Source organism: Dromaius novaehollandiae, chromosome 1, assembly GCF_036370855.1.
Source record: "Dromaius novaehollandiae isolate bDroNov1 chromosome 1, bDroNov1.hap1, whole genome shotgun sequence".
NCBI lineage: Eukaryota > Metazoa > Chordata > Aves > Casuariiformes > Dromaiidae > Dromaius > Dromaius novaehollandiae.
The window spans coordinates 103,187,285-103,416,772 of record NC_088098.1 but is presented as its reverse complement, the minus strand read 5'-3'; the positions used below and the strand labels follow the sequence as shown (position 1 = coordinate 103,416,772).

The window sequence follows — 229,488 nt, the reverse complement described above, 5'->3', positions numbered from 1 at the left end:
TGTAGCCTGCCAGGGAGGTAGCTGTTCCCACACACCCCAGTTTCCCAACAAGACAGCTATGCACCTGACAGAGGGACAGAAAAGATGAATTTGCAGTCCATTTTCCCAGATGTGGAAGCAGGAGAGGTGATCACAGCCCTCAGCTCATGCAGCAGATGTTCCCTGCGGTAAAGCAATGGAACTTTTACCCAGCTTATCTTCTACACTGCAGAATTGTGACTACTTGAAACAGTCTTTTTTTTGTCTTTTTTTTGGTCTTTTTTCTTTTTAATGTGTATTAAAGAGCGTTTTTGGAAGCATTCTGAAGAGAGTGGCAGGTGCCACAATGCACAGTTCACACCAGTTTTCTAATGTTTCCCTTCTGCCCTGGGCAGTGATCTGGATCCTCCCTTGGACAGTTTCTGGAAGGAGGCATGCCTGGAAAGAAAAAGGCAGGTATTTCCACAATGAAATCTGGTTTATTAGATAAGAGGCTAAGTCTAGTGTTGCCTGAACTCCAAGTCAGAGACCCAGAGGGATTTCCTCAGCTCCCACAATCAAGAACTTGCTTCAGCACAGCCCTTCAAATCCTCTCTCGTGAAACCCGAAACATCTCCACTCGTGATCCCATTTCCAGGCACAAGCCTTATCTTTGTAACCCCTCAGACCCCCAGCTGCAAGCATCAAGTCAGTGTGGCTGCAGCAGCACAGGGCATCCAGCAGCAGTGAGTGTTTCCTTCGCATGTGCATGTATGGTCATGCACAGCTGCCTTGCCAGCAATCCCTGCCAAGGTGCTCTGCAGACAGGGCTCCAGGTCCTGAGCAGACCTCACGTGGCGTTTGGTGCCCTGCTTTGAAATTCAGTTGTTGCTTGTTGCGCTAAATTATTATTTGCTGGCCAGTGACAAAGAAAGGCACACACCTGGGGACTGAAAACGAGGGTAAGCCCAGAAGTATTCCCCACTTAAAAAATGCCTGCTGTCATTAAAGAGAAAAGTGCTATTAAAAGTACGAGGGACTGTTAATGATTGGCATGGGTCCAAGCTGAATGTGCTCGAGGGCCTGGAGATCCCTTGGAAAGTCACATTTGAATCTGGGGGCCAAAGAGAAAATTAATATGTGAGGCAAAAGTGTAAATTCCTGATGTTCCCTTGCAGTCCCATTTCAGGGAGAGCTGTAGCATGTAAAATAGGGGCATTGCCAACTTTATGAGGGTGGAAGTTACAGTAGTGACCACTCATTTTTAATCTGTGCTTTCTTCCAGCTCTTGGCCTGAAGACCTCGTGTAGTTCTGAGGAAACATCTCACAGGCTCTTAATTGGTAGGTTGTCCTGGTGCTGTAATGCTACCTTTCACTGCACCTCAGAATTTGGCTCTTAAACCCTGGACTCATCTAAAAAGCCACACTTTTTTAAGTCAAAAAGAATTACCCTTTTTTTCCAGATGAAGGAAAATTCTGACTCTAAGTGAGTACTAACCACAGTGTCCAACACATGGCAGGGGCCTGTCAGCGGGCTGCTCCAAGATGGTACTTTCCAGAAGGCATATCCTGGCATTTGGTCCACCACAGCCTAATTTTCATTAAAAAAAAAAGAACAAAAAAAACCCAGAAAGGTGAAATATGATCAGTCTTTAACTCTTTGCATGGCTCAACACTGGAAGGTGGTCCTTGCTGAGGTGGTGTGGCCATGCCGCCTCCTGGTGCCACACGATGACCCGGGTCAATGCTGCATGTGGCACCCCAGGGTGGCCAGCACACCAGATGGAGGGTGCTCTCCCGTCCACCCTGCAGGGGAGCCCTTTGGCATCAGGGCATGGCACTCGGGCCTGAATATCACCTCTCTCCCACCATAAGCCCCGTGCTTGCAGCTCCTGCGGACGGCTCATCAGCCACTGTCTCTCAGCAACCAGTCCTCACTGTTTTTCTGTACCACATCTCAGATGTCACTTAACTGCAATGCATGTTTTGGTTTCAGTTTTTAGGAAGCTGAACAAGATCACGAACCAGGAAACCATGACGTGATCCAAAGATTTCAGTGCTATAGGCATTTTGTGCTAACGCAGAGGAATTCTCCTGGTTTTCTGGCTATTTTGGGAACTCTCTGTATTTCTTCTTTTCCCCCCGTCCTTAAAAAAGCCCTTCCTCACAAAAAGCCATCAAAAGCTGTGGCCTTTCCCTCTGACAGGCCCAAAATTCAGGAGAGGAAAACCCTGCTTTGCTTTTAAGTGTTGCACTGACTTGAGTAAATTCTGAGCAGCTCTATATAAAACAGAATGAACCAGAGAAGCAGAAAAGATCAGCAGGCACTGCTGGCTGTGCTGAGACACAGGCAACTTCTTTTCCCACTTCCTTTTCTGTTACTATTTTCTGTGTCAGATGCTTCTAAAACTCCACATTTACAGCACCGTGCAGAGCAGCAGTCAATATTTGAATGGGCACTGAATATTAAACCACTGAAGCTGCTGGGGTAGATGCTCAAGCACAGCTCTGCATGCTCAGCTACCTTGAAATTCCCCTGGGCCCATCTCCAGCCCTGCGCCCTTAATTGCCCCCAAATTCCCCAGGGACTCTGCTCTGACCCAGTGCTACATCTTGATTGCCCTGAAATCCCCCAGGGCTGCAGCTCAAAAACTACCACTGCTTTCTCTCATAGGCGTGGGGGGATTTTTTTTCATGTAAGCGGCACCAGTACCTTCTTGGGTGAATCTGGGCTCTGGAGATATGGTGTGTGGCACATCAAACAATCACTGGTATTTAAAAAGGATCAGCCTTAGCGAATCTCAGCCCAAGTCATGCTCCATCCTGTATATCACTCCTACTTCCTGCTCCTTTTCCTTCCTTGCCCATTCACTAGAAGCCATGAGCCGTGCAACCACCAACATCATTAAAAATAAAACATAAAACTCATAGGAGGTGATGGTATCATCAGGCGCCTAGAGACACAACTTAAAACAAAACAAACTACAACAACAACAACAACAACAACAACAGAAAACAGGGCAAAAATCGACCCAGAGCTTGGGACATGAGAGGGGCCTTGTCCCAGCCCAGGCCTGAACCCAGACAAATTCAAGGCTGTGGAGGGCACGCTTGAGGACCGACAGCTGGCCAGACACACCAAGGGATGGAGCAGGAGAGCGAAGCAGAGTCCACAGGCAAAGGCTCTGGGGAAATGCTGGAGATGGAGAAGGGCTGGCTGGTTTTAGCTCAAGCTGCGGTGGATGAGTGTTCGAAAAGGACAAAATAAAATCAAAAAAAAAGAAAGGTTTCTCCCCTCTGCAAACTCTGAGCAGTGCCCGGAGACCGAATACTGTGCTTATCCGGGAGGAGACCATGCCAAGGTGGGATCAGACTAGAAGGAGCAGGGGGCTATTTGTGAAGTAAGTGAAGAATTTCAATTGAAAAATAGGGCAAATGCTGCACACGTTTCATTTTGACATTTTTTTTTAAACAAAATGTTTGATTTCCATTTGGTAACTTCATTTCCAAATTGACTATTGTGCTGCTAAAGGTGCTAAGAGAGAAATAATCCTGAAAATGAAAGAAAATATTTAGCTCCACGGCCCAGGAAACTCTTTTTGCACCTACCGAAATGAAAGCTTTACTTCTTGAGCTCTTGATCCTATAACTGGGCCAAAAAAAAAAAAAGAAAGAAAAACCTCTTTTGCCACTGCGGCGGATAACGTGGACAACCCAAGCTGAGAGCAGGTCAGGCACCACTAGGCAGACATGCCTTCCACCTCCTTGGTGCTTGGCCCCTTGGCTGTTCCCCGCTGGCCAAAATGCCACCTTGGGGCAGTTGCCTCAGAGGGCAGCAATGCTGGCAGCAGGGGCGGGCACGATGGTCACTCTTGAGGAGTCCACCAGGGCTGTGCTTTGGGCCACAGGACGGGGAGTCAGGAGGCCTCGGGTCTCACCGCTGCTCGCCTGTCCTACTGGCTGGGGCTGTCAGCCGCTCTGTCCCCACCTAGATGTGGTCGGGGGCCAGCGCCGACCTGCAGCACCCTGAGGTGCTGAGGCAGTTTGCCCTTATGGTCTGGATGGGGAAGAGCTGCCAGGGCTCCTGTCGGCCTTGGCGAGCCAGACGAGTGGCCCTCGGTCCCCGCTCCGAGCGGGACGGCCCTGTCCAGCAGAGCTGTCTGCCAAGCCCAGTGGTGGGCCAAACTCCAGATCTGTCCGCCTGACAGGCGTATGCAGTGGGGGAAGTGATGCTCGTCCCGCTGCTGAGGATGGCTGGAGAGAGACGGGCAGCAGGGTGTGTTTGGTCTGAATTTTCGACTCCAGTCCTGAGGGGCAGGTGGCTCTCCCGGTGCTGGTGTGGCCTCCCAGCACCAGCAGCATGCTTGTGGTGTGCCTGCTCAACACAGAACAATGCTTCCATACTCCAAAAATCACAGGCTTGTGCTGCCTGTAGAAGGGTGACGCGAACGACCTGGCATTTATAGGGTTAGCGGGGTTCCTGTTTGCAGTGGGGATGGGGAAGCTGCAGGGCTGGGGGCAAAGCCCTCCTCCGCAGTGGGCTGCCCTGCCGGTCTACTGCCCTCAGCTCTCTGCCCTCCCAGAGCCCCCGCTGGCCCAGATGGCGCGCCGGTGACGCAGCGATTACACATCGGGGAAGCGCCGGCAGCGAGGACAACGGAGAAGCCCTCATGGAGGGGCCCCAGGTACCACACCTTGCTGCCTCCCCCCCCGGGAAGTGGTGATGGGATCGGACCCCCCCCCCCCCCAGGGCGCACAAAACCCAGGGATGTCCCCCCAGGAACACAGGGTCCCAGGCCAGCGATAACCACCGGGAGCCGGGCATGCACAGGGGCTGCGAGTGGGCGGCCGCCACACACCGCACAACGCGGGGGGCCTTATGGCCTTGCCCCATTTTTTGGCTTCGCTGCAGCATTGCAACGAACAAGTCTGAGGCTGAGCTTGGCTTGGTGCTGGCTTGATTGCTTTATGACTTTCAGCCTTGACAAAAACAGCTTGCTTTCCCTTTCTGCTACACTGTGGTCCATAAAAGAGAGCTGGAAAGCATTGCTTTAAGTTTTCTGTTTTCTGTTTTCTTTTTTCTTTTTTCTTTTTTCTTTTTTTTTTCACTTTTCTTTTCTCCCAGAAAGACCATGCTGAGCCCTCTTGCGTTCCCTGATGTGATTCAGAAACCGGCCAAGGAGTATACCTACTGATACTGGGTAGGGTCCGTGCAATTGCTCAGCCCTGCATGGCATGAGCTTCGGCAGCAAAGTGCAGGCCCTCTTAAAGACGCTGGATGCCTTGTGCAGTGCTGGGAGGAGATGTGCTCCTTCTCTAATGGAGGGGAGGACCCAACAGCTCTTATTCAAAATACTCGCTGTGTAAGTAATTAGTATGAACAAAAACAAAGTTCAACGGTAAGAGGCCTTCTCGGTTACGCAAATCACATGCTTAACCTCAAGCAGTTGATTAGTAATTTAAATTTTCACTTTGTCTGTGATTTTTCTCTCTGCCTTTTTCCCAAGTCATATGGTGAAAGGAGACTTCCAGGCTCTTTAGCACTTATCAAGACATAGCCATAAAAAATGACAAGTTCTGGCAGATATAATTTAGCTGGGAGGGGGGATGTTTTACCTAAAATATCCACCCCAATATTCAATTCTGCTTTTAAGAATGGAAATTTCTGTAGCCAGGCCCTGAAGTCAGGGCCACGTGTGCCTGCAGTACTGCTGCGGCTCTGAACCGGCTACAACAGGCAGTGCAGTGTGGGCTGTTGCTGCTTCTGGAGGACCGGGCTCTGTCATCCCTGGCTCTGGGCTCGGCTGGCAGAGTGCTGCTCTGCGGCATGTGCTCACAGGCTTCTGGCTGCACACTGCACCTGTGTCCAGAGGTCATGGGGAAACAGGTCCTTTGAAGGAAAATAGTGAGGTGCAGGTGCTAGGCCAAGCATCTAAGCTGTCAGACTGTAGCCCGCATTAAGATGAGAAAGAATTTCTGCCTCCCTCTCTCCCTCTCTCACTTGCTTCCCCCCCTTCACCCCCCCCCCCAGTATTTGCTGCATTGAAGCAATCGTGGGGCAAAAATTGTGTCCCAAGCTGATGGAAAACTACGTGGCATCTATGGTGCTGAGTGCGCTTGGGGACACGCTGGGCTATTACAACGGGAAATGGGAGTTCCACCAGAGCGGCCCTGACATCCACAAGGAGCTGGCACGGATGGGGGGGCTCGGCAACTTCAGCATCCAGGATTGGAAAGTCAGCGATGATACAGTGATGCACCTGGCCACAGCTGAAGCCCTGGTAGCTGCTGGGAAAAGTCCAGATTTAGCACATCTCTATTCCTTGTTGGCAAAGAACTACAAGGAGTGCATGAACGACATGGCGGGCAGAGCTCCAGGTAACCCCCCTCATGCTGTCTGTGTAGGGCTCTCCCAGCCCTCTTTTCTCCTCAAGGCTAATGGTCTCTTGCTTTCCTGCAGCATGGTGCCAAGGCTGTCTCTGCTTCTCGACTTAAGGCTTTGCTTTTGGCTGTCTATAGCATTAACCGGACTTTATGGACAGGCAAAAGCTTTCCACACTCAGTACCTGTCTCAGGCTGAATTAAAGAAAGTGCAATAAGGCAAGTTGGCATACTTTGGCCATCTGAACTAGATTAGAAAAGATAATGTCTGCCCACACTCACAAGACCTTCTTACAGATGTGTTTGAGGCCTAGCCTTGAACTCAGGGGAAGGATGTAAATTCAGCCACACACCCTGAAATGCTGTGTTAAAGCAACATATTTAAACAGAGAATTAACATGAAACACCTCATAATGAATGCAATAATTCACATATTTAAAATATATTTAAAGTCACAAAGAACCTTGCCTAGAATAATTAAATTTATTAAACCCAAAATCTACTTTTGGCTAGCTCCACATGTCCACTTCTGCACCTGGGTAGTCAGGACTCAGCTGTCTTTTCTGAAGTTGTCTTTTCCATCAGCTCTCCATTCTCTGCATAAATACAATGCTGCCAAGTTTGGGTCACAAGTAGTGTGGACTGGCAGTGTGCGGCACTATTTAGGAAGGGTATGTTGACAGAGGTTGCAACAGTCAAGCTGTATACAATGTTTTCCTATAGCATGTACCTGGTTAATCTAGCCCTGCTGACCCAACTCTTCCCAGAAGCTGCGATCTCTCTCCACACAGCTTGCCCAGCCTTTTGTGGATGCTAGAAGGAAAGTCAAATAGGAGCTGCTGAGGCTGGAGTCTCTTATTTTGCTAGTGCAGGTAATGCAAAGTATGAAGGAAACACTCAAATTCAGCACTCCTATGCAAAGATGATACATCAAAAAGAAATCGCCTGGACACTTGCTTATTCTTTGTAGTAGCTTCCAAATTATTATCAGGAATGTTCTGACTTGACATAAAACATATTTTCCTGGGAAAGGCCAAATTCTGCATTGGGTCTCTTAGGGTCACTGAGCATAGCATGACAGAGCTGCACATTTCCACAAGAAGCCTGACTGGAAACTTGAGAAAGAATTTATTTTGCATACCTTGTAACAGCCACCTCCTGCCTTGCTATCACAGGCTGAGATAGCAGTATTCTTTAAGACAGATAATCTCAGTTGTCTGAGTGGCTTAACTAATAAAATATTTAAGAAGGGGTAATGGAACCTGCCAGGACAGCAGGAGTCAGCAGGTTAAACTTTCTGGAGGATCCCTGCTGTTTTGGCAAAGAAGCATCTTAGAGTTCCCATGGCTGAAGGGGGTCTACCAAAATGGACTAACCACAGCTAGTTGTTAGACAATGCCTGGAAGCTATTTTTGCCTCTGCTATCTAAGCTTGGTGACTAAAATCTGAGCTGAAAATGAGAAGAGACTAAATTGAAATTTTAGAAATAGCTAAGGATAATAGCACAGCTGCTGCAGTCCTTATGTGAGTAACTGAGCTGCAACATGCCCACAAGCAGTTCCAATTTGGAAGTGAAGGGTTTTAAAGTAAATTTGCCATGGCAACTAATTGGAGTGACAGGGAAAGGTCAGGCTAGCTAAGCAAAGAGATACATCTTCTTTAGTAGGAACTGGGTGCATGGACACTTATCTTGTAAAATTTTGGCAGGGGGAAGACTAGTATGTGGAAAAAATGGAAGTCTGCTGAAAATGTTCTTGTAACAGCATTCTGTAGAGCTCCTGCTGAAAATGCAGCAAAGGGTTCCAATGGGCCTTAGACAGCCTCTGAGAGCTTAAATCCTGAGATTTGACTGTTTAATGCCCACTAACATACTACCAAAGGGAACATCTCATCCATGAAACACTGTCTGCAGTCTGGAGTTTCCATGTTGTATTGATAAAGCTGAACAGTAAGACTGCTAGACCTCACTTGTCTGTAACTTTGCTCCAGTAATCAGAGTAAATAGATTTTAACTGCAAACATAACTCCAGATTATGCTCTGACAGCCAAAGTGAAGACTCACCAGGGAACTGCAGCCTTTAAAGCCCAGAATGGAAAGTTGCTGCTGCAACTTTCACCCAATAGAGAAGAGATTCCCCAAGAACAGTGGGGGAAAAATCAGGTTGCTCACCCACACAAGGGAGTCTAGACCCAAAAAGCAAAACCCACAGCGACAAAGGGATTCCCACAACTTTATTAGTCATCAGAAGGGCTCAGCAGGTTCCCTCAAGTAAGCAGCCCCAAGAGGAAAGGTTAACCTGACTGTCTCAACTCAGTGGCCAGTTAATCCCTACATGCATTATTGCTTTTTGCAATGTGCCAAAGCCCCACACTGATCGTCCTTTGCAGATAGCAAAGCCAATGAATGAAGTGCCACAAACATGGCCATATTTCGTTTTTTATAATGCAACTGCATCTGTCTTCAAAGCTCTCCAGGAAACCTCCTGCTTTGAAGCTGTTGCCTGGCACTCCATTTCTTTTGGTCTAAGTCCTCTGTCTGTGGAATTATTTGTGACTATGTATGTGATTGCTTTAACTTATATTTTTATGTGTATCAACAGATCCCAAACATTACTGTCTGTGCTCATGAAGAGCCTAAATAAATTAAATGGAAGCCTGTTCCGGAAATAACATCCAGATATACTTGAAGCTTTTTCAGGTTTGCTGTATTTGCACATGCTTTTTGCCTGTATTTCTTCTTTCCTTAGAATAGCACTCTCCTCACGTTACTTTTAGTTAGCACAAAGAAATCCTAACCGGGATTTACTAGGTTTCCAAAACAGATTTTCCTGATTCCAAAATTCCTACTGCAGTTTCAAAAAATCTGATTTTAAAAAAAGGCCCAACAGCTTGATTTCAGGTTAAGTCTTCCTACTCAGCTTTCAAAGTTTTTAATATTTTGATTGTTTAAAAGTATTAGGATAACATTTACAACATATCTCTTTCTTCATAAATCACAAGAGTCTTAACTGTTGTATACTGGTGGGTTTTACATTCTTTTTTCATTGGCAGGTTGTCAGTAGTAATCTCCTAAAGTTATACATGCAGGTTTAAATCTGTGAGCAAATGTTTGATTATTATTGCAAAATAACCAGTCTTTCTTTACATTTTAGGCCTTGTCATCATCCGCATTTTCCTTTGATTATGGTTAAGGAAAGAACAATCTCACTTTTTATCAAGGACTCAGTTGCCTAGTCGCAACCTGCCCAAACATGTTCTGAAGACGTCTTTCTTGCAGCTCCATCAAGATTACAAAGTGCATTTTCCTTTTGTTTGTTGTGCAGATCTTTATTTTAAGTTACATTAGTCCCTTTTTTTCTCTCTCCCCTTCCCTTTGTCTTCCTGACAGAAAATTAGTTTTAGCAAGGACATACAAATAGGATAGTTGGCACAGTTTTTTTAAAGCTGTGGTTTTGTTTCACAGGGTTTTTTTAAATGTCCTCTTATAGGTCATAAGTGCAATGGTTCATATATTTAGAAATACACAATTAAAATTTTTGATTTTTTTTCCTCTTAATCACAGTAAAGCTAGAAATTATACTGATATCACTCTTTGCTATTTTGATAAGTAGCAGCCAGCACTGCATTAATAAAGTACATAAAAAGCAAATACAGAGGCCTGAATACATTCACACTTTGAGAAGTCACAAAAATAAACTCCTTGGCGGTTCAGTTAAAAGCTGGTGATGATCAGTCCCAGCAGGGCTCTGTGCTACCCATCTCCAGCACTGTGTGTACTGCTTCCTCCAACAGAGAAACATGGCCCTGCAATTTTTCACTCTGTAAATCAGCTAGAAGAAGTAAGTGTGAAGAACATCTGGACTGATCCAGTGGGCAGCTGGCCGTGTGGCACAGCAGAAACGGCGGTCTCATCCACACGGACAGGCTGTGTAAGAGGCGCTGGCGTGTAAGCACACAGGCACCTCCGAGGCTGGTGAAATACCAGTCCTGGTTTGTGCATGGGTCATGAGCTCATGAGAATGAAAGTAGTCTGCCACTGTGGGCTATACTGAATACCAACCCATTTTTTCCTACGGGGGAGCCTTGCTTACGCCGTTCCCATTCTCAAAGTTTGTCTCATGCGGCAGGCTCACCACGCTAGCAGTCGGACAGCCATGGCACTGTGCTGCTTTTTCAGTTGGAAACACTTGCTCATGGGGAACCTGCCCAGCAGTTCACAGAGCACAGAGGGCTGCATCCTGCATTGATCTAATGAACCTATCATGGCACAACGCTGTCAGAAAAGAAAGATGCTAAAAACACTTAGACCAGAACTATAAAAGCATCCATGTGACTATTCCTAACAGTCGTCAACCATTATTTGTTTCTAGTATGTGAATGGAAGGCAATCTTCAAGCTGTGCTTCGATTTGGAGGGATTGTGGTTAATTACAAGGGTAATGTAAATGCCATGTGCTGGTAGAATAAGAGCGCCATATACAAAGTCCTACTGCCAAGCTTATATATGGAAATGAAGAAGTAAGCAGCTCTGTAGGGTACTTAGTGCAGTGCCCGTCTGTAATTAGTAAGGTCTCAGATCATGGTAATCAGATTGCACAAAGATACTAGAATTGCACAGTTACGTTAAAAAGTCTGGACCAGACTTCTTTCCAGAGCTGCTTGTTACTCTATGCAGATGCCTTAGTTTGACTTTTAAAGCAACAGACTATGTGCATGTTCGTTTATCAGCTAGCCTCCCTGGCTAAGCAGCAAAGTGCAGGCTCAGCTGTCTCACCTTGGGTGCATGAGCATGTCAACTGCTGTTGTGTGTTTGCGAGAGAACTAGGCCTATTGCGGTTGGGAGAAAACTCACATTTGAATTGTTTCACAATGATCCAACACATTCAAAATTTGAGCTAAGCTCCTTCAGACCCACCCTTGATTTATTTCTCTGTTGGAAAAGAAGTATTTCAGATTTGGCCAGAAGAGAAGGTTAAGAAAAAAAGGCAAGGCAGAAGAGAATAAAAGAAAATTATTTTTTTCAAAACTATTTCCTCTTCCTTGCATGCAAGCATTTGGGCTTAACACCGCAGAGATTTGGAGCTCTGAGATTTGGATGTGCTCCCGCAGGTGGCTTTCACCTATGGATATGCTGCACTGATAAGTGAAGTGTTGAAAGATGCAGTGCTAAAAGAGCAGAGCCATTTAAAAAGAAAATAAATAGCAGAACTGTGGAAGAGATGGCAACACAGTCGTGGCATGGCTTCCCACCTGAGAAGAGGCAAAGTTGGACTAGGAAGTCAGCTTGGAGCAGAAGTTAGTTGAGGAAAGGGGACTTGATGAAACGTATTCAATCTTGAATAGTATGGAGAAAGACTAGTCGTTCTTTCTTGTAACATAAAAATTAGAGGGGAATTTCAGCAAATTGTCAAATGGGTGGTTTAAGACAGAAGGAAATACTTTGCATAACAAAATCGTGGCACTGATTACCATGAGATGTTAAAGGGGTCTGAAAGCATGCATGGGACCTAATGAGACCAGTTCACGGTGGTTAGGTCCACTGGGGGTCATTGACCATGACTCTGTGGATCCAGCTTCTGACTCAGAAAGGCCTTACTTCTCTGGCTGCTGGGAGCTGTTCTAGCAGAAATGGTGTACTTGCTTCATTTTTAATAGTCTTTCTGTAATTATCTGCTAGTGGCTATCTTTGGAGACAAGCTAGTGGGCTGGACAGAACTTTGGTCTAACCTAATATGGGCGTTCTTCACCTTATTTAAGAGATGTTCAAGGGGAGTACAATAAATCCAGTTATGTAAAACTCTGTTATAGTGAGGCTGGTACTGAGTTCATTGTTTCCTAACAAACTTAAAACTGCAGCAAAGGAGTGACAGGTTCATCACTAGGAACCATTTCCTATCAATGAGGCAGTGGAAAAGATTCCTGGACCGCTTGTGGGCTCTCCATCTTTAAAGAGCCCTATAAGGAGGTTAAAAGTCTATCAGGAATAAAACAGAGACACCAAGTCCTGCTTTGGGTCAGAGATCGATGTGATCTGATGCCCCTCCAAACTGTCTTTCTATTTTTTATATTATATGTATTTACAGGGTCTGAATCCCTATACAGAGTAACACTTACTTTCCTCTATCCTGCTTGTCTTCCCATTGTTTCCTTGTGATGTGACCCTATCGCCTCCTGATCTGTGTTTCTTTCTTTCTGGGGCTCTTTCCCTTCCTGCCCAGGTGCCACATGTATGGAAAATGCTCTGAAGCTGGAGCCAGAGAGGCCGGATGGCTGGAGGATCCCATTCAGCTCCCAGGCAGGAGGCTGCGGCGCTGCCATGCGCTCCATGTGCATTGGGCTACGTTTCCCCCATCCCCAGCAGCTGGACACCCTGGTGCAAGTCAGCATTGAGAGCGGGCGAATGACCCACCACCATCCTACTGGCTATCTGGGCTCCTTGGCCTCAGCCCTCTTCACTGCCTTTGCGGTCAACCACAGACCCCTCCAGGCCTGGGGAAAGGGACTGCTGGAAGTGCTGCCGCGAGCAAAAGCCTATGTAAGGGATGCCGGCTTCTTCGTGGAGGAGAACATGGGCCACTGGTGAGCTGGACTCTCACTAGCTGCCAGGGCTCCTGCTTTTCATAGACCCTGCAGCACGGTGCACTCAATGCTTTGTGTTCAGATGCACACAAAGCCAGCTCCAAGCACAGGTTTCTGTGGTGGCTTCCTTCCAATGATCCCAAAAGGCGCTCTCCCAAAGTGCTCTTAGGCACGCTCCAAAGCCCTTTTGCACTGCAGGACCCAGAGTGATGAAAAAATATACAGTTAAAAGAAAAGGAATTGTTAAAAATTAAAATAAACCTCACCTACAAGAAGACAAGCTCTGTTTATGCATAAGCTTGCATAGTCACATCATTATAAACTCTTAGAGCAGCACATGCCTGCCATGGGATCCAATCAGTTCAGAAAGTTCTTAAGTCTCCCAGGGGACAAATACTTCTAACTAAAAAAAAAAAAACAAATCGGCAGACTGCTTATGCCATGTGGCCATGACATTTTTGGATCCAATATGAGGTAGCTAGACTTCTCATCTCAGGGAACCACCATCTGACGAAAGATGGGAACTGGCGATGGGGACCAGTACTGGGCTGAGGGCTGAGCTCAATTTGAGAGTTTTAACCAAATGTGGATGTTTGTTCAGGGTGACTGTACGCGCACCCAGGCACACACCCAGAGACACTGGCAGAGGCAATGTGAATTCAGGAGGATGACTCAGTTCTCGCTCTGAGCCTTTGATCCCTTGCAGCACAGCAGCAGCAGGTGCTGGACTGCCTTTTCCCATGTGGCTGGAGGGAGGGGAAATCTAGCACACTGAGCCATGCTCTTGTGCACCTTACTGTAAATCACGTCCTCAGCCTGATAAATGAAATGCCTACCATTTTGATGAACTGTTGCTCCAAGCTATCTTTCTGTGGGGTGCATTTTTAGCTGACGTCCGTAGCATCTGTATGCAGAAATGGTGTTTGCTGCAGTACTGAGGCTCCTATCTGCATCCCCCTCTTCCCTTCTCTTTTGCAGGCATTACTTTGAAGAGCAGTGGGAAAAATACCTGGAGGAGCGAGGCATATCGGATGGGGTCTCACCACCTACCTTCCCCTCAAAATATGGCATTGCAGAGAGAGATTCATTCTACGCCTCCATCAGCTACTCAGGCTGGGGGGGCAGCAGTGGGCATGACGCCCCCATGATCGCCTATGACGCGCTGCTGGGCGCTAGAGGCTCCTGGCCCGAGCTGGCTCACCGCGCTTTCTTCCACGGGGGTGACAGCGACTCCACAGCTACCATCGCGGCCTGCTGGTGGGGGGCGATGCACGGCTTCCTTGGAGTCAGGGCTGCCCTTTACCAAGACCTGGAGTTCAGGGAGCGCCTGGAGGCAGTGGCCAGGGACTTGTACCTGCTCAGCGCTGACTAGTCTCCACCAAGCTAGCTGTGCTTTTTGCAAACCTGCTGAGTCAATGCATGTGACTGTAATGGGGATGAAGCTTACTTTTTTTTCCCTGCATGCTCGCTTCAGCACAGGAGCCATTTAATAGATAGCAGCTTGGGATTTGGCGGGGGGAGCAATCACATGGTGGTGTGGTGCAGGCAGGCAGCCGTGGAGTCACCCAAGCAGGCAGAGCCTGGAGTGTGCGAATGCACCTCCTCCTTCACCTGGCAGCGGGGGTCTCTCCCTGTCCCCAAGCCAGGCAGGGAGCCCCAGGGCAAGCTGGTGTGTCCCCTTGCAACGGCTATGTCTAGCTCCTGCCCTGCACTGCCCATGGGAAGGGCCGGGCATGCCACTCACCTTCTAGCACTGAACATCTGCAGAGATAAAACTTTTGCTCCCTTGCTCAGGATGTTATCTGCTGTAAGCTCTGGTGGGGGCAACAGCCAGCTGTGTCAGGGGGTGACATTTTCCCATACAATTAATTTAGTAGTGAGTATTTTTTGTTTCTAGTGAGTGCCAAAAAATTAACCTCGCAGCTTTGCCAGTGCATTTTGCAGAATTCCATGACACTTTTGCTATTTAAAGAATGTGTCATGCTACTTTCCTATCTCAGTTAAGGGGAAGTTCCATACTGCCAGCTAAACCCTTCTGCAAGGTAAGGGCTGCTAATGAGCGAATTTAAAGGTTGCATTTTACATCAGGTTAGGCAACTCCTGTGCTAAACTATATTCTTATATTTAAGTCCAGACTACTAATGATTATTTGGTTACCATTTGCCATGGATTATGCAGCTAATTCTGTGATAAACATGTTTTTCTTCAAATCCCAAATATTATACAGCTAAATGCTTATTCTTCTAAGAACGATTTCAAAATCAGGATATCCCATCCAATAAATGGATATGCCATGCCTCTGTTTAAAGCTGTATTCTGTTACGGGATGAACTAAGGGATGAGTAAGGCTGTATGCCTGGAGGGCCAGAGAGAGCAAACGTGTCTGCAAGCTTCAGCCTGGAAAAGAGAGGAGACGTGCTGCTTGAGAGGGAAGAGAATTGATGCATCAGGCATTTTTTGCAGGAGGGAGAGGGTGCGGCTGCCTGGAAGTGGAGTTGGCTTAGGAGTTCAGCACACCCTCAGGCAGGGAGTGTGCATAAAGGCCTAATGAAGGCCCAAATCAGACAAAAACCAGCAGCAGTATGAATCACAATTTCAACACAGTTTACTACAGCTCTCAGGTGTGTTGTATAAAACATGTTTTAGTGCAACATAGTACAAAGTTTCTGTTTTTTTAAAAAAATCCCAAACATTTTTCCACATCATGCATGGATAGGGTTTCTCTCATCTTGGGTTCAGTACAGAAAGTTACAGCAGAGAGAGTGGTTTGAAAAGCTTTGTGTTAAAACTCGTTACAGGAAGTCTGCCTTATAAAAACAAAGAGAAGTTTGAGACTGGGCAACGCACTGCCAGAGCAATGGAGAAACGTCACCAGCAAGGTATTCTGCGACCATCGTGATAGCTGCTTCCCAAGAAATCCTGGGCTCGGTGCAAGAACGCACCAGCTCCCACGGTTGGGAAGGGATCGGGTTCAGCCAGGGGGAGGTTGCTGTGGGAAAGCCCTCTGCAGACAGCCCTGCTCCAGGGATGCTCCAGCTCCTGCGCTGCCGGGGCAGGCTGGCGAGGAGGAGCCTGGTTCGGATGCAGCGCAGTGCTCTCCCAGGAACGAACAGCTCCTGCTTTTTTTTTTTCCCTCTCTCTTTAAAGCTGAAATGAATTGCAGTTCATTCCCTGAAGCAGTATGTACAGGAGATATTACATTTATGAAACAATACCCACTGGCTGCAGCTGCTGTTCTTTTTGCCTTGGTTCTTCATTTCCATTCACTTATCATTTCATTCCACTCTTTGCAGACTCCTTATCCAGAAAGGGAAGACAAGTATGTGGGTGTGTGATATACATAGGAGTGTGATACTACGCATAGGCTGGGGCCAGTAAGCAATTACCTCTTGAGAAAGGAGACTTCAGAGAGGGATGAGTGAAATTTTGTGTTCTCAGCAGAAGAAGAAATAAATGCCGTTGTCGTGGAGGAGTAGAGGTGGCTTACTATGAACATCTGATGGACTCACCTGCCACTGGCAATGGGACTGTCCGCGTGCATGTGGGGATATGCAGGCTCCTCTTCCAGCCAGGAGAGAGGATGCATGGTTCAGATTTCCACTCGAGGCTTCACCACCTCTGAAACATCAAGGCATCAGGGTTTAACCTACTAGTGCTACAGAGCATCTGCTGAGGTCCTCTTCTCTTTGCAAAGAGCAGTCCTACCACCCTGAAGGGGACGGAGGCGGTAGGTATGACACCTTTCTCACGCGAGGCAGGTGGGGTCTTGTGGCTTCACCCGTCTGCCCCTGTTGGCTTCAGCCATGTTGCAAAAAATAAATGGCCAGATTTGCCAGGAAGACATCAACGAAGACAACAAAAGGCCATTTTTGGCAAACGTTTTCTTCTGCCAGACATAATGCTGAGGGTGTATTGGGGAGAAGGCGGTTTCCTCCACAGGACACAGCAGGAGTACTTGGCATTACTGGGTACTACAGCTTAGATGCCCCATGCAGAGAGAGCCCTGGTTTGGTTGACAAGAGCCATATCTTTCACAGAAAGAACAGCATTTTCTGTCACAGCAATTGTGTACAACAAAGAGCAGATGACTTTGCCAGGAGGGAGAGCTTATGGCAAAACTGTTTCTTCTCCTAAAGCCCCAGAAATGGAAAATGGCACATGCATGCACACACAGGGGATGATTTCTTTCAGCCCAAGGGGACACAGAAGTCTTCAGGGAGCAGATGCGATGCTGACTCCTTCACCAGTTCAAGCTTAGGCTGGGAGGCCGTGCAAGCCCCTGGGAAATTTTGTGATGCATGATGGTTAACTGCACATCCCTGCTGCGTGGCATGACTGTGACCCGGCTTCTTCGCTGAACCATCCAGGGACAGCAAATCCCCACTAGTGGAGCTTTCCCTTTCCCCCTTTCTAGAGTCATTACTTTGGTCAAGTTAAAGATTTTATAGACTGGATCCAGCCATCCATCCCTACACAACAGGGGCGCATAGGTAACCCGCCTCTTCAGAGGTGGCAGCACAGAGGCCAGGGAGGAGTGTGTCTCTGATAAGCCAGACCATACCAGGAGCCTCTTTGCTACCAAAAAAGTCAAGGCTTTCGGGTATCCCCCTTCCACCTCTCCCTTCAGTTCCTGGAGGCAAACTAAATTGCTTCTGTCTTTCTGCAGGTGTGTTGAATATTCAGTCTGCCCAAGACCACGGAACACTCCCAAATGGTGAATTTCTTTCTCCTGAGAGAACAGTAAGATGGAGGCAAGAAGAGGCTGAGGCTATGACCAGTCTTTGAGATGGACCTCCCAGTACCCCAGCTAGCCTCAGGATGTTGTCCTGGCTTTGCCGGCTTTGGAAGAGGGAGCGGCTAGCTCAGCGTGCCTTGGGAAAAGACCTTGTTTACTGTGGCACAGAGTGTGGGGAAGAAGAATGAAGTCTATTTTGGAAAACATACATTTACTCCAAAGAGATTGTCCCAGGACCAAAAGCACGCTGGGAACTCCTCACTGTGTGGAGGCAGGGGGAAGTCTACAGTTCTTTGGGTGACTGAAAATAAAAACAACAGAAAAAAAATCATGGCCCAAAGGACAACAACTGATGGGAGCAAAATTATTCTGAGGAGTATCTGCTATGTACAGCAAGCGCACAGACCCTCTGTCCATCCCTGTGACTGGTTGCGTTTCCACAGATGCTTGAAGAAGCCTCAGACTTTCCAGTCCCCATCGACTGGGTGCTCTGCAGAGCCCAGTCATCGCACCGGAGCACAGACACTGAAATAAATGAAACAAGAACAACAAAAGCACCCTGTTCCTTAGGGCTCCCGGTCTGTCTCTGCTTCTCTCTCTCTCTCTCTCTGTGCGTCCACTTGGGCGCCTCTGCCTTTTAGTCTATAGTTCCTGGGTGGATGCTGAGGACTGGTGGCTCTAGGCAAGTGGGAGAGTAGTTGAGGTGAGGCTCTTTGATCCACAGCAAGGGGACCCCATTTTTGCCCTCCGAGTTCTTGCTGGAGTTTCTACTCTTGAACCGCACCAGAAGTATGGTGATGATCAAGATGCCAAAGATGGGAAAGGGGTAGAAGAACACAAAGTAGAAGAGGGCATCATTGGAGCAGATGACTGACTGAAGGGTAGAGCCTGAAAAGCAGAGACAAAAGACAGTCACATTTTACAGCTTCTCTGCAATCCACAGCCCAGAAACTTTTCTCAGAAATGTAAAAATCAGATGTTCATTAATTCATATCAACACAGAAAGTGGGACTCTGAGAAAAATACCAACATTTCAAGACACAGCAGCAAAATAAAGCTATTGGAGGGAATGCTTCAGCTTTATCCCCCCTTAAATTTCAGGAGTGCTACAACAGAGTCCTCTGTGGTATAGATTTTCTGGAATCTAATCAAGTGGGGAACCTCACATGGCGGCCTTTTCTTCAGTGGCGGCACACACAGGCAACATCTCAGGGTATCTCCCTGGACTGCCCACAAAGCTCTCACAACCTTAGTTACCACTGAGACCTCTAGCTCTTAGCTGGATGTGTCTAAAATCATCTGATGGCTTCAAGAGTTATTGGGAGGAGACCCTTGCATAATAGCACAGGGATCGCACAAGATCTCATTTCCTTAGGACAACAGGGCTAGTTTAGCAGCTGATGTTCTTCAGCACCAAGACTCAAAGCAGAGCGACTCTATATGCTGAGCCTAGATTAACGGTGCCTGGGCACAAGGCTGCAGTGGTAGGAGCTCCCTTAAAGACAGAGCTCACACTTCACTCTGCCCTGGAGGCAGGCTCTAGTAACCTGACAGTGCCAAAGGAGCAGGAGAGCATCTGGCAATCCATCAAAGTGCCATGATGCTGCCGTCTCCCTGCGCAAGGTAAAGGCAGAGCTGGCTGTATGGGCACCAGCAGCCCAGCCTCACCCTGACCCTCTGCCCAGCTTGCTAACATGTAAGCCTATGCTCATGTGCAGAGCTAAGCCAAATTCCAGAGCGTTTCCCAAAGCAAAAGGTTAAACCTAAGCACGGTGCAATGCCTGCCTCTGCTGATTCTGGGCAAATAGGAGGCTAGGGCAGACAGCCCAAGCACAAAGTTAAGTGCAGTGCAGGTGCTCTAAGCCTGAACAAGCATGGGGCTAAGAGCTAGCAAGCTGACTGGAAAAACACCTGAGCCACAGATTTGCTCCAGTGCAGACCAGATCCAGGCTCCGCATCCCATTCACTCCTTAGCCTTTCTACCTTGGCTGCCAAAAAGGCAAGAAAGCTGGCACTGATTGCCACAATTTAGCGTGGTGAACACCTGAAACCCAACCTGGAAAGGGAATGACTGGGCCATCACCCAGCAGGGCTGCCTCTGAACACGTGCTGAAGCAGTGGGCGCTCTGGCTGCAGATGGAAAGGGCAGGGAGGGATCATGAATGCTCACACGAACAGAAGACATATGGGCCATCCCCTCAAGAAGATGTCACCTCTTCTCACCTGTGTCCTGCACATGAACAGTGACTGCGCCAGACTCCTCCTCAGCCAGCCGATACCACACACCGTTGGGGTCCGCCAGCCACTCCTCCACGCGGCACGAGTAGTTGCCAGTGTCGGCGACGCCAGCCTGCAGCACCGTCAGCCGGAAGAGCACTGCAGAGAGCCTCTGGAAGCGCAGCCGGCCCTCCCAGTGGCTGGCCTCCTGGCTGAACACAGCATCCGGGCCCACGCTCAGCACAGCCTCCTTCTCCTCCTCCTCTGAGCGACCACCTCCCTCTTTGGCCCGCAGGTTGTACCATGCCACCGCGAAGTGGGACTCCTGGCTGGAGCGGGACAGGATGCTGCAGTCAAGCGGGAAGGACTCCTTTTCCTGCACTGTCAGGTTGGAGGTGGCCGTGTCCACCTGCAAGGTGGGGTCTGAGACAATAAAAGGGGAGAGGTAAACACAGAGCTGCACACTCTGTTCAAAGTTGCCCTTCCTCAGCACAAACATACTGTCACCTCTCCAATGCTAGGTGCAATCCAAGCAATATGCAAAGGCTTGATGCAGCTTGCCAAGTCCCACAAGTACCTCTGTGGTCAATCCCACAGAGCCAGCATCCTCACCTTACCATGCTCCATCTGGCTCAGAGTCAAAACAGGAGCTGGTTGCTAGCACTGCTGAGCATTATCACCCTGCCCACACAGACTTTCACTGCAGCCTCCCAGCAAGAAGCATGCTTGCCCTAATGGACTTGTATGTGAAAAGAGAAAGTTACTGTAATTCATCTAGATGCATTAAAAGAACATATCAGGAAACATGACAGTTCAGTCTGTGCACAGAGGAGGCAACATACAACTCCCTAGCTATCAGAGCAAACATTTCATTCCCTGTTTATTTTTTATTCCTAATCTGCACAACAGTGGTCTTCAAAAAGAGTACATCTAAGTCAGAAGAGGGCAGAACTTTTTCCCAACAATTTGTGAAGTTCATTGGGTAACAGGTTCCTCCACAGAGAAGCCCTCAGCATACAGACAGCGAGGATGCTAAATGTCTCTCTTTTTTTCTCTATTGCTTGCTGTGAGGCTAAAGACATGCTTTTACCTAACTGGGATACAGTGGGTGGAATCTAACATGAGTTGATTAAAGGCTGATTTCAAGAGCACTTAACATTTGATTTAGTCATATTGCCGGGGAACATGTACTCTGGAGATCACAATCAGCCCAGATCTAAGCTTTCATTTAAAGATTAAAAAGCTCTTTCTAATGCAGGAATTAAGCATGAAGGGCAAGCCAATAGCTCACCAAAGAAAGAGGCACTTTCTCCTCCAGCAAAGATAGCTGGGCATCCCTCCAACAATGGGAGCAACGTCCCCTCTGGTCTCATTCCCACGCATCGCTGAGCGCTCTCAGCTCTTCTGGCTTCAGACCACGTCTGTCCTGCACACAGCAGACACTGGGAATGCTGCGCCCATCGGCTCCTGGGGCCACGTCGCACTCCTTTCTAGACCAGGCAGCCTTTTGTAGGCTGTAGGGAGCACATGAAGGACATCGGAAAGGGCAGGCTAGACTGGGAGTCAAGGGAGGTCTTCTGAGCGGGGATGAAGAGGGGCAGCTCCCACAGGCTCTCAAAGACAGAGGGAGGGAGGAAGGAGACAGGCTCTTCTCCGGGACTGCCCTTCCCTAGGGCATGGGAAGCAGCTACAGCAGAAGGGGCTTTGCCCCCAGGGCTCTGCTGATCCTGAAGCCTTCTCTGAGGCTGGTGGAGGCAGCAAATCTCATCAGCTGCACAGCTGGGGAACCCAATCCAGGCTGTTGTGAGGAGCAGGTTTTGGGGTCTCTTTCCAAAGAGCCATGGTAGGAACTGCAAGGAGGAGGATGCTGTGTTTTTCACTACAGCAGTTTTCCTATACTTTTTAAATGATCCCACACAGAAAACTTTCATTAAGGCGAGCGCTCTTAAGGCTGTAGGCAACATCAGTATTTCCAGTTCTCATCCTCCTCAAGAGACTCCTGAACAGAAACAGGAGTGAGGTAAGTCTTGAAATTTCTGGGACTTCTGAGGTAAAAAGAAGGAAAGGAAGGAAATGGCTTGTCAAAACAAGCAAAAAGCCTTTCCCACCTCCGCGAGTTAAACAAAAAGAGGAGAACTGCAGTCTAAAGGTGCTGAGTGTTTTTTTTTTCCTTTGCTTATGATTGTTGTAGTGAAAGATGAGTACAGAGATCCTCACTAATGAGATATGAGTCACAAACAATGCTATTTTTTAAGTTTAGTAATTTTTCGGTTACCAGCTGCCATGAAAGAAAAAACAAACAACACCTTTTCTTTTTAAATCTTATATTAGTGCACTCCCAACTCCCCCTCTTCCTCCCACTCCACATCCTTCCACAACTCAAAATGAACCAAAGGAATTTCCCCTCACATTCATCCCCTGTCCATCAGTGCTGTCAATTTTCAGCCTGAAGAATTACACTTATAACTGTGCAGGCATGCAAGCTACTCAGTTACTTTCTGGAGACCCTGGGGTGCTTCTCCTCAGGCCATCTCAGCGAGAAAAGTTTCCCGAGCAAAGATCTTGTGGTTAAGAGCTGTGCTGTCCCCTGAAAGAGCTTCTTCACAGCACAAATCTTCCCTACAATTACCACTAAAACCCTTCTGAAGTCTTGAAATTTTGCCAGCTCCACTGCAGAGTTGCACGGTTGACACCTCACTGACAGAGGCAGGCATAAGGCACCAAAAATACTTGTGGTGTTTTTTTTCTTAAATGCTGGAAGGTATCCAGTGAGTGTAAGTCATAACTTTTGTTTGAACTACAACCTTCCTTTGAGATGGGCATTTAATCTTGAGTCACATGCCTCAAAAACCAGCGAATCTGTATTTCCCAAGGTAAACTGCCCTTGCAATTTGGCATCTGTGCTGTTAAAACAGACCAATCTTCCTGATTTTAATTGCTTTGGCACTTTTTCCCCTGCTAGATCTTGTAAAGAATGAGAAGAAACTGAGGCTGCAGCAATCCCTGATCCTCGTCTTGCTGTGCACAGAAAACATCAAAACGTGAGCATACTTCAGGTGTTATTACGAAGCAGGAGTTGCATGAATTGCTATAATGGATGAGATGGTGGCCACAAACTTTGCTGGGAGGTGCAAGAAGCCCCTAAGCGCCCATTTGTTTGTACAGAGACAGATTCTTTGTAAGTAACTTTCACTCCATCAAGAAGTGCCCATCAAGAAGCCCTTGCCCCAACCCACAAATGAAGCCCTAGATCTACACACCCTGTGCCTGCTCTTCACTCATGGAATGGGGAGCAGCATCTTGTGAAACTGCCTGGACAACCACAAGGTCTCAGTCCCCTCTGGTACCTTCTGTCGATGCAAGGACCCTGCCCTTTGGGTACACACCTGGGAAGCATAGGCCTTTAACCCCAAGATAGCTTTTTCTGTCTCATTCTCAATCAAAAAGTGAATAGAAACTGAAGCCTATTATACTGAATCAAGAGTGACAACAGTGCTGTACAAAAAAGAAAATTCACAGACCCAATGGTGCTAAAATCCCACGTCCAGCTAGCTGCATTTGCAGGCCCTGCTGCATGTTCCCTCCAGAAGAGCAAAGGGGCAATGAAGACACCCAGCTAAGTGTGAACATGGCCTGCAGCTGCTGTACTCCTGCTCTCTGCCTTGACCAGCCATTGACCACAGGAAGGACGGTGAATCGTAAGGTTGAACAAACAGAGCAGATGGTTTCTTAGAAGCTGGTGGCACAAGACCCATGGCTCCTCATTACCTGGCTGCTTCACGGTGAGGGTGATGATGCCAGAGAGGTCCTCTGCCCGCTTGTACCAGCGGTCGCTGGGGTCCAGCAGCCACTCCTCCACGCGGCAGTCGTAGGCCCCGCTGTCCTGCACAGTAGCATTCTGGATGGTGAGGAGGTAGAGGCCTGGGGATGGGCTCTCCAGGTGCAGCCGGTTCCTCAGGTCGCCCAACGCTGCCACCTCCCCATAGCGCAGGATGCTCTGCCGGCTCAGCTGGGCCACAGCCTCTTTCTCTGAGTGTCCTGGCCGCCAGACGTACCACTCCACGGAGAGCTGGGATGCGGGGCTGGTTCGGCTGTTGACCAGGCACTCCAGGGTCACCCACTGGTTCTCCAGGATAGTGACATTCTTGTGAGTCTGATTCACCTGCAGGTGGTTATCTAAGGAAAAAGGCAATTAAAAACACAACCTGATTGAGAGTTGCAAGTGTCCTTTGTCTCCCCACAAGCTCAAAATGGACTTAGGGTTTTTAGGCTCTTCTGAAAATCTCAAGCTAGTAACAAACAAAGCCCCGTTCTGCACAGGAAACTGGGAACGCCACAATCTCCTACTAGGAGCTGGGGGGTCCTAAGTACATGGACACCTTGAGAAGGAAGGTCACACCTCAGTCTTTTCTCATTCTTCTTTTGGGGCTGGGCACTAGCCCAATCCTACCCAAATCAGCAAGCCCTTCTGCACTGGGAAAAGGGGGAAAAAAACAACGCAGAGAATGGACAACTGATTATAGGGAATCACTGCTGCAAAAGGGAAGTGGTAGAAGGGTCAAGGGCAAAGTCACGCGCAGTGCATCACTGCGCTGAGAACGTCTGGGTTTTGCTCCATAACTTCACTGGTACACTAGGTGTGATGACAATGAGCTCTTTTACATGAAATGACATGTCGTACACTCCTAACTCCTTCACAATTTCCTTTAAGGGGCACAGTTTGGACTTCCCTGGTATGGCCACTACAGTAAGAAATGGGCATAGTTCTTATCAGAGGGAGGCGGGTGATGCAAAGGAGGGGGTAAATCACAGCTTCCCCTTCCCTGGCTGTCCCAGGCCCATACCGGGAATTTGCATATGGAAATGAAGAGCTAGGACTGGCAAGGAACAATATGCTCAAGCCTGTTGTGCTTGTTGGGTAACAGGTGCAGCTACACCCTAGCTGGGGATGATACTTAATATCCCTGCAGGACACCATGTCCATACAGCTTATGGCTAGCCAGCCAAATACAGACAGAGAAGCTGAACTGAACATCTTACTCCAGCCCTGCTATCCGGGTACATCCCTTCTACCTGATGGATTTTATTCTCCAGAAACAGGGAATCAAGAGCAAGCTGGAACAAGACAGGCTTCCTTGTGAAGTAGTGATGCTCTACCAAGGAAGCTCATATTAGGCCCAGGCAGCTCTCAAAGATGGTGCCTGCCTCCTTACCTCTTTACATGAAATAAGGCTCTATCCTCAGCTTATTAGGGCCATCTTTAGCTCTTTCATCAACCTATCTTTACTGATGATGTCCTCTGCCATGGAAACCACCACCAGAACACATTTCTTCTTTCCTGGCAGCCAGCTCCCTACTTCATTAAACTCATTACTCACATCTCATATGCACAGAGCAAAGGGAAAAGAGACACTGTTCCCCAAGCCTGCCAGGATACAGACACAGAGTAAAATTAAACTGCGTGCAAAAAATAAAAGTGCTTTCCCAGGCAGGCACACACCAGTTCTCTTTCATTAGGTCACTAGTCAACACTCTTGCTACATGATGCTCTTGAGGATTTAAAAAAAAAAAAAAAAAAAAAAAAGGTGTCTAGATACACTAGCCTTCCAGATAGTGGGGAACCAACAGCTGCTACCTGGGGACACTCAAACACACATCACCCCAGCCTAAATGGAGAATGGTCACACTTCTTCACACTGAAGGGGGAAAACAGCCCAGAAGCAAGCAACGAGAGAGTGCAGGGGTGCTGGCAAGAGGATGCAACATGGGTGTCTCTGTTTGGAGATGAGGCTGTAGCGAAAGGAAGAACAGAGGACCCTCGTTGCCCCAGAAAAATTCAGTGAGCTCCACAGGGCACGTATGAGACAGCAGGCACCAAGAGGACCTGGGGTTTGCCCCTGGAGCATCCCACCAGCGAGGGGCACACTACCTGGCTGCTTGACGGTGACCTCCGTTCGCCCCGACACCTCCTCTGCCAGCTTGTACCAGGCATGGTTGGGGCTAAGCAGCCACTCCTCCACATGGCAGTAGTAGCTGCCACTGTCGCGGACTTCTGCCCGCTGGACCGTCAGGCTGAAGAGCCCCCCGGATGCCGACCTCTCGAACTGCAGACGGCCCCGCAACCCCTCTTCTTCTGCGTAGGTGCCGTACTCAAAGGCTGAGCTGTGGGTGGTCTTCAGGATGAGCTTGCCGTCAGCATCAGAGGGCTTGTGGACGTACCACAGCACAGCGAAGTGCGAATCAGGGCTGGTCTGAGATTTCACTGAGCAGTTGAGGGGGATGGGCCTGTTCTCCACCAGAGTAATGCTCCGCTTCGACTTGCTCACTTGCAGCTTGGTCACTGGTGGGGGGGACAGAGAAGGATGAGAAGAGGTGGGTCATTAACGCAGAGAAATAAACTCACCTGTTTCAGGAAGGAACACCGGGAGTCCCCCTCCACCTGCAGTCATGGGTGCCCTAGCCTGGATCCCACTTGCACCAGGCCTTTGGGACACAGGTGTTCAGATGTTCTCCTACCAAATCTTCTCTCCTCTTTTTTTATCTCCCTTCTACTCCTGGATCTTCCCACCAGTTCCCTCAGCAAAAGACCTACTTTTTCTTCTTTAATAGGGTCCCTTTCTTAACTCACCATGGTTTAAGGCATCAAATCTAGCAAGAAGGTTACGCCCAAACTCAGTTTTCCAATCTTTTCAGATGCAACAACCCTCTAGGGACAAGAGTGGGTTTTTTCATGGTGAAACCACACCATGTGCAGCTTAGGCCAATGAGCTTTTGACCAACTCCACAAAAACCCACTTCCAGGAAGAGTGACTTAAATAAGACTCTACTGCTGTCACACCCCAGCCATCTCAGTGACTTGTAATCTCGAGACACGCAATAGTTAAGAGAGCAAATGGGAGCACAACTGAAGAAAATAATCACTCTGGAAAGGAACAGCGGGGAACATGCTCCGCTCTGCATTTCGCACCCAGGTCCAGCCATCAGGAGCTCTATCTCTGGGTCCACCACAGACTGACTACATGACCCTGGACAAGTCACAGGCATGCCATCTCTCTCGGTTTCCCAGTGTCACTGTCAATCTCACACTGGTAGCTAAACGGCCACACAGTGTAGAGGACCACATGGTGTCATTAATTCTAGTCCATGCAGGGAGACAGAGTAAACTAGGTTCACATTTCTCTCTCCCTGGAGGAACAGGAAATAAAGCCTTTCCCAGCCTGTGTTCAGGCTGTGCCTATTGCAGCGAGCCTTGATCCAAAGCATTCACATTTGCAGATGGAGGGTATGAAGCGCCCTCGTGTGACATTTATACTTGGTATGCCCTGGAGTCTTGTGAACTACAGATCTGAAGAGCAGAGCTGGTACTGACTAGACACAACAGGGACCAGCATCTCATCTTGAACATGAGAATGCAGAAAACACCGATCTGATAGCTAGAAGGGATGAGGCCAAGGTTTGAGCATTAAGGACCTTACTGGATCTGAGTATATGCACAAAAACAGGTCAGACCACGAGCACCTGGGGTTTCCAGGAAACAGGGGCAAATTGTGAGAGTGTCTGGCAGGCAGCAGCTCCCTCCTCACTCCCTGCAAGTCAGGACTAGGCTGCCCTGGCACACCTGCGGTGGAAAGCACCAGTATTCAGGAGTGGTCTACAAAGGGCGGGCCTGACAAATGGTGGATTTTCAATGGCCGAGAGACAGAACATGTGTGCCACAGTCCCGCTTCAATTCAATGCAGCCCCCCTCTTTCCAAATTTTACCTGCCGCTGCTGTTACCCAGGCAATGAGTGCCTAGCACTGCTGCTCCCCTCTAAAACAGGGCATGTCTTGCTGCCGAGTGAAGGGATTTTGTTGGCAATTTATAAAGCTCTTAATGAAACCTACTAAGCGCTCCTGGCAGGAGTAGCATGACAGAAGCGTGGGGCTAAAGGCAGCCACGGTTACAGCCTGCTGGGTAGCTGTGCAGATCCACACCCCGAGAATCAAGCCTGCAGATCCTGCACTTGCAAGGAAGCAACCTTGTCTCTCTCCTCTCTCACCGAGGCAAGGGCTCCTCACTCTGCATTTTGTTTTACTTGCAGCTTCCTCTGGACTCTAGGGTCTCAGATGCCTGTCGGCACAAGTGATGAGTGAAGAGGCTGAGGGAGAGAACGGGTATATACAAACAACATCAAATGGAGGGGAGAAACTCCCCTGACAGTGACACTTTCTGCTCTAATACAGCATCTGAGATAGGCATCCTGCTAACACATTAAAAGTTCCCCTGGAGCCTGGATTGCCGGTGGCTTTAATCAGTATGCTAATACAGACTAGATGGTGGTGTTATGGGTATGGCATGCAGACAGAGGGAGGGAGGGAAGGAGGGGAAATAGCCCCTTGTTCTTCCTCTCTGGGGACTTCAACTTAATGGAGAGATTTAGCAACACACTCTTGCATTTATGCTGTGCCCCCACCCCCATGACACGCTCCTTCCCCTTTGTTTCACTTGAGGACAGCAGCCTCAGCCACTACACTCACACTCGTCCCACCTTTGTGGGTCACTCTTGGTTAAGAAAGCTTATTTCAAGCATTAATCAATCTTCTGAGGCCCTCGGAGATGAACCAATAAAGGTGAAGGTGATTCCCAGCAGTTCGCTTTCTCCCCCAGCCCCCTTTCCAAACAGTTTGTTTTTAATTGGTACTGGATTATTTTCTGCAACTGTTACTACGGAAACCTCTGTTACTATAGCAACTGTGTATGTTAAGTCAGTAGCCTATATCTATTAAAATGCAGTATATACACACGCTGCGTGTGTGGCAGGGTTGCTCAGTATCAATAAACACACACACACACACACACACACACACACACACACACACACACACACACACACACACACAGAGGGCATGCAGAGACTGGAGCTACTGAGAGATTCAAAAGCCCCTCCCCACGCTCTTCCCCCACTACTGTATCTCCAGGAGATGTTCTGGGCAACAGACCTGCATCTCATATGTGATGGATTTATTTCACTGAAGCAGTGACGGTATGTTCCCAGACCGTAAGCACAGCAATTATCAGTGCATACAAACACCACGACACCCATCATGTTACAGGGCACTCAGATAACCTATGTGCAGTTCTGCTTCCATTCAGCACTTAGGAAGATGCCTTTTTTGGGGGGTGGGTAAGGGTGATGGAGGAGAAATCTTCCTTACTCTGGCAAAAATGAGGTCTTAAATTCCATACAGGTACCCTCCAAAATCTTTCTTGGTAGCTACTGCAGACAGCATTCAGGAATTTCTACTACCACAGCATCCCAGTATCCGCAGAGGCCCCTCCCACCCCCCAAATCCTGAGGAGATGATCACTTCTACTACTGCTACCAGGCAGAGCAGCAGGCCTTGACAGGGAATTACAGGTCTTCCCTTTGCTCCCAGGCTGCATGAACTTGCACACACTTGTAATAAGTGCACCAAGTTTTGTCTAGATGATCAGTATCAGTTACATATAATGACACCCCTGCCAATGAGTCTCATCTAACATGACTTATTTTCCAAACTGAGACATGCCACAGAAGGCGCAAGCATGGGATCTGCTTGCCTCCCATCGATTTGGACAGGACATTCTCAGTCTTTTCCAACCCGTGAACACCAAATGCTTTCCCATGCAGGTGCTCTCTCCTGCACAATAACTGTGCACCTACCAGTGCCAGCCTGGCTTCTCTTAGTCACCTTTTGCAGATCCTTTAGGAATAATCCAGGGCTTTCGTAGACCACAAGCTAAAAACTGCTGACTTGGAAACACTACAGGCTGGAAACAGCTTCAGCTGCAGGCTGATGTGCTTTCTAATGCAGGAGAGAGCTCCTCTGCCCACAGTCCGGTTAAGAGACAGGAAGCTTTGTGGGGATCCTTTACACTTCTGCTATCCCACAGGAGTGCAGGAGGTAGGACTATGAGCCACCATTCACAGATACACAAAATAATCCGAAAGGCTCATTTGGCACTCAGAAACAATGCGATTAAGAAAAGAAAAAAACCCAACAAATTCTGAAGTTAGTGGGCCAGGGTGATGGAAATGGTACAACACAGCACCAGGGAGTCCATCTCTTCATTTCTGCTGGTACGACTGCTTCAATATAAAGCTGGGTCTTGCTATGCCCTGTGCGGCTTGCAAGGTATGTTTAAAAGTGCCTGTGCGACATGGAAATTATTGTAATTGCTGGTGCATGAGTAGGACTGCAAGAAGACTGACACCCCAGGCACAGAGGCAGCCACATCTCACCCTCTTGACATGTGGGGAAACTCCCTTTCCTGGCTTGGAGATTTGCCCGGGCAGAAAGCCAAGCAAGGGCTTGCAGCGTGCCCCAGGGGCTGGGGTTGTGGGGTGCCCGGGCAGAGCTGCTGCAGTGCACTGTAAAGCAGCAGAGGTGGCGGGTGCAGCGATGTGAACAGACATGGTTACACGGCATTTTCTGCTATGCTGTCAAGAGACTGATGCTCTCTTAAGAGGCTCCTGAACATCTGCTTCGTGAGGGAAACAGGTGCGCGTGTCTAGGTGAGGTTATTGTGCATATCATCTGCAAACCATAATGCTGTTGCCACAATGTCTCCTGGCTCCCTGGAGGGTGCTAGTAGAGGGGCTATCATACCTTGATGTACTGTAATTGGCTCCAAGTACACTGTTAAGGCTCTCAGTTTACACTGGCAACAAGTAATGGTTACAGCCCTCATTTTTTTTAAACCTGCCTAGTTTCCTAGCCCCAGCCACACAACATGTGTGAAGGACACATGCACGCATTGAATTCTGCAGTTGTGTTTGGGCAGGGGCTGGGACAGAAAACACCAGCTCTCCGAAGGCTTGGAGAAAAGCTCTCCTGCACCAATATGGACATCTCACTGAATCTGCTAAAGGAGCCCCAGGAGGTTTAACAGGCAATGACTCATGCTGGGACCTGGCCAGCACACTGGGGACTCTCTTTTTGTGGAGAGGTTGGCAAAGATGCTAGGTCTCCACAGCCAGCCCATACGCCTGCTAGACACCTCACTTAACTGACAGCCCTCCAGCATCATGGTCCCTTTGCATCTATCCCTAGGCTGAGGAAAACTGTCCCGACTCATTTGCAGGGACAAACACCATCTCAGGATACCTGCAGTAGCCCCTAGTCCTTGACACTTCCCCCGCCAGGGCTGCGGGGCCAGGTCTGACCCACCTTACAACCACGGTACAACATATGGCTGGGCACTCTACCTGTTGATATATATGGCTGCAGTACTCTATACAATATCAAAGAGGCAACCAGGCTCCTCAAGTTTGTAATTTGATAAGCACAATTATACAAATATATGTGGGGAGAAGGGAAACTAGTCGTCAGAGAAGAAGAGGTGCAGAGGCAGCGATATGACGTTTTACTGACATTTTTTTTTTTTTTTTTTTTAAACTGACACAGCATTTTTACTGACTCACTGTCCTGGTTAAGCCACTTGGATGCCTTGCCTCTGCTTCCTAATCACCTAGCTGGGGTTACAACACTTTCCTTTAGTAAAGTGCTTTGCAATCCATACCTAAAAACGCCCTGATAAAAAGAGGCTCTGTCTCAGACTCTTGACATCATCTTCCTTTGTGGGTGCCAAGAAAACACGAGAACTTGCATCCCACGTGGGAGCCACTCTTCCCAAATCCTGGGAATGCCAGTATTTGAGTGCAGCTGAAGACACCCTCCCGCAGGTAACCCCAGACAAGGCCCCAGCGTGCTGCCCTGCAGCGGGAGAGGAGAAGACTGTGAGCTTGGGAATAGAGAGCTCTGCAAGCCCCGGGGCAGCCCCCACGGCACGGAGAGGGTGGCCATGAGGACCTCACAGGGTCCCCTGGGAGCTGCTTCATGGTACGGGGGGGCGGAAAGGGCTGTCTTGTCCTGCTTTGGGGACAGTCACCCTCTTGGGAGGGTTCCTCCAGAAAACACTCTCTCCTGGAGAGGCCTGATGAATATTACAAATTTTCCCCAGGGACTGTCCTACTTTTAAAAGCCTCTGTCAGGATTTCACTGTTTGGAGGAGGGGAGGAGAGGAGAAACAGGGCAAACCAGAACCAAACCCAGACAGGGGGGCTTGCGGTCAACAGGTTGATGAAAAGAGAGTCCTTTCCAGGAGCGCTGCTGCAATATGAGTCCCAGGCACAGGACCCATCTAGGAGGAACCGGCTCTTTCTTAGGCACCCTCTGCCTAGCACCTGTGTAGGGCACTCGCCTGTCCTGCAGTACAAACTCACAGAGAAGGACTATGGCAGGAAAAAGAGGCTGATAATCAACTGTGACTTTTCCCCATGGGAACAGGAGTGGCGGCTGAATCAGCTCTGCAGCAACCAGGGCACAATCGGAGATAGACCAGCTCCTGTGGGCCAACATGCCCCCTGGCCCATGGTCCCAGCTGGCTCTGCACTCAGAGGGTGCCTCACCATTTCCCTCACTAGTGCCCTGAAAGCACCCAGTGCCCTAATTCCTCTCACGAGGAGGAAGCACAGCGGTGGATGTTCGTCTTGGATCGAAGGGATCTGTACTCAGTCCTCCATTCTGCCACAGGCTGAGACATGCCACTAACCCTCTGCACCTCCATCACCTCTTTTTCATTTCATAAAACAGAGTGACAAGCCTCTCCCTCCACCGCCGGAAGTATTGCAAGGACACATGCATTAAAAGCTGTGGGGAACTATGGTAACAGGAGTCGAGTAAATACACGTCAGCTTTCTGACTCAGCATGATGAGCAATGGTGGGCTGAAGTTTACTAGATTAGCCAAAAGGAAATGGATGTAGAAAAGGGAAAGAAGTGGGAGCTAAAGGGGTGGCTTTTCAGAGGAAGAGAGGCCAGAGGGAAGGCATTCACAGAAGGGTGGGAGATGAACCACTCGCAGGAGGAGGTCCTGATTAGGCTTGAGCCTCACACCGAAAAGCACAGCCAAGTGAAGACAAAGACTTTCAGCACCAGTGCAGCCTTCCCGGAGAGGCCAGGAACATGGTCGTGCAGCTCCCTACTCTTGTTATTTTCTTTTAATAGAACAGAATTCCTACTGAAACTGGATTAGTGAGGTTACAAATTGTATTAGCCAACATGGGAGGCTGCTAGTGCAACAGAAGCAGGAGAAAGGGAAATAGCATTAGACTTTGGCTGCCATTATTACTGCCATTATTAACTTGTCACTTTGCTGTAGTGCTCCTATAACAATGAATTATTGCCTGCAAACAGGCTGACATGATTGAATTAGTGGGAGAGCAGCTCCATGGAAAGGAAAGACAACGTTCACCCTTTGCTGAGGAACGCGCAGCCGCTGCCCCTTCCCAGGTGGGCAGGCAAAAGAGCCGAGGCTTCAAAATTGAACGCTGCACTGCCATTTTGACCTTGAGCACTGCTAGTTTCAGAGCCATCCTCCTCACCGCACAAGTGCCATCTGGACTGCCTGCACCGCACAGCTTTACCTCACTGGAATAAATGCCACACTCTCCTATGCCAGAGCTTTATTGCAGTCCTGTACTATTCGGTTTGGCGACATAGCTCTGCACTTGTCTTCCTCTGTGACACAGCCAGCTGTGGCCGTCCTGCGCTCTCCTAGCTCCCAGCAGCAATATCAAATGTTTCTGCAATCCCCTAACTGCTCAGATAGGCTGCTCTGGGTTGGACGTACAAATAAAAGCAGAATATATGTGTGTCTGCAACAGTGGTAAAGAACCACAGCCAGAGCTGTTCTGCCTTTGCTGCCCCACAGACCTTTCTACAACCTCTCTAGCCTACTAATTTTATAAAACAGAACCCTTATTTTTGCACGCTGCTCCATTCTCGTATAGACAAGACAGGTCTCTGGACAAGTCATCAAACTGACTGCTAATCTAGACGGATGTGGGTCACCTCCTTTCCCCCGCCCCCCCCGGGAGCGGCGGTCCTGTCTGCTTGCAGTCAGACAGACTGTTAATCCCATTTTGCTCTGCCCTGCTTGATGCCCTCGGAGAGACGGCGCGGCCGGCTCCTCCACACTTGGCCGTGCGGCAGAGCCACCGTGGCTCTCAGGAGCGGCCATGCCCCTCGGCCACGCAGGGCAGTGCCGCTTGCCATCCGCCCTGGGCACCCTTGCCATGGTACGCAACCCCGCTCAAGAGGGCTCGAGAGGCTCAAGCTGTCCATCCTTCAGACACTCCCTCCCTGCAAGTGCTGCTTATGTTTTGCCACAAATCAACTGCGCAAAACTTCTCCTGGAAATTTACTGTTCCTTGTATGCACAGTGTAAATCAAGACTTCCCGCAGCAAGGGCTGGTGGGGCGCTTCCAGCCCCCAGGAACAAGCCCAGGCTACAGAGGAGCTGGCTGCGAGCTGCCCCTTTTCAGAGCCAGAAGGAGAAAGGGAACAAACCACCAAGTGACACGGTTCAATATGTCACTTCGTTGATGCAAGTTCAATCGCCCTGCACAAGCAGACTACCTATAAGCCTCACAGCCTGCCTGCTGGAGCAGTACCAGCTGGGTATTTAAGTAGCTATATACATCCAAGCTGACCTTAACCCATCACAAAAGCCCCAGCAACCTAAGCCCCTGCCCCTAAATACAGCCTAAGCCCCTGCCCTAAATGCGAATGCCCTGCAGCACACTATTACAGCCCGCTGGGACCTCGGGAAGCACAGCGTGAGGCACCCAAACGCTGCTACAAGGTGTCGTGCCAAGGAGCACGGGCATGTTCCCCATGTACCCTGCAGTGAATCCCCAGCACCAAACCCTTTGCTCAACACTAGATTCAGCCCTGCGGACCCCACTGACCAAACCTGGTGCCTGGCCCCATGCCTGCCTCTCCCCAAAGACAGCATGACCAGACCACTGACCTACCATCAGAAAACTCACCGGTAGCAGTGGTGAAGTACATCACTGCAAGCCACATGCCGCGGAGTGAAGCCTGCAGGCTGTGACAAGGGACAGCCCAAAATCACCAGCCCATGGCATGTCAGAGCTTGCAGAGCAGCTAACAAATGAACGGGTAACAAAGCAGGGCATGTAGGGTAGTGAAGCATGTATATATGACCTAGAAAGGCCTCTTTAAAACCCAGGAGCCATAAGTCTTTAAGTGCAAGGAGAGAAGGCCAGGTGTGTAGCTGCAGGGATGGAGAAAACTGGGAAGCCTGCAGCGCTGAGGTCTGGCCATGGCTAACCCAGAGGCCGCTGGCTGGGACACGCTGCTGGCCTGCATGAGCCTGGGAAAAGCAAGAGCTTCCCTGAGAAGCAGAAACTAAGTCTCTCTGAGGGATGGCAAAATGGAAAGAGTCAAGGACAATTTACCTTGAAGAAATAAGAACAAAAAAAATCAAAACACCCCACAAACCTAAAATCAGAAACCTTTCTGTCAAACCCTGAAATAAATGTGAAAGTTCTGCAGGAGAAGGGTGTGGGGGGGAAGTAAAAGATGCCAGCGTGAGCTGTGCCTGCTGTCAGAAAACCATATACGGCTCACTGATCACCGGTAAATTAAAATATGGAGATAGGATCACTGGAAGATAAATTCAGTATCAAGCTACAGCCACAGAAGATGAAGAAAGAAAAAAGTAACATTCCAAGATATTTAATCAACCCCGTCGTCAGAAAGATTTCAAACAAAAGAGCACTACAATGATTAAAAAAAAAAAAAACAATTAAACTCTACCCAAAATCAAGTTACAATACATATGACAGCACCACACACAAATTCCTGTGTCACTCTAGAGGTTGGCCATTAATGGCCAAATTCCGTATAGCTGGGTATCAGAAAGACACCTGAAAAGTTTGTGTAGGTTTATGCTAGAGTACATCTATAACTGAAGACTTGACTTTGCATGCACTATTTGATGTACTCAGCTTCAGAGGCTACTGCTGGAAAGCGGGCTAAGAGTGGTATGAAATGCCATTTTCTTGCCATGCAGACAGCAAGTCCCCCTGCAGAACTCGCTTGGGATCCTGAGGTCTTTTGTAGGCTGTCCTCACCCACCCCACCACTGCTGCCCTCTGGGTGAAGGCAAGGTCCTGTGGGAAGGACCCAACTGAATCCACCTAAGAGCTGTCTCACTAGAAGGCGCCACTCCACTCTCCTTCAGATACTTCTTTTCCACTGGCTAATTTTCTGCGGGTTTAGTGAATAGAGCTGGCTCACTGAAGGGTCGGTGCTGGCACAAGCAATGGGACAGGACCAGGTAGAGTCAGGGAATGAGGAGCACCTCCTTCTGCACAACCAAGCGCTAGATCAGCTCCACCTGCCTTGTGAAACTGCACCTTAAGCTCTCATGATGTGTTGCCTTCATAAGATGCTCAGCAAATCCATCTACTGCACAGAAGAACATCCAAACAAAATGAGCCATCTGGCATGTCTTAAGAAAATCATCATCTTAAAAGAGAGGACACAGGAAGGATCACAGCAGGATGGACTACAGATCCATCACTATCTGGACTCCGTGTTTCCACATTACATGGGACAGGGAAAACTGTAGGAATTTTCTTTAATAGTGCCCTCAAATTCCTATCCAATTGAGTAAGATGACTTTGGGTGCCAGCTTTTGTATTTCCAAATTAAGAAAAAAGACCTTGAGCCATAGGTTTTGCATGTCCAAAGTCTGCCATTTTGCTAAAACAAAGCAGATCACAGCTCCAGTGAACTCAATATTTAGTCTTTGATCAATGCCAAAAAACATAGAAAACCCAAAACAATCAGCCCTTTATGAACCAAAACTCTGAAAAAGTATTCAAAGAAAAATTGACCTTGTTTATTCTGCTCACACAGAGGTATTAATTTAATGAGGTAAAAAGAATTTGCCACTGGGAGAAATGGCGAGCTTTATTTTACTGAAACTATCTCCTTTGCATGGGCATTGCTACACCACCTGGCTACGCAGGTGGCTGTCATGCTGAAAAGCAGAGCCACTGGGAACCTGCCAGCTGTGTACTGCCAGCAGAAGACACCTCAAAACCATCAGTTGAACCAATGCTCAGGGAGGCTAGTGGCAGGGGATTTACACTAATTTGGGCTGGGCCATCTCTCTGCCTGGCTGTTCAGCACTGTCCTTCCCAGAAAAGGACACAGTGTATCTTGTGCAAAGGAACAATGGGGAAGAGGGGGTTTTTCATCAAAGAAGCAGCATCCCATGTGACACAAAAGCTAGAAAAATGATCGAAGTCCCATGTAAAATGATGGGAGGGCCAGAGCTGCTGCTCAGGCACAGCAAGAGGGACACTTGATCCAGGGGCCACTCTCACAGGAGGGCTCACAACGCAGCAAGAGAAAAAACGCGCTGCCACAGCACTAAGCCTGCCAGCCCCAAGGCCACTTATCCGTGGGGACCAGCCAGGGCAGCGGAGGTGAGTGGGCTTGGGTCTCATGCTGGCGTGGGAGCAAGACAGCACAGGTCAGCACCTGGCTGGGAACTGTCTCGCCACTGACACTCCTGAAAGGGCGGCTCTCCTCCAAGGGATGGCCTTCCTAGGGCTGCCACTGCCAACTCTGCTTTTGGGGACTTCAAGGACATGAGGGACGCAAAAAGCTTTAGAGCTAGACAACTGCAGAATTCTTCACTTCAATATTTTAGGCCCCAGGAAAGCAAATAGGGCTTCAGTGAGAAGCTAAAGGGTGCAGAAAAAAGACACTAGACAACATCAAAGCAGCTGCGTGTGCAGACTGCAAAGGGGGCTGCGATTCTGGTTCTGTATACACATGCTGCAAGTGGGAGTGGAAGACCACTCATTAGATATCAAAGAGAAAAACAGAGGGCTTTGAAGTGGAAGTGAAAAAACTGCACTTAAAAAAGTAACTGTGAAGAGAGTTAATATGACCAGGGCAGCATGCTTTGAATACAGCCCAGGTCTTCTGAAATATCTTGAGTCTTGCTCAGGGAGGCTGAGAAGCAAGACCTCCTGCACAAAGTTCAGTGGGCACACACAGCACAGGCTGACCCCGATTATGGTCCCACTAGGCACAAGGCGCATCCCTTCCCCCTTTGTCTTCACAAAATATACCTGAGATGCTTTTAAAACCCACCTTCTCAGACTGTGCCCTTGGGTGCATTTTCCAGGCTTGAGCCACAAGGAAGCCCTGACCGTGATCGACTGCAGTCAACAATAAGCTCACCACACAACTCTTACTGAACAATTTGCATAGGCAGACCTAAAGAGGAGGCAAGCATCTCTGTTCCCATGCCAGAGGTGGGAAAACAAACGTGGGGGAGGAGAAACCCAGCTCCAACCCAGCAACCCCAGCGTCAGCGTCCCTAGCACTGTGTCAGGAACACTGTTGCTGATCCAGTGTGAACTCCTCTGCTCTTCAGGCTGGGAGGCTCATTTTGTAATGGGCAGCCGTTTAGTGGCATCAGGACGGTTTTTGCTGTGTGCGCTCTGGCAGTTCTGCCAGAAATGTAATCTCACAGCCACGTGTGACCTGAATTGCATCTGATTTGCCCCACTGAGTGATCTGGTGGAGCACCTATCTGGTATTCACGACTACAAAGCCACAGCCTGGCAGGATGAGGTCAGCCAGCAATCACCCTGAGAGGAGAGCACCCTCATATGGATGTGTGTTTACAGGCAAAACTTCACCTCAAATCTATTTTTACAAAAAGTTAGGCCTGTAAATTAGAGGATATTGCATGCACCACAGAAGCAGTGAGAAGATGGGGCTCCAGGTGTGTGTGAAACAATGACAGTACAGAGAAGAGACAGAGGTAGGGGGTGCTGGGAAGAAGGGTTTGATGGCTTGTGTGGAGAAAAGCATGCCAAGGGACCCAGTCAGGGATAAATAACTGTGCCAAGGAGGTGGCAGCAAGTCTAAGTGGGGAGGCTCTCCCAGGGGACCTGGCAAGCACCAGAACAGAGCTCCCAATGGTAAATGCACAGGTGCAGGAGGCTGTGCCACGGGCTAGGAAAGGGAGAGAAAAGAGGTGGAAAAGCAAACCCCCCTGGGCCAGATGAGGAAGAACAAGAGCTCCAGCTGGGTTGCTAATGAAGGTCTGTGCAAGGAGACAGCCCTGGGTCACACAACACTGAATCCCTTAATTTTGGCTGTTTGGTGTGCTGGAAAGCAATAGGAAAGAGCAGTGGCAGCGGCTCAGTGCTGCAGGGCTTATCACGCTGGTAATAAAGGGAAAGGAGCAAGCCTGAGCATCCAGGAGAGGAGACCGTTCTGCACCACAGCTGTGGCTACTGATTATCAACCTCCTGCCTCCGCTGAGCAGTTCCTGAACTCCATCACTGAACCAAGAGTACAACTATTTGCCATATGGTGCAGAAAGCTTTAAAGCAGGGAAGCAGTGCTCTTCCACAGAACAAAACCACTCTGAGCTCAAACAAGCAGAGACTTTAGACAGTTTCTAGATCTGACTTCTGTAAGGAAATTTCTGGCCCATTAGCTTTCCTTGTTTAACTTTACTGTTAGATGTTGCCAGCAGCAAAAAGGGTCAAGTTCTAAAGTATGAACTTTGTGGCTCTTGAAAATAAATACTTGTTTGAACCATCCTTCAAGAGTCTAGGAGATTCTCGTACTCCACTGGCCACCCGTGGTAGAAAAGGCATCTTTCACACAGCTCCATGAGAAGATTCCTCCCAGACAGATGTTATTAAAAACTAAGAAGGGAGAAAGGCAGTAACAGTAATATCTGATTTCACTTGTTAGGGTAAGGCTGTCCCAATAGTCTGCAAGTGTCTTAGTAATTGCTTTAAAATCAATCCTCCCCTCCCAGCACTAAACACATCATAAAGCAGCATATTTTTCCATACTCTCCATCCTCTGCCTCAGCCTCTCTCCACCCTGCAGCATCCCCAGCCTGTATGGCCACCCTCGGTCACGTCAGCAGCAGCCATTGAACCATCACCTGCCAGATTTCTTATGGACACTGGGAGAGTGATGGAGAGCTCTGCTCCCATCTGATCGTGGGATTTCTGGGGAAGCAAAGCTCTGGCTCACCCTGTTCTCAAAGCAACATTCAGACATAAGTTTCTCCTTCTCTGAGGCCAGCTGAGGAGCCTCCACCCTCCCTCTCCACAATAATAGTTTCAACTTGACATCTCCTAATAAACCAAATTTTAGGAAGCAGCCCCTGGAGAGCCTCTGGAAGCTAATTAATGCTCTAATGAAGAGTCTGACTGTCTTGTTTGCTCGACGGCTCCCAGGTCAATCAATCTGCCATAGCCTGGCTTGCAAAAAAGCAGCGAGGAGCCCAGGACTCCTGGCGTCTGTTCTGTTATCATCCCCCTCCACCCCTCCCCGTCCCTCCTCCCACGTTCATTACTGTCAAAAACCAAGTAGCATGAGGGTAAATTTATAGAGGTGATTGCAGCTTCTCCCCATGTGCCTGCTTCAGGATTAGTCACGAAAGCAGCAGCAGAAGGATGACGCAAGGATGGAAGGATGGGAAGGGCAAGAGAGGAGGAATATTGGAAGCAAAATCAATTTGTGCGCACAGACACAGCTGCACATATATCAGACGCTGATGGCCTGCACACAGTGAGGTGTCCCCTCTGAGGGCAGGGGTGGAGAGGGCCGTGCCCAGCTGTCAGGGAGGACAAGGCCAGCTGGCCAACTACAAGCACATCAGTAGCCAAGCTCCCTCCATGTCCTGCTCTGGTCCCTCACCCAGAGAAACAAGAGCAGCCAGCAGCAAGGCCTCCGGGCACTGGGGAATGCTGGATCCCCGAGGTCATGCGCAGAGGCACTGTGGAGGTCTATGCCACGGAGGTTGGAGGGGCCATGCAGGCAAGATGTTGGCCTGCTCTCCAGATCCTCTCCTGATGAAGTGCACGGTCCTAGCATCACAGGTCCTGCAGACTTCCACGTTGCCAGCCTGGGTTTCCCCACAGGCATCACGAATGCACTCCCACACGCCAGAGCCGGACAAGCGCTCCCAATAGCCCTCCGGGCTCCGTATGAACAAGCCTGGTTGAGACACCAGCTCACCAGGTTGTTCTCTACCGCATCGAGTGGAGGCTGTTAAGTGGCACCGGGATGCGCAAGTCTGTGCCTGAGTACGAAAGGGGGAGGGGGGAACTTGGTGGGATTTGTCACGATCTCCCGCTTGTGACAAAACCCTCCTTTTCTATTCAGCTGTTGCCAGAAAGACTTCCCAGCACTCAGATCTCTCACAGCTCTGCTGAAACACCTCACGCTCGCACTGCAGGGGAAAGATAAGTGCAGTAACGCACACGAGGACAATGGCAATTTAATACACCAGCACAAATCTGCTCAGACCTTCTTGCCAAAAAAGTCGTATTCAAATGTCCTCGCCTGCCCAGATTGCAGCACAGTCCCCATCATGTACTGTGCTGCCAAAGACTGTCTGCTGCCCTTGTCTGAGTCCCACAGACTTTGCACAAACACACGCTGCTCACAAACAGCATGCCCTGTCTCAACAGCTCCTTCCCTGAAAAGCTGGCAGAGAGATCAAGACTCAAGGAGGAACCATGAGCAAAGCCAGGCTGCCAGCCCTTGGGTCTCACCTTGTCCCATATAAATCTGCAGTATTGCTCTCCTGGGCAGGACACTGAGCCATGGCACATCTCCCTCAGGGGTACACAAGGAATAGGGGAGAGAGCAGGAGAAGGCTACTATCCCACATGTGCAGATAGGCTTAGCTGGTATGATCAAACCAGCAGCTCAGCCCGAGCTACTAAATCCAAATGCTTTCAGGATCACCTGAACCTCTTCCTCCTCAAAAACCAAAGAGATTGGTGTGTCAGGGAGTTACCATGTCTGTCCCCTCCGAGGACACATCTGCCCTGGCTGCTGACTTGCAGATCAGCTCAGTAACGCTTGTATGTAAGATCCTCTTCTCCAGCCAGGAAAGGCAAAGGCCACAGCAACAAGTGTGCAAAGTGCAAGGTAATGGCTCTGTAAAGGGAAAGGGGTGGTGAATCACTAGTGGAACCCCCAGACTTTGGGGGCACAAGTGGCGTTTCTAAGGCAGGCCAAATCCTGTAACAAAAGGGAAGCCCAAAAAAAAAGGATGGAAGTGGAAAAAAAAAATCTTCATGTGTGCATTTGGGGCTTGTTCGAAGCTCAGCCCATGTCTCCGTGCACAGTGCTCCTGCCAGCCTGGGCTTCGGGGAAGCAGCTGGCATGAACTGCACCTTGCTTTTATTATTTTTCCCCCTCTGCTGCAACATGAGCTTAGCGAGAATGAAACAACAGCTGGAAGTAGAAGGAGAGCACTACGATGTAAGGACACTAAACAGCTGCAGACGATCTTGGCAGTAGCCAGTCTGGTCCATAATCCTACCAAAAAGACCCCTGAACCAGCCTGGATTTCAACTCCAGTCTGCAGAAGTTAAAAACCACTCACCCTACAGCACTGCAAACTCTCTCTCTCCCCAGCACTGCAATCTCTCTCTCTCTCTCCCCCCCCCTCCCTCCCTCCAAAGTACACAGAAGCTAACCAGGGGAACATGCCTGTACCTGTGCATAACCTTCCCACTACTCTGCAACCAAAATGTGCTGGCTTGTGTGACACTGAGGAGCAGGCAACGAACGGGAGAAATACTGGAGCTTCAGATACTATTGTTGCTGCTGGTGAGTTTTCACACACCACCACACCCTAGTGATACCTAAATCCTCTATAAGCTCTCACACACACAGTCAGTGTCCCTTATAGGGCTTTTTCTCAAACAGCCAGTCCTTACAATGGCCTAGTGCCCAAGGGGAAAAGGAATGGTCACATCCAAAGGTCAAAACTAGCTCCAAGATGTAATGGAGGACACTTCTGTCTTCCTGCCCACAGAGCTTCACTTCAGAGCTGTGTTAATGCTTCCTTATTCACTTCCTCCTTCGGGAGCACCATGCTTTGTTTCTCAGATACTGCTAGTTTCTTCCTGGGACTAAGTGTTTCAGTGTTTCAAACCGCTGGAGTCTCCTCAACATTACCTGTTGGCCACTTGAGACTGCAATAGGTGAAACTGCAGCTACGTTAACAGATGCAATTCAAAGCCAGTGCTGCCACTTCCACAGTTACCACACAGCATGTATGACATCTACAAATATTCCTATAACCCACTGCAGGAAGGCCAAGAAGAGACAGCCTAAGTACTGCAATAGCAAACTGACTCACCAAGAGAAGATCCAGCACCTAGTCTCTTGAGTATGTAGGATTTCACAAAGCAAAGAGATTAATGAAGCAATCAGCTAGCCACAATTTTGCTTTTCTATAAGACTTCTCACCTTAATATACTTTAGAGGCTGACATATATCGATTGCCACATCTGCACCTGGAATCTGTCAAATAGAAAGGTCACACTGACAAATACGGAGCAGAGTTTTAAGAGAAAACTAGAATCCCAACATTAATTTACAATCTGGAAACACATGCTACCTCAATTTGCCAAGAGACCTCCAGATAAGCCTTCTTTATGGTATTCCTCAAAGAGTGGTAGTAGAGACAGTTGACCCCAAACCCACTGGCACGTAGGACAAAGCAGGAACTTGTGGTAAGTGGCAAAGGAAAAGGAGAAAGACAGGACTAAGTCATCCAATGGCAGGCTGAAGTTATGTCAAATTAATGTGACTGTGGGGAGCCACAGGCTTAGACTGATAGCACTCTCATGTATTCAGTTGTTCAGGGGTCCTGAATGACCCCCTTAAGAAGAAGCCCTGCAAATTAATCTGAAAACCAGCACCTGCTTCGGCAGCCTAGGTCTGGCTGCTGGAGCACTAGGACATTCATTCAGAGGTGACTGAGGAAGGTGCCTCCCACATCATCCTGGATTCTCTCTGGATATTATCCAGACAAAGAGCCAACAAAAGCATGACCCTCTGTAGCTTGCAAAAGCAGAGAGAATCACAGCAGACACTCGCATGGCTGCCAGCAGCATTTACAGAGAACTTCCAGCCACCCTGTCTTAGAGGCTGCGGGGCATGGAAATGACAGTCAGAGAGAGAGAAACAGAGGTGCTGGAGACATTCTGAGGAGGAGAGAGAGAAAGGAGCCCCCCTCTTCTCCTCCATCCCCTTGTGGGGCATAAAACCACAAATACTATGCAAGGCTTATCAGACTGACAGCTAAGATTTGCATAGCGGTAGTTTGTTGAGCAGTGGGGAAGCAAGGAGAAGTAAAAAATGCAGAGACCTAGATCACTTGTTTTGTTAAAGCACCACTTGGTAGTTACTGTTGCAGTAAAGAAGAACTGGTTGCCAGAGCATGTTATGCCTTCTGCTGACCTTTAAACATCCTCCTGGCCGCCCTGAGCTGTGACACAGAGGCTCTCTTCTGGAAAGTATTACCAAGGATTTCTCTTTCTCTTTCTCTCTCTCTCTCTCTCTCTCTCTCACACACACGCATATGCATGCATAGAGATGCATCACAAAGAAGCTTATTACTCCAGGGACCTTCTCCAATCAACGCTGTTTCCTAGGGAAATAAGCTAAAATGATGAACATCACCAACCTGACCTTGGAAGCAGTAAGATACGTACTACAAGTCAGGATAATCAAGACAAATGGAAAAGATTAACCTGGAGATGAGCGCAAGGACAGAGGCGGGGGGGGGGGGGGGGGGGGGAAGAAAGAGGGTGGCGAGATCATGAGGGGCATGGAGCTCACAGCATCCCCTGATTCTTCCAAAGACATGGTAAGGGTTGTGGGAAGGTGAAGGAGGATACGAAATGGGCTACTGAGAAGGAAAAAAAAAAAAAAACAACACAGAACAAAACCAAAAGACAGACACAAAGGAAGAGTCTTAGCGCACAGAAACACATGAGGGGAGAACTGACAGAGCTTCAAGGAACTGAGCCAAGGGTCTCAAAGGTGCCAAGAGCCTCACTCAGAACAGCCTAAAATCTGAGACAGCAATAAACTGTTCAGTGCACCTGAGGCCCAGACTTGCCCGGACCACAGGCTTTTGCATCATTCTTGGAGAAAAGTAGGTACAACCGAAAAGTCAGCTAGAAGACCTACAGAGGACACCTCTTTCCACTGACTATACAGGCAGCATAAGCACATCACAGATTTTCTGACTCTCCCAGGCAAGCCAGGGGTCTGTTGCCTACGTATTGCACACTCGTGCAGGCACCCATGGCTTGGTGTCTTCTAACTGGAAAGGACTCAGCTTCTGGTGGGGATGAACATCAGACTCTTTTACTACTGGCTGCTTTTGAGGACCCCTCCAGCACAGCAAGAGATGCAGTCAGTTACTAGATAAGACGCAGCACATCATCTATGACAGGTGTGCACGCACAGGCTTTGGTTGGAGCATCACCCTCTCTTCTTCGATACTGTTTGCACTGTTCCTCCCCTCTCCTTCCTGAGTCAATCTGCTCTGAAGGGAGGTGGCATCCTGAAAGTCATCTCCGTTTCACAAGAACAGCCCAGAGACTGGACAGAGCCAGCAGTCACCTCATCTCCCAGAAGAAAAACCCACAAACAGAACAGGAAGAACTAGAAGGAATCCACTTCTCCAGAAGCGGAGAATACGGCTTAACATATCCACAGCTGAAGAGTTGAGCAGTGCCACCATTTTCACAAGAGTGAAATCTCAGTGGCAGCAGCAAGAGCAGTACTCGCTCTGAGAGGCCACCACAGCACTGATAAGCAGCCCATCATCACGAAGCACTTCCCAGCCCTTCTTTGGCACCTACCTGGCCGCAGGACCCTGATTTCCAACAGGTTGGAGGTCCTGTCCGCCAACCGTGTCCAGCTGCTGTTGTAGTTCTTCCGCCAGAGCTCAGCCACACACTGGTACTTGCCAGCCTCTGTGTCGCTCGCCCTGCTGATGCTGAGACGCACGTTGTTGCTGGACTCTGCCTTTTCGATGGCAGTGCGTGTCCGGAAGCCTGCATACCTGTCGCCCCACTGGACCCCACCATCACGCGTGAAGGTGACCAGGTCATGGAACTCGGTGCTGCCCGCCGGCTGGAAACGCCACGTCACCGATACCGGCACCCATGATGGGTAGTGCGGCTTGATGATGCACTGGAGGTCGAACGACTCATTGTAGGTCACGCCAGGGGTGCGGGAAATAGCTGTGACAGCAAAGCCAGCCTCTGCAGAAAGAGAGAAAATGGCTTTGAGAGACACCTGCCTAACAAGGCTCTGTTCTCTGCTGTCAATATGCAAAAGGTAGAGCGTGCTTATCCAGTCGTGGGCCTAGAATAACCAGGTGCTTGTGCTGTGTTGGCTTCTCTCATTTGTGATTGCAAAGTGGCATGAACAGCAATAGAAAAATAAGACTTCACTGCTTGCATAGTAGTGACTATCTGAGTTAGCACTTGTTGCACTGGCAACAGGGACATGCTCGATTTCTAAGAGGAGGAAAGAGACCACCTGCAACTCAGAGGGAGGACAGCCAACCTCAGTACTTTCACATGCTGTCAAAGTGCCACAGAAGTTGGACTCAGCAGCCCATAAGGGAAGTCTGCAATGGAGCAGCAACAGGCACAGAACCCACCCAGGGCAAGATCTGACTCTGTAAATGGAACAAGACTGATCACTCACAGCCCCTGGGATTCACAGCTGTCTCTCGGCCAAGGTATCCCTCCCCCATTCCCCACTCCGTGTCTGCAGCTGGTCACAGGCAAAAAGTCGGGAAAGTAAGAAGAGCTTGCTTTCATACTTTGGAGAGGTGACAGTGGTTATGAAATCCCAGGATGGAGGCAATGTAAATAAGAGAGAAGCTGGTTACTGGATTCTGTTCTTCATGCAGCACATTTTTTTTTGTTGTCTTTCAAATTACAGCTACAAGATAGGTTTATACAGCTAACCTCACACCTGCACAACTCCACAAGCCAGTCAACACATTTGTCCTCAACTACTGCCAATTTAATTTGTTGGTTTAGGGGAGTTTAAAACCGGTAGCGTATTAATAGTTTGAAGACAACATATTCCCAGTTGACTATCTTAGATTTTGGGTCAGAAGATTTTTATTTTGGGTAAGGGAATTTCCAACATTCATTTCTTTGCATTGCAGAGAAATAAATCTTTTTTCTGATTACTTAAATGCAGTCTGTTAGTTTAGCAGGGACCTAGTTTTCCATCAGTAACAACCACAAGGAAGGTATACTTCCTGGAAGTCTCCACTGGGTATCTCCAGTGGGTTAAGAGCTCTCCTCCCTCTGCAGTGCTGACAATTCAGGCATCTGGTAAAGCCTTCACTGTAGTTCTGAGGGTAAAGTTCCCAGCCAGTGCCCATCAGACACAGAAATGTCTTCTTGATCATACGGCTTCAGTCTATCATGGGCTCAAAATTAAAGCCTGAGAGGACTCTCCAGTCCCAGGTGATCAGCTGGCAGTTCAGCTGCAGCCTGCAGCGTCACTGCCGCCGGGCCCAGTTGGCCACAGCGCAGACACCACAATATCAGCACGTTTCCCAGCAAGTGCCTCTGCTGCCCTCCTCACCCAAAGGCACCACCATGGCAGAGCTCTGAGACATGTAATTACTGAGAAAACAGGTCAATCTTTGGGATTAAAGCCTCTTGGAACATGTTCAGTGATTATTCAGGAGACGAAAATGAGGCTCAGGAGGCCGTCCACTGGAAGACTGCTGCATCTCATCCCCACATAAGTTGTCACATACTGAGTCTGCAGCAGCTCTCCTGGCCAGGCAAGTGTGTTGTGAGGCCCCGCACAGCAAAGATTTCTGGCCCTAAGAGGCTGATTTTATTTCAAGACCAGCTGAGCTTGTAGAGTTTTATCACCAGTTAGCCTGAACTTAATGAAAAGTACTCCTCTTGACTGCCATGCAAAAACCAAATCTATTCCTCAGGTCCTCAACTCAAACAACATGCTCATGGCTTTTGGGTTAACACATAAAAGACCTTCTTCCTGAGGGACTTGGTACAAAAGGAGGAAAGCCATGCGTGAAAGCAGGCAGATTTTCTTGCATGACCTGCCTATAACGTGTCAGAATCCCATCATCCAGCTGGCCTCACCTCTACAGACTGCAGCATCTGCCACCCTTCCTTCCCAACCATCCAGAAACTGAAACCCCTGCTCTACACTGCGTTCCCAGAAGTTCAGGGACATCTGGTTTCATCCGACAGCAGATCTCTCTTCTGGCTATTGCTTCAGAACCACAGTGTAGGGAGATTTATGGGTTCTAAAATAATCTGTGCTGGTTCAGCTAAAGAGTTTCTTACCATGGCAGACTGGCAAACGATTAGATCTTAACTTGAAATGCGAGTGTCACTTAAATTTACTGCATTTTTTACTAGCACTTTCTGTAGCAATAAACCTCCCTTACTCTTTCTTGGCACATTCTGTTTGAGTTTCTCAGAACACTTCACAAACATTAAGCAGAACAAAAAACATCAGATTCAGCAGCAACCAAAAAAAAAAAAAATCAGCATTTTCTCCATTAAATCTCATGGAGCTACTTCGGTCTTTGATTGTTACAGGAACAGGACCTAGGAAACTTCTTAGGACTTGACAGAATGTGTTCAACAGCCAGAGATTTCTCAAGGACAAGGAATGGAGGGAGAGGGAAAACTACCTTTTAACCACATTTTCTGGAACTGCTGGGAAGTTTTGAACATCTCAACTTTCAATAAGAGTGAAAGTGATGCATTTTAAAATTTGATCACTTAATTTACTGTTGTACTCCCTGTTCTACCCCCACAAACCTCCACAAGTTGCAGAGTAAAGAGAATGGATATATAGACTTATAGCAGGCTAAATGCCACTGACCTCAAGAGGAAGATGGTATTCAAACTAGCTGAGAACCTGCCTTTAATTTTTTACAAACTACAGTTCCTATCTGCTTTCAGAAGCTGTATAGCAATGATTTCTAGCTCTAGACAGAGCAGGCTCTGAATGAAGGTCAAAAGTAGAGGGGAGGAAAGGAGGAAAAAGCAAGATTTTAATCAGAATATGATATGACGTTAGCGTCTGGTCTCTCAGACGTCTTGCTAAAGCTTAAGATTAATACTGCGGAAAACCAAAAGATCTATCTCAACTTTTCAACAGTGCGCACCAATTGTTTATAGCTCTGGCATTCTGCAAATTAGTGGCCTCACAGGAACAGTCATCAGTTCTTCTGTCTCCTGCAGAGTATTTTGGGAACCGGTCCAGGACTCAATATAGCAAGGCCTGAACTGGACCCAAGCCGTTCCCAGGCTGTGCAAATCCCCTAATGTCCTAACTGCCCTCTCCTAAATCAATATGATGCTCTCTGTCAAAGTACCGGCAGCAATGCCCCTGGCTTCTTGTTCAGCTTGGTCAATGGACTATGGCGTAGTCTTGGGCCAGTTGCTCAAGGCCTCCTGTGTGGAGGCACTGAGGATCATCCCTGACCCAGGGCTCCTGCGGCTTCTGATGCTGTAGGAGCTGCTCACAATTTCTGGCGGTCCCTATGTCTCGCGAGTGGAGGTTTCGCTCTCCCGGTCTAGTGAGTGGAAGTAAGGTTTACCTAGGGTCCACAACGAGGCTTCAGCGCCCAAGGATTGCCAACGGGGTGCTACAACCCTACTTCCCACAGTCCGTCTCCAGCGTCACAGGTGACACAGTGCCCTCTTTCAGCTGGCCAGGAAGCATTACGGTGCCCGCTCACCTGCTGGTTTCTCTCCTTGGAAGGATGTTGGAAACACTGCCCCTCTCTTTAGCTATCTCCCATCTCGTTTGTGTTACAGCCACCCCTCAGATCTGGCCTTCAAACACAACAACAATGCACGCAGTCATTTTGCACTGACCTACCCGGGAGCTGTGGACCGGGGTCTGGCTGCTGGGTGCCTCCTTTTCACCAGCAAATGTGGGAGAACCAAGCGCAGCAGGCATCTCCTGCGCCTCGCCCCCACCCTGGGCATTTGCAGGTGACACCTGGGGGGAGGGTGGGAGGCATGGCCCTGCAGCCCCCGCGCCTCAAGTACTCACCCAGAGCAGTGACAGACACTGGCGTGCCAGCATGCCGCTCCCCAACCATCTGCCACTCCCCATCCAGCGTCCGTGTCCACTCTGCCACCCGGCATTCATAGTGGCCCTCATCCGCCTTGACACTGTTGAAGATCTCCAGGGTGAAGGCACCGGGCTGCACCTGCTCCATCTGGATGCCCCCATAGCTGCTGCGCTCAGCATACGAAGGGCCTGGGTGCAGGGTGCCGTCCCGATCCAGCCGTACAATTTCACTGCGCCGGTTCTGCTTGTCCACTAGCTGCCAGGTGACCGAGAGGCGGCTTTGGGGCCCAAAGCCTGAGCGCACGTTGCAACCAAAGCGCAGGCTCTCACCCTCCAAGACGCTGCTGGCATTGTTGGTTATCTCCAACGAGATGCTGGTCTCTAAGGAGAAAAACGCATACAGGAGGAGATGATACACACTCGCTACTCCTCAGAAGGACACTGATGTCCCGAGAGACTTTTTACCAGGTGCAGGAAACTGCCCACGCATTTGGGTCCAGGCACATCTCAACTTTATGCGTGACCACATCCAAAAACAGCTTGTGGGCAGCGAGCTGCTCCTGGTGACTTGCACACTCAAACCAGGCTGAGGCCAAAGCTCTCTCTCCCTATGGCTCATGAGACACTGATGCATCTTCTGGTTCCGGGTCCAGGACGGGATCTCAAAAAACTTGAGGGAATTTGTGTTGCCGCACCGCATGCAACGGGCTCTGCCAAAAAAGCTTCCAGTTCCCTGGGCTTTCCAATTCATGTCATTCTGATTACCATCTTGCCACTTCCACTTCCTGCAACACCTTTTAGGAGAAGCTCTCACAAATTCCCATCACTATTAACACTAGAGGTAGCTATCAATGTTTGGTATCATCAAAAAAAACAGGTATCCTGAGCTTCCCAGAGATGTCGAACTTTACAGCTGTTTTTTCAGAGATACTGAGTGCTGGTTACTCCTTTGTCTTCCATCGGAGTTTTGGACACTTAGCACCCTTGAAAAATCATCACATTTGTTCCTAGAGCTGGTGATTTATAAAATTCCAGGAATAAAACTTGTCATGGTGGCTTTGTCTAGAAGTACTGCATTTCAAACAATTGCCCAGTGAAAGATTTCTAACTAGAGTAATTTTCAATGCCAAACAAATGAGACCCAACACCGGTAAGAGAGAAAAGAATTAGAATTTCTTTTGGAAAAATGAGGAGGAAAAAAAGCTTGAGAAAAGGGCTGCATTTCCCTATAAAACCAACAGATAGGATGTAAACACTACAGAAAATCCTCTCACAGCTACTCCTTTGTTTGATCAAAATCCACTGCTAGGGTAAGTTGGACAACACTTACTTGGTTTGTCATGTCAAGTCTACTTGAGTTTGAGAGAGTGAGACAAAGAAGGAATGAGTCAGTGGACTCTTTCCTCCCACGGTCTTATTTCTGTATTTACAATATTCATCTGACAAACATAAAAGGCATTCAGATGAGCCTCTGATGGGGCTGTTTTCACCAGGTTTGGCAGACACACAGTGACCACAAGAGACCTCTGTGCTGAAGAGCAAACCTAGGCTTGAGGAGCATGTGAACCCTGGTTTCTCCCAGCATAGGGCACAATCCCAGCAACTGCAGAGGAACAGTCTTGCAAGACGCCTGAACAACAGCCACCAAGACCTCTCCAGGAACCTAGAAACTATTAAGATAAGCCACAGACAAGCAGGACTCCCCATTAAGACTGCTGAATATTTTGGAGCTCCCAGCTCCCTGCAGAGCAAGATGAGGAGAGAGTGTGATAAAACAACCAGAGGCTGTCACATGCACTTTCCACTCAAAGCAAAACCGTCAGTTTGGGACAACTTTCAATGTGCAGGCATGTTTCCCACCTATGAACCTAAACAGCACATATCCCTCTTTCTCCACTGTCCCCTTCCCCTCAAAAAAAATCTTGTCAGTTGGGATTTTAAGCCTCCACAGCATACAAACTCCTATCGTCCCATCTTCCCCTGCTGAAGTCCTATTCAGACGGGGCACATCAAGGACTCACAAGCCAGCTGCCCACACAGCACGGGCCTTGGCAATGGCCCCAGGGCAGTGTGGGCACATCTCTACTTACTGAGTGGCAGGACAGTGATGGGGATGTTCTTTGGCCGCTTGCTCTCCTTGTCGATGAAGTCCCCCGTCACAGTCTTCTCCCGCTCAGTCACCCGGCAGTTGTACTTGCCACTGTCCTCAAGGCGGAGGCGGTAGATCTTCAGCACAAAAACGTTGTCGCTTTCTTTGGCTACCTTGAGCTGGCCCAGGGCCTCACGCTGGGCAAACTCATTGTTGAGCACTGGCACTGCATTGGGCCCCAGGCTGGCGATGAGGGAGCTGTTGAAGGCCCAGGAGATGGAGAAGTAGCGGTCAGGGACATTCTGCGCCTCCAGGATACACCGAAACTCCACCGGCTCGCCCACAGTGTATACCCGCTTCTCCGTCTCCAGCCGAACGCTGAACTCCTTATCTGGGGAGAGACAAACCAACTCACATCAGCGTGGCCAAAGCACACCTGCAGGGCCAGCACACCTCATGTGAGGGCCAGCAACTAACACCGCACCTTCCACAACTCTGCTATATTTACAACTTGCTGCTGTGTTTCTCCCCTCTCCTCCCTGTGCAGTCAATGTCCCTTGAACACATGAATATGCAGGTGGAGAGGTCAGGGGCTTGCTTTTGCTGTGAGAGCTGAGCCCACTTGCGGCACAGGAGAGGCAGCTTGCTGTTCAGTGTGGAAAAGCTGCAGTGCCTCCCCAGCCAAAGTGGAGGGGAAGAACTGCTCATTTTTCCCCAGCCTTTATTAGTGGCAGCAGTTCTGCTGTGACCGTAGCAGAAGAGCACTCTAATGAGGGCTCTGACTAATGCTGTCGCCAGCCCACTGAGAAAAGGCACGGAGCACCAACAGGCTCAGCACAGTGCAGGCGACAGAGCTTGGCAGCCCTGGCTCCTGTTCCCATAGAAAACGCTGCTGCTTATTCTGCCAATCATCCCACAAGGGTCAAGCCACCACCACTCACCAGCGGAGTGCCTGCCCCTTTTCTAACTGCTTTTAGCTGAGGATCCAGTGGCATTGCAGGGTGGTGACCTGGAGCCTTGTCTTACTCATACTTTGACCACCTGGCCAGCCAGGGGTTGAGAGGCAGGACTTTGGGGATATTAGAGAGGAAGAAAAAGATCAGCTAGGTTTTTAGATCCTTAGCAGAAACCTGCAGTGTTGGCTGGGAGAAGGATTTTGACTTGCAAAAGGGTCTCATGCAATATAGGAGTGTTTGCTGAATTTTTTAGTTTTATTTTCTGCCTGTGTCACTCAATCTGCTCGCTTTTCAAAACTCTTGTTGCCTGTGCCAGGACCAAGTGCTTAAGACGTATGTTTTATCTCCTCTTTCAGCTTCTGATCTTTGGCCGTGTCAGGAGAAAGGGGAGAGCAGCTGCCACCCAAGCTGTCTTGCTGGCTCCAGTTCCTCCTGGTTGCTATTCATCTGCAGCTTCCCTGTTCTCAGGCAGCCCACAGGCCATCCTTTACATGGCTTCACTCAGAGCGCCTTCCACCCTGGCCTTTGCTAGTAGCCTCCCTAGCAGGGTACAAGGCAGACAAAGGAGCCTGGCATGGGGCAGCTCAGACACTTCCTAGGAACCTGCAGAGGACCTATCAGTATAGCCAGGCATAAAGAAAACGGGGCCCTTCCCCACTGCAAAATATGGCTTTGTCCTGCCCCAGCACCAGAAGGGACAGAACCAGAGTGAGAGGGGATATTCTGTGATAGAGGACATTGCTAGTATAGATCCTCATCTCATCAGTGAGAGGCACACAGCCGTGGGCCAGGGAAGTCAGACATTTCAATAAAAAATGCAGAGTGAAGAGAGTCTAGCCTGGTCCCTTCTAGGTCATCGCAGTGAGGGACCTCAGAAACCCTCCTAGAAGCAGTTGATTTCCACAGTGCACCCAAGAGCCATTGCGATTATCCCAGCAGACCACAAATACCCAGAGTATACAGAGAACCATAGTCTGAAGCTGTCAAGTCCCAGACCAGACACAGTTTTCCCCAGTGTTGCATTAAGTATGCAGGACTATGTAACAGGAACCTAATCTGACCTACAGGAACTCTGTAACTGGTCTTACATCCTTATTTATTTTGCTGGATATCAGCGCATACACAAGTAGCAAGGCAATGTGATGTGCATCACTTACTGCTCTGGTCAGTACCCAAGCCTCCCAACAACAGGTATTGCACACAGTCCCCTTCTCCGCTTTCTCACAACAGCGTTGCTTGGTTTCTCCCACCACCCAGATGAGCAAGAAAGAACAGAGGAGGCACTGACCAGTGGCTTGGACGTTGACGATAGCGCCCTGAGAGCGCTTGCGGGTCATGGTGTACCAAGACTTGTCCGGGTCCTGGATCCACTCAGCTGCCTCGCAGTAAAATTCACCTTGATCTGACGGGTGGAGGTTGTAGATCGTGAGCTTAGAGGTAGTCTCTCCCACTTTGTCCAAGCGAACGTCTCCTGTGGCCTGCCGCTGGGCATAGGTGCTCCCGGCCCGCAGGACAAAATCACGGCTGAGGGAGATCACTTCCACAGGCGGCTCACTGCCTCGCTGCCGGTACCAGGCGATGGAGACGTGGCTGTGCTGGGCCGTGCTCTTGGACACTTCGCACTTGAGCTCCAGGGAGTCGCGCTCCACCTTGTTCAGCGTCTGAGGTACAGCAGTCACACGCAGCGAGTCGGGGATGACTGCAGCAAAAGGGGCCAGGAGGAGGAGAGGAGGGCAGAAACACAACTTTTCAGTTAGCAACTCTGAAATGCCGAGCCAAGGGAGAGACTAAAACCTGGATGAGTGAAAGCAGGGCTAGGGGAGAGGTTTCTGTTTACTGTTGTAACTAATCATAGGTCATAGAACTGCAAAGCCCTGTTAGGTCACATCCAGCCCCAAATAAAAAGAGAATCATCCCCAAAGACCTCGGGTGAGAAAGATTGTTATCGACAGTATATATTGCAGTGCTTTGCTTATACTTCTACTCAACGGCCCCAGCTATGACACACAGTTTTTCATCGTTCTGCAAAGGTTACTACTGCACAGCTTAATGCATTCACTTCCCCCCAAGCATTTCATGATGTGCGGCCTCACCTTCAGGTTTGCCTCCCCTTCTTTCTGTGCCATCACTCTGCTGTGCACCCCTGGACCACGCTTAATAACCTCCCCTCCTTCCTCCTCACATCTTGCAGACACTCTGCTAGCCCTGGTTTGGGTCTTCAGCCTCTTAGTCACTGTTTGACCAAGCTAAACATATTTAGTTCCTTTAATCTTCCCTCATAAAGAAGTCAGGAAATCCAATTCCTCTTTCCTTTGTTTACATCCTTTCCAATTTAATGACCCCCTCAGGCAAATCATTGGGGTTTCTGCATTTGGAGGGAGCTGGCTCCTTTGAGGGCAGCAACTCAATTGCAAAATGCCCAGTGCTTGTTCCTGGGACATAGACACATCAAGGCATTTGGTAATAAAACTGCTGGCTACATTTCAAGTTGATTAACCAGTGGAAAAAGAAATAAATGCCACAAACCCAGTATGAGCTGTATGTGGGGCACACGGCGGGGGGAAACTCTTGCAGTGAAGTCACAGGAGCAAACAACCAACTTTCTGAGGAGGGGAGAAAGCAGGACACAGCACGGAGCACCACACCAGCCAGAAAGCCCTCTTGCTCCCTCAGATGGCTGCCTTGGGAGGCTCCCCCTCCCCTCTGCGATGCTGCACCCAGGGCAGTGTCAGAGCTGGGCACACCAGTGCGAGCTGAAATGCACAGGGACTAATGAATTCCCCCCCCCCCCCCACGCCACACTGGTGCTGGCACAGCTGCAATTCTGCCTGTCCAGATTTGTGGGCAGTAATGTCCAGGAGAGAAAAGGACAGATGACTGACTGCAAGCAACTCTCCACCCCTGCAGCTCAATCAGATGGGACCAAGAGTCAGAGCTCCTGAAATCCCAACACGAATCTTCTGGAAAGCCAGAGCCTTCTCCTTTACTTCTCCCTGCCTCCTCTATGCAGTATATGAGTGACAGTGGAAAAGATCACATAACTCGATTTACAGAGAGTGAACAGCTACTAAAATCAGGAGGAAAAAAAAAAAAGAAAAATTGCAGCAGCATCTGTTTGCAAGTACAGTACCTTAATTTTAGCACGAGGTTCTATCACAATTAGACAGACTTTCTTAAAAAGAAAAATGTGTTTCCAAACTTTGTCGTCTCAAGAAACATCACACTGAAAAGAATAATGTAAACCTCCTCCCCATGTCTGCACACAAGGCAGCATCACTGAATTTGTTAATGCCCATAGTGTCACCATATACCGGCAGGATGTAATTAATGTATCTCTGAACAGTTGCATTGACAACACTGAAAGATTTGACAAAATTAGTTAAGTTGCCACAAGTTTCATCTGTTTCATTCAGGCACTGTTACAAAAAGCAAAGAGTTGCAGTAAAGGCAACCACTGGAATTATTTATGGCAGAAAAGTCAAAACAGAAGAGAAGGAAGAGAAAAGCCACGTGATGAAGGAAATGAGAGGGAAATCTTCCCTTGTCCAGCCCAGATGGGGACATTTGCTTTTACCAAGAGTTCACCACCCAGGGAATTTACTGCCGCAAGTAGGGAAAGTACCTGGTAAGAACCATTTACATAGTAGTCATTGTCCCTGTCCGGGCAGCCACGTCTCCTCTTCCCTCCCTTCCCCTCATCCTCCTCACCCTGCCACCTTGCTCACTGCCCACCAGCTCACGACCTCGGGCTGATCTTCCAGGCCTTATCGCGCCTATTGGGGGTCTGCCTCGCTTTGCATTCTCCTCCTTCCCTCTGGCTCCAAAGCGGTGGCGACAGCCAGCAACTAAACCTCTGGGCTCACACCTCCTGCATGCTGAGATTTAAATTTCTCATTTAAAACCTCTCTGAATAATTTCCAGAGTAGTGCAGCTCCGTTCTCTCTGCCCTCCAGTCATGGTCTCTTATAACGTTTTCCTTATATTATTTAAATGAATTAAATCTGATCTTCATCTTGCTCGAGTTACTTTCCCGCTGAGCTGCTTCAAAGGCAGAGCTCCCTATGCCAGCCTCCACACAACACCTTATGGGGTGAGAACAGCTAGAGAAAGAAGTACGAGAACGATTCCCCTCAGCCAGTCGGGAACGCAGTCCCAGTCCCCGATACCTCTCTCTCTCCATCAGTCCCGAGCTCTATAAAGATGATGTGCCCATCCTCCTTCCCCAATCTGGGGGCTCTGCATACCCCCCCATGTGTGTGTACCCCCCTGTCAACAGCACACCTCAGCCCCGCACAGCAGCACCGCTGCTTGCGACTTAGAGGCACAGGCAGTGCACTTTTAATGCAGGCACGTTCCTGGCTCGGCAAAGTAAGCCACGATACACTTAATTGCAGAGCATAAAGCTGGCCTGAAAGCTGGAGCCACACACTCCCCCCGCAACACAGCACACAGTTCAAAAATTGAGCCCCAAGCAAAGCCCCCACAACAGCAGCTGCATTTGAAAGTGCTTTCGGATCGCACCTCTTCAGTGGGAGAGGAGGACGGGACAGCCACCACTGCTCAGCGCTTGCTCAGCCTTTCCAGGGGCTGGTTGCAAACCGACACACACAGTTTTGCCAGCTGGACCCATGACTTCATTGTTTCCGGACCCTAATCTGGCTAGAGGGTTAGCATCTTTTATACCACATGTGCAAGCTATCGCAAAATACATCCCTGGAGAGAAGAAAAAAACAACAACAAAAAAACCACAGCAGAAGGCAGTAGTGTTTTGCTGAGGGCTGTAATTTTACTGTGGCAATGCCTGACACTATGTTGCAGTCTTCATTTTTTTGGTAAAAAGTTCAACCATATCCTCCCAAGTAGATGAATCAGTAAGATTTTTTCAGGTTGCTTGCAGGCTTGAGGCAATGGTCTTGAATCAGTTTGGTGTGGGATTACATTTAGCGGGTCACCGTCATAACCAGAAGGACTAGAGACCCATTCTCTAAATGAAAGCCCAAATTCTGAAAGCCCAGTTTCTGCAGGATGAGATGTCACGAGGGACAGATAAGTGCTTTGAGGTGGTGGACCAGGGGAAAGGTTCTGCGTTCAACAGCACTGCTCTCACGCTTGGCCAGTGATGCACAAGCGACTTTTTTAGTTACACTGCAAGACATGTCTAGTGTATCAGGTTGGGGGAAGGAGAAAGGGGAAAACGCTGCTCCGAAAATACATGTGGAACTACATCACACCTCATTTCAGGAACTTGATGACCATTTCATTTTGAATACTCTGGAATATCTGGGGCTCTCACAGAGCGATCTGAAGTCTGTCTGGTCTCACGCATCAGCTGAACTCCCCAACTGCTTTGCAGTGCAGAGCCTTTACCTATGAGAAGGCTATAGGTATGACTTAACACACAAAGCTGGAGCAGGTTAGGCTTGTAAATCAGAGAAAAATAAGCAGGGAACCCTGCAAAGGTACTTTTCAGAGCATGACACCACATGCGGAGAGGTGCACATCCAGAGAGAAATTTCTCTCAAGTCAGCTGCCAGGCTCAGGTTTCAAGGATGCCAGTTCGAACATCCAGCCTCATGGACCTGAGTAACTTCCCCCACAGAGTTTACCTGGGTGCCCTAGCTCCACTGCCCACCAGCATGTTGCAAAGTTGTATGCCAACGGCAACACTTGTTTGACAGCCACGCACTCTCCAGACTTGCTAGGGTTTTGGGGGACCTTGCCATAGGGCTCACGCTGCTGCAAGCTAGGTGTTGTGGGAGAAAGTGCGAGTGCTTACCCGGGGAAGTAGGGGAGGCCCCGGTGCCTCCTCAGCCCAAAAATCCTGCATCTCTGATGTGAGGACATCAGTCTAAGAGAAAACCTCACTGGAACCTTAGCTTCTACCTTACATGAACCGAGCTCAAATTGAAAGCAATGGTAAATATAGAAGAGAGTTGTCATTGTGTGAACTGGAGTTTTGCAAGACCTGAATAAGAGCTTAGACGGAAGCTGCAAGAAACATCCTTTGGCCTGCTCTTTCTCTCCCAGCTACTGCTTGGTTCTCCTCCCATTTGTACATCCCCCAAACCAAGTCCATCCCTGTGGCCACCCTGCCCAACCCTGCAGCCCTTGGGCCACCCAGCTGTGTCTGCAGAGCTCGCCCTTGCCAGTATGCCACTGGTTTGGTGGTGGTTAGCCAAGCAGTGGGAAAGTACCCACCTGGAGCAAATCTACTCGCTACCACCATCCTTGAGCCCATTTCCTGACATTGGCCAGAGCGGACAGCACCAACCCTTCACTTACATCACTTAAAAAGCAGAAAGAAATACAACATTTCCTACTAGCCCCCGAGCCACGAGCTGCTGCAGATGCCACTGGGATAGAGACTTGGAGGTGGGTGGGCTGCAGTGCACAAGCCACCCAAGTTTTGAGAGCTCTCGAAATAATAAATGTAAGAAGTGTTGCCACTAGAGGGTGTCAGGGACCAGCTAGGGAGACTCCCAGTGCCCCGCTGCCAGGAGGAGGAGAGCCCCGAGATGCTCTCCCCAGGGACCAGTCCCAAGGAACATGCCCTCCTAGGGAAACCTGTCTGCACAGCTCCAGTCCCATCTGTTTCAAAAACACACCTCAGTATAGTGCAAGTGATGAGCATCCTGTGAGACACATCAAGTACTGATGGATAGGGAATTCAGGCATTTACTTTCAGGTAAGGAACTGGCTGAAGGTCTTCCAGGAAAAAAGGGGGAGCAAAGCCTGGAGTTCCCAGCTCTGGACTCGGCGTGCACCAAGGCTCTCCAGCATGCCCTCCTCTGAGCTGCCAGCATCTGGAGGGCTCTGCTGCACGCTGCCTTGCGCAGACAAAGCTAAGACCAGCGGTGTCCCTTGTTTTGCACAGGCTGGCTCTGGTTCTTTCCTGTGGGTATCCAAAACCCCTACGACACCTCAGCAACAAGTAATCAAAGGTCTCACGTGACCGACACAAATGAGAGAGTTGCCAATATTTCATCTGCTTCCAAGCAAAGCAAAGTAGCAAACCTTTCCGGGATACTGTTTGCCCCATTTAACAATGCATGAGGAGTGACAGAGCTGGGAGCCAAAGGCAGGAAAGCTTTCTAGCTTAAGTCTGTAAAACAATGCTGTAAAAATCACTTACCACCACTGTACCCTTACACTGTAGGCAAGCCAACTTATACAGGCTATGCAGCACAGCAGGGCCACCTCAGGGCCACTCACTCTACAACAAGGAAAACCCACCAGCCTCTACTTGCCTTGGGTCCTTACTGCTTTTACCCTCCAATATGCTTCAGAGGCACTATACAGTGCTATCCTACGTCCTCATCCACCCATCTCATAATGCCTGGATAGAGCTAAGTTTGCCAAGCATCAAGTGTGAACTATTTAGGAAGAACAAATACATGCACTCCCTGCACCCAGGGAGTTGCTTTCTGCTGAGAAATACTGCTCAGATTTTAAAGGGAATTAATGTGAGAGTTATGTTTCCATCTGCCCCATGACATCTTGTTGCCCTGCAGGGATCCCAGCACAGTGCCACCAACCTCCTTCCCTGATCCCTCTGGTTGTTCTTACAAGCCGAGAACAAACTGCTCAAGACGAACTGTGATGCTAATGCCACCAGTTCAGAGAAGAGCACTGGCAGGCACTGAGTGACACCGCTAATAGGAACACCAGGCACAAGGATTTAATATTTCATTATTATCCTCTGCAATCTGCTATCTCTTCTGTGATCACCAGCACTGTCCCAGAGGGCACCACTGCGGGAGCCTCGCTATGCCACGCTACCCATTACCAGGGTCACTGCATCTGCACCCATTTCTCCTTAAAACTACCAATACTTTTCACCATTAAAGCAAAAGAGGCTTTGTTCATCTCTAGTGCAGAAAATCAAGCATCAAGTTTAACTGGAGCCAGGTAAGATGCTACCACTGCCTTACAACAACCAAAAGTGCTGTAGGAGGAAAGAAGGAGAGTTTGTCATCAGTCTGCCCTAATGCAACAGAAACAGCTGGAAAGGACCTGCCTTCTCCCAGCCATAGCAAGCTTTCGGGGAGCCATGATCCTGGTCCCTCCCGATGCCACTACTGATTTCCATTCCTTACAGGATCCAAAGACGTGTGCATACATGTTGCAAGAGGAAAGGAAAGAAAGATATCTAGATTAGCAATGTAACCTTCTCACACTGCATGCCTAGCAATTAGCTGTACATGCCAATCCATACCTGCTGCAGCACACCAGTCACTGCTCCTCCAACCTAGTCAATCAGAAGATGGGGTAATACCTCCAGCAAGGAGGAAAACACATGCTGTGTTATGCTGTGAAAGTGACAAAGACCCCCAAATGCCACCTCTGCAAGTGGACAACACTGAGATTATGCTGCTGGTAACGTCCCTCCCTCGCCTCAATTTTAAATCTCAGCTAAAAACTCATAGGTCACATAGGGAAAACAGAGTAGGAATAAGCCAAAAGCTTTGTTCCTCTTGTTGCTACTTATAAGTTTCACGCATTGCCCAAGGTCCTACCTGTGACCAGAATTTGCAGGGGAGCAGGGGAGAGGAGAGGGGGAGATTGCTGAGATTTTCTAGAACTGTAAAGTGTAAGGTTAACTAGAGAGGCGAGGCTAAGAGAGAATTACAAGGGTCAGGTTTCATACGCCAAACTTGGTTATAGACACGGAGTTGAGTATCTTGACTCCTGACTGCTCTACAGTATATCAAGCCCACTGAACATCCAGCAGCTGGCAGGTGCTGGAGGACAGAGAAGATGCCTGCCTTGCCATCATCCAGTGCTATTCCAGGGAGCACAAAGGTGATCATTTCCCCCTGCAGGACGATCAACTCTCCTCTGAATATCCTGCCTTTACTTTTATGCCAGTTACCTGTACTGCGCAGGTGTGCCTGGGCTCAGAGAAGCAGCGTAGCTGGGCAGGGATACCTGCCGAAGCAGTCAGCCCTCACAGAAGCTGAGCTATTACAAAAAGACCCAACCTCCAGGAGCCAGCAAGACTTGCCTGTTACAGTCCTCGCAAAGTGCTTTATGAGCCTTGACTAAGAAGCAGAAAACATTCACCTTACATGTTCCAGAAGCCTTTGCTCGGACCTGCAGAAACGTTTCTGAACAATTTGAAAGACACACCACTCACAAACATGCATGTTAGACCTCCTAAAGCGGATGGTTAGATAAACACTGAAAAAGCAGCATGATTTTGCAGTAAGGATTCCAGTCACTGCAGCAGGGAGGAGGAAACGCTCCCCAAATCTGTGCTGTCATTAACAGGAGGCCAAGAGAACAGCATTTTTATGCGAGTTAACAGGCCCACAGTTGTAACAGTTCTTCTGAGTGGCAGCTTTGTGCTGTGCAGTTTGGAGACATGATGCATCTTTGGCAAGGCTAGCTATAAATATGCTTTTTGTCTCGGGATCTCCTGTTTCCAAGTAGTACAGAGCCCAGAGAGCTGAAGCCTGGTTGGCAAAGGGAAATGCATGTACTTGGCGCACAGATTTCCCCAGGTTAGTGCTGGTCTGGAGAGCAGTGGGGTCCCTGACCTATCTCCAGCAGGCCACAGCGGGAAGACTAAAGAGGAAAGCCTACCACCCCCAGAGATACGTTTGCTACGTGTGGCAGGGTGCCTGTGGGGCCTTCCCCTCTGGAAAGTCCATTGGGGTGTGGGGAGCACTTAAAAAATGGTCTCGGTGAACTTTCTTTTTTTCCCCACCTATCCACATAAAATGACTGGCTTCTGATACCACAAGGAAAACTTAAAACAAGTGTTAATAATCTGGTCGGTTTGGGAATTACTTTGCTTCAGTAAAGCCCAATCTACACTCTCCTGCCTGCAAAATAAGGATGGTTAAAGATATTTTCAAATGAAAGGCAGCTGAACGAGGAGGGGGAAAAAAAGGCAAAAAAAAAAAAAAAAAAAAAGGCAAAGAATAAAGTATCCACAGTTTACACGTTTGTGTGCCTGCGGGTTTTTAAAACAGTAGTTCATTACTATTTCATTTGCTGGCAAAAGGCAACAGGGGAACTGAAGAGTTAAATAAAATGGCATAGCAGTTGTTTCACAGCAGTAGTAATAAATCCTCAGATTACAATAGTATCCTTGTTTGTACATCCACGACTGGTTGGAATGATTATGTCGATAGAAACGCATCTCTCAAAGCAACCGGACGAGTTCAAACAGCCAGCGGGAAAGGGCACAGAAAAAAAAACATAAATAACATAGAAGAAAGGGGAAAAGAGAATCGGATAAAAGATATGTAAACTGGAAATTAGGTCAGCTTTCAGACTCTGGGCCGGAGTCCTCGCATGCTGCAGAATCCGTTAGTCACACGCTCAACCTGCTCCGCACGCTCCTTAGGAACGATTACTTACGCTCCCTGGCACGCAACAGGAGAGGATCCCGTGGCACAGCCTGCTCTGGCTCCAGCGGTGCCCGGCGAGTAGGGGAGGCTCCCCGCAGAAGGTGCCCCCGCACTGCGCTGGCCCCAGCTGCCGCAAGCTGATGCTCGCACCCTGCAGCAGGCCAGGATGCCCTGCCCCACTCACCCGCTTTCGGGAGGCACCCGCACGCCCTGCGGCGGGATTGGGGCACTCGCAGCACCCCCAAGGCTACACCGCCAGCAAGGCTCAAACGAGAAACCCGCCAGGAGCCCGGGGCTCGCGAGTACCGAGAACAGACACACGCAGCCCTAACTGCCTCGAACTCCTGTTGTCCTCGACAGACCCAGAGGGGCGACAATTTTCCCAGCTGCTTGCAGATGACCGAGGGCTTCGGTTTCATGAGAAACGGTGTCTGCCCTCCCTTTTGCTCCAGGGGACGTGGGGGATCCTGCCTGCCCCTTGAGGGCAGCAGATTCAGTGCACTCCCCTGAGCCTCCTCTCACTGACGAGCAGCAGCTGCTCCTTCAAACTTCTGCCCCTCTTTCCTCCACTACTTCCAACGTAGCATAGTGGGAGCTTGTGAGAAGGAGCATTTATGCCTCCTTCCCTGGTTTCACTATACCCCATCGCCTCTCTCATGCCCCGCTGCTCGCAGCTGAAGCTGCTATAGGGAGCTGGAGAAGAGAGACTTCTGCTAACAAGCTCCTTTTTCTCTCTCCACCCACCCAGTCCCAACACACCCCGAGGAGCATCTGGTTACTAGGACAGCTAATTTAGGTGGAGAAGTTCAAGTGACCTCATTAGAAAAGAGAAACCAGAAAGAGGCGGTATGTGAAAGGAGAAGGAAGCACCCAGCAGGGCGAGTCATCATTTGTCCATTAAGCAAGAATTAGTCAGAGCAGGGTGAAGTGAATAGCGCTGAAAGTATCCGAGATACAGGCTGCCCGAGGGGCAGGGATGCTCAGGACACAGAGGTGCCCACAGAGTAGGGAGACTTGAGTGCACAGCCGGCGCAGAGAGCACAGGCTCTCCATCTCCCAGCAGCAGGAGGGACAAAAACCTTTAACATCCACCCCCGACACACACACACACACACACACACACACACACACACACACACACACACACACACACACACACACACACACTCTTTTGCAAGCCAGCTCTAAGTTAGGTGCTCTCCAGCAGGACAAGCGGGCAAGCCAGCCTGCAGTCAGCACACCTTCAACGCACAGAGTGAGAAAAAGGCACACTGTGATGGCAGAGATGACACCCAAAGGGATGTGATGGGGTGGAGAAGGGGTGGCACAAATGAAGTGTCTTATAGACTGTCCAGGTAAGAGATGTCTTCTGGTAGAGAATAACAGTCTCTTCTGCTGAACAATGATACCCTTCTCTGGACTAGGGAAGCTTGTCCTTCATGAAAGCTTGGATTTCCCTGCTCTGTTCTCCAACACCTTAAAAGATGCAATTTCTCTTTACATTGGGCACTTGTGCTTTATGGTTACAATACACTCTACAACACACTCACCTCTTATACAGGTCAGGACCCAAACGAGAACCAGAGGAAATTCAGGCACACTGCAGTAGCAGCCTACTCCCACCGCTTTGCCGATGGTAAAGCTTGCACGTCGCCCTCCACCTGGCCTGGCCCCAGCCATGGGGTCCCTGCCTCCAGCTCGATTGCTGAACGAAACGTGGCTCCAGCACCGCGCCACAGAGCATCCGCACCAGCCGTCTGCCCACTCCCTCTCATGGCTCTGGCCCATGCAGACGAGCATCTGGGGAAGACAGCACCAGACCGCAAACTGCATGGTGCATTTGGCTGCCCACCTGCAGAGGCAATAACCTCCAGCAATGAGCCCAGGTGAGTCAGCCCACAAGCCTCTCTCTCTGGAAGCTCTTGCCGGATCTCCCTCCCTCTTCTGCAGACTCGTCTCTGTAAGCGTTTAGTATTCCCCTGACCCCGAGCTGGAGAGCCCCAAGCTGGCTCCTGCAACTTAATGCAAGCTCCTGAGGGACTGCAAGTATGAGGGTAGAGCACATTAGCATGCACCTCTTTCACCGAGGGTTAAGCTGATGTGTTTTACTTAGCTCACAAAGGCTGTTAAGAGCATGAACATGGGAATCCACCATGGGTCAGCTGGCACTGGGTAACCTGTTAAGCCACTGTCTCCCTGAGCCCTCAGCATCAGCCAGGGAAAATAACAAATACCTAGCCAACACAGAGCCAGGTAGCTGAGACAGCTTTTGCTAATGTAACCTCTCTGAAACTGTGTATGCAATACTGTCTTAATGTTTTATATCTCTGAAGCTGAAATTAAGAAGCGATAGACACGGGAAGCTTACAAATCCTCTTTTCTGCATTTTTTTAAAAGCCTTTTTTCATTTAACCTTGCATACTCAGGCAGGCAATACAAACTGAATAGGGAGAGCATCATATAGTATCATTTCAAAACAATAAAAATGCATCTCAGGCCATATTCCCAGCAGGCTATATTGTTTGTGGTTTTTTAGTTTTTTCCAGGTGGATCACCCTTCTCAAAAATCAATTTTAGAGAAGGTTTCTCCTTTACTTCAGCTATAAAAGTAAGAGTAGTATCAACACTGCAGAAAACAGCAGAGCTGTTTTCAGAGATTAGCATTTGTGTTTCAAGAGGCCAGCAGAGAACGCAGAAGGTCAAAATGTGCATGCGAGAGATGTGTTTCCTTCATACATGTAATAATGAATGTTTTGAGACCCTGTAAGTTCCTTCTTCCCATCCGCCAAGTACTTTCTGGGATCCCCCCTGTCCCATTTATTGCAAAGCACAGGACTAGAATTTCCAAACGATCCCTTCTGGCCAGTAAATCTTTACAGTCAGTAGCAGTGATTTCTTATTGCCTCCAGTGGAAGAGAACACAGACTTACACAGTCAGAAGAGGATTCCTGCGAGTAGCATTTTTTAAACTAAGGAAACTTAAGGCTTCCAAACTGCATCAGGGTCCTTGTGCTAAACACAGTTACTGCAGCACAGTCCAACAAACAGTAACTAGAGAAGAGGCACTGATAGCAGCAGGAGTGCACCTTGCATCATACACAAGTCAGTGGCTGAGCTGGGGAACCAGTGCTCCAGAGCCAGCATTTTGGATCTCATACCCTGATGCATCCATCCCATCCAAAAACTTCTTTCCTGCTGAACGTACAAGAACAGAGTATTTCAGCCCTCACAAGGTTGAGACCAGCTCTTCAGAAGCAAAGCACCAAAGCAAACTCAGAATTAGGCTTTATTTCATACTATAGCCCTTAATTCCCATTCAACCCAGGTCTGGATCTTAAGTTTCCATGGGAGGACAAGTTAAATTGCTGCATCAATAGGTAAGAAGAGACCAGAACCAAATCTTCACATGTTTTTCTGAGAAGACTACTGAGAAACAGATGGTGATAAATAGGTAGACGATGGAAAGTTTTGAAGTCTAAGAACAAAAATATCCTCCATACAAACTAAGAAAGTGGAAATCTACTATTCCTCTAACACTCCTGTTCAAAGCACAGAAATTGTTTATAACATATACCTCTTCACCAGACAGGAAACCAACTTCTGAGTCACAGTGTGAGCTGAAGGGAGCTGGAATGAAGGATATTGGTTCTCAATATTTACAAATTACCTTCTTCCAAAAAGGTTTTGGCAGCTCAAAGCCATTGTTTCGAAGCTAGCATCTCTGTGATGACTGAAAGGCAGGATCTGGCTGACTCGCTGCTCTCACAGGATGGAGTCCAAGTTCTCCCAACCATGAGTAACACCTGTTCTCCTCCTGCATTAGAGGCTGTGGAAAGCAGAATTGCAACAAGCAATGCAAATTCAGCCAAATAATTGACAAAATTCTGCCAGATCAAGGTAGCATAGATAAATGAATGTAACATCCATTTTTGCAAATCCATTTTCATAATGAATTCCTTTCTATTGTAGTTCAGCAGGCCTCTTATGCATCTGACAATGACAACCTCTCTTCTTAAAGCTCTTCATGCTTCAAGCTTCTTACAGTTTGGCTGGTGGTGATTTGGGGGACAGAAAGGAAAAAAAGGAAGAGGGGAGCCCACCTGCAGAATGCTGTGCTTGGAAGTGCTCTTGAGAGGGTGTAGAGAGGTCTGGCCGTACTCGAGTCTAACAGTCATCTAGTCTGGAAAAACTAGTCTGGCATGCACAACCAGTTCACTTTCTCTATGAGTATGGTTGGCATCTTTTATGTTGACATATTTTATATATACAGTTATCTTCATATTCACCAATCTGGACACCTCAAAGCACACCGTGCCCCTCTACTCTCCCCCTTCCCTCATATCACCTTCTCTCAGACCTTTGTTAACCTCTCTAGTTAGATGGCCGCCATCAAGTTGCTTCCTCTGCAAAGGGGCTCTGTCTGCAAGATTCAAGCAGCACTCCTCCACGCAACTACAGAAGGCGGCATCATTTTTCCCTACAAACCATGCTTTGTTTGAAGGAGACAAGCAAGACACTAAGGCTTCTCAAGGCAGTGGAGAGAGCTGTGAGCAAGGACAGGTGAAAGGAAATGATGATGATTCTCCACTACAGAGCACTGGGCTGCCCTGGCAAGGCTGGTGAAGAAACCGTTTTGCTCACCACTTCTAAAGCAGCAGCTCCTAAACCAGACAGAGAGGCTGGAAGGACTCACTCAATAGTTCCTGCCTTACAAATTATACTCCCAATGTTTTTGTGGTTTGTGGGTAACTCATTTCACAGAGATCAAAGCTCCTGAATCCTCTCCTCCACGAACTTCCTCCAGACTCGTGGCACAGGCCAGCATTAAAGCCCTCCTTGTAACTGCATCCTGCTGTAGCCCTTGGACCCTTGATACAGAGAGGCAGGAGTGAGGAGGTGCAACAACAGTATCCAGGAGCAGCCTCCTTCACTCTTGCCAGACACCAGCTTCTTCATGTAACTACAGTGAACTTGCACTCACCACCATTAAATGCTGAATGGCAGCATCAGTTTCAGAAAGAGATGGACACTTTCTCCAGCTTCATTGCCACTGGATGTTTGTCTACCTCCTCCCATTTGCAGAACTCTGCTCATCAAGCAATCCTAGTGAGGAGAGCAGCCCTGCAGAAAGACTCTCAGATCCCGCAGGAGCAATGTACGCCGCTGCCACTTACAGACAGAAGGCAAAGGTTTGGGGCTTGCAACATGCAGGTGTGTCTTCCAGTGCTCCAAGTCCTCCAGGACCTCCTCAATCATGCTTTGCAGTACAGAGGCAGTAGGTATTTTAAACTAAGTGTTCAGGAAATAAATCCCACATTCAAACAAACCAACAAAAAGATGCTTTTAGTGCATATATCAGTAAACCAAAGATACAATCTATCAAAGTAATGCATTAAAGCAAGCTCAAAACAACAAAGAAAAGTCAAGAATAAGCTAACAAATAGGAAGTGTCCATGATGTCTCCAGTATAGGATCAATATCACTGACTCCTGCAGGATCCTGGATTTCACTTATAGCACTTCCAGCCTTCTACTGGTAAAGCTTCCGAGCAAGATCCAAGCACAGCTGATACACTGCAGTTCCCAGGTCTCTAGACAGCTTCAATTTTCCAATCAGTGCTTGTTTTGCCATAGCATCAGAGTGCAAAAGGCTCTGAGAACTGCTCACTTCCCAGCTGCTACTTACTACCCTGTAGGCAAATGGCAAAATGACCAGCATCAGGCATTTCACTTGCCTTGCAAGTGCTTCTTGGGCATGATCCCAGAGGAGGTAGGCTCTAGAGCTTAACCGGCTGTGACAGCAAGAGAGACATGCCCAGGGACAGCAGCGATTACTCAGCTGGTTGCCATACATTCAGCAGGCTGGGGAAAGCATAGCATAACAAAAGTATCTCCAACTCATATCAGCCTGAAGACTCTTGAATGCAAGGAGGGAGAGAGAAGCTTTTCTCAGCAGTTACAAGAACAGGGGACATCCAAGTATACCGGACTCTTATTAAAAGCAAATATGGGAGCAACATCCAAAGATAAAGGTTTTAGATCACTGAAAGACAAGAGACTGCAGGATGGGCTTCTCACCAGAGCTGTATCTTTGGACAATATCTTCTTGCATTTCTGCTTTTCATATCAACTGCTAGACATTGTCAGGCTAACATGATCTTATAGATACTTAAGCTTCAAGAGGAGACAACAAGCAGATGAAAGAAGTTCCTGCAATGTTTCAGCCTCCTGTGTTTCATATCCAGAAATGTCACTGACTCTGCCTCAAGTTGAGTATGCTCAGCAACATCTCTGACACAGAGATAATGACTTGACTCACAGCACCTGTAAAGTTTGAAAGCCCAAGATCTCTCATGCAGAGGAGCTATGGTATGCAAATAGAGTACATATTGAGATTCTGATAAAGCACTTAGTCATGCATCACCCTTATTCTGCACTGCCTACAGGGGAAAAACTTCTCACAACTATCTCATTCAAACAACTTTTTTTTTTTTAAGCAAGTAGAACTGGAAGTCTAAACAGGTCAATTTGCAGAATTATGACCAATTAGTCAATATGAGTGATTATCTCATTACAGAAAGCAGAGCACACCAATGGCAAACAGTCAGAGGAGATTAATTCTTTAACTCATGGCAGGTGCATGGACCCTGCAACCCTTTAATAGGTTCCCTCCTGCCAAACAGTGGGAGCCTGGCTGATCCTACACTGGTGGTTCCTAGTACCACACTGGTGTCTAGGGGAGTCTTCTGTAATACAGCCTCTGTGCATAGCCCAGGATCCAAGAGATTAGGCTCTGTTCAGGGTGTTTGCTCTCCAGAAGCATTACCATTCTGCCTTACCTGAAGGAAACGCAGGATATTGCATGTCCCTCCACCAATGAGACTATGGGATTACAACTTGAATGTGTGCACCTGCCTCCCACCTAACTTTAGAAAGTATCTATTACTTTGGCAGTGGCTAAAGATCTCAAACAAAATTTGAGAGATGGGTAGCTGTCTCAGAATAGCTAAGTTTCACAGGTTTCATGAAGTAAATGGAGGTGTAGCAGAGATACCCACCATATATTAATATTTTTCTGAGGGTAACAACACAATGTTCACTCAGTCCTTAATTAGACACCAAAGTCATTTGGAAGAGACCATAGGAATATACCAATGACAGAACAGCAATGTTCACACTTTAATAGATACCTAGGAATTGAACCATGAAGCAAAAACCACAGGAAACCAAGCTTCACTAGTTTATCTGCTCATATTTTTTTCTCTTTCTTTTATAAAACAACTCTTATCAAAACTCAGCACTGATATGAGTACGCTACTCTGTCTAAGACTGGGGACCCATTCATCTGCTCAAATAAAGAAACTTACCAAAGGTAGACTCAGGAGCACTGTCTCGTACCACAGCTAGGACATCTCCCCCCACTGTGCCTATCAGTGTTTTGTTCTCTGCAACCTAGACCTTTAAAATGGGACAGTTTTAAAGGCTATCATATTTCAGATCACAGCTAAATTCCTGTAAACATGACCCTCAAAAAAGGAAGAAAAGGGCCTTTTGCTTGTTCCTTTTTCTGTTATATTAAAATTGCAAGACAGATTTTTTTTTTTAAATTATTCTAGATTTTTTGGGTTTTTTCCCCAAAACCCTTGTTTGAACTCATTAGGTATTCAGGTCTCTTCTGCCCTAGCAGACTCAAAGGTGACTGAAGAACTAGTGGAATCATGACAGCACAGAAGAAAGAGTGGAGAAATCAATACGGGAAGGGAGTTTTAGTCAGCCTCTTAGAATTCGTAAGTCCTGGCTTGTTTCTGTCAAGACCTCTTTAACAGACACACTTGGGAGAAAATTTCCTTGGGAAAGACTCAATACCTGCAGAGATGCAAAAAGACTCCCATCGTACACCTGAGATTCCAAACAAGTCTTCCAGTAAGGTTCTTTCAAATGCAATCACTCTATAGCAAAATGAGTTATACAGCACTACTGCACCCTACTCCCCCCTCCCCAGGAGGGAGAAAAAAAATTTTTAAGTAAAACATTCCTTCTTCTAACCATCACTGAAAAAAAGGAAACATAAGAGACAGAAAGCCATTTCCACTTAAAATTCATTGCAAGTTTATTTGAGTACTCTATCATCCCCAGACATCCTGGATCTATTAAGAACTGGGTTATACCACAAAAATCTATGCAAAGTGATTTCAGTTAAACTAATGTAGCTTCTCCAACTTGCACCTTTAAATAGTTTTACACTAGACTTTAATCCATATAGTTTACTTTGATGATTTAAGGAATTTAAGGATGTCCATACACAGAGTTGTTCAGATGGTGTAAATGACACACAGGCTAGACCCAACTCACTGCCTTGTATGGAGCAACTGAAAAGCCAATTCATTTTATACTACCCATGCAAATCCAATCCCCAAGTGTGCCCAACAATGATATGAAAAAACATTGAAGATGAAATTCCTAGGAGGCTGAGAAACTCTCATCTTTTACCTGTAGAGCTGCTGAGGTACTTGACACTGCAGCTTCCAAAGATGTCTTTGCCATCCTCAGCCGAGTTGGCAAAGACCACTATATTTCGTAGCCATAAAAGCAATGAGGTTAAAAAGGATCAGAAAGACACTGTTTTCTTGGAGACACTTCCTTTGGGACAAGCACCCTGTGGGGCACAGCACTGGAGGCCTGCCATACACCCCCGCTACGTGATATATTTGGTCTGTGGGTACAGCATGAGAGCACAGTCCCTGAGGCCAGCAGTCTGGCACACTCACGGCTACCTTCCCTCTAATTACTACAGGTTTGGCTGGAAGCACCCAACTTCTTTCTCCCTTCTGAATCACTGCTATGCTGCTTCCCGAGAGCCTTTGTTTCGCAGCAGGAAGAATGGGAGGTGCAGGGCTGGGGGCGGACAACTTCATCGTCTCAGTCTCTTTCATTAACTGAGCTCTTAAAGCGGGCTTGGAGACCAGAAATACATTCACAACCACGTGGTACAAGCATCCGCTCATTTTTAGCTTCCTCCCGGTTCATGTCCATACAAGCAATACATTGCACATCAGGAAACAGAGGAAGGCCTTCCATCAGCTGCAGTTAAATCGGGCACAGAAGTGCCTTCCCAAGGCGTGTGGAATACATGCACCCTGGAAACACAGGCTGAGAGCAGGGAAGAGGCAACAGCATTCCCTGCCAACATACCACATTCACCCTGGGTGCAATTCCTCCAGCAGCGGTGAAGCTGTGGGGCAGTGGGTGTGCACCCGAAGCCTAATGGGGCTAACTGTAATGACTGGCTTGCTGATTTTCACCTCCATTAATCTTCTGCTTCTTTTTTTTCTTTTAAGCTATGGTCAATAAAATCCTTGTGACCTTGTGCTGCAGATCTGCTTTCCACCTCCAGAATTCAGGACACCTGCTGCTCTCTTACCCTAGACTGATTAATGCAATATTCGCACAGATTTTAAGACAGGAATTTCCAACAAACCATGCAGCACCAGGTCCCTTCTGAAAAGCTCAATGCTTTCACCATGGCGGGACTGGTGCACACACTTCCTACCACCACCCTTTCTGGAACTGCAGGTTTTCCACAGTGCTGGAGAGAAAACCATGCCCAACAGCTTTAATCTCCTCAGCAAAACAAGATTCTCAGTACTGGGGAGAAAGGGAATTGCCCAGAGACCCCCATCAGACGCACACCTCCAAAAGGGCACAGGCCACTGATAAGCAGTGCCAGAGCAACAGCCCCAGGAAGCCCCATCCAGATGTGCACAACATGGACCGTTTCCAGTGGGAGTCAAACACACCATAAAGAAACTCCACCAGAAGAGGAGAAAAGTCAACATCAGCAACACTCAGTCTTTCCCCCCGCCTTGGCTGTGCACAGCTACTCACGAACTCAGTTGGTGCTGAAGATGCCAGGCAGTCACTGAGCAACTGTATGCTTTTACTTGCCTGCTTACAGGCTAGAGCTGACTACCTACAGGTAGTAGTAGTATTGTGCTTCCCAAGTGCAGTCTGCCCTGTTCACATACCACAGCTATGTCCTACCAAGGCAACAAACTTCCCCACAATATTAGGTACCTAGTTAGTGACAAAAGTAGTGACCATCTTGCAAATCCTCCCAGTAGCATTGCAGTCATTCACCTCCTTCCTGAAGAGGGTACCACATCCCCCTCTTTCCCAAACCCCCCAACCACCCCTGCTGGGACAGTGAGCACAGCAAAACAGACCAAAGCACAACAAACAGCCCTCCAGAGTCCAACACTTCTGCGTGGAGAACAGTGGCATTTTCCCAATGAAAGATCAAAGTCCATCTCCTTTGGTGCCTGGCATGCATCGTGGAGCGGGAACGCCTTACCTCACCCTTTGCACTTCACATACCCAGCGCAGAGACCAGCATGCCAATACAAGCAGGACCAGACAGCTAAGCGCATCCACGGGCAAAAAGCAGAGCCCAAGCAGGGATTACCATTCATGTGCTGTGAAGGCTCAGGTGACTCACCTAACTTCGGCCTCTCCCAACTCCCTAGATCTCAAGCAAAACCCACCTGTGTCCCTGGAGAAGCTATACTTGCTTTCAGTAGTAGCAGCTCTTGGCATGTAGTCCACTAAGAAGAAAAGGCTGGATTGTAACTCACAGCTGGGGAGACCAGCAAAAGGAGGCCACTGTCAGCTTTACAGGCAAGAATACTCCGGAATACTTTTTTACAAAGCCCCCAGTTCCTGTCATGTATTAGATGTGATTAGGAAGCTCCTCTGCTGGCATGCCCAACAGCATACACCTGTGAAAACCTCTGATTTCCCTTTTAAATATTTTCCTCCTTCCTGCCTTCCACAATTTTTTGTTGTTTCTTTGCAGGCTCCTCATTTATCTTCAGACTCAGCCATTTAATTTTTAATAAGAGGCTTCACTGTCTCTCCCCTTCTTCTTCAAAGGCCCTGCTTTATTTTTCTGTCTCTTCTTGGCCCCCCTAGCCTAATTGTTACTATTATTTTTAACCTTCAGTAGTTTCCTTTGCTTTCTCTCTGTTCTAATCTCTCCCTGCTCCTGTTTTTCCCTTCTGCACTAAGTCCCTTTCATCCCTCACCTCCCTCTCGCCCCTGGCCAGCCACCCAAATACACGTGGGGCAAGCGTAACCAAGCATAAATGTGAAAGGGATCATCAAATTCCACCAAAATGCTTGCCTCTACCTATTCAAATATTTGACTTGTAATGCTTAAGTCCAAGAAGATCATAAATATTTTTTATAGAGCTCTGCAGGTCTTTAACAAACCTTAGCCTCTACCTCAATGGCAGCCAGGACTGCAGTTGCTGAGCTGTTTCCTATGCATTACAGGAGATTTGCTTGAGGTAAAAAAAGAGGAACGCCTGAGCCAGGAGCTTGAATTATAAGTAAGGAGATATCATTCCCCAGTTGCTGGTTTATTGAAATTCAATGCCTCCCTTTCACCTGCAGCTTTGTTATGCTAACCTCTTCCAGCTGGCCTAAAATTTCCAATGCACACAGCGCAGGCAAAAGCCGCCCTCTCACCAAGCCTAGGGAATTCCACCTTGCAGCTAGACTTGCTGGGGGTGCTGGCACAGCTGCTTTTGGAGCACAGGGCTCAAGCAGGGAGGTGTCACCAAACCCCAGCCTCAGGCTCTGGGGACACCACGGACGGTTGCACGTGCATAGCAGTGGCAGACAATGTCTGGGATAGTAGCAGCGGGGTGCAAACAAGGGAACAACACAACCACTGGTGACCTCGCTGTCTGCTCCAAATGAAGACAGTCTGGGGGAGCCACGCTGACAGGCATTGCTCACTACTTGGAGGGAATTTTCTCCTCCTGCTGTCAAGGCACCCTCAGGAATACGCTCTGCCTGCTAAAGCATGGGCAGCCGTGAGACAAGGCTAAGCAGGTCAGCTCTCTCCTTAGGGAGACCCGCCAGGTTTTTGACTCCTTTGCACAAAGCACCCTCAGGGTCTTGAACTGTTCTTGAAAGCAACCTCACTTCCCTCCAAATGCTATTGCATTTTTGAAGGGCCTTTTTTTTTTTCTTCCTTCTCTCCCCTCTCAAGGAAAGGGAAGTGGAAAAGAAGCGATCTCCTGCTGGCAATACACAGATTTCATTAGACTTTCGCCTTCCAAAAAGCAAACAGGCTTGTGAGCCGCACCTAACACTCCATGACAACATTGCAAAGCAGCTGAGCTGCAGGAGTTTGCTGCAAAGCACAGCACCAGCTGGCACCAAGGATACCTGCTCCCCCACATCCCAACTCCCCAGAGCCTTGTGTCACACACTGACGTCTGAACAGAAAGATTAAACTTGCATGCAGCCAACAGTGCCCCAGGATAAGCACTTGGGGGAAAGCTATTCATTGGAGGGCCACCATTGCTTTTGCTGTTCCTCCAGGCCAAAAAAACAGAAGCAGGAGAAAGGCAAAGCTTGGTCCACGCTGGCCTGGCAGAACACGCAGGGAGGGCACGGCGAGAGTGCTCAGAAGGAAACTGCACTTTGCATGTAACAGAGCCCTTACTGGAGCAGCGCTTTGCAAACATTTCATTAAAAGTAAGCCCTTCTGAAGGGAAGCAAACCCTGATGCAAAGACAGAATACTGTACAGTCCCACCTCAGGCAACAAGACAGAGTCCATCCTATGAATGTCCATCAGTGAACGCGACAGTTTTTACACAGAACTGCCATGGCATTGGGCAAAAAGACTATGTTTGCAAAAGATGGAATAGGACTGGAATAAGAAGTTCTCAATTAATTTTCTGTGCAATCTCCCCTTCTAGAGGAGACAGAACACTACTGCAAATGGTGGTGAAGACTTCACTTCTTGCCAACCAGAGTGCACAGGCCCAGCTGAAAAAGGAAAAGAAGAATTTCTGTGTTTTCAATATTTTGATTTAATTTCTGATATGGTCACCTAGGTTTTAAATTAGCTGCTTATGTCTACCCTTAGCCATGGAGACTCTATTGGTAATCCGGAAAGCCCTCGGCAAAAGATTTGTTGTTCTAGTCTAGAGCAAGCCGCATACCTACCATACCTTTCAGATCCCTCTGCTACCACCCCAAAATTACAAGTGACCACTCAGATGGGCTCCCTGTCTGTCCTGACTACAGCTGCACACCAAGAATGAGCACATAACACTCTGCAAAGGAGAATATACGAAATTTTAGTGTTCCACAGGAAAAGCAGGTCTCACCAGTATAACAAGCCCTACAGCAGCAGCAGGCTGTAAACTCTCTGCAGAAAGTTTTTGCAAACGCCCCAAGTCCCTCCACTCCACCCGCAACCCCGCTGCTCCCCCGCTGGGCAGAGGTGTTTCCTGGAACCTCAGACCGTTTTCTCCTCAGGAAGAAAATAAATAAAATAAAATAAAATACACCCGTGTGCAGGCTCATGCAATTTTAATCAAACTAATGTCTGCAAAAAGAGGGATAGAGGGGCGGGGGGAAGGAGGGATTACAGTGCCACTTGTTCAAAGCACTCCATTTATTCCACATCTGCGATCCCTTTTGAGCTCCCAACAGCAGTGAGGAGCAGGAGATGTACAAAGCGAACATGTCGCGCGTACTGAGCTGTCTCTTTGTTTTAGTCACTGTCTGCTGCTAATGTCAGCGAGAGAGCACTCCTGGGATCAACGCTTTGGTGCAGCGCCAGCTAATTACACACCGACAAAAGCACCCAGGGGGAAAAATCAAAAAGAAAGAAAACCAAGCGTCATAAACAACAGATAACTTACCGGGAGCCAGGGAGCCCCAAATTGCTTCCCACCAGACTTGGAGAAAAGGGGTAACGCTGGGTGGGGAGAGCACATGGGGGTACAGAGGAGGGACGGCATGTGCTCTGAACCCGCATTTCATTCCCTCCCTCCCTGCCCCGAAAGTCATCCCTCAGAAGTGGGGCTGTGTCTTCCATCCAAAGCGAGCTAGAAGACAAGAGCGGTACAGGGGAACAACAGTGCACACGTATCCTTGTCATGGAGCAGTAGAGGAACACGGGAAAAGGTGATTTTGGAGATCTTCATGGGTCCTGCCAGAAGGAGATGGTAGCAAAGAAGAGAAACGGCCTGAAAAGTTTGGTGGACTCATTTCTTGCAGAAGCACCAGCTAGAGAACTGCTAACTGCAGGAGGTGGAGCCGGGGGCTCTCAGTGGTACAGGTATGGTTTTGCTGACTGTTTAAAAGCCCACGATGTTTCAGAGATGGCCAGGCAAGGAGGAAAGGAGCTCACAGCAAGGCCTCCTGCTAGAGCTGGAGGAGAAACTGCTGTCCCTTACCTGACGGTGCAGCCCTGCAAGCCACTGCTCCCTCAGCTGCGCTACTGGTAAGCCAGCGATACTAATGCTCTTCTACCTCATGGGGAGCACAAAACACTTAATAACTGTTTGGAGGAAGTCATCCGTTCATTAGAATACCTCCCTCAGAGATACCCAAGAGCCACACACCTTGGGGAGAGGCAGAAACAACAGAGCTCCTCAAGAGCAGGTTCCCACCGGGGCTTGGGTATTAACCCACCCCTCAGCCCCAAGCACCGAGGACCTGGCCACAGCTCCTAGACAGGGATTAGCGCATGCAAAATGAAAATTTCAAAAACACACATCAGGCAAACCCAAGCATATTCCCCACAGCAGCAAATAATCAGGTGCCAAGGAGGAGATTAACCCTGCAGGACTGAAGGAAACAAAGGCATAAGAGTCAGTCTGTTTAAGAACCTGCTGCTGCTCCCAGACAAACACAAATCTGACCAGCAGGAATGAGGGCAATGCCTGTATGAGAAATAACTGATTGCTAAGAAATATAGGCAGATCCACAACAAACAGCACAGAGACTTCCGCAACGGTTGGCAAGGCAGAGGTGGTGAGCCGCATAGGCTCCTACCTGGGTTGTAACATGGGACTGATTGTTTTAGAGATATCATAGTTGATGGCGAGCCGGGTCACAGAGCCCCACACACTCGCTTCACTGATGCAAATGCATCTCACATAGCCAGCAGCTGTGTTCCAGCTCTGCATGCTGACAGTGCAGGTAGCAGCACACTGAGCCCTTGGGCACCAACTGCCATGTCCTGACAAATGGGAAGCAGTCCTCACTTGGGGTCAAAGTGACATGGCCTACTGATGCAGCAAGGTGTTGGGAATATCCTTTGTGGGTTGTAGAGCCCGATTATTTCAGCTGAGCTGGAGAGGCGGTTGTACCTGCAGAAAAGGAGGTGAAAAAGAGATGGAGGAACTGTGTCCTGGACAGCGTTCATTTGTCCAGTGGACCATCAGCTCAAAGCTGAGACAGGACATCACCAAGTGCAGAACAAGAGGCTACTCCTCATTTGCAGGCAGATGCAGCCAGTGCCTCCTTCGTGAGGCAGCTCTGGGTGCACGCTGCTGGCAGGCAGAAGCTGAACTGAGACTTTCACATGCTCCCTACTCAACGGCTAGATGTATGTCATGACAGGCTTCAAGTGACATATCCCTAGCGCTCCATGCTGCTATAGCAGGAACACGGTTCCCAGTCAAGCAGCCTGCAGCAATACCACCTTGGGCTGTGATACTGTCAGGTTTCATAAGATTAATCATGCTCGGCTCCAGATGGTTTAGAGGGGTTTTAGCGGCAGGATGAGTGTCCCTGGTACTCCAGACAGCGACCCTGAATGTTGAACAGCAACTCTGTCCTGCCAGTCAACAGGAAGATCGACATTTCAGTATACTGTAACCTTGGCAACTTCAACCAGCAGATAATAGGGGACAGAATAGTGGTCCTCTGGGCATCAGCTCAGTGGTCCAGCAACAGGACAGGGACTCTGTGGTAGCTGGCTCCAACCATTACGTTTTAGTAGCAATGGAAAGCACTTCCTTGTCTTTTGGGGAAGGGACAGGGAAGCAGAGGATTCTGGTGTGGTTCCTAGGGCACACATCACCTAAAACAACTTATTAGTGCAAACAGGCCATGGTTATCCAGCTTGATTTAGCCATATCAGAGCAACCTGTGGCCTGAACACACCACAAGAGATGACAAGTCCATCTTCCTGTACAGCTGGTCTTTGACAGTGCTGCCTGCGGAAACTCCTTCCAAACATGCTATGGGTGGATGGGGGAGCTCAGCACCCTGTTTGGCACCCTGAACCAGCACCGCATTTATTAAAGCAACAAGTTCTGGCTGAGCTTGAGCATGCTGATCTGCACCAACCCAACTGCACCACCACTCAGCCCACCACTCTGGTCCCATGATCCCCTCCAGCTTCTCTGTCCCTCACTAGAAGCCCATGAAAGCTTGCCTCCAGGTGCCACAGAGAGCTTGGCATCAGACCCTTTGCAAAAGCCTCTTGAAATAGATGCAATATGACGAGCGTCGCGTCTCTGAGGACAGACGCGCAGCACAAGCTGTTCTGGCCACAGAAATAATGGAGTAGAAATTATCTGGAAGTACTGAACACCAGCATCTCATTACCTGCCGCTCACCCGCCCTTGTTACTCATAAAGTCGCTTCAAAAGCAGCTCCTCAAAGTGCTCCTTTGCTACCTCCTAATCCCCAAACGCAAGGGGAGAGGAAGAAGCGGTGGGAGGTGGTACAGTGATTGCTGCATGAGGATGGCCCTGCCAGCCCCGACATAAGATAGCGCTGAAACCCTGGTTGCCTGCTCTGAGGTCGAAAGGCCGAAACAGTGCCCAGGACGCTGCTGAAGGATGGATAAAAGGCACGGGAGGAGCCCCGCGAGGCCCTGCCGGAGGAAGCCAGGCAGTGAGGCCAGGGCCGTGTCTCCAGCAGTCACTGGGCCTCCTCCCGTCACAGTACAGAGCCAGCAGGCTCCTTCCACGCAGGCCCCAGCTGACCACAGCTGTGACTTTCCCTATGCGTGGCTCTCCCTGTCCCAGCTCTGCCTGGTGACTAGCCTCCTGCAGAGCCCGCAACTCTTCACTACACTACAGACTCCTGCCCCAGGTCTTCCTGTCCACCACATGACATTTCCCTGCTCCCTCCTGCTCTCACCTTCCTGGTGCTGCAGATCTCGCTCTCCTTTGTGCCCCTCCTGCTCCTGTTTCAGCTCTCTTTTTTTCATCTTCTGTTTGTTATTTACCTCCCTCACCACCTGCCTTGCACTCCCCTGCTTGGCGGGGGGGGGGGGGGGGGGGGGGGCAGATGTCCCTCAACTCCCCTGACCACACTGCACAGAAGAGCTCCCTCCTTGGCTTAGCTCACCTACCCCGGGAGCTGCTTGGTGGCAGAAGCCCATTGTGAAAAAGGGGACATCCATCCCCCAGGGCCACCAGCACCAGCAGCCACTGTGCCCTCCGGATACGCTCCCACGGCTTCAGCTGCAAAGCAGCTAGAGTGGGGCTCTCTGGATGACTGGCAATGCTCCTTCCTGTTTACGTTTGGTAAAACCATAGGTTTGGGTTGAGGAGCATCCTCTGACATGTTCTGCATTGATATAATGGGCCAACAAGAGGCTCGAAGCACCCCGGTGGGCATTGGGGTCTCCATGCTGTCTCACAGTGACTTACCCCCTCTCAGGGTGACCTTTCTGACCAGTATCTGCAGACAGTGAGCTCCTCTGAAGCACAGAGTCTCTCCGAATAAGCAGCATGTACCTCTGATAACCACATCTCTTTACTAGCTTTCTCTTCCGTGTATTCAAATATTCTTGCATGAGTGGTCCCACTGTCCAGCAGCAGTGTCAGGCTGGCCATCCATAACGCATGACTATTGCCTACAGTTTTGCAAGGAGTAGCACCTGGGGTCAGGTGGCATGAGCATACCCGAAAGAGTTCAACAGATGACGATGCACTGCCAGAGTACTGTGGTCATCTTGTGGTGTGCTGCTGTGATTCTTCAGCAGGTAATAACGCTCAAAAGCCACATGTTAACCCACTGATAAGTAATTTACTGCTTTGGGATCTTCGTTTGGTTTCCATGCAGCAGCACAAAATGGTAAGCAAAGTGGATTTCTTGTATCCTCTCACCTTCAGTAAGAATAAATTTGGCGTTACAAGTTATAATCGTGAAATGCATTTGGTTAAGAATGGTTTTACAGAATTTTCTTCCTTTGAAGAGGCATGTAAAAATGATGAATAACATGGCCTGAGAAATTAAGTGCTCACAGCACAATATGCCAATGACAGAGGAATCTCCGTTCTGAAAATCCCGCCCACTGTGATGCATTTCCCCAAGCTAGCTATCCCTTGCTATGACATTTCTTTGCAGAGCCCTAAGTTATCATTTTAACCAGTATGCAATAATGAATAAAGCCCTAAAGGGTGCAATATGTTGAAACATAATGTCAGGAAACCTGAGCAGGACAGACCACAGAGATACTGAAAGAAGTCTATCCCATTAGTACTAACTCAGCCAATAAAGACTGCTTAAGGCAGAGGCTCATTCAGTTTTTAAACAAGGAGCAAGAGAAGCCCCACCTCTTGCCTCTTTAGGGCTGGAGGGCAGGCAAAAATCACATTTTTTTCAGCATTCAGGTCAAAAGCATCTTTGTTCAAGCTCATCCTGCTAGTTCTTGCTCTCTCCTCTCTGCAGGCTCTCTAGATACTTCTCTCACTGACAGCAACAGCAAGTGGAGGGGCTAACTCCATCCCACGAGCATCCCCTGAAACACTCCGAGGGTGATGGATGCCATCCACGCTCAGAGGGCTGGAGGGAGGCTCACGCTAAGCCGGCACGAGTTCTGGGCATCTGCACAAAGCCCAGCAGCACCCTACCTTCATTAACGTCTTGCTGAAGGGACAAAGAGGATAAAGAAACAGCCTGTGAAAGGAGACACTGGTACCAAAGGCACAGCTTCTCAAATGTCAAAAGCTGTCATTGCTCTTCTCTTCATCGGGTGGCTGAAGGTGGCATCATCAACTGGGGTTTGACCAAGGGAGCGCACCACGCTTGGTGTGAAATATCGCCAGCGTGGCCAAACGCAGCTGTTGGGCGGCACGAGTGCCCTCACCACACAGCTGGGGAGGGACCACACAGTGCCCACAGCCCCAGGGCAGCAGCAGGAACCGGGGGGAAAAGCACAGGACAATTTTCTCCAGCAGCCTGTGCTTCTGCCTGCTGGGTACAGCTGACAGTCCCATGCTCAGGCAAAATAAATACCTCGCCAGGCACAGCACAGGAGGTAGGGCATTGCTCCACAGAAAACAGAAGGCCCCAGCTTTGACCACAACACTAATGCTGACGATGAGTTCCACAGGCATTTGCCCAGGATGGCCGGTTTTGAGGACCTATCTTATGGCTTGGATTACTAACAAACCCGCGTGCTACTGATGCCGTATGTGTACGGCTGCTGTGAGAAGCGGGGCTGCTGCAGCACAGCCTCCAGTATCACTGGGCCACTGATACAGGGTTGATTTGGGGGACAGCGGTAGGGAGCAGTCACCCCCTCCTCACACGATGGAGCAGCAGTGCCTGCAGCACTCATACATTCCTTGCAGCTCTCCTTCCCACTACAGCTCCTATTTATAAACAGCTGTTTGGCAGTATCACTAATCAGTGCCGCGTGGAATAATGTTACATTTTTCCCAACATTACTATTTTATCTTCTTTCGTCCCCACCTCCAGCTGCTGCTTTCCTTCCACCACCCCCAGTCTGGGAAGCAATAATACATTCTTTCATTTTATCCTGGCTCTACTTTTTGAATAATGTAAACAATTTACTTATAACCCACAGAAAAAAAAAAGGAAAAAAATTAAATACAGTTAAAACCACTTAAAATAAATACTTGCTGAAGGAATATCAGCTGGAGACTGCTCTCTGACTTATAATAATCCTGCTACACCCAGGGAAATCCTCTTAAACCTATATCAGATAAAGATTGCAAAACTGTTATAGGGCTAAACTGGCAGGGCAGCCACAGAATCAAGATGGAAAATTTTTCCTCCCAGCTCTTCAGCACTGAAGGGCAGCCCCCTCCTAATTCAGGTCAGGCTTCCTTCTCAGTGCATAAGGTGAAATACTTCTGCTGTGCAGAGCTCCTGCTTTGGAGAAGGGCCAGAGGAAAATGGGGTGGTACAGCACCTTGGGACTCCACGGCCTCCCTCTGGAGTACCAAAGCACTGCTACTCCGTGCCCATTTACAGATGGAAATGCTGAAGCAGAGAGAGACTACGTGTTTCTTAAATGAGCTTTGAGACTGAAAGCAAACAAGTTCGCTCTCATCTCTGTCCAGTCCTCACTTTGGACTGAGGTTTATAAAGATGTTGTTTTTTTAAAGATGATGGAGCCAGGAAGACTGCCCTCTACATGCCCCTGCAACACAGGGGCGTCTTCTCCAGCCTCCACCAGCCTCTTCCCCAGCATTGCAAAGCCCCTATCAACAGTCCTACTGCCGCTCTCCAGTGGTCTTTGGAAGCAGGGTAGAGACCCTATGATCATTTGAGAAAGAAGAAATTCCTCAGATTTTCTCAAAACACACAGTAACCATTTCTGATCAAACTCTCCCTCCCAGGATGAGGCCAAGAAATGCTTAATAGCAGCATCTCTAAATTAGCAGAAAAGAACCAAAATCCCAAAGGAACCCACTTGTGTTTCTGAGTTCTCTTACAGTGCAGAAGGAAGCAGTAGGCTTTGCACCTTGTGCTATCCTATCTGATAGGACAACAATGATGATCTGATGTATAATTAGTAATGCTGCTGGGGACTTTTTGTGCTGCTGCTGTTCTGCAGCTTGCCTGGGCACTGCCCCCCTGGTTTGGGACTTTAAGGGATTTTTTGTTTTGTTGGGGGAGGTCTTCTTAAACAGAAAGATGCATATCCAAATGCAGTTAGCAAGCAGTTTTGTAATGCGGAAGCAGACTGGCTCAGCAATGGGCACTGCATTTCCCCTCTGCTACACTGGGACTTGATTATTCACCACCAGACCTACTTGCTCTTCAAGATCCCTGGAGAAAAGCATCACCATCAACTGCAGAAACAGCTGCCCTTGCCTCTCATGGCAGGCCGACCGACCAACAGAAATGCAGAGCAACTGAATCTAAGAGACTGGAGCTAGAGAACAAATAAAGCAATCCTTGAGGGAAAACAAATTAAAACAGAGGAGTGGGAGGAACAAGTAAGCATAGCAAGACCTCCCCAGAGAGGCAGCAGGAAAAATGGGCAATGTGAAATGTGAAATTTTTGCTGGTAATAGAATAATGGCCTACTCCATTATAGGATTTCTCTGAGCTGCAGCTGGCTGGAGCTACAGGGACCGTATTCCACTTTCAGAGTTCACTGAGCAATTGCGAAGACAGGGGACGGGTGCCATATGTTACCAGCTGCGCTCACAGTTACCAATTTCCCCATTTAAAGCTGAGAGACTCTTTTGAGGCACAGAAGCAGAGAAACCTGCATAGTCCATGCCTCTCCCCTGCCACCCATTATTCCAGCAAAGCTGCCAGAAATGCCAGCAGGGTCTGTCAGCAAGTCAAAAACCAGGTCGCAAGGCGGCCTTGGTGCCAGAGAGTGGCCAAGCTGCACTGACAGCTCGACTCCATCTGGACCTGCCACAAGGAGGGATGTAGAGACAAAAGGGAGAGATGCCTATTAGCTGCCCTCCAGCAACGCAGTTACTATGGCCATCGGAAGCTCAAGTGCCCCAAATGCCTCCCCACTGCCCGCTCCCCTTGGGTACCTGGAAACCTGCCCAACAAAAAAGTGGCAGGATGCACCTACCAGGCTCTGCTCATCCCATGTTAAAGCCCACCTACTCCACAACAACCTGCTCACCTGAACCAGGTCTCACTCTCCTTTCATGCTTTTCATGTTTGCCATCCATCTTGGAGCTTTTTTCAGCTGTGCACACACAAACTGTACCAAAAACATTAATTTGGGGAAAAAGAAGTTGGGGGACTGCCCAGAGGACATTGGAAGGAAAAGCTGAATTCAAGACGTCATTAGCAAACAGACCTTTACCTGAAAGCCTCCCCCCGACATGCTTGGGAAGGATGGTTTATCCTAAAATTTCAACCTAGGGTCCTGAGTAGCCCAGCTGTGGTAGAGTTGACCTTCAAATGCACCAAAACCTCTGGCTAAAGATTTTCTTATCTTACCTTAAAAATCTTTGCATCCTTTACCTCCTATTGGCACTTAACACCTAGACATCATGGCAATCTACATAAACAGGCTATACCACCTTCTCTTCTCAAAGGGGCAGACTCAGAGGCATCCTGGAAGTAAACAGGGCATTTAGGACCAAATACCTCTTTTGCCAAGAACTGGCAAAACATAGGAGAGAAGAGTCAGCAGAACAACAGGAACTGGCACAAGGGCTGAACTGACCTTTGGTTTTGTAGCAACTCATTTCAAGGCAGTAGCAGGCAGCAAACCTTGCAGCCTGCCAACCTCACTGACACCAAGGAGGCAACAAGCTCAGGGGCAAAGCTAGCTCCATGGTCCCATCAACGACAGAAACCTGAGAGATGCTTGAGTGGAGTCAAGCATGACTGGAGCTGGTGATAGATAAGGCTAGAGGTCAAATCTCTGAGCCCTGTGAAAACTTTTTTTTTTTTTTTTTTTTTTTTTTTTTGCAAGAAAGACTGTTTTAGTCCTCAAAGATCATTTTAACTGACTAGTCTGATTTTACTATTCAGGCTCAGTACTGCGCAGAAACCTACCCAAGCAAAACACTGCAACTCTTTACAGTTTGAAGGCAAGTCAGCAGTTGGGCTTCTGTGCTTCCCTTTATGACAAGTAAAAGGCATCCTAAGCCTAGAAGTGAGAGGGCTCATTTTAAAGACCAGCATAGATTTGAGAGCACAGGGCTGTGCAATTGGATGTGACTGTATTAATTTACATTTTTAGAAATGCATCTTAGAAAGCCTTTTTTTTTTTTTTTTTTTTTTTTACAATGAATATATAAAAATGTAAAGACATGCATATAAAAAGGACAAGTATTCTTATTATAAACCTTCTCCACATGCTAGCTAAATCAAAAAAATACCTTTACCTCAAAAGGGACAGCTTAGGAAAAACATATGGAATGCAGTTATGTGCCCCAAATGTGTTTAACGCCAGGTTTTTGAGACATGGGTAGGTGGATGGGAAAAAAGAAAGAATTAGTTCCGTAACTGAGAGCCCCAAAACAAAGCATGTCATGTCACCAAATTCCCCATGGTTTCAAGGGACTGGGTTGGAAGGTGAGGGAGGAAAAAAAAGGAAGCGAGAGAGTGGGCAGAATGGATTATCTGCTTTTTCAGGTATGGTCTACCTAAAATTTGCTCCACTTCTGCTGCACCTGTGGGGGTGGAGGGAGAATATCACGTAATACAATAATAAAAAAAATAAAAAACAGGCAAGCAATTCCAAAGTGAAAGAATAGCAGATGGCATACTGCAACAAAAAGGGAGTAATGGGAACTGCTTAGCAGAAAAAATAATAAGAGCAGACAAGATAAAGATACAGAAAATAATGAGTGAACTTTCTCCAGCAATGTGAAGACATACAGGGATTTCTATTACAAGCTTTCAGTTATAACCTGAATGGTATCTACAAGAAGTGTATTAAAAAGCACAAAGAAGAACTAGCCCATGCAATTCACTGCCAGATTGTAAATGACTAAAGCCAAGATTAAAAACAAGAAGAGACTGGAAATTTTAATGGGTATTAGTGCCTTCCTTTTATCTGCAGGAGTTTTAAATCTGGAAGGGGCACGGTGCCTCCCCAATGATTTTATAAACCCACATCCCACAGTGGGCTGGCCAGGAGACAGGCTCTTCTGGAAGCCAGTGGTTCCCCAGCTGTTGGTTTTAGGGTGGTTCCATTGCCTTCTCACACATCTGCTACACAGCACCAAATTTTGACAACACAGACCGCTGGCCCAGTCCAGTGGGGCAGCTCCTATTATCCTAACAGCTTCAGGAAGGGCAAAATTAGGGGAGCTTCAGCAGCTACACTTTCCAGAAATGACTAAGCAGGACTGGAAGTGGATCCTATTCAATACCATTATTAGGCAGAGCAGAAATATAAGCCTTTGTTTCTAACTCCCTCTATCTGAGGCGCTCAAAGCACTTTACAATTATTTAGCTTAGACTCTGTCAAAAGGCTTGCATGTTATTATCCCTAATTTTACCATCTGGGAAGTGGTGAGGGAGATGGCAAGGGCTGTACCAGGGGCACACAGTGAGCCAGCAGTACAGTGCAGGAGGATGAGACCCAATGCCTGGAGCCTCCCCAGCCCTCCACGGCTCCAGAAACTGGGCGCTCTGGTTTGCTGGCACAATTTCCCGGCTGCGCTCATAGACCTGATAGAGGTAAATATGTTTGCCCATCCTCATCCCTTCCCCATTAACAGCCAAATACTCCTTTTCCATACATAGCAGGAACAGAAAAAAAGCAGAGTAGCATGGGTCAAATTTTTTCAAAATGACTACAGAGAAACTTAGTCCTGTAAAAGAAGACAGAGAGAGCAAAATAACCTGAGCCTAGCTGCAAGGGACCACCTAAGAGGAGATATTTGATTTTTTTCTTTTTTTTAAATCAGCTAAAGGGGAGTTTGAAAGCAAAGGACATTTTATTCCTCTGGGGAACTAATTACTGCAACAAGCACAGCCCAAACAGGGAAAGATGAATACAACTCACAAAGCAGGAATTTCAAGAAGCAGCAATCCTAGACCTTACTTTGGTTAACTGTCTGCTTAGCCAAACAAAACAGAGAGATACTTTATGAAAACAGCAAAGCCACTGAAATGGCCTTAGAGAGGTTAGGAAAACTGAGTTCAGGATCTCTGAGTTCTGTCTTTACATACTGAAGCACAGCAATAGAGAAACCCCTGCAACCTCTCAGTTGGGCAGAAAAAAAGAATGTGAAGGCACAGAATAGGTCTTTGCTGTTCTAACCTTGTTGACATCACCAATCTTACGCCACTTTTTAGCACTGGCATCACCACTACATGCCATTTTACATCTCTTGTCATATGCCTATCCCTCTAAAAAAGTGCCTAATACTGGTTTCTACTGCCTCCCAGCCAAGCAGTGCATCACAGGATTACAGCATTCAGGCTGGAAGGGACCTCAGGAAGTCTCCATTCCTACCACCTGCTCAAAGCAGGGCCAGCTACAAGGTCAGACCAGGTTGCTTGTGGCTTCATCCCGACACGTCCAAGGTTGGAGCCTGCACAGCCTCTTTAGACAGTCTGAACCTCTCGTGTCAGTTTGTGTCTGCATTGCTCACCCTCCTGCCACGCACCACTGCGAGGACCCTGGCTCTGTCTTCCCCAAGATACAAGCTACTACTACATGTAGAAGGACAAGCCCCTAAACATTTCAGCTAAAACTAGTAGATCCTTGTCTGCACAATTTGTCGTCTCTCTTTGACACCTCCCCTGAGCAAAGCCACCTTCAGCCCAGTTGACAACTGGAATAAAATTCAGCCACCAAGGTCCACAAGCCCCATGCAAGCAGAAGTGACTGCACTCCTGATGAGTGCCCCCCAGGTTCCCACAAGCAGATGGTGCTCTCCCAAACACAGCAAAACAGTGGCATGACTTTTTCCCCTCTACTCTGTGCGCAGACAGATCACGTATGGCAGCCTTTGACAAAGAAGAGGAGAAGCTGCTGGCAACAAGCAGCAGCAGCTGTTACGGGCAAATAAAAGTTGCTTTTTTCCTTTTTGTCTGCTATACCCCCTTTAGCTCTCCACGGATAAATTCTGGAGATATTTGATTGCAAGCTCAACAAAAGCTAGGCTGAGACGCATTCAACTCCTTCCCTTCCAGTGCTAAGTGCTTAGCCTGTGTAAATCTTTCTTCTACCTCCAACGCTGTCAAAGCTTCTCAGCTGCACCCCACAGCTATCCTTCCCATCCCAGTCCTGGACTTTGACACACAGATCTGGCAAATGTCAAAATTATTAAGGAAGAGGGGTTGTCAAAATATATCTGAATCAGCTAGAATGATTCTCTATGTTTGGGTTGGAGCGGGGAGGGTTTCTTTTTTTCCTTTTTTAAAATTAACTGTGTATCAGTGAAGTTGGGCACAGTCACATATCACAGCTCATGTCCAGAAAGGATCCCTACAACACATGTTCCTAAAGGCACAGTCAAAGGACATAGACAGGGGTCTGGTGTGCAGAGGACTCCTGCAGCTCAGCATTTGGAGAAGGGACCTGATCAAACTCAGTCACTGCCATTGCTGACTTCAATCAGAGGCAGCCCTCTAATGATGCTGCACTCCACCACTCCTGAATCTGGCATGATGCTGAAACTTCAGTACAACAGCTATTGTGATAGCTCTGAACCTTCTGGACTAATGCTAGTTGGGTTTCAGCAGGCTATGGAGATGGACAGAGGTCTTCCTCCTTCCTCCTCAAAATTTCCCCAAAACTCTCTGGGCAATGCCCTGCAATGCTAATGTCCCCAGGAGGCGTTGAGAGATGGCCCCAGGGAGGGTGGAGAAGCAGCTGGGGCAATGGAGCAGAAGTGCAGCCCAGCTGAGAACGTGAAGGCAGAGCCACCAAATAACAGTTAGTATTAATCCTCACCCATGCCCCTTTTACCTAAGCTTGTCAGGAAAGAGAAGCTGGGGATAGTTCCTGCATGAACTTTCTAGTTCCACAGCAGCTCTTCCTCCGCTGCTGAGACAACCGTGCTTGAGTGCTTATTTCTCAAGTCTGCACTGAGACTGTTTGTTACTCTTTCTCAATCTGCAGTATCTTACAGGCAGCTCTGTGTTTCACCCCCTCCCCGATGCCTTTTTTTTTTTTTTTTTTTGCTTTAAAGCATTCAGAATTGATGCTGTACAGCTGCTTTCCCAATATTCCCAAGAAATAAAGAGTAAAAGAGCTGCCACCTCCTCAAGCACTTTGAAGCCCTCTTTCCTCCTGAAAGTACCTGTTTAAGAAGAACCTCAAAGCTTGATTTCCTCCCTCAAATCACTTTCATTCTGAAAAAGAGCTCAACATTTTTTGGAGGGCAGATAAAAAAAAGATACAGAGATAAAAATCTGGAACTTCTAAAAAGGTTAGAACTGGGACTCTCTACTGTTTATCTAAGTAGTGGTACAGGCACACAGACGACTCGTTGCAGAGATACACCAGAGCACAAATCTGCAATGATTCAGGTATTCTGAAGCAACTGCCATGTGTTCATTGTTACCCAGTGGCAAAACACAAGTTTATTTGCCCATTGACAGAAGATGAGACACATGGACCAGTACCTCAGGATGCCCAGAACCACACAGATTCACAACCTAAATTTCTGCACAGAAATTTCTTCTTCTACCTGTACTTCAAGAGATATTAGGACGGGGGTAACAACATGACAATGTGGAAAATACTGCACCTTGCTAGTGGTGATGCTGCATAACTGAGACACTGCTTTTCATCCCCTGCAAACACCTTGTCATTCTTGACTTCTGCAGAAAGAGGAAGAAGAGCTCACATACTTCTCATAGCCAGTTTGGAACAGGCCAGGACCATGACATAACTGTCTGTCAGTTGTCCACGGTCCCTAGATCCTCCATTTAATACATCCAGTTTTGTAAGGGTTCTCTTCAGTATGCCAAAGTGTCTTCTCAGTTCAACTGTAAAGCCAGAATTTCCATCAGTAGGAGCCCCGTGGGTGAAGTTTTCAAAAGCAGCCAAGTCTTTAACTGCTAAAGGAAGAATTTACTTCCCTCGACAGTAGCTGCCTAACCCAAGTTAAGCATCTATGTTCCCTCTGCAATCAATGCAGAGAAAGATGCACCTAATTTAAACAAGGATGGGCTGCTCTCCAGATGTACCCCTCTCTCTCCTCTGACTACAGATAGTGCCTCAACAACTAGCCTAGACAGTGGGCCTGATGTTAGATGAGTGTGATGCCACTTGTGCGAGCCTCTAAAAATCTTTTTCCCACCAACTGTGAGTAGAAGAGCATGAACTAGCCTGAGCAACTTCACGTCAGTCTTGGGGAATTAAACTCTTAACAGCAACTCTGAAGGCAAACGATGGAGTTGCAGATATCGTACGTGAGGTAATCCTTTCTCACAAATGAACCACAAGGCCATGGTTCCACAGCATCCTGCAGAGCTGCACCCATTCTTTTGCTGCCTCCCTCAGTACCTGCAATCCAGTCTGAGATGGCCTAAGGTCTTCTTCCCAACACGTCTCACAGCCCAGATATAACTGCTTCTTCCCATTGATGCACCTCGGGAGGAGATGAGGAGCAGCAAGATAGGGAAAAAGAGACTCATTTTTGAAACAGCCAATAAGTGAATTGAAGACTGCTGAAAAATACTAAGATGTGATACACATTTCCCCACGGTAGAAGGCCCCTGAGCCAGATTACTGGCCTCATTCCTAGCTTCTGTGAGATTAGCGCTCTTTTTGCAGGCCTAAATTCAGATCAGTGAAGACAAGAGTCCCACAGAGTGCCTTGGGGGCACTTCTTATTCCAGGCATCAGAAACACTGAGCCCACTGACGGGAACTAGATCCTAGCCCAGATCCCTGATCAACAAAAAAGGACCTTGAGAAGAGACACCAGAAAGGGGAGAGGGACAAACAAGCATGCTTGCTGCTCATGGTGTGGATAGAAGTGTACTTTCGAGCCCAACTTGCATGTCTTTATAAGGCTGTATTTTAGCAACTGAAGAGCCCTTGGTATATATCCCTCAACACTGCTCAGACAGCAAGAGCAAAAGCACATCACAGCTGCCTCTCCTGCAAGCCGAGACACCTTGGTACCTACGAGGACTCAAACCACAGCCACCAGTGTGTGGCGGCACCAGTATCCCAGCCAGCACCCAAGCCCACAGAGCTCCTCCAGAATTCCCAGCTGTATCACCTGGAGCGAGCAGGAGGGGAGGAAAAAAAGAAAAAAAAACTTCCTTCAGCTCCTCCCTCAAACTGCAGACACAGCAGCTCAAAAGCTCCCGGAACAGCAACTTGAAAATCAACACTGCTCCAAAGCCATCCATTTCACACATAAACGGAGAGAATAGAGATGCTAACAAACCTGTCTCCCTCCGGGCTTTTCTTCTGCCAAAAAAGAGCCACTCAATCTAATAAGTCAATTAAAAATTCATAACTGGATGAACGAAAAAAAAGTTTGGTTCTGTTTCTGAGAAAATGAGAACAATAACTCTCATTTAGCACTCACTTCTTGAATGCTATACGCAGCAATGAAGCAGCTCTGGAAACCTGTGACCTGTAGCTGAGAGCTAAACCCATGAGAAAACGGGGGCATGCTCTACCCAGCCCAGCAGAGACACCACCTTGGCCAGAGGGCAGGAGTATCTCTTACTACAACCTGGTGGGTGGAAAGGAAGGGATTTTTACTCGCTTGGGCTAGTAAAAGCCTTTCCAGCACAGCCAAAACAGACTGAGGGACAGCTGTCATGAGGGAGATCAATTATTCCTAGATCACCCCTAGATCACCTAGATCTCTTAGGGGTTATCATGAATTCCAAAAAAAATTTTCCAAATTCCCAAGCCATGACTGCAGGCTCTCGGAGAGCTCATGGTACATCATTTCCCTCATAGTCCTTGCAATCCATGCAGGAACTTCAGCAGGGCTTCAAGACTCATTCTCCTAGTCTCCTCCACTCGAGGGTACTGAAGCCAGCACCAGTTCAAACTAATGGAGACACAGGGAACAACTGCCCACATCCTTTTCCCTGCAGAAAGAGGATGAAAACATCTCCGCAGGCTTGCCTGCCCACCCCCACACCTCCTGACACTCCCCAAACCAGCCCAGTTGCCCTAGCATTTGCCACTTCACAATAACCAGCATGTGCCAACTTCCGCCGCCAGGCTAAGGCAGCAAAGACAGGTGCTTTCCAAGAACAACTGGGACTGACCGGTCACAACGCTCATCCAGCCATCACTCTTCCCCACCCCAGTTGCACATGCCTTGGGGGCTGCAGCAGCAGCGTGACCAAGGGGACAGCCACAGCATAGGTGCCCTGGGCCCAGCAATGGGCAGGCAGGTGGCCACAGCGAGAAACTACAACTCTGCAGGAGCACCTTGCAACGTCTCCCAGCATTGCCTTCAGCGGTGCTGCTACAGTGAACAAGTTGCTTTTACAAAGCACAGGATGGACAAATCAAATCTTTCCCCCAGCCAGTTCAGAAGCATTCTCGGTATGTAGAAGCATCAGCACCCAGCTAATTACCCCATATCCACACTGCAAGAGGTATGGAGAGGAGCAAGGCTGCTGAGGCAGCGCAGCTGTACCAGTGTAGGCTGGAGAGGCTCCCTAAGGGACTGTCCAAGGTGAGCACTTCCAGAAAACAGAGGACTTTGGAAGAGTTTGTCAGTTACAGGTCATCACAGGGGGCATTCTGGAAAATTCAGTTTGTCTCAGAGTTTAGTTAAACCACAGCAAACACGTACACAGATACACACATTCAAAATTCAAGTGGCCTTAATTTGCTTCCAAAGTGAGTTTTCAGAAATGAATTAAACTAAACCAAATTAGGGCCACAAATTCTGAGTGGGCGCATCCATGAAGGGGCTTAATATGTTTTAACTAATCTACTAAAAGTTATTTTAGATCAATTTCCTTGAGCATCTCTGACATACGTAAGCCCTGAAGTGTATGTCCTCAAGGCACTGTTCACGGATGTCTATGGTGCTGAGCCCCAGATTGCATTGCCTCGTAGTAGTGGCAAGAGCAGCACAGAGCAGAAGCATCCCACCAGCAAACCCAGGGCCAGCCACCGAAGAAGCTGCTGACCTAGAGTTAAAATTCAAACAGTGCTGACTCCCTGTGCCCCTAGTCCACCTCTTCCAGGGGAAAAGCAGAGGAGGAGCGTGTCTGATCCCTGCCACCCTTCACTGGACAGGCCAGCTAGCCTTCAGATCCTCTTCAGGCTAGCTCCACCACCCACCACACCCCACAACGCACATCAGCAGGTAATTCAGTCATCGTGCATTGCTCAACTTGGGTGATTCTGGAGTTATTCTCAATTGTTCAGCTATTTTCCTGTAAGGGCTGTGCCTTAGAGGCTGGCTTCCAGCACAACAGCAAGTCACAGGGCGCAGCTCCTTGGCAGTTTAACCCGGTCACAAACCCAGACTGCTGCAACCCCACCCTCACCTACAGCCCTTTTTTCTATGGTGTTCGGTTTTCAACAAGTTTAGCTCCCTAAAGTGGCTTACTGGGGCAAGGTTGACTCATATTACTTTAAACTAGAAAGAGAACCACATCTCTAGGCACCTGAAGCAAACCATATCTCTAGGCACCTGAAGCAAATCACATTAAAAAAAAAAATAGGCATCTACCTCTTTTACTTACGAAGTTGCTCAGTGAAATTAAATGGGAAAGCAGGCATCTAAATAACTGTTTGGACTCCAGCCCTCGGGGCTTCTCCACCCTGGGAAATAGTGTGGGAGAGTCATTCTGCAACAGCCGCCCATGTTGACACTTCCAAAAGAAAGCCAGCCAAAGCACAAAAAGGTGGTGAGCTGGGAGGAGGGAGCGCAACACAAAGGAGGGCTCTTGTGATTCAAATTCACACCTCGGCTTGCTTCACAATGGGTTTCCTGTGTCAGCAGGGCTTTAACCTGCAACACTCCAATCTCTCTGACCAGTGAGCCTGAATAATATTGAAGTGGTTGACAAACCAGAGGCCCACAAGCTCCTGGGGATTTCCAGACTGCTTCTGAGGCTATAAGACGCAGCTAAGAAAAGCAAGCCAATCGTCCGTGGGCTTAAATTTGCTATACAGGTGTCGTGGAACACATTTCGGAGTCCTTAAGTCAAAAAGTTTGACGGAGCTGTTTGACTGCTGTTAGCTGCACTACAGACTTCAGATCCAATTTAATTTTGAGATACAAAAACCAAGGGAAGTCTGAAAAGGTCAAAGAATCTAGTCAAAGAGTCACCATGCACACACTGTAGGTTTTACAGTATCTGTTTTAGATTTTTGTAACAGACAAAGGAAAAAAAAAAAAACCTTCCTCCAGGTTCATCCACAAACAGCTCAACTCAACGTGTGTGCCTGTTTCAAGATTCGCTCCGGCACTGCCCTCTCTTTCAAGCTTCAGGAAGACTGTCTCTCCGATTCCCTCTATGTGCAGCTCATTACTGCTCCTGTCTCTGCTGCTGCACTATTTGCCACTTTGGGCATGAAAGCGCTCTCCTCTGTAGCTCCTGCCATCTGGAGCAGCCTCCCTACCTCTGTCTTTCTGCATACATCAACCCAGAGTCTGCCTTGCTTTCAGCCAAGGTTTTGGACGTCCCTTCCCACCAGCTATGTTGCTTGCTTTCTCTCCTTTATGAAGGCCTTATTACTACCAAAAGCTTGATTTTTTCCTATGCCTTTATGCCACTGCTCCCTGTAATTTACACCATTATGCTGTCTGCTCTCTCCTGGAACGCAGAAGAAATCGGAGCAATTGGAGAAACCCAACTCCCCAAGCCCCCAGTGGCAGGCCATGCCATGAAGCTTACCCACGAGGCTCATCTTGGCGCTGTAGCTCCCAAAGTACCTCTCATCGGTGGTGGGTGTGTGGCACTCATACTCGCCAGCGTCGCGGTCCTGCAGCTCGGTGATGTGCAGCCGGGCCGCGTCGCCCTGCAGCCGCTCCACGTAGATCTCCCGGCTGCGTACGCGCTGGGTGTAGATGGCGTAGGGGAAGGAGGGGTCGGCGGTGCTGACGATTTGCACCTCACGCTCGGGGGCCGACGGCAGGTAGATGGACCACTGGAAGTTCTGCTCCGCCGGCCCCTGGTAGCCGCTCACCCGGCACCACAGGGTGATGTGGGAGCCCTCCGTGCGGTAGAGGGGACCCTCCTGCACTGTCACTTGGCGCTGTGCTAGGGCCATGCCTGTGGGAGAAGAACAGCCACATGTGACTTTTCAGCAGGTGCCCCCTCATCTCCTGGGGGTCGCAGGCAGGCTGGCACTTATCAAGGCCACGGTCGGTGAGGGAAGTATGAGGACATTGTGACTTCGGCTGCCACCCGTCCTGGAGCCACAGCAACCACAAAGAGCCGGCGGGGCACCACACCACCCCCACTAAGGCGACGTGGGCAGCAAGTTTTATGGGGGCAGGGGGGAGGAGAGGCCTACAAACACTCACGCAGTGTGCTACCAGGGCTCAGGTGATGAGCAATACTTCAACGAGTGAGGGGACAGCTCAGCTGCATTAGCGTCACATGCCCACGTTCCCACTTTACAGGCAGAGCGAAGGCTTTTCACTTTTGCGTTATTCAACTCGCATGACAGACGTGTGAGCTAAGGTCAAACACTGCTGTCGCTGGCAGACAGGTGATGAGCAACTTGCTGAAGAGCAATAAAGGAGCCAGGAGCCAATCTCCAAGCAAGACCACATGTCCCAGCAGCCGGTCCTGAGGCAGCACTCTGACTTTTCTACCCCTTCCACCTCACGCCTACCAATCTTCCTACGGGTGCATTTGGCAAAAGAAACCCTCAGACCCCATTTTAAAATCAGGATATTGCACTCTGTCACAGCAACCTCCCAGGCACATCACAATTTCCTTGCTGACTCAAGGAGAGTGGGTTTTTTTGTTGTTTTTGTTTTTTTAAGTCGCCCTATGAAAAAAGCAGTTTCAAGATAACATAAAACCTTTCTTTGGTAGCGAGAAGAGTCCAGACAGAAAAAGGTATTGTGTTACACAATACAAAATCAGACTAGAAACTAAAACTGACAGGGCTTGGCTTCCAATACTACTCTTGCTTCTTCTTCCAGTCCCTCCTGCAATAACACCTAGTTTAAAGGCTACCTGGCTAATCATTCTGTGACAAAAGAGTCATTTTTTGTAAAATGGGCTCCTTAAATTGGCAGCAGTACTATATATAGTATAGACATAGTGTGTATATATATATATAGACAGCAGTACTATATGGAGCAACATGCTCCATGGGGGGAAGAAGATTTCATCCTTCCAGCTGCCCAGCCCATGAGCCTCTGGCGGGTGAGCACAAGCAGAGCAGCCTGACAGACATGGTCCAGCAGCAATTCGTGGTGCCCACCCCAGCAGAGGCAAGGCAAGACCGTCCCTACCCAGGCAGAGGCCTGCATACAAGATGGGCGGCTGCGCTCTCCCTCTTGCCCTCCCTGCATTTCTGGGTTACCTGACAGCAGCACCTTTTCTCCTCTGTCAGGAAGCCTGCTCAGTGCTTCATCAGGGACAAAACCCTGGTCTTTTTCCCCCAAATCCATCACACCTTCTCCATCCAGTCTTCCCACTACACTTGTAAACACATACTAGGAAATACTGCATTTCCAGCACTGCACTCAAACTCTATGTGAGAGGAGTATATTTAGCACATAACGAAAACAATTACAGTTAAAGGAGGGAGTGGGCCTACTACACCCTAAGACTTACCGCCCCTGGCTGCTGGAAATCAAGACTGAGTATTGCACACTGGACACATGCAAACTCTTGCAGGCAGGACTGCTGGATGGAACAAAGACAGGCTGACTGCAATCTGCTGTATTTTTACACAGATTATGGATGGATGGCCCTTGGGCTCATGGCACATTACCAGCACAGCCCTCCAGAGGCCAGATAAATCACAGCAATCTGTCTCGTTTGTTGCTACATCAAAGGCTCTGAGGTTCGGAGACCATGGTGGGTGTTCATCGGTTACTGAGTTACCAGCAGCATGTGCACATGGCAAGGCCAATCACCCTGGCTTCTGCGACTGCTTACTTGCAATCATAAAACAGCAATAAGCCGATTTAAAACAGGTCCAGCATAATCACATTTGCAAATTTTACAGTGTGTGTGTGTGCACACACACACTTTTTTTTTTTAATTTTAATTTGTTCAAGTCCATACAAGAATTTAATCTCTCAAAAACTAGCAACTTGCAAGTGAAAGAGGTAGCTTGACATTTGAAGATTACTGACTCAACCCCTCCCTCTGGACATCAGAGTCCAGATACAAAGTTTCCCTCAACAGACACCTTGGACTGAAGCCAGGAAAGATGGTTCTTACCAGCTTAAAACAAATTGTGAAAAATGGGTTCAGCACATCCATCAGGCCATGCAACTGAACAGATGGAGTGCAATTCAAACTATTAACTTGGGCTCAGCTCACTGCTGCTCCAAATTATGTTTCTTTTTACTCTTTATGAAATAACGTGATTTAAGAGGAGGGCAGGGAAAGCTAGCACGTTTAAAACTAACAGGGAGAGGAACAGCAGAGGCTGTTCCTCCCACACCGTTTGCTATACCAGTCTCTTCATCCCTGGGAAGGATACCGCTAGAGACAATTAACATCTAAGATGTGAACAGACTCTTCTCTTGCCCTGTAAAATCCAAAGGACAGACTAAACACCACAACCTCTGATGTGAAAAAACATTTTTAAGGCATGAAGGCTAAGATCTTTACTACATACGCAGTATGTATTACCTCATAATCAAATTTCTGTATACACATGTAGCCTTGCTACAGCATACAGATATCCTGCATGCAATAATGCAATTAAAAATGCACTACAGTGCAACATGCAGGGGTAGAAATTTAAAGTTGCACATACACACAACATTCGTTTTGGGTATTTGGGGTATGTATTTCGCTTTTGAGGTGATGACCCTGTTTTGCAGGCTTTTAATGCAGTACTGGTGGTGTTATATAGGAATTCTTTGAGGAATTCTCCAACCATCCAACTGAGAAACAACATTTTATCAGAGACCTGCATTGGCCCTTCCACAGTCCATTGGCAAGATCATGACCTCAGGGACCCACAGAGCAGATATCCGTAGGCTGTTGTACGCTGCCATCTGGTAGCGGTCAAATTCCACCCCTGTCACGGGTCAGCACTAACACGCTCTCCTTCTGCCCTTGCCAATGACTTCCAGGACGCTGCCAATAACTCCACGATCAGGGGTCCAAATCCAGGTTCGGAAGAGATGCACCTTCTGCATTTTTCCTCTTCTGTTCCCTCGCTCTTGGCCTCCTCACCTCTGTGCAGATTGCTGCAGTTTCCCACCCCGCTTTGCCGATCCAGACAAAATGGGCTGCTAGGAGTAGAAGAGCTCCCCATTTTCTGATCCAGCTCTAAGCACCAGAACAGCTCAGGAACAAGAAAAGCCGGTGCAGGAAAAGCCGGTGCAGGAAGAGCCCTGCCCATCTCTGAGGTGGAAGGAAGACAAAACTGCCAAGGTTTTGCTACAACTTGCAGCAAGTTTCTGCTCAGCTTCTGAGAGCTGGGACACGAAAGCTTGTGGGTTGGACAGGAGAGATTTTCAGAGGGGCAGGAAGCAGCGAGTCTGCAGTGCTCTTCCCCCTGCCTACTTGCAAATCCTTGTTTAACACAAACAGGCACAAGAGCTTCTCCACACTTAAAGAAAATCCACATAGCAGAAGCAAAAATACTTCTCAAACAAATTCTTTTAACTGAGATAGGGAGAGAGAAAAACAACCAGCGTGAGACAGACATCCATGATTAAGTTTCCTCCCCAGATGGTTAACTTTTTGCACAGTGAAGTGTTTGGCAGTTTTCTGGCTCTAGGAATTGCTGTACCCATGCATACACAATATCAAGGAAATAACAACATTTCTTAGTGAGCAAACACTTTGATTAACAAAAATAATATGCCTGAGATCCCATTTTAAACTCTTACCTTCTCCTCTTGAAGTGAGAGGAGAGCTCACTGAAGGAAGAGTTTTGTGCTCCCTTAGGAAGCCTAGGAGACGGTTACGGTTGGCATTTGGCTGGTACTTCATTGGCACAGCTGGCTTTTAATTGCAAATCCAATATAATTTACTGACAATGCTTGCTTTGCAGGGCTGATATGGAGGAGGTAGAGAGCCAAGAGCTACTTTAAAATAAATAAGAAATGATAGGTTTATGCATCTGCTATTTTCCAAAAAGCAGCAAATCCCTCCCGATAAGGAGAGAGCGTTCCCTGATCCTCATCCCCTACAGATGAGGGTTATTGTTGTGGGCCTTTTGAGGTAAGAACAAGCAAAACAACAACCAGGCAGCTCTTAGCACTTCCCTCTGGCTTACGTGTCTCCCAGGCCCTGTTTTGGAGAAAGGAGGCACGTGGGGGGAGAAGGAGGCAGAAGCACAGCAGCCCTGCAGTAAGACTCAAGGTCAGGCAGCCAGGGGATGGAGGAGGACTCCCAAGCCCGGCGCCTCTCCACAAACCCTCTCCAGGGACTATGGCCTTTCTCATGTTAAAGGCTTCTGAAAAGCGGGTGAAAAGGGACAGCTTTTTCTGCAAGGCAAGGGGATCCAGACAGGAGAGAAATGTCACGTCCGAGTCGCTCACTTTTTCATATTTCAGCCAAGGCTTAAATGCCTCTCCATTCAACCTAAGGACAAGAAAGCAGCGTTGTGCATTCCTCTACCAGATGCACTTCACCCAGGAGCGTTGCAACACAGGTTCTGAATACACACTCTCTTTTCAAAATTTACACCCATACAGTAATGTCAGCTGACTATGGCACCACCTAACCTTTCCATCTGGAGACATGTAGAGCTCAGAGCTCAGGTTTTTCAGACAGAACTGGTCACTTCAGGTGCATGATTTGAAACGTGGAAGACGTTCCATTTCAGAAAGTGCCAAGCACATACTTTTTGGGGAGGAGGGGGACCTTTGGGTCCCTTTTATAAGGACAGACATGCAAAATTGTACCTGACAACATCAATTCAAGGTCCATCACAAGGGATAAGTGGGTGGAACAAAAAGGATGGCTGTGCAAACAGAAACTCTACCACAACATTGATACGCCAAAAGAACAACTAAAAATCAGAGACAGAATGACCAGGAACTCCTTGCACAAACACTCTCCCCATTTTATAAAGTTTATGTTACACCTACACCACACTCAGAGGCATCAGAGCAAGTTGCATCAAGATAGCTTATAAATCAACAGTCACTGTCGACATATCTTTAATTTAAAAGAGAAACCTTTGCTGTTGAAGGAATATCATCCTACGTCTCTAATCACTAGGCCCCCTCAAAGTCTTTATATTTTCCTCAAAAGCATAGGGCTGATAGCTCTGAACACCAAACAGATTATGTAGCTTGAGGGTCTTTTTCCACTCCTGCAGCTTTAAAGCACAGTGTTCCTCACTTAAAGGCTCCAAAGCAGTACTTGTCAGAAAGTGAACTGCATACTAATCTTAAATTCTCCTTTAAAAAATACTTTGTGCCTTTGACTACAGTTATCAGCAACATTTCCATAGAGATTCCTCTTCTTCCTCTCTCTGTCCCTTGTGCAAACACGTACAGGACATCTGAGGTTTTCTTTGTTGCTGCTGTCTGCTCCATTTACAGGTGCTCCTGGAAGAGGCTCACAGAAGAGCAACCAGCATGATCGAAGTTGGGAATGACTTCCACAAAAAGAAAGATGCAGCAAGTTAAGGCTCTTCAATCTGCAAAAGAGATGATTTTGAGGGGATCTGATAGAAGTCTATAAAGTTACACATACCATGGAGAGGGTAGTCAAGAATTGACTGTTTACCATCTTTTCCAGTTCAGAAACCAAGGGCCCTCAACCAAACTTAGTAGGATTCAGGTTCAGAACAAAGAGGGAGCTTGTTCCCACTGCACAGAGCAGATCTGGGGAACTACTTGCCTAGGGATTTGGGGATACAGAAAGTTTAAGTGAGTTCAGATGAAGATGGGACAAGCACTTAAAAGAGGACTACTATAAAGGTAGATCTCACTAAAATCAGGAGACTTAAAATGAGCTATAATTGACTAGCTGTCTGCCTACAGCCAGTTCTTAAACTGTGATACTGAGTTAGGTGAACTCCTAAACTGAACTGGTACAGCTGTTATGTCCCTTTACAAACTGTATTAATTGCAGACTGTACTCTTTAGCCATATGGGTCACATCAGGCCTGCAGGCTATGCGTGGGCTATAATACAAGAGAAGGTAAAAAAAGATTTCAGCTTTTTCCTGTAGAAACATAGCAATTCAGGCTCTGAACACAGCCAGCTAAGCTGGTTCCTCCAAAACACATTCAGAACTGTAGTGTGAACCTGTGCTTGCACACAGGCAAGGAAAGAGAAACGTGCATAAATCCTATTTGGCTACTACAAATCAGCACCTGCAGTAAACCACAGGCCCTGGCAGAAAGTACCTAGTAATGAAGACAATTCAAACAAGCACTAAAGAGCAGTTAGGTTAAAACAACTACTTCCTAGCCTGAAAGATGCTCTGGGCACACACAACCCAAGAGCAGGTGCAAACGCCAAGTGCATCACATGCTGCGACAACTGCTCCTCTCCTGCAGGCTTGAGGCTTACTCAAGGATCATCACGCAGACCAGAACAGTGCAGGAGCCAAGAATCGCCATCCGGGTGGCCCTCCTTCTCCAACGCATGGCACAGCTCAAGGTAATTGCCAGAACTCCTCCGGCTGTGTTTGGCTCCTGCAGCCCTGCCCTGGCGCCGCAGGACACAGCAGGCTTACCAGCATCCTCTGACCACCAGGGAGGAAGAAAGGATGCTGCGTCAAAGGCAAGGAAGCACTCAGTGGTGGTTTCACATCTCTCTGCAGGGTCCAAAGGCTTTGTTGTTTTTTTGATGGTGTTTGTAATTTGTTACTTCCCCCAGTCTCCCTTTCCACCTCTGTGCTCAGGCAAACTCATGCCCCAACACACACACCGAATGCGCCCCTGCAGGGTGATGATGCAGCCAGTGACCCACAGGTGGGACACCACGGGGAATGAGGGGGCAGACAGGAGCAGCCTTCAAGCTGTGGCAGTTTGTGCTTTGGCTGCCCTCTCGAAGTAACGTAGCACATACGGTTATAGGACACCTTGAGGACGGTAGCAAGTTGGGCTACCCTGCAATCCACTCTTCTTCAGGGTCTCCATTCCTCCATTCCCACACAGCAACACCGTGCCCTGCACGACGAGGGGACAACGGTTGCTTCTAGTGAGTTATTCAGGAACAGGTAATGTACTCCGAGCTCATACTCCATCTTAATTCAGATTTATTTTTCAGACTCCCTTAGGCATGACACTTCCCAGGGGATTGCCTGACTTCTCTCCCTTCTGAACCCCCAGTGAGGACACTGGAAGGCTCCTACCAAGACCAGCTCCACACTTAATCCCACTGCTGAGTCAGGAGAAAAGGCAGGGATTGATATCCACAAAACTGTATTTAATTTCAAGAAGGCTCTTCCCAGTCCACAGTTGTCCTGCCACTGACAATGCTACCCCAAGTGGTTTGCTTACTTTTCATCTACTGAAGACGAATGTAATTTCTATGGGAGATCCCTGCCACAACAGCAAAACAGAAGCAATCTTCTAGTAACATGCACCTGCTATTCTGTGAAGTCTCCTGTTAACGCGCACAAATAAAAATTAGGTTCAAGCTTAGTTTTTGCATAAATAAGTCACAGCAGGGACAATCTCAATGCACTGCAACCTGCTGCCAGATGGAAAAAACAATGCTATCAGAAAAAAACATGTGGCACAACACCCCCTCCCCCACCATTACTACCACAAAGCCTCATTCTGAGCAAATACTTGACAGTATTTTACTTGATGTATTTTTTTTTGTCATGCCAAGAGAGTTGACTGTACTGAAAGGCTGGCTGGAGCCACCTGCAGAACAACTCTGTCCCCACCCTCCACCCTTTTGCTTTGATGTTTAAATTGTGCTACCAGGGGTGCCCAATCCCGGATCTTCCTCCTCAACTCCTGCCACAATCTCACCACTCTCAGCACATGGACTGTCCTTCCTGAACCGACTCAGGAGAGCTATTCATTTCTCATCAAAATTCCTCCCACTGCTGAGCCAACTAAAGACAGCTAAGTAGAGAGGTCAGCCAGGAACAATTTATACAATAATTGGTATGGAAATATCACAATCAGTAGGGGAATATCAAAGCAGAGGCAAATGAGACAGGACCAGCCAATGAAGCTCTTTGTTCTTCCAGCACAACTGCCTTCACTCACCTCTGCTAGCGGCTCCTTTGCACAGCCACTCACTTTCACAGCAGATGTTTACTGTCTTTTAAGAAAAATGTTTTCAATAAATATGAAAGAGGTGACATTTCTTTTAATCACCATAGATTGTTCTGGCCTGGGACTAGCTTTCCAAGTTCTAACTGTGAAAAAGGTCTCGTACCTCTGTTACAATTATGCATCCAGTCAGACTTCCAGCTCCCTCACCAAGATCAGAGCCAGTTTTCATCCTCTGGTTCTTCTCAGATCTGTTCTTTATACTGACAGACAACTTCCTTATTATCCACAGTACAGCACTGGTATTCTACAGCTGCACAATGTTAATTGTGATCTGCCCTTGTGATTTTTTCCTCTTTATTTTTAAGCAAACTTCATACTATATGGATGTCACATTCCTCTGACTGCTTCTTCTCTGTATCTAGAGTTCCATGTTAAAATATACAAGTTGCAGTACCACCTCAGAATGGCTTATTCTTGAGCCACAGATCACCTCTATTACTACAGCCCTTAGACTTCTACAAATACTGGAAGGAGGAAGGAATAATTCATTTTCTATGTTGGACATGGAGAAGAAAAGAAACAATAGGCTTGAACTTGAACAGGAGAGATTCAGGTTAGACAGGGGGATGGATATATTTTTAACTTTCCTGATGCAAGGAAAATGAGGCACCAGGGAGACTGCTTTGTGGGACTGTGAAGTCTCTCACATTAGGGCTCCTTTAAACAGACATTTAACTTCTGCAGGAATGCTATAGGTGGAGAGGAACCTGCCCTGGGGGATATACTGCATGAGATCTCACTGCTCTTCTGGTCCTGTCCTTCAGCCACCCCATCAGAAAATAGATTTAAACTTATTTGGCTGCATTAAATTCTAAAACTACTCTTTAAGTCAGTATTGTTTTTCTTTGAAGAGCCATGGAGACACACGTCCAGAAGCAAACTACAAGTATGGTTAGAGAAAAGGGGGATACCCCGTATTAACAAAAGTAGGAAGAATGGCAGAACATCCATTCTGCACATAGGTCCTTGAGCTCGGGAACCTGCAGTGCTCAGCCTCCTTATTTCATAAGGGCTTTGAAGAAGTTGGTGGATGAAAGTGTACCTGTTGTAAGAGGTGGACAGCAACACATGCTAAGGTATGAGAGAAAGATGGAGCTGACTGTCCCACAGGTTAATAAGCACCCACTGCTTATTATAATTAGCAGATTTTCCTGCAAAGTTGCTGAGAAGAGAGTCCCTTATAATCTGAAATTCTTGTATCCCTCAAAGGAAGTGTCAGTTCTGACTCATCTCACAGAACTCCAGAGAGTTCAGGTAGCACTACAGGCTCTTTTCACAGGATGGCCTCCACTTCAAGTACAGAATCTATTTAATCAATTATTTCTCTTCCTCCAAGGTCAGAATAGAAATTCCCGAACTCTTAGATCAATGTGTTCTTCATATACCATTTCATCATTACCCTTACCATCATGGGAAAAATACGCAAGCAGAAGCTCCCTGCAGATTATATTTATATTGAGAATATGCAGGCAGGAAGTGTTGATTTGCCCACGCATTACTTCTAACTTGTACTGCTCCCTGTGTCTTATCCTTAGGAATTTCTTCTTTCCTACAGCCCACTGAATACATGCCCTAGTGACTTACATCACTACTGCTTGTTCCAGGTTTCCAGGTCATCACCATACTGACACGGCAGCATTTACAGTGGCCTGGCTGGAATACCTAAGTTGTTGCTTGCTTTTACATTTTTCGAAGGAATGGCTTCATTACTGCCTTCCCAGCATGAACTTTGAAGATACAACCACAGGTACTCACTGCAAGATTTAGCACGACCCTGCACAAAATGTGAAGTCTCCCAACATCTGCATGTGCATTTTTGCTTCTGTTCTTTTAGCTCTTAAAACACGTATAAGGACAAACCATTTAGTTCGGCACCTCTAGTAGTGCTCCCAGACCTCTAAAAGATTCAGCATTGTCATGCTAGTGCCAAAGCTATGTAGAGTCAACATAAATTTCAAATCGCTGAAATCTTAGATGGTCTGTGTTCCTAAGCTATAAAGAAAAAAAAAAAAAAAAGAAAAAAGAAAAAGGAAATTGTTAGAGCTACAAAGCTAGGTAGGAAATTTCTGACATAGTTCATTATACCCTGCAGCCTCTCAATTTCTTTTTATTATCATTCTTTATTGTTCAGGTCCTACATGTTTAGCAGTCAGGGTCAGTTTTAGAATTGTCAAACACTATTCCCTGTGTGATCACTCACTCTCACGCAATAAGAAACTTCATTCTGTTTCACACTCAACCACATTTTAATCTCACTTTCTTCATTTTCCTACATGCTCAGCAATCACTCTCACTATTAAACAACAGACTGCCCTGATTATTACTGTAACACACCTCATAACATCCCAGATGCTTAAAACACTCTCCCAGGAGACAGTGTGGAGTCCCACATCTCACCTTCAGAATATCATTGCCAAAATGAAATAGTATTTAATACCCAGCCTCTTATTAAAGGAATTCTCCCTCTTTCATGAGGATGTCTTCCAAAGTACTTCTGATCTGTAAAGACCTCGGTTTCTGATCTTCACCCAAACTTCCTCTTCCTGAAGAAAGCTTCTCGCTGTCTTCATTTTAAATGAGCGGCGGGAGGGAGCACACCCAAGTGCAGTGCTCTCCATTTATCTCTAAAAGAAACTCTGGTAATTTGGCCCTCCTTTCTATACTCCTGGAAGTTGCTTGTCTGGCTTTTCCCCTGTCCCTTCCTCCAAGTGGCTCCAGGTCTTTCCTTACTTGGGTAACAATGATGTTTAGGAGCTCAGCTCCCTCCAACTCTCTCTAAGACCTTTACTCACATGCTTGTTCTTCTGGGCTAACACAGGAGCACCTCCTTTTTCAAGCTCCAAGTCTGCATCCTCATATAGCCATCCATCAATTGCTCATCTCCAAATCATTTGCTTTTTAAGAGAGACTTAACAATAATTTGTTAAACAGATACGGAAAGTTTTGAAGAGCTGATGACAAACTACACTGCCACACATCCCTCCCTCCTGCTTTTCCTAGCCTTTATCCAAGGTAGACCAGTGGATCTCAGGCCACCTAATGCATGCTCTTTATCAGCTGCGCTGTGACTCAGGACTGCTTCCCAAAGGGCACAGTTCCTGCAGCACTTCAGCTGTATTCTGTGGCATGGGCTCTGTATCTGGATCCTCACCTGTTTTTGCACACACAATCCTGCAAAAAGAGCACTGCAAAGAGATATAAAGTGCAGTATCTAGAAATTAACACAGCCATGAGCCATCTTTCCTGCTTTCTTTTAGCATGCTAAAAAAACATTCATGCCCCTCAGCTGTGGCCATTAGCAGGAAAACATCTGATTTGCAAGACAAAGTTGCCATTTTGTACCTTTTCTTCAGCAGAAGCAGCTTTCTGGTAAACAGCAAATGAAGTTATTCCTAAAGTGAAGTGTGGTGTCTAAAACCATGCATTTATCTAAAACGTTTTTTTCCACCCCACCATAAAGGATCACAAGAATGCAAAGCATGGCCACACAACCACGGTTTCCGTTCTCCCCCTAAATTCTTCTGGTTTCATCTCTGTTCACTATGTGCCAGCAAGATGCTGCCTCTCATAAGCTCTGTGATTCAGTTAGAGACCATCCCTGAAACTGAGACACAGATCCGGTGAGCTGCTTCAGCTACCTGCTGCCTCTTACCGCTAATTAAGATGTCAGAACTCTTTGGCTCTTTACAGGTTAATTTATGAGCTTGACATGCTACAGAGACTTTCAGCAGTTGTCTCCAAATTACCAAGGCTCCCCTTTCAAAAGGGAGAACAGGTGCTTTCTGGCATTTGGGAAGAAACAAAAGAGATGCAGAAGCATTTATGTCACTGCTGTATCCCATCGGGAAGAAATGCATGCTCCTCCCTCCCTGCTCAGACCCAGTCATAACATGGTATTATCGCCGAGGAGTAAGGAGGAGACTCAAATGCGAAGGGCCATTGCACTGGGACTGCATTCACCACTGCCGTAGGTTCTTGTTTGCACAGCTCAGCGCTAAGCAGTCCTCCTCCGAGCAGCCTCACTGTGTGAGCTCCTGCAGAGGCATCAACAGCAGAAATGCCTTCATCCTGAGAAATTCAGGTTAGAAGTGTGGTTTTACTGTGCACTTAAGCTGATTTAAGGCCCAGCTGCCATGGAAAGAAGCTCTTTTGCTTCCCCACTCACTTTGCTCCTAGCAGCACACGCACATCTCTTCCCTGTCCTTGACCCCATAGCAAGCTGAAAGAAAAACAACCCAAAGAAAGAGTTACTTATTTCCTCTGAGGAAAAGAGCAAGAACACTTTTTTCCCTGTGGGGTTAGAGGGTGGGGGCAGCACATCACCTTTCATTAGCAGCTGGGATATTACATCAGCTCAGCCATACTAGGAAAACCGCACCTTATGACAGGGGCAGCAGATGGATAGAGGGAGGCAGGGGAGAAGGGCAGAGCGAGTCCATGCGGTAGAAAATGCCGAGAGCGGCTGGGAGACCACTGATGCCAGGTTTCTAACAGGCCTCGCAGCAAAGCATCAAGGGAAGCAGGGCTGCAGGGGCTCACTGCAGACTGCTCACTAGGGAAGGGGGAAAAAAAAGGCGCCAGACCCCCATTTTTAGCCAACAGCGTTAAGAGCAAGGGAATTAATGAAGCCTAGCTTCCTACGCCATCAATAGAGAGGCCGTCTCCAAGACTAACGATTTGATGGGAAGCCTCAACTGAAGCTTTGCTTACGGCTGCCGCAGTCATTTGGAGGCAGAGTGAGAGCCTTTAAAGAAAAGGGTCTCCTTCAGCCCCCTGCTGCACCCCGACTCGGCTAGCTATTCTTCACAAAACTTGTAGGAACTTGTCAATCTCCGCGAGCTCTGCTCCTGTCAAATTTGCGTGCAGTCGGCCAAAGGGCTCCCAGGTTACCCAGGAAGGGGAGGCAGAGGGAGGCAGCGCCATCAGATAAGCCGCAGTTCTCTGAGAAACCAGCCTAAGGAAATCTAGTGAGAGACAAAGGCTGGGAATCACAAACCACAGGGAGGGAAGAGCCAGGGTTTCAGCACTGCAAGATACAAGGTGGAATAAGACTAAAAGGGGCTTTTAAAGGGAAGACAACTGTCTTAGCTTTGGCATGGCAGAGGAGGAGGAATCAATTTAAGAATTCACAGGAATGGGAAGAAAGCATAAAAAACCTGGACAAATTTCAGATGCAGAGAAGGATAGGAAGTGCTGGTACTTACAAGTCTTAAGCAGAAAAAAAAAAAGTCACACAAACACGTGCACACACAGGTAAGTGCTAGAGACGGGGCAAGATTTTAATTTGAACATAAATAAGAACCTGTAACATCAGCAGAATGACACCAGTATTTTTTTTTTAAAATAAGTGTATAACATTACCCAGGGACAGGGAATATAGGAGAAGGTGGAGAGGACCACAGAAAGGGCTTTGTAATACCTCAAAAAAAGCTGAGGCTGGGGAGTGATCTTCATAGGAAGGCAAAAACAACAGGACTAGGAGGAAACTATTCCAAGAGAGAACAGAAGTGGTTATTGCAAGGGCAATTGCTAAGTCATGGAAGATAAAGACAGAGCATGACAGAGAGGAACTATTAAGAGAGCCCTTGCAAAGTAAATCATGGCCACAAACTGACCAGGCAGAGGTCTGGGCTGGGGCTGGGAAGTAAGAGCTCCAGACAGAGCAGCCCATGCAGCTTGAGGGCACAAAGCAGCTGCTGAAGGAGGAGGGGGGGGATAAAGCAGATTTGTGTTGAGGGGGAGAGGCTAAGAGTAGTGAAGAGAGTAACAGAGGTGAGGGCAAATGAGCTGGGAAGCAAAGCAAAATGGCTAGAGGATGGAGGTTAGGAAATCTGTGTCTGAAAAAGGCAAGGAGAAGCAGAGGAGCACAAGGCAAACCACCGGGTCCAGGTGGGCTTTTATCGGTACAGCAGTCCTCTTTGGAAAGTCAGTTAGACTTGAGGAACAAACCTGAAGGTGGAAAAGGGGCTATCAGGCCTAGGGAAAAATATCATTCAGCAAAGCAAAAGCAAAATCATTAGGAACAAGGCAGAACAGAATGAGCAGAGGGTTCTCCGTGATGGGAAGCCAGCATGGTCACAAGACCTGTGCCGGCAGCATGCCACTACATGACAGCAGGAGCAGAGGCAGCAGATGGTGGGGCTGGGAGATGGGAGAGAAGGCAGAAAGCATCCCAGGGAGTGGGGGGAGATGCCACTGCATTGGTGATGGAAATAGCTATGGGGCAGGAATGGTGACAGAAGAAGTGGGGGGGAAGCCTAAGTCCAGAGTGCAAGAGCAATGGTGAGACTAGCAAATGGCAGGGTAGGGGGAAGTCAAGAAGACCCCATGGAGGAGAATGGTGTTGTCTGAAAACAAGCACATGCACTGCTGGCAAAGGGTCAGCACTGGCAAGCCACATACCTCGCTACCACAGGGGTTTATGGGCACAGGGAGAGTGGCTGACCCCGACTAGGTAGCAGCATTGACTGAACAAGAGGGGCCCTCACCTTAGGCGCCATGACCGAGAACTAAGCGAGAGATGCAATGAAGAAGGGGATGTGCCTTTAACCACTGTGGCCACCGCCACCTTGTTTCATATCCAGAATCTGGGAAAAGCTATGGGTTGAATTTTTTTGAGGAGTTTTCCTCAGCTCCATAATACCACACCTCAGGCACAAGTCCAGATGCCCTCCTGCATGCCAGAGCATGGTCCCGGTTTCTATACAAAGAAGACATCGTTTAGGGTGGCTAAACAGCATTTGCCACTTTAAACAAAAAAAAAAAAAAAAAAAAAAAAAAAACGCTTTCCTAATCAGTTAAGAAGGGGCTGGGGGAGGGGCAAACCCTTCCTCTGCCAGTACCCAACACTTGTCATCCTCCTGCCTAAATTCCAGGATTAGAAGATGGATGCAGACGTTTTGCTCTTCAGCTACTTATTTAGCAGAGCCTAGTCTCTTCTGATCAGGGAGTTAAGGAAAGGCTTACATAGCTACCAGGAAGAGAGGCTTTTTATTTATCTGATTTCAGCACACCCAAGTTATCAGACTCTAGAGGAATTCAATTAACAAGAATAAAACTCTTGTTTGATCCAAGTCAGGAAGGGGTTTTTTTCTGTAAATAGCTACACCCCAGAGATTTTACACTGATTATAGACCTTAACAGTGACTGACTGACGCAAGTTAAACCAACACAGCAGCCACACCAAAATGCCACACACACTCCAGGCCCATCAGAGACTGACAAATCCAGGGAAGACCAGCGTAAAGATGGGGAAAAGAAAGGAAGGGAGTCGGAGACAGCCAAAAAGCAGGACTAGCTTCAGAGAAGAGCAAGCCCAAAGGAGCTGCTGATGCTATCCCTCCTCCCCCGTTTACTATGGCACCTTAAGCAGTCAGAGTTGGCCTAAGTTGCATTTAAATACCCTCTAGCACAGCTTCACAAATGTCCGTCTACGACAGGTATGAAATACTATTGCCATTCCCGGACATAGAGACAAGGTTAAATGCATTGTGCAAGCTCACAAGACAAAGCACAGCTGGCTGCTCAGCGGGCTCTTGGTATCCGTCCCAAAGCACACACAAGCCAGCTCCCATGCCCAAGGCTGCTGCCATCCAAGGACAGGGAGGTGTCCAGCCCAAGCCCTTCACCACCACCTGCTCTCCGCCAGGTCTGGTAGGCACCAGGGCAGGTCAGCGCCTGCTCTTGCCAAGGCCTCCTGCAGCCATGGGATCCATTTGATCTCTCCATGAGAAAGGAGGGAGTGAGATGGCAAGCTAAGTGAGCGACGCCAGACACCAGGTGCTGGGCTAGGGACAGCAAGAACAAGAAAACTGCTTCTTATGTCACCACTGATTCCTATCAGCAAGCATCCAGCTGTTCTGGCAAAGCGAGCAGGGCTTGGGAGACTTGCTGCCTGGGAAGATGCTTTTGGTTGTAGTTGCTACGCAGAAAGAGGGAAGACAAAAGGAGGCACCTTGCCTGCTTTCCCTACCCCCCCTCCTCACCCCTGCAATTCAACAGCCTAGAAACCGTAACGCAGCAGAGCGCCACGTTCATGTTTGAAGAACATGGTTGTTTATAAAACTTTTTCAGCTCAGAGTTGTTTCCCACCAGCTTAGTTCAAGGACACATTTTGTTGGACACTTAAATTTAAAGCAGAGCCCTAGCTCATCAGGAGGTGAAAATGCTGACAAGATTTCCTGAGCCTTGGTCTCAGGCCAGGCCATGAGGGGGAAGTTATTAAGTTGTCTCCACCCTGGATGGAGATAGAGTTGGAGAAGCGTTGATGCAAGGAGAAAAGGTGTCAGGCATTCCTGACTCCGGATCTGACCCATCCAGCCGGGCTCCCTCAAGGAAGGGGCTGGGCCTTGCAGCGCAGTAGAGGGCACCTCTGCTGTGCCACCACCTCTGGCTGAGCAGTGCCCCTGTGCCACAGAGGAGGGAGAGGCAACCCCTTCTCCACCCTCTGCGGGGGTCAGCACGCACCCTGCACCCATCAGGTGTCACAGGCGACCACCTCGCTATGCTCTTCTTTTCTAACCATGCCGTCTTCAAGGACTCCCCTCCTGAAAGTCTCAGGACCCCTCAGTGGGGATTAACAGCCAGGCACATGAGCAGAGAATAAGTGCCCCAAACTGCTGAGCGTTTGGCATTTTGTGACCTGCAACTGCATAAGGAAACACAGATGGCTGCCCTGCTGTATCCATGCTCTATGGTCAACACAAGTCCCATGGCGTGTGGGGTAGACAGTCAGGGACGTATGCCACATTCCGCTAACAACATTGCCGCACGCCCCTTCCAGAGGGAAACCTCTCCCACGGCCGACAGGCACTGGCCAGCGACTGTGCTGTGAGGGAAGTTACCCACTGGAGCACAACTGCAGGGCTGGGGTACGCAGGGAAACAGAGGCAACAAGGTCAAGCGGGTCACAGAGCGAGACGAAACGGAACCACACAGACTTCCATTACGGCAGAAGGGGTTTTTTTTCCCCTCCATTTTTGTGGGGTGGCTTTTTTCTTTTTTTGGAACTTTTACCATACCACTACAATGTTCCTTTCTTCCCACTTGCAGGAAGACTAAAAACCACCAGATTAGGTGGGAGAGAAGCTGGAGACAGCTACTGCTGCAAAGTAAAGTCGATTTTACAAGTTATGCACTGCTTCACCAGTGCTACCACACATCTGAGCATTAAGAGAAGTACTAGAAAGGTAAGCAAGAATAAGGAGTGCAAGTAGTTCACCCTCACCAAGTATGATCATGAAGGAGTCATGCCCTTCCCACCACCCACTCCATTCTCCCACCACAAGCAAGCTAAGCATGCCCCCCACATCCCTCCCCAAGCACTTCAGAGCGGTGCGGCACTGCATAAGGAGAAAAGACACCCCTCTCCCTCCCAAAGAAAAACAACGGCTACAGCACAAAGCTGATCTGGTTTCCCACACAGCCCACCTCTGACTTGCTAGCCTGTTCTGCTAGGGACTGCTACTCCATCTCACTCCAGTCTAGCAGAGAGGCATGAACCAAACACAACCAGTCTCCTACCACCAAGGCAGAACTGACAGACTTCAGCAAAATTGAGTAACTAACCCAGAACAGCAGTACAGCATTGGGTCAAGCCTCAGCCCGGATTAACCACCGGCCCTGTAGAAGTGGGAGAAGGAACCAACACTGACAACACTAGGCACAGGAGAATTTTGCTAGGACAATCCTCTGATAAGTTTGGTTGGTTTGTTTTAAAGGAAACATAACAAGGAACACAACAAACCACTGAACTGGTGGAGACCAAACACATACTGCAAAATTCTTCTCTTACAAACCTTTTTACAAAGTGTTGCTGTGAAGAGAAGTATGTTTCCAGACACCAGCTTCCATACAGAGCTTATCCTAGGAGACTTACCCAATGTTTATTCAATGCACATTTCACTAAAACATGTATTACTACCTCCAGCCAGGAGACCAAACAAACTTCTATAATTTCCTCTGACACCTCTTGGCTATGCTGCTCTGACAAAAGCAACCAGAGGCATTCAGCACCATTACATCCCAAAGAGAAAAGAGATTTCAACTACGACATTAAGCCCCTGCAAGATACCAAGAGAGAAGAATCACAGGTTGAATTAGCCAGAATTCATTTGGGTAGGACAACACCAATATACCCCCGGCTGTATGCTTGGGAAACACAGGTAGGGGTTTCTATAGAGTCTTTTTATGCAGAAACCTCACTGTTTTCAGGAACTCTTCCTCCTCTTCCCTAAGGGAAATTCAAAACATTTGAGGTTTAACAGCTGCAACAAACAGTCTCCTTTTACAAGAGAAAATATTCAGAAACAAGATAAGAAGAGAGACAGTTACTGAAACAGGATGAAAACAGAAAAAGCCTCTGGGATCTAAGCACTGCCCTAATGACTGCAGGCTGCTACTCAGAAAATCAGAATTCAAGTATAGAGCTCTCACCGCAACTTGCAGATCAAGTAGGAACAGCAAGATGAAAATGCTGCTGTCTGCAAGAGAGGTAATCTAAGCCACCGTTTGTGAGCAACGTGCTAGCAGTGCCACAGCCCCTGCAAACACACAGAAAGAAGAATTTGCAAATGCCCTTGATCTGGCATTCATTCCCCAATAGATTACTATGCGCAACCCAAATAATACTACTTTTCCATTTTGGGGAGTTGAGGGCACAATCTTTACTATTCTTAAAAAGGCAGGGGAATATATTCCCCATTCAAATTTTATTGCAGACATAGGAGACGTTGTTAAAAAACAGCGCCAGCTACGTACCTTTAAAATAAAGCAGTGTTTTTAAGAACCGTATTCTTACTTATTTCACAGCCAAGAGGCAGAGCAATTCTACAAAGCCAACTCAAAATTAGCAAATGTTTTGCCTGACTAGGAAAGAATGCAGATGCTAAAACATTATATAGACAGTGAAATGTCATCAAAGCAAAGAAGATAAAAATAGCAAAGTTATCTGTAAGATGACTATGCAAATGGATTATCAAAAATATGCTTTCAAATACAACACCCTTTTCCTTAGAACTACGTGTGCCTGTTTAGTTTTGTTAATTTCTCAATTCTTTCTTCTGATAATTTATTTTTGGCTTCCCACCGTTTAGCTCACTAGCACACTTCCCCAGAAGCCTCCCCTCACCCTGCACTCAAGCATTGCATCCATCTCACAAGAACAATTTAGAAACTGAAGCTGACTCCTTCAGGAACTACAAGGACCTGTAACACAGCACTCATAAGCACATACATGATTTTAAATTGGAATGTCCATTTGAAAACTAGATTTCTGCTGTCTCTAGCCCCATTTTCATGCTTTCATCACTGTCAATCTCATGGATCTCCATGGCTTGACTGAGAGCTCCCCAGCACTTGGTGAACTCTCACTTCTCACGCAACTCTTCAGGCAGCATCAGAGGGGGATGGAGGTTGAGGGAGTCTTACCAAGTTATTTATCCTGATATGATGGCCCAACATTTTTGCAGCCAAGAAGCAGCCCTCTTCTTTCTCAGGCCACTGCCCATCAGGAGGTTAGATTTTAGCATGTCAGGAAAGGTCATTGAGGAAAGCCGGCCACGACATTGCTCCCCTGCCCTAGCTACTGCAGCCTGAGCCCTCTGTCAGCCTTGAGAGTGCCCATCAGGGGCTCACCTTGGCTGGGGCCACAGTCCTCCACACGTCTCCCTCTCTTCCACCAAAACCCAGATGTCGCAGTAAAGAAAGTTACCCTTCCCTTGGATTAAGTCTATTTTAGGGACGTAACTGGCCTCCACACAGCTGCATAGACGGTGATCTACACTTCTGCATTACCAGCGGTAGTTGGTGCTGAGCCAGGTCTCCCAAGTTATGTCCCTCTAACAACAAAGCCACACGTACCACCTCCTCCAGCTCTCCCCAACACACAGTACCTCTTGGCACCACCATGCCCCAAAGGGCCCAGCTCCTACCACCTCGCGCATCCCCGCGGGTATCCCCGCTTTCCTCTTCCACACACCAAAATCCTGGGTGGAGCTTCCCAGAAAGTAGTTTTAAGGCTCATACCCATTCCATCAAGATCATTAGGATGCTTTCAGTAACACATCCAATGGATTCGTTAGAGAAGCTATTAGGTATTCAATGCACGGTAAACGTTTCCTCACACTCATCTCTCATCCCTATGTCCTCCACCAAAATAAGCCAGTCAGAAGACCAGGACAGGTTGAACCACCTGGTTTTGTGATCCAGACAATACCCAGAAGAAATAAGGGGTGACACCTGGCCAGCATGGGGCAGGCCTCCGGGAAGAAGCTCCACAGAGGTGCCTCCCTAAGTCTGGACCGACAGCCCCTCGTCCACATTACAGTCCCCCATGGTTTAATGCAACCTGACTTGGCGCAACCACACAATCGGCTTTCCTCCCCAGGGGAAAGCTCACCTCCCTCCCACAAAAGTTTTCCTGCCACTTTCCCCTCCTGCAATGGCTCATGGAGGGGCTCCGGTGCTGACACAAGAATAAGGAGAAGACCCTGCAGGGAGGACACCACAGGGAAGCCAGCACCGAGCTCAGTCAAGCTGCATAAAAGCAACCTCACTATTGCAATTTATCAGGGGTATGGCACTTCTTGCCGGCATTAGGAGAGTCAGCCCAAGCACTGTGGCCAGAAACAAATCCATGTAATTGCTTCAGTAAATGTTTCCCTCCCTTCGCACTGTGGTTAGAGTGCGGCGAGGCTCCCATACGCAGCTCCCAGTAATGGCTAAAGCCAAGGCAAACGAACTGCAGGCTGGTGTGCATAGCAATTGCTGCATTCATCCTTTACTTTCGCAGAGTTATTCCATGCAAAAGATAACTGGGATGTTCTCTTCCCACGGCTTGCCCCACAAAGCTGAAAGAATCTGCAGTGGAAGCAACTTTTTTTGCCTCAGCTCTCTCACATCTTCCATGGCAGAAGAAAATGCATTTTTAAGCACACCACAGAAAAGCTCTCACTGTTGAGGAGAAAGGGGTTACTCTGGGGCTAAGAAAGGGACCTGCAGGCACAAGTGGAAAATGTGAGTAGAGCATGTGTGGTGTAACAGCAGCAGAAACAAGGAAAGAACAAAACAAAACTAAGCATCTTGGCAAAGGATTAAACATGACCAAGAACACAGACAGGGCCCTGCTACACTCTAACAACAAAGACATGTGAGAGAGTCCACCTCTGAACATAGCTCTTGCAACACCTAGCCAAGGGGAAGGGGTGGGGGAAAGAATGCTTTGAGATGAGAAAGACGACGATGTTTCAATATGCCCCCACTAAGACAAGCAGGTAGATTTACACCCAGAGTTACGCAGGAGCCAGTGACCTGCCTTTTATTCCCAGCCCTGATGTCTCCCATCCACTAACTGAAAGCTAAGGAGCAGGCAAGGGAAGGCGGTTGGACCGCCGCAGCCCCCACCCCAACCCAACCCCTGGTGCCCAGCAGTCTGGTGGCAGCTCCACTACCTGCCTGGGGAAAGGCTTCAAATAGATGCGTTTTTCCTTAGTGAGCCTCTGGGCTTTCACTGCTTTCCAGCCTCCAGTTCCTCCTCCCAACTGCTCGCCTCCCACACCGTCCTGCCGTTCTGCCCACGGGGCAGGGGACCAGTGCCCCACAGCCCAGGGACATGGCACCCCAGTCCAGGGCTGAGCTCCAGTCCCTGCTGCAGACAGCACACCTGGAGCTGATCTTCTTCAGGTCTGCCTTATTTACAGCAGAAAGGAGCTAAGGCTTGGCAACTTAAAGGATTTGGCAGCTACACACTCTGGATTAGATTTAACCATCAGCTAGCTCATGGCATGGGACTGATTAGACATAACAGCTCTCTATGTGTCAGTGACCCACAGATTAACTGCACTGCTGTAACACTGAGGGCTGGGGTGAATCAGGCAGCTTCCAAGCTACAGTCACGCGGGCCATTCCCTGTAACGATAACGGGGCCCCCTTGCATGGGAAAAGCCTTCTTGCACTGAGCCGGCTAGAGAAGTGAGAGAATGTGTGCAGGTAAGTAACACCGGAGAGCTCAAAGTAAAAATCAATTTCTTCTTTTCCCAACATCAACAGTGAAATCAATCAGGGCATAACAATCTCTTCTGTGCTGCACTCCCAACATGCATAAGAAAAAAGTGGCCTGCTTGTTTAACAACAGCGAGCAAAACTTTAACCCTAATACTGCACCTTTCCTCCAAAGATCCCAGGGCACCTTTTAAGTCACTCTCTCTATTTTAAGGCATAGAGAGCAGAGACAGAGCAACTTGTCTATGATTACATCACAGATCAGGAGAAGAAAGAGCATTGGAATTTGCATGCTCTGACTCCCGCTGTAGATGCTGGATAACACTGCAGGCATAAAGGTCAAACCCTTCAGCAGTAGCTCTTAAAATATTGTCTGCAAGCTACAAGCAGTCAGCAGAAAGCCGAGAGATGGCACAACGCCAGCCTGTTTCTATCAGTATCCATGCCCTCCCCTGCAAGTGCCCGAGCACCAGGCAGGGCGGTTAAACAAACCGCTGCAAGAAGGAGCAAACATCCCGCCTCTACAGTGGGACTAGACGGCAAAGCAGGAAGACACAGTACAGGAGTCTCCAGGAGGCAAAAGTAAAGCATATTCAGGAGGCAAAGGAAGCTGAGGACCAAGAACTGTGTGAAGGGAAGGGAGAGAGTAGAAAGCACGGAGCTGGGGAGATGAGACAATATGGTGTGAGCAGGCAGAGTACTCTGAAAGCACACCAGAAATAAATGCATTCAGATAATTGCTTAGAAGGGAATAAATATTAGTAAGTACTATAATTACCATGAAGACTTTACATAGCTGTAAGAAGAAACAAGACTAGAAGGGCTGGCGCACATGCTTATTGGAAGCTTGCGTTTCAAGCTAGCAAGAAGGAAGCAACAAGGCCCAACACTGAGACTGGTAATTTTAGCCTGGCAAACAGCCACAACCCTCTGGCTAGACACTAGGTACTGGATAACTTTAGTTAATATGTGCCAGATCCCAGCAGTATGGTTTTCCAGAGTAGCAAGGTTCTGGCAACTCCAGTTTTCTGTCACAGATCTGCCTGTGGCTCTTACTCAAGGTTCGGCTTCACTTTCCCTGGTGATCATGCTGAATGGAGATGGCAAGATTTACCTAAGTAGTAAAATCTTGATTCATCCAAGCAGCCCAATCTCCATACTAATGTTGTGATAAGAGGTCAGAGCCCTTCTTTACCTGAAAGGCAAGCAGAAAACCTCTTCCTTTTTGGGGCCTCAGTGTCTCATCTTCAAGTCTCATTTTTTTCTAAAAGCCTCAAAAAACCTCCAGCTTCACACAGCAGCCTAGGTCATAGCAGAGTTCTTCTCAAATGCACAATAGACATTTAGCTCTACAGAGTCCGCAGAACAACGCATCTACCTCACCCTGTGCTCTCCGCTCCCTTTAACAAGCTTATCAACTTCCGAACAAAGACTAAACTCCATAAAAGTAACAGTGTGTCACAGGCAGAAAGACCAGGGCAGGGAAGTCAGATGCATCACCCATTCCCTGCTATTCCCCCATAATAGCAGGGACTCCGGAAGGGAACGTGCTTGTCTGGCAACGAAGCTATCACTGCATTGCTGCTTTTGCACACAGAGTAAGGAACATAGGGGTAAACAAGACACATACCAAACTCGTGCCATTAGTAAGCAAAAGAATTTAGCAGCAAGAGCTGTACATCAAAATCGCTTCCAACCATGTCAGCCTCCCCAGGAAACGGCTTTGCAAGGGCCAGAAAAACAAAACCCAGAAAACCAAACCAAACAACTGTTATTTGAGTAACACCAGACGTAGCTAGTGGTTGTGTAGCTGCCCCAGGCGTTTCTTCACAGTGTACATTCTGGATCCGGATGGTTTCTGCTATCTTGAGGGAAGCAACTGTTACCAGAAAATGCACAGGAATCTCCTTATTCCTGCAGCTCTTTCCCGATAGACAAAGTCTTACTGCTGGCAAGATCAGAAGAGGCAGGGAAAGCACTCTGATTTTTTCAAGTCCAAATGGAATCAATAGCTCAATGACTGGGTAAGGAAGGAGAAGTCAGCCAAGCACGGTGCTAAGTACATCGCTCTGGAACAAGAAAATGAATACGGATCCTCACTATCCACATCTCTTTTGCATTTAGGAGCCTCGCACTTCAAAAGCCATGGGTGTGGTGGTTAAAGGCCCAGCATTAGGTAAGACACAACCTCCAGAGCCTGTTCTCATCTATCCTGATCGGCTGGGTTCCCCACCTTCCTTCTCCTCCTATGTGCTTTCATTTGGCTTGTCTGTCATCTTTTCTGCACTCTGAACAATGTAACAACACGCTACCTCTTCCTTCCCTGCGGACCTCTCAGTCAACACAAGGCAAAGAGCAAGGAAACACCAGCAACAGATTGGAATTGGAAAGCAGTTGCCACTGCAGGGTACAGGCAACAGCTCCAGCCAGGACCTGCAGAACAAACGCTACCCAGGGCAGACCTGGTAGCACACTGTCCATGCAGAGACTGTGGTCAAGATACTTGACTTACCTCAACTGTTTGGCCAGGCTGAGGAATCGCTCGCATGCCCAGGGCGCCCGGTGCCAAAGCTCTGCCATGCACTCAGCAAAGCACCGTGACCCAGCAGTGCTGCCAAGTGAACCCACAAGTCCCTCTGCACCACTCGCCTCCCCAGCACATCCCTTCCTTTGGGCACCCATAAATGCCTGCAGGACCACGTGAGAAATGGAGTTTCTTTGAAGTCAGACAGGCTCCCCATTACCTCTACGTATTTACTTTTTCTGCTGAGTTAGTTTTCAATCCTGAAACCAGTTACCCATGGCAGCAGCCTTCCTTGCACCCTCCCTCCCTTATGCCAGGCAGGAACAAGCATGGAGCAGCTCCCCTCAGGGGCAGTGCTGGTTTTAAGTGCTTGTGCAAGTACCATGCTCTCCTTTTTCAGGAAAAGCCTCTTCTCATTTAGCTGAGATGGTTTGTTTTTGTGCTCATGTTCAATTACTTTCAGATTACTGAAATGTGACTTTAGCAGCAGCTAGAAAAGCAAGATTTCCTCTTGTCTCATTGCCATTTTCTAATTAAATCTCCCAACGACAAAAAGCTTACTAACATATATCATTTGGAAACATGCTCTCAGTACAGTGAAGAAGGCAGGGTAAGTGACAGGTTAGAGCTGGAAATTACATACATGTACACAGACATACTAGACCCGGAGAATGCAGCCTGAACTTCTTTGCGTGCAATTTAATTGAACCCCACTTGTCTAGAAAAGCATCAGTATTATTAGCCTCTGTGCAGCTGGTAGGAAACAGATGCTAAATGTCCCCAGTTAACCAGAGAACTATTCCTTGAGAGTATTATATAAGAATAGAAAAGAGATACCAATATAAGAATGGTGTCAAAACAAATTTAGCAGGTTTGTATTAAGGAGTATTTAACAACTTAAAAGCCAGAGGCAAGTCACAATATTGCAGTTCTCCAGACATTGGCTCCAGGGCCTGAATGTCCTTGATACAATCAGACAAGTCAAATCACAAGCAGAAAAACCCTTGCAGCAAGAAGAAAACTCAATTGTATTTGAAATGCTTTCCCCTTCCTTTCAGGCAGCTTTCCTGGTGCAAGAAGTTCCTGGGCAGGGTCTGCAGGTTGCTAACTATCACACAGTGAGGAGCGCTCTTTCAGGTTATAGCACTCTGATTCATCCAAGTGTGTTAAAGCAACTAATACACCTCTGGCTTCATACTAGACTGTATAGCCCTTGGGAAAACTGCTGAATCTGTGGATTGATTTTGTAGAGGCAGGAAAGGAGGCCGAGAGAGAGAGAAAGGAAGAACTTTTTTTTTTTTTTTTAAGCAGTCCTCTGCTGCTAAACAGTCAGTAAGTCTCCCAATACAGAAGCAATTCTCTCCTTCCCAAACTCTGTATGACCCGCTATTTCTTGTTCCCCTCTTTGTGGTCGGCACAGCTGTTTATTCTGCCTTTCACTTTATATAATGGATCTGTTAAAAATGTTCCAAGTACGCATTCGATTTACAATAAAAACTGCTTTAATAAAAAAGTCTAACTTGACGGAAGGTCAACTAGAAGACAACAATGCGCATAAACCAAAGCCTCCTGTGCAAACAAACAGGATTTGCAGGAGCCTCAGGATGCCACGCAGTCTGGCCCAGCGCCTGCCAGCCAGGCACCGACGGATGCAGCACAGCACTGAGAGGCGCCCGGTCTCCAAACACACACACGGGCACCTCAGCAACCCTGCTGAACCACAGGCGGGAACAGAGCGACAGCCTGCACCATCTCCAGAGCCTCAGCCCGGCATGGTCTCTGAAAGAAGCCCAGCCGCAGCCCGGGCAGGATCAGTGAGGGTCCCGCACCACCTGGGAAGGTGACCTAGAGGCAGCAAGGACACAGGGGAGGGCAGCAGGATCCGCCTGCGAAAAGGCGGCTGGCGGCAGCGCACTTTGGGCAAAGGCAGATGGAGGAGGCACGATCTTGGCCACCGTTGCTAACGATGCGTCTCAGAGCAGATGAGGCGCCACCAGCACTCCTGGGCCGCGAGCTTCGGTAAACAAAAACAACCCCAAATCCCGAGTATGCAAACACCCACTCTGCTGTTTTCACCGTCTGTTCCCCTCCAACCAAACAGCACTTGGCTCCATCACATCTACATTTGTGCTGCAGCCGCTGCTCTCCTTCGATCCCTGCCTGCCCCTGGCCAGGCAGCAGCAGCAAAGCAGGCAGGTAGAAAAGCAGAGCGTGTTAGCGGCAGCCAGACCACGCGTGGGTACTACCCAGCCTGCTCCCCGTGCCCGCCAGGCAGACTCCGCCAGGAGACGGGCCTTTCAGAGCAGCCCTTGTTTCTCCAGGAGTCGCCTCGACATCATTATTTCAGTCCAATATGCCATTTACCAGCAATCTGCAGTTGCAAGACCTTACGCTGGCTCCACTCCCCTGTAGAAATCACAAATAAATCACCAATTACTATGCATGAATAGAGAAAGGAAGAGGGTAATGAGTCTATGTACATATATACATATGCAATGTTTGAACACAAAGAGCTGTAAATTGCATTCACAGGTGGTATTCTGGGTACTGCGGGAGACTCAGAAACAGAACTATTCATAAACCAGTCACCAACATGAATGAACCCAGCATTCCCCAGAAGCCTATTGTGCTTCCTATATATTACACAATAAATATGAGTAGTATCAGACTATGCATCCCTGCAAAAAAGAAGGTAAATCTTGCATCTACACATAGGATTAGCACTGGCTAGCACAAGTATTAATGGTCTCATCACTGCATGAGGATTATTTACAGCACTTGCTCTCTTTTCCCATTTTGTACTTGCTGTGATGAAGTGCCACTTGTTTAAAGAACCCTGTAACAAACACTGCAGCAAGATGGAAAAACCAGCAGAGATCTACAAATGTTACACCCACATGCCAGATGTGAGTTTTCAAACTCTGGTTTTGCAGTTATTTGGATTCTGTTAGATAGTTAAGGCTTGATATATTACACTAAATCATCCCCCACCTCTTTCCATAACAATGATTCCTCCTTTAGTGATTCTAATGAGTCTGCAAAAGGATAAGGAAAAAATGAGCTGTACTTCTTTCTCAGTATAGCCACCCCATAGTACCTTAGCCATATATCACAGCATTAACATTACTTGTTTGGAAAACTACGGTCCTTTTTTATCTAGTCAGAGACTTAAGTTATGAAATAAGGCTTTTTACTCCAGCCCTTTCCCCAGAAATTCAAACGATGCTTTGGTTTGAAAAACAGCAACTTAAAGCACTTTTGTGCAACTCCGGGCTTTGAGGCATTGTTGTATCAGGTTATGTTAAAATCAGCGGTGTGACAAGCACGTGTCAACTGTTTAAAGAAGACCAGGTGAAAAACACCAAAAGAAAACTAATTCTAAGCATGCATGCAGTATGTTGCCTACTGTTCAAAATACAGCTTTATATTTAAAGTAAGGAGGGTAGGTGGCACAGTGTTTTTACAAACCAGGTGCATACGTGGGATTTGGGGACCGCAGAAAAGCGACCGATTCTCAGGGTGACGGAAGACCCCTCGCACCTAACCCGCTGTGGCGCACGAAGGAAAGTTGCATCCAGTTTTAGGACAAAATCAGAAAGCCGCTTCCCGCGAGCAGGAAGCAATGCTCCACTTGGTACCCGGCGAGGGCGCAGGGCTGGGTGGGCTGGCATGAAGTGGGGTGCGCAGTGGCGGCGGGGCAGGGTGCCGCTTCTGCACTGCCTCGCACGGAAGCCTCCAGCAACATGATGCCCTCTGCTGCTGCGCCGCTGCATCGGCCAGGGCCACCCGGCACCAGACCAGCACCCGCACGCTCCATATTAGGAATACTTGATCCAGAAGGGTGTTATTGTTCTTCAACCAGAGGGATTCAGTGCTCAAAGCCAAGCCAGCCAGCAATTTCAGTTCTTCTACACCCTTCTTGCAGGCTAGGACAGACTGCCTGCAACCACAGAGCAAAGTAATCCTGGATAAACTTAGCTTTCAGATGTTTTCCAGTGAACTGGGAGGAGAAAGCTGCTGGTTAAGGGAAGTTTGAACCCTCTCCAAAACCATTTTAAAGGGTCATCCCTCTCTGTCTTTCCTAAAGAGGGACAGACAGTATGAAAAGCCACACACGCACGCTTGCACACACACAGGCAAATTAGAGACATGGAAGCATGACTGCAATTCAAGTAAAAAGACAGTTTCCAAATTGGCAGAGCAGGCATGTGCCAACTCTTAAGACAATAAGATTGTCAGCTCTGCTCCTTTTTGTTCAAGAGCATGAATGTTGGCAGAAAATCTTACTAACAAAAAGGCAAATCAAAGTAATCCTAAGGCTTCCCCATATATACACAGGCAGAAAACAGGGTGTAGGTGCTGCACTGTATTTTCCACAAACGTTCCTATTGACTCATTAATACTAAGCTAGGCACGTGGGCTGCTGCAAAAACGTGATTTTTTTTTTTTTTAAGCAGTCTTGCATTCTGCTCTTCCCAAATTTCTGGGAAAGGGTCTGACATTGCTACGGCATCTCTCATCCAGCAGCGGGATCTCAAAGTGCCCTGCAGAGCTATGTATAGTCATCCACTAAGCGGGCACTAGTGCGATGGGACAAAAACAGATGTTTAACGGCGCACGCTACAAATCACAGGCAGGAAGAGAAGCACGAAACCCGCGGCTCGTGGAAGTACGGGGGGAGTTGGGGAGAGACAGCACAAAGCGATTTTCACAGGGAGCAGGAACGGCTTTCTCTCTACCTTTCGACGCAGCCTCCAAGGACCACCCGGAGGATTTTGTTTCCGCAGCCCAGAGCGCAGCCGACCCTACCCGAGGCATCTTCCCTGCACCCATCGCGCCGGGCAAGACCCCAGCCCCAACGCGCCGGGCTCGCCACCCCGCTCCGAGCCGTCCCCGCGCGGCAGCCCCAGCGCGGCCGCGGCGCTTCGCAAGTTGGGCGCGGAGCCCCCGGCCCACCGCCGGCCCCCGCAGCCCCCCGGGCGCCGGGGCAGCGCGAGCACGCCCGCGGGGGCGCCTAGCACTGAAGCGAGAGCCTGATTTTTATTTTTAATTTTTTAAAATATTTTAGAACATTTATTTTTTCAATTCTTTTTACCCCCCCACCCCACCGCGGCGCAGGGCGACGGCACTTACCCAGCAGAAGCAGGGAGGCCAGCTCCGGCCGCAGGGTCCGCATGGCTGCCAGGGCGCGGGGCGGCGGCGCCTCACCGCCCGCCCTGGGGCACCGCGGGCCGCCCGCTGCCGGGCCGGGCGTCGCGCCGCGCCCGGCGGCACAAAGGCGAGGCGGCGGGGCCGACACGGGCAGGCGCCGGGGGGGGCGGGGGCATCGCCCCCGCAGCGGGGCGCCGTCCCCGGCCGGGGGCGGCCGCCTCCCCGCCGGCTCCCGGGGGAAGGGGCGGCGGGAGGCAGGAACCGCCTCGGCGGCGGCGCCGGGGGCCGCGCAGAAACGGCGGCGAAGGGAGCAAGGAGCGGCAGCGGCAGCAGCAACAAAAAAAAGGGGGGGGAGCGCCCCCCGGAAAGTTACAAAAATAAACCCGGGGTGCCGCACACCCCCGCCCGGGAGGGCACCCGGTTCCGCTCAGCCCCACCGCCCTCACCTGCCCGCTCGCCCGCCCGGTGCCGCCCGCGCTGCCGCGGGGAGCCCGGCGCTTCCTCAGCGCGGGGAAACCCCGCCCCGGACCGCCCCCCGCCGCCACCGCCGCCACCGCCCCCCCCGCCGCCACCGCCACCGCCACCCGCCGCGGGGCCGGGGCCGGGCGGTCCGCGCCGCCGGGGCCGGGGCCGGGGCGCCGCGCCGCCGCCGGGGCTGGACTGGCAGCGCGGCCGCGGCGGGTCCCCCCGGGTTTGCACCCGAAATGCGGCGCTGATGTCGTGGGGTGGCGCCGGGGTCGGCGCAAGGAGCGACGCCGCGTTTCTTTGTTTTAAGGGGGGGTAGCACTCCCCCTTCTCCCCCACCGTGTTCATCCGGCTTCCCGGGAAGTGTCAGAAAACGCTGCCTTTTGTTCTGCTGCAAAGCAGAATGAGCGGCGGGGCTTTTCCAAGTTTCGGACAAGTTGTGACCGTCCCGCCGCCGCCAGCGCCGCAGCCCCGGCTGGTTGTAGCGCCAGGTGCGGGCCCTCCCTGCGCGCAGGCACCGCTGCTGTGCTGGGGATGCTGCCCAGGCAATCGCCACTGAAACGGGTAAAGGCCAGAAATGCATCAGAAGTATTATGTCTGGGAAACACGAAAATGCACGAATTTGGCAGCACTGGGGCTGGGTTTTATGTTGTTTGTAAATAAAAGATGAATGAGAGCACCTTTCTCAAGGGCACAGGCATTCAAATGTCCTTGCAAACGAATACCCCAGTGGCTTGTTTGTTCATGGAGTAAAAAAAGACACCCGGAGCGGCAGTGGTAGGGGAGCAAGGCATCCTCCCAAGGCGCAGATCCCACAGGGACCCCTCGCAGGAGACCCTGCTGCCGGCACACAGAGGCCTGCATACGTCTTGCAGAGGCAGGAAGCCGACCCGTCTGAGCCACAGAGAGGGAGAAACCAGTGCAATACCAAGCCTAAATTACATAAAACATGTCAAGTCACTGCGAGTTGCACGCAGCAGAAGTCAGGTGCTGGGTATGTTACCGTATGGGCTAGTTTCCCAGCCTGGCTGTCGTGGCAGATACACTGGTAGCTGGCACCTAGTGACCCAGCAAACTCTGTCATGGCTCCACATTATTAGTCTGCAGAAACATTTCCAGTGTGGGAGGTTTGACTTGCAGCTTCATCATGCACTCAGAACGGAGGAGCCGAAGAAGAGACTAATCAGAGAAGCGCGGAGGAGAAAGGGTTAGTATTATATTCGCGCTGAAAATGAAACTCACGCCTTGGCCCTTAAGCTTCAATTACATCAAGACTGTCTTCAAGACTTGGAAGAAGAACAGAGGTGATGATAAGAGTTGATAGAACATACCAGTCTATTTGCCTTTTCTCTCAGATGATTTTAGGGCTGAAACATCATTCAGGGTAATATCACTGAGCCTACTTAGTATTTTTCGCACACAGTCTCCTGTTATAAGTCCTCGTAGATGTGCCCACGAGTATTTAGAGCAAGCACTGTGGGGGCATTTTGAAGTAAACTTTGAGTGTCTTTAAATGGATAAAGATCTTTCATCCAAATGCTTCAAAAGATTTATGACTAGAGAAATAAATAATAGCAAAGGAAAAAATGTAAATTAAGAAATACAAGATGCAGGACAAGAAAAAGCATCTTTCAGGGTAAATTTACAAAAGAACATTAAAGTCTGAGGATACAAGAAGCCTCTTCTAGATGGCATGGGATATACACTGGGGACCGGCTGCATCCTGATACGTACAAACGATTTCCATCCCAAATGGAGGAGACAAGACGGAGCAAGGCAGGGAAGAAAACACAAACAGAAGTGATTCAGGCGAGCTCACAGAACAGGTCAGGGACAAGCCAGGAGCAGAAGCCTAGTTTCTTGGCTCTGAATACTTTGCTTGAGCAAGTGAAGCCTGTTGCAAGATAATTCAAGATGAATTTAGTGCATTCTTACTATTTACAGGCACTGCGTGACTTCACAACATATGAGCCTAACAGGAGCATAAAAATGCCCTGCAAAAATGTTATCAGCGATTCACTAAGCATTCACATCCTCTTCTCAGAGCTCTTGCAGGGTATTGCATTAATGCACAGTAACAATAAAAATATAAAAAGACCATGGAAATGACATTATAGCATTATAAGATTAATCCAAATCCAGTCAAATTAGACTATAATAAGCACCGTGTGAGCTAAAGACTTAATGGCAACCTGTGTTTCAAAAGCCTCATCACCTTTGCACTTGTTAACCTCCCTGACCCCCCCAAAAAATAGCTTTAGCAACTGTAAGAGCGCTCTTCATCAGGGAGCTTTACAAACACTCATTAGTCTTTTGAGGAAAATTTTGTCCTCACTATGGTATCAGTGGGGAAACTGAGGCTCAGACAGGGCAACTTCCTCAAACCTAGTGAGGCAGCCAGCATGAGCATCGGCGCAGGCATTTCCAGCTCTTGCGGCGGGGCTCCGTCTCCCTGGGGACCTATGTCCATCCATGCGGTTTATTCATGTGACTTAGCGAGCGCTAACAACGCAGCCACTTCAAACACAAAAGCGTCTCAAGTCCAAGGTCGCAGCAAAGAGGCTTTCCAGGAAGGCAGATCTGGGTGCCAAACACAAGCAAGTCATTCACGAGCGCCTTCCCCAGAAGCAACTGGATCATTCTGGCCGAGCCACGCCGTTGCTGCTTGGCAGCGGGATCGCTGTCATAGCCGGCAGCAGATAGGCATGACTGACACGAGGCTGATGATACATCCATGAGGTCGCTGCCCACCCCACAGCCTTTCTCACGATGCTGTCGGCGCCAGCAGGCTGCTTGAACTTGCTTCTCCTTTGCTCCCCTCGTGGGGTGTGCGTCCCCTCCGTCGGTGGGCAGAGCTGGAGGCCAGGCAGTGGGATCCCGCTCTCGGGACGAAGGACAATGCCAGCTGGTGCACTGACCCGCTCAGTGCTCGTGCTGAGCCACGGACATGTCTCTGCCCTGCCTCTTCTCAGGAAGGGTGCAAGAAACACCACCATGTCCACAGCCTCGGCGAGAGGCGAGACCAGGTGGGTGCTGTGTGCACCAGGGCGAGTAGGGTAGGTTTCTCCCAAACCTTGGGGCTGTCAAATGCTGTTGTCATGCAACAGCCGTGACTGGGAATTGCATCCTTGGCCTTAGGGAAGCAAAATGTCCTAATCATCCAGCCTCACAATACTCCGCCTGTCCCATGTGCACCGGTTTCCTGGGACCCACAGGCGAAAAGTGAGGTTGGACTGTTGTCTAGCCCTCAGATAAAGAGACTCTAGCAGAAATGCAGCTTCTGTATGTTATGAAATCAGAGCGGCTTTCCTTGTTCAGCACAAAACGCTACACATCCTCAAGCACCAAGCCCCGTGAGCACTTATCCCATTCCTCTTGTGAGCAAGGGCAGGAGCAAAGGCAGCCTAAGACAGATTTGCAAACTATATTTTGGAGCAGGAGGTAGGTAACCTGCATGGCTAACGGTATCGGAGCAGTTTCGGGGCTGCTCCTCTCCACACTGTATTTCCTTGACTCTGTTACAGGGCATAGGAAGCAGAGAAGAATTTTGATGTGAGGTAAGTTACAGGCCATTCAACCTCTTTAGCTGAAAGAATAGCAAAAAGGGGACTTGGCCCAGCCAAACAAGCCAGGCCCTTGTCTTGTTGTCAGCAAGGCGGGAGGCTCCTGACTCCTCCACAAGCCAGGAGGAGCCACAGCCTTCCTTGACAAGAAGAAAATAGGTACCGAGGGGAGGAGGAGATTTGGAGCAATTCCCTCTTACAGGGAAGCAATGCTGGTCAGAGATGAACAGTTTAAAAAAATGCATCGCTCAGAGCGCAGGAGCATGCGCATCCACGTCCCTCTCACCTCAGGGCCACCTGAGTGTCTCAGACTGAGCAATCAGAAATCAAACCGTGTAGAAAAAAACACACCTTGTTAAGTTGTCCTGTGTGGTTTGCCCCAGACGATGCCACAAAATCCATAAAATTCAGGGTCTGATGGCTAACTCCAAGTCCTGAAGACTGCTTGAGGGAGGTCGTAGCCTTTCAGCTATATTGCTAAAAGGGGGAGAGGGGACACAGCTAGGTCTCAGGGATAAGGTGGGGAGAATGGCTAGAGCCACTTGGTTTGACTGAAACATTGCGCAAAACATTTTCCCCAGACCTTATTTACACTGTGAAGTTTTGAACATCAGTTTCACCCAGAGGAAAAGGAAGATATTTATATTTAATGGCCAACATTTAAGCTACTTTAAAACGAGCTGAGAGGTTGCAGTTGGAACACAGATAAAATCCTAACTGCTCTGGCACAAAGCAGCAGCACTGAAGCTGGCATCTGCAACTCATCTAAGTATTTGGGTTTAGCTCAGCCTGCATTGCACCCGCAGATCAGTATGCCAGTCTGTGGAAAATTCAGGCACCAAGGCAATTCCCAGGCAGCCCTGCTGATGCCAAGGAATTCCCATTCGTGCCATGGGTGGAGAGATGAGAAGGAGAAGGAGGGAGAACCAAAAAAACTCCTATGTTAAGGTAGATCAACACATTTCCAGATTTTCAAGACATCTGTCAGCAAGCACCACAGTGTACGGCAGCTAATCCCTTTACAGATTTTCTTTTAACTGTTGCTTGACAGAAGAGTATGCCAATTTTTTTCATAAATTTCCCCATGTTTAACGTTGCAGTCTGCCTGGGGTTATGATCTGTCTGCAAGGAAAACCATCGTGCTACCAGCTTGGAAGTGATATTAGGGAGAGGTTGCACTGAGAAACGTGCAGCAGCTTCGAGCTGTGGAATAGGTGCAGAGTGAAAGGCGTTCCCTGAAGATACACAAGTCCAAAGGTGAGGCTTTCAAACTCTAACTATCAAAATCAAGCTCAAGTCCCAATTTTGTGATGTTTTGCCGATTAATTCAGACTTCCCCCACTTTAAGCACGTGCCAGAAGAAGGCATGTAAAGTGTTGAACTCAGCCCTTGCAATTACTGATGGAGCAGCAGTTCACCTTTTTTTTCCTTTCACCAGAGGGTGGAGAAGCAATGTAGAAAAACTGGCAAATGGGCATTTCCCTCAAAAACTTTTTTTAATGTCAACCAGCAAAAATTAATGTTTCAATGGTTAAAAAAAACCCACCTCTGTCAAATGCACTTTTGACCTCCCATCCCACAGGACTTTCAGCTCCTGCTCATGCTTCACGTTTCTATAGAGAAACATTCTGAGGAGAGAAAAATCTATTTCCTGCCCAGGTCTAACAATGTGAGATTCTCTGGGTGTGCCTGGATTCTTTCTAACCAGTCCTGGGCGACTGTACAAAAAAAGCAGTCTCTCTACTGGTCCCATTTATCTTGAAACATGTCTTTCATCCAGCAGGCCATGATAAGCACATTGACTTACTGTGGAAGAAATACGTAACCATTAGGCTCCAGAGTCCACACCTTCATTTCTGTAATTGAAGTAAATCCATACGTTTCTCAATACTATTGGGCCTGACAGCAGATTTCAGGAAACGGCAGAAACTTCTGTTTGTATTTTGCTGCGTGTGCTGATCACCCTTACGCAATAACAAGGTGATTTGGGACTCATGTAGGAGGGGGAAGCCCAGGACTCTGTGCCCTTGCTCCCAGGACGGTTTTGCATTTTACATTTGAGAGTCATTACATAAAACATAAAACATTCATAAGAGCAGGGGTGAAAGGCCAGGACTCTCGCCTTCTAGCTAGGTCCCTGAATGCTAAATTATGAGACTTGCTTCTTCTAACCATCCCCTCCCCCAACACATTCTCTTAAAAAAAAAAAAAAGTAACAGTTTAGGCTCTGGATCCTGCCAGGTTGTGCCTGGGCATCTTTGGAGCTTGCTTATCAGATTTAGCCCTGTAAATGTCACTATTTTTTAAATCCTAATACAGCTCAGAAAAATGCTAGGCACTTACCTATTCAGATTGGATCAGTTCTGAGCACATACACAGGTCAGAATGACAGGCATCCTGGGAAACTCCAGATTTAAAGAAAAAAAGGGCTGGTGGTTACAGAGAGGTGGGGACAGGAGGTATGCAGGTACACAGGGCAGTGCTCAGCTTTGAGTTCAAGCACTCAAAGCCTGCCTAAGTCCTGCTTTAGCTTTGGTCCCAGCCCCCCTCTCAATCCCAAAGCTTAGCAGCTTGAGCTTTCTCCCTCAGCATTTCACCATCCATCCTGAGAAGCACAAAGCCATAGGCAGCAGGTCCCAAACATAACAGGCTTTGCCTTTTCTCCCCCAAACCAGACTGTGAGCATGCTGCACAAACAGCCAGATACTCTGCCCATAGCACAGGCAGGCAGCAAATGGCTTTTCTACTCAGCTGCGAGTGACTCATTGCCTCTGATTCTCCAGCTCTGAGAGTCTCTCCAGGGAGGCAACAGGTTTTTTGCATTAGTGCTGCAGCCAAGTATTTTAAATTAATGCACCATCAGGACCAAGGCTGCCACTTCTCCTTGAGGTGAGCTGTGGGCAGGCACTTGCCCAAGCCTCCTCATGCTGCCCTTACAACAATAAAGCAGGCAGGTAGAAAGGCAAACCTGCACCCCAGAATGAAATGGGGACAGAGCCTTTTCCAGAGAACCAAGGACACAGCTCTTCCCCTCCTCTTTACTCACATCCCTGTTAAATGCTGTGCAAAGGATCAGGGAGAAGGGGCAACAGGTTGGCAGGATGCTTTATTACCAGAGCAGATTTGCTGTCCTGAACAACTTGCTGCCTTAAAGCACCTACAATGCCAAAAGCTGACCCTGATACAGACAGTTACCAAATCCTGAGGATATTATCTTATGCCCACTTTACCCAATGGAAAAGATGGCACAAGGGACAGAGCAATAGCGAACTAAGGGCATGGGTTCCCCACAGCCAGGCTCCCTCGCAGCCACCCAAATGCCTTTCACTCGCTATCAGCCAAATCTCCCTGGCCGGCTAGCAGGGACAACGTGCGTCTGCCTCTCTGGGACCGTCCTGACCAGCCCACCCACTGTTAGACGGGATTGAGACTGGGGCTACAGGAACTGCATCTGCAAACTGAAAATCTGAAAGGTTGCTCCAGTAAAACATATGCCAGATTCCCTTACTAACCGCCTTTGACAGATAAGCTGTAACAGAACCTTATTCCCAGAGGGGAGAGCAGGAGAAGGGGATCATCACATGCCCTAAAATGGCTTTGGATTCTGCGGACTGGAATTTGCTAACTGCTTTTCGAGAAGAGCTATTTCTTCTGCTTTGCTTTCTTCAAAGTGCTGTTTGAATTCCTCCGGAGACAGCTGTTTCCAGCCAGAGCTAGCACTGCTATGGGGCAGCCGGAGCTGAAGAAGTGGTGTCAGCAGCTGCCTGTCCACCAGCATCAGCCCTCACCCACAGGGATACGCTACGGGGAGAGCAGAAATCCTGCCAGCCGGCCCTGGCAGTGGGGAACAGCCCCAAACAACCCTCACGCTTTTACTTCGGCTTTCCTGCTGACTTGTTTTAGAATACTAGGTTAGCTACTGCACCCCTCTTTGCCTCAGTTTCCACCTCTATAGGAAAAATAACACTCCCTGCAGCATTTCTTGAATTCCCTGGCAAGCACCCCTGCCCGAAGAGGAAGAGTTGTCAGTAACTGCACTAGCACTCAGACCAGGCTGCGGGAAAGCAGAGACAGACCTCACCTCTGAGGTCTTAATAAAGCCAAAAAAGCCCACATTTGATATCATCATTATACTCCTGAGACATAAATCTATCAGAAAAAACACCCAAAGCACTTTGGTAGAGATACAATAATATGGGATTTTTGCAAGTGTGTCAGGGACCAACAAGGAGCAGGGCAGGAGGAGTTTTGCAACCTGGTTCTAAAGTAGCTCTACTTTCACCTCAGCAGTCAAAGAGAACTGCATTATAACTCAAGCATGGTATCACCATGTTATTTCACAACTCACACACATGGGATGGGCCTTTACATTCACAATAGGAAGCTTCTTTGTACCAGCAGGACATGAATCACCCCATTTCTGGGGAGTGGGATGATTTTGCAAGTTGTCATAGGGCCTAGGAGCAACAGGCGTGAACTAGAGCCCCCATGCAATTGGGGCAGTGAAGGGAGAAGGAAATGCCCTGATTCACAGTTATCAATTGGTAAGCAAAGCAACAGCAGATGGATCTGGATAGAGGAGCATAAAGAAGCAATGAAGCAATGTTAGTCATCATGATTAAGCAACCAACATGTCTACATTTGCAGTTATTTAGTTTGTTTATTCATGGCCACGCATGACAGGGGAACTTAGAAGAGAGGAGAAAAGGGATGACAACAGAGCACTGTGGATGTCCACAGAGATCTCCTTCGAAGCAAGGATGGGCATGCAGGTCCAAAAACACTTCGAACAGCCCAAAGATGTTTGTCTGAAGAACCAGGAAGGGAAAGCCAGCACATGCCTCCATGCTGAGTGAAACAGGCTGGGAAAGGGTAGCCCAGAAACAATGTAAGAGCTGTGAAGGCTTGGAAAGTCAAGGATAACGGGTGAGAAGTGAAGGGGGAGCCAAAAAGCAAAGCACAGGGTGGGATGACCCAGCCCAGCACCATGCACCATTCTGAGGGACATCTGCAGCGAGTGCTCCCCAGCCAAGGCCAGAGGAAGGGGCGCTGGCTGTTCTGAGGCACTGAGAAGCAGCTGCGTGGACAGCCAGGGCAGACTGCGCCCCGGCTACATGGCACAAGACAAGGAGGTCAGGACAGGAAGACAACAGGGCTTGTTTTAGCCTTGCTGCACTTGAGCTGTTTGGCAGCCATCCGTAAGGAAACACCAAAGAAACAGAACACCATTTTATTTTGGACTAAAAAAGATGGATGTGAAGATGAGAGACAGGTCTATTTGTGCTCATCATAAAGATGGTTGGACTTTTGTTAGTAAATAAGGCTGCAGAGCTGAGACAGGTCCTATTCCTCCCTCCTGAAGAGGCAAGAGAGTTGTTGAGCAAGGAAGGTTGCAGACTTAAGGAGGAGCAGATTTTTTCATCTCCACGATAGCATTTCCACCCGAGGTACTCTGCAAGGCCTGAAATAAAAGTGCCTATGTTGAAAGAGAGTATGAAAATTTAAAAGAACAGCATCCCCCTCTCTGTATTGTATGTGGTCTCACCTCACAGATCAACCAGCAGCAGCCCCTCAATAGGGACACCCTGAAAAAAACAACAAGTATGCTTTGCGTTCAGCACACAGCAGTCCTACATCTGTCCAGTGACACTACCAGCCCTCTTAAAGTGAGGCACGTGCCAAAGGTTTTGCAGGATCGGGCTTGGAATAGGATGTAGTGGGATAAGTGTTGAGAAGGACTCATCACACTGAGCTATCCCATTTGCAGCACAAGCATAGCAGTTCTGCCAGACAGAAAGCAGCATAACATGGTAGAGCCTCCCAGAAGGGAAATTACAGTCCAAATACATTTTCTGTATAGGAAATCCGAAAAGAAGAAGGAAAAAAAGAAGCCCTTATCTATATTTATAAGATGAAGCTTTCCTACACGAATAAACCTCTTAACACATTTTTCTGGGCACTGAGGTTATATATTTAATAGGTTTTCCTGGTATCACTTGAAAGTAGATCGCCACCATGCAATGACGCCTGCCGCACTCTTTTTCTGGCATCCTCACTAGCTCCCTTCACCCGTGCCCCCAGAAACTAGAGCACCACATGTTATTCTCACCAGACTGTGAGAGAGGATTTTTTTTCCTTTATTTAGGAACTTCTTCTATAGAGCCTCTTCTCACCTCCTTTTTTTGGCCCTCTGTGCTTTCTACTTTCCAACTCAACAAAGAAAGGAGGTACTCTCCAGAAAAGCAGGGAAAGCATGTGCCCTAATGAAACCCTTCTCCTAACACTTCATGAGTCCCTGGGGGCTGCACATCGGCAGCTCTGTCCTTGAGGTGGAGCACGGATGGCACAGGGGCCACCAGTCAGCAGCAGCATAGGTGGCAACCAGCTCCCTTACGCTGTGGGCTTTTATTGCATCTCTCCAAAAGTTCACAGAGCAATGGGAAAGCAGGTGTCTGCCCTATTAGCCTTCTCATGCTTTTGCACTCCTCTCCTTATCCACATGCTTATCCAGGGAGCAGCTCTTGAGGCCCACACAGCCCTTCCTGTGCATTGCTTCCCTGCCCTGGTGAGTGCTCCATCATGAGGATCCCTTCGAGCAAGGCCCTGGAAATTACTGACAGACGTATTAAAGTGTACAACCCAGGCCCCAAAGTGATACAGCCTGCATGGATGAACTCAGCCTCGCAGGGCTGCCCCACACCTGACCCCACGACTACTTTGATTTCTGCCTTCCTAGCTCCAGCAGTTCTGTGCTGTAACACACAGAGCTGAGCTCTTTTGCTCTGATGCAAAACAGTAATGGAAGAGCCATAACTATATGCAACCAAAGAAAGAATGCATCCATCACATTTAGGGACAAATCTACAGAGGCAGCGCTTTGTAACCGATACACTCCTGATTACCCATTTCCAGACTTGGTATTTTGACTTTTGTCTGACCTATTTCCCCTTTTTGCTCTGTTGTAGGCTGAAATTTCATTTTGCTGCTTTATTGTCTTTCACCTCCTTATTAAATACAATAAGTTAAAACCGCTGCATCTACAGCCATCTCTCAAGAGGGAAGAGCTGAGTTACTGTAGTGTCACTCCTGTGTTCCTGACCTAGGAGAAAAAAAATTGTGGGATTGCTCTCTTTTGCCTCTGCAGGGAATAAATACCTTACATTGATTCTTAAGCTGAAGCTTACTGTAGACGCCTCTCTGTTTTCACCATCCACATCCCACTGTTTAGGACAAAATAACTGCCTCTTCATCTCAAGAGATTTACCTACTCACTTTCATGCATGGACAGAAAAAACATTTCTTCCCCCGCAACAGTGCAGCTAGCTCTGCGGTAGTGCATGACAGATATTTCACAGCACAGACTGAGTGGCATGGAAAATGCAGTTGCTTTTGCCTGCAGAGAGGGAACAGCAGATTGGAATGGCAAAAACTGCAATTTAACGGAAACCTGGAGAACTCCCTCACAGTTTTCATAATTTAGCCCAAAGAAAGAAGCTGCCTGTAAGGCTGGATCGCCGAAGCACAAACTGACTCAAAGGGAAGGGCTCTGTTTAGTGAAGCACAACACTGTCTTCTAAAGCACCCACATATTTCCTGGAAGTCTTTTCATTTACCAAGTGAGTAAGCCCATTTCTGCTTACTTGTGAAACTGGGCAAGCTCAGAGGCAGGAGCCTGAGGGTTGCAGGTGAAATAGAGAAGGTGTGGGTTGCTGCTCCTTCTCATGCCCCAGATGTAGCTCCAAAGCACCCGTTCTCATCATACCTGATTAGAGGGTGTGATGCCCTTGTGAGAGCCCACCACAAGCACTTTTTCTTCTGGTATTACTTCTAACAGGTAGGTGTTAGCCAACACTGAACCTTCCTCCCACCATCTCCCTACCCAAACCTGCTCCAGAAAATGCAGGCTTCAGCAGAAGTATATCCCTGCCAAGGCTGGATCAGAGGACAGTGTCTGATTGAGAGCACAGTAAGGTGAAAGCTCCTGTATTTAAATTCTAGGTATCATAGTGATTATATAATATAATCACGCAGTATAATTATGTGCTCAAGACATTACAGATAATTTGGTGTTCTGAGCTTCTGAGAAGGCAAAAGCAAACTCTGTCTAAAGTGGTGAGAGTGGAAGGTCAGGACATGGGAGAGGTAGGCTAGTTAACCTCTTATATCTGTGTCATTTGTGTATAAAGTAGCAGATACAGTAGATATTTGGGAACCATGGACATCCTCGGGGGGAAATCCAGCTAACAGCCCTCAGTCATCTTTGCCTGCCAGCTTCATTTCTCTGCTCCTTTGGTGGGAGTGCACCAGGAATTATGCACCCAAATATATTGCCTCATGACATCCGGATCAGAAGAGGGGATATGTTCCTAGAGTTTGCCCAACACTGGGAGTCCCAGCTCCCATGTTATCCAGAGGAGCACCCAATGTCCTCGCTCTTCCTGGTAAATCTTCATAGTACTGGCTTCCTTTGGTGGCTGGCAGGAGCAGAGCAGTGAATCTCTCTGCTGGAGCTAATTTTCAGTGTAGCTTACTTCTCTGCCCAGCAGCTTCATGCAGTGCAACACCAAACATCTTCTGTGTGTGATGACATGGGAACAGCTTGAGAACCACAATGCAGCAACAGCTCAGAGTTATCATCTCACCTCTCAGCATGGCTACCCCGCGTTTTATAATATGGTTCAAGCTTACAATCCTGGCTTGTGCATTTTATAGCATAAGGGCTGGGTAGCAGGGCTCCCAGGAGACAAAAGCAAAAACATTTGGGCACCCCTGCATGGGCTTTATAAACAAAATCTGAAGACTCGAAAGGCAGACACTTCTCCTATCACCAGAAACCAACTCTAGGGAAGATGCAGATTATGACTTCCAGTTATTTCCAAGCCATATATGCCCTCTCTCCAGCGCTGGCCACTCTTTTATTCATTTGCCTGGAAGTGTTTCACAGCAGAGATCTCTGACTGAGGAAAAGAGGCTGGATCAGAACAAAAGAGCAACTGATGCATTATGCAGCATCCAGTGATAACAAGGGAATTAGATTTTGATCTGCTTGCTGAAGTCTGCTGCTATTTCTACTTTGGTACCTGGTGGTCAATTCCTTGCCAACATCTGTATAGCATCAAACATTTGCATCCATATGGAGAATGTATAATTAAAGCTTGCTGCATACAACTGTGAAAACTTTCTCATATCCTCCCTAAATTGCACTGCAACCCCCAGATGAAGGCTGGAAGCCAAAATGGAAAAAGTCTGGCATAAATATTTAACTAACTTGAGATATGTGTTCCTTAACTATTAGCTAATTATTTTGTGCCAGCCATAAATGGCATCTGGATCTTCAGCATAGGGTGCATAAGAATGATGCAGCTCGGACACATAAGTGGGTAAATGAAACGTGACTCCATGCTAATTAATATTAACGAATGGATCAAGAACCAACATCTCTTTGAAAATATGAGCTCAACAGGAATCTGAGTGTGATTCATTATGATTAGTGCTGGGATGACAACCATTACCGATCGCAAAAAGTTAAGCCTCTGTTTCAGGTAACATCTCTTTGGAAAGGACATATTTGGCTTCTAGAAGGAGTTAGGATGAACAAGGGAGGTGGTTGCAGACCAGCCTGCAGGTATGTGTTTGATTTTCACCCTGGAATAGGGTGAAATTTGTGTGTGTGTGCTGAGTTTCCCCTGGTTTGGGCTGTTTGTCCAAGACAATAGCTGTGGTCTGCTGCTGAAACTCTACTGTATTCATTCCCCTCCCTCCAAACTCAGTCCCTTCATTTTTAGATAACACCACTTTGCCGCTACTTCATATTGCATTGGCTCCTTGGCCTGGTACCTGAAGCGGGTGTATATCCCAAGGGAAGGAGAAAGTTAGCCCTCTCTTTCACACAGCATCTCTCTGGGACATGCTCACCAGGACTTTGGGGGAAAGTAAGGACAGTTACAGGGGCAGTTTTCTTCCTTACCTAATATTCACCCATGTGATAGGAACTGTTAAACATTTCTGTTCTCTTCTTTCAGGTCTCCTGGGGTTGCTCTCCATTCCTGGAAGATGCTAAACCATTAACAGAAACGTTCGTCCTCAGCTGGAGATCCTGGACAATCGTTATTTGTTGGTCAGTTGCTTTGCTTGTCTGTACGTCATTTGGTTCTAGCATTGAGCTTCCTGTGCTAATAGATCTGTAGTTTTAGCAGGGCTCCAAAGGAAATGTCGGCCAAGGGAAAGGCCTCCAACTCTGTTTCTGCCCTTGAAGTAGTTCCTGAACTTGCATTATTATGTACATTTAGGAAGTATACTGGATTTTACGATTCCATCAGTCTTTTTGCTATGTCTGCCTAGGAATTATCATTCATCCTATCGTTCACCAACTGTTTCTCTGCTGTGTTCTACATTTCTCACTCAATTTTCTACTAAGATCCAGTCCACCAGCTAATTTCCCTCTGGTCCTAAACAAACATCAGCAAAAATCAGCTTGTGGCTTAAAGCCTGATGCTGCTTTCCACTATCAATTTCCTGAATCAGGCAAGTCCCAAAGAACTGCTAGGAGCAATCATATATCCTCAAAGAGGGAAAAGGTCCACTGTCTCAGAAGCATCATTACAGTTCCCACTAGTACAGCTTTAACATTTACTAGATGCCAGTACTGTGTTATCTTCATCACTCTCTCAAGTATTTGCAAAATCAGTTGTGTTACTGAAGAGTAACAGAGAGAGAAAGCAATCAGTGCTCAACTTTTGTTATGGACTTTTAATGGGAATCGGAAACTGAATCTAGGAATCCTTCCCCGAGGTAGTCCATAATATCTTGTGACTTTGTGTAAAACCCGTATCCTTCCTCCCAAGGAAGCTCAAGACTACATGGAAAACTGGGTTAACAAAAGAGTAGAGACTCTCTCAATGCAGCAGAGACAGCTTCAGAGCTGAGCTTCCCAGGGGAAATAAATGATGAGCAAAAACAAACAACAGCACAGTTCAAACGATTCCTCCCCTCACCACAGTCCTGAGATTTCATAATTGCTCCCTTCATGGCCATTTTGGTTTGTAATATGCAGAGTAAAGATTTCCATTATAGCTGTGTTTATTTAATCACTGTATTTTTTTTTTAAGTGAAGTTCACGCTGTTGAAAGTACCAGGCTGCCAGCTCCAAGGAAATTAGCCATCAACTAGTTGTGCTAGAAGCTGCCCTACTATGATCTACTAGCAAAGGGTTCAATCCCCAGCTGTCTCTTGGTTCTCAGATGGATCTCAGATGGATTCTCAGATGGGACTGAGAAGGCTATTTACCATGGTCTGTTAGGCCCTTGGCTCCTTGTACAGCCTTATCAGGCACAATAAGGAGTTGTGTGCATATCTGTATAAGAAGTGGGTTTTGGGGGATGGCGTTGATAATATGGATATCTAGGACTAAACTGAAGTCCATCAAAGGGATGCTGGATGACTGACAAATGCAGAATTTATTTCAGGAAGCAGCACATTGACTACATCTGCAACACGGTCTTTCCAACGAGGTTACATTGAATATTCTTATAGTGCACAGCAGAATATCCTGGCATGAATATTGAATCATGCAGGGCAAATACAAGTAGATTGAAATTCTAGGTGACGGCAACTTTCAGACGACCTGGGCCCAGACTAGAATTTTTGATTTAGGACGTTTCCATACTCCTGAGCTGTCAATTCCCCAGGCGTAGGAGCTGTGAAAGACCTCAACCTTTATAAAAGCAGCAACAGCTACTACACAGGTGGCTTAAGACGCAAGGAACAAACACAAGGGAAGCAGAATCAATACCTACAGCTGGTGGAATGAAGAAACTTCTTTGGTCAGCCTGCATAAGATTTCCTGTCACTTGAGGCAGTCAGCAACATCAGCATTTTCTAGGGACTGTTGTGGTTTCCAGCACTGCAAATCATTAGGGTTGAAAACAAACCAGATTTCCACTGTCATTTTCAAGCTGTATTGACCTGAGTAACTGGACAAAACCACTGCATTTTGCATGCTTGTAACCTTCCAAGAATAAAAGAGCCAACCTCTAAAACAAAAGCCAGGAGTGCAAAAGATGGACTTCCTTGGCCTTAGTGGATCTAGGACCCCCAGCAAAGATCTCACAGAGTAGACCAGCGTGCCTCTTTCTTCACACAGACCTTTCTGGAGGTGCTCCATCCTCATCCACCACACTTCCCAAAGTTTTTACGAATGAGGGAGAGACGGGGGAAAATAGATGTGCCCGTGCACACACAGTCTTGGGAGGCGCTATGGACCAGCTGTGCCACAACATTAGGGCACCAAAATTCCATAGAAAGAACAGAAAGCAGACACCCTAATTCTTCTGGCCTGAAGATACCACAACAAAGGGACCCAGTGTACGATTAGACAAAAAAGATCTAGATTGTCAAGAAGACGTGGCATTAACATGCTCATTCCTTTCTGTAGTAAGAAGTGCAAATTCTTCCCTTCCCTTGTATAAAAAACTGTAACTCATTTCATACTTTCTGCTGATAGGAATATAATTCAGAAATTTCAGCAAGGCTGTCAGGCACCATGAATGGTCCCTGTGTTGACAGCTCCAAGTATTATCCTAATTTCTTAGTGGAAGAGATTCAGGACACAGAAAGTTTAATATCATCTATCTTTGCAGAAACAAATCCATATAAAGTGAAGTTATCACAGCAAATTTTAGTGAACATATTTGCATCACAGAGAGCTGGCAGGGGGGATGCAGGAGGAATATAACTGTATAGGCAACAGTCAGAGATTAGAAGAGCACCAAGGGGCCAGGTGGTGAAGGAACCCATTTCTGATATACAATTGCAGTGATTGCAATGAATACAGAGAGTCTATGACATGTCTGAAAATAACAGTAATAATTTCCACTTGTATGCCTTTGATCAGACAATCTCACTATACTGTACAAATGAAATCTCCCAATATGTCTGTGAGGCTGGAAAGCCTTCTACTGACATGAACGTCAGAAATAAATAGCAGCTGAATGGTGTTAGGTGATGGCTTAGGTATTTCATCCTCCCTTGGAAGAACAGATTGTAGAGATGGAATTTGCCCCAATTATAAAAGAGGACTATGTCCTCAATATGGGCTATACTGGACTAAATACATAAATCACTGCGCAAAATGGTCATCTCACCCATTCAATTCTCATCTCTGCATGTGATAGTGCCAATACAGGAACTAATTATTACCTGTCTGTAAGGATGATTTTAAAAGATGGAGACACTGCCCCTCAAGAAGAACACTGGGATTCATCAGTGCTTTTCAAGCAGGCCGCTGGTAACCACCAGGAGGTAAGAACTGTATTTTTAGTCACCATCACCATGGAATTACTACGAATTAGCCACCCGATTGGAGAAAAGGTTTATCTGTTACCATTCCCCTGTGCACCACATTTCCCAGGACAAAATTCTTCAGGACCATCGCATCCAGCCGTAAGCCTGTTATTGAATACCCTGGACACGTCACTACATCTGCCCCTTTGGAAATCAGGAACTGTATGTGAAGCTTTTGCACAGATTACACTGGGTTTTGCAGCTAACACATGCAAGGGCAGGAGACATCACTGAATATTTCTCTTGCAGTGGGGGAGGGTGGCCCAAAACTGCACAGTGTACTGCTTTCTGTGGAAAGGCAGTTTTTTACCTTCGGAAAGCTTGCACCAGTTATGTTTAGTCTTGTTGGAGTGCTGAGAGGGTTAAATACAGCCCAGCACTTATTTCACTTGCGATTATGTTTATCCTCCTCTCACCAAGAGAGAACCCAAAATACATTCTGATATTCAGATCTGGCTATTTTAGTTTGCGCTTTTCTCTATTATTCAGTGAATATAAAAATGACTCTTCACTGATTCAGAAGCTATTTGGTATAGTATTTTTCAAGGATAAGTTGTAGGGGTCAGACACCCAACTTCATTGTCACAGCTGATGACCGTAATTCCTAGTCCTCATCAAGAAGCAGTAATAAGCTGCCTGCATTAATCCTATTTAGATATTTGAATTGGGCATATCTGTCAGCAGACAGATCATATAAATACAAGGTTTAACGAATACACCTTCATATTGAAATGTACCGAGCACAGTTTTACCCCTGGTCAACGCAGGAACCATTACCTGGCCTGCGGCAGGCAGAAACTCTTGCTTCCTCCCAAGCAGGCGCTTTGCCCATGCCAGTCTGATGCTGCTGGCGTTCCCTGGTGTGTCAGGTTTGCCTCCGGCACTGGGTCGCTGCTGGCTGTGCAGATCGGCCTTTCCCCTTAGGCTTGTAGGGCTCTCGCAGGCGAAGGACTGCAGACTGCGGAGGGAATGGTGCGGGCAGACGTGCTGCAGACATAGGCCCCTCTGCTTCCCCCTCTCTCGGGACTAATTACTCTCCATCCCTCGCGCTGCACGCTCAGCTGCTAGGCTGTACCCGTTTCTTTGCAAACTGCCTGAAACCCAGGACTGCCTGCTCCTGGCTGCAGGGGCACTCCACCCCCCTGGCCTCCCCTGGGGATTTTCCCCTGCTGCAGTTCCCCCTCTATCTTACATCACTCCTTTGCACAGCCCAGCTTTGCTCTCATGGCTGCCCCTGCCCCTCTCCTGGGACACCTCCTTGGCGTGCGCTGACCCAGCGCTGCCGGACGGCGTGTACCCTGGTCCTGTTGCCGCCTGCCCTGCTGAAGGGAGAGCGTGGTGGCGCGAGCAGCGGGTCCCAGCACCACTGGGAGCATTTACACAGGGAGAGGATATCAACCCCTTCCGGAGCTGATTTCATTGTCTAGCACCTCGATCGAGGTGGAAGTTTAACCATGGCAGAGCAACTCTGTGTGCCTGCGTGTGTGTGTAAAGGAGAGAATGAATAAATGGGAAGAAAGAGGTAAAACAGGGTTTGAAGGGCAAGCTCACACAGGTGTAGCTGCAAAAAAATCCCCAAATACTCTGTGCAAGCAAGTAAATGGTCAGAAAAGGGAAGAACCCTAAAAATAAGCCTTTTGCTTCAGTGGCTGCTATTCTGGCTTGGAAAGCCAGAGTTATCCCAGGAGGCCTCCTGAGAAGATGTGCTGCACCCAGGAGTTTTGCTTCTGAGCAAAACTGATGGCCTTTCCCCTGAGCTCAGGTCGCCTGAGAGCCACCCCAGGGCCAGCTTCAGTAATTCGGCCAAAAATTCACCTGCCAGAAGCGCAGGCTGTGCCAGGCACAGCTTGGATTTTAGAGCGTTTGTGCCAGCACATGGCTTTGCGCTGCCTGAGAGCTCTGCAGAGCTGTTTGAAGGGCCCTTCTTTCTGGGAATGAGGACGTGCTTCCTCCGGTGGCAAAGCTCACAGGCCCCACTTCCCTCCTGCTCAACAGAAAACAGCTGTCTCTACCCGCCTCTCCGCCTGGCTCACGGGTGTGGGTGCTCCCGCTCATCTACCACTTCTGCCAAGACCTCCTGCAGGCAGCCAGGTGGGACCCCCACCTGGGGCACCCATGTCCCCTGCCGTGTCCCCTCCTTGAGGGGGATGGTGCGGGCGCCAAGGGGCTGTGAGGAGTGGGGAGCCCATCCAGCCAGAGGGAGCGGAGGCATGGGGTGCCCAGCCTCAGGTGCATCGGTGGAGCAAGGGCAGGGATGGGGGCTCCCAACTATTTGGGGGCCGGGGAACCCACCCAGCCAGCCACAGCACGCCCACTGCCGCAGAAGGGCTGGCGCCAGGGGCAAGCTACTTGGCGCTCTCCTGGAGCAGAGCAAGGCTCTCCAGCCACAGCTGCAAACCTACTGGCTGTTTGAGCCCTCCAGCCAGCTGGGACAAAGCAGTGGCTGCAGAAACACATTTGAGCTTTCTGATTTATTCATTTGGTAAGCAGTCGTTAGCAACACTAGTCCTGGTGAACAACAAAACACTCTCTGCACCCTCTCTTCCAGCCCCCCCTCACTGCACGGTTTCGAGTGCTACTGTCTGAGTTTAGGCAGGGTTGGTTAGAAAAAGTGGAGCTGTGCAGCTATTTCCCTCTCCCCCTGCCTATGCCTCTAACAGGTACTCAGCTAAGTGGGTCCTGCTGTGTTTAATGGCCTCCCCCCACCCCCACATAACCTACTTACATATTTTCCATGAGCCCGCTGGCCTGGTGATACTCCCATTCTGTGATATCTGACAGCTGCTCCAGGAAGGATCACGTGGCTCCTGTAATTAAAACAGGGTGAAAAGGGAATTCCTCTGTTTACCAGGAAGAAAAAAAAATAGAAAAGGGACAAGGGGAAGGAGACCCTTAGCTGCTAGCATGAGGGATAAGAAACAAGGCTGGAAGGTCTATGAATTTGTTTGTTATCATGAAGTCGCACATGAGGCTCTTTGCTATCAACAGATAACTATAGTAACATTAATGTTTGTGCTAACATAAGGAAAGAGTATGGTCATATCTGATTTCTCCTGGCTTTCTTCCCTCTCCCCCACCTCCTTGAAATAGGTCATGGAGACCTAGTACACCAAGCAGAGATTTCTACTTCAGTTATATCCCTTGCTGGCACCCCCTAGTTCTGCGAGCAATGCAGCACTCCCTAGAAACACCACTGAACACAAATCCCCTTGAGACTGTGCTGCCATTTCATTACCTGGGATCTTTATATGGCACTGTATACGGCTGCAACCATTTCCTGTATTTCTCCTCCTGTACATCTGTCTGATCTTGGTGTATTTCAGGTTGACGCTTCTTGAGGCAGAGATTTGATCTTCTCGGGCAGTGCACGCACACTGTGGCCTTGCCCTGGAGGAATCAGGATGCAATTTGCCAATTGTGCAGGTGTTCATTTGGTTAAAGATCCAGATCGGTGTTGCGCCAGCATTGTCTCCTTCCTCTGGATCAACAGACATTGGTCTGTAATTGAAGCTGAATATTTCATGGTCCTCTTTGACATAGCAGTGGCACAGCACGTCAGTAAGACACACTTTTGTATGTGACTGAACTGCAGGACGCTGAGCAGCGGTGTTGGTAATGCACATCGCAGAAAAGGCAAACAATCCTGCCAATGGTCTTGAATGGGGGTGACTTAACTGAGCACTGGGATGCTGTGCTGGAGAGGACTTGGGGCATGGCTGGGAGTTGTGAAAAGGCTGGGAGAAAGACAGGACCTGAGGGGAGAGGAAAGGTGGGACAACGCTGTAGAGAGCTTCCGTGAAAGAGAGGCAGCCACAGAAGGGGCAACTGTGAGTTTTGACCTTCCTCCAGGCAGATGCGGAAGACTGGTCCATGGATGCAATGGGAGGGAAACCTCTGTTCCTCGTAACCTGACAATAGGGGAAGAGGGTACTATGCCAGGGGCCAAGTCAGCCAGAGGTGTATTAATACATCCAGTGCAGTCTTTATGGCAACTCCATGGGATAATTCGAGTTGTAGGGGTCAGAAATGGTGAATTATGGACTTTTTGTAATAGGAAATAAATAAAGTGGGTTTTTTGGGGTTTTTTTGTTTTTGTTTTTTTTTGCAAATCATTATGAAATCACATAATAGATCATCCTGCAAGCCATTCTGTTGAGGAACAGAGGATCCAAAAGACAAACTGCTGTATGATGCTTAAAGAACTCATATACGGAGTAATTTGGAAAATGGTGCAATGGAAGTTTATGAGTACCATTCAGCTGACTTACTTTGAAAAGAAATGGAAGCTGAGGTTGAAGAATCAGCACTTCATAGTCCCTCTACTCATCAGAGCTATCTATTTTCCCATAAGCTTAAAAGTATTCCATTAGTAGTCTCACAAATGCCGCATGGCTGAAAGCAGTGCCCCTGTATACACAGAGCTCCTAAATTAGCAAAAAATAAGGGGATTCTTGAGACCTGCACTGAAGCATCATGAGTACCTGTAAAGTCCCCAGGGATACCATTCGATATTCCTTTTTTACTGTATAATTCTCCTGAAAAGATAGGATCATACATAATGGACTGTAACGAAAGGAGGGGCAGCTACCTGAAAAATCAAGGAGAGCATTTGCTAGAATAAACCTTGTGTCTGTAGGCTGAAAGAAACATATTTGGATCTGGCAGGCAGGATGGAGTTAAAGTTTCAGGCAGATGCTGATGGAGCCTTCTGCTGTTTTCTCTCTCAGTAAGCTTGTTTCCAAATATTGTAATCAGTTGTTTAACTTTTATTTTGATAGAGTAAACTAACCTTATTATTAACTCTGTCTGGTAATGAAGTGTGGCCTCTCTATAAAGCGGTTTGCAGGTCACCTTTTTTTCCCCCCAGGGCTTATAGATCTTCTTCCAGGGAAGACTGAAGTGTTTTCAGAGTATCTCCCAAGCAGAGCTAATTGTGGCACTCTCAAGAGCAGGGACACAAATTTTACATCTTCTGCAAGGGTTGGGGCCCAGTGACATTCATTGCTAAGCTGGGAGACAGGACTTTCCTTTGGCATGCAGCAGGAGAGGTGTGAGAATAGCTTATGGTGCTGAGAATAACCAGCTCATAAAATGTGGCTGTGAAGGCAAACAGGATCATTCAGGCTGGGGAAGCTGAAGGTGCTCTCTCTGCCTTACAGACTGGCCTCTTTGCTTTAAGCCCACTAGCCCATGAGGATCAGGAAGAAATTTGGCCATTATTTCTTCTGACAGGGATGGAGGTAGCATGGGACGCTAGACACTGAGCTACCCATCCTGCCACAATAATTCTTCCGAAAATGCCGTCATTCCTATGGCCATTTAGCATTTAGGCAGTTGTTCCGGTCTACTCTGTGCTAACACTTGCTCAATAAACTATAATAAACCTATTAGATAGATTTGCTGAAGTGAACTGCGAGATTGGGCCAGGGAATCTTGGAGTCATTCTTCACTGTATGCGGTTACATCCAAAGTAACAGACTAACATGAATTAACGTTGATGTGATGGAGTGGCATGGTCTGAAAATGACCTTTTGCTTTTATTCTTATCTATTTTCTGAAAGCTTTCCTACTTTCCATGGGGTGGATTTGGTCACTGTGTGACTGCAGAGGGGCCTTCCCCCCCAGATCTGACACGCAACCGCTGTTATTCAGCTCTAGGGCACCATGTTCTGGCTGTTTCCAAATTATGAGAGAGATTTTTCTCCTCTGTATCCAAGGGCTTTTAGTATCTACAGCGTATCCTTTTCTTTATTAATTAATGTTATGTTTAAAACATAAGTAGGTTCGTATTTCTGCTCACTACATATTGTAATGCCTCGTCAGCACTTCAGTGCCTTTTCTTTCCCATCAACCTCGTGGAGTTTGGTTCACCCCTTTCTGCGTTAGCCCTAGTCAAAATTACAGCTTGCAACAGCGCTTGGCTGGAAAGGGCTCTGTCGCCAGTCTGGGCCGGGACGTAATTGCCAGCTGAAGGGGCTTGACTGTCATTTCCCCACCTCCCGCGGCCCGAAGCAGCGGTGCTCACCCCGTGGCGCGCAGCGGGGCGCATGGGAGAAGCAGGACGGAGGCGGCGTGGTGCAGCCCGTCCTGTCCGCCCGCTTGCCGCAGCGTCGTCCCCCTCATCCACGAGCAGGAGACACAGGCAGGCCAGCGGGGCGGGAGCTCGCCTGCCTCCTCTGAAGCGCATCTATATTTAGAGGCAAACTGCAAACAAAGCGACGTGAGCTGCTGCCCGGGAATTGCCCGCTCGCACAGGTCGCAGAGGGGCTGGTGGATACCGGCTGCTGCTTCCGCGTGGGCAGGGGCAAGAGAGGCACGGGCGGCGAGGAGGCGTTGTTTCCCCAATATTCGCGAGGCTCCCCCGCACCGTCCCCAGCCCCGTCTCCCCCGCACGCCACCTCCGCGAGCAGCCAGCAGCCCAGGCAGTGTGAATTGCAGTTTAGCAGATGGTTGCCATGGGTTACCTCCGTGCTCCGCAGCTCTTCCCTGCAGAAATAGTAACGTTAATTGAAAACAGGGGCTCGGCACTGTCACGTCAAGGCTCGCTTCGGCAGGCTGGTCGCCCCCGTCGGCAAGACCCAAACCGCGGCTCGCTCGCCAGCAGGCTGCAAGGGGCCCGGCTGCCAGCTGCGGGGTGCACGGCCACCAAAACCTCCTTGTGACCCCATGGGAAGACCAGCTATGTGTAAAGCCCGGGGAATATGTCCGAAAGGAGGGGAGGACGAAGGAGGGACAGTGACCCTTGGCAGGCGGGTGCCTTGCTCTGGGGAGCCTTGCAAGAGGCACACAAGGCTGTGGGCAGCAGTGACCAAGCTCTGGAGAGGAAGACTGTGCCTCAAGTCACAGGTGAGCTGGGAAGAGACTCCAGTTCGCCTGAGTCTGGCCTCCTGCTCACACTCCCTCTGGCAAAACTGTGCTTTTAGGAGGAATTTAGCTTTTTTTTTTTTTTTTTTTTTCCAGAAATCTTTGCCACACTGACAAAAACCTGCCAGGATGACCATAGCCCAAAGGGAACGATAATGAGAGAAGCAGGGTATTGGAGGAGGTGTCGGGGTGGGGATGGGGGGGTGCTACAGGGATCAGTGGTAGGTCTCATCTTATTTTAACCTATTCTATTTTCAGGATGATTAATGTGTAATCAGTAGGTTTGCAAAATTTAGATAGCATAACCTGCTGCCACCAATTAGCAAGCTATTTCTGCTCTGTAGAGGATTCTCAGCTTGCAGCAGGGACTGTTATTACAAGTATAATGTCTGCAAGCAATGACGAAAGGTGGTCTTCTGCTCACGAGACAGACAGTTTCCCCACCTTCCCTTCCCATGCTCAGGAACTTCCCAGCTCCTTTTCAGCATGTCACACGTTCATCACTGTTTCCCTTTCTATGCCATGAACATATCATTTCCACCTGACCCAGGATGCTCTGAGGGTAAACTCACAACTGTCTGTGACTGTGGGACTCTTGGGGCAGTGAGACTAAGTACAGGAAAGTCTGTGCAATGCTGAATTTTTTTTCAGTCTGACCATTAGTCCCTTGTATGCTGCATTCAGTTATTTCACTTCTGATCTATTCAAATTCTACATCAGTAACATTTTACCATAGACCACACCAGTTCACATGCTGATAAGCCTTTTGACTCTCAGGTGGAAAATAGCCCGTTTGGTGCATCTCTTCTCGTGTGATCTCTTCTGAAGATTCAGCTCTCTTATCCTGACCGCCAAAGCATACCCTTTCACCTCCCACTATCCCACTTCCAAGCGCCTTCAGGTTAGTGCCCCAGTATTGCAGGCATCTGCAAGATCTGCTCCAATGCCCCATCAAAGTCTCTCGGTTTTGTATGAGAGCTCAAAGGGATATTCGCAAAGCTCTTCTGCGAAAATTGGGGCCTAAAAGGCTGTCTTATCATCCCTTGTTCCTAAATTTCTCATTCCCAACCCTAAAAATCAAAAGTGTGGGAGAGGTACTTCAGTCTTCATTTTGTCAATCATTTTTGGAGAGCAAGATCCTTGCGGGAACATTTTACGCCCTATCAGTACTCCCCATCTCATTTCTTTGCCCTGAACATGTTTTTACTCTACAGACTACTCACATGATTTGCAGGAACTTCTGCTTTAAATGCAAATAAAGAATTACTCCAGTTATTCCTATAGGACCTTAAGCAACCCTCCTACCTCCTGCAGGGTTTGCTTCACTCTCTGCGTGCACAGATAATCATTGGTAGTTCAGCTCTGTTCACATCATGGAAACTCACTAACAGATGGAGAGCTAAAGCATGTACACATTTCAGGTTAACAGAGTCACCCTGCATGAGGCAATGACATCAGAAGCATGATGTCATCTGCAACATCTGGAAAGCACCCGGAGCCCAGGACAAGGCAGCTGTGCAGCACTGCCAGGGGAGTTCGGCTGCTTGCAATGCAGTAGTACCTCAGGCAATGTCATGTCAGACTGCAGAGGCATTATATGATGCACTGAAGGATGACCAGTCTTTCTGTATCCATGTAGACTACGAAGTAACATCCCATATACCACATAGCCAGAAAAGTAGTATACTGCCAGGAAAGCTCAGAGGAGGTTTGACTTAGCAAAAACTGGAAGAGTTTAAGATCTCTTTCTTGGCCAACTGTCAGCTAAGGGTGCACGAGATCTTATTCTTTAAGATTCCAAGAGGTAGAATGACCACAGTAGGAAAGTAATTGCATACAGAAACCAAAAGGAGGACTGATAAATGGAATAAGATGAATTTGAGCTACAAAAAATTGGTCAAAGATTCTCCTAACAGTGACATCTGTCAAGCTGTGGTATAATATGCCATGATTAAAGGAGGAGGTCCCCTGGTTAAGCCATTTAAGAGTAGATTAGGAAACGCAGCCTGCATTGCTCTTGGGAGCACAGCGCAGAGTAGACATTGAGGAACATGTCTTTTTCTCCAGTCACAAGACTGTATTATTAGGAAGGCGGCAATTTATTGCCCTTTTCACAGCCATCACGGAACTAAAGCTGGATTTCCATGTCTACCTATCTCAAATCTGGCAGGACACTAGTAAATTTTAGGGAAAGTAGCCAAATCTTACAGAAAAGCATTGGCAATTGCTCCCCAGAGACATCATCTCTTGCTTTCAAAGGCATGCACTGCAGCTTGGGGCTGAGAGCAGCAGGGCCACAGCCACTTTGCTGGCTGGCTGGATGAGCGAGTGTGTCTCATTAATGTGGATTCATCAGCACTGTTGTTAATAATGCAGGAGTTGCTTGTCTCTGGGGGAGTTCCTCAGCAAAAATGGTGCTGCTTCAGTATTTCAAACACAGACTGCTGGCATGATGGGCCTCCATGCTGACAAAGTGCTTTGGTTATTGGTTATTCTCAAACAGCATTTCAGTGCTGAGCTGTGACTGAGCTAAGAGAGGTATAGCTGGAGCAGAGGAGAGTAAAGCCAGACCTACGTCAGCCTTGTGCCTATCAACATCTTGGCATGGGCCAGAGACCGGTATGATTGCTGATGCAATGTGGGTTCTGGTCTTGGGGTCATCTTGGGGAAGGCAATAGCAGGAGTTCAGTCTGTCCTGGCCATACCCTCCATCCTAGCCACTCCATTGCAGGGCAAAGGGACAAGCGCATAGTGGTCCTACTATCTCTCACGTACTCCTCTATTAGGAATATATCTCTGGAGCTTTTGTGGTGTCCTTACAGCTCTGACACAACATGAGAAACTGCAGCTGGGTGTCAAAATCTCACATGAAATGAAGTCCTCCCAGTATTGCAGCCTGTATGAAGGATGGCGCGAAGGTTGTAATTCCCCACTGGAACTACTTAGAAGCCTTATTTTGTCATTACACTTGTATATTGCAGCACATGGGATAAGTGATAATTTCACGCTTTATAATAGGGACACTGCATTGTGCACTCTCTAATGCTACTCTGCCTGGTGCCAGCCTACAAGTTCTGCCACTGGTGGGTTTGGGCAGCCCTCGTCATGGAAAATGTGCCCTCTAACACTCAGCTAGAGAAGCAATCTACAAGGAAGAAGAGACTTTAAAATGAGTGATGTAGCAAGGCAGCCTATTAAAAAAAAAAAAAAAAAAAAAAGGGCGCTTTGGCCACTGTAGGCTGTTCTCTAGCCAGACATCTTTGGGCATGCATGCAAACTGCAATCTCATAAAGAAATAATTGCCAGGGCCTGTACCGTGGAGTTCCCCAGGAAGCATGAACCTTCAGCCAGGGCAGCATGCCCATTAAAAGCAAATGTTTTGATTGAGGTGAGATACCACCATCCCCTGGGAGGACTGAGCATGCCTCTCACATCCTGGCCTGGAAGGTGGATACAGCTACACTTCCTCGCTTGGTTGCAGGGAAATCAGACGATGGGGTAGGTCAGAGGGAGGACACCTCTCTAATTGAGGTGGGGCGGTGCTCTGACCTAATTAACACATGTACCCAGGCACAGCAACTGGTTCATGTGCAGGTGGTGTGCAAGTTCAGTTCAAGTTATCCAGTGCCTGCTCCAGTACCTCTTGCATCCCTCTGCCTCGAGCAGTCACACATAGCGGTGACAGCAGATGGCTGCAAGGATCACCCCGCCATCTGGGCCTGTTATACCTCCTGCCCTGCATCATTGCTCTGCCCTCTGCAGACAGATCCCTGCTCATGGGACAAGCGTGGAAAAGGCAACACCATCAGTCAAAGCCAAGGAATAGATTCAGTTTCAGGGCCAGCTTGGCTCAGTGATGCAGTGTGAGGTCCTGGTACTACCTCCATTTCAAAGCAGATTTGGTGGTTCACTGTTAGAGAGATGAAAGTTTCCTTGCAGACATGCAGTGCATATAGATGGAGTCTGCGGCACAGAGCAGCCCAAGGGCAAGTGGTATGATACTCTGCCTCAGGAATGAAGGCAGTGCAATCCTGGGCTTGCTCAGATGAGCATCTCTCTCTCTCTTTGACACCAATGCTGACAACAGGGCATGAGAGCTATTCAGGAGCTAGACTGGCAGAATGAGAGAAGAATGATGCTCACATCAGTTTACAGAAGCACTGGAGATAAACTAACAACATGTTAGTCAAGCCACACAGAATAAAAATCCAAAACACTGTGATGACTTTAGCTAAGGCAAGTCTGTACCTCTATGTCTGGTTAACACCTACCCTTCTGCTGATAGGGGAAAGGGCCTTGATGCATGTGGAAAGCTCAGTGGGCACTGAGAAGGAGCAGAAGAATGGCTGTGGGCGAAGCCAGCCCAGTTGCCTGGCAAGAGGTCAATCAGCTGGTAAGTCCTTTAACTGATACAGTCCTGTAAGGAGCAGAAAGCAGTGGAGTTGACAAGCCATATGCATGTCTTCTCTGAGGAGCTGGGAAGTTCACCTCCTTCCAGCTCAGGGTGCCAGCTCTGCACCAGCCCTGGCTGGGGCTGGAACAGCCTTGGGCTGCTCCTGCAAGTGCTGCTGGCATAAAACCCCTAAATCTCAGAACCTGTGAGGAAGCTTAACTTAGACCCACATCTCCCTACAAGGGATGCTTCTGTTCGAAAAAATAGCTGGGCAGGTGGGGGCAGACAGCTCCTGGCTGGAGATGGTGCTTTCTAGAGAGTGGGCACAGCAGCCCTTCCTACCTACCCTGCTCTGCACTGCTCTGGCCACCCCAGCACTATCTTCGCTCTCCTGCTACCTTTTGTTTGGAGGGCTGGGCAAAAGACAGTGCCTCCCCTGCTGCATTGTCCAGATCTCCACCACTCCTCTCCCTCATGTCCTTATGCCAGTCCTGGTATTTCAGCGCCTCTGTGGCTTTTCTCACCATGCCTACTCACCCCTGATGGTCTGCCCTCCCATTTGGAAAGGGAAGAAGGCTGCAGCAGCTTTTAACTGGGAGCTTTGAAAGAAAGGCCTGGGGGATTCCCAGTTTCCTTGGGCACTCACTGCAGTCCATTCAAAGCCCTTCCTGTCACTTCTTTCGCCTCTCAGCAAGCTCATGTGTCCGTGCAAGGAGCTTATGTGGCTCCAGCCCTGAAGCCCTTGCTATACCACTGCTCATCTATCTCAGCATGCAGTACTCTGGCTATACTCTGCCAATGCCTGAAAACCCTCTGCCCTTTTCTCAGCTCTACCAGTGCTGCAAAGTAAACCATACCTAAACATAGAAAACTGGCTAGCATGGGTTTGGGAAAGCACCCAAGAATTCAGATGGTTTTCATTCCTTCATCACACCCACAGAGATCTCATGTGCTGTCCAGCCCCGTATATCAGGCTTTGAGAAATTACCATGAATTTTCAGTTTGGCTAGTTATTAGCACAACGACACTAGCCTTTCACCATAGGAACAAGAGGAAGTACAAGGAAACCACAAGGAAAAGTGTGACATGAAAAATCTGTCAGAATCTCCCTCAAAAGGTCCAAATGCAGGCACAGTTCTGGGAGGACGATCTTATTTTCTAAACTGCGTCACTCTCCCCACCAATGTAGTAACTCAGATTCCCTGAAATCTCTGTCTTCACCTGGCAGCCCACAAAAGTAAGGTCTCATTCCCACAGGGACTTTCCAGTTCAATGCTTGGAAGAGCATCCATCAAGACACTCAATTTCTTTGAAGACTTTGAATTTACTCTCTCCTCCCAGACACTGCCCAGGCCTTCCTAGGTCAGTGGTGAGAGGACAACTCAGCTGCCCTCACACTGACTCCCAAACCCCAGCTTTCCCAGGCTGGGGCAGCATCAGGAGACAACAAAGAACTGTTCCTTCCCCATCAGGACTGAACAGCAAAACTGTGAAAACCAGGACTAAAAAACCTAAAAGTGAAAGCTCGTTGCAGTCAAAGACCTTCAGGGACACCTAAGGGACCATTTGCAGGTACTTGCTGTTGGTTCAAGTTGAGGAAAGACCCATTTGCTCTACTGGTTTCTTGGAGCACACAGAGAAAGAGCACAGGTTACCCTGAAGCATTAAAATTGGGAGCAAGAAGGCAGAGAAAAAACCTTCCCTCATAGCCCTGCTGCTGGGATCGTACGTGCCTGCTCTCCAAACCCAGCTACTGCCAGACAAAGAAAGATCTCTTAACATTTATTTTAAAGCTCGAAGAATCTCTTGGGATAGACATCCTAAATTAAAGATAAAAGCGCTGCAGGTTTGCTGGCAGCCTCTGTCCGCCTCCCAGGCAGATAAGCTTCTGCCCGAGTCACACACAGATGTCTTCCTGCCATGGGCCCTTTGCGAAGGTTTCACCCATGGGTGCCCCTCTCCAGGGAGCCTGGAAGGTAGCAGTCCCTCTCCCTCTCCTGCCTCGGCTCCCCAACAGCAGGTTCACCCGGTGCCGCGCTCTGTCCCAGTTTCCATTTTCGGGATCTCTTGGGAGAATGTTAAATCCAGGCTAGCCCTGGCTGTATTTAAAGTGACTGTAATTCACATGGATTGGGCCCTGGTTATAAGCTGAATTACATTCCGATTTAGCAGCAGGGATTAGTCTCTGTATTTTAACTTATTAACCCAATCCAAGTTAGGAGAATTCCTCTCATCACCCCGCTAAGCTTCTGCACAAGAAAACACTGTGCTGCGCAGTACATGGGGGTAGCAATGAGGATGGGGCACTGCCTGCGCTGGCTCACGGCTGCATGACACTCACTGCATGGGAGGAAAGCGGAGACGTGGAAGCACACAAGGTGGGTTACAACATGTGTTCAGCGTTTCCAGTTAATCCTGGCAGAAAGGTTATGCAAGTGGTTAAGTCTCCAGGTAGCAACCGAGGAGGTGCCTGCTTCTTGCAGTCACAGTTCCAGCTTGTACTAGCGAAAGTCTGGCCCTAGGACCTCAGTTGCCTCCCTTCTCCGATCCCTCAGTGGAAATGCCTCCAAGAGCATCTCTTCTCTTCTGGCCCGGTCCATGGTGGGACAACACATGGAGATGCTTCTTGCGTGGAGTAAAATATGCAGGTGTTGCACGGGCAGCCCAGTATATAGCAATCCCCACCATCATGGTTTTTGAGTGGGAAGCCCTGCACCTCCACAGCTGGGGTTTACCTGCTTGGTTCCCTTCCTTGCTGTTAGACAGATAACCAAAAGCAGTCCAGGCACACTCTGGAAAACTTCACTCCACTTAATATTTAATGAAAACCCAGTGTAACTGTGATGTCCTTTTCTGTTTTCTTTCCCTGCACAGGTATCTGTGTGTAAACAGAGCCTGTTCCCTTTCCACTCAGTTGCACCTGCAGCTTCAGGCACAGCTTGTGATATCTGTACTCACCTTCAGAGGAAGTCCCGAGGCAGGCCTGCCAAAGACAACATGACTCCTTACATGGTGTCATCACCACTCTGGGCATCTAAGGGCATCCCAACCCAGCCTGAGGAGACCAAGGGATGGCAGGCTTCTGAAATCACACCTACCACTACAGCAAGGAATTGCAAGATCACGGCTGCAATGAGGCTTCTTGCTTCTGCATCAAGGACCTGATGCCACACACCACACCACTTTCACCTTTAGGCCCTTTTACTTGTTAGCAAGGAGGGAGGCAACACTTTGCGCTATCATTCCCTGCCTGTGCTGAACTGCTGGTCTTAACACATCCTGCTTGGTCCCAGAGAATGAGCTGCAAGCAGAGCTGGCTAGCAAATAAGGGAGGAAAAGGGGGATGCATTTTCATGGAACAGCTTTTCCTCACGGAACTAAAGTGGTAAGTGATAGGTGGGAGAAATAAAAACATTTCATATGTGTCAGAATTCTCCAATTTATTCCAAAATAATTTTCCTTAAAAAAGAAAAAAGAAACAAAAAATGGTAGAGAGGAAGTTTCCCCCCAGCCCTAAAAGTGCCAGCACAAATACTGCAGAGAAATCCCTGAATGACCCTGCCAAGCCAAAGGGGGGCCTTGGGGCTGGGGCTTATGTTGTGATTTGGAAAGTGTACCACGCGCAGGCCCAGAAGCATTGCTTTTCCTCTTAGCGTGAACGCAAAGCAGAATTACTGGTTCTGCAGAAAGCTTGGGGCTCTGTCCAGGAAGTGAAGAGAGGATTTGCCTCCCTCTGTAGTGAGGTCTCCCCTCCACGGGGCTTGCAGTGCTACGCCAATACACTCTGTTGCTCTGCCACTGGTCCATACCCCCGTTCCTGAACACCCAGCTCAGAAGAACAGGGCTGTGAGCCCTGAAGTTTGGTCCGTAAAGCACCAAACCTCTTTGCAGTCATTCCTCTAGTTTCCTGCCTGCTTGAACTAAGCGCACAAGGGGTAACTCCCAGCATGTGGGAGGGAAGAGAAGACCTTGAGGTCATGCCACGCTGACATGCTCCCCTGTCCCCAGAAGAAAGAGCTGTGCATGAATCCTGTCAGAGGAGGCTCCTGTCCTCGTCCTCCTCCGCAAGAGAGACAGCCGCTATGCCGAAGAGCTGCTGCCATGCTTTGTACAAGCCCTCTCAAAGAAGCAGGACTAAAAAGCAGGCCTGCCAGGCCAGAGCAGAAGCAAAGGCAGCACCTGGTAAGCGCTTTAAGGATGGGGCTGCGCCCTGCAGCACCCATTCCCTTGAACTCTTTGATGGGGCCAGCTGGCTGGCAAGTTTAACTTCAACCGAGCTGCAGAATCCTATTATGAGAAAGGAAAGTCAACAAAAAAGTCTTCCCTGTTGCCAAATAACTGGATTTCAGAAACTGTTTCTTTTACTCCCACAAAACAGTGGCAACTCCTTTCTCTTAAAATGATTTCACTTAGGGTACTAAATAGCTCAAGCTGGAGGAAGGTGAGGTCAGAAGGATGGGAAAAAGCAAACGAGACACAGATCATCTGCCCCCATGCCACCTCTTCCAGCCCTGCCCATACCACTGCCAAAGTCACACCAGAGCAATACACACAGGGTATAGAGCATCCGGGCCAGAAAATCGCCCCCAAACCAAACCCTAACGGGCTGGGGGTGGCAACTAAATGGGTCAACGGCCTTTCCTCATGGGGTCGGCTGCCACAAACTGAAAGCCAAAACCTGCTCTCGGCTGGTAAGCCCTCCCTGCTGCGGTCCAGCAGAGAAATGCCATCTCTCAGGCACGTCTGTCATGCCTCACCAACAGCCAAGTTTCTTAAAGAAGAAGAAAACGACTTAACTAATCTTCACTCAGCTTAACTTCTGCCACTGACACAGCAGGAGGTACTCACAAGCCCAATGGTTTTATTTATTTAAGTGTATTGATTTTAGCCTAGATTGGACAAAAACAAGCGGATAAAGGGCAGGAAATTCCTCAGCTGTGAGAACCACACAGTCTACTAGAAATCAGATTTAACCTAACAGATGAAAATACATTTGCCAGAATAAGGTAATGAATCATTCTGCCAGGACCACAGATATATGGCCAGAAGCCAAACCTTGCCCACTTTAAATCAGTAATCTGGGGTGTCAAGCGGTCACTGCATTCCTATCACTGACCATCACTTAATATAGAAGCAATGTTCAGTGGCTCCCAACCAGAAGTCAACACTTGCTATATAAAAACAGAGCCAGAACCCTCAAACCTACCCTCAACATCTTATTCATAATCAATGGCTTCAGAGTCAATCAGATTCAACACAGGAGGGCTAAACAAGAAGAATAAAGGAGGAGAAATCAGACCAGAAAAGGCGCATTCAGTTGTACAGACTGCAGAGCACATGCAGTGTGTGGTGGCAGAAAACCACAAAGAGCACTGAGATGTGTAGGAAGATGACACAGGAAGGATTTTTGGAGGGTAATATTTTGTTCATGTGTCAGCTCTGATTATCTGATTAACTTCTTTGTGATAGCTCAGTGGCTGGGACACCACAAGAGAGGTCACCAGCTCTGTTGTCATAGATCCCTCCTTAGCTATGGGTGCAGCGTGACATTAGCCTGGGGTGGGTGGGCAGAGAAAGCAATGCACCTGAAGGGAATCCTAAAATTAACGACATCCAGCGGAAAATGACCACGTGCAGTTTGTGAAATCAAATCAATACTCTCGCACTGTTCCTGCCTTCTCTCCCAGAAGGGAGACCGAGAAATGGGGTTTCAGGTGCAAACCCCTGTCCTTCCATGGGAATCTCCCGAGGGCCTCTGAAGATGTGGAGATGCACTGAGGGACCCATCCCATGAATAAAATGGTATAGTCAACCCAGAAGATGGAAGAGGCAGAGAGGTAGTGGAAGCGATGGGTTGTCAGCCCTGTCTTGAGGTGAATAGGCTGTCCACTCTGGGTCTCTCTTCTCCTCCATGTGCTGGAGAGCCCAAGCGCCCTTGCCAAGCACCTACAGCTTTTCCTACTCCTCCTTGGCATGCCCCACAAATAGGGAGACCAAAGCTGGGCTCTCCCCATCTCCCATACCCATGGGGTCTCCCAAAGCTGAGGGCCTCGAGTTCCTGTTTGCAGGGGTGAAAAGAGGGCACTCACTGCAGAAAGGAAAACATTGCAGAAACCAAGAGAGGGGCAGCGTTTGGCTGAACAGGGGAGTGGGCGCAACAAGACAGGCAACAGCTAGGAGTTTGTTTGGAAGTAGGTAGCAGTAGGGCTGCAGCAGGATAGAGCTGAACTTTTTCCTAACTTTGTGGGGAAATGTACCTGGTTTAAGGTAAACCTCTGTGTGGTTAACGGGCTTTAGACTATCATGCCTACCTTCACAGCAGCACGTGAGCAGCTAACAAGCCTGCTGGGGCTGTGCTGACTGTGGCATCTCTGCAGCCTCGGAGCAGGCAGGTGGGGAGAGCCTCCTCCTTGTGTACCACGTCCCATGCCCTCTGCTGGGAAGGGCCTTGGAGGCAGGTGACTGGGAAATACAGCAACAGAGACTCACTGCTGCCTTGCAAGGGCAGAAGGGATTCTCCCCAGCAAGGTCAGCAGGTTATTGTCAGAGCTAACCGATATTCCCATAAACATTCATTACTCGCTGCCCTGCAGGCGCTGCAAAGGGCAAAGTTTGTCCCTGTTGTTGAAAACAAAGACATGAGCATCCGATCTGATTTTTGCAATCCAGAGCCCTACTGACCAATTTAAGCCTGAGGCAAACAAACAGCAGGAAGAAGCTTTGGGAAAACCAGATTGTATCTGCGGAGTCAGAATCCAAGCTGAGATATGCAAAACCCAGATTCCTCCCAAGCAGTGGACCCAACATCTTTTAGTTACATATTTGATAACCCATGTGATGAATTGTAAAGCTATTTTCCTGACCAAATTGATTTGCCTCCTCTCCCACTGGTACACTGTGGGTAAAAGCCACTCAAACACAGCACCTTGCGAGAGCCTTTACTTAACCCAGAGCTGCAAGGAACAGGCATTTCCACAAAAGCACCATCTTCGTGTCACACTTCAGCATCGCTGGGGAGGAAAGTTCAGTTCACAGAGCCAGGGGGAGCTGCCTTATCACTCCACAGGGGCTTGCACAAGCCTTATTCCCAGCCCATACAGGTTTTCAGTCTCTCAAGCTTTGTTTTGAGTTCTGTATCCAAGCCAAACTCCAAACTGCAGAGCAAGCACAAACTAGAGGGGCAGACTGGTCTTCAATGCGTTCAAATGTTAAGTTACTTATTAGGAAAGACACCATGATGCTGTACAGCTAGCATGTTGGGAACCTGGTTAAAATGGTCTGATCAGCAGACAGAGTAACGATTGTACCATGTTTTAACCTGTCATTTTTGCAGATGTCATTAAACGTAATAAAAATGCCCCAGACTGTGGCTCTAACCTGTCAAAACCACAGCCTGCCCACAAAGGATTTGGTGGGAATTGTACGTGTTCAGCACTTCTACAAAAAGGACAGACCTTAAGTCTCCAAGCAGGTGGCAGGTCAGCCTACATTGAAAAGGCAAGCTATTTTCATTACATAGAGGGAATACTACATTGCAAATGGTTCCCCAGAAACAGCTGTGGTTGCAGTGCAGAGGATTTTAGTCTTGCCAGAACTGCTTGAATGTAGGCTTCAGGTTGTGCACCTTAACAAATCCTCAAAATAAACCATGGGCAAATTTGACTTTATAAGGAAAACTAATGCTGGCAGAGTTTTGCTTCATTTTGAATGCTGTTGATTTCAGTCTTCAAGCCCTTGACCAATTGGAAGAAATTGGCAAATGGCTCAATTTAGTGCTGCAAACATAGCTGTGCACAGTGAGAACACTCTCCAACGTAAAAGACACAATGAATGAGGCAAAACTCTCTTTAATTATTTAAATATGTCCTGTTACACAGTGCTTTTGCCTAAGAAGAGATAAGGGCTGGCTGCACCTGGCTGTGATTTGCACAAAGGATCATTTGTGCTGTGAAAAGAGACTTCAGAGAGGATGAGTATCAGGCCCAGCACTTCAAGCCTGGAGGAGAAGGTCCTTGTGGACTCTTACCAAACACTGCAGCACTCACTGGCACACCTGCTGCTCTGCATCTTGCACCCTGCCGAATATCCGGAGGGCACTCTGAAAGCTCTTGGAGTCCCAGGTAGAGTATCTCAAACCTCTCAGTAACTCAGGGGCCTTGTTGGATTTCTGCAGGCTTGGCCTCTCTTGCTGAGCATGTGAAATGTTTCTGGGTGTTTCACTGAACTCCTAGTGGCCCTCTAAATCCTGCTGAGAGGCACCTCCTTTAACAAGAGGCACAACATACAACCAAGAGCCTTCACACCTACTGCCATTTCAGTGGGGCAGGAAAGATACTGCCAGAGCATCCAATTCTGGCAAGCTGTCTCAAAACTGAGCAAAGTCCCTGTGATAGCACAAGAAGATCCCAGGCAACTTCATTCTCTCGCTAATTTACTTACAACTGCTGCCGAGCTCCCCAGCAGCAGTCTTTTCAGGTACCTTGCAAGGTAGCATAAGGAATGACCTCATTCCTGCTGATTTGTGCAGTGGGGTCTGATAAAGCGCTGGGTCAGCATGGCCCAGAGTAACTCACCCAGGCCTTGCCAGTTCAGCCATGGGGTCTGAGACAAGCACAAACTCCATTCTGTCCTGCCTCAGCATTTTGCAGGTCCTCTTGGGCTTCAAAGGGATACCCAAACACTTCAGCTGCAGTGAGGTCATTTCTCCATTTTAGCTGGCAGTGAGAAACTTCCCTGCACTTGCTTTCACCGCAGGCTGCTCCCAGGGGCAGAAATACAGACACGGAGCCAGGTAGCACATGATTGCCTGCCTCTGAGCTGGCAAAACCCACCTCTGCTGCAACTCGGAGCACTGGGCTGGCCACAGCCAAGGACATGGAGCTGAAGGCTTTGGCTCCCCGCACCACCAGCGAGTCGGGCTCAGTTCTCGAGGGTCCTGTCAGCCTGGGCAAGAGCAAAGGGTCTCACTCCATCCCTGCAAGTGCTCACAAGCTTGCATAGGCAGTCCTGACTACCCAGAAGGCCCCTATACAGCTCTACCCCTAGGGAGGGCTGGAGAGACTTCGAGGCCGCTTGCCCCTACCACGAGCACTCAGCATCCCCACCTTATTCTGCAAGTAGAGAACGACTGCACTAGGCTGTGGGGAAAAGCTTCTCAGACTGAATCCAAAACCTGGGGGAAGGGTGGTCTGAACCCGCCTTTGCTTCAAGCAGCCTGGAAGTTCGCAAAGAGGAAGGATGGGTTTTTGCTAATTGCTGAGGTGGCTGGCAGCAAAGAAACAAATTCTGACGGGGAGAATTTATCCTCTAAGCTTGTTATCCTGTCAAAAAAGGAAATGAGGTTAGTTGAGGCTCATTTGTTTGTGACGAACTCCTGTCTCTTACTATTTATCACCGTATGTGATTACCCGCTGACTTAAGCCAAGCGACTGGTACTAGTGAGGAGACTGATGGCAGTGCGGGACGTGGGGAGCAGTCCCTGACAAGACCCCTTTCCCCCAGCACCTCTGCATCCCCAGAGCCTCGCAGGAGCAGCGTCTCAGACACTGCAGGTGACGGAAGCGTGGGGCTTTGCAGGGTTTTTTGAGGGTGGGAAGACGTTCAGTCCGGTGTCTCAGGAGTCAGGCCTGCAGTCCAAGGTTTAGTTTCTTCTCTTGATACGACCCAGTACTCTTAAGCAACCTCTCTGCTCCCAGGACCACAGGTTTCTGCTTTGCAAGCACCAGAAGGAAGAGTTTGTATAGGAGCAGACTGACACATTCAGGTGCCTTTGGAGAGGAGAGGGTAGCGAGTGGTCCTCAATACAAGTGTCCAGTTTTTCATGGGGATTGCCCAGGCTGGAGTAGCAGGTAAGATCCTTGATTGAACACAGTCATATCCTAACACTGTATGGAGGAAAGCTATAGAAAGGAAAAATATTTATTCCAAGTGCCATAAAGCCTCTTCTGCACCACAAGATACAGGAGCACACACTAAATTAGCAACAAGCCCAGCAAGATTGAAGTAAAATTGCCAAGAATTTCAGAGTGGGTCTGAAATTATGGCAAATCAAAGGATAGAAATATATTTAACAAGTGGCTCAGCTAGTTTTGTGGGCCACCAATCTCCTATACACTTGAGTTCCTTCTCCGGTGAGATGACACATGCAGTTGACACATATCACACCTACCACTTGACTCTAAGGCTGACTTGAAGTCAGCTTTAGGGAGGACTGTTGTAAGGCACTTGACATTAGACCATAGAACACTGATTAAAAAATTAGCACTATATAATATCAATAAACCACACGTTAAACGGATTAAGCGCTGGCTGACAGATCTCAACAAGTAATTGTCAGTGGTGAATCATCTTCAGATGGGAGTGTTTCTAATAGGGTTCAAAGAGCTGCTTGAGGCCCAACACTTCTCAGCATTTTCATCACAGAGAAGAAAATACAAAACTCAGTGCTGTTACAGTGCATAAATGACAGGAAGATTCAAAGTGATGAATAATGAGGAGCACAGGGCAACCACGCAAAGAAATCTCTATCGCTCAGTGAGCAAAGCCCATTTAAATAAAATGTATTTTACTGAAAAAAGTTATTCCTGGAATCAGGAATGTAAAGGTACCATGTCTGGAAAGGAAAGACATCAGAAAGGATTTTAGAGGTCATGACAGGCTGGCTGTTCAGTATGAACTAACAGCATAAAGCTGTGGCAAGAGGGTGATAATGCAAGTCTGGGATATATGCTCTGGGGATAATGAGTAAGCGAGTCATATACATCTTTGATGCAAGTTAGCAAGACAAATTCCAGCACACTGCCTCTAGTGGTGTGACAACACTAAAAAGACTGCTGAAAAAACAGGTTATAGAAAGGAGCCAAATGATCTGAGAGCTCAAGGAAGGGGGAAAGAAAAAAAACCCCTCCAGGCAGAAATAAAGCACTCAATTTATTTTGTTTATCAAAAAGAAAATTGAGAGTTGACCTCTCTCTTCAAAGGAAGGAAACACTAGGTTGATCTCTTAGTAAGGAGGAGGAGGGGAACACGAGAGGTAAGGTGCAGAGGTTAATAGGAACAAGGACCTGGACACGGATGTTACCACCTTCCAGGTGGAAGCAGACGGCTCACGTGCTCAGCTGGGGAAAGGGGCCAACCAGGCAAGCTCCAAAGCAAAATTCAGAGACAAGTGGCAGAATAAAACAAGGGACTGATGGCAAAGGTTTCTGAAGGATCTACCACGTAGGGGAGGAGGAAGAGGTATAGTATTAGACGATTGAAGAATAGCATGCAATGCGTGTACATGCAGGCGCACATAAGTAGCAGGTACATGCTGAAGCCTCGCATACCTCAGATGTTGAGGGAAGCCTACATGGGAGACAGACGTAAATAAAATCAAATGCAAGCTGGGTTTTACGACAGGAAAGTCACATTCCACACAGATAATACTACTTTGGTGAAATACTTTTCTAGACAAAGGCAAGACAGTAGATCCCATTTCTCTGGACTTCACAGAAAATGTTTGCTAGTGGAAAATTAACAGTTAATCCAGCAAAGCTGAGGATTAGTGCAAGCACTGGAAGATGAGTAACAATCCGACTAGAAAGGAGCTGGTAGCAGGCAGCGTTGAAAGCAGGACAAGATGACACTCCTTTCAGTCTGCTGGTTTCTTGTTTTATATTTTTAAGCAACCTTACCACAAAAAGAACAGGGGTGCACTAACGCAATTTTTTGGTGACAAAGGGGGAAGCACTGCCCATACAGTGGAATATTGATATATACAGGAAGTAATAGATCCCGTCAAGCAGCATGGCAATTAAAAGCAAATAAAAGGCAATAGCCCAGAACCTAAGGTCTGGCAGCCAGGAACAAACAGCTAGAATGCCTATTACTGACTAGAAGAATAGCAACTGAGGCTGGAACTGAGAAAACACCTGGGTTCACTACTACAATTTTCTCTCCACTGGTCTCCTACCTGACTCAGTGCCCAGGGTGCATAGGACTCACTGACAAGCACATGTGCAATATTTTGTTTTAGCCTTGCTGTTCACAAGGTAAGGTTGTATCCCTTATCTTCTACATGCTACCTAATAGTCTCCCTGAAGGAAGAGTCAATAATCCCATCTTGGGTTATTCTCCTGAGTTCATCCTTACAGTATCTGAGTTCACGTCATATACTAATGATTTTCTTTTCACAGCAGCTCTCTAAAATAGAGCAGGGGTTGAGACTGAGGAAGAGAGATATCTCCTGGTTTTAGTAACACAAAATGCCCAGGTAATGGGTTTTTGTTATCTAACACTTGATATTCTCAGCCAGCACTATACTCCTCCAAAGGAGGCCCCAGCATCTCACAGCATCCGAAACACGAGGCACATGCAGTGCCCATAACACTGGTGACCGGCTGGGCATCACTTCCTGACTCCGGGTCGGAGGCAGGTGCAGGCCTGTCTGCAGGTCTCCACTGTGTCTGGGAACTTGGGTTTCTCAAGCGTGGTACCACTTCTTAACTAGTTTTTCCCTTAGGCTCACTCTGAGAAACAAATGAACCACTTTTGCTGAAGCTTCTGTTTAAGGAAAAATAAATAAATCAGCCTGAAGCAGACATTTGGCAGGAAAACATTCAGCTGCAATGCTCCAAGCATGGCAATGCCACAGGTGACAGAGGATGGACTTGGCCTGCTGCCGTGGCCGTACAACGCACAGTGCCCAAGCAAAAACCCCACTGCCAGCAGGAGGATGCTGGCCCTAGGAATGTGGCCATGGGGGCTTGTTCACCTCGATGTGCCCTGGGCCAGGACTGGAGCTGTCAATGTGCCAACTTCACCTCCTGCCCGAACGAAGGCATTTCTGGCAACTCGGCTGGCTCTGCGCTGCGAGGGGCAGAGGCCTGGCATTGATCAGGAGGCAAGAGCTGCTAATCGGACTAAAGCTGCTTCCCAGAGGGGCTGGCTCAGGTGGCCCCACCACGACCATCTGAATTTGCAGAGTGCGCAGCACTGTTCTGCTTGGGTCTGTACCCAGCTTTCACAGCAGCACGAAGCGGCATGCAAGAGGCTGTTAGCCCGGTGTGCTGGCAGTGGGGCAAGCGTGGTGCAGTGGGGGCCGGTGCCCAGCCTGGGGCGCAGTACCCTCATGCAGTGCCTCGCAGACACATGGGAGGCAGAGCGGTGGAGCAGAGCCGGGAAGTCACTTGTGTGTGCCCTTGGACAGCAGTTTGCTCCACAGTCTGTGTTGCTGGGAGAAGGAATGGCAGCCCCCTTTTGCAATGCTTTCCTAAGCAGGATGCTGCCTTTTTTAAAAAAAATTATTGTTGTATCATGTGGCTGTGATTCACAGTCCCATTTGGTCTCTCATTTGGAAGGGGTCAGTGTGTAAGCCCTGCAGCTCCTGGGAAATGCTCCGTTAAAAAGCATGGGCCCAGCTGCAAGCTTGACAGCTTCATTCAGTCACAGCTGTGTTTGGGGGAGGTCTTCCTCTGCCCAATAGAGGTGGAAAGCCAGGATGGAGAGCAGCACCACCAAATATTTCCTCATGGGCAGCTCTATCATGCTGCAAAATGCACCCCTGTAAGGAAACTTCTCACCAGCAGCCTCTCGGGTCGCAGAAAGCGGGCAAGGTAACCTGGTGCTGGTCACCCACAGGCTGATAATGCCAAGTCCTGCCTCCCATCACAGCACTGTCTTAAAGAGGACCAGGGCTGAGCGGAGGATTTAGAGAAATTACCTATTCCACGCTGAGCCAGGACAAGCTTTGGGAATATGTGGTTTAAAAGAAAACACAAGCTCTCCAAGTCAGCTTCAACCAACACAGTTGTAAGATTAGCTAACACAGTATGTGCCTGGAAACAGAGCTGGACTGACTCCGTGGCTGCACAGTGACCAGTGTCTCTGTCCCTGCTGCAGCCAGGCTGGGGCAGCCCCAGCTCACCGTGCCCGTGGGAGCCAGTCGCCCTGGGTCGGAGAGAGGGAGAGAGGGACTTAGTAGTGCAGTGCTGGTGGCACTGAGCTGGGAAGGGAAACCATTATTTTCCCCATCCCAGAGTACCCCACAGCCAAGGTTATAGATCAAGGTGGGATACTCTGGTTCAAATCCCCATTAGGAATCAGGCTGGGATTTTTACCCTGGCCATTGACACACTGCCTCTGGTCTCCCTGCTCCAGCCTAGGGTCACACACCTAAAGTTATCTGCCTTGAGCCAGTTCGCTCCTATTGCATTTAGCAACAAACGCAACTTCATCTGACTTTGCCTCTTTGAAGGGCCATTTCTCCGGCTTCAGATCAAGACCAGCGTGCAAGGCAGAGGAGGTGACTGGAGAGGCTGCGGCTAAGCATGAGAAGAGGTGCAGCCAGCTCTACTGCTCCTTCCTCCACCACGCTGGAAGAAAGGCCAAAGACCTTTCCCCCTAAATCGAGCCTGTGGAAATGGTACAGATCCCCCTTCTCCACTCAAACTTTCAAAAGTCTCCTTCCCCCCCCCTTAATTTTGCAAGAAACCAAAATTATTTGCCAGCCAGAGTTGCATTTTTCAGTGAACAAACACATTTCTCTTCCTTGCACTCCAAAGATCTGCTAAGGCCTACTTCAGGACTTCTGCTGCTAGGTGATTTGCAGATGTATTTCCCTGCAGAGAAGGAAAGAAAAGTCATGAGCTTCAGCTACAGATCTGCCCACTCTTACTTACAAGCAGTGTGTCCCTCACGTCTCCAGGTTTTGAGACCCACGTGGGTCTTGGACAGGCTGTCAATCCTCCATGTTCCCCAGGACTTTTCCCAAGAGCCAAAATTCACCTCTGCAGCCTAGCCAGAAAATTCACATTCCCACTCCCCCTTCAGGCCTCCCCAGCTGAGTGCTGCGCGCCTCGCCAGTGGTGGCCAGGTTTTGGCCGAGGTTGGCCTTTCAAGACAGCCCTCCCCCTGCCTCCCGGCCTCGCACAAAGGAGTGGAAACTGGGGCGTGGAAAACCTGAGCTCAAGGAGCAGCTTTCTCAGTGGCTTTGGGCCAGGTGTTCATGCTGTGCCTCCCTGCCTGCATACGGGGGCAATATTTATATCCCCTTGTGAAACATCCAGACCCTTTGGAAGAAATACTGCTATTCAGGACTGAGACATCACTGTGTTCCTTTGTTTTTTGTATTTTTTTTTTAAACAAGCCTGTAGAAACGTCAGCATCCCTGAGTGATCATTCAGACAAAGCAGTGCCGTGTGCCAAACGTTAGCACAAACTTCTCACAGGTGAAGGATGTGCCAGCCGCTCGGGCGGTGCAAATTCGAAAACCAAGGCTTATGCAAGAGCCTGCAAATGCTCCAGCCATGGGCCTAGAGGGACCACACATGCACACCCACTACTGCACCCAGTGCAGTGCTCACTGCCAAGACCACTGGCTACTTTGAAGAAATGCGCTCCTTCCCTGGTGGGGCTTGTGGACATGCTTCCCCACCACATGTCATTGGTGACGAGTCAAAGGAGCCCCATGCCACAGAGGCTTGTAAGGGGGATTGCTGCTACCGGAACAGCCACCAGATTAATGAGGAAATCAAACTGCCCCTATGAGGGCTGGAGGGCAGGTTTTTCCAGCCAAGCTTTGCCAAGATATCTGGAAACACAGGGTGCGCTCCCTTGGTAGCAGGTGAACTTGGGCACCCATGCTTGCATGCCTGCAATCAGCATGGGCCACCTGCACCAGCAGATCCCACCACTCACCCATGGGTGCACAGCTTGTGCCCTGTGCCAGCATGTGAGGACCTTCCATGCTCCTCCTCGACAAGGGCAACGCGGCTCTTGGCAGGCCCCCGTTGTTCCAGCTAAGGCTCATCAGCCGCCCTTCTGTCACTAAACGCCTTATTATGGGCAATTAATGGACTGACTGAGAGCAGCCACAGAGCCGCTCTCCCTGTGAGCCAACAGAGGCAGCTGGATTACTTCTAGTGACTTTTTAATGCTGCCGGCCTCATTACTAAGTGCAGCTCTGCAAGGGGAGATGGAGGCAGGCAGGCAGTGCAAAGCAGATGAGTTAGCTCAAATCCAGCATCGCAGCTCCCAGATGCCCCTGGGCAGCGAGGCCAAGAGCTCCCTGACGTCCCGCAGGGCTGGCTGCATCCCTTCAAGGGATGCCCAGATGCCGGTCGCGGTTGACAATTGCTCACAGGCAATCAGTGGCTACAACCCTGCCCCACGCAGTTAGGTTTTTTACCACTGCCTAACTTTTTTATGAATAATACAACAAGAGGAAAGGGAGATGAGAGCAAACTGTCAGTGTAGGCTGAAAAAGCTAATTTGACTGTAGCCAAACTGCACTCAGATGTGCAAAGCAAGAGAATAATTTCCTCTCTGATCTCTCAAAGATCATCATCTAGGATGTCACAATTACATTTGAAAACAGTCTAGCTGTACTTGAAGCTGGTGTCCCTTGCCAGTTAACCTATATATGTACACCTTTCATGACTCCTTGCTGCATTACAGGTGTGTGTTTTGAAACATTGCTAGAAACCCAGCACGAACTACTGAAACCAAAAACTAGGTAGCTGAGTATTCCCAAGCCAGTCCCAGAAAAAGGACACTTGTCGTTGGAGCACGGCACCAAATTAATCTGTCTTTAATAATGCCTTGTTACCAAAAATAAGGGAGTCACAGCTGGCATTTATGCAATCAGTTCTTCCACCGTGCAAGGCAGTTCCTATGGACTGAGTGATGGCAATTTGTTGTAGCTTATTTAAAAAAAAATAAAGGGAGGGTTTCATGCATTTTAGGTCCTTCTGCCTTACTTCCTACATGCAGGAAGTCATGTACTCTTTTGCCAAAACACACGTGATTTTTCTGAGGCAGGTGGTACAACCCTCCCCCCCCAATAAAAATTGCAGATAGACACATACATTTGGGGGCCAGATTCACCTGTGAGTGAAATGTGCCTAAGCCCTCTGAAGTAACGGGCAAGGCAATTGCTTAGATTGAGCCTAATGACGCAAGCTAGAACTCGAGGGCAAACCCTTGCAGGGTTTCCAGCTCTCTTGAGCAAATACGGCCTGAGCAGCTGTACATTTTGGAAGGCAGGATGAAACCCCAAGGATCTACCTTAGAACAGTTTGCATCCATTCTAACAGCAAAGTGCTCTGCTTTGAATATTAACAACAGTCTGGCCAGCTCATCACAGTTACAGATCTGAGAGCTGTGAGTCTTTTTTCTCTGCTCTGTTGCGTTTAGGCATCTTTCTCTTTCTATATCTGTGCCTATCTTGGGGAGGAATATCATTTTCACTACTCTCAGGCTGAGTTAAGTGGTCTCATTCATCAGCACTAGCCAAGCTTGCTTAATTAGAACCACAGACTAATTCAGGTAACCCAACAGCCATCATCTGTACCTTCATCCCACTCTCCATATCCCCTGCCCAAAATTACCCCAACTCCCCCACTTCCCTAAGAGGTAGCATAAGCATTTTTAACATGTTGAGCTTTTAGATTGTTCTACACAGCCAAAACTTGGCTTTTCTGGCTAAAACTGGTTTTGCAGGTTGGCTAATGGCAATCCTCAAAGCTAACAGTTCAGGCACCGCTTCTAACCCCTCTCAGACATTCACCCACAACTGGCTTATCTTAACCCATTCTTTCATGCCTGTTGATTTTATCTTCCAGTTCTGTGAAATGAAACCAGCTTATCCACACCACCAGCTTCCCAGTGACAGGTCAACACACAAATCTGGAGATGGCAGAGTGGTCCTAGAGCTACGGCTGGATATACAGGTTATCACAGGAAGAGAGCCCAGGATCTCTGTACGTGCACTGGAGCATACTGGGGGTTTGCACAGTGCAACCCGAAGGGAAACACGAGATGTTATTTCCCACTTTAGCCAAGACGTCTTTTTAATGCTATGCAAGCTGGGAGCATCATCAGGGTTTTGTTATTTCATAGGCAGAAAGGGCAGCACTAAAGGTTGAGTTTGAACACTAAAAACATTTCTTTGAACTGGCAGGATTTACCGGTGCGTACATGAGTCCAGATACAGGCACACATTTGAAAAAAAGAAAATGGAAAAAAACATCTATTCCCCTTTGGTTTCTGTCACCATTTGATTCCGCTGCACTGCGGTTTTACCAGGGAAATTATTGGGGGAAAGGGAGTTAGGCAGCATTTCCCTAACAGCAGCTTGTCAGCCTGTTCTTTTACTGTCAGGAAGAAGAGCTGCATCTCATGTCTTTAAAGCGCCATCCTGACACACCGGCAGGGGAAAAACATGCACCCCACTCCCTCTGGGCCGCACGCACGTCCCCCTCATCAGAGGCACAGCCCCACATGTCCTGCACACGTGGCCCTGTCCCGCTCCCCAGCTGCAGGGCTGCGCCATTTCTGCCTGTGGCCACGCTCATGGTGAGCTTGCCGCTGCCATTGGTGGTGGAGGCTGGAGAAGCGCGCAGGGGTTTTTAGGACAGTCATTGCTTTAAACGTGGGATGAGCTTTCCTTTCCATGCTGGTTTGGCCACGACATGGAGAGGAGATCTGAGTGGGGCTCTCCCAAACCCCACCTCTGCCAGCAAGGTATCACCTAGCATAAAAGGGGAGACAGCAAAAAATATTTCCGATGGGAGCAGGAGCACAAGCTCCCCTTGCTGTACGGAGAGGCGTGCAATCCTCAGCAGTCCCCGCGACAAGTCAGCGCACCCCTTTTTATGGCGGGTCTTTGGGAGGAGGCTCCTTTTATCTTATCTGGAGGGTGCAGCGCTGAGTCAAGCCTGCAATGGTCTGAGCCGATGGCTCCAGAGAGCCTGAGCCTTTACAGCCCAGAGCGGATGCTCTGCAAGCCCCCATTGACCCCCATTGACCCCATCCCACTTTATTGGAGCAGGGCAGTGGTTGCTCCAGAGGCAGCTGATATTATCAGAGTGAGATGTAACCCTCTGCTGCTGCACTGCTTGCTAGCCACTGCCTTGCATGTGCAACAAGCCTGAGGAGCAAGACCTCACGATGATTTTATTCCAGAAAGAAACATATTCTGGACTGCAAGTGCCTTTATTTTTCAAATCCCTCCCTTTTCCAAAGATCAAATACTTGAAGCCAGGAGTGGGCATTTCTGAAAAGCCTGGCTTGGCACTGGCAGAGGAAGGTATCCAGCTCACAGCTGTTCAGGTTACCCTCTACCCTGTTTCCCTGGCAACCAGAAAGCTCAAGGTCTGGGTGACAGTTGCAAAGTGTAACAGTTTGTGCAAGCAAAAATATACCTATTTTGCCACTTAGTGTTGTGCTTCCCTTGAGACAGGCCAGAGGATCAAAAAGAAACTCCACAGAGGGCTGATTAGCCTACATGCAAATAGGACAGGAAAGTCACTTACCAGCATACCCCAACATCACCAGGTTAGCAGTACATTTCTGTACCGTTCATGCACTTGGAGAGCCACCATTTATCCAGGATCTCAAGATGTCACATAAAAAGAAGAATTAAGTGAAACAAAGCACCCCTGGCACACGCTCAGAAACTGCAGTACAAACACCAAGCCAGGAAGCCCAAAAGGGCACAAGTTGCAGGGCAGGGAGGCAGGAGGGGGACAGAGACTTGCGTGCTGCAACGGAGCCAGCAAGCAGCAGACTCTCGATCAGAGCTGTGGGACCTCTTCATCTCCACCCACAGCCAGTCCAACCACCTAGTGCAATACTTTGACCAAAAAAAAAAAAAAAAAAAAAAAAAAAAAGCTTTCTTTCCCCCTCCCCAGGAACACTGTTGTAGGGCATAAATGTATCCCTACATCAAGAACAACCTCAGCCCAGGCACCAAAGCATATATACATACCCTCTGCATTGCCTTTCTCTATCTCAAGCTGTGCTAGGAGGGGGCCCAGTGAGGGCACAGGGCCAATCAAGCCATATTCCCACCCCTTCCCACCTCTGGTGCAAGGTGTGCACTCAGGAATAGTCAAGAATTTGCTCTTTTTCCTACAGCCTAGCCTCTCTACTAGGAAAATTTGTAAAGCAGCAGCTCCAAGTATTTTCTAGTTCCTTTGTACCGGTACTCAGAGCAACCTTGAATCAGGCCCTTCACATCAAGGCTAGGTCAGTTACTTTTTATAGGGGATCATTTCTCTCTGTTTTTTATGCTCCCTATTCCATTGGAGCTGCTGTTCTTTGAGAATTATTTCACAATATGAAGTTTCTCATCTATTTCTGAACAGTGGCAGGTGTGTGAAGAATCACCCTCCAGGTGATGCTGCCCACAGATTAATAACAGGGTTACACATTTCTTCTCAGATGAGGTACTGAGGTGTGAGTTGTAGCTTCGAAGACAAGAAGGGTTTGTGAAAACAAACTTTTGGTGGTGGTTACATCAAGGGCAAGAGACGCAAAGCTCTCCTGCAGCGTGGGCAGAAGTTGGCTGCTGAAACCTAAACATCTGAGTGTGTCTTTCTTCCCCTCCCCTCCCCTCCCCTCCCTTTCCCATTCCTTTAGCTCAGCACCTTTTTGTTCTGGAGGACTTGTGAACATGAGTCCCAAAATGCCTAACGACCTCATCAGGTGCTATTCCACTCCAGAAATATTTGTCTCTGGGAGGATAAACAAGTATACGTCTGGCTCCCTCCGAGCCATATCTTCAAGCTGCTCTCTGTAGGAGCGGTGGTTGTGTTATGCGAAGGCTCAGGTTGCGTGATGCTGAGGATTTGCAGCAAACGGATGCTGTGTTTGGCCTCACTCCTTGGCTTTGAGCAACTGCTGAGCAGCCAAGTGCAGACTGCCCTCATGCCCAGCCCTGTCTCTGGGTTAAATTGCAGAGCGTATGGGCGTAACGTCAGCCCTATGCTGCTCTCGGTGCTTGTGGTGGGCGACGGTGCTGTCTTCCTCCACATGGTATGTGGCAGAGGTGTCAGCCATACGGTTTGGACAGGACGAGAAGTATCTCCAGAGAAGTGCTCTGTTCAGGTGCACGATAGCTGTTGTGTGGTCCCTTTAAGACAATTTTGCTGCTGTGGAAGTATTTATAGGATGCTCATCACCATGGTATCTGAGCACTACTGACTAATGGGGCGTATGAAAAGCGCCTGGTATATTTGTTATTAATTTCTTTAATGGAGGATTTTTTGACATTTTGTTTTTGTTCTCTACTTCAATTTGGACATACTGCTTGTGTGTATAGCACCTTTCATAGTGGTGTCCCTTGAAGGCACTGCGGAAGGGATGAGCATTCAGAGCCAGGATAATTAAGGGAATCCTGTCAGCCAGTTCTATCCCTAAGGTTTAGAGGTGTTTTTAAAAAGGAAAGAGGAGGGGAGGAAGGGAAGTTATTAAAGCTATTTGGAATTAAAATGCTTTCATCATTTAAAAACAAGTATTCAAGGAAACAGGTAAGTCACCACGCCTCTCCACTCCTGAGATGAGAGGAGGAAAGTGACTCTAAGAAGACACTGACCACTTGGACCAGAAAGAGTGAAGGGAGGGGAGTAAATGATGGTACCAGCCAGGAAGAGAAATGCTTCTAAAATGTATGACTTGAGCATGCTAGGATTTTTTTCCTTTTAGCTAGAAAAATTATATTGGCAGTGGTCCTAGAGTAATAGACCCTTATGAAAAACTAGAGTTAAAACTATGATGTTTTTCTGAATAGACATTCATACTGGTGCAACTGTGTAGGGTTGAATACTTCCGTTAGCCCGTTGGCAAGATCTGGCCAGCTGGAAGCTCCCTTTTGCCAAGGAATCCTTTTGTGAAGATGAAAAAAGCACACTTAAAAAAAAAAAGAGAAGTGTAGAGCAAATTGTTGCTGCAAGGTCACAGTCACAGGAAAGTATTTCATGGTTTTAGCCTTTCTGCAGAGGGATTGCTAGAAAAAGCTCTTGATATGCATTCATGCTGTTACATTTGATGGTTCCTGAGGGCTGTTCTAGTAAGCACCTGGACCAAAGCATCCTAGCTATGTCCGCAGTTCCCAAACATCCACATTGGCCCGTCCAGCAGTTACCATGCCCTTGGCTCACCTACATTACATGTATTTCTGGACATAATGTCACTGTCACTACAGCAAAAAAAAATGCTCCTAGAAAAACAGGAGGAGTCAAAAAACGTGGGGATAAGGCTAGACCTGGCCTTCTGGGCTATCGGTTTAGACCAATTTCAGCATATACTGTCTGTCCTGGTACCGAGCAGCCCACAGAGGGGAAAGTACCCTAGGTTTGCTCGAAAGCTCCTGATCTTGGAGGCTTCAGGGCTGGAGCATAAATCCCAACTTATCCTTGGTGCATGAGTAGAGATGAGGCACCTTCTTCGCAGTGTGCAGGCCTGGCCCAGGCTCAGCAGATCTCCCAAGTTCCCATGGCTATGCGCCAGGGCTGAGGGTGGCTGAGTGCTGGATAGAGAGAGAAATGGATTTTTTTGTTTGCAATGTACATTGGTAGGAGAGGGCTATAATGTAGGAGCTTCAGAAGATAAGGCATGCATTGTCACATGCCATACATACTATTTCTGGTGTGAGACCAAAGCCATATTCTCATTCTAGCAAGGTCACAGACAGAGAGAAGGCCTTTCCAAACAGCTGTCAACGGGGTCTTCTTGCTCCATGGATCCTCATGGAGGGGTCTCATTTTCCCGGACTATCTCAAAATACTCAAATGAGAAATGCAATAGGAAACCAGATTTCAGCTCTGCATCTTAGAAGCCTATCTTTTACAGGGTTGCCAACAAAGAGGAACATTGGAGGCCATCTAAATTTCCCACACCCCAACTTTTTGTCTCAAACAACACTGCAGGAGGCTAACCAGAAGGAGAGAGAGCTGTCTGACTAGGACTGGACTACAAACACATGTTGCAGCTCACCTTCTGAAATAGCCAGCTCTAAAACCATCTACTATTGCTGTTTTCAATATTTTGAAGTGCTAGGACCAGCTTGAAGATGATTTTGAAGAATAGCCATGGCAGGTCTGAGAAGACTTTTTCTCATATATATACCTATGCCACACAACCTGCAATCACCTCCACCATCCTCCTGCTCTTCCAGTTTGGCTTATTCCCAACAGAAAGGATGCAACTTCCCAGGGCATACGTTTGGGGTGCACTGCTGGGGCACAGACAGACGATGTGCTCTCGCTCACCAGCACTGTGGTCCCAGTGACGGAGAGCCCACAGTATCCTGGGCTGAAAGCCACTAACTGGGGGTGTTTATGTGCTTTTTTAAGGGAAAGAAAGAAAGAAAAGGTGGAGGAATTAGCAGGTTACAGAAAGGTAAGACCACCTGCCTGCAAAGCTGGATATGTAATGACAGAGCCACCTTTGTCTCTGTAGTTCCTGCACTCACAAGAGGCAGAACTTGGTGAGCTAATTTGCAAATCATTTAGGAAAAGCAAAATAAAAGAAAAGCCCAAGTCCTGACTTATCACATCGCGAGTGGTGTAGCTGGCATGTGAGTAGTGAACTTTCATTCAAGGCAATGCTTCTGGCAGGGCCATGTGTGCTTCCCTAGAGCCCACAGCACCTTCCACTCCCACAGCGTGTCCAGCTGAGATAGGAAAGATTCCCATAAGAGCATTTAGCAACTCTTTTCACAGAAGATGGGAGAAAATCCTGCAGGCACTAGAGATAGTCCCAGCCAGGGATGTCCCTCTTGCAGCTAGCAGCAAGAGCCTAGCTGGTACAACCCCTGGCCTGTAGTGCTGCTTATTATACTAACTAAAAATGCCTCTCAGGGGAATAATGCCAAGTCTATTCTTTCTGTCCCTGTGTCAGTCACTTCCCCAGAAGATGACAAGTAACTCCTATGATCTATTCTGCTCCTCCCCAGAAAGCAGACATGGCACTTGCAACAGGCAGGCCAGGAGGCAGGCGAGTTCTGGAGGAGGAGCAGGCAAGGGAGGTAGTGTGCAGTGACTTGGACATGCCCTGTCCTGGGCTGTCCAGCAGTGTTGTCCCTAGGAGCAGGCACACCTTCAGCCTGCTCCAAGCTGTATTTCTGACTCCTGCTAACACACCCATTGAGCATCATAGCACAGGAGCTACCAGGGTGGGTTACACTGTCTTGCTGCTCTGCAGCCTACTGCCACCTGGGGCTAGGGCAGGTCAGCAAGGTCCACAAACACAACCTACATTGTGTATCCAATCAAGCAGCACTCCCTCCGGCCTTGTGTCTCCTGGCATGGGCTGGTGCATGGGGGCTGAAGACAGTGAGGTTGCCTGTTTGAAAACAGGGTGGTTGGCTGGAGCCCATCTCTGCTGGCTGGCGGGAGGGCAGAGAGCAGCCACAGCTGGGGAAGGGAGCTGCTGAGCAAGCTCATGGTATCTGGCTGTGCCTTTGCGTAGCATGTCTGAGCCCACTGTGGCTGGCAGTATTAATCTGCCAGGCAGGTTGGGTTGCCTGAGAACCCTGGCCATCGGTTGGCATCATGTGAGCCAGGTCCCTGGCTGCGGGTACAACAGCCTCTGAAAGCAAAGGGGGCTGGGGGACGCTGCAGCCATGCTGGTCTGCCACCTCAGCAGCTCCCTGCTCTGCACTGCAGGAGTGAGGCTGGCCCTGGGTTCTGTGGTGGTGCGATTTCGGGCACTACACTTCCACAGCAGAAGTCTTGGTGTGAGTGAGAAAACAAGAGGGCTGAGTGCCCTGCAGTTTGGAGAGGGCATGGCATGCGTGAGCATGGCAGACTATAGCAGAGGACAGCTTTTTGTGCTTGCTCCTTATTCTTCTTCTCCTTTGAACTGCCAACTCATCTCTGGTTGCTTCTTCCTTTACGTGGGATTACAGGCTTTCCTTTACCTTCTACCAAAGTTGCAAATCTGTCATACCCTGGGGAAATAGGAAGCAATTCCACCTCTCTGCAAGTGTCAGTGGGAGACAACCAGAATACCAGGTTAGATCTGCAGAATTGCCCCTGCTTAGAACCATCTTGCAAGTTTTTCATAAGACAGTGTTTAATGCTGTACCTGAAAGGTGCAGCAAAGCCATTCCAGGTCCTGAGAGAAGCCTGGGCCGTGACAATTAGGCTTCTCTTGCTGGGCCGTGTGAAAGTATCTATGTAGCTTTTAACAGCAGAGATCCTGAAATAAACTGGAGAAGTGCAGTATGTCATTTTGCAGCCCTATTTAAGCCACAGGACTCCTTGCAAAGAGGATACATGGCTGTATCTTTACAATATCAGTTTATCTAGAAGAGTCAAAAACTGCCTTGCAAAAGGTGAAAATAGAGTCCAGCTCAAGGACTGAAGGATAGGTTAGAGAGGCTGCAGTGAGACACCCGCAGCACTGGCACTTTCAGAAGAGGTCAGCATGATGAAGAAGCTAGTTTAGCTTCTGTTTGACCTGCAAGTTTGCACAGGCTGGAAGCAGGGAGAAGGCAGAAAAGAAAGATTACTCTCATATGTATTATGAAGGTAAGTCAGCCCATGCTATAGAACTAGAGAGGGGACAGCTCTCAGCATAGCGGAATGTTTTTTTCCCATAAAAAGAAAAGCACCAGGAATCAAGGCAAGAGGGGCCCTAGAGAGGTTTCCAGCCCATTTTTAATACTGCAGCTATAATCTCTAAAAACTTTAGCCTTCGATCTTAAAAGAAAAATCTTTCCCTTTAAAGAGATTTAAGATGCACCTTCACAATCTAAGATGCATACAGTTTCTCAAGCTCAGTGTCCTGAGTAGATGAAGCGGAAGTCAGAGAAAGAGTTTCATGCATTTTTTCTCCCCACAGTGGTTAAGGAGAAGCATTGGCAGAGTCAGAAGCAGAAGAGCCTCATCCATGTCTCCTCAGCAAGATGGATGACCTACCCAGATGGTCTATATTGAAGCAGCCCCAGGAGGGAGCCACACCCCCCAGAAAGTTCATATTGATAAAGATAACCAGGACAGCCGCCTTAGCATTGCTGTGAGGATGGGAAGAGATTCTCCATGCTGATCCATGCAGCACCCACACCACAGGAGAGGAAAGGATGGGCCCAGGGTGCTGGTTGTCAACGTTGAGGTTGCTTTGCTCTGGAACAACTGTCTCCAGGGCTCCACGTTTTGTGGTTACCTCCTGTTCATAATCGCAGACCCAAAGAGCACCCTCAGCTCTTCACAGTTTCTTTGGAGGACCTACTAGACGGCATAATCTGTCGGGGTAGCTCCAGGGCAGCCAAGCAGCAGAGACATGCAACGTCTACAGAGATAAGCACTCCCATAAGGCACAGCAGTGGCAGCTGAAGAGTAGTGAAAGTGTTTGAGGGAGGAGGCCAGTAGGAAAACTCAGATTACCCTGTTATTTTCCTGCTCTTCAGCACTGAAGCAACTGAAATGAGGGGACACAGCTCTGACCTGAAGTGGCTGAGGAGCACGTGCACATGTAAGAGGCTGTCAGATCACAGCTCCTGCACTCTCACCTCCTGGCGCTGCTGGCAGCAACTGCATTGCAGAGGGCCCTAGGGCCATCGTGTGACGAAAGACAATAATGCCATCGTGGCCTCTGCCCACAGCTTCATGAGGGGAAACAGCAAACAGGCTTCTCACAGCTCCTAGCTTTAGCTCGTCCCAAAAGCAAATACTCACAGCTCTTCAGTCCTGCATGAAAGGGAGATGACCAACGTTTTGCAAAGCCTGCATGGCCAAGCTCTCTTGGGTGGAAAGGGAAGTTTTATTTCTTCACACCTGCAGCACCACACCAGAAATCAGGCTCCCTCTGTGACTGTAGGCAACTCACCCACACGCAGACAGTTTTATCCCCATCTTACATATGTTGTTCATGACCCCTCCCCATTTCCATGGAGGTCTTTGAGACAAAATACTCCAAGGACAGCTGGCCTTTTCTGATAATTTCTCCAGTGCCGTGCTCTCCACCAGCTGGCCGAGCAGAGGCACCAGGCGATTTCCACATTGCACTCCTCATCTGAGAGATTATCTGCTACTCTTTCGTCTTGGCAGGAGTGGTTATTACTGTGTGGCCTGATTCTCCACCATTTCCTTTTCCCATGTTTCACTTGCTCTTATCTTTATAGTCCTTGGCGGCTGGTCTTCCATAGCTATAGTTTGAGATTGGGAGTCTTGCACTACTCAAAATCATTTTAACTGTTTCTTCCCAACAGAAGGCTCAATTTTAATCCTCTGTATGATAGGGTTAATGGCACCCCAACCGCACTGGATGGCATGCATGCTTCTCTCCGCTGTTAGTCTGGTTCTCCCAATACCTTGGGATGGGCAGACTGCTTTGGGTACAAGAAGTCATCTTTTCTGCTCTCACTTTCCTTTCTGTCTAGTCCCAGCTTCAGACTCACAGACAGGACTGGAACCACCATGACAAGTCACTGTGAGGACAGCTTTGCCGTGACCTCCAGGCTGGGTGGTGGAGCAGAGGGGTCCTGCTCAGCCTTCTGAAATGTGGTTCAAAGGTCTCTGAAATGGGCTCCTCCTAAATGCCCAAATGTCCTCTGACTAGGCTGCAAGACAGGACTGGCCCACCACAGGGCACCACAGTCTCTATGGGGTGGAGGGGGCAATCACTGTCACTCCTGGAGGCTTGGAGGAGCACCCGGAGCAGGAATGTAAAGTTGGGCAAACCTCTATCGCCAGCTGCCTTTTTCTCCTGTCCTCATCAGTCCCTCTTCACTTCTTGCCTGACGTGGAGAGGAGCAGGGGGCAAGACCAGCCCCTCCAGCACCACCAGGCTTGGGAGCCCTGTCCCAAAGTTGCTCCCTTTGCTGCCTCGATGCAGCTGGTTGCTGGGAAATCCCTTCCCATCACTGGTGCGAGGTTTTGTTTTTGCAATAGCAGCATCTCCTGTTGCCATGGCAACCCTCCACCTTTTTTCCCGCCGTTGCCATGGAGGCATCACCCCTTCCCTCCCCAGGGCTCCCAGGTGGGATCGCCAGTGGGCAGCAGTCTGGCCCCACCATCCCGAGCCAGCCGGCCTGGAGCAGCGGGGACTTTGCCCGTCCGTGGCCAACCAGCAGAAATCGTTTGTGGGAGGATGCCAACCTGCAGAGAAAGGCCACCACAGTTCGGAGGGCTCTTCCCCACTCCCCCCCAAGCCTGGGGCCCCATGGCCGCATCTCCAGCTGCAGACAACCCATAAGAGGCTCAAACGCAGATGCTGGGGTGAAATGCCAGCAGCCTTAGCTTTTGGGGCTCTCCCTCAGTCCTGGCACTCCTCCTCTTCCTCTCTTTGCTGTTCCAGCAATAGCCCAGTCCCTCCTCCCTCTCTGGGGCTGCAAAATTCGATTTTCCCTGCCTTTCTGAGATGCTTTGAGCCAGCTCTTCAGTCTGTGTCTCAATCTAATCAAATCTATACTGCTTTTACTAACACAATCCTTTAAGTAACACATAACCAGGGCCAGGCTAAATTTTTTATGCATACAGTTTATTCCATGGGCAGGCAGGGAAGCAGTTTTGCAGCAACTATTCTAATTCAGCAATATTTTCTAAGTAATTTGTTTAGACATTTCCAAAACATCTTGAAGTGATGTTGTTTCAAAATGAAGTTATGTTTTGAAAGAGGTAAAGAGACATCCAAAGAACACAAACAAAATGTTCTCTTCCACCTCAGGGAAAATCCGCTTTTTTGTTCAGTCCAAAATGACATATTTTTAATTTGGTCACCAAACCAAAAAATCAGTTTTTCATACAGCTTTGTTTTGTAAAAGGTGAGGTATAACAGGAACAAGACAATTGTGTGCCATTCGTATGCTCAACTTAATGCAATTCTTTCTAAAAGCAGCCAGGACAGATTAAACATACGAACACTCATAACAGCTCAGACAAGGAATGCAATTAGTAACTGATTTATATCCTCTGATATCAGGACAAAGGCAACCTAAGAAGCAAATAAAAGTAAATTCTATTTTCTAGTTTTATCTGTTCTTCCACAAACATACTAGCAAGTTCTACTAGTAGGAATTTTAGTAATCTTTGTGTTCATTAAGATAATCATTTCCTTACTATCGATTACGTATAATTTCACAATGTTGGTCCTGTCACATTGAGAAGGTACACTGCTGACCTCAATGCCCTTCTGCATGTCATCTGGGGATGACATTTGGTTTCGCTCTGCTTCCCATTTGCCTATCTTTCTTGGAGAGAGAGAGAAAAGTCTTCACATGGAAGTTTGTGTCTCAGACCACTTCCATTGTCTGGGAAAAAACTTCTTTTCCTACTCCCTCTGACAGTCTGGGGTGACATCTATCATGTTACTCACAGTGTCCATGAGAAAAAGGAGAAGGCACCACAGTGAGTATGGACTACCCTGACACTGCTTTGAATTGTTGAACATTTGAAAATATTTCAGTATCCTTTTCTAACCTATTCCTAAAGCACAAGCATACCCACATGGATAAGGGAGATGTACTTACACCGGGACAATTACTGTGTGGATGTAATTTGAATTCTTTTGCTATCAATCATCTTAGGCAAAACAACAGGAGTATCATTTGTGTATTGACATCAGGGATTTTGCAGCATAATGCATAATTCAGTTGGTGAGGTGAGTGATATTTCTCTCCTGACACCACAAATACTTGCCAGCAAGGCTCACCCTCTCATCCTAGGACTTGTTTTTAGCTAGTGCTTCCATCAAACAGTCCACAAGGATGCAAAGAACTTATTACAGAGTTTACAGTTACATCAGATCCCACAGAAACAGGCGTGTCACGCAATTTCCTCCCACCCTAAATGTGTATTTCATAACAGGGAACAGTGTTTGTTATGATTTTGCCATTTACCTCTCCCCTTTAGGTTGCTTTGAAGTTGCTCAGCCTTTTTTTGCTTTCAAACCAAGCGTGCTGGCAGCGTGCGCTTGGCCAGTTCAGCAGGCCCCCTTTCGAAAGCATTTGCTTGCTCAGTGGGGAAGCGTGTTTGGTAAGATGCTCCCAGAGCCCACCCCTGCGTGAACTCTTCTGGAAGGGGCACCTGGCTTCTCTGCCCGGTTTAGACAGCTCTGGAGATAAGCTATCGAAGGGGGTTTCTTTGCTGGAGGAGGAGGAGGAAGAGAAGGAAAGAGGGAGGAGAGGATCGATACGGCTATGGTTTGTTAAGACGTCGGGCCAGCTGGGGGGCTCTGGAGCATGTGGAAATGCTGGCAGGCTATTGAAAGGCATCATTTTGGAGAGCTTTGCCATTTCAAGTCACATGAGACAAAACTGAAATGCAGCAAAAAAGGAACTTCCAAAAAAACAAATTCAAACTCCCCCTGCCTGTGACTGTGCAATCCTTCTCAGCAGGGCGATGCTCCTCCTCAGCTGTCCCCTTGGCACCCAGAGCACCCCAGAAACCAAGGAGATTTTTGCCCAACAAGCCCCAGGGACTAAGCTCTGCCAAGACCCCCAGATACCATGATGGGCACAGGACACCTCATTACTTTTGCAGTGGAGTGCTGCTAGGAAAACCTCATTAAGCCTCATCCGCTCCCTGATGGTCACGGCTCAGTGGTGTTGGGGTGCTCCCATTAATATGCCATCTACCTGTGCTTGCAGGTGGCACAGGGAGGCTACTGGGTGCCCTCAAAGCCAGCCAGGGCCAGGTGCCCCACTGCACTGTCCAGTCCCCCCACTGTCACTAGCTCCCGGTGCTTTGCCCTCAGCCAGGGGACAGGGCCGGCTGCTGCAGTGTGTTTTGCATGAGACCAGGTGCATATCACCAGCCAGGGTTGGATTTGTCCCCAGGGCTCACCGAGGCCAAGTCACCTCCTCCACCCCTTCCCACCGCCAGCCCCAACCTCTGGTGCGTCCCCCTGTGCCGGGGAGGTGCAGGAGGCTCAGCTCTGCCCCTCTGATTTAAGGGAGCTCCCGTGTGCGCCGCTACCTTCGGTCGCCAAGTAATGTACTGCGTCTGACACGAGCAATAGGGGACCGGCCTGAAAGCTAGTGCATTATAAATGATTTATTGGTCTAATAAAGAGCCTCAAATTATCCGCCACCTCCTTCCTTCCCCCCTCGCCCCAAGGACCAATACAGCTACTGTACAAACATTTTCTACCTCACATTATGTAATGTTACAGAGAAGAAAAACAAGTATACAGCCCCCTGGAGATGCCCGGTGGCTGACGGGCTCCCTTCCCCCCCGCCAGCCGGGCTGTTAAATCGCAGCCTGCGATGCCGCGGCGCAGACACTGCTGGCAGGGCTCAGGCAGAAGTGGGCTGCTCCGCTCTCTGCCGCGGAAACTACCATGCCGCTATCCTCTGCTCCTCCACACTGCCGCTCTCACCAGGCCTCCTGAAGAAAATATTAATTACACCCCTCCCTGGGCAGCCTCCACATCCCCCGCTGGCTGTGGGTTTACCTGCTGGCCCTGCACAGCGGGCACATGGACAGGGGGCCTGGAGGGTCACCTCTCCCCGCGCAGCCCCGCATCAGAGGGACAAAAATCTTCAGCTGATCCAGTCCAGGAGCCAGTTACCCACTATTACAGAAACAGCTCTTTTTGTTCAGATACTGTGGGATCTTCCCTCCTCCCCATTTAGTCTAACGTCCTGCATGCCCTAGTACTGATTACTCCAGGCACAAATCTTTCACAGGACACATTGCTATGCAAGCTGTGCTACATGTTGAAAGAGCATGGGGTATCTTGCCCTCCACATGCCTTCCCCAAAAAAGGGAATATGTCACACAGTTCAAGCCCTTGAGTCCTGCTTCTTCCAGCTCCCTTGAACAAGTCATGACTTCTCACCATACACAAAGCAGGAGTAACAAATTAACCTACTTTAGATGGCTTGCAGGCCTTAACAAGTAACCATTGCCAAAGCGCTCAGGGAGTCTCAGAAAGTGGCACTGTAAAACAGCAGAATATCATCATCATCATCATCATCTGCCATTACCCTGAAGATCACAAGGTCAGATGAGGTGTACTAAAGACAATGAAACAGTCTTAAATATTCAACATCAAGTTATCTGAAGTGATGCAAAGGGTGGAGAAGAAAAAAAAAAAAGAAAAAAAAAGGATAAAGCTACAGCTCAGTTCATCTTCCAGGCATTTCAGCTTCGGCATTTGGCAGAAGCCCCATGGCTGTGGGGCTGCCCCACCCTGCCTTCGACACTAGCAGGGAGCACAGGCGCTCTCCCTGCAGAGGCACACACCCCAGGGCTCCCCACGCCTCCCAGGACACCCTCGGGGGCTGACAGCTTCCTAGGAAGCTCAGGCAAACCTGAGCCTGTGAAGGGGACAGCAGCATCCAGTAATCTCATTTGCCAAATGGAAAAGGGATTGCAGCACCTGGGGTCAGCGGGGCACCTACCCAGGGCCTGAACCACTTAGCCAGGGTAAACAGGAGAATAAAATTTCTGGGAATGATCTTATAAAAGATGTGCTTTGAGTATTTCTATTCCTCACACGGCTGACCTACTTACAAGCAGAGGGACTTTTAACCTCTGGGAAAAATTAAATAATGACTGTTAGGAAACAGCCTGGATGAGAGAGGCGTTGGGACTGAAATGGCCAAGGTCTCCACTCCACATGTGCCACGGGTGCCCAGGCTGCCCTGGGCAACCACATTTAACTGCCCTGATGGCAGATACTCGTCTCTTACCTTTTTCCTAAAGGCATGCAGCTATGCCTCAGTCTGTGGTAGAGCCTGTGCCTGTAAGCGGGACTGCCCTGTAGAGAGAAAACAAAGTCAAAGACGACTTTAAAAACCTTCATCCTGTTGCCTCTACTAAACTGAGCTCTCTCAATCTCGATTGCAATGCTTGGTGCAAGGATATGTGCAGGGGGTACTTTGTTTCCAGATGTCTTGGTAACAGCAGATCTCTATATATAGTTTGTTTGTTTCTTCTTGCGTTTTCTTCATTTGAATAGGAAGATGGCTACGACACACTTCATAAATCACACCACATGATAGTTTCTGATGGTATTTAGGTGCAGGTCCAAGGACGGCAATCCCTGACCCGAGAGCAACACACAGGGCCACAAAAGCCAGGATATAGCTGAGCAGCTTGGCGTGAGTCAGAGTGACCGCCCAGGTGCACGCTCTTCGCCAGGAGCGACACCCAATAAGCGATGCTAGCTGATCCTCGGTGAATGGCATCTCAGCTCCCAGGCTACCCCTGGCATCACAGCTTCCCAAACTTAACCTGCCTCACGGACCTGCAGTGATTTGATCACAGTGTCTGGGCCCTGCAAGTTGGGTGCTCAGACCCATGTACACAGTGCCTTCTTTGCCACTTATTCAAATGAGCTTCACACATCATTTTGATTTCAGATTAAGATTTTAAGGGCCCTGCTTACCATGCACAGTGAGATACAGCAGGAGCCCACTTCCCTTTGCTGCAAGGCCTCAGTGTGAAGTGTAACTTGATTTTTTTGATAGCAGTAGAAGGAGAAGCAGCTTGATTTTCTAGTTCTCTCCTACCCATTCCCCAAAACACTTGATTCTTTTCCAGGGCAGAGAAACTCTCACATCCACACACTTTCCAAAAACAACTCCCCCAGGGATCCAAGGTAAGGGGGAATCACTTCTTGCTTCTTCCCACAGGCTTAATCAACACCTCCTCTGCTCCCACCTCTCATCTCTTTTCACCAAAGAAATGCCAACTTCTACCTCCATCAGCTCAAATGTCATATTTTCAGACACACATTGGTGCTTTCTGCCTTGTTGTCCCTCACACTGGAAAAGGCTTCCCATAAACATCTGAAAACTTGCCTCCTTCTCCTCTAAATCCCTACTACAGCACACCTGAGGACTACAAAAACACTCCATAAGCAACAGGCTACAGCTGTGCTGAGGCCACCACCTGTCATGCTGATGGGTAGTGTCCCATTACCTTCTTGTACTCCCTCCTCCTCTGCTTGGAGTCCTCTCTTAGCACTTTACTTTACTGTATAAGTGCTTTGTGGCAAGGTGCACCTTTTCAGGCTTTAGTTTCTTAGTACTTTGCAGAAAATGGTCCTATTTTCTTTCCTGAAATATAAATAGGCTTAAAAAGCCACTGGACATATTCATAGAGGATAGATCTGTGCACAACTACCCCAATACAGGGTCTGGGTGTATCCATTTGCTCAGGAAATCCTTAAACAGGTTACTGGACAAAGATCAAAAGGTCTACAAGAGGACACATCACTCTGCTTTTGCCCTGTTGATATATTCCTTCCCTAAGCATTTGCTGTTAGTTACTGCAAGTGCAGTGCAGCTAGTACAGGACACTGGTCCAGCTGCTCCCAGTATGCCCATTCTTGTGTTTGTTTAAGTGGGGCTGCAACATACTGCAAGCAGCAGTGAGAAGACTGATCAGTAATAATTGCTCACACCTATTTGCTCCCTTCTGTGGTATCCTGCAGCTCTATGCTGAATGGATGGGAGAAGGCTGAACTTCCCTAGCAGCTATAACAGTAGATTTCAGTGGCCGAGGGGCAAAATGCTAGGATGCTAATTTCTGTTAATCTTCCCCTTTCTCTCAAGGAAAGAGACTCCTGTGGGAGACAGTCAGATTCCTCAGCATAATTTCTTATTACCTTATACGTGGTAGTCAAACCAGAGCGACCGCTAGAGCAACAGAGATAAGGAGAACATAAAATACTACCAAATAAAAACACTTACCTCTGTACACTTATCAGCTCAGCATAAAGGATTGGGTCTGAAGAGCACAGGACCGGGACCAGGACCGAGCAGGCAGCCCTGCACAATGTTTCTTCTAACACCACCAGTCTCTGCAAAATAGGTAGGCAGTGGCTCTCCATGCCTGGTGCTGGTGTCGCCTCCAACCTCAGCCAGCTGCCGTATCAGCCGCCTTTCTGCAGGAGTGACCAGCCCAGGGGGGAAGTCCACAGTGCGGGAACAGGGCTTGCCATGGGGTTTTGGCTGCCACCGGTATGGCTCGCAGCATGTGCGGTTCCAGCTTGGGCTGCTCCTGATGCAGGCCCTCAGAGGAGCACTGTGGAGGCCACCCTTCCTCCCCCACCACCTTGCTGCATACCCCAGTACCCTGGACACCACTTGTTAAGGGAGCTCAGGAAAAGAGAAGAAGGGATTTTAATCTAAAGCCATTATAATTGACATCAGCACACATCGCCATTCTCTGAACAGGCGCTTCATAACCAGTGACTTAATTACACAGTGTATATGCATGCATGAGGAGGAAGGTTATCCCAGCACGCTCTCTCCCCTCCCCTCCCACCTTGGTGGCATTTGCTTATGTTACAGTGAGCACTGCATGCAAAGGTGCAGGCTCCGCTTGCATGTCCGCACACAGGCAGATTTGCTGCCCACAAGGGGCAGGTATGCCGGTGAGTCAGTCATGTTGCTGACAGCTGCAATCTTAATGCTCACGCTTCTTGACATAACCTGTGTGATATGAAACCTGCTATGGCTGGTTTGGGATTGCTAGGGAGCTGGCAATGGCTGATGGTGTTTTATTATGGCTGTTATTTACCATTATTTGCATTACAATAGTGCCTTAGAGCCTCTCTCAGGATTAGGGTGCCAGTGTCCTGGGTGAGTGAATATTTAGCTGGCGGCTTGAAGCCGGATGTGGGGTGTATGTTTAAACTCCCTTGGAAAGGCACCGCTATGAGCACAAAACCAGTGGGTTTTAGTCTCTCCCACTCATTGCCTTAATATTCTCAGCTCTGGATATGGCACCTCCTTAGGTCCTGTTCACCGACCTTAGGGACTGAACAGGGCTGCTTTTATTTCTGATGATGGAGGGTCCTGGCCCTACCTCACCATCCCCAGGATTAAAAGGCAGCCCAGAAACTGAGGCAACACATCACAAAATCCGCTGGGCCTCCAAGTCCAAAGAAGAGTGATGCAGGTGCTCGAGTTGGCAGCAGCTCTCTGCCCAGTGGGTGCCGGGGAACGGCCCCTCACTGTCCCATCAGTCCATGGTCTTCACCAAGCCATTTGGCTCTCAGCACGGCCAGCTGCGAAGGAGAAAAGCATGGGCAGAGTGCGCTCTGCCTTGGCCGCTGCTGGTCTCTCAGGCCTCTGTGTGGGTTGTGCAGAGGAAGCTGAAGCCAGAAGAGCTCTAAAATTGCTCTAATTTCCACAGAGCAAACGCTGAAAAGACCCAAGCGTTTCTCAGGCATCAGCTTAAGAAATGAGGTAATGATTGCCCTGTTGCATTATTACCATTCTTTGTTATTTATACAGCCACATTAGCATTTGTCAGAGCAAATGGAAGCTGGTCACTCTCCCAAGGAATTCAGTCTCTTTCAGTCAGCCAGTGCCGTAAAAATTGAAGATGTGAGATGTGAGCATAAAAGATGAGGGGGTGAGGATGTAAACCGAATGTCATTACACACATTAAATTTGATGAGGACATCAGGCCAAACACCACTGAGCTACAGACGTGGCAAGGGCAAGGGCAAGGGCATCCCTGGTGACCGCTTCTAGCTTGGGTCCAGTCCCTCATTTCTCTAGCTGAGCCATTTCAGCGTGCCACCACTCCTCACAGTGGACCAGATCACAGCTGGGTATGGAGCTGAAGAAAGAAGCCTGTAGCCCCCCAACCCAGGGCCCCCACAGCAAATAGGCAATTCTGCGCCTCTCCCACCCAAACTCTGAAGCCTGGCCAATCTCATGAACTATTGAAAAAAACTGCTAAAATTTACAGCCATGGGAGATAAAACATCAAGCCTGGAGAAGACTATCCAGACTGGTTTCAGGTCAGACCAGCACCTGCAAAGTGAACACCCTGCTGATGTTCTCCTGGAGAGTGAAGTGGTCAGGGCCCAGCTGGTGGGGTCAGGCACGTTGCTTCACCTTGCCCCAAAACTGCCCCCAGGCCTTGTTCACTACCTCTGAGAGCCAGAAACTTCTCCTAGGATCAATCTCCTTAGGTCACTCTCAGACTCTTACTTTTTCCTCTTGCACCTGTAGGTCTCCTCCCTACCTTTAGGATCAGCTGTTTCCAGATGAGTGAGTGCAGCCCTCCCTGCATGACACACTGATACCCCATGCTGCACTCCCAGGCACCTGGTACTAACTCTGACATGACTACCTGCCCCTGGTAAGAGATCATTTAAAATGCTCAGTGCTGAAGTGTAGCCAACTTAAAAGCGTCCCTGCTAGGCTCACTCTGCAGTAAATTTATTAGCAATGGGACTTCCTAAATAACATAGGTGGAAGAGGGCAACTTGCTGGTATGTGGGGAGAGACAGGTTTCCACTGCTCGATCAGCTGGCAAATCTCAGCAGGGACCATGCCTCCAGCATTCAACAAGCCTAGCTCAGCATGGAGTAAGTGAATCTTGCTGTATTTAAAGAGTCAGTCTCAAGGGTTCCCTTTTAATCTCATCTCTGTTTGTAATTCCCCCTTCTGAGCCTATGAGCAGCATTTCTTTCCCCTTCAGGTGCTGCTCTGCTCTGTTCAATTTTCTCTTCATTCCTCCCTGCCCTCTGCTTCCCTCCACTATCCCCATCCCCATGTTTCTTTAATGGAGCTTGAATTTATAATACAGTGATTCAGCTTCCTTTCATGTCTGCCAAGAGTCAGTGGCACTGCCCTGGAAATAGGACTTGCTAGTTAGTTTGCCTTTCTCAGCCTGCTCTGCAGCAGCATCTTTGCTTGTACTGTGCAGGTGGCAATCCTCTTCCTCCCACAGATAACAAGGAGGGGACCTTCCCCAGGAGCTCTCGGGCTCAGGCTGAATGATTCTGTCTTGGCCATGTTGCGGTGGGACACAACGCACCGAGTTCGAAGCGTGCTGCTCCTTGCTGGGCACATGTGAGTGGACCTACTGCCCATGCTGCTGGGGAGTGTTTGAGCTGAAGAGCCGGGGCAGTGCCAGGGATCGCAGTGCTCCCTTCCCTCCTCATAGCCAGATGGACCAGCTGCGGCTGGGCTGGACCTGACCCAAAATGGATGCCTCGATCTGTCTCCTGGAAAACTTTCTGGGCTCCATCAGGGATTCACTTGTAGCCTAAAGATTTGCAGATTAAAAATGTAACCACTGCAGGTTACACACAGATTACAGTCCGTACTTCCTTCCTCACAGTACAACAGTGGAGCTGCAAAGATATAAGGAAATTTCTTTCTTCTCCCCCCTATGCCAGCCATCCCCCTGCAGTAATGCCTGTGGCTGCCCTCAGACACCTCTCGCTCTCTCCCCTGCCCTGGTCCTCATTCTTTTGACCTTCAAGCTATGCCAACAGATGTGCAGCCCCATGTATCTTCTCCTTACCTCTTTTTCACTGTTGTGTGGGCCTCCCATGCTTCTCACCTTGCTCTGCATATGCTGTCATCCCCAGCTTAGCCTGGTCTCCAGGTCCACCACCTTCACTCCTAGCAAGCACAGCACACTCTACGAGGGAAACATCTGCCAAACACCATCTCTGTCACCAGTCCAGTCTTGCTCTACTCCTTTCTTTCTTTCTTTTCTTCCAAGCAATGTTTCTCCTCATTACAGAGAATCTCTTGTACCACCAACTCTTCTCAGCCTTTCATTCACCAGCCTCCAGGTTGTCCAGCTTTTGGAGACACAGCATTGACACTCTCCTGGAAGGAGAATGCCCAGCCTAGCTCCTGTCAGTAATTCCTGCTTGTCTTCACCCTTTCTAGATGAGCATGTGATTGCTTTGACTTCATTTTGTCACTTCCTTTCTCACCTGCTTCTCTGCTCAGCCCTTTCTCTCTGTCTTTCCTTCAAGTGCTTACTTTCTTAATACACATTTGCTCATGAGCCATGCTCCAAAAAAAGGCAAAACAGCCCTTTCCTTTGATTTCACTCTACTTACCAGACCATTTTCTCTCTTGGATCTTTTTCATTTGCAGTCTATTTGCATTTCTCAGCCCTTTCCACCACAGCATGTATACTCTCTCTCCCCTTCAAGCCAGGCATACAGGACTTCCAGGAACAGTGGCGAAAAATGTACTTCTTCCCACTTCTTCCTGAAGCACGTCGGCGTTGTGTTGGCCTCTGCCTATAACTCTGCCTCTGCCTATAGCTCTGCATGCTTCCCCACAGTCCAACCCCTCCGTCTCACCTCCAGGACAAATGTCAATGATTAGCAATAATGACTCCTGCCTAGTTCCCCTTTTCTTTCAATACTAGTGCTGTCTGTCAGCAGGCAGTTACCCTTTTCCTCCATGCAATGAGCAGGAACAAAGAAGCATTATACAGATAAGTGTGTGCATGAGGTGACCATTACCTTGAGGACTTCCAGAGTTAAAGAGCATGAATTTTTATGGCTTGAGCCTGAAAGCTGGGCTGTCTGGTAGAGAACAGGCATGTGTCCCCAGTGGGTTGGCTGCAGACAGGGAACCGATACCCGCTGAGTCATGAGTTATGAGCGCACATGCAGCAGTAGGAATGGGTGGAGCGATGACCTCTGGGTCTGAGTATACACAACGGGGTGGGAGGAGAGGGTGTATGTAGGGAACGCCGTTCAGCAGGCCATTAGCGTGACTGGGACCACATGTGGAGTGACAAGCGTGTCTTGGGGCACCATGCCTTTACACATGCCTGAGAGTGCTGCAGTAGGTGAACGTGAGCGTGTGCATGTGGTTAGAACAGCCTGGATGTGTAGTCTGGCCTTTCAGGTTAATTGATTTAGGAAGTAGTTAGACTCTTCCTCCATTAGTGAGGCAACCGTTCCTCCCCAGGGCTTACCCAGGGACACTTTCCAGTAACTGTTCAGCTAGCTCATGCATCATTTATTGTTAAAGACACTACGTCAATGAGGAGAGTTGTGTGATAAACAGGAATTACATGAAGGGGTGGGGAAAAAGTCCCTAATTCAATTCATAAAAGTGAAATCCTCTGTATGGAAGGTAGAGAGTAGGGCCCTTTTGTAGAACTGGCAGTTCAACCCATCTAGCATTTCCAAAAAAGTCCTAAACACTGGTAGCTCAGCCAAGGTAAGACTTTACTATTAGCAATGTACAGGAATGTGGGCAGTATCGCTTTAGGTAGATTCAGAGCCCCAAGTTGTCCCTTAACGTCTCCTGCATGCCTGAAGCCATTGGAGCCCTGTCAGACAGGCACACCTGAATGCAAAGGCAGAGAGAGCAAGAGTGAGCTACTCCCCTGTGGAGGAGTAGCCAGGGCCAGTGGAGAACTGCCATATCCCAAGCTAGGCTCTCTCATCACCACATTGCAATGGGCTTCCCCCCGCCCCCTTATTGGCCCTAAAGAGGAGAGGTTAGTACATTCAGGACTTCCAGATCTATTGCAGCTGTTCCAGAAAGAAGTGCTGCAGCTGAGACCAGGCTGCCCCAAATGGAGACACAACTACAGGACATGCCTAGTCAGCACTTTGCCCCCGGGACCTACCAGACCCACAGCGTGGAAAACCCAGTAGAAAGGTATATAGTCATAGCCTTTGTGCCTCCCTGCTCCCCACCACCACTACCACCACCTAACACTGGGAGCAAGGACCATGACAGTACCCAGAAACAGAGATGGGGGTTGACGGTCATGCTACACTAGGAGCAGAAGGGTTACACTATCCAACAGTGCCTCTGGTTCCTTCCTTCGTCTTCTTGCAGAACCCTTTTATATAGTGGGACACAAAAGAAAACAAGAGGGGAAAAACATATGCTTTTAGTAGTCCCTCCAGAGCTTTAATGCTAAGACCCAGCAGTTCAAAGTCTCACTTGAGATGATATTAATTGCAGGTAGAGTTAATAGAGAGTGTCAAATGGCTGCTGGACACTGAGGTCATGTTTGCAATGAGATAGGTACTCTGCTTTGGCTTACTCTCCTTGTTGCTGTGCACAAATTGCCTCACACGAAAGTGTCAACTTTGGTGTTCACAGTGTAATCCAGGGATGGTCACATTGGGGAAAATGGAGCACTTTCCCCTCAGAAAGCCTGCAGGAAGAAAGACAGACGGGCCTCTTCTGCCTACACGAAATGCTTCTTCCTTTTGCTGCTCAGTTAGGCTGTACCACAGAAGAAAGTACCCCTGCCCCAGTCATTTATTTCTTATTCAGACCCCACTCCCCTGCAGCTGCTAAGACGACAGCCCTGCTCCTGCAGACCTGAGAACATCTGCCAGAGAGATGTCAGAAAGGAATTAATTATGGTGACAATAATTGTCGCCACCATATGGCAGTCAGACCTGCTCAGGAAGGGAGAACGCCTCTGCTTTCTCACCTTTCTTTTGCCCCAAGAAAAGCTTCATCCTGGATAGTTCAAGGCAGCGTGACAATACGTGTAGAGCCTGTCCTCTGCATGCATCCCTTCCTCTTCATCCCTTAACATAAGGCTTCTCAGATCCATGCGGATGGACTAGCCCCTAATTACAGGGCTTGTCTGTGCTCAAGCAATCCACCCCGCATGGGAAGTTGGGGGGCAGTTTCTGGCTGCTTTAGTTCTATAGTACCATAGTCTCCTTAATTTTTCCTCCTAACATTTTAAAGAGCAAGAAGATTACTCTCCTACGACATCTCCTCCTGCCATGCACTAAAACACCCAGACCGGTTTTTGCTAACTTGCTTTTGTGTGGACTAGCTAGCCTAAGATCCTCTTTTTAATGCGATCTCTCCCTGGTTTCTGATAATCCATGGCTCAGGGGATTCCCGAGCAACAAGACATGTTTTTCTTGTGTTTAATAGCCCTCAAAGGAGTTTGTCCAAATGCATTTTGAACTACATGAACATAACTTGGTATATCGTGGCAAGGAGTTCCCCAGATTAATGACAGCTCATAGTAGGAGCTGCTCCCTGTCATGTTTTGAATGTCCACTATGGTAGTTTCAGTTAATCCCCCTTTATTCTTCTAGGACATGAGCTAGGGAATGGGTGTTCCCTGCTTGCCCTCTCTGTGCCACTTTTTATTTTACAGACATCTATCAAAACCTATTCAGCAAATTTTCAGCTGAAGAATCCCGCACTGCTCAAGCAGGCTGCATTGATTTATACCAGCTGGGGTTCTGGCTCTCTATCCTTACTGAAAATACAGGATGACCTCTAAAGACTAGGTAAACTTTGTGAAAATACTTTGTGTAGTGAAGGTCAGTGTGTGTCTCAGGCATTTTCTGTCCCTGCAACACATACACTGCTGCAGTTTTCAGCTCAAAAATCTCCTTTCAAGACAAAAATGGCAAGAGAAAGCGGACACAAATCCACTGACCAGCACCTTGCTATTACAAAGAAACTTCTTCCATGGCATTCAAGGGATGTTTCAAACGAGATGATCCGAGGGTAGCTTAACTTAGTACAGCTTCACATCATGAACTGTTACTGCTGAGCCAGAAAAGCAGAGTAAGCCATGCTTGATTGCTAGTCCAACAGTCTGCAATGGCCAAGGAGAAAATAATCAGTGGAGGCAGGTGGAGATTAAAGCGAGAAGACAATATTCGAGTGTTCATTTTCCTAAAAATTGTAGATTTACCTGGCAGTGTTCATAGCCTGTTTATTCACTAATATTCACAAGAGGGAGGGTATACTTTTCCCTTCACCAACCTGTTTGTAGCAAGCCAACACCCTTCCCCAACCTCAGTTTCAGTGACTATGGGCATATGAAGCACTGGGCACACAAGGGGTCAGGACTGGCCTTGTACATCACAGATGGCACTGAGGAGTCCAGGACACAGAAGATCACCTCCTAGTAAGGGTGTGACTCCTTGCTCTTTCTGCAACCCAAAGAAAAATGAGAACAAGACACAGGGGAGGCAGAAGAAAAGCATGGAGGACATGGTGTTAGAGCTCCCTGCCTGCTCCTGAAGCTCATTGGGGACAAGCTGCCACAAGTCCCCTGCCAGAGGCCTGGTGCCAGGCCAGTGCAGGGTGTCACTCTTGAGAAACACCTCCCCACAAGCCTCCACTGAAGCACTGCTCCTGGTGCAAACTGCTCCTGATGAGATGGGCCCAGACGCAGCACCGGAGGAGCACAGGCTGCTGCATTAAGCCATGCTGCAGCCCATCTGCCTTCTCTGGGGTGAAATCAAGAGGCCAAATGTTGCCCTTGTCATGCCCCAATCCCACAGCAGGGAAAAGCTGGCCCCTGGGGCTACCGGCTTGTGTGAGGTAAACCGAGGGTCGCTTCCTCTGCCGCCGGCTGCTTTGCCATGTGGATATCTACACTTCTGGAGAGCAGGTACCCCTGGATGCTAGACCAGAGTTAATTTACAGTCCCCACAACAACCTAACCTATAGGTGAAACCTGACGGGGTTTTTGGTTAAAGTGCTCTGTGAGCATTGCAGGCTTTTGTGCTAATGATGACAGCCACACACTTGAACAACTGCTGCCCCCTTTTCTTGCAACACTCCTTATTTAGAAAAATAGAAAGGAAACCCAAACAGCTCCAAGCCTGCTGGTTGTTAGTGCCTGTGCTCCTCCCAGGCTGCCACGAAACACCATTGTTTTGCTCCTGCTGGCCTCTGCTGGAACTGGCTGTACTATGGCTTACGGCATGGTGTCAAGCAGCACTTTTTGTGCCAAAAGAAAGAGTCAGAAGGGGAAAAAGCCCTTCTGCTGCATTTGCCAGCACAGCTTAACCAGCAAACAACACAACCCTGGTTCCGAGAAACACCTACAGTGTCATGCAGCATGGCTACCACGGACCACAGCCCAGCCAGTGCAGGTAAGGCCTCCATGGGATGTTAAGCATCCAGAGTGTATAGCTGGGGTTTCATTCCTCCACAGTGGTGAAGCCAGGGGTGTGTTAAAACAAATCAAAATTGAGCTACTTACGTGAGAGAGCAGACCCAAAGGTCTGCCTTGCAAGTGTGGCGGGGAGAAGGACAAGACCTGGGCTGCCCTTCACCTGGTCTATCTGCTGCACAGGATCTGTATTCCTGAGTCTCCTCTGCACTGGGCTATGATGCTTGCTGATAAACTGCAAGCTCTTCACATTTGCTGACGTCGGCTAGTGTTTCCAAACATGGTCTCTGGTTCAGGGCAGTTCATCTGTGAAGGAGGCACTTGTTTTTTTAAAGCTGCCGAACAACTCTGAAAAACAAGTGTCTTATCTCAGGAACTAAAATCCAAACAGACCTTCAGCACACTTAAAGTAGCCGCACAAAGACAGATCCTACTTTTGGAAATATGTGCCATGATGCCATTAAAGACTGAGGCTCTTGGAAGGGGTGCAAGGAGACACACACCCTCTGAGCAGGGGAACATTTGGGCTGGGTCAGGACTGTCCTTCTGCTGCCCTGGAAGTCCTGCACCCGCTTTGCTTTAACACTGGTATACCCAAGCAGACACATTTAGGCATCAAAACAGAAACTCTTGCTGGTTCACAACTCTTGGCTCTGGGACCTTGAGCCCAAACTGGAGTGTGGGTCTCAAAGGCAACACACATGTTTAAGTTTTTAAAAGGAGTGGACAGGACCAAGATTCCTGCATGTATAGGGCATATACTGAAATAATTTTAGTTATTTCAAAAGCATGACATAGGTGCAAAATATCTTACAAGTCAGGTATCCAGCAGCAGAACATATGTATACGGCCACCCTTTTGTGACAGTTTGCTCTTCAGCTCTGCCTGTTAGGTGATCCTGAGAGATGTTATTCACCACTGGGATACAAAGTGCAGTTGTACCTTTTTGGATCTTCTTTATATGAAAAAGTTATACTGAGACCCCATCCCCTCCAAAAACGTAAGCTGTGAAAATAAAGCACTACTGTTACCTCTTTCAGCTTTTATCCCTTAATAAGAACCTGAATGGACACTATTTCAGGTATTCAAGGGCGTTTTTTGGTTTAACTTAGGCAGCTTGTGAAGGAATTTTCATGAAACTGAAAAAACCCCAAAACTCCAGAAGTCACTGGCACACTAAGATGTAAGTGCTCAGGGAGGAAGGTGGTTTACAGCAACACTAAAACCCCACCTGAGTAACTATACCTTAATAACTGGTAAAATTTTTGAATTTAAACAAGGCCTTAGTTACAACACAGGCTTATTCTGTGCAGTCTCATGGTCTCCGTGCCAGTTTCAGCCTCTAGTTTGACACTTATAAAACTGTCCCCAGACTGTCCTATTCTAATCAATCTGCCTCTCTCTAGTCCCCTATACCTTGCTCACTGCTAGGATCCTCTGTCCCATGGCATGATCTAGCCCTTACTGGTGTGACGGCCTTCTCAGTGTCTCCTGACACCCAGAAGAGCCTCTGGGCTATTTCAATGAGCATCCAGCTTTCTTGAACTTCAACCACTCAGTAACATTTCTCTCACATGGGTCTCATCTTCCTTTCTCTCCTTCTCTTCAGTCCCTTTCCGGGGACCTGAACCTCCAGGGACGCAGATGGAGTGAGAGATGCTGTACAAATTGCAATACTAGGAAGGGCTCAGTGTTCTTGTAGGGTTGGATAATCAGGAACCCCCCATGCCCCAACCCACCACTCCACCTCTGTCTATTTTTACCATTGGGTAAAACATTTCTGCTCCCACTCTGATGCAGAACGAATGACAGCTGGCACCCTGGAAGTCAGCGCTGGCAGGGGGCTGCAGGGAGGCAAAGCGGGCTCGGTGGCCTTCCTGCTGAGACACACCCGTACGGATGGCATGCAGGCAGAAAAGACACAGAAAGGCACTTGGAGAGCCGGAGCAGCACCAAGGGAGCGAGCAATAGTAAGCGAGGAGAGTTCTTCAAAGAGGAACATCAAAGCGTCAGAGACAGGGAGAGAGCTGGGAACGACAGATCTGGTTTAAAGAGCCATCTATCTCCCAGTAAGAACTATGTAAATTACTCCTGCTTGCTGACTGCCACCACTGCGGAGGTAATTGCTAACATTTTTTGGAAGCACCTCCTCTGTGCCATGGCACCAGGCTTTCTGCCCCATGCCCGCAGCGATGCCGTGGCGGGGTCATCCCCCCACCACACAGAAGCTGTGTTGGCCACAGCATGCCAGTGGCAGCATGCTCCCACTTGGGACGGGGCCGCTGTGCCAGTAAGGTGGCCAGCAACCAGCTCCCATTGGAAGGGCTGGGCATGCTGCTGAGGTCAAGCCTCCGAAGATCACCAGAAACCTCCCCTCTTCCCTCTCCCAAAGACTCAGCCTTAGGCCCAGCCAAGTGTGCCTCATAGCCAATCGCCCATCCAGTTATCCCCTCACAGCTCCAGTCCCTTTGCTGTATGTGGGATGCCTCCTCCTTTCTTCACCACCTGACACATTTGTGTGGTCCTGGTGCCCCCTTACCCATCTCAGGTGACCCTGGGCTCAGCATGCGCTCTTCTCAGGATCCCTCCCTCCCTACTTCGCTTTCACTGGTCATTTCCCATCCTGGAGAGACCTAAACAGAGCAATGAGTTAGAGAAGAAAAGCAAACACATTTCTGGGAGACAGAGAATTACTGCAGAAAGAGGTGGGGGGACATAAAACTACTTCTCTCTGGGAGTCCCCATCCACCCTGGATAAAAAATAAGAGCTAATGGCTCACCGCAGCCCCATGAAAACTAGTCAGTTTGCATGCACTGCCCTCCCAAGGGTTAAGACATAACCTATTTTTTTTTTTCCCCTAGCTTCATCTAGCTTAGCGGAGGGAGCAAGGTCCTGAAATTCACCTTACGGGCTAAAAATGAGCATGAGAAATTGCAGCCCAAAGGGTCAATTTTCCAGAAATTTCTAAGTACCAAGAATGGGGGCTCGAAATGAAAGTGTCTCTTGAGCCATCTCTTTCCTTCACCGCTATGGTGTGATAATAAGGTGCTTTTTATGTAAGTGACCTATTTTCCAGGGAAGCCAGTTCTCTGAGTGGGGAATTGGAAAATGACTAGTGCAGCGGTTTCTTACTTTAATATGTTTTCATTCTCCGCGAGCAACAAGCAGCTCCCATACCCAGAGGATGCAGGAACTGTCTGCTCACATCAGCGGTGCTCCCTGGTGCCCAGCACAGACAGAGCCTACGCCGTTTGCTGTGCAAGCCCTTTCCAGCCGGCACTCATTTCCCCTTGTACTCGCCAACAGAAAACCCTCCCCTTGCTTCCCAGCCCATCCCACTTATTTAGCTGTAAAAGCCACTAACAGGAGGGCAGGGGTAAAAATGGAGGAGCCAGAAAGTTGCACGGAGGGGGAATGGTGAGCCCACAGGTGAGGAGGGGAGCCGGACAGGGCATGGCTGGTGGCGTACCCCAGCTGCCCATGGTCAGCACAGCAAGGGGGTTTCCTGGATGTGCTGAATGTAAAATGAGGAGAAAAGGGACTGTCTAGGGAAGGTGAGTGTGGACAGACCAGTAGGAGGCTGAGCTCTGGTGGTCAGCCAGGCACTGCCCTCTAGGAGATGGGTAGGTGAGCTCCCAATTTGGTATGAGCATGGAGCACAGGTTTAGGGAGAAGGGAATGAAAGAGGTTGTTTTCCCAACTCAAGAATAGCGATTCCTCAGGAATCGAGAAAAGGATGCTTCTACCCTCATCTCCCAGCACTTCTGCATGAAGCTAGGGCCACCAAGCACCAGAAATCAGCCTCACATATCCCGTCTGCTGACTAAACGATGATGCTTACAGGGAAGATGAAGCCGAATTCCTACATGCGAGAAATCCTATAAAGGTTTGAGTCCATCCTCACAACTTCTGGCAAGAAGGCAGGCACAAAGGAGAGAGCAAGGCATGCAGCCTCTCTGTGCTGATCCCTTGCAGTGTGCTCCTACAGGTATCCCTGCTGTGGCACCACTGTGACAAAGTCCCCACACTTCTCTGTGTAGTGCCTCTGCCCTGCTCCCCTCCAGGTCCTGCCTGGACCCCTATGCTGCCACTGCCTGCCCGCAGCAGAGGTGAGAGGCAGGTCCCTTCGCGAGGCACACAGCCACGCATTGCACCCTGGGCAGGCTTGCAGTGGTTTGCGGAGTTTTGTCTAAATATCCATTGGGATTGGATGAATATTGCCCGAGGAACCAGCAAAAGCCCATTCGACTCTCCAGCTTGGATGACCATAGTGGACCTGCTCCACTTAGGAGGGGCCACATGGAAGGGAGGAGGTAGGGGCAGCCCCCCAGTGTCACCTGCAAGTCACACATCATCAGGGGGAGCTGCGAAGTTTCCCTGAGGAGGGGCTTCACCCCCATTCCCTGGCTGACTTATGCAACCCAGGTGGGTCTCTGCCCCTTTCTGGCAGCTCAGCAAAGGAATAGCTGGAGATGTGATGCCCCACTTCTCCCTGGTGCCTCAGCTGGGCATGAAGGTTCGGTTAGATTTTGTTCAGCAGTGAAATAGTCACCAGCGCTGGCATTAGACTTCAGTGTACCCCAAGGAATAGGGGAGACGTGTGTCTCTCCCAGAGGAGCTCATTGCGGGCTCATTTCATATGCAGCATGCAGCATCACAGTAGTTCACCCTACTCACATGCTGCAGGTTCTCCCTTTGCTAAAAACTCACATTTTTAAAAATTAAAAGCCGTGATTCTGGCATGAGAGATACATTCACCAGGGAGAAGTCTCGGCTCACCAAGCTGCTGTGAAGCAGTAGACCCCTTTGCCCCAAGGCATCAAGAGAGATTAGAAACCATTAGTACACTAGAAAGACAACAGCAGTTTAATCAAAACATCTTGGGAGCAGCTTATGAATACTGTTAGCAGGCAATATTTTCCAGTGTATTTGTCTCTCATTAAGAGGGGCCTAACTTAAGCGGCTTCCTTTTGAGTTTTTGCTTTCTCGGATTTGAAAATGGATTCAGTGTTGCGACACAGGCCTGGCTGGCCACTTGCCTGCTTCAGTTCCCCCTGTATTCATCACTTCATTTCGGCATTCCTGATTTTTAGCCAGGATGCTGATTGCAACTTCTTTTGTTTACTGGTTTCCTTTCCTGGGTATTTGCAATTCTAAACAAGTTGAATATTTATTAGCAGCTCATCATTTCATACAGAGGACTGAGCTCCCCCCAACATGCCTTTCTCTGCTCTGCTGTGGTCTCGCAGGCAGCCCCTGCAGGTTACAGAGGGTTGGAGATGCTACCTCTGCTTCACAGGGAAGAAAAGGCAGTTCTCCAAAAGCGACAGCATCGCTGAAAGGCCAGAGCTGCTCTCCCTGGCCAGGCCCTGGCAGCGGGGGTTGGCTCTGCAGCTTTGGTCCCTTCCCCGCTGGCCCTAACCAGCTCCCTCCCAAAACAGAGGTTTCATTTGCCACACATTTCTGAAAGGAACAAGCAGGTGCGCAGAGCCAGAGGCTGGTTGCTGGCAGCCCGAAGAAAGCCAAGCACCGCAACTGGTTTTGGTAGAGCCATCTGCTGTGGCAGCATATCCAGAAGCACAGGGGCTTGCTGCCATAATACAAGGAGGCGAGTCAAGAACAGGCTGGGGGCTGAAAGAAGCTATCGTTGGAGAGAAAAACACTGCATTTCCAGTGGACTGTGCTAAAATAAGTGCTGCCTTTGCTTGCTAGCCAAACCATTGCTGCTGGCCTGTCATCCTGGCTGGGCAGATACCAGCTGGCAGCACTGCAGGGAGGATGGGAAAATTCACACTGGTATGGTCTGAGAAGCAGCGCAGAGCAGTTCTAAACCTGGGTTTTGAGAGATTATCCTTGTGGAGGGCAAATGGCCTTTCTCCAGTCCCTCCTGAATCCAGCAGAAATTGTACAAGTTGAAACTTCAGAATGAAAATATTTCTTTTCCTATAGAAACAACTAAAATCTCCTCTCCCTGAAAGAAACTAATGAACCAAACTTCCTCCTAGCTCTTCAAAGGAAAGCAATAGTATTCAGGGTAAAGTTGTTAAAAACAGAAGGGCATGCCCCCCTGTCATCCTTTTTCTGACAAAATTGACACTATTTTCACACCTCTCAGCTAATATACTCCACCTAGCATTTGTCCAAGTCCTTTTTTTAAATAATCCAATCGAGGAGAAGCTTCCACTACTTCCGCAAGATGCCACTTTACAGCCCAGACCTCACCACTGGAAATTCTCCTGTTCCTCAGCCTACTTTTCATTATGCTTTATTTCATTGCTCTGGCCAGTTCACTTGCCATACTTCTAGCAGACTATCACAGGGCTTCTCAGCTGCAGTGCCTTGACATGCCTCTGTGTGACTTCCTGTGAAATATAGGGCTGAAATTTAATCTACACGCCTGTAGCCTAAAGCTATTAAGACCACACTGCAGATTTATAACAACACAGTTTTTCTTCTTGTCACTGGCCCAAGGACTCAGTGCTTGCACCTGCACTGCTGTGACCCCAGGACTAGATTTGTTGCCTTCCACGCCGCCTACCCAAAGGGTCACTGACTGGGACACCTTTGGGCTCGCTCAGCTGGGACATGGGAGGAGCTGCTAGGATGGAGGAAGCCTGTGTAGGTGCCTCCTACACCCTGGCAGGCCTGTCCCTTCTCCTCTTGCAGCAGTATCAGGGAGAAAGAACAGCCCAGCATCCTGGGCACAGGGACAGAGCAGCAGTTTGGTTTGGGATGAACACCCACAGAGGCCATGCTGCCCATGGGGACAGCACAGACCTCATGTTTCAGGCCACGGCAGGCCCAGGTCAGTCAGTGCATTTGTGCAGACAGTGACATGCTTCAGATGACTAACAGCATGTAGGACTCCTGATGACCTTCCTTCCTTGCTGAAGGGCTTACCAGGCTCAATGTTGATCTCTTTGGATGGGTCCCAGCTGCAGGTCTACCTCCTTCTTGAAGTCAGGAAACCATGAGAGGTGTAGGGGCAGCTGTGATACTCATGTACAGCTCATTTTGGAGCGCCCTGGCAAACAGTGAATGTAGAGGGACATTGCTCTGCTATGATGCCCATTGAAGAGCTCTGGATATTCAAGGCTTTTGGAGGACCAGCCGAGGAAATAAACAACTGGGTGGCTCTTGCCGGACAGCTGAGCAACCTGTTCTTATCATATGAGCCACAACTGCCCTTTTCCTGGAACTGGTGCTCTGTGCGATAGGGTGTGCTGGTCACCATACAGAACCTGAGTTATAATACTCACCAAGTTACAGTATACCTTCCATTTCTTTCACTGGATCCCATTTTAGGAAGTTCCTGGCTAACGGCAGTGCCCCTGAGGTCTTTGTTCTTTCAGCCAGCAGAGGATGGGACAAACTCTTCTCTTAAGGAAGCCTCCTTTGCACCAGGGTAACGTTTTCCCCTCTCTTGAGGAGCTACGCAATAGACAGTAATCCATTAATCCCCTGTGAGGGGGGATCCAGAGTTCAGACATCTTGTCACTGTGGGTCAGGGTGCATAGCTTCTCCCTGTGATTTTTCCCCCCACTGCATGTTATTGTATAGTTTAAAAAAAAAAAAAAAAAAAAAAGGACGTTGCATGCAACCAGAAAACATTTAAATAATGATGGTATATAAGATCAGGATGGAGGAGTGAAATGGTAGATCCCAGACTGCAGTGTGGCATGTTCCAGCATTCACAAAATCCAGGATCACTGAGATTCGCGGAGTGGCTTGCAGGGCACAACGTGCCATTGCCCTATCCTGGCTTGTATGTCCCTGTGCCCACTGTGTGAGACAGCACTGGCGTTGGAGATAGGCTTGCACTGCTTGCAAACCACTAGTGGCCTTAGAGGCCCAAATTAGCCACCCCTGCCTTAAAGCACAAAGTGTCTTTTCTGTAAGAATTAGGGGCAGCATAGGGAATTTCCAAAAACATGCAAAAGGCCAGGTCCTTGGAGCCACCTTCTCTAATATGCTTGCTTGGCTGCAGCTCTGGTGCTGGTGGAGAGACTCCACCCTGCAGTCCTCTTCCCCTAATGAGCAAAGCCTTCTGCACATTTCACAGATTTGCCACATATAAACAAGTAGGTCATTCCTGTAATCTCTTCAGTTGTGTATTAAAAAGCTTGTCCAAATTTAAGCTTGGGGTGTGTCAGCTTTATTACTCTAACAGCTCCTGTTTTGTCTCACAGAGATGAACACCAAGCCTGCTGAAGTTAATGAGAGCATTTCCAACAGCTTGAGTGCTGTGCATCACGTTTTCCATGATTTTCTGGCCCAAATGCATGTGACAGAGCCAATTTACCCCTGCCTACAACTGGAGATGGGGGAGCGGCCACACTTACCTTGGACAAAGCAGACTGGATTTTGCCTAGGACAGGGTGATCCTAGGTTGTAACAAGGGACCACTGTACTACTACCAAAAAGGAAGAGAATTTTCTGAAAAAAATATTGCCCAGTGTTTAGCTACAAAACCCTGATTTTATCAGAGAATATAGACTTGTGTGAATGTTCAGTGAGTGATGGCATGCGAGTGCGAGAAGGCACTTTGTTCCCCGCTGGCCTCTGGAAACCGGATCTCCTAAGTGAGACGACTACAGACTCAATACCACACAGCAAATTGAGGGTGCTTGTTGCACACAATGTAATAATTGTATCTTGGTCTAAATGAACTCTGAGATCACTCCAGGATGTAGTTATTATTACGGTTAACAGGAAGCTAACGCGAGTTACGGCTCTGAAATGTACTCTTTCCTTGTTTCCTGATTGGATACCATAACTCTCTCACTCCAAACAGTGATTGCTTTCCACAGTCTCCATCCATTTCCCTGCAACAAATACAGTTGCCTTGTGTTTGACTCCTTCCTCATTGCATTGATCCAGCTCACATTTCTCTCCCTCCATCCCACAGGCAGCTATAGCCTCCAAAATGTGAAATCCAGGCCAAAAATCATAGCAGTAAATTTTCACCAGGCAAACATACATCTCGGATGCTGTCATACAAACAGGGAACATCACATCAGTGTGGGTGTATGCCGCTGGTCAAAACCCATTTACAAGCCAATAATTGCTTACATCCAAGGAACCAGTCCAGAACAGTTTTTCCAAAATAATTTCCTTGCTCTGGTATTTAAAATGATACTGCTGTAAGATTGCTTATTACGGACTATCAACAGAGGCCAGAGATTGGCCTACTCTACAATTATTCCCCAGCAACAACTAAGTCCATATGAGCATCCCCACTTACCGAAGAGGAGAGCAGATCCCCAGGTAGCTCAGTGGCTTTCTGGAGGACACAGAGAGAGTTTGTGCTAGAAATCCTGGCCCTCGTTTCACCCAACTGCAAAGCCTCACTTGTTACTTGTGAACGTTCACTTTAAACACAGCATCTCTCTTAAAGAAGAGAGAGTTAAAGATTTCAGAAATCAACCCAAAATGCATTTCATGCTTCAGCTGAAATTCTCCTTCAAGACACATACTGACCCCAGCTTCACCTTAAACAATGTATTCATTTCCATAAACGTTGCTGTTCATCTCAGAGGTGCAGGTAGCTGTCTGAAGAGCACTCACCTGGCTTTGCTCTGTTAGGGAGCACCACCAGTGTGGCCTGACATGAGCTTTGGAGGTGGATGGGCTTTTCAGCTCATTGAGGTACCTGCCCTACCTCTTGAAGGTGCAGGTGGAGCTCATGAGAGGCTCAGTGCCATGGGAAGGAAACCCATGGCACTCCACCACAGCGAGAGGGCAGCTGAGGCCACGGACACCCCCTCTGCACTCCTGCACAGCTGGAAAAGGGGAAGGTGAGGGGGACCCTGCCCAACCTGTGATCGACCTGCTTCACACTACCGCAGGAGTCTGCTGTGCCCAGACCCTGCTCCCGCACACTCACCTGCCGAGGGTTAGAAAGCCAGTGGGGAGCAGGGATTTTCAGACAATAAAAGCCTTCTCATCTCTCCACTAGCAACCTGTCCCAGGCACTCATCCTAGGGGCACCCGCTGGCACAGCACGTATTTCTCCAGCTTCAGATACAGTAGGTGTCCACGTGGGTCCTCTCATCGCCGATTTCAGCCAGGAAACACCATCCATGTTCATGCCCTCGTTGCTAGTTTTGGGGTTTTTTTTTTTTGTGGTTTATGGGTACTGTGACCGCCTCACAGCAGAGAGCAGTGCCCACAGCCACAACAGCTTGGTGGGGGAGAAAATGGTCCCTGGGGGGGGTCTCAGCCATTGCCTGCCACTCAAGGCTGGGGACGTGCTGGGAGTCAGCCCTCTCTCTTCAGCCTGCACCCTCAAGGCTGTGCTAAGGCGTGACTGGATTGACAGGCTCCACTTTTTCTGACTGCCTGAGCCTCCTTAAGTGAGTGAGAAGCAACAAAGCAAAGTTAAGAAGCCAGGAAGAAAAACGAGAGAAGCTGGCAGGCTGCACTCAGCCCCACAGCCCAGGCACCCGTGGGCTGCACCCAGCAGCCCGTCACAGCATTGCCTTGCCTGCACAGGCAGCAAGGTGCCGCCATCGGACCACGCAGGCTGCTTGGTTGTGAAGCACTGCTGATCCCTAAGCAAAAGCACCTGTGCTTTCTTGTGCTTCTACAGAGCAGAAATTATGGCATAACTAAAAGCCAAACAAACACCCTGGAGGGGTGTGAAGCTCAGTGGTCAGCGCTCCAGGTGCCCAGCAGAGCCACCGGGCTGCCACTGGCCCCTGGAGCGTGTGAAACTCGCGCAAGCCTTGCCACTGACAGTGCCTCAACGCCCTCTCTTGGCAGCTGCATTGGCGTTTCCACAGTTTTAGCATCTCTGATTTTAGGAACCAGAAGCTCCTCCTGCTCTCATTGCAGGGGAGTGGGAGTTCGTGGTTCCCGGGAGCTGGGACCAGGAGGGACCGCAGACAACCAGCAACGCAAATACGCAGAGAGCCAGAATGAGGAAAGATGTGAGAGCCTTTTCTGACGGCTGATGGTTAAGTATTAGTAACAAAGAGAAGAGGATGGGGACCTGTATTTTCCATGGTTTGTGTGTGGGACAGGACATTTATGCTCATACAAAGCGAGGGGAATTAGACACCCGCTGGCAAAGGCATTCTGCAGCAAGTGGAAGATAGCCAAGGAGTGAGCCCTAGCATCCGGCTAGAGAGCATCTGAGGGCAATGTCAAGAAACAAGGAAGACTTTTTTTCTAGCTGAAGTCAAGAAAGAGTTTTACAAGCTGCTTCCCCGGTAAAGCAAAGTCGGGCACTGTGACACAGGCTGACGTTTATCCCACTGGAGTGGTCTTCAGCCTGCTGCAATGAAAACACCAGGCTGTCCATGCAACGCTTGCTATGGTTCAGACACGAACTGCCAGTCATCTGAGGAGGAACTTCACAGCGGTTCTCTGATGTCTGGGTTTTTCCATAGATTTACCTGAGTGGTTCTCAGCAGGAGCTGCCCCCAGACTTGCAAGGGATACAGCAATTTAGATGCAGCTTGGGTCATCAGCTCCCTCTGCACGAATGAGCCTGTTTATGAGAAAGCAGGTACCCAACCCTATTTTGCCTTCCAACCAAGTTAATTAGGCAATGCTTAGGGGATCAAATAATTTGCATCAATGTGAATACATTTTCCCTCTGTCTGACTGCTTGAGATAGATACCATTAGCTGATTTGCCTACTGAGGTAGAAAGTAACCATCCAGCGATGGCTGGAAAAGCCCAAATGTTAAGTGAGGCTGAGAGCGAAGCATGAAGAAAAGGCCACATGTTGGCAAATGAGGACTTTGGCAGTGGGGAAAGTCATCTCTGGGCGTATTTCATGCACCTCGTGGATTTATTGTAAGGCTTAGTTCATTCATAAAGGGCTCTAGGAAGTTCAGATGCTAGGCAGGTGCAGGGTGATGGTTTTAAGGTCATGGTACTGATACTGCAACCACTACGAACTGCAGTACAAGCTGCAGCAAGCTTCCCTGGTGGGCAGGGAGAGGAAAATATCTGTCTTATTTAGATCAAAGTGCTACCAATGGGCTTGGACGACGTAGGAAGAGGAATGGTGCTAAGCATCTCTACTTCAGGAATCTTCTTAATCTGTTTATTTTGGGTACAAATCAGAGTAGATACATTATTTTGACAACAGGGATGTGGTTGCATATAAAATGGGCCTGTGAAAATTGATTTCTAAGCTCACAGTTAGGGGGATAACAAAGAATAATTTCAGGTTGTCCAGAGATGCAGGTTTTCCAGTTTTCTTGTTAATACCAACCATGGAAAAAAATAAATCCTGTGGGTTGGCTAAAACCTTTTTTTTGACACAAAAATTTGGTGCCATTTTCTTCATTTTTCAGGGCTTGTGTTTTGCTTTGTGCTTTTAAAAATATCATGCTTCACAATGGAACATTATTTCAAAATGAAAAAGTGAAATGTTTTGCCTAGAAACTGTGGAACTGAAAGATTTAGATTGAAAAGGAAAAAAAAACCAGTCCATTATTTAAGCCAAAACTATTTGTCAAACTTGGCATGCATTTACAAATGCATTCAGTTGCCCTGAAAATTGAGGAAAATTGAATTTTTTTTCCTGCCGATAGCTATTTGCAGGGAGGGGAGGGTGAAATAGCCCATTCCTGCTCTGGAGTTCATTTGTTCCTGAAGCTCCATAACTCAGCTGGGGTCAGAAGTGTTCGTCTTCCCTGTTATGGGCTGTGGAAATGATGAGGCTGGACAACTGCCCTGAAGGTGAGGGGTGGCAGGTGGCAGAGGTGCATCACATCGATGTGGTTCCTTGCAATGGCATGGAGGGCAGCTATAGCCCTGTAACCTCTTCCAGGACAATATGAGATTTGGGATTGCACATGGAGAATGAGCAGGAGGGTTTCTGCGTGCCACAGTTCCCTGGAAATGCCCTTTCGTCACCAGGGAAGCAAACTGACAGTTTGCCCGCATGTTGTGCGTGTGCCCCGTGCCCTTGTACAGCACTTGAACAACATGCTGCTAACTCTCAGCAGTGAGATAAACATTATCCTCTCTTCAGAGGTGGGAGAACAAAGAAACTGGGTGTCCCTCCTGAGGCCATGGAGGAAATTTGTGTTAGGGCCAGGATTAACACCCTGGCGAGCCTCCTTGCCTTTCTTAGTGCCAGAGCCCCATGCCAGCCTGCTCCACAGATAGCAACCAAAAGCGTGCTGTTTACAAGCAGGCTGTCTCATCAGGGCTCCCCTCAGCACAGCCTGGCCTGGGAAGGCAACACGGGCCCTTTGTGTTGTGCCGTTGCACCAGTCAGTGTGGCTTTTATTAGAAGAAACAGCATCGAGGTGTGAAACCTGCTGTGGGATGTGGCAAGGCAATCCTCGTAACCCAATATCCCAAGCCAGCAGCAGGCAGACATTTCTCTTTATAGAAGGGGTCTTCACTGCTCAGCTAACATTTCTGCTGTTTATCCTGCTTCTGCACCTTTAATTAAGCTCCTTATTAAAGCAATTAATTATCCAAACACAAGACTGTAGCGAGTGAGACTTATTCCCAAGCAAAGGCTGTTTAGTGGAGTGTGGTAAATGAGTCGTGGAGCACTATATCTTAATCACAGTCCCCATGAGTAAACATCTTTGCAAGAAAGCCTTCCCGCACTGCTGATGGGGGTTTTTGCCTGGGCTTGGCCAAGGACAAGGACGAAGTGAACTGCAGAGACCGTCCTCCTTCCCCAGGAGCTCCCAGGGAACCCTTGAGCTGCTCCACCACCTCATCACTGGCGATGCAGCACAATCATCCTCATATTTTGTTAAATGCTGTGTATGCTGATCTTCAATAATGAGCACAGGATTTCGAGCTTCAAGGGCTGATCACTGCTATTTTATACCAGAATATGAGCCATGCAAAATGTATGGCAAGAAGACAGAAGGCCCTTGCTGCCTCCAAAAGCCAATCTTTCTTCTCCACCCTTTTCACGCTCCAGACTGCCAGCTCTCTTAGGCCTCACCCTGGCCATGACTTGCAAGAAGAGAGCTTCTTATTTTGATATTTGGATGTGGTTACCTTTTCCAGCATGAGGAATCTTCTCCCTATAAATCTACTGCTCCTAAAGGCAAGACACGATAAGCCCTACATCTAATTCTGGTCTCCTCACAAAGAAAAGGGTTGGGGAAGAAATAGCGAGGCAAGAAGGATGAGAAGTAGTTGGGACCTCAGGCTTGCTTGTAAAACCATCTAACATAAGCAGAAAATTCTGCTGTACTCTGCCTGCCTTCTCCCATCCCTGCCTGACCTGAGCAGCTCCAAACAACAAGAAATCGCCAAGCGTTTGCCAGGCAATTTTCCTCCATTTGCCACCCACCACATCATAAATATTTCTCCTTCCCCTTTTCTACCTAGGGCTGTTGCTGTGGGGCAAGCACCGCTGCAGAGCGAAAGCCGTGGGCACCTGCCCTCTGGCATGTTCCAGCCCCACGCAGCTCCTGCCCCAGAGAGCAGACCATACTAAAATGCAGACCTGGAGAAGGATGAGAGGTCACCTCCCCTTAGCGCCTTTCCCATTATCTCCGCATAAATACATATGTTCAAAGAGTAGATGTTCTTTTTTAAGGCTGACCCATCTGACCAACTTAAGCTTTCATTCTCTTCCTTAAGTGCCTCCTCCTCCTCCTCACTCCAGACATGCTGGGATGGACAGGATGCCTTCCCACCAAAACGTGTAACATCTTGGCAATCAAGGCCCCTATTAACAAAACGAAGGGAGGGAGAGTCACGGCACCAGCTAGCTAAGCCTTGCTCTGATCCCTTCCCTGGCTCCACTGTGATGGAGTCAGCCATCCACTCCAGAAATAGCCCTTTGCCACCTCATGTCCCCCTTTCCCAGGAGGATGCTCCCCACTGTGGTTTGGCAGTAAGGTAACCCCTAAACCGCCTTGGGGCAGGCCTGGAACATATCCGGGATTGGGTTACCTATTCCTGTCTTGAAACCCCCTCCCTAATTCAGCTTTCTATTGCACCTGGCCACTAGTGGCCTCTAAAGAGAGTATTGCCTATGCTCTTGTTACAGCCCAAGTTGTGCACTGGCTGCATTTTTTTCACTGCTCCTGAATGGGAGCAGCTTTACCCATCATGCTTACACTTAAATCCACCTGAAAGCATAGCCAATGTACAACCATTCCCCTTTCTTTGCAGCAATATATGCTGCTAGCAAAACCACTTTGGGATTGCAGATGGGTGGCAAGCAAGCCCTTGTACCAGTGCAGTGATGCTATTTTAATTGTCAGACATGCATGCAGGGAGCCTTCTGCAGCTGTTCCCCATTTCTCAGCTAGCTCCAGGAGAGGGCATGTCTCCTGCTGGCAGGAAGGGCTTAGCCGCTCCAGTGTCAGCCAGCATCATGGAAACCAAGTGTTTTGCTCATAGTTAGGCTACAGGCCCTAATGCTCCAGCTCAGTTAGGGGCTGTTAGAGCAGGAACAGCCAGCATTTTTGGAAAACAAAACCTGGAATATTACCCCACCCATGGCACTCACAGGAATGGACTCAGGAATTCATTTGCCCTACCTAGGTAGCCTTGAATTGTCAATATTTCGTGTCAATTGTTTTTTTTTTTTTCCCCTCAGTCCTGCTTTTATTGCAGAGACAACCAGAGTGCTGCCTTCATCCAACCTCGCAGCACTGTGCAGAGCCCCAGCGTAGCCCAGGCCTGCTGTCCATTAACAGGAACCATGCCCCAGGAAATGGCAAAAAATTACAATTACAACACATTGTCTATTTTTATGGATGTTTCTAGGTCTCCACTGTGGAGCTGCAGTGCAATGGAAATGCAGCACAGGAGGTGGCCTACAGCTGGGCCATGCAGGTGTACAACCTCCAGTACCCCTCTCCAGGAGCTCACCTTAGGCATCAGCTGCTGGAGGGCACTGAGGGGAGCTAATCCACTGAGAGGTCACCTGCTACTAATGGTATTCCTGCTTTTGGTCTGCATTTCAGAGCAAAAAAACAGATCTGCTTCTTCCTCCAGTTACACACTTCAGGCTCTTCAGGGGAACATGAGATGAGCACATCTCTGTGGAGCTGTACAAGGGAAGCCTGTTAGGCAGCTGCGGTGCAGCAACCTGCTGGCTAGAGCACAATAACATGAAGGATTTGCATGGCCTTAAAAACGTGTGTTGAAACCTGTCCAATCTGCAGCTTGTTGGATCAACATTTCACACACTGGTATCATTCTCCAGCCGCTACAAGAAAAATCTAGAGTGTGATGCCAAGCCCTGGAGCCCTGGCAGACCCTGAGAGCAGTGATGCTGATGTGACACAAACCAGCTCTCAGGCAGAGGCATTAGTTAACCTTCCTCCTTGTATCCCACCAGAACTGGTGCGGTGGCTGGCGTCTCACTGAGACGCCAGTGGTGCAACATCAACTGCTCAGAGCTGCAGTGGGGATAATGCCTCACTCCCCTCCACAGCTGAAATCGAGGGTACCAGATGGCTCAGGGAGCAGAGCCACCACCTCACAGCATCTGCCCTGGCCTGACAGCACGCTTTCTAGGAAATGATTTGAGTCATGGTGCATCCTGAAGGCAACCACCCTGTATCAGGTGTCCAGCACAGAGGGGCCAGAGTGCACACAGGGGAGAGCTCGCATGTTGACTGCGCTCTGAAGCAGAGCTCTGCTTTGATGTGTAGAGGCCCATTTCTCCCAGGACAGTGAGGGCACACATACTTCCTGAGGCCAGCACAGAGGAGCCTAGCCCCTGCCAGTGCTGTGTGCTGTACGTGCAGGGAAAAGGCTTTGCTCTCCTTCCATGCCTGTGGATATTGCATTCACTAAACTTGCAGATGGAATGGGACAAAACCTGCCCAAAATGCCCCCAAACCATACACAGTTAAACCCAAGAGACAGGAAAGAATGTGTAAGAGCCATGGCTCCAGCTCTCCATATATGGCTGTAGCGAAAGCCAGACCTCTTACATGTCCTCAGACTTCTCTTTTTCATGGTACCAAATAGAGGAAGCTCTCAGAAATGCTTTGCAAATGTTTAATTTCTCCACTGTTGACTCCAACACGTTAGAGACCCATTTTCCACAGTGGTTGGAATGACCTGGTGATTTACTTTCTCACGCAAGGCAGAGCCAGAACATAGCAGCAAGGAGGTCATGAAGGTAACCTGCCTTTCCCCGATCCCTCAGAAATGCTGGATTTAACTTGCATGGGGTTGCCATCGGCTCTCCACTCCCAGGATGAGAGCTCCTCTCCACCTGCACAGCTCGAAAAGGAAGAGCATCAAGCCTGTCGAGCCACAGAGGCAGACACACGGCACGTGCTGCAATGTAGCCTTGAGAGGAAAGTTAGCAGCTGTCACAGCTCTTGACTTGGCATCAGTCCAGAGGCCTCTCTGATTTTGGTGGAATTAAGGAGAGTTATGCCAGCTGAGGCAATGCCCTATTGAATTCATCAATACTAAGGAATTAATCAATTCACAGGATAATGCCCTCTAGGACATGTTGCCTTTCTTTTGCTGCCTCATGGACAACCCCTTTCCAAGGCCACCACAGAGGCCTCCTCAGCCAAACGGTCCCACTCATCTATCTGTCAGGAAGGGAGGAAAACCAGTAAAACACTTAGGGATGTCAGCCAGGCTCTGTCTTACAACAAATAGCTCATTTACTCTCCCCCAGCAGCAAAAACACATCAGGCTGTGTGTGGGAGTGAGAGGATGCTGCATAAGCTGAGTGCTGACCACTTCTCATTCTCAGCATTTTGGGTGAAGGAGAGTGCTCTTCCAGATGCCACTGCACTCCCAGATGGGCCAGTTTCACTCTCACTCACTACAGAGGACTGTTCCTGGCATATCTCAGTGAGCAGTGTTGCATTAGCAGCAAGCCACCCCGCTGCCTCCCTTGCCACTGCACCGACAAGTCTTGCAGACGGGCAGGCAGCCGTTGTGAGAATAACTAGCAGTGACACAGGCAGCACTCTCAACAAAAAAGTGAGCTGCTGACACAAGCAGGCCTGCTTGCCTGGGTGTTAGCTCCTGTGCAGAAAATAGAAGAAAATAGCAGGGGATGAGCAGTACTTGCAAGACCAGTGCTTCCTGCAAGGCCATGGACCACCAGTTGCATCTGCAACAAGGAGACGCAGAGGTGCCTCAGCACCTCTGCAGAAGCTTATTTCACAGGCAAGACCCAGCAACTCATAGGATAACACCCCCTAGGACATTGTAGAGAATGGGGTGGAGGAAAAGTGGCCATCCTTTTTTCCCTCATTTTTCTTCCTTCAGAGGTGGATCTAGCCAGCCCACCACCTCCTCACACTACAGAAGAGGCAGGAGCAGATGAGAGCTTTTTGTGTCATTCCTAAGTAAGTGCTTTACTAGCTATAACTTGGAAATCAAAGAATCACTATTTCAGGAGGTAAGACAATAGCAAGACACTCATTTTTCATCAGCCTCTGATCTCCCATGGCTCTAATTGACCTCAGCAGAAAACACAGATATGCCGCACTTTAAGAAGAAAGAAAAATCATGCTTCAGTGTTATCTCAGATATTCCCAAGACAGTTAGCAGGCAGAGAAATTTGGTTGCTCATATCTACCTACAGGAGGCTTGTGTCTGCAAAAACATATCTATCAGATTTCTGGCTGATACCAAATGCATCCTCTTTGAAGTGTGTTTTTGGGTCAATGCACGCCAACGTGCTCCAGGTCCTGTCATCTTGCATGAGACTGAGACGTTTCTGAAGGCAGATCTGTGTGGGACTCTCACGTTGGTGGGACTCCAGAAGGCTGATCTCCATCCGTACTCTGCACCTTCCCCAGGGAACAGTCCCAGCAGATGACCCAGGAGGTTTGCTGTTACCCTTAACAAGCCTGGGCCCTGCAGCAGGACAGGACTAGTACAGGTGCACTCTCTGGAGCCATTGGGAATGGAAACATTTGGCGACTCCTGTGCTTTGGAGCTGCACTGGGTCTTCACTGGTTGCCAGCTGTATAGATGCTATAGCAATACCTCTTAGCTCCTACCTCTTTCTCAGTATTTCTTCCTGTTGCCCTAAGACTTTTCATCATGGCTACAGAAGAAGTTGGCAAGCCTTTTAGCTTTGAGCAATGTCAGGTGAATATTGAGGCATATTTTCTTTATAAAGATGCTGTTTTTCTCTCTCTGTTAATGGTCTCTAGAAGCCCCCAGGCCAATTGTTTGAGAGCATGTTTTATAGCTGCATCTGACAGTACGAAGAGGCAATATGCTAATACACTAAACCAGAGAAAGAGAAAGAGAAACACCAGGTCAGACTGCAGGGAAGACAACAGCTTCCAAGAGACAGCAGCCCAGCAAAAAGAAGCAGCTCTGTACATGCAAGAAAGGCAGCCATGATCCAAGCTGGGTGCCATGCCATGGTAGGAAGAAGCCAAGCTTGCTGAGCTTTTCAAGAGGAGTGTGGCTTTCCCTGAAGCGAAGGGTGAATTTGCAGTGAAATGAGAGACCGATGAGACACAGGGGAAATGCAAACCTTCCTGGAGATTTGCTTGGTCTCCCTCTTCTCCCCTAACTTTAGGTACTGGAGTGAGACACATGGTCACCTTACATCAACAGGAGAGCTTAAACACCACAGGTTCAGACCCAACAGGCTATATAATCCTCCAGCGTATATGCATCTCCCTCTGCAATGTCCTTGGCATGACCCAGGGTGGACAGACTCCTAAATAGTGTCTAAGGCTAGATAAATGCCTCCAAAGCCATGCCGTACAGAGCCATGCTGTACTTGCGCTCACCTCAGTGTGAGCAGGGATGTGCCTATGCCAACAGTTTAGAGCAGGAATCATCTCTCAGCAGGACCATGAATGGTACCTGACATCATTTCAGACTTGGAAGAGAGAAATGTTTATTCCCTGCACCTCAGAAAGGTGGCACCAAAGTAGAGGTTAGGTGTGGGGATCTGAGTGATCAGAGGCAACAGGTTTCAGGACTCTTTTTAGGTCAGAGCACTGTTGGGGGAAGGAAGATTGCATGTTGAACTTTCTCCTAATGTAATACATTGACTGTACGCAAGCATAACAAACAAACCTGAATTTGCGTGCCAGTGCATTTTCAAACAGATAACCCATGGGTGACATGCATGGAGACATGACAAATTCCCCTCTGGTTTCAAGAAATTCAAAGCTTGAAATCAATTCTGTATATTTTAGGGAGTACCAAGAGGAACATGTCATATTTTCAATCAGTGCTTACATCTTGTTTACAATTCCAGCCCTGGGAAGCTAAAAGCAGCAAACAGCCTCCTCATTGAACAGCTTTTCTTCCCTCACATCTTCATTCATTAAGCAAGCTGTCGACAAAAGCCTGTAGTGCAGAGCCCTAGCGCAGCAGTGGGCTTGGGAGACTGCTTTATTTTTAGAAAGAAAAACCTCAAAACTACCTTATTTCTCCAAAGAACTAACTCTAGAACTGCTACTAGTAAAAGCTGCCTTGAAATAAAACTGTTTTTAATGATGGCATTTAGGGACAGTTTTAAGATCCCAAAAGTGTGCCAATTTTATTAGAGCAGGGGATGCTTTTTAGGGAAGAAATCCAGGGCCTATACAGGACCACGGGGTAGGCAACACAAGTGGCCTTAGCTTGCCACTCACAGCCCAGAGCAAACTGCAGATGCCCTTGCTCGCAGGAACCAGCATCCCTCCCCCAGCTTTGTATAATGCACCGAGATCTCAGATCCCTAAGTGGTTTGCAGTGCACAGTCCTTTTTGCTCAGTAACTCTCTCATTATAGACCAATTTCAACTTATAAATTCATTTATAAGCCAGTCCATTTGCACAGACCATGTTGCTGGAGGCAGACTTCTGCCTCTTTATTTCCCGCTTCCTCTGCTGGAGTCCCTGATTGGGACACCCAGCCCAGTGATGTCCTTGCCTAGCATTTGGATGGAGGCAGGGGCTGGGAGTGGGCATTTAATCAAGGAGATGTGGACAAAATTAGAAAGGGGAAGACAAGAACCGTGTAGCAGTAATCCCGCATTTCCCACCACTTGGAGCACACAGCAAAAGCCATCAGCGAGCCAGCCAGCCCAGACAGGAGCAGCCACATCCAGGAAAGGGGAATACGAGGGAAACACGGAGGCAAGGAAGGTGCCTTTGCCAGGCCCAAGAAAAGGCATGCCCCCCCTCCCCCCAAAGGGAAGGGACCGTGCATGGTTGGGCTCCACACCTCCTGAAACCAGGCAGGCACCACCTGACGGGGCACCAGTTTGGTCCCAGGACATGGCAGAGTTGAGAGGTGGCCCTGGGTCTGTACAGTCAGGCCATCAATCACCTTATCCATTGTACAGCCGCAAACACAGTCCCTGGAAATCCGTGACCAAGGGGAGAAGAAGACCTGTGCCTCTCACAGCACAGCAGGGACGGCCTACGTGGCCACAGCAGGATGCTGCGCACAGAGTGGTGCTGGACCCGCAACTGCCGTTCTGTCACAGGTCAGGGACCAGGACAGTCCCCAGCCCCCAGCCCGCTGTCCTGGGTCAAAGCTGCCTCCCCAAAACAGCTTTCTTTCCCGGGAAAACCCAGCAGATGGTGCCAGACTGTCATAAACTCTGCAGGAGTTGGGACCCAGTTTGAAGGTGTCCAGTCAGCAGCCCCAGGAGCTCTTGCCCTGGGAGCTGCTACCCATCTCCTCCCTCCTGGCTGGCAGCAGGGCCAAGGGGCTGCAGCCAGGGGTGTGAGATTTTGGGAGGCCCTGCACTGAATAGCTATCAAAACCACAGGAGCAGCAAGAAGGTCAACACCCGCGTCTTTCTATTTAGCCAACGTTCCTTGGCCAGTGCTGAATTGTTTCCAACATTATACTTCCCAGAATAATGTTTGGTCCTCCAAGTGAAAAAAGCAGTGGAGTTTTCCCTCCACCTCTTGGCTAACTTTGCCCTGGGTGGCTTATCTGGATACTCAGTGTAAAATTTTCCTTTGCACTATTTCATCCTATTATTCCAGAATAAATCAGGATCATTTCCATGTCGAATGCCAGCAGAGGAGCACCGGGGGGGAGTGGGGGGGGGGGTTCAACACTGACAGCAGTTCAGCAAGTAGGGAGACTTTCTCCTGTGCTCAGTCAGAGGGAGAACAGGCCCTTCTTTATGACTACGTGGCTCCCTGTGCTCTTAATGAACACCCATGTCACCCCACACCACTTCATCACAGAGAAGCATAGTGAAATGATATCTAGTGCCCAGGAGATGTCTGCACACCCGGCCACTGGTCTTCGCTGAAGCAAGGTGTCAAAGACACATGAAGGGAATAAATAGCTGCTCACCTGCATGCCAGGAGGATGGCGCTGAGGTCTAAACACGGGGAAAGGGGCTGGAAGGGCTGCAGCACACCAGTGCCTGTGCTCACCAGCAATGTAGATTAGATCTTGAAATAGTATTTCCAGAGGTGCAACAAGAACAGACTTTGAGTGCAGCACTCACTGTTCCCTCCCTCAGGAGGGGAGCATCACTAGTAACCTGAAGGACTAGAGGACTGCTCGTAGGCACCCCCACTGCCTGAACCAGTTGCAGCTCAGGAGGGGAGCATCACTAGTAACCTGAAGGGCTAGAGGACTGCTCGTAGGCACCCCCACTGCCTGAACCAGTTGCAGCTCCATGCGTCTCACCAGCTCAAGGGCTTCTGCAACAAACCCTTGGCTGGTGGTGCTCTCCCAGACCTCTGAGCAGGAGGCAGGTGCTGGCTGTGCATGTACAAGGGAGGAAGAGATTTCAAAAGGAGGATTAAGGATAAGGCAGGAGGCTGATGAAAATGTAGGAGGGCATATTGCCTCCAGGCTGCCTGGAAAAACACAGAGGTGTTTCAGCAACAGTCTGAGGGTGCAAATCAATACCCAGCACTGCTGGGCTGGCCTAGAAAAGCAGCATCCTAAGGTATGGAGCTGGGCAGGGAGCCGAGGCCAAGAATCAGAGAAGCAGACAAGCTGAATGGGCCTGCCAGGGCATGGGAGCTGTCTTGGGGTGGGTTTTGGAGTGCAACAGTCAAAAGAGCTCAAAAGAGAATGGAGTCCACTTGACCTAGACTTTCTAAATAAAAATACATTGATGCGTGACCCAGGATGACATGGGGTCCTTCCTGCATTAAAGATCGGTCCATGCCACACAACAAGCACCATGCACTTCCCACTAAGCCAAAGGTTTTCAACCATTTGTGTTTTGTGGAGCCCTAAGTGTTTTCCAGGAGAGGGCACGTGCCCTTGTGTAATGGAGGACTGCCAGCAGACAGCAGACTTACGTGTCTCAAAACCTGACAAGCAGGCCAGGCATCCCCAGGACTTTCAGCCAGGACTGAAAATTACTGACCTAGAAGCAGCCACACAGGCTCTGGTGCTCACAGCCGGAGCTGTTTCAGTCAGGGCTAAACAAAAGTTGGCTGTTAAACTGCAGACCAGAGAGTCCATGTGTTTCTAATGTATGCCCAATTGGTGAGATCACCCACATGTTATTTCAAACCATGACATGACTGTACCCAGCATGCGATGGCAAACCTGAGCTTGGGAGACTTGGATGAACAGAGCAGCTCTGGAAAGCAAAAGTGTGTTCGTCCAGGGCTGGGACCCCATCAGCTGAGCGCCTCTGGGAGATGATTTATTGCTTGAGCCTGAACACGGAAGGTACACATTTGGCTCCTCAGTCTTGCTGCCCTGCCAAGCAAGTGCCCTTGCATTTCACCCCATCCAGGTCCTGGACATTGCATCATAAAATCCCAACCTCTGTGCTGAGGGATCTCAGAAGGTCCTTCAGACTGACCAGGCAGCTCTGCGCACCAGAGATGCACCACAGTCTGATCCCCCAGCTGCTGTTGCCACTTGGCCCAGCACTCAGGTTTCCCAGGGAGTGCACAGCCTCAACGCTGTTGCCTACACACACGAGCAGTGCCCCTCTGTGCCCCACATGTGCTCCTGGAGCGATGTTGGCCCTACCTGCCTTGCCAGCTTTGCTCTCCAAGCCCACCAAGCCCTCTAGCCACATCGTCACAGTGCTCCTGCCCCACTCTGCCTGGCAGCCCAGGGGCATGGACCCTTTCCTGCTATTTTGGCAATTGCAGGCAATTCAGCCTCACTTTATAAATGTCCGTGTCTCTCTTCTTACATCGGCTCAGCAGCCTCTCTGGCTGCAGGGACTTTCTGCCTCCACAACAGGGGTTTCCTCTTCCCCTTCAGCAGCTCCTAGCTGACATGTCTAATCAAGCACTTGGCTGCGGACACATCCTTCCTGCACCACTCCTTGCAGCCTGTGTGCGGGTGTGCGCGCACATCAGCATCGTCAGCACACTCGCCAGAATCAGTCTGGCAGTGCTGCCTGTCGGGGCACAAGACATGCCCCAGAGGTGCCGCGAGGTGTTAGCCGTCACCCCACCACCGCTCACCAAGCTGACCAGAGACATATGGTGATGCCTGCCAGGTGCCCAGGGCGTGACAGCAAGCCCCAGCCAACGCTTTGCCATGCTCTGAGCATCACGTCTGGGATGGCTTACTAAGGCCCTCCGGCACAGCTGCATCTCTGCTCCATGCTTCCACATGCCCCATGAACTTTGCATCAGCATCTGGCTTTCACACTCCCTTTCTGCCCACATGCTCACTCTTCCTCAGTGCCTTGCAGCTAAAGACCTCCAAAACACCTGAAAAATGCTAATGGATCAAGCCTCGTTCCAGATCTAGATTTATTTCTATCCCAATTTCCTAAGGAAATAGGCCAAAGAGATTATCCTGCCTTCTCTCTGGGTGTGTGCTCACTGCCCTCTCTTCAAGTTGCACTGAAATTTGATTGAGAGGGTAGAGGTCTTGGATATATTAAGGTCTTCAAGAGTTATGTCCTACATTTCCACAAATATAGGTGTGTGGGTAGAGGATTGAGACCCTGTCAGTACCTTGGCCTAAGCTCAACTGCCATCACACAGTTATGACCATCTTGGGCACCATTAGGTATGTCCTCCCCACGGGGGCATTTTTAATCAGAGCTTTCAGCTCACCCGCTTATCCCTGCTAGCCTTTGTGTGGATCGCTGCCACGAGGGAGGCTGCCAGGCACAAACTGCAATGTCTGCTTTACAGGGAGAGAAAATGAGACATCACCAAGTGGGATACACTGAAGCTTGAACATCACATCAGCGGAGAAAACAGGAACAGAAAAATCAAGGACACTATTGTGATTTCATGTATTTAACTTTCTGATAATTCCTTCTCTTGGCATTCACCTTTCAGCTTCCAAATCTTCCTCAGTTTCTTTCATAAAGAGAGAGATTTCACTGCAGACTGCAATTTCTGAGATCAGATACCTGAGAAATGTCCATCCAGGCCAGACCAACAGTGCATTGAGCCCAGTCTCCAGCTGTGGCAGGAGTGCATGCAAGGCTGACCACTTTCTGTGGTCCGTTCTCCTCAACTTCCCACAGCATTCATAACTATTGAGCAAAGCCTGTTAGAGGGCACATGCCCCTTCCTATACCTTTGCATATCCCATTCCTGAGCCTGTCAGCTCTAACCCCTTTTTTGAGCCTGCTGGTGCTGCCTGCCTTCACAGCAGGCAGTGAGGTCGAGGCATTCAGGACCTGCTGTGTAAAGAAGTGCTTGCTTTTATAGCTTTTTTAAACAGATCTCCTATCAGTTTCAGTGAGCATCCCCTAGTTCCTGTAGGGTTGAACAACTGTAAGTAACCACAGTTTGGTATTCACAGCCTTCCTCATTTTGTAAACCTTGTTATTATTCCCCTTCCCCCCCACCTTCTCCTCTTCAAAACCTAAAGTCTTTTTAGCCTGTTTTTACATCCTCAGACATAAAAGGACACAGTTTGGGCTATAAGAGCCGAACCTCTATCCCTAAAAGGTCCAACGTAAGCACATTCAGTACTTCTTCCTGGGACAATCTGTGTCATACTTATGCCTTCCCATCAATCTCTTTTTCTTCTAGCCTTCTAGTGAATTCATCACTTCCCTTTTCTGATCTTCCATCTATCTTTTCTCGTCCTCAAGTAACCCAAACTATGCTGCACCTTCTGCAAATTTGTGCCTTTCCCCAGAGGTCACTATGCCATGGCTGATCAAGGTGCTGCACTGGTGCCTTGTCACCCCATGCTACCACTGATCACCTAGTCCTGCCCCATTTCCTAGCCGATTTTGGATCCATAGCAATATTCCACTTGCTGCACCATTAGGTGGATAGCTGCAGCTCTCTCTCGAACATGGCCTTGAGAAAAGCCCTCTGAAAAGCTAAATACATGATGTCAGACAGTTCTCCCTTATCAGCTAATTAATTGGTTTGTTCAAAAAATTGCAAGAATTGAGGAGATACAGTTTCCTTCCGCACAATCTCTGGAGGTTACACCTCCTAGCAGCCTTACCCGTGGAAACTTCACAGCCGATTCTCCTAATTTGATAGGTATTGCATACATTTGCATGTATGTCAAACAGGTCTGTAATTCTTGACATCATCCCAAAATGTGGGTTTTAAAAATGTGAGTACAACGTTGTACATCCTTACCAAATACAGCTCTTAAAAAAGAGACAGAGTGAGAGAAAGAGACAGAGACAGAGAAAGAGAGAGAGAGAAGGAATATTTCTTTTAGAGATGCAGCCCCTTCACCTTTATATTCCCCGAGAACTCTTGGCTGTACACCATCCGGGCCCAGCTGCTTACTGATATTTAAACAATTTATCTATTTCAGCTCCTCCTTTCTCTGTCTGTGATGCTATCTCATCTCCTTTGCCAGAGAAGAGCAAGGTGAATGCCCTTCACTAATGTGAAGGAATTATTCAGCCCTTTGAGAACATCTTTAGTTTCCTTAATTGCTCTCTTAAGTACAGGTGATTCTAAAGATCCTCAAATATTTAAGTAGACTTCCTGGTCTGAGTTACTTTGGAAATCATATACCATTTATATACAATTTATACTGCATATAAATCATATACCATCATAAACAATTTATACACCAGGCTTTTAAATATATAGACTGGGAGAAATGCTGTCTAGTGAAGAGCTTAGTTTGGGTTGTCTAAAAATATTTGTGAGGTGACTTAAGCAAGTACTTTTACAAGAATTTTTAATAATCCAGGGGAGAAAGGTAAAAGAAGAGTCAGTGGCTGAAATTTAGAGCCAGACAAACTCTGCTGGGAAATAAGCCACATGCTTTTAACTAGAAGGATAAATAGCCATGATAGTTGGCTCCAAGTGAAGGGCTGGAGCCTCTACATCGTGTTGTCTTCATCACAGCAACGTCATTCAAATCTGACATAGGATGTCAGGGTGAGCAGCTCTGGCCTGGTTCAGGTCAGCCAAAATGATCCAGTGGCCTGTCCAAATCCAGATCCCAAGCATAGCATCTCCCGGCATACATCGCCCCACTCAGCTTCAGCTCCTTCCAAGGCATCAGGGAGCTGGCCTCTGCCAGGGTTGGCAGTGCAGTGTGATTAACAGCATGATTAACAGTGTGATTAACAGCCACCCTCTTGCAACGAGCCCCCAAGGTTGCTCAAGGCCAGCTTTCCAAGCGGGTGCGCACCTGCAGTGAGCAGCACGTCCCCCTGTACATGCAGACAGGCTGCGTGCTATGGAGGTAGAATGAAGACAGACAGCAGCAATCCCCCCTCACTGCTAGTATCACCCACACAGCCAGCAGGACAACAAAAAAGGGGTTACACGGCTGAGAAGTCCTCCACACTCCCCACTGTGCAGCTGCACCCCAACCTGCTCATGCAAGGCAAGCCTGTGTCGCTGTTCAGCAGCTCCGTGATTATAACAGAGAGGCACAAGCCACCAACCCATCTGCAAAGCTTTTAGGACGTGACTGAGGCAGCAACAGCACGCTGCCCCATCTCTGGGAGCGGCAGCAAGAACCGCAATAGCAGTGCTGACCCGTCTGTCACGCAGTGGTTGGAAGCGGCGCCGCCAGAGAGTCTAACGTGGTTGCAGCGGCAGCTGATGGCTCTGTGTGGAAGTGGTTAGCTGTGCCGTGCTTTGCTTTTCAGCATGCACATGCCTGAGCGGCTGCAAAGACTGGCTTGTTTGGCCTTGAGGGAGCAAGCCTGCTGAGAAAGTCAGCCTCCCCTGTTGGGAAGATCACCTAAGAAACATTACCTTTCTTTACCAATGCTGAAACACGTGCACAGTTAGAGGTATTAAATGTTAGTCCAGAGAGTCCAGAACCTCTGGAGGCCACAGTCACAGTGAAGTAACCACATGCTTTGTGCAATGAGCAATAATGAGAGCCAGGGGCTTCACCATGGGAGAAAGTCTGCATCTTGCAGCATATCCATCCTGACCTAGTTTCACCTTTACTGAGCTCACAAGCTAAGCAGATGCTTTTCCAGGTCCAGGCAGAGCCCAAAGTCGGCAATATTCTTCTCTCTGTAACTATGGCTTATGCGGCTGGAAGTAATACTGCTCTACAGATATTACCTACTTTGACCCACTGAGACGTAGCAGGAGCCTGCCAGTAAAAATGTTGGGTTTGACCACCAAACCAAAATCCCAAGGCGATTGGTTCCAGACATGCCATGGCTTAATGCTTCTTAACACTTTGAATCAACAAGTCATGATTTTACTTTGAATTTCTTGTAGATCACCCTACGGCCTTATCATCCGGCTCTTATCCAGAAATACCACAAAGGGTCTTGGTTTCTTGGATCACTTACTAGTGCTTTGTGGGCCACAGTTCTGGAGCCACTGTCCGAGCTATCCAAGTCACTTTTCTTCAGTTCCTTCTGAACAAGACTTGATAACAGAGATTCACCTTAAAGCAAAGTCTGATTTCAGAGGAAAAGGAGCTCCACACCCAGTGGAGCTGATAATGAGGCCACAGATAATGGGGACAAACTTCAGATGGGACTCTGGCCCTCCTCCCTGACCACCATCATACCTCTTTGTGGGGAGGATTGGATAGGTTGAACACCCCAAAATCTAGCTGAAGAATCCGTATGTTGCTTCCTCCAGCCAGCAAGTGTCCAATGGAGTCTGCTCCTCATCTGTCTTCAGAAGAGAGAAAGGCTTCCCATCTTACTATAGCCTGCCAGATGCTGCTAGATGGACCCGTATTTCTACATCTCTGTATGCCTCTTCTCATTTTCTAGACTGTCTTCCCCATTTGATTCATCTATTGCTAGATGTTGCTCACTCTGCTGAGTCTGTAGCTCATACAGTTGCTAGATTTTCATAGGGGATCAAAGTTTTTACCAGGAAGAGCAAAAAGTTGAACAGATGCTTGCAGTTTAGCTGCAGCTGACAGAGTGCTGAGTAGCAGCAAGGAAAACAGGAAGGGTCTTGTTCAATTCACTCCTGCGATGCATGAAAAGCTAAGAAATAACCAGCCAGGGAGAGGAGAGATGGCTCCATATGGAGACTCAGGATGTTGAGGGCCAGCTCTGCAACTGTAAGACATGGAAGATGAGGATTTTGAAAAGAAAAATGACATTTACAGAAGCAAGTTTCCACATGAGCATCAGGAAAACACTTTCCAAATGCCACTGCCAGCTGGACAAAGCCTAACCTGGAAGAGGTGTAGCACAGAGCTTGGGGCTGGTAGCAAATCTGCAGGCTGGGACCACAGTCAGCCCTGGCGGCCTCCTCCCAGCCGCAGGCTTTGGCACTTCCCATGAGAAAGGAGAAGCTGCTACTCAGCAAGAGGGGGATGAGGGCCACATATCTTGGTACCTCATGGTTCCTGTTGGGTCAAAGACTTCCCATCTGACATTGCAATTACTTTATCCGCTCTGGGCTTGCAAACAGCCTCCACCACCTCTTTCTCATCCCAGGGTAAATGGCAAGGCAGCTGCAGCATGACAGCAAGCTCAGCCAAGAAGTACACCCAGCAGAAAAGCAAATGCTGCAGACCAATTGTCCACCTCCTGTGGGCCACACACAAGTTCCTCGTGTTACATGGAGGGACCCAAAGAGACCTGTCCCACCTCCAAACTCTGGCCTTCCCTTCAGTTCTTTGTTTTCTCCCTGCTGCTCATCTTCTGCTGTATTTCCCCTACAGCAGGAGCAAATACAGTGGGAGACCCCCTTCCCTATGGCAAAGGACTCCAGGCCCTGAACAGCTCATGCTCCCAAGCACCATTTCCCTCTGATCAAGGGATACTGCATCCATCCGTCCTTCCCAGGACTCCCTCCCCTGCTTCTCACAAGCAGGAAACCGTGACTACATAGCTCCTGGACCGCAGTTGCCCTCGACAGAAAAAGTGTGCTCCCTGCTTGCAGGTCCCTCTCTGCTTGTCCAGAGAAGAATTTCTTCTCTTGTTCATTTCCCCATCTGCTCCCAGAAAAGCAGAGAATAAAAGGGAAGACAAAACTGCTGTTTTGTTGCCCCTAACCAGAACAGAGCAGGGAGGGGGAGAGTATGTATTTAGAAGCCCAAAGGATTTTAGATACTCCACCCACATACCCCTTATTTTGGCAGGTTAGCAGCTTGCCAGTGGATCTGGAGTCCTATGTGCCATTTATCCTAATCTGTCCTCTTGTGCTGTACAATAATGACCCTTCATCATGAGATCGCACAGTTCCTACACCACCAATAGCACACAACTCACCACTCCCAATCTTGTCTCAAATACATCACTGCTAATCTACCTATTGTAGACAAAGAGACAACAAATCACCCACTGACCAAAGAGATCCAGGAAAGTGCCTCAGTAAGAGTGTCATAAAACACTCCAACATAAAATAGAGATTCAAGCTGCAGGGAAACACAGAGTATTTGAAAGCTGGTGCTGATCACTGTACACGTACACATCTTTTGTCCCTGTGGTCTGTCCTCACGTGAATTTGGAAAAGGCACCCCTCTGGTTCAGCAAAGAACATTTCAGCTCAGGAGTGTCAAGCTTCAGCCACTTCAATGGAGACCAGGTCTGGGGATTTTGTTCTGGATCTCACTGTCTTTCATGCTGCTCAACAGCATCAGCAAATGAGATAGAGGTGGAAAGGTCTGATCCACACCTGAACCGACTGCCTTCGAGGTTCAGAATGAGTTTTTGTCCTAATCCATTAGTAAATTCTGGAAAGTTCAGAGCACCTTATCAGCCTGTAAACGAAGCAAATGCAAAATGGAGAGAAACAAAAATCCCCTTTCTGTGCCAAAAGTGAATTCAATTTTGTAGAGAAGCTGCATATTCAATAACTTGGCATCCCATGATCAGTTGGTTCCAGCCTGCTGTTGTCTTTCTTTAATAGGATTTTCCCGGCACTACTTACCTCATCATCATTTCATTGCTGCTAAGCCAGGATTCCTAGACAATCTGCCCCACTTCCTCAAAACAACTTTCTGTCTATCACTAACAGGTCTGCATTATCCATATGTCCTCCAGCCTCCACTGCTAACAGTCTTAATCTTCTTCCTTAATACCAGTCATCAAAGTAACACTGTGAGGCAGGAATAGATGCTGAATTTCGAATCATTAGCAGAAAACAGAACCAATTATGAAAACATAGCTAAGAATTTAGCAATGTACACTGCATATACATAGCAATCGTACACTGGGTTAAAAATAGATTTTTATCCATTCCTGTGACTTCAATTCTGTATGCAAATGACAGGCTTTGCAAACTCAGAATGGAAATGTGCCTGTCTGGGAAGCCATCAGAGATGTCCCAGCACATGTGGATGGCATGAAAACATCCCCACTCCCAGCTCATGCCCACAGCATGGAAGAAGGTAGCCCAGCATCGCAGCTTCTTCCATGGGCCTGAGACTCCTCCGAGGGGAAACTCCTCCGAGGCTGGCCAGGCAATCTGCAGCTTACTGTCAGTGATGGTTAGCAATCACCACTAGACACCCAGGAGCAGCCTGCCCTCCTCTGTTTCCTGTTGAGCTCCCAGAAAAGTCCTCATGACTTCAGTAGGTTGCACTGGGGGTCAGGACCAACCTCCTCAGCCCAAATCTGCAAAGACAAGGCCTTTGTTGAGTGCCCTGGGTTCAGCTGGCAGCCCTCCAGGCAACA

General features: G+C 48.4%; 2 protein-coding genes across 5 annotated transcripts; one reads left to right on the top strand and one right to left on the bottom strand.

The window, feature by feature from the left end:
• Positions 1 to 4,535: 4,535 nt before the first annotated feature.
• On the top strand, positions 4,536 to 15,214 carry ADPRH (ADP-ribosylarginine hydrolase). 3 transcript variants are annotated; one of them, XM_026093336.2, is made up of 5 exons: positions 4,536 to 4,644; positions 5,085 to 5,322; positions 5,991 to 6,337; positions 12,558 to 12,918; positions 13,897 to 15,214. In XM_026093336.2, the coding sequence occupies exons 2-5, from the start codon at positions 5,195 to 5,197 to the stop codon at positions 14,288 to 14,290; spliced, it is 1,230 nt and encodes a 409-aa protein (XP_025949121.2). In that variant the 5' UTR covers positions 4,536 to 4,644; positions 5,085 to 5,194; the 3' UTR covers positions 14,291 to 15,214. The 3 variants fall into 3 exon arrangements, with proteins under 3 accessions (XP_025949121.2, XP_025949122.2, XP_064378906.1); XM_026093337.2 differs by having other exon boundaries at positions 4,587 to 4,644; positions 5,089 to 5,322; XM_064522836.1 differs by lacking the exon at positions 5,085 to 5,322 and having other exon boundaries at positions 4,587 to 4,644.
• Positions 15,215 to 15,505: 291 nt separating this feature from the next.
• IGSF3 (immunoglobulin superfamily member 3) lies at positions 15,506 to 126,142 on the bottom strand. Of its 2 annotated transcripts, XM_026093331.2 has the most exons (10): positions 125,601 to 126,142; positions 95,425 to 95,802; positions 54,027 to 54,437; positions 51,784 to 52,173; positions 49,673 to 50,074; positions 45,448 to 45,852; positions 25,800 to 26,210; positions 23,639 to 24,046; positions 19,877 to 20,293; positions 15,506 to 18,541 (listed from the first exon to the last, which is right to left on the bottom strand). In XM_026093331.2, the coding sequence occupies exons 1-10, from the start codon at positions 125,641 to 125,643 to the stop codon at positions 18,291 to 18,293; spliced, it is 3,516 nt and encodes a 1,171-aa protein (XP_025949116.2). In that variant the 5' UTR covers positions 125,644 to 126,142; the 3' UTR covers positions 15,506 to 18,290. The 2 variants fall into 2 exon arrangements, with proteins under 2 accessions (XP_025949116.2, XP_025949117.2); XM_026093332.2 differs by lacking the exon at positions 49,673 to 50,074.
• Positions 126,143 to 229,488: the final 103,346 nt, after the last annotated feature.

Coding starts and splice junctions, on each gene's coding strand:
- ADPRH (XM_026093336.2), top strand. CDS start 5,195: ATGAGCTTCGGCAGCAAAGTGCAGGCCCTCTTAAAGACGCTGGATGCC. Junction 5,323..5,990: donor TTATTCAAAATACTCGCTGT/GTAAGTAATTAG, acceptor CCCCCCCCCCAG/TATTTGCTGCATTGAAGCAA. Junction 6,338..12,557: donor CATGGCGGGCAGAGCTCCAG/GTAACCCCCCTC, acceptor CTTCCTGCCCAG/GTGCCACATGTATGGAAAAT.
- IGSF3 (XM_026093331.2), bottom strand. CDS start 125,643: ATGCGGACCCTGCGGCCGGAGCTGGCCTCCCTGCTTCTGCTGG. Junction 95,803..125,600: donor GGCCTCCCTGCTTCTGCTGG/GTAAGTGCCGTC, acceptor CTTCTCCCACAG/GCATGGCCCTAGCACAGCGC. Junction 45,853..49,672: donor AGTGTCTGTCACTGCTCTGG/GTGAGTACTTGA, acceptor CTCTTTCTGCAG/AGGCTGGCTTTGCTGTCACA.